The 255,967-nt window shown below is 41.2% G+C and overlaps 14 protein-coding genes and 1 long non-coding RNA gene across 38 annotated transcripts in view; 11 read left to right on the plus strand and 4 right to left on the minus strand.

The window, feature by feature from the left end:
• The window catches only part of LOC121683418 (CLK4-associating serine/arginine rich protein), an 11,570-nt gene extending 8,747 nt beyond the window's left edge, over nt 1-2,823 (plus strand). For 3 of the 7 annotated variants that reach the window (XM_042063043.1, XM_042063045.1, XM_042063044.1), the window contains 2 exons: nt 1-81; nt 192-988. The exon at nt 1-81 is cut by the window's left edge and continues 99 nt beyond it. In XM_042063043.1, the coding sequence (XP_041918977.1) occupies nt 1-81; nt 192-630 (520 nt within the window). In that variant the 3' untranslated portion in view covers nt 631-988. Of the gene's footprint in view, nt 82-191; nt 989-1,291; nt 1,353-1,638; nt 1,745-1,896; nt 1,986-2,091; nt 2,117-2,273 lie in introns of those variants that run through there. The other 4 variants (XM_042063046.1, XR_006022782.1, XR_006022783.1 and 1 more) reach the window with 4 other exon arrangements.
• Nucleotides 2,824-4,282: 1,459 nt separating this feature from the next.
• On the plus strand, nt 4,283-10,965 carry znf296 (zinc finger protein 296). The gene is made up of 3 exons (XM_042064403.1): nt 4,283-4,494; nt 5,811-6,122; nt 8,332-10,965. Exons 1-3 carry the CDS (start codon nt 4,443-4,445, stop codon nt 9,726-9,728), a joined length of 1,761 nt encoding a protein of 586 aa, XP_041920337.1. The 5' UTR covers nt 4,283-4,442; the 3' UTR covers nt 9,729-10,965.
• A 10,834-nt stretch (nt 10,966-21,799) lies between these two features.
• fosb (FBJ murine osteosarcoma viral oncogene homolog B) lies at nt 21,800-30,839 on the plus strand. 5 transcript variants are annotated; one of them, XM_042064260.1, is made up of 6 exons: nt 24,212-24,530; nt 24,710-24,867; nt 25,945-26,280; nt 26,475-26,582; nt 26,935-27,234; nt 27,381-30,839. In XM_042064260.1, exons 2-6 carry the CDS (start codon nt 24,745-24,747, stop codon nt 27,411-27,413), a joined length of 900 nt encoding a protein of 299 aa, XP_041920194.1. In that variant the 5' UTR covers nt 24,212-24,530; nt 24,710-24,744; the 3' UTR covers nt 27,414-30,839. The 5 variants fall into 5 exon arrangements, with proteins under 5 accessions (XP_041920192.1, XP_041920191.1, XP_041920194.1 ...); XM_042064259.1 differs by having other exon boundaries at nt 24,213-24,530; nt 28,129-30,839; XM_042064258.1 differs by lacking the exon at nt 24,212-24,530 and adding an exon at nt 21,800-21,883 and having other exon boundaries at nt 26,935-30,839.
• A 4,418-nt stretch (nt 30,840-35,257) lies between these two features.
• Nucleotides 35,258-41,355, plus strand: c15h19orf47 (chromosome 15 C19orf47 homolog). 2 transcript variants are annotated; one of them, XM_042064400.1, is made up of 8 exons: nt 35,258-35,333; nt 36,761-36,848; nt 36,930-37,044; nt 37,981-38,062; nt 38,220-38,333; nt 38,553-38,702; nt 38,902-38,984; nt 39,177-41,355. In XM_042064400.1, the coding sequence occupies exons 1-8, from the start codon at nt 35,315-35,317 to the stop codon at nt 39,711-39,713; spliced, it is 1,188 nt and encodes a 395-aa protein (XP_041920334.1). In that variant the 5' UTR covers nt 35,258-35,314; the 3' UTR covers nt 39,714-41,355. The 2 variants fall into 2 exon arrangements, with proteins under 2 accessions (XP_041920334.1, XP_041920335.1); XM_042064401.1 differs by having other exon boundaries at nt 38,553-38,627.
• A 2,679-nt stretch (nt 41,356-44,034) lies between these two features.
• On the plus strand, nt 44,035-54,861 carry ttc9b (tetratricopeptide repeat domain 9B). The gene is made up of 4 exons (XM_042063987.1): nt 44,035-44,248; nt 44,401-44,866; nt 50,559-50,741; nt 51,772-54,861. The coding sequence occupies exons 2-4, from the start codon at nt 44,494-44,496 to the stop codon at nt 51,864-51,866; spliced, it is 651 nt and encodes a 216-aa protein (XP_041919921.1). The 5' UTR covers nt 44,035-44,248; nt 44,401-44,493; the 3' UTR covers nt 51,867-54,861.
• On the minus strand, nt 54,862-76,617 carry map3k10 (mitogen-activated protein kinase kinase kinase 10). 2 transcript variants are annotated; one of them, XM_042063986.1, is made up of 12 exons: nt 75,806-76,617; nt 73,652-74,918; nt 66,647-66,827; nt 66,266-66,414; nt 65,576-65,751; nt 63,737-63,983; nt 63,368-63,493; nt 61,937-62,072; nt 60,185-60,297; nt 59,433-59,635; nt 58,582-59,104; nt 54,862-56,985 (listed from the first exon to the last, which is right to left on the minus strand). In XM_042063986.1, the coding sequence occupies exons 2-12, from the start codon at nt 74,535-74,537 to the stop codon at nt 56,546-56,548; spliced, it is 3,180 nt and encodes a 1,059-aa protein (XP_041919920.1). In that variant the 5' UTR covers nt 74,538-74,918; nt 75,806-76,617; the 3' UTR covers nt 54,862-56,545. The 2 variants fall into 2 exon arrangements, 1 of the variants encoding a protein (XP_041919920.1); XR_006023015.1 differs by adding an exon at nt 57,302-57,444 and having other exon boundaries at nt 56,846-56,985; nt 73,652-76,617.
• A 3,887-nt stretch (nt 76,618-80,504) lies between these two features.
• Nucleotides 80,505-107,772, plus strand: sipa1l3 (signal-induced proliferation-associated 1 like 3). Of its 4 annotated transcripts, none has more exons than XM_042063686.1 (22): nt 80,505-80,662; nt 89,118-90,629; nt 90,789-90,919; nt 92,401-92,589; nt 93,179-93,353; nt 93,598-93,701; nt 94,162-94,319; nt 94,551-95,139; nt 95,773-96,047; nt 96,187-96,444; nt 96,900-97,052; nt 98,468-98,580; nt 99,534-99,649; nt 100,866-101,299; nt 101,607-101,813; nt 101,987-102,161; nt 102,446-102,635; nt 102,775-102,924; nt 103,273-103,399; nt 103,935-103,940; nt 104,576-104,657; nt 104,825-107,772. In XM_042063686.1, the coding sequence occupies exons 2-22, from the start codon at nt 89,339-89,341 to the stop codon at nt 104,969-104,971; spliced, it is 5,070 nt and encodes a 1,689-aa protein (XP_041919620.1). In that variant the 5' UTR covers nt 80,505-80,662; nt 89,118-89,338; the 3' UTR covers nt 104,972-107,772. The 4 variants fall into 4 exon arrangements, with proteins under 4 accessions (XP_041919620.1, XP_041919622.1, XP_041919623.1 ...); XM_042063687.1 differs by lacking the exon at nt 80,505-80,662 and adding an exon at nt 81,170-81,257; XM_042063688.1 differs by lacking the exon at nt 103,935-103,940.
• Nucleotides 107,773-108,875: 1,103 nt separating this feature from the next.
• Nucleotides 108,876-117,110, plus strand: cep126 (centrosomal protein 126). 7 transcript variants are annotated; one of them, XR_006023158.1, is made up of 13 exons: nt 108,884-108,975; nt 109,616-109,827; nt 110,059-110,201; nt 110,304-110,409; nt 110,630-110,822; nt 111,286-113,164; nt 113,778-113,873; nt 114,592-114,710; nt 115,504-115,549; nt 115,765-115,881; nt 116,344-116,399; nt 116,482-116,637; nt 116,876-117,110. XR_006023158.1 is itself a non-coding variant. In XM_042064680.1 (12 exons), exons 2-12 carry the CDS (start codon nt 109,718-109,720, stop codon nt 116,557-116,559), a joined length of 2,943 nt encoding a protein of 980 aa, XP_041920614.1. In that variant the 5' UTR covers nt 108,876-108,975; nt 109,708-109,717; the 3' UTR covers nt 116,560-116,692. The 7 variants fall into 7 exon arrangements, 6 of the variants coding, with proteins under 6 accessions (XP_041920614.1, XP_041920612.1, XP_041920611.1 ...); XM_042064680.1 differs by lacking the exon at nt 116,876-117,110 and having other exon boundaries at nt 108,876-108,975; nt 109,708-109,827; nt 116,482-116,692; XM_042064678.1 differs by lacking the exon at nt 116,876-117,110 and having other exon boundaries at nt 108,876-108,917; nt 116,482-116,692.
• Nucleotides 117,111-120,619: 3,509 nt separating this feature from the next.
• yap1 (Yes1 associated transcriptional regulator) lies at nt 120,620-149,732 on the plus strand. Of its 2 annotated transcripts, XM_042064755.1 has the most exons (8): nt 120,621-121,304; nt 121,842-122,074; nt 129,514-129,650; nt 133,693-133,806; nt 142,880-143,055; nt 145,070-145,206; nt 146,476-146,588; nt 146,950-149,732. In XM_042064755.1, exons 1-8 carry the CDS (start codon nt 121,104-121,106, stop codon nt 147,186-147,188), a joined length of 1,350 nt encoding a protein of 449 aa, XP_041920689.1. In that variant the 5' UTR covers nt 120,621-121,103; the 3' UTR covers nt 147,189-149,732. The 2 variants fall into 2 exon arrangements, with proteins under 2 accessions (XP_041920690.1, XP_041920689.1); XM_042064756.1 differs by lacking the exon at nt 133,693-133,806 and having other exon boundaries at nt 120,620-121,304.
• Nucleotides 149,733-151,452: 1,720 nt separating this feature from the next.
• On the minus strand, nt 151,453-159,596 carry tbcb (tubulin folding cofactor B). The gene is made up of 6 exons (XM_042064758.1): nt 158,938-159,596; nt 157,716-157,859; nt 157,451-157,544; nt 157,085-157,276; nt 154,363-154,435; nt 151,453-152,974 (listed from the first exon to the last, which is right to left on the minus strand). Exons 1-6 carry the CDS (start codon nt 159,058-159,060, stop codon nt 152,863-152,865), a joined length of 738 nt encoding a protein of 245 aa, XP_041920692.1. The 5' UTR covers nt 159,061-159,596; the 3' UTR covers nt 151,453-152,862.
• Nucleotides 159,597-160,529: 933 nt separating this feature from the next.
• On the plus strand, nt 160,530-167,436 carry qpctla (glutaminyl-peptide cyclotransferase-like a). The gene is made up of 7 exons (XM_042064757.1): nt 160,530-161,437; nt 162,714-162,860; nt 163,283-163,576; nt 165,221-165,382; nt 165,478-165,577; nt 165,668-165,784; nt 166,034-167,436. The coding sequence occupies exons 1-7, from the start codon at nt 161,231-161,233 to the stop codon at nt 166,177-166,179; spliced, it is 1,173 nt and encodes a 390-aa protein (XP_041920691.1). The 5' UTR covers nt 160,530-161,230; the 3' UTR covers nt 166,180-167,436.
• A 345-nt stretch (nt 167,437-167,781) lies between these two features.
• Nucleotides 167,782-176,733, minus strand: six5 (SIX homeobox 5). Its single transcript, XM_042064754.1, has 3 exons — nt 175,945-176,733; nt 171,003-172,582; nt 167,782-170,885 (listed from the first exon to the last, which is right to left on the minus strand). Exons 1-3 carry the CDS (start codon nt 176,631-176,633, stop codon nt 170,185-170,187), a joined length of 2,970 nt encoding a protein of 989 aa, XP_041920688.1. The 5' UTR covers nt 176,634-176,733; the 3' UTR covers nt 167,782-170,184.
• Nucleotides 176,734-193,299: 16,566 nt separating this feature from the next.
• Nucleotides 193,300-204,866, plus strand: pgr (progesterone receptor). The gene is made up of 8 exons (XM_042063962.1): nt 193,300-194,487; nt 197,261-197,370; nt 197,918-198,034; nt 198,648-198,953; nt 199,887-200,031; nt 200,128-200,258; nt 200,894-201,051; nt 203,106-204,866. The coding sequence occupies exons 1-8, from the start codon at nt 193,628-193,630 to the stop codon at nt 203,259-203,261; spliced, it is 1,983 nt and encodes a 660-aa protein (XP_041919896.1). The 5' UTR covers nt 193,300-193,627; the 3' UTR covers nt 203,262-204,866.
• A 6,715-nt stretch (nt 204,867-211,581) lies between these two features.
• ccdc9 (coiled-coil domain containing 9) lies at nt 211,582-221,703 on the plus strand. 2 transcript variants are annotated; one of them, XM_042064279.1, is made up of 15 exons: nt 211,582-211,743; nt 212,490-212,571; nt 213,052-213,156; nt 214,697-214,846; nt 215,115-215,432; nt 215,660-215,743; nt 215,991-216,155; nt 217,218-217,399; nt 217,570-217,628; nt 217,865-217,982; nt 218,272-218,371; nt 219,158-219,386; nt 219,924-220,061; nt 220,199-220,288; nt 220,648-221,703. In XM_042064279.1, exons 2-15 carry the CDS (start codon nt 212,569-212,571, stop codon nt 220,650-220,652), a joined length of 1,746 nt encoding a protein of 581 aa, XP_041920213.1. In that variant the 5' UTR covers nt 211,582-211,743; nt 212,490-212,568; the 3' UTR covers nt 220,653-221,703. The 2 variants fall into 2 exon arrangements, with proteins under 2 accessions (XP_041920213.1, XP_041920212.1); XM_042064278.1 differs by having other exon boundaries at nt 211,583-211,743; nt 219,158-219,566.
• Nucleotides 221,704-223,035: 1,332 nt separating this feature from the next.
• Nucleotides 223,036-225,270, minus strand: LOC121684292. The gene is made up of 3 exons (XR_006023096.1): nt 224,122-225,270; nt 223,415-223,509; nt 223,036-223,244 (listed from the first exon to the last, which is right to left on the minus strand). It is a non-coding gene; the product is annotated as an uncharacterized LOC121684292 (long non-coding RNA).
• Nucleotides 225,271-255,967: the final 30,697 nt, after the last annotated feature.

The following is a 255,967-nucleotide window of genomic DNA, read 5'->3' on the forward strand; positions in this document are numbered from 1 at the left end:
CCCTGTCCGGAGCCTGTCCCCGTCCCCCAGTCCCCGCTCAGCCCCACCCTCCACCAGCTCCCTCTCTGACAAGCTGAGAAAGTGAGTGACCAAGGACACATCAGCCAAAAGCTGACTTTATCATTTCTCTACTGTCTAACTAAATGGTCTTAATTTCCCTTTTTTCTTCTCCCTCCGTCTCGCTCTTACAGGGCTGATACTCCAGGTGGTAAAGAGACGGGAGCTGCCAAAGTCAGTAAGAATTTGATCTCGCTGGGTTTCTTGCTAAAGTCAACGCCTCCCTCATCCCTGACAGGCAGATGTGGTTGTAAAACCAGGCCTTTGGAGCCTCGCTCGCTTTCTCTCCCTGTCCCTCTCTCAGAGGCTCTGCTGTGCAATGTCAAATTTTCTCCATTAAGAATTGCTTTAATCATCCCCCAGGCGACCATTATGCCTCTCCCTTCCAGAGCTCACATCCTGAGGACTTCATTTTCTAGAAGAGTCTATGAGCCTGTGTTTTTGTTTGTGCTAATGGTGCATAATCTTGTTTGTGCAATTTTTGTTGGTTTTCTTCTCCATTCTTATACAGTATTTTCTCTTCCTGTCCCATGTTTTCAGAGAAATGACTACTGTCTAACAACAAAACATTAAGCTTGATTAAGATTAGGATCTTATGGTGTACTGAAAAGCTATGTGCTGTTACCATGTTTTACGTCAACACGCTTGAGTGCATGAGACATTTTGTTGGAAGCATTCTGACTAAAATCAGCCAGACATTCTGAGCATCACCCAAACATATATCGGACTTTAGTTGCATAAATGGACAGTGCTTACAGCGCTATTTAAGTATTGACATTTACCAGCTGACCAAATGTCTTTAAACCTGACATTTAGCTATGTTCTAGCCACAGGAATATTATGTAATGGTAAGTCAAAATGCCCTGGGATGGATAGAATGTCTCTGAAATTTCTAGCAAAATATTAAAGCTGAAGTACCTGCTCAGATAAATTGAAGGAGAAACTTGCTGTTTTGACACCGTGTTGTCAGTAGTGCGTGTTTGAGTGATTGTTACACATTAGGCATGGTCATGTGGTCAAGTTTAAAGAGCTTTAGATCTGTGCTGTTCACACTTCTGCAAACGCACCTTTGCTTATACAAAATATGAGGCTTTCAATTACCTCACATGCCTTTGACAAACTTGGCCTTGTAGGCCTATCTCCAGAGTCAATTTAGTCTTATAGCACCAGTTCCATAAACATTCATCCCTCTTATCTCTAGTCGCTTATTTTGATGCCGGTGTATTTCTTTTAGCCCAAGATGACGCCACAAGAGAAACTGAAGCTTCGGATGCAGAAAGCCCTCAACAAGCAATGTAAGTAAAGCGCATTCAGTCCAACACATCAGATTAATTTGGATTGCGGGGGAACTTTTCTAACAGCTTAGAATTTGACATTGTTAGCATAGAAATGTTCCATGTGCGACAATTTCTTTCAGTAAAATTTGTATTGTGTAATGCACACATTCAGACAAACATATATAGTGTGTCCACCTGAATAGTACTCAGGCTTCACTTGGGCTTCAAAGCACTATAGAAATGTAACATGTAGTTGTTGATGAGGCATGGTTTTAATATCCTGTGTTGTCACTTCCTGTCCCAGCCAAGGCGGATAAAAAGGCTGCTCAGGTGAAGGTCCAGCAGCAGGAAAATAAGCGACAGGAACGCGAGGGGGAACTGCGAGCCATGGCCCGCAAGATCCGCATGAAGTAAGAGCTCTGTGTGTGTGTGTGTGTGTGTATTTATTTATGTGTGTGTGTGTGTGTGTGTGTGTGTGTGTTCTCATAGTGGGTTTGTGAATAGCAGCATGCTACACTGAGTGCCCCTGAAGACTCTGTGCTCATATGAATGCTCATTACAGGGAGCGTGAGCGCCGGGAGAAAGAGAGAGATGAATGGGAGAGGCAGTATGGAAGACAGAGCCACTCCCCGTCCCCTGTGCCCAAATATAGTAAGTGCTTTAAGTCCACCGCTTACTTCAGCCATAACACAACGATTTTGTACAATAAGAGAAAGAAAGTGCCGTGAGAAGTAAACAAATCTGTTCCCTCCCTCAGGCCGAGATTACAGTTCCTCCAGAAGGTCAGTGGCATTATGTTGTTTTTTCAAAAGTTGTGACAGTTTGACAACCCAGTTAAAGATGGGTGTAGTTCAGTGTGAAAATAGCAGTCATTATTGACACAAAATGTTATGTGTATGATATTTGGTCAGTCTAACTGTGATTTGTCTTGACCCACAGGAGGTCGCGGTCACGGAGTCCCTACTACCGTTACTGATACACAGAACAAATCTACAGCACTCATCCTGGAGGAACGCACAGGAAACACACAGGACTTTGGAAAACCACCAATATTTTGAATCAAACAAATTCAATGTCATATGTCTTATATTCTGTATTATACCTCCTTATGTTTAACTCAAATTCAGCAGCTTCCTGCTTTTGTTTGTGTATATGTTTTGAAGGAGTAAAACTGCACAGTTTGAGTCCATGCTGTAAAGAATTAGAGGACAATATAAAATGCCCCCCCCCCCCAATTCTCCCCTTTTGTCTTCCTTAACAGGTTTAGTCATTGTCAGAATGACCTTGTGGAAATTTTGGGGTTTATATTTTATCAGATGCCAATTATCATTGCAGCGAACCAACCTTTTCTTGGTTAAAGTACCCCGTACCACCCCCCCCCCCCCCCCCTATACAGTCATAACATAAATGCCTAATCACAAGGCCCATGTGAAGTGTGCATGTGTTTTATCTGCAGGGAAATGCTAATAAAATACTTCATAACTTCAAATGTGTCTGTCAAATTCAACTGAGACGTTATTGTTATATTCTGTTGGATCAGTCACCCCTTTATGATGACCAAATCATTATCACCCATAGGTGCCATCATACCCCATGCATGCAAGGTCCACATTTTCACCAAAGACTGTAGCACAAAAAAAACGATCCATTGTAATCTAATAAATTAAAGAATCTAAGAATAACATACAAACATCTACTTGTGACTTATAAAGCACTTGTAAATGGAAGAGGAGCTGGTTAGTTCTAAGAGAATGTATCATTTCTAATGCTGTTACCTATATAATTTCACCACTAGGTGGCGAACTAACATGAATGTGAGGATCCCATTGAGTTTTTAAAACTGAAGGAAAAGACTACAGATTTTAAAGCTAAACGACTGAAATAGGTTATTTCTTCATGGATTGTAGGGGTGTAAAAAAAACAGTAAAACAATTCTGCAATATAACAAGAGCTCTCACTACTTTTCTTTCTAGAATTAACAATTGGTCAAATAGATGCTTCTTTAAACCTATGCCACCAGAAGACTCAGTTAAGGACAATATGTTAATTCTCAGTACTAACTTTTATTTAAGACCAATTTGTTGGAGCTTTCCTGAGCACGGCAGCAGACTATTAATTGAAAGTCCTACTGTAAAGAGCAATTTTTGTATTAATTCCCTGGAACTGGTAATGTGGCAAGATTGATTTTATGGAATACAAGTGTTTTACTTTTTTTTCATATTCGAGGCTTCCCAATCCCAAGATTCCTATTGTGCAAGTGTCTGTGTGTGTTAATGCTCTCTGAAGCAGTTCAGTGCAGTCCAAAGTTGAAGGTTTGTAAAGAGGTTTTGGTTGAGATTAATTTAAAAGTGGCAAATTCTAATGATTTCTGCCAAGCGTTTGAACACAGAATATACCATTATCACACATTTACAGCACTTTTTTTTTGGGGGGGGGGGGGGTCACCCAATGCTCACCCAATGCTCACCCAATACTCACCCAATGCTGTGCCAAGGTGTGATAAGGGAGTCTTTAAATTAGTCACCCTAATTCCCATGCAATGTGATGAATGAATAACTTTAGGAAAAGGTGCTAAATTGGTTTAAAAATAATTGGAATTTAATGGTGACGACTGTGTGTGTGGGGGGGTCAGACAGATCAGAACATTCTGGGGGGCATTCACACTCATGCATATGTTTCTATTACAAATCAGTAAAGTGATACACCAAAATCAATACAATCTTGCAATCGAAAACTAGAAGGCATGGCAAAGGCCATTCTCAACAGTTTTCTTGGGTCGAGGAAGTCTGCATGAGCATCATGCTCTGAGAGAATCTGGATTTAGGGATGTGAGCGCGACAAAGCAAAAATATGTATGAAAAAAATGACACGTTTACCGAGGGCAAAGGGGAAAAAGCGCGAAGAGGCGGGGTTGAGAGAACTTTGACAGGCGGCGCTTCAAAAAACGCTGCCCCTTTCTTACGCACGAGCCAAGGTTGTCTCTACAATTTGAAGACAGCGCAGAAGCATACATGAGCTGCCAGTATTTGTCATAGCTTAACCTTTGTTTCCTTCAACTACCTGTCTGATATTCACAGATGAAAATTTGTCCTCGCAAAATTCAATAGAATGTCTAGACGTAAACTTGGCAGTCGACCTCAACACCTACGCGCAATTCAAGGTAAGCCTGGACATATCAGAGACTGCAGTTTTATCCTAATAAGTTGTATCCTATCAACGCAATTGATAACGCATCATCTAGCCTACAGTAAATACGTTACGAACGTTAGGGTAAAACCAGACTTCCTGTCCTGACCTAAGTTTGTTACCTGCACACGAGGCTATCGATTTTCCCCTTCCTGTTCTTATTAAACTACTACGGATTAATTTACCATTTATGGGTAACAACAACGTAGGTAGTGCACCTGCTTGCTCCTTTAATTTATCCTATTTATCTTAAACGTTTTGCTGAAGATCAAGGTCACCGCTCATGCCACCAGTCCTGAGGCAGTTGTTTACTTTCTTTTCTCCCACAAACCTGGTGAGGGAAACTGTCTGCTGTGCTACTTCCTTATTGCACGCATTCATGGTCCTTCTGTCTTGAGTCTTCTTCACTGTTTCCAGCATGTAGCCTATTTATAATCAAATTGGCAATGATTAAAACAAAAGAGAGCCTATTGACAGGTCTCTCAAAACATGGCATTGTAAACAAGTCAGATTAGCAGTAATGATGTCCCTTTAATTTATTTGTTCTCTTTAAAATACTACTGAATTATTTGTTAAAGTTACAGGTATGTTCTGAAATGTTTAAACACATGGTGTGGAACTATGAAGGCCAGTTGAGCACAGGCTGACCACAAGCTTTCGTTGCTGTATGTAACTGAGCCGCTTGCGGTTTCGCAAACACCCAGCACTCTTCAAACAGGAAAAGTGACATTTTTGAATAACCAGCCGTGAACTTCTGCTTTTCGCTGAACTGTCTCTACCTGCAGCGCGTCTTATGTTCTAGTTAGGGCAGGTGGGTCAGGCCAAGACTGCAAGCAATGGTATCCTGCCTACAGGGCATCTCTTAAATCTTTCCAGTTCAAACTGAAGGTTTTATAAGAAGAATGGTCTCTTTTTTTTGATCATCAGATTTACACATGCATATGTTGGGCTACTGATATGTGCTGCTTTACTTGTGGAGATGAGCTGTCAGAAGAATACTGCAAGTGTGATGCACTGCACTGCATTGCATTTCACTGGTCATAATGATGTCGCTAGGCAGAGCGTTGACAGAGGAAGTGGTCAGGTGATGTTTGATATGACAGAGCGAGGCGCTGAGACATCTTGATATGGGTCATGGTGACCCTGGGGAGCAAGACATTTCATGTTTTGAGTGGCGGGGAAAAACGTCTGTAAGAGCCTGACGGACAACAGAGCTGACGGGAAGATTGAGGTGTATTTGATATTCATCACGGCCCATTCTCTGTCTTCATCATTTCCTCTCTATTTTAGATGACCCTGAGCCAGCAGTGTCTCCTTCACTGAACACCTCCTCCCCTCCTAAGACTGTTGGCCCTGATGTCCTGACGTGTGGCCAGTGTGGCCAGGCTTTCCCCCTGGGCCACATCTTAGACTTCATCCAGCACAAGCAGGGTGGCTGCGGCCGCTACGGAGCTGGACACCAGAGCCACGCCCCCCCTTCGCCCACCACCAGCTGCATGCTGAGATGCAGCCCAGGAGCCCAGGTAGGGATGGGGTACGTGGAGCTCAGGAGGGTAATGGACCGGTCCTCCTGGCCCGAAGAGTCAGAACGACATAATGCTGGTGAGTGTGACTCGTAATGTCCTCTTTTCTCTCTCTCTCTCTCTCTCAAATGACCACCCTCTGTTTAACAAACGTCCTCCAGTCAGGCTCATTAGTGCAGGTTACCAAGGCGGCAGGTCCTTGGTGACTGAGAGACAGGTGCACTAATTGCGTGGAGAGGGCAGCCGGTGGCGCTCCATAAACTGGCCTCAGGGACAGCCTGCCAAAGTTGCACCTGAGCATCCTCCTGCTCGGCTCTGGTCTCAGGTGAAAGGGACATGTAAACAAGGGTAGCAGCAAGCTGGGCAACAGCATGTACACACACACTTTACATGTTTTTTCTTATGTTATTGTTGTAACACACAGTCAGCAGTGATCTATTGGTTGTGTTTGAAAATCTACATGAGACATGAGTCCAGACCACAGGCCTGTCATATCTCTCCTGATTTGTAACTGGTTCCTCTTTCCCCTGTCTGCATTGGCCTGGGGCCCCACAACCGAAGACTTGGGCATTGGCACCAGACTTGTGCATGTGTGCGTGCACATGAATGCAGATAGAGTTCTGTAGAGTTCCTGATGTGTGGCTATGTGTTTGTGTGCGGAAGGAGTGGCTGTTGTGAGTTTTGCCATGCATGTTTTGGCACTTCCTTTGTGGGGTGCTGAGTGGTCAGGCCAAACAGTCAGCTTCCTTCCGTCCAAACCCCTCGTGTCTCTTGAGGCAAGTTGTTTCTCTATTCTGACAACTCTCATTTGCATTGGGTTTGGTATGGTAGGACGAACATCATCCTTTATCCACTTTTTGTGATATGACCAATGATAGTGTGTATGAAATAACACTGAATACTCCAATGTATATTGCAGCTTTCTGGGTGCAACCGTGTACATCATGTACTGTGTATGTGTGTTAGGATGATCTGTTCTCTAATGATCTGAACAATTTTTAGTACCTCACTCTTATCTCAGTCTGGGTCTCTCTTTCTCTTTTTCTCTCTCTCTCTCTCTCTCTCTCTCTCTCTCTCTCTCTCCCCCTCCTCTCTCTCTTTCGCTTGTTTCCCCTCCCCTCCTTCTGGTGGGGAAAGGAGAAGATGCTTATTAGCGCATCCAGCCAATGTGGAGTTTTAATTAGCAGGTATTGCTTTTGCTCAGTGTGCAAGTGGTACTCTGGGCCAAATGTGAATCCTCACAAAAAAAGCGAGCCTGAGAAAGAAGGACTACTGGTATTGTGTTTCACTCCATCACCCCATGACAAAAGGTCCAAAGCCCCCCGCCCTTGGTGCTACAATAGACACACACGAAACAGAAGGATGGTGGGGAGGGACAACACTTTTTTTTTAAATTCCTATTACAGTCCTATTTCTGCATTTGTGTTTGATTGCTGTGAAGGTGAAGATGGCTGTTTGTGTTGTGAAAATATATAACTATATGATCATCTAAACTGCAAAACATCTCCCATCATATCCTAGTTCACAGTGTAATTGGTGGATGGCTTTTTGGAAGAAGAATGACTATCAACTGCTTTCCTGAATATTTAAAATTTCTTTAATTATCCATGTAGTTTAGTTATCAAACAAACTATGTATCAATTATCTCTGTGCTTTGCTAGGAGAGGGAGAATTTTGCTGTTGTGTAAATGGTTTGGTTAAATTTACCTGTTTAAAAATTTTGCTAAAGGATAGATCATACAAGCCTTTTTTTTTAACATGCTACAATACAGCTTCACACTTCAATCCTTCATAAGATGTTCAGGGCAATTGGACTGAATGAACACTGAAACCCAGATACACAGAAATACACTGAAACACACTCTCTCTCTCACACACACACACACACACACACACACACACACACACACACACACAAATTCGAATGCATGCGATTTTTCCTAGATAAACGTGACTCCTGCCACCCAAGTCTTTTAGTATTATTATTATCACAAATTGGATGGCAAAATGTGATCTAGCAGAGATTAAATCAAATTGGATGGAAAAATGTGATCTAGCAGAGATTATGTAAATGTCTTTATCTATTGATTTTAAATACCAAAATTATGTCACAGGTCAATTTGACTCAAGCAGTACCAAAGGGTCCAAAATGTTAATATAATATATGGGTTAACTCTGTATAATACAAGGTTATTTTCTTACCATTGCTTCTGTTCTCAGTCTTACAAGTCCAACTCAATTAGGTCTTTATTTATGTTTTTCATGGCTTCTCTATATTTTTGTTTTAGTGACAGAGGAGCCCTCCAGTATCATCTGCCAGGTGTGTCAAACCGTGTGTCTCAGTGCCTGGAGCTTGCTTCAGCATGCACAACACACACACTCCTTCAACCTCTACCAGGTAGATGAGGATGCCAACCCTGCTCACCTTGCCCATCCACCCCAACCCTACCACCCTGCCGCGTTCACCTCATCCGGAGAATCCACCAGCCTGAACTTCTCTGAGCGCCTGCGGGAGTTAGCTGAGGTCAACGGGACGGCGGAGGATGGGGGAACGGGCGGTATGCTCCCGACCTCCGCCTCCCCCCAGGTGGCACCCCCCTTCCCCCACAAATCCCGTGCGCTCCACACGCTGACCTGCGAGCGCTGCGGTCAGGGCTTCCGCTCGACGCGCAGCCTGCTGGCGCACCGCCGCTCCTGCGAAAGGCTGTACCCCTGCGGCCTGTGCCGTCGCACCTTCTCTCACAGCGCCCAGCTGGCACAACACATGAGGAGCCATCGCGGCGCCCTCGCACCCACCGAAGCCTCAGTGTGTCCACAGGAAGATGGCAGTGCCGGCGACGGTCAAATAGAGCAAGGAGCGCTGAAGGAGGAGACGCCTCACCCTTCGGCCGGCCCGGGCCTGATCGTCCTGTCGTCGCGCTCCACGGCGCCCAGCCGGACCCAGCTGCAGTACTTCCATCCCCAGCTGGAGGCGGACGAGGACGGGCAGGAGGAGGTCCAGCAGCCCTCCCCGCTGGGCAACTCCTCCGAGGGCTCCGTGGAGAGCGCGGGCAGCGGCGAGAGCGGCAGCGGCGAGAGCGGAATCGCTAGCGGCAACTGCACACCCAAGGGCCCTGAGAGAACCGAGTGGGAGAGCGAGAGGGATGCGGAAGTGACGACAACAACGACGACGACGGAGAACGACCGAGGGCGACCCACCGAGGCTGGAGGAGGAGGAGGAGGTGGAGGAGGAGGCTCGTTGCGAAAGAAGAAGGAGGAGGCATGCGACTTTTGCGGCAAGTGCTTTCGGAACAGCAGCAACCTGACGGTGCACCGGCGCAGCCACACGGGCGAGCGGCCGTACCGCTGCAGCCTGTGCAGCTACGCCTGCGCCCAGAGCAGCAAGCTCACGCGCCACATGAAAACCCATGGCGCCCGCGGCACCCAGCCCACCTTTCAGTGCCAGCTCTGCGGCGTGCCCTTCACCGTCTATGCCACCCTGGAGAAGCACCTGAGAAAGATCCACGGCCTCAGCCACGCCAGCGCCGGCGCCTACACGCTCAGCAGCGACTGCATCAAGAAGGAGGAGAAGACGGACTCAGAGCCGAGCCAGACCCAGGAACAGACAAGTCCACGCACCAGTGAGGAGTGCACAGAGGAGAACGTGGATGTTCCAGTCACACAGGACATGAGTGTGCTTGCCTGAAAGAATGTGTGCAAGAAGCTCTCTGTTCAATACACACATATGCTGCCATACACAATACGCAAAACTGCCATTTGGAACACGGGGATAAATGTAATGTCTTGGTCAAATTCAGTGACTGCATGAGCAATTGGGCAAATGAATAAAATAAAAATGGCCACTGTTGGTGCCTATTGTTGTAGTATCTGACTACAATGAACTACCACCCTGTGGTAAACTGCTTTTGCAAGGAACTGTACAGGACCCAGTGGAAGTTAAAGCACTCGGTAGAACTTAAAGACACTCAGTCACCACACTGGAATATAGAATGCACTGAACCAGATTCCATGTGAATATCATGTGAATGTTTGGTGAGGTTCCCTCTCCCTGCTAAGTTGATGATTCATAGTAGGGGAGAAAACTGTAAAAATAGCCTAGCACTTTCTTTGTAAGGGTTATTGCTGTTGTTTTGGGGGGATTCCTTATATTTGACTTGTTTACAGGTACAGAATTCGGGTTTGTGTTTCATTACAGATAAAATAACTGTCTGGACCTCAGGAACTTTGATCTAGTTCCCACATACTTTTGTCATTAGTAGAATGATGGGTGCTCCATTTGCAGTAGTTTTCTGTGCTTTTTATTGTAAACCTTTTTTGCGGTTAGGTATTATATATTCTAGAATAGTCAAAAGGAAAACTGCAGTAATCTCAGGGACTTTGATGTGTTTACTGTGTTTAATGTGTTACTTTTGTTTTGTGTAAACAAAATGGTGATTCAGTTTTGATCACCAATAGTCAGTTTATGTTGCCTGTATACTTGTGATGTTTAAGCCACTCCTTCCTGTGCCTCTTTTGCTAAAGAGCTCTTCTTAAGTGTATTTGATCGTAGTGAGTACCCGTTTTACAGATATGAAAATATCTGAACTGTTTCATAGAAAACAGGGTGTTGAGCCATTTATAAGCACTTGAATGCTTTTGGTATATGAACGGTAGAGGGTCTGATGCTCACTTTATTTAGTCAGGGACAACATATCTATATATTTTGTTGCTTAGAACTTCAGGGAACTGATACTGTACTTATTAAGCTCAGTAGTTAGTATGGATGTTTTGCATATATTTTCTCCTTTTTTCAGGACAATCCTTTTGTACAGTAGTAAAAAAAAAGTTGTTAGTTGTAAATGTTCTTCATTTGTAAGTTTATATCAGAATTATATCAGTTTCTTCTTCTTGTAATGACGACCATGCTTGAGAGAATTATTAAAGAATGCAAAAAAAAATCTGAGCTTTACTCGTGTCATTTTGACCAGTGCAGAGACCTGCCCCTGCTTGTCGGGACACTTCCAAGTTACAGCGGTTCCATTCAGCAGCTCAACATGTTTCACTGATGGTGTTTGCCAATTGAAGGGTTAGGCCAGTGGAAGAGACCATGTGGGTTTGATTGCACAACTTATTTTCCCATAAAGGACTTTCAGAGACATTTCTCTGTGTAAAAAGGTAGATTCAGGTGAGAGGGAGGTAAGGCAAGATTATGCAGGGGCATATCCCTCAGTTCTGAATCTGTAGCTGGAATAGTAGTATTGAGTTACCAGAAAATTACTTCATAAAAAACACCAAATCTAACTTGACACCGACATAACAAAAGCTACTTGCATACTCAGGTACTGTATGTTTATATGTTTATATGTATGCTTGATTTTATACACCTGTGGCAAGGGATCTGATGAAACCCATGAATACTTAAAAGGTCTGTGTGATTTTCTTGATTGCTTCTTTTAGCAGGTGCTACAAAAAAAACTCACATTCCTCATTATTGTTTGCATCTATAACGAGTGTCTCATCTTCTCCCCTCCCCTCCTAATGAGAGGAAAGCTCTGTGATCTCAATCTCATTAACAGGGTTTGTTTAATTAGCATTCAATCGGAATGCGGAAAGAAATGGGGACCATAGCCCACAGTGATCCTGCAGAATCAGTCCGGTGACATTCCACCACCCCAATGCTTCCATGTAAGTGATTTACACGTTAGCCCTTAGGGATAGCCTACAGCTGCGATGTACTCAGTGACACACCAGTTGGTATCTGTGTGAGGCCCAATCACAAGTTGTAATGTGAGAGTGCAGTCGACTGGCCATCCCCCCACCAGTTCTCACCAAACATTCTGACATGGGGGTGTTCCCAGAAGCTCCCGTCCCATTGTTGGGCCTTTACACCTTGGACACAAAGCAACAGCAGTTGCTCCACCCCCAGACAGACTGGCCTTTGACATGGTCATCAACCAATTAAGAAGTTCTTATTATCACTGGTATAGTTAATAAGTAGTTGAGTTGGTCTTGTTATCTAATGAAGCACTTCTTACATCCCTGCTTATTGTGATACAGCCCAAAGAGGATTTGACAGGAAAGAGAGCTGATTATTAGGCATTCTGATGGTAATGGTGGTGGTGGGCCATCTTTTCTCCACATTTGCTTGTGGTTTACCAACCCAATATTTATGCAGCATGTGAGCCATGGGTGCATCAGTGATTGTTCTGAGCTCGTGTGAATTTTTTTTTGAGGAATGTTGCTGGTCAACCACATAGTCAGTTCCATGTATTGTGATTGGATGATCATAACAATTTGCCTACTGATGATACAATTTGTCTACTGATCATAACAATTTGCCTACTGATCATAACAATTGGAAATGTTTTTCAGAAAAACATAGTTGCGCAATGTCAATGGGAAAGTGCCAGAATTATAATACTCAGGAACATTGACCAGCAACATTGCTCATAAAGTTGTCTTCTGTATCACCAGTTTAAGACTTTTCTCTGTGTCGTGCAGTCCCGTTGTCAACAACAGATAAGAGGAATATTGGCACAAAAATACATTAATGATGAAACTAAATTAATTATGAAAATTTATTAAATTAATGATGAAAATAAATTATGTCAGAGTGCCTAAATCTGTACTAATTAATTGTTGTTTTATGCTACCATACAATTCCCAACAACTTTTTCATTAGGTTTTCATTAATATTTTGTGACATAGGCTGAGAATCTGTGTGATCGTGAACCTGGATTTAGTGAGTGGGAAATGTACGTCAGAAAATTGATTGAATTGATTGAAGATACTTTTTAAATTCATTGTCCATTAAATCCAAGTACATTGGATGTTATTTGTATCAATTTGGCATATTCGCAAGCTGAACATTAATAACACAAATGTCCTGTTTAGCGAGAGGCCTATCTTAGAACGAAGGATTAGAAAGTACAGATCGTGCTGACCACATGCCTTGCTTAATACCATTGGTGGCCTTTCCAGAGATAAAGAAGCTGTCAGATGCCAAACAAGGATGAAAGAGCCGAAACATATCTGTGTGCTTGACCCACGTTCTAGAAGTTGTGAAGGAACATATTTTATTGTCAACAACAGAACCTTGTGATACTGGACTCAATATTATAAGACAATCGTAAAAGAACATGGAGATCAATAATGTCTGTGTACACATGGGCTTTTGCGCCCTCTGGTGGTGCATGTGCTAACACAGGGAAGGAATATACACTGAAAAATGCTGCTGATCATCAATCAGCTTTGACACTGCACTCAATTCCCAAGAATGTTATGGCATCCTCAGTATTTTTTGTTGATTTGACATTTTCATCTTTTAAAACACAGTCGAGTCTGTGTAATACACAGCACTTTGTGTTGTGGGAACACGGCAACAATTTGTTAAAATTGATTAACATTAACATTTTTTAAAAAATATGCAAATCTGTTCATTTCATATTTCACTCTTAGAAATATTTTTTTCCCACCCCTTATACAGACCTGCTCATGCCAATGGTCAACCAGTCTCGATGCCACACAGAAGTCACATCCTGCCTACCATACGCATATGCCCTGAGAGAGGCGGCCAGATGGGCACACGGAGCAGCAGGGGAGGGGGAGGAGGAGGCTGAGGTGACGGAGGAGGTGGAGGTGGTGAGATAGGGGGTGAGAGAGGGGGTGCCGGTGCCACGCAGGAAGGGGGGATTGGCGGCTGGAAACGAGGGCTAATTGTGGAGTGTGAGAACATGGCAGTTTGGTAACATGACAGCTGGCATGGTGAAATTAACAGGAGCGAAGATAGCTTGGGCAGAGACTTTCACAAGGCGATGCTCCTCAAAACGCCTCTGTTCAGACTATCAGACATCAAATGTATTGGAGACAGAGATGTAAGGTAACAAAAACCCAGCAGACAATCCAAGGTGTTGATCTTTCCTCAAGACGAAATATCCCTGTGGCATGCAGAAACCTTAGCAGAAATAGTAGTCATCAGGTGGGAAAGACAGGTAAAGTTGAGTATCATCCGCATAACAGTGAGGCAAATCTGGTTCACCTGAGCTAGTGCTCTGAATAACCACAGCATATAGACCAGAGAGGGTTAAAGCGGAGCTTTAATCAAGGATCTTTGATATAGACCCTTTCAAGAGAGTTCATTATCAGCATCATAGTTGGCCCCACAAGACTTCCTTTTTAACATTCCATATGTTATCTTAATGCAGAGGAAGTAGATTGGGACCCAAATAGAACGTTCAAGCATTGTTTTTGTTTTTATTGTTGAAAGGGTGTATAGGTGGATGTGGTAGAAGGCTAGAGCGCATACATTACTATCACCGTATTCCCCTGAACCATAACATGTCATTAATTTCATAGCTATTAAGAGTTATTGTAATACTAAATTGTACTTCACTGCACTGAAGACCTTCAAGTATATGATGTAAGTGGTACACACTTCAGTCTAAAACCTCAACATCTCTGATGTACACCCTGGAAAAGATTACAGTGATTTTAAATGGCACAAGCAAGGCTACAGCCCATAAACAATTCTTAAGTACGTCCTTCGACCATTCACCATGGATTAATCTGTTGATTTAGGGGTGGAAAATTAAACATTATTTCAAACTCTTTGCATATCAGTGTTCCTATGGTAAAATTCCCCTTACAATGGTCGTCCCTATGTCCCTATATACATATACACAAGGTCAAGGTGCATCTTTGTCTACTTCTTGATCTCTTATTTGTAAACATGTTATTTAACATGTCGAATAACAGTCCATCAATCCATCAATAATGCTTCATTTCCAGAAGCATGCTGTGCAGGCAGATGGTATCCTCTGCTCGACCTGCAGTAATGATCGTGTCTGTTGAGCTTGCCATTCACTTACGTAAGGTTACGCCTCCTCCTGGCCAAGTATAGTAAAGCACCATCAACTGGGTCAAATTCGAAGATGCCAGAGAGATGTCAGAGATGGGCCATGAAGGAAGATGATATACAAAGAAGTTTTGCTTTAATTTTACATATACCTGTAATCTTGGTAACCTCTACATACAAGTATTAATTCACACATAAATACTTTTTAATTTACCCAGTGATGTCTGTTTTCCCATATAAGTTATATTATAGATATTATATAGTTATAAAAATGGTTATTGTGATTTAAGCACTTAAAGACTATACATTTGCACCAAATTCAAGGTTTGTGGTTTAAACAAATGAGTCATTCCAGGCATATCTGGATTTTTTTGCATAAACAAAACAACATATTCAACCCAAAATGTGTGGTTTATTCCGTTTGGACAGAATTTAGATTATTTAGACTAAGGCTATAAACAGCAGACGGACTGATGGAAGTCATATGCTGTAACCTAAAACCTGTGCTTATACAAGCCCCCTCCTTTGTACATCGCAAGATTAAAGTGCAGCGTTCAATTGGCATTTTTGTGGATTACATTCCTGAATACAGCATAGAAATCCTCCATGTGTGCTCTCATAACAATATTGACGAGCTAAATATAAAAACAGATGATCAGCGTAATACTACTGACACCTTCATCTGCCCAGACACCCCCTTCTCATGCACAGGGGGGAAACGAGCCACACTGCAGAGGGTGTGAGAGTGACTTGGGGTGATGTGTCAGCAGCACTGCACGCAGCGTCTCTATTCTTAACACACTGACGCCACACACAGCGTCAGCACGCACACTCTCACTCCTCCTCCTCCGCTAGACTCGTCCTCTTCCTCCCTTCCTCCCTCCCTCCCTCCCTCCCTCACTCTCTCCATCTCATGTCCACCCCCTCCCTTCCTCGCTCTCTCTTTTTTAGTAACAATGTGTCTCAATCATTTCCCCCTCAGCCCCTTTTATACAGTACATGTACCTCCGGAAGATCCTAACTGGCAAACTGGCAGTTGTCCTTCTCCGACAATTATAAACTGGCAATTGTCCTTCTCCGACATCTCTGAAATAGGGCTGCAGCTAACGATTACAATTACTTTAATAATCAATGAATCTGTTGATTATTTTCTCGATTAATCGGGTCATTGTTTGATTGATAAAATGCCGATGGTCAAAATAATGTTGATGAATGTTTCCCAAAGCACAACAACGTTTCCTCAAATACCTTGTTTAGGTCACATGCCAAATATATAAAGTTTACTCCCATGTAAAGCAGAAAATAAATCAGAGGTAAAATCAGAGAATTTTGAGGTCATTTCCTTAAAATAATTACACAAACCGATTAACGATTACCAAAATATGTTGTGATTAATTCAATAGACAACTAATCGAGCAGCCCTACTTTGACGCAACTCTAGTATTCAGTATATGATGAAATATTATTATTTTTTGAAAATCAAGGATCAAGAAAGATGTGTGTTTTTGTGTATGCTTATACCAGTCCACATTACCACATCTGTCTAAGGACAGGAGCCAATGGTAGGACAAGCTTAATGACATATTAGTGGTCAGCATCATAAAACTGTTGCCTAATGACAAATACAGTACTACATGGCCTGGGTCTGACAATGGGTACACATTTTATTGTTTGCTTGGTTGTGTTTGTATATTTATACAACTTCTTTTTTAATGTGTATGTCATTATCCAATCTGTACTGTGGTTAGCTGTTTTTCAATGTATTCTATCAATAACCTTGACCTGATTCACATGAGCAAACAATGTGATCTCATTTAGAGAATAACTGGCATGACTTCTTTGACAAAAAGGTTTTTTTGAACAAAAAGTTAAAAGTCATTGATACTGTGACTGTGACTCAGCATCATAATTAAAATGCACCTGGATTTGCTGATGAAGGAAAGCATGCTCTGATAACTAAAGGGAAAAATATTTGAATGTCACTTCAAACTTATTTAATGTCTATATACATAACTTCTCTCATCACTCAAATAAATGTAAATTAATTTGTCTTAGTAACCATAAGATGTAGGATTTAATAATACCCCAGACAGATGTCATAGTCCTTGTGTCCACTGATTCTCCTCATACTAACTACGCACGTCTTGGTCCCAGTGTGGGCCACTTTTGACATGCAGTGATGCAGTCTGCTGTTGTAAGTCGGGGGTGGGGGCAAGATTAGCATCCGTGAATAGCATGTAGGTGTAGGTGTCTCAGGAATAGGGGGCTGTGGAAGTCATGGAGCCATAATAACCAAACAGATGCAGCCTTAGCCAATGGATTGTATGGAGGTCTTGGAGGATAATTCTGAGTTGATACAAGTCATCAGAACTGATGTGTATAATGGGGATGACCAGATATAAGTAAGTAAGTATAGTAAGTATACTTAGTATAAGTATATATACTATACTATACTTATACTAAGTATACTTACTATACTTAGTATACTTAATATATAGTATACTTAGTATAAGTATATATACTCTTTTGATCCCGTGAGGGAAATTTGGTCTCTGCATTTAACCCAATCCGTGAATTAGTGAAACACACACAGCACACAGTGAACACACAGTGAGGTGAAGCACACACTAATTCCGGCGCAGTGAGCTGCCTGCTACAACAGCGGCGCTCGGGGAGCAGTGAGGGGTTAGGTGCCATGCTCAAGGGCACTTCAGCCGTGGCCCACTGGTCGGGGCTCAAACCGGCACCCCTCCGGTTACAAGTCCAGAGTGCTAACCAGTGGGCCACGGCTGCCCCAAATATACTGAGACATTGCAACTTGGACTGTCTATCTTGCCTTTAGACTGATCTTGCCTGTTTTGTTGTCATGAATGCAGTCACGTTTTGTTTCAATTTGCTCCAGGGATTTAAAAAAAATAAATATTTAAATCTCAGTTGGACTCTAAATAAAGGACATTAAAAATGTGAAATCCTGGAGGCTTTTGGTACAGTGTTCTTTTATTCTTTATTCTACAATACATATCAAGCAGCATGTTTTGTCTGCTTATTTGTAGTATATAGATAACGTTATCTCGTGAAGCTCAATATGGCTAAGCCATGGAAAAGATTGTGTATGTTTGCGTAAGGACCTGCTCTGGTCTAGACTACATCACCTCTGACTGATATGTTCATGTGTTTCCGCTGCCTATCACAAGCAAAACCATCACATCATTTCTATTCAGAATTATGAAATAGGAGGGATCATAGGGTTATGTATGTATTTAGAAATAAAATAATTCACCACTCTTAACCCTATTCAGCAGATTCTGTTTGTTTATGTTTGCCTACTTTTACAATTATTGCTGCCTGCAGTTTATGTCAAAATAACTTTTTTCTCGAGACCAAAACGAACGTCAATTTCAAGAATTTCATGAGCTGCTGAAATTTTAAGACTGGGCAAAGACTGACTCAGTGAGTGAGTCTGATGTGTTGGACATACTGTCAAGAAATATGGTGAATCTTAATGAATACATCACCACATAGTCCTGTGCTGAAATGTCAAGAGATGACACCAAACAAAGACTCAACTATATGAATCCGACTAATCTGACAAAACTGAACTTTAGCACAATTTGAGTCATTTGCTAACATTTTCTAAAATGTCAGTTAGTTCCCTATCATTTATCAAACCGTTTTCAAGTTTGAAATTGACAGATGTGTACAGTCACATCATGTACAGAACTAAAAAAAAGACCACAAGGTGTCACTGTTGCCCACATATAAATATATTGGCTTGCATTTTTGGAAGCATGTGAGATGCAGTTAGGGGAAATCACTCACATCCTGACAGGCCATCTGTACATGTAAATGGCCAGAACGGTATCAATGTGTATGCGTGTTCTGCATTTCTGGTGTCTTCTAAAACGATGCTCTTCAGATTTACAATTTTGTTACGTGCAGAGTAAAACTGTTTGATAGCACAATGAGCAGATCAGATGGAAGTAATCACGGAACTGACAGATCTCTGATGTTTCCTAATCTGTATTTAACCACTGTTTACCACTGTTGATGCTATTCAAATGTACATGATGATGCTCTTAAAGATGGTTATGTGTTACTCAAACTATAAAAGGAACTCTTCATTGTAAGTTACATTCTCTGTTGTCATATGAAAATCCAGGTCTTCTACACTTAATCAAACTGTCATAAAGGCAAAGAGATTGTTCCATGTACCCAGACAATGTAGTCAAAAAATGAATGGAGTTTGATGGCCTAGTTGATTTTTTCAACTAGCCTACAACAATCATACTTCACTTTTGGTCTTTTAGCTTTGTTTTCACAAATATAGACCAAGTGCCAGACTTTCCGATCAGCAGTTACAGAATCCTTTAGTCTTATTTAGACTTACCATTTCTCAAGTCACAAGATGCAACTTTATCACAGAGGCTATTTGGTCCACATCTATGTGGTCAGACTTAACTGGTGATATTGCATGCATGCAAAAAAATGTCCCACTCAAATAAATAGAGTAGTCAATGACACAAAAATAATGGAATAGATACTGAAAAGGAACAGGAGATTAAACTATTTATTAACACATTTTCATTGCAGTTCGGTACAAGTTAATTCTGTGCTTGAAATAGGCCTATACATTCCCGTAATTAGCACAGTATTACTAAAACTAAAACAATCCAAAAATAAAAAATTGTATTGTTCTAAACCATTCTTATTTTAAGTAGACTCAATATACTATCTCTGATTCAAAATGATGACTACTGATTCCTGCCCCTGGTGACAGTGCGTTAAGGTAGAGTAACACTTCACAACACACAACTGAGCCAGCCTAAAAACTATTTGCTGGGATCTAACATAATTGTTTATCAGCATTACAACATGAAGTTCATGTCATCATAAAAATACCCGTCCATGTGGCATGAACATAACATTACCACATACTTGTGCTAGAATTCAATACACAGCGGTGTACAAAATGCTCTGGAAGACGGACATATTGGCTCCATAAGGTATAGGCTCTTGCATACATCTCTGCCCAGTCATAAGGCTGCGTGAGAAACTCTCACTGAAGCCTTACTACTCTATTTATATATATGGTGCAGACCACAGCTGTCACCGTATAACCTGTGTGGATGGCATATTTTGTGAAGCCAGTAGCACAAAGCTGCTTGGGGGACCTTGTAAGATTCATTCAGCTGTTTTACTTATAGTATAGTCTGGCTGACACTAGACCACTTCTCAAATCTGAATTGAGATTGAGAATGGTCTCCCTTTCATTTCCGATTTCCAAGGGGAGTAACCACAAATTAAATTAAACTTAAATTGGTATAATAAACTATTAATCAAATCTTTTCAGTAGAACAGCACATATCTTTCTTGTAAACAAAGGTTTTAAATATGATGACACGCTCTCTGTTCAAATGAACTCTCTCCATGTTAATCTCACCACCTAAAATTAATCTGATAAATGTGCTGTGTGGTACACTTTGTAAGCAGTGACTTGATCTGAGGGTGGCAACTAAACACAAGTCCACACAGTCATTTCTGTCATTCTTGCACAGCAAAGGGTGAAGGCCTCTGATAACTTGTTACAAACAGGCATTTCCAATCGGGATATCTGAATAGATAGACAAATTACTAAATTACTCTCCGGCTGGTCAGCACAAATTTGACTGCTCACTAACGTGTGTGTGTGTGTGTGTGTGTGTGTGTGTGTGTGGAAGGGGTGGAGGTTGAACAAGAAAAATATAGATTTTTTTTAGATACTATTACATGTGCCACAATTGAGGGTCATCAACATTAGCGGTATTAAAACATTAAAAACAATATGATAAAATAAAGTACCCACAAGTCACTGCTCATCAGCCACCTTGGTGTTGTAGGACTCCAAGGCAAGCATGTGGTGCAGTGTGGGGCAGGGGCAGATCTGTCTGGGCATGTCTTGGACCAAAACAAAAAACCTGTTTCCTGGCTGCTACAGATTTGGACACCTGAACAGTGTCAGAACAATTAAACTGCAAGTGAGTCAGACCGTAAAAGGCTTATCCCTATACCTTTGCCCAACTGTAGGGATCTGCCATTATCCTTTAATCTTTGTCCATTTTTATTGGTGGTAGGCCTGCAAATTGTGATAAGTGCATACCGCCACCTAATGCTCCTACCATTCCATTGAGTTAAATTCAAGAATTAAAAACATGTATCCCTAAAAGAAAAGAAAGGACCACAAGCTCCAAATGGCCCCTTCATATTGCAATACTGTAGCCTGGTGAAACTCTGGGCAACCTTCCTCCTGCACCTCTTCGCTCCACCACATGCAAAGGGACAAAGGGACTAAAACAGGACATGCTGAACTGTTCCTTCTGATGAACATCACACACATTCCCTAACCCATACACATCTGTCTAAAATCAAAAACCACATTCCCCCATATTACAGGCTGTTCAAATGGAAAGGGGGTTTTGCTGGATTTAGGGGACTTTGGGGATAGCCAAGTCCACTCCACATTATATTAAAAATACTGAATCTAAACACAACACACCCTGTGGAGTCTAATCTTCTCTACCTATTCAAGGGCCTTATTTTTTGCGTTCTATTTTGTTTTGTTGTTAATAAGGAGGCACGGGCCACTTGGTGAAAATATTGTCATATAGCAAGATATCTATGTGTTATTACAATAACCTATTTTATCCAGGAAAATATTCCAAAAACCGTTCCTTCTAAATGTCAAGTGTTCGTAATCTATCAGTGGAAGGTAGAGATTACTTGCATTCGTTGAGAACTGTTTAGGCTTTGCATGCTTTTTGTTTGGAGTGATAGAGCCTAAACGCAGCCCTAACTGATCACATTTGCATTTGCGTTGCAAACTACATAACATAAAGCATGTTGCTAGGCACTGTATCAACATTGCAATACCCCCAAACAAATGGTACATAACACCTGGCAAAATGCTTTCATGTAGTGACAGATTCTATGCTTGAATAACAAACGTGCATGTAGGGTAATTGAATAGCCGGGTAAGTGTTTACAGTACAACTATTTTCTAGGAACTATTCCTTAACCGGAAACGAGAAAATACATGTTTGACGTTGTTTGTTGGCTGGCCAAACATCACCACGCACAAGTTATTTAGCCAACACAATGATAGGTCGGTTACTATGTAGTACAATGAAACGTTAATAACACAGTGAATAGCTAACGTTACCTTGACAATAACTATTGGCAACGTAATGTATCACACACATGTCCAATAACCAGATACCCCTTGCCTTTCATAATCTCACATAACAAGATAAGATAACGTTAAAGTTAGCTGTCGAGACGAATTGTTGTATGTTAGCATAACGTTAGAGTATCATGCTAACGGTAACGTTAGCATTATCGACACTCTAGCTAACTGTTAACAAGCAATACTCGCAACCCGATGTTTCCTTACTGTTGTCTTAGTGTTCACACTTTAAAAACAGCTAGCTAACGTTAACACTTTACGCTATGCGATGACAGCGAATTGCTCTCCTATAAACAAACAAATAATTTACACTCTCAGTATTCTTGGCCTTCCGTCCAAAAATTCCGCATAAAATGCACAGAAATAAAACAGTGTCTCAGACCTACAGTCGCCTGCATTCAACTTTGATCTTCGATTCTGCTCTTATCAAACACGGGCCAGTAGACAGAACAGGCCTCGGTTCATGTGTCTCCTCCCCTTGCAGTTACCACGGAAACCAGTTGCTAGGCAACAAAACACAAAAAAAGACCAAAATCTGAACGTCCTTCGTCAGACGTGCTGGAACGGCGTTTCCAAGGCGACGGAAAGCCATACACATATTATGCAGAATGGAAGAACCACACTTGCATAGCATGGTTTTGTAACTTTAAGCTGACACGACCACATGTTTTCGCATTTGTTTTACTTTATGTACAAAGTTGAGTAGTTCACACATATATGAGACAATCAGCTAGCGAGATATTGTACAGGCGGGAGGGTATTCGTAGTGTTATTTATTCTAGTCCTGTCACTAGCAAGTAAGTTAGCGATAACGTTAACGTTAGTGTAGCCTACACACAAACACTGCTAGCAAGGTAATGTTAACTCAGCGATAATTAGCAGATTAGCAAAAGGTCGCTATGGAATTGTAGTTTTAAATTAGATATAAAAAAAATCTGGTAGCGATATTACTCATCTCCGAGTACTGGACAGAAAACACATCATTGCTGACGTCCTGTCGCTGAGTAATTCATACGTTCCTCGCGCCCAAACTTTGGTTCAGCATGTCCTCACTATGACATTTTATTATAAGGTTTTTGTAATGTCTCCAGATTTTGTTGTCGTATGTCTCTCGTAAGCCCCCGTGCGAACTCCCACTGTACAGATTGTCTTTAATTCCCACATAAATGTATGGCAATGAATGAATCATGAGCTGATGATGCTTCCAATGACAGCATTTTTGTAGCCTACTCGTCACGACAGTCCATATGTCCTAGGCTACCGAAGAAATCCCCTTGCTTTGTAAAATAGTATCTATATCTATCTATCTATCTATCTATCTATCTATCTAGGCTATCTATCTATCTATCTATCTATCTATCTATCCTCTTCGAAGAACATAGGCCTACCTATTAGGTGACATCCAAGGTTGACGGATGGAGCTATCCATTTAGGCTACTGTAGTTCCCAAAGCTATGCAAGTTCAGACAAGGGAAGTCCTCGTCGAGTGGCCTGGGAGAATTTTTGTTTGGACATTTACAGTGGGAGTTCCTGATTTTCAAGACTGCCCTCCTCTCGAAGAGTAGCCCAGCAAGCAGTTTCCCACATAATGTCAACATAGGGATATCCTAGGCTACATTCCCGTTGTTCAATAGAAATTGCATTTTGCAATTGGTTGTTTTTTTATTTGGGATTTTTATATAGTCTAGTTAACCTAGGGTATGAGAGATCAATCTCGGCCCCTTAACAAGAAATATTACTTTAGACATACTTTCACGACCAACGTTCTTTTTTATTAGGCTACTGATTTGTGGGGAAATATGTTTCAGGGGAGAATGTTATTGTTAGGCCGGTGATGCATTTAAATGCTACATTCTTTTCCAGGCTCGTGGGATAGACTATATTTTTAGATTTTAAGATAATAATAAGTCAGACTATTTCTTAATAGTGTCTAAGACAATAGTCATATATATCACTGCCGTGGTAGAAAAGTAGCTATTTCTGCCAGCGAGTACTCGATCGGAGAGGGATTCCCTCAACGTCATTACCTAGGATACAGAAAACAAAACAAAGCTAGACAATACCATATTTGGGTATGTACGTCACTTCGGAAATCCCGAGGGCGGGACTAGGGGATACTACTTTACAATAGGCTTACTCCAGCGCTCTCACACACTTTCATTCATAGTTGAACCGCTACAGAACATTGAAATCATATGCTTGCACAGACACAACTCGCGGAATATTATGGAGTTTTAAGAGAAGAGATTCTGAGAAGAAATACCGCGGACATTGAAACGGATGTCTTATTTTCATGCGAAGGGACGTTATCGCAGAGGGTCTGGAATTTTGAGCGAGATTGATTCAGCAAGGAAAGTGGATTGCCTTTTGGGTTGCAACTTTTCGGAAATAAAGCCAATATATCTTGACAAAGAATTTGAAGAACATTTGTCAGGGTAAGTAGCCTAAGTTATATGCAAGAGAGATAATGTGACTGTTGCGAAAACCAAAGACGTTACACTGCTGAAGCTAATGTGTAGGCTAAGCCTTTGGTGTTCGCGACTTAGTGCATGTTGAGTTTTCTTTCTTTATTTTATAAGGGGAGTTCTCATCACATTTACACCTATAATCATAGGCTAGGTGTCCCGGTCTCTCGGCTCCGCCGGGGAAATGTTCCAAGGGTTCCCCGGAGACCTTGATACCGGCTCCCGTGGAAGTTCCTCTCCTTCTCTTGAGTACCTGTCATCTGTGGACTCCTTCGGGAGTCCGCCGACCACTAGCGCTCCTCCTCAAGTGAGTTTTAATTTTAATTTTTTGTCTGATATGCATGTGGTATGTTTCCTGTTGCCATCGAGACTGGTCACTGTTTAGAAGCGAACGTTTGTTGCATAATTTTACATTTACATTAGCTTCTCTGTAGGTTTACCCTACTGTTTGCAAGAGTTGCACACTTCATAGTAAAGCAGTGCGTATTGGCAGCTTACATGGATAGCATTAATAAAGGCCTAGGGCTACAGTATACAGTTCATCAAGTTTATATTTTTGTTTCAAGAGTAGCAAGATGTTGTTTGTGAAATTGAGAGAAACATTTTCCAGGTATGTTAACTTATCTGTTAATCTTCATACAAGTCGCGCTTAGCAACTTCATAGGCTTTAAACACATAAGGTAGGATGACTAGACTGGAACTCCGACGTACTGTACGTACACACCACCCTCGCTGTCCTCGCTCGCGTTTCAGGCTGCGCTATGACGTAAATGCGTTCTATTTTGGAGTGTTACGTCGGGTTGCTAAGGGGAACACCGTGGGTGTGACGATGGGAGGAGTAGAAAGGCAGTAAAGAGGAACTACTCCAGAGCAGCGATTGGCTATTGTGTATTCCTCAAAGCTGTACGTCATTGATCCTGACACGTTTTACATGAATATTAATTTAAAAACTGACGCTGGCATCGCCTCAGTTCTAAATAAAGCTGGGACATGTTTAGAAAGCTGTGTGCGTATTGTGTAGTAGTAGGCCTTGCAACCCAGTGGATGTGCCTCTATTTTTAACTGTTGTGCAGCCTGCTTTAATATCCGTGATTTAGGCTATTATATATTTATAATACATAATTCAATTAAGTGGATACATCTAAAATATGAATAAAATGAGATTTCCATATGATATTCTGTGCCATGAATAAACTGAGCTGTTACCCATTTAGATTTAGCAGTAGGCTAATCAAAATGTATTTTAATCAGCTATAATAATTTAAACCATAACACCAGTGACTTAATAGGCTATTCATCCTCCACATATCCTTAATGTTTCAGTGTTACAAAAAATTGCAGTGCTGCTTTCAAGGTTCTTTGCTTATTTTCCTGTGTCTCTCAGGAGTGTGTATCAACTGCTAGTGGTGTTGGTGCTGGCAGTGGGACAGCTAGCAGTGGAGCAGGGGTGGAAATGCCAGGTTCGTTTGTGCCTACGGTGACCGCAATCACCACCAGTCAAGATCTGCAGTGGATGGTGCAACCCACACTCGTCTCTTCAGTTGCCCCTGGCCAGAGTGACGCAGGAGCGTCCACTATGACCCAGCCAGGGGCCCTGGACCCTTATGATCTACCGGGACCCAGCTTCTCTTCTGGGTCTGGATTCACTCCACCAAGTTCTGACACTCCGGGTCCAGTTCGTCCATCTCGGGCTCGCAGCCGACGCAGTCGGGAGGAGAGCGTATGTCTGACCTAAATGTTTAGGGATCACTGCAAGTAACATAGATGCTAATGTCTGTGACAAGTTAATGAAAGCAGAGGCCTACAGATCAAAGTTGTATTTGATTGTATTTTGTTTCAAATATGAGGGGGTTTATGCATGCATGTTGCTGAAGAAAGGGGGAAGAGGAGTGATGTCAAATGTCTTACTTTCAGTTGACACCAGAGGAGGAAGAGAAAAGAAGAGTGCGACGGGAACGAAATAAACTTGCTGCTGCCAAGTGCCGCAATCGACGGCGTGAGCTTACAGACCAGCTCCAGTCTGTAAGTGATATCGTTCTTTCTGCCAGATGACCTCACACAAGTCACCAGAGTGTTCATCAGTAGAATTATTCATAAATACGTCATAAATTACACAAACATACTTGATATTACATGATTGGTAATAGAGGAACATTGTAATTCATGAGTAGTTCAGACACTGTATAAAGATGCTAATGTGAAATATAGATTTACATTATACTGACACTTGTTTGAAGGAAATACAGCCTCCAAAAACTCCAAAAAAGTCAAAAAACTGTCCTTTTATCGCCTATATTTTAAATGTTTGCTTGAAGCATGACAATGCAATAATTCAGATATTATCTCTACACCACTGTTTTTGCCATTCCCTCAGGAGACAGACATATTGGAGGAGGAGAAAGCCGAGCTAGAGGCGGAAATATCCGAGCTTCAGAAGGAGAAGGAGCGCCTGGAGTTTGTCCTGGTGGCCCACCAGCCAAGCTGCAAGATCCCCTACCAGGACCAGCCATCAGTGCCTCTCCAGCAGACACCTGTCCACCCGCCACTGACCACCGCCGTCTCGGTGGTGGGCCTGACTGTGAAGGAGGACTCTTTCTACCTGCCCCCTGCCTACTCGTCACACCACCAGACGTCTACGGAGACGCAGCAGCTGCAGCCGGGGATGATGCAGGAGGTAGCCTTTTCTAGTTCTTTCTATGGGCAAGTTGAGCTGGCACAGGGCAGCCCATGTCCTGTTGCCACTGCTGCTGCTGGTGGTGGTGGTAACAACCCAGACGCCGGCTGCTACAACTCCTCATATACATCTTCATTTGTGTTCAGCTACCCAGAGGGAGCTTGCGGGGCCAGCGCTAACCAGTGGACCAGCAGTAGTGATCAGTCATCTGACTCCTTAAACTCTCCCTCACTTCTAGCTCTCTGAATGATGCCCAGTCTACTTACTCCATATCCCAGAATTCATATGCTCCAGCATACATTATTTTAGCCACAGTGGCTTATGGGAGGAAAAGTGCTGCACTTGGTGAAATTTTAATCCAATGGGTTGATTTTCAGAACCCAATTATTACACCCTATGCCATTGCTTGGCATGCCTAGGTTGACTTCTAGGTTGTCAGGGTAACGTTAGTCCTCTCTCTATTCAGATTTAATTCAGATGCATTTCTGTGATAAAATTCATGGCCTCTCTTCTCACAAGCTGTAGGTACATACACACACAGGCACACAGACACAGACACACACACACACACACACACACACACACACATCCATGTGCTCCTCTTGTTGCCATTTTGTGTTTTCTTCAGTTTACATTATTATCTCCAACGCTGCCTGTTAGCGGAATGTGTTTGATGAGAAGTGAGGAAAAGGGGACTTGTAATTGGGTTATATTGATTTAGGCATCACTTCAAACTTCTCTCTTTGCATCTCTTGATTTGTCAAAGGCTGGAACTTGGAATTATGGGAACATTTTTTCTGCCTTTTTTTCTTGTCTTTCCTTGCAGTTTCTATCTGCCGCATCTCCATCTGTTTCTCCTATCTCCTGTCTTTTTGTCTCTGCTTCTCTTTGAAGTCCTCCACATGTGAGAACCCAACGACTCCCGACAGCCCCTGGGATCTTGACTGAGCTCCAGCCTCCTCAGAACCACTCCTTCCCCAGCATGGACCTGCACACTGAGGATCCTTGGAGCTTTTCACTCCAAACTGACCAATTAGGAACATTAAACCAGAGAGGGGGGAATCCACATCCACAGCAACTGACATACAAAATAGTAGGACTCTGCTACACGATGACAGGTCAAACGGATGAGATGAGATGTTTTCTCTTCATCTCTGGGTCTGCTGGATAGTCACCTTATTTCAACCAGCCAAGCTGATCTGTTTTCACAGATGATGTGAGCATTCCCAAGAAAAATAAGGCTTCAGTAGACTTGGAGCCAAGAATGAAATATAGCAAAAATGAATATATTAATAAAACTATTTTTAAAAAGAAATGATCAATGTCCCTCAGTATCGGGAAAGGCTGAAAAGTTGTGCTGTCCACAGGTCTCGGTGATTTTGTGTATAGTTCTTCTGTGTTGTATATTACTGTTTTCTGTTGTTATTGTGTATTACAATGATAGTGTTAAACTTGACTGAAAAAAGAGGCATAACAGATGGTTAGGTGTTTCTTTATTGTTACTTCACAAGAGAACCCCTATTTGCTGATTGATTTCATGCAGGTGACATGCTGTGACATGTTGGAAGACAAAAAGTATTTAAGGGGTCTGGGAGAGAGCCCCTTTGCCTTTAGATAGGTGGCCTTTGTGATTCTGTGGTCTATTACAGGTTGCTGTTAACCTTGCGAGTAGATTTTTGGCTCTGCAGTGATTTTCTGTTGCAGGCTTGTAGGCTTACTGAAGTCTATACTTGTCAGTTTATTTCCTCAGAATAATACTCCAATGGTAAACCTAAAAAAAAAACATTTAATTAGAATTGTTAAAGAAACCTTTCTATGTGTGTGTGTTTTGACAAATCCTTGGTTTTAGAACATGAGGTAAAACTGACCTCCCATAGACAGCAACATTATATTCTCGTATTAAACTTCTAATGGCAAGATGTAATATACACACAAACAGTTAGGCTCTCATCACGAACATCATGAGACCCAATCAAGAACTGAATGCATGTAACCTTATAATATGCTCGAGTATTCCTCTGCTTTGCACTCAAATTAATGTTGTGGGTGGTGATATGTGTCTGTATATCCCTTTCATTTGATTTGAGAAGGTGGAATTGATTGGTTGTTGCCAGGTAGACAAACCAGCATAGTAAAAGGTAATTGGAGCAATTAAGCTATGGTTAGAAGACTTTCTGATTCTTGTTTATGCTGCAAGTGTGTTAAAATGTGTATTAATTAATTAATTCTGAAATTATAGTCTACTGCTAAGCCATGTTTGAATCCTGTCAATTTTCTCTAACTCTAAAACCATGCATTTGAGAAACTACACCAGAACCATATTATTTTTGTCATGACCACAGAATGACATGTTTTACCTTTGTGTTTAAGATTTAACATTGGAATATTTCTTTAAGGAAGTTACTGAGGGAAAGCACAAAAAAGTTAGACACAAGAAGGAGAGTGTCTTTAAATATGGATCCTTTATTTTCCTGTGAATTGTTATTATTATTAAGTTTATTTTGAACATTTAAATGTTTGAGTGTTGATATGAAATTTTGTAATACCTTTGTTCCATCCATTTACTTGTGCCATTGCTGCCGAATAGATGATTTTTATTTTTAGCCTTACAGTAGTTTCTTTGTCTACTGTTGTCATTTTTATTAAGATAATTTCATCTGGTTTGGTCTGGCAACTTAAGAGGTTATTTTGTCCACTAAGCCTTTTTATGTCAAAAATATAGGTTTATATGCATGTGTGTATATATTTATATTCACACAAATATGCTAACATATGGTATATATATATTGTAAAAAATGAATATTTGAATATATAAAATTGCTATTTTTGTCAATGAATGAAAAAAAAAATGGGGTAAACAGTTCAAGTTTGTCTGATTTCAATGAAGATATTTTTCTCACAGAAAAAAAGAACTATAACCTCCCCTTTCCTCAAAATGAGAAGCACCACTGCCTTATCCGTCTATGCACAATAACACATATAGCTAGCTATACATTCATGGTTGCATGACATTATTGTCAAAAGTTATAAATGTATATGTGATTTTATACTGCTATCTTTGTTCTCCTGTAAGTTTGGTTTACTGAAAATTGGTCCAGTCGGCTAATATATCTATAGCCTATAACAGAAGAATGGTTAATGACACCGTTAGAATGTGACTATTGTTATTGGAAGATGGGGGTTTTTACAGTGGAAAAATGGCATCCTATAAATGGGTCATTTTGGGTTGAATTTATGGATCAACAGCACACATGCTGACCAAGGTTGAACCCATGTTTTCAGATTGGGATTTTTTCTAGATGGTTTGCCTCAGATGTTGCCATGTATTTTGGGGCAAAATAAACATAAAAAGACCCTCAATATAACGTGAAGAAATACAAATCCAATTTATTTGGGAGTTTTTTTTGTCAGTTTTTGGAAAATATTTGAATGTTTTATGTTAAAGACATCAGTTATTTTTTTTCTTCTGTATTACTGTAAAGCATCCTGCCAGTAGGTGTTTGACACAAAAGGACTGAGGGGAAAAAAATGAACTGGGTTTGTTCATCATTATCATTACAATATCTTGGATGGAAAAATAAATACCCATGTCTGGGTTAACAGTACTGCTGATGACACCTTGATACTTCCCTCTCTTCCTATGTGAATAGCACTTAAGTGAACAGATGCCTATACTGTTAAAGGCCTTTTGATATTACAGTCAGAGGTTCAGTGCAGGCAGAAGATTCTTAAGTGGCGCAAAGAACAAAAAGCATTTAGCTTCAGGTGTGGTATCAGGCGCCAGATTGGTGAAGGTTTTAAACCCACTAATTGGTTCACCCAAACTCACATACAAAGATCAATGTGGACAAAAAAGTCCCCCATTTCTTATTTCAAGTCAACAGAAACACATGAGACCTAAGATATTGTGGGCACACAATGGCTACCTCGTGGTTCTTGGAAATCTGACAAGAATCGGAGCAGCCAGCTAATGTTATTTGGAGACATCCCCTTATTTTGAATTCAAAAGCCGATTTTCACTAATTTTCCTTTGATCTTTATTCGATCCCTCTCATTGTGGACCTACTCACATATGCCATCTGCTGCCTTTTTATAGTATTGCAGCAATGTATTTGCACATATCAGAGTGGTCTCCAAGCCCACAAACTAGCTCCCCACTTGTTTCTGAGTAACACAGTCACAGCAGGTAAACCTGAAAAAAATCCTATCAAATTCACACAGAAGGTGAAGGAGTTGAAACGAGTGTTAAAATGCATACAAAGCTTATTCAGCTGTTTTGGGTGGAGATGGGAATGCATGCTATACAATATAAAACATTAGGCTATCAAAGTAGCTTGTCAACGTAGCTCTTGGAGGAACAAAAGTTGGAGATTATTGATTTAGAACATCTTAGTTCATTGCAATTGGTAATGTTTATTTCCCTTATGAGGTACTATTTTGTTCCTCATCACATCTGGGACAGGATGATCTCTGCGCTTGTCCTAAGAAATGCATATTCTTCAGGCCACTTTGTATTGTCTACAGCCAAAACAATGCAGACAAGTCATACATCACAAGCCTTCAAACTATGTCCACAATCATGTTAAATTATGGTGCAACAAAACTCATAGACATTTTTTAGATTTTTTGCTAAAAGCTATTTTTCCTTTTTCCCTTCTCTTTTAGTTTCTTTTTGCAGGCTTCTTGTAGGCGTTTTAGTTTTTAGGCTTTTAGGCTTCTTGTATGTGTTTTTAGACTTTTTTTTTACTAAAATAGGCCTATGGAGCGTAGAAAAATAACCAGGGTTTACTGCAAGGTAAATTTCTGTATACTAAAGTCATCAGAAATTCTAAAAACTATATTAATATTCAACTCTTAGATCTGAATTTCGGCATATAGAGCCTTGAGCCCTGAATAATGCATTCTAGTTTATAAGGGTATTACTGTAAGTGGTCTCAAGTGATGGACCACTGATGCTATTGAAGCAGAAAGTACAGGGAGTTGCTGAAGTGATGCCATTCACCTGAAGGATGCAGTGGTGAGCAAAGCAGTACAATGGACCGACCCAAGCTGGGGTGAAACAGGGTCATGCCCGGGGTGAGAGCAGGTTGGGGCTGAGTCACGTTGTAACAGACTATTTGTGTGGTCTATTTAGTTATGCGCAGTAATACAAATACACATACAACATGATATGTTATGTGCCCTATATCTGATGTTATGGGTATTAGTCTGCCACAGTAGAGCTAACTCTAAGTGTTGGTGCTACATCTTTGCAAGAAGTTAAATAAAGAGTTGAAACGTAACAGAAGACTTGTGAGTTTCTCTTAACTTCACAGTATTCGGATGAAGGGCTCCAGCCTTCCTGCTCAGTGGCAGTGGCCTCTTGGCAGGCGAAGTGATCTCTGTGAAGTGATCTTCCTCAGTGGTTCCTTGTTGGTGGAATGAGTTGCCCAGTGCTCTCTGTTCCTGTGTGAGTTTTGGGTCTTTCAAGAAGGGTCTAAAGACATGTCTGTTCAGCATACACCTAATTAAGCGGTTCTTATGAGTTATGGTTTGTATATTATAGTATTTATTTCATTAGGCTATTGATCAATATCATTGATATTGCATTGACATTATTGTTTATTATTGCAACTCCTTAATGTAGTCTGACCCATTTTTTTAAATTCTGTTCATTGTTCATTTTAAGTATTATATTGTTTTTATTTGTAAATCGATTTGGACAAAAGTGTCAGCCAAATCCCATAACAATAACCATAGGCCAGGGTGCTCACAAGACTTGGTGATGAGCTCACAGGCCTGGAGGTTGAACTTGATCATTGGATCACTGTAGGCCAGGGATGTCAAACATAAGGCCATGGGGTCAAATCAGGTCCACCAGCAGGTTTCGTACGGCCCCTCAGATGTTTTGGGTAGTAAAGGAAAATTTGGGGGAAAAAAAAGATATTCATCCATTTGTTTTTTAACAATGTGCAATGGCAGTATTTTCATGAATTGATAAATTGATTAAACCTAGCACTATAAACCATCCTCAGGAAGAAAGAGGATGAATAAAACTGACATGGTAGTCGGGTATTTCAAGAGAGAAAGAGCAGTACAGTATATGACAGCAGTACATGATTTATACTTGTTTGCTCATAAGTGTGTATAAGAAGTCATCAAACAACACTCTGATACCCATGCAGAAAAATGATAAGGACCATGACAATGTAGGCCCCCATGATGTCTCACACCAACAAATCCGGCCCACTGACTAAGGGCCCGTCCACACGGAGACGCTTTTTAGGTTAAACGCAGAGGTTTTGCTTCGTCTTGGCCGAGCGTCCAAACGAATCCTGTAAACGCACTGCCTGAAACCGCACTTTTCTGAAACCTGGTCCCAGAGTGGAGAAATCTGAAAACGTAGCCCGTTTGAATTCGTTAAGACAGCGAAACCGCACATCCTGCTTGCGTATCGATGATGTCATCGCCACACCTCAGCTGCCCTGGACTTGCACTTATAGTATTGCCTAACAATACTAGTTTTCATACATGACATTACCTATGATTACACTCCGTAAAATAAATATCACAACTGGTGCTGCGCAGCGCCGATAGCTTATGACTTGGTGGACTGAACACTGTTTTTTCCCGGTGTTTTTTAATGCATTCTAGCTACTGTCAGGGATTCACGTCAGTGAATATGACTTTGACACCCCTGCTGTAGGCCTTACCTCAAACAGTGATCTTCAGAAAGCTCCAGAGCTTTTCTAAGCTATTCAACATCATTCCATCATTTTTTGCAGGGAATGTGTGTGTGACTGGTCTGTCTGTCTACACTTTTCAGTTATCTCCTTTAACCCTTGTAAGGTGTTCATGTTTTTGTTACTTAGCCAATGTTCCCGGGTCTGGTGGGCCCACCACATTATTAGACTTCTTCATGCATTGTTCTCTCTCTTCATATTGAATAACATAGGTGGCATAGTGGCACTAACTGGGCAGGAGGTGTATTGCACTATACCACATGAATGATTTTCGTTTTTTGTGAGAAATTGAAGAGTAAACAACGTAACAAAAATAAAAACAAGATTTTTGATCATTATTGATGCTTTTGCTTGAAAAGTAACAATTTTGTAACTTTGTGTGGGAATAGCAAGTGCAGAAAGACAACATTCCCGCACACAGACACGCACACATACAGACACACAAACATAGACACAGACACACACACACACACACACACACACACACACACACACACACACACACACACATACACACACACACACACACACACACACACACACACACACACACACACACACACAGAGTGAGACTCCCTCTCTCTCTCTCTCTCTCTCTCTCTCTCTCTCTCTCTCTCTCTCTCTCTCTCTCTCTCTCACACACACACACACACACACACACACACACACACACACACAGCAGGACCAGTTGGGAGGAGGACACGGTTAAGGTACACAACACCAACAGATCCTATGACAGACAATAATCTAGTTGTAACAATCTTACTACACAAGCAGGTTGGCCAGCTAACAGTGAATTAGGCCTACAATAGTCCAGCAGATAACCATGGCCTGTACAAGAAGTTGTGTGGAATCTTGTGTCAGATAAGGTCTGATCTTGCTATGTTGTAAAGGATAAACCGACATGATTTTGCAATTGAGGCTAGGCTACATGCTCAGAGAAGTTAAGTTGGTCATCAATTAGGCTATGACGCCCAAGTTATATGTCAATCTAGTTGGGGTCAGTGAAGATGAGTTAAGCTGGATATTAATCTGTTGGGGAATAGCTTTGGTGTGGAAACACCAAAAATTCAGTTTTTGAGAGATTGAAGGTGCCGATCTTTCATCCAGACTGAAGTATCATTAAATTAAATTAATTTATAAATTATAAAATATGCACCAAGACCATTGTATATTTAAAAACAACCAAGCTGTCGATATGGTAATTAGTTGAAAACAATATTTCAGTTGATTGACACTGATGGGATAAAGGACTTTTATCTTATTCAACCGGAAGTTTGATCGCTTCCGGAACTGCATTTTTAGCTCCACCGGAAGTGTCTGGGTGCATCAAAGAGCCACTGAGCATTGCAGTGAAGATGGCGTCAGAGAAATCAGGTTAGTGTGGAAAAAAAGGCCTGATTTTCAACACAGTCTCATGGTGAAGTGTTTTATTTGTGGGTTGATTGGTATAGCACAATATCTACACTGTTGAATTAATCTACAGCCATCCAGTTAATATCCAAAATCACAGTTGAAGTTTGAGTGAAACGTGCCATTATCCTGCTAGCGGACAAAGCTATGATACCTCGCTACTGAAAGTTGGTCGAAAAGACCGGCAGAAAAGTGACTTCAACGTTGAACTTTCATTTAGAGAGTATTTAGAATTTATTATTTTGCAGTAACTGCTAACGTTATTGACCTTGTTATCAAAGTTAAAAGTCCTGCCAAAAATCTGTTTATGTGGCTAATACATACAATTACAACTTGGCTAGTGTTAGCTCATTTGGCTGATGTTAACATCCTATTTTGATGACTGTAATGGCAGCTAGCTGGAATCATTTGTTTTGTGTTAATAAGTGGTATGTTAGCGTCAAATAGCAGACGACTAGTGATGCTTTGGGTGTCGTGGATTTAAGTAATAGTAGTAATAGGCCTGCATGTGTTAGTGTGACACATGTTAATGGTAGCCTATAAAGCGCATTGTTGATGCTCTTGTTAGACGTGCTTTCATAGATACGTGCTGGGTCAGATCAATTGGTCAGATACGATTTAGGATGTTGGCAGGTGTTACATTCCTTTGGTTTAAAAATAGTCTACTATACTGGTTCTCTAGTAGCTCATGAGTCATGAACTAGCATGGGAGTGGTGATCTGGCAACTGTTCGTAACATGTAAGGGAGGGGGGTCCTACCACCAGTGTACCTAGAGAACAAATCTTGCGTGTATGTAAAAAGTGTAATGTTAGTCGTGAAATTTGTATGTTCCATTGAAACTGCCACAACCCACGTGTCGGTCATGTATCTTCATAGTTCCTTTCGAATGTGTTTGTAAAAATGTATATCTTGCCTCATATATCACAACATTGGGGGTTGCTTGGTGATTGCTTCTGCTAGCATTTGTCTAGTCTGAAGATACATGACGTTTTGACGTCTTAAGTTTGTGCTGTAAATCCGAGCAGAGCTATTAGGAAGGGAAATGGTGTAGTACGAGAGGAGAGTAGTGTCACCTAACTTTATAAAGTTTATAGCTATCTGAATATTTCTGGGACAGCACAGCTAGCTAAGGGTGTTCTCTTCGGATGCTTGTTTAGCTGGTTAGTTTAATGTGAGGTCATTCATTTAGATATCACTAAATAAAGCTTCACTAAATATGGAGTGCCATTTGAGTATTCTAGGGTTTCAACTGCTGTTATGACATTTCAAGACAGTCAATGTAGTATTTGTGTTGCTGTCAGCTGGTCGTTTGCAGCTGTCGGCAAAATAAGGATGAACACAAATTCAGAATTACGCTATGTAAACAACTTTTTCCACGTTGTTCTTCCAGCCACTTCGGAGTGGATTCAGTTCTTCAAAGATGCTGGGATCCCACCCAGTCTGGCTGTTACCTATGCAGTGTCCTTTGTAGATAACAGGTGAGTGACATTTCCCTCGTCACTTCCATCATTCTCAAAGTTTTCTCTGTGTGTAAGTAAACTTATTTTCCTTTAATGTAGGATACAAAAGAACATGCTCATGGACCTCAGCAAGGATATCATGATGGACCTGGGAATCTCTGCTATTGGAGATATCATTGCCATTCTCAAGCATGCTAAGGTGGTCTACAGACAGGTAAGACAACTCACTTTAACATAATTTACATAATATCTGAATGGCCAAATGAAAATGGCATGGGATCCATTACTCACATTGTCACACAGGGACATGCAGAATGTTCATGTTTTTAAAGAGTTCAAACCATTTGTTGTTCCTCAGTGGTATTAAAATATCATGCTTAACTGTGATAGTTTTTCCACCAAAAAAAGCTCTGCCTCAGGAGCCCGAAAAGGCCGTTTTTATGATGGAACATTTTCTCATAAGCAAATCCAGAACACAAACCTCCTACTTTGTGTAGACCAAAAGAAATTGTAAGTTTACTAATTGTACAGGACAGACAGACCCTCATATCGTGCCATTCTTTTCTAATTAACGAAAACATCCCGAAGCCATTGTTCAGTTGGAGGAAACATCTGTTTTGTTTGATGATGATCCCACTGAAATAGCATGCCTGTGGAGAAAATGCATAATCGTGGTAAATTAAGAAGAGAAGCAAACAATAGTAGTGGTTAAGGAGCTGGGCTAGCGTGCAGTAGCCTGAAAGTTTTGGGTTCAGTTCCCGGCTTCCACCGCTGTGCCCTTGAGCAAGGCACGTAACCCCAAGTAGCTCTGTGGACAATGTAATCCCTTGTAATATAGTTGACATATATAAGTCACTTTGGACAACAGTGTCTCCTAAATGAATGAAAATGTGTAAAATTAAAAATGTACTGAAATTTCTATCAGCTGTACATCATACTAAACTCATTTTGATTGTGTACATGGTGTTTGCTTTTTATACTTGACATTCCTGTGCCACACAACATGATTTTGTTTGGACCCTTTTGCATCTACTTTCTCTAGAAGTGTGTTGTAGGCGTGAGGGACAGGAATTGACATTACTTTCAGTGAAAAATCAGAAATGGCAGTGAAGTGAGTAACTTTTGCCTTTCTGTTTCTCTTCTACTGAAGGATATGTGCAAGATGGCCACTGACGCCATTAACTCCGGACAGACCAGTGTCCAGGCTGAGCTGAGACGCACTGCGAACACACGTGAGTGTTTTTCCTCCTCCTCCTCCTCCCCCCTTCCACTGACTGAGAGAGACACCCTGTCCATGACTGATAGACCTCATTTAAAGAAAGAGGGCCCACTCATCAAACCCAGAGTATAAATAGAATCCCTTTGCACCCTTTTCTCCTCTCTGAACAGCTGCCACCCGCATGATAGCCAGTGCTCTAAGCAGGGATTCGCCACCAAGCACGCCTGCGCAGTGGCCTGACAACCGTCTCTCTGTGACCGTGTCCAACAAGGGGGCCAAAGGAGGTAAGGGTAAAGAGACACCTGCTTGGTGCTCTCCATTCATGACATTTGAAAAGGAAAACAAAACGTAAAAAAGGGACACAAAAAGAAAATTCTAGCCTGCTGTGCATGTTTTGGGAATCGGGATTAGTGATGACCATATATGCCTACAACATAAGAGATTTACGGTATTCTCATGTAGTCTGGTTTTTAACAGATAAACATTTTATGTGTTTTCCTCAGTTGCATCGAGTGAGCCAGCCGAGGAAGGGAATGGCCTGCCAGTGAAGCGACGGCGTGTTACTGCAGAAATGGAGGGCAAGTATATTGTAAACATGCCAAAGGGAACAACCCCACGCACACGACGCATCCTTGCCCAACAGGCCAAGAAAGGTACAATCCTTTTCTTGAGAGAATGAGCACAGACTTGTTCATAAAGTCACTGACATTTCTGATCTGTCAACACACAGATCTAGAAACCAGAACATTTAAATGTTCTTTCCACAAATTGATGTCTAAAAGTGTGTTTGGTTTGTCTTGGTGAAATGAATGTTTGGTTCATTGTTTGCTCTTGATACTCTGTACCCCACAGGGAAGGGCCTGAAACGCACCTCTGTGTTTGAGAGACTCGGGGCTGAGTCAAAGGCAGACACTACACCCTCAGCAGCTGCCAAGGTAAGCTAAGTCAACACATTGATGCTGAACATAAAAAAAAATATATATTCTTTGAATTTCCCCCCATATCCATTGCGGAAACTGAGAAATATGTGCAGAAAAATAGCAAAATCTTTCACGTCATCTTGTGTCGTTATCGTAATCCTGAAGTCTGTCTTACCTCTTTTTGTCTCTCCTCTCCCCCACATCTAGACCACAGGCGTGTTCAGTCGGCTAGGTGGTGGCCAGGAGGACGCTGGCTGGAGAGATGGACCCAAACCAGGTGCTGCTGAGGAGGAGGACGACGATAGTGACGGTGAAGGCTCTGTGCTCCAGTACGCAGGCGTGCTCAAACGGCCTCACCTCTCCACAAAGAAAGAACTGGCTGCTACCAAACCAGCTGCTACCAAACTAGCTGTTACCAAACCAACCAAGACGGCCCTGAGCAGGCTGGGCAACAAAGTGAAGGTGCCCCCCAACGAGTCCTCTCCTCCACTCCCTTCGTCTACTTCCTCTGTTCTTGAAGGGGGTCCCAAGCGGAGCATACTGCAAAGACTGGGAAAGCCCCCCAAAAGTGGCTCTGGTTCCCTCAGTGCCTCGACCAAGCCGCTCCACTCCGACACTTTGCCCTTGGCTAGCCCCAAGGTCAGCAGCAGCACAAGTGCTGCAGGCTCAGCAGACTGCCCCAATGCCCAGATGGATGCCATGGTGGTCAGTGTTTTTAAGAGACTAGGTGCCAAGAGGACCTAAGTTGACATATCAAAAAAAAAAAAATCTCAACTATTTCTCCACCACTCCTCACTTACCTCACGTTACACAGGCAAGACAATTTTGGGCAATGGGTTTTCTTACAGATGTTCATTTGCAACAAATGAGATTCATTCAGATTGAGTCAATACATTTACAACGGAGTTAGTTGAAGGTGTGAGATGCAAAGTAAAATCTGAAAATAGTTAAAAAAGGTTATATGATGGTGGTTTGTTTCGACAACCCTGTATAGGCAACATAGCGATGTAATTTACAGACCTGCATTTTAATGGTGTGGAGAATGCAGCCCATACTAGCACCTGATTCCCTATAGGAGTTTTTATTGCCCTGACTTATTCCTGAATTCTCTTATGCTCCCTTCTAAAGCATGTCGTGCTAGATCTCACCATACCTCTCCATTCTCTGACACAATTATTGGATAATGGGAAACCAACTCTCAACATTATGGTTGCAGTTTGCGTGGACCAGAGCTCAACACCTTGGTTATCTTCATGTGTGTAGAATGCTAACATTGCATGCTTATTTTCAATTTACATCCAATCAGAAAATGCATATCAGTGGCCAAGTGCCACTTGTTTATTGTTTGTTTGTTGACTGTTTGCTAATATCATGCAAATCATTGTTTCCCTTTCAACGCTTACCGTTTTTTGTTTTGTTTTTTTTGTTGCTCTTTTTGTGGCCAATTTTAAAAAACTAGGTAGCCCACATATTAACAGCATTTTTCAACTGCACCATTATAAGATACAAGATATTTTACACCAGAAAACTGGAAGATATGTTTCACTGATACCCCATTGTCAAATGTATCATCTGAGATATGGTACTGTTACTGGAACTTGGTTGTTGGACCAGCAGCACTGTTAGATAGTTTTCTGACATCCTGTGGCACAGTGTTCCATTCTATTTAGGCTATATAGACAGCCTTTATACCAGCAGCTCTGTTATGCCCCTTGGGTTTCCAACTCTGCATATTTCATATCTTTAGTAGCCCTCTTGGTTAGCTGAGCACATTTTATTTGGCAAGAAGAACATTTGAATTACCCTGCTTTCAGTGCTGACCCTGTGGCAGTATTGAAAACCTGGTGACATCGTTTTCCCACATTTGTTTTTTGCCCAACGACAAAGGAATTGGCATTTTTCGTATTATTTTGCCATGGCCTTGTCATTCATGGAGAAATTGGAGTTGTTTGTTCCGTCACTACCAATATGATGCTAACTGCCCTTAGCGTGTAAGCAATGTTAGCTGGAGGTCATTTTTCGTTAGCACAGTTGAGTCGTTTTTTATTATGGTGTGTTGAGAGTAATTTCCGTTAGCACATTTATGAGATTCTTTTTATGTTGCACCAATATTCTATGACACTCATTGTTCTCAATGTGTCTTATTGGAAGGGGAACCAGAGCTAGACCACTGGCTCATGTTTAAGCTTAAGAAAGTGCAGTTGAAGAATACCCTAAGGGTTTACACGTTTCAATTTTATTTTATTGTTTTTATTCGGTAGTCTTCTGTCATATTTTGAAATGTCTAAAAGAAGAGTTGTGTGGCAGTGGTTTTGGTATTTTATAAAAATCATGTATTGAAAACCTTGTGTAAATTGTAGATAAAATGTTCCCTGCCCTTTTTGTAGCGGTGTCTCATATTTTTATGTGAATGTTTTGGCGTTTCTATGGACATTGAATGCCATTTTTCACAAATTAGGTAATCTGCCCAAAATTGTCATCGGTCTCGATGATTTCAAGTAACTATTGAGTGATGTGACGGACATTTAATCAAGTGATCAGCACGACAATGTACTTTTATTTAAGTAGATGAACAGTGATGAGTAACTTTGTAGCAGGCAAAATCGCCTGTCAATTTTTTATTACGCATGTTCAGTGTTGTAGGATACCCTTTATAGGAACAGGAAAGTGACAATTACATTCTTTTGTCTAATTATAATAGTGTGAGAACTGTAAAACAAATGATACATCATTGCAGCAATATTTATTGTTAAAGATCATACGAACGGTTATAAATAATTTACTTTCACTGGTTATATAATTCATGTCTTACTCCTGCTACTAAGCTGGCAAAATACATGGAGGTTCCTATCAAGGGAAATCCACCGGGTTTAGTTTCTTAGTAACCAATAGTCTCAGAGTGCATGTCTGTTTGTTGTCAGGATACTTTTTGTAAGTCAACACAAACCCCTGGTTACTCAAACACACTAGTTTTGATGGTAGGAATATTCTGCTTTACTTTTGAAATGAATATTTAAAGGCATGCAAATACCACTGTCCTTGCCTTTCCCTCTGACTGGAGGTACTGCGTAGTGGGTGAGTTGCATGTTTAACAGTGATCGTGACATTCAGGTAAAACATTTTGAAAATCATTCTTTAAAACTTGCCCATGGTTTTAGGCCTTGCTAATGTAATAGTAACCAGCTGGTACATAGCTGTGCATTATGTGTGTTAGGGTGAAACCTCGCTCCTGATGCCTTAAGAGACGAGCTAGTAAGAGACACTAGCACCCATGGGTTTTTAACTCCCTTGCTAGTGTGTTACACTAACAACCCATCAGAGACATATTTGTGTTGTACACAGCAACCTTCAGTGATTCAGAAAGTATTTGGACCCCTTCTCTTGTTTTGGTGTGTTGCAGCCTTCTGCTAAAAGCATTTGAAATTCATGTTCTTCCTCATAGCCTGCTATCAATACCCTGTAATGACAAAGCAAAAACAGGATTTTAGGAGGGGGGGTTTGCAAAAGGGCAACTGAGATCACACTGACATTAATATTTAGACCCTCGACTCAGCACATAGTTGAAGCATCTTTTGCAGTGATTGCAGCTGCGACTTGGGCATATTGGGACAAGATTTTCTGCAATTCTCTGCATATCCTCTCAAATGGTCAGGTTGGTGTGAAGACATTTTCAGACATCTTCAGAGAACCCAGATGTGACTGGCTTCAAAGTCCAATTGGTCTCTGGCTGGGCCACTCAAGGACATCCACAGAGCCATCCCTGCTGAAAAAAAACAGCCTGACCAGCTTGAGATGGTTTGCTGGTTGACCAGCTTGTTTGACCACCATATGATGGTTGATCAGCTAGACCAGCAAAACACAGCTGGTTTACCCAGCTTACGATGGCAAATTAGCTTGTTTTGGTTGTCGTACCACCTCAGCCTGGTCGTTTTAGCTAGTGTTGCTGGTCTTATGTTGCAGGTTTAGCTGGCCACGCCAGCTTATGTTGGTCATTCTATAAAACCAGCATGACCGATTGCTCAACTTGGCTGGGTTGCAGCTCTTGGAAGTGTCCTGTTTGTGACAAACTTCATTGATCTTGGAATTATGAAGGGCTCTGAAACTGTCTTTGGCCAAGCAGTGTCTATCTACATTGTGATTTGTGTGCCTTTCCAAATAAATCACAGGTGGATTCAAGCAGACTGTAGAAACATAATACATAAGACTTATGTATTAATAAGATCAAGTGAAGTGGGAGGCACCTGAGCAAGTGTCAAAGCAAAGGGTCTGAATATTTACCTTTATTATCAATGTGATATCTGGCTATTACATTTTCCGTCTACATTATTTTGCACGAATATCAAAATCCTTCTTAAGTTTTGTAATGGGGTAGGTGGAATAGTGAGATGTGTCTGCTACATCACAGCAGCACATGCTAGCCTACTGAATAGCCTACTTGAATGCACGGTATAGCTAGCTAAATGGCCTTGCTAGTTTTATCTATCTAGGCCATAGGCTTTTTGCTCTTGGAGCAATTATGGTAGTGAAATGTACTTATCAGACAGCATTTTATCATAGGGTTTATGTAATTGGAGAATTAAATTCTTTAACTTCAAAAGGTTAATGTGAGAACAAAGGATCTAGGCCACAATTATACTATTTTAATAGCCAACAAACTACTGAACTTGGTCTATTGTTGAAACAAAATGAAGTTAAATGACTGCTTCTGTTATGGATATTATTTTCCTTTCAATAGTTCAATAGACTGTGGAAACTAAGGCCTTATTCATATGCACTTATGGCCGTTTTCTTCACCGTCGACCAAATTCCGCAGTTGTAAACATAGCCTACAAAGGCTACATAGGCTATTCATTTCACAACCAGAAGGCTACCGTTCAAAAACGGTGAAATACGATGATGGTTGGAGCCTAAAAAAATTGTCATAGGCTCCAAATGAATTATTTTCGATAAAAAAAAAATCGCCATGCTGCCTGCTAACTATAAATACATTTCGTGATAGTCATAGCCTACCCTTACGTATTATGAGATTAGACATTGCTGATTTCAAAGCTGATTTCAAAATAATCACGGCGTTAAACATAGACAGATCGTGATGCGACGAATCCTCTCTTCCCACAATGCCGTGCAGGCGAGTCTATTTGAGCTGTCTGTGGTCCTGAAACTGCGCGTGCCGGCGGCTCGAGAGCAAACTCAACACAATCGCGTGATCCATCCTCAGTCCTCCAGCATCCTTCTCAGAGAGCCATCACACCGAGGCTAAGAGGACAATAGAGGAGCAGGTAACGTTTTAATTGAGTTTTTAAACCTATATATGAATATTTTCTAGGCTCTTATGTCGTGCAATTGGTTGTGTGTTTAAAATGATTTGGTGTTTCGATGTCTCACTGTCGGTAATTTTCTCCATCACCACTGGGTCCCAACCTCTATGTAGGCTACAGCCCGCTTCTAGTGCTACCAGAGACAACAGTCGTGGGCCTACTAAACAGACCAGCATGGCATTTCGCGGAACCTTCTACTGAACGATATGGAGGCCAAACAACATTCGATTAAAAGCTTGAAGAGCTATCCTGAGGCGGGCGGCCGAAGTCTAGCGGCGGCTGCAGGTGGAGACGGAGGAGGAGGCTATCGTGTCGTTACAGCGGAGATGGAGATGGAGACCAAAATACAGAAAGCCATTGACTTCAAATTAGAGGGCCATCGATGTTACAAAGAGAAGAAATTTCGGGAAGCTATCGGAAAGTATCACAGGGCTTTGCTGCAGTTGAAAGGAGTTCATGTTGTCGATGGGACCACGGGTTCCGAGGTCAGTCTGCTGAACCAAGCCGCAGCCAAGCTAACAGAGGAACAGCGGAAAGCTGTGGAAAGCACGGAGATCGAATGCTATGATAGTCTGACAGGTGAGTTTTTCGGTGCCTTTTCTAAGCTCAATTTTGGCGTCACGGAGACAAAATCTCCCCAAGCGTCACTGATAAGCTACAGATGAACGAGGGCACTTTACTTTAGGCGGGGATGGTAAGGGATGTAGGCCTATCTGGTGATTGTATAGGCTCTATCAAAATATAGTCCTCATCCGACCTTAGGCCTGGGCTTCAAAAACATTAACAGTGACAGACATAAATCCGAATATTACCTCATTATCAGTGCCCTTAAAATGTCCATCTTAAATGTAGCCTATAACTGCACAACCATAGGCATATGCATTCCTTCCTTGGGGTATATGTTGAGATATTGACCCCCTCCCCTCTCACAAAAAAGCCCTATAGCGTGCATATGTCAACACATCACTAGGCTACCTAGCCATTAGGCCTAAGTTTAGCTATAGGATAGTGATGCTGTAAATATTGTGTATACATACATGCATATTCAAACCCAGTAAGCTTAATAGTTATCCTTCATGTACTATTATACAGCTGTCAATATGTACCTAATGCTCTGTTCAAAGAATGAATCTTGCGCTACTGTTACAATCTAGACACTACACAATGCTACATACTGTAAATGTTATATTTTGGACCCCAATCCCTCAGGTTTGAATTTAGGAGAGCATCCCAATCTTTCCTCAGTCAGGTTTCAGCTGTGTCTGTTGTTGATATGCTTCATTGGTGTTCTTCAAGGAGATATTGCTACATTACACTATTGCACATCCTACTGCAAAGACTCCCTTCCAATCTCATCATCTACACCTGATTTCTGCTCCCTATTGTGTGAAAAGATGCTTTTAACATGCAGTACAGAGTAATTTGGTCAGGTTGCACTTTGTAAATGTGCCATCACATATCCAAGCGACTAGTATACCGTCTTCGTGTTTGTTATCATAACAGCATTAAACCTGATAATGTAAGGTAAAGAGCAGAATTTGTGTGTGCCAGTGGATGTGTCAATTTGTTTTTTAATCTTAGGAAAAAAAGAGGAGAAAGACTACAGTACAGACAAAGAGAAGTCAGTATTCAGCGAGAGAGAACAGGTTGCGAATTAAAATGAATCCAGCCACTTATAATGATGATGAAACTGTCTCTCTCTGCTATACCAGAGAGCTGAATAGTCTATGATTTCATCTGTAGTAGGAATAAATTCCCTGAAGTGATCCATTTAAAGGGTCAATGAGGGTTATGCTTTTATGCTGGCTATAGTTGTGAGTATCAGATATTACCGGTAATCGCTACAAGCATCGAAGACTAATGAGTTTACGGATCACTGATCTGAAACCAATGCAACACCAGTGCATTAGGCTACTGTTTGTTCCCCCTCCTACACCCTACACACAGCTTGTAATGTGCGTGGTGGGAGTGGTGGTGTTCCCTCTGTTAAGCAAGGAAATCACATTTGAGTTGTGGGATTCGGTGGGTCAGAGTTAACCATAATTGTACTTTATCTATCTGTCAGAATCTCTTAAATGCGCTCAATTTGGCCGAGGGTTTCAGACAAAATGGCATTTACCCTACCCCCCTTATAACAGAAACTGCTCAGTTCCGAAAGTGTGAGTCAATGTTAGCTAAGATAAGTAGATAGACAAATGTTAGCTAAGCTTACAGTCTAAAAATGTAAAGGTGCCATGTCATGCATTGTTGTGGATGTAGCTTGTAATATAGGAAGATCCATTAGCTGTGTGACAAGAACTATTACATCCTTGTATTACTGTAATACTAAAAAATTCATGAATCACATCTGTCTGCATGTCTGAAAAGCTATTTATTTCAGCCTTTGTCTTTACATCTGACTTGCGTCTCCTTTTGGGTTGATGGAATTCTGCTCTGGTCTGGCACTTGATTTTGGTCGGGGTAGGGAGGGCACCATTCCTGTTCTTAATCACTAACGTGTGTTAAGGTTGTGGGTCAGATTTTGTTTTCTTACATGGTTATTGCCCAACTATCTCTCAGGTGCGTTTTCAGTAGGACTGCAATCTAGATAGAGGAGAAATTGTAGACCACATTTCATAGTGGATAACAAACAGGGTGGCATGCACTATAGTGTATTCGTAAGTCATGCTTTAATTGGATAATCGCATATGTATAATCTGACCATACCAGTGCCTAGGCTACTTGTTAAGGATGTGATGGCTTATCTCTCCCTCAGCAGGTTTTTCTTAACTGTCCCAATTGCCTTGCACTACTGTGATTTCATCATTCGTGACATGAGCTATGGGCTGATCTTATCATAGCATAATTTGGACAGACGCTCCTTTGCTACGCCCTTAGCCCAACTGAAATCCAACAGAATAGATTCAGACCACCATGAACCCAGTGGATGTGTGCTGGCGGCGCCAGGCTATATCAGATTGGTCCTCATGGTGGGGAAAATGCCAGTGCCAGGTCCACAGATGGCAAGGCTAAACTATGGGAGTTGCGCTTGGTAGTTTCCACGGTATGATGCTGCAGTATAGATCAGTGTTGTTTTCCCCATGATGAACACAAGTACAGTATTTGTGCCATTTTTAATGGCTGTGTCCTGTGTGAAAAATGGCGATTAGAGTTTTCCTGTTTGTCTAGGTAATACTAGGCCTACTTCTTTGCTGTTAAACCATACCAGTCTCGTAAACAACAAGTGATAGGCCTACAGTAAGCATACCACTTTTCTTTTTTCTATTCTGTTGTGGCCTATGTGACAACTCAAAGTTACATGTCACTAAATATTTCTAAACAGGAGAACACAGAGGGATTGTTACAGCAATGAGGTTTTATGTGTGATGACATGAACTGGACTGACAGTGAGGTTTCTAGCTGGATGTACAAAGCAACATGCATAGGGCCTCTGTTTTGTGATGCTGAGTCATATAGTCTGAAAGATGCAGAATAGTGTATATAAAATGTATGATTTGAGTCTTTTTTGCTTCAGTATATATGTATAAATGAAATTATTTTAAATTCTGTAAATAGCTAATGTGTAATGTATTCTACAAACTGAAGATTGTTTTGATGGTTCTGCTGCTGTAGTGTTGCTGCTGCTGCTGCTGTCGCTGCTACTGCTGAGTTGCTGAGGTCCAGATTAGACTGGCGTGGTGGTGCTTGCGTCAGTGCTGTCTGTCAGAGCTATCTGTGTGCTGGAGGCGCAGGTCCTCCAGGTGTCTCTGTCCATGAGGCAGTCTAGGTCATTCAGGGACAGTCACCCGCCTCACTCCACCGCGCTGCAGCCCCTTGCACTAAATGACTGTAGAACTGATGAGTCTTCTTTTGTGTGCAGATAACGTGTTGTTACGTGGTACATTTTTGTGCACAGTGTCCTTAAATCACATATACGTGTACACTACTGTGTCCTCTCTGCAGTATCTCGGTAATATCTATGAACAAATGCTATATACCCCCTTTTCACATGAATGCTGTGCCTTGGGATGGTTGCATTTTGAAATACCTCCCTTGCAGGGTCATGTTACAGTGAAACCACTTGCATTAAGTGCCCTCCTCTGGGCAGTAGTCTTCCTCCTCATCCCTATATTTGAAGGGATGGAAAATGAGAACACTTTTCTAGACAAAACACAACAACAACAACAACAACAACAACAACAGCAACAACAGCTCTGAGAAACTGATGCAGACCCCACCACCACTGTAAAATGTCTCCGGTCATGACATAAGTGTTTGGCGGCTATCATGAAGAAGATTAGTGGTATTACTCAGCTCGGTACACGCAACTCAGAAAACATGGTTGGGGAGATCTGTATGCAGAACAGAAAACTGTGCACAGACCAGAGGGCATTTCAAGAAGGTAGCAAACGAAATATGCACAACCTCATTTAAACTGCAGTTCATTAATTGTGGCTCAGTCATGTCAGGAGGACTAGTGAAGGATGAAATTATACATGCTAACTCTGCTACATGCTAACCCTCAAGGACTGGCCAATGGGGGAGGGGTGTGGGGTTCATTTCCACTTTTTAAAGCATGCCAGTGTATATCAGTATGTTTCCCAGGCTGTCCTGGTAACAAAATACACCCTTTTCACGACAACACGTTTGTGAAAGTAGAAAGAGTTTTTAGACTACATCAGAAGAGAAGGGAGGCCAAGCTAATGTGAAATTGGAAAGATGTCGGCCGGAGCACTCTGGTGAAATGCAGTGTCAGCCTTCTGTAGTATGTTGATGTCATTTAGTAAACAGAGAATGCCCACATCACAGAGATATGAGCATTAGTTCTGACTTACGAGAAGTCCACTTCCTAGGACTGAATGATGATATTAGGGCAGTTCCTTGTGCATCTTTGTCATTAACTTATTTTGAGAAGCATATTTAATAAAGGAACTACAGAGGTTCCTGGTTTCATAATAATTTGTTTACAGACCCAGGGGTGGATGCAATATCTACTCTGGTAAACACGCTTAAGCAAGAAATGTTTGCACAGGCTTGCTTATTATTGATTTCTTATTTGCTGCCCAAAAACACAATTACTTCAAAACATTGTAACCATAGAGAACCCAGAGATTACGGGTATACGAGAATTGCTACACCAGACAATGTAAGTAAGTTGTATGGTGTATGTACAATGTATGGTGGGTGCCATAATGAGGATATATGGTAGATATGTGAGGGTATGTATAGATTTGTCAGCACTGTTCATAAACGCTGACACCCACTGCTGTTTGGCTTATTTATGACAGCTTTTATTGTGTACTGTGCAGAAGTGTGAATAGGGTCCATTCGCAGTTGTGCGTGAAAACCTTGTTGTTTCCACCTTCCACAGTCTGCTATGTGCTTGAACAGTTCCCAAGCGTTGCCTGTTCTCCCGAATATTTTTTGTGCTTGCTGGTGTTGACTGTGGCATTGAATGAGAAGAAAGGTCCTATTTTATGTTAAATATTTTCACATATTGAATTGTGCTTGAAATGTACAGTTTTGAAGCTATTAGCAGTGATGACTTCCTTAATGGTGCTACTGGGCTCAAAGATCAGGGCATCCATTCAGAAAACGAGGCCTACTGTGGCCCACTGCTACACAAACTGACCCTGATTGGCAAAAGTGCCCCATAATTCATGAAATGCTTTATCTGTCTGTTTGCCTTCGACCTCAGATCATGTTTATTAGGGCAGGCTGATATGGCCCTAAAATAAAAGTCAATAGCTTAATGGCAAATGTGCATAATTATTCCTGGATTAGCAAGAAAACTGCTGTAAATGGATCCTATTCACACTTTTGCACCGTACACAATACTAATGTCAAAAAACCACTAAAGTTAAAGTCTTTGGGACAAAAACATCTGTGGAAAATATTAATACAATACCTTTTCAATGGAGATTTAAATCGTTGATCTGTTTGACCTAGTATTAATGTTTTTATGTTAAATTATGAATAGCACAATATCAACCCATCACAACCACCACCATCACCACCTGATCGAATAATTTTAGTTTTAGTTGGTAAGAGTTTGTTTTTGGTTAATTGCCCATTTATATATTCATCTATATGTTGAGGGGCACATCTCTCTATCATTCAGCCATTGTTAAATTACATCTAATGACCCCTGACCACCATGGTCAACCAAGCCGAGTTTAACCATTTAGTATTTGCCTGAGACAAGTGTTATTCTGGAAATATCTGGCCAACTATGACCATTAATTACAGGACTAGATAAATTATACCCCCCCCCCCCCTTCTCTTCTTCCAGCCTGTTTGCTGCAGTCAGAGTTGGTGAACTACGAGCGAGTGAAGGAGTACTGTCTTAAGGTTCTGGGACACCAGCAGGACCATTTTAAGGCTATGTATCGTGCCGGTATTGCCTTCTATCACCTGGGCGATTATGAATGTGCCCTACGTTACCTGCGTGATGCCAAGTGCCGTGAGCCCACAGGTATGTTCTACAGTGCTGGTGTGGTTTGGATGAGTGCACTTCTATGGTTCTGAAAATACTGTATACTGATGTGCAAAGTTGACTATCTAGCAGACACTTTTATTCAAAGTTATACAGACTCTCAGCAACAGGTTCGAGAAGCGAAACACGGATCAACCGATTGTCAGGCGGCGACATTACTGCTATGATGTATGCATGGTAAAATGCAGTAAAAATAGTAATAAATAGCATTTGCTATGTGAAAATGGAGGTGGTGAAATAATAAAAAGTCATTCATGTTTTTATTAGCTTCTGTCATGCATGTATACTAATGGTTCTAAATCCAAATGGTCTTAATCCTAATGCAGTGACCATGTGACCAGATAAAGTTGAAAAATGATTTATTGTTAATTTGTAATTATTGTAGTAATACCAGCACTTTACAGGTGATGTCCAATGGGTTTCTTCAGCAGTCATCTTGACCAACCATTATTAATGTGGAGCATTTTAATAATAATGGAGGGACTATGGAAATATTAGTAAAATAATGTTTATGTTTAAACAATATGGATGTAAACAGCCGGACAAGAAAGTAACAAATCAACCATTTAAATGATAAATAGTTTAGTGTATTGTTTGCTCTCTACAGGTTCTGTAAGTTCTCTACAGGTTTATCTTACCATCTCACTGAGCTGACAAAATTGTGTAGCCAACACACTGTAGCTTAAAACTAGTGTTTGAACACAGAAACAATGTGGCAGAGGGAACTTCTTTGAAATCGATGTCTAGATTTTTATCTTTTTTAGATCATGTAGCCGCTCACGGCAGTGTACTGAAACTTATCCAGCAATGACCACTTGTTTGCAAGATGAAAGGGACTCTCTTGTGACAGATTGTCACTGTGCAGCTCATGTTTTATTGGTGTGACATGATTCAGTACAAGAAAGGAATTCAATACAAGATTGTCTGTGCCCATTATATGTCTCTCTGAGTCTGTTGAGAAGATTCAGACCTGTAGTACCATCTCTCCTTTGCTCTGTCCCTCCCACAGATACAAACGTTCTTCGGTACATCCAGCTGACGGAGATGAAGATGAGCAAGAGTGGACAAAGAGAGAGAGAGAGTGGCAAAGACGTGCTGGGCTAACGCCTCTGCCCTCTCTCTCTCCCGTCCTTTTTCTCCTGACCAAGCGTCCTCCTCCTCCTCCTCCTCCTCCTCCTCCTCCTCCTCCTCCTCCTCTGCTTCCTCTGCCCGTCGGCCATCTGAGGTTTAGCACCGCTCGCAGCTGGACACTTTCAGGGCACTGTCCCCCCCTGTACCCCCCTGTCCCCCTTTAGAACAACCCAATTCCCTTATGGTAAGAAGCCTGTTTTGGTCCCTTTAAAGCCCATTGTTCCCAGTGCTTCGATTTCTTTCCCAGGTACAGACTGACAGAACAACCAACCAACCAACCAACCAACCAACAAACCACCACAGAGAAGGAATCAGAAGGGAAGTAGTATACAGACATGGTAACAAATGCTAGAATGGCACAGCAACTTAAAAAGACACTGATAATACAAGATTTCACATCATGTACCAAGGGTGTGTATGAAAAAAAATCATGCTTTTTTAAGCCAGAAGACATTGGCTGAGCTATAGGACTGTATGGAGGTTTCTTGCATTATGGCTTGGCTTTGGATATGAAGGTTATGTTCTGTAATGCATATCAAGGCTTTAGTTCCCAATAAGACAAGCTAAACGAGTCATTATACATAGAGTAATGTATAGTACTTGATTGTTCCAGTGTCCCCTCACCCTGCTTCTACATAATGGTAAGAATAAGCATCGCTATAGATAATTCTCTTTCCTTTTTATCGGTCTTGGTATTCATCTACCTGCCTTTGTTTTCCTCTCTCTCTCTCTCTCTCCCTTCCTCTCGCTCTGTCTTATTTCAGACATGAATTAGATCTCAGTTTCTCAACTCTTTGTATTCAAGGGCTAATTCAAATACTTGTCATTTTTCCCTCTGTTTTCTCTCTACTTTGTTGATTTGGGGGTTTAGCGTCATTGGAGTTACTGATAGTGGTCGAAACAAGTGTATGTTTTTTCTCTTTCTTTAAGGACAAAAATACAGCTCAAGTACAGTCTCTGTTCTACTGTTATCAGGTGTGTTTCGTGAACCAGTGTCTTGAATTAGTTGTCCATTTCTCCTAGTGTATATTGTTAGAATGTTAAGCCTGACTTCCCCTCTTGCTTTGAATGGTGGTCCAGTCACAGGCAAGTGTTACCAACCTTCTGATGCTGATGAAACAATGGGGGGTACAGTACATGGGGTACATGGTAAAGGTACTCCAAACTCACAGGATAACTGTGTATTTGAACTGATACGGTAATCAGATAACACATAAAATTGGATTCCTTTTACTTTACTACAGACAATGTAGTAAAACCTCTTTATAAATGATAACATGGTTATTGCGGTCAAACTCATAAAGCAGCCAAGAAGACCATTCATTTAAGGAATTGTATGCTTTGATTTTCTTGAAATAAGTTTAGGTGACAATGTCATCAATACCAGGCCAGGAAAAGGACAATTCAAGAGCATGTCTTGATTTTGAGTGTGCAATATGTGATGTATGTGTAAGTTGCGGACGTTTATGTTAGGTTTGTGATCGGGAATCTTACTTGACCTTTTGTCAATCATGTCCAGGTAAATTTTCATGATCCTTTTAGTGTCATTTCAATGCTGTCATTTTCTTCTGGATCCAGAAAAATCTTATTTAAATAGTCTTGGTTGATTCTAAATGGATGTCTCTCAGTTGATTTTCTCCTAGTGTTCCCTGCATGTCTACAAACGTTATGGGCATTTTGGAATGGTATGCAGTGGTCTTAATTTCTTGTCCTTTGTATCCAGTATTCTTTGGGCTTAAGGGATATGGTTACTATACAGCAGTGTGTATCAGTAAAAAGATACTGAGGAGGTTCTGAATTAACTCATTTTTTCTACTACCTTATACAAAGCAGACAGCTAGTTATGTCCGTGGGACTTAAGCCATTGGAAGAGAAAAGCTATAGAAGGATAAAGGATCTGAAAGATAAAGTGACCCCACCCACAGCTTCGGTGTTTTTTGATAGATGTCATTGATCAATATGAAATCTCTGCATTTCAAAATAGCTGCAGAAGCTAGTTATGGTTCTCTCTGGAATTCCTTAAAGAATCACATGAGCTATAATGTAATTTGAATTGGTTAGCTAGCTAGACTAATGTAGAAAATGGTGTGGATTTAGTTCTGTTTCTGTCTCTCTGTCAAAGAAGACAGAGAGAGTGCTGTTGTGGAGTGAAGTTATCTAAAAAAAAAGTGTATTTATTTCTCTGGTGCCTAATTATCTGGGCGATATCTTCTGGGCCAATGAATAGGACATACCATTGTGCTTGCAACTGCAGAGGCTTACTTCAGAGTGACAGCCACCCCATTAATCAAAGTGTGCAGCTCAGATCAAAACAAAAGCACAAACATAAGGACATGGATGAGGAAATAGTGTCTTTTTTTCTTTGATGTCATTTGAGATGTGTGTCTGTCAATGGTCGAAGTAGAATTTTGTGGTTTTGACAATTTTAAGGGGGGAGGGATTGAGAAAATAACGGTTGTAGAGAGCTTTACTTTCATTACTGTAATGATATTAAACTAAGAGAGTAAAATTCAAATTTGAGATTACAACCTCTGTGACCGTAATTCTGGAGATAAAGTTCATGTGTGTGTATGTTTGCTTGTATGTGTGTTGGGTCATTTTCTAATTTATTTTTGGATATCTGTAAATTGCTCCAAGGGTTTGGGTTGGTCTCTGACCTCTACTGGAGAAGGTCTGTAAATGTCCTGCATGAAAGAGATGGGAGGAGGCAAAGCGAAAAAAGGACATTAATTTTTTCCCCTCTTTCTTGCTTTAATTTTTTATGCGTTTTAAGGGACTCTGAACTGGAAATTACCCAGTGGTGGTAGGTTTGTCATCGTGGATCATGAGTCTGTCCTAAGAGAGTATTGTGGGATATTGGATATTATATGACATTAAAACTGGTTGTACTGAACTGCTAGTCCAGGAATGCACTACTGATTGGTATTCAAAAATGATAAATAAAGTTTAAACAAAACCCATGGTGTGATATGGTTGTCATGGAAATATTTATTGGTATATCATACTTAACCAGTAACTTTGAATAGGCTCTTTTCAGTACATTAGTGTATTCGAGAGTTGTCTATACCTGTAATCTATAAAGAAAATATGTCTTCATAATGGTAGTGAATAGGGCCCTATGTTTTAATAATAATTTCAAAGCCTTTAAAAGCCATATTGCATGAGAGTATTTGATGTTTCAGAATGTGTCTGCTGCAGCCTTACAGATTACTGCAGCCTTACAGATTCAGGGTTTTGATCTTGAACATCCATTGTCGTACATTTTTATTGTTGTCTCCTATAGACAGCTCATATTGGACTTCTGCTATTCTACCAGCGATGATAATGATTAATGGAAACCTCAGAGGTAACAGTTATTTTAATAAATACCATGGCCGTTCACACATAAAATACAAGAATGGGCCTAGTTCACTCCTTCACATAGCATCATAGTTTCCAAATACCCATAGTAAACAGACACACACGCACACACACACACACACACACACACACCACAAGCATACAGCGGACAAATACAAACAGCGCCGCATAAAAATGTTTCAGCCATTTCTAGCTCTGTGCATGATCTCCTAAAGAATAGGATGTATGTTGGTATTGCGTCTGTCAGCGTAAAAGTCCACTCCATCCTTCAGAGTCACTTCAGCGGTTGATTGTATTCATGGATGGCTTGTAGTTAGTCCAGACCCTTCCCATCCTCATGAGGACATAATAGCGGCATAATGATGAGTAATGAGGTTCTATTAAATAGGTGAATAGCTACGGATTGTTCAGACAAAGCAGGTAGATGTTGATGTTGATGTTGAAAAAACCCAAATTCCTCCTCTGTGTGATTTTCACTGTAGAACTGTTTGAGAGCAGAAGAAAGAGAGAGGGCTAGAGATAGATATAGCTGCATGAGAAGGATAGAATATTCTGACAGAGAGGATGCTGAAAACTAATGGATGTGCTATGCTACTCACTTGATATTCACACAAATAAGCATGCTTCCCAACATATAGATGCACATATTCACATCATGTATATTCATAAGAAAAATAAGAAGGCCTCTGCACAGTCCAGAAATAGTAGGAAATAGAACCTCAGTCCTATTTGGTATTGGTGCGAGAGAGCTTGTGCTTTGTAAATTAGGTTTGAGTAGGTCCTTTTTTCAAAATAAAAAAGGTAAAAATTAAATAATTTATGTTTATAGTTACATCTAAAGAATATCTATAGGTTGACAGCCATGTGAATATATTACACATCAATGTTGACAGTCATTTGGATATATTACAGATTGCAATGACAAATGCCCTATCAGTCAAAACATCCATTCTTATATTCACACACACACACACACACACACACACACACACACACACACACACACACACACACACACACACACACACACACACACACACACACACACACACACTTACAGGCATTAAATAAATGTAAAAATATGCACACACAGTAAAGACTCTCAAGGTCCTAATCACTGTTGCATAAGAGAGCATGAATCCACGTCTTCGGTCGAGTCCACCGGAGTCTATCTGAGTCAGAGTACAGAAATATATTCTAAGAAACAACAAGTAGGCCCCTTAGAGGATCCATATGGGGGACCGGGATTGAAGGTGTGTGTGTATGTGATTGAGGGGTTGGGAGTTAGGGGACTAAGAGAAATGATGTCCACAGAGAGTGGGAGGGGGGTGCTGGCTGCACAAGGGCAGGGTACTGTCCTGGTTCTGCCCCTCCATGTCCATGTCCAGGAGCGTCTGTTGCGCAGCGCACACACTGCTGTCTCCAGAGCCCAAGAGGCTGTCGCTGCTGCTGCCAGGCGACAGGCTCAGTGTCCGCGAGAAGGACGCCAGCTTCCAGGGGTCCTGGCGGGGCCGAGACGACGGCCGGGGACGGGGCACGAACTCCAGCGTGGTGGGCCTCTCCAGGGTGGGCGTGCCGGACAGGCTCTCGTGGTGGTGGTGGTGGTGGTGGACTGCCGCTGCCGGCGGAGGAGGAGGAGGAGGCGCTAGAGTCAGAGGCTTGCGACGAGGCACTGACGGGAATAGGCTGGAGGGGTCGGGTAAATGGGGCATCTTGAAAGTGCCACGGGGTCCTTGGAAAACAAAACAAACATAATTATGAACTAAAATTTAGTTATAGTCAAATGATTTATGAAGAAAAGACAATATTATGTAGCCTGGTTTCACCAGACTCACTACTTCATTTCACTTTATGAAGATCTGTCAGTCTGGGTACTCACAATTGAAAAATGTTTCCAACCCTAACAACATAGTGGGCATAGACTAGGTAAACTTTAAAATTTTGTCCAGCCTAACCAGTCACATTGATTAGTGATTCCTAATGTTGCTTTCTACTTCGCCTTACCTTTACAAACTAATAATAAACTGCTTCTGCAGTCATGTATTTACCTTTGCTGTATAAATTTACACATTCTTCCGACTGCATTTTTCTGATGTTTGCAGGCATTGCTACTACCATTTATCACAGCCATTTTCGACTTCGAAACTAACGTCATCCCTTCTCGTCGCTGATTGGCCTGCCATTCTGGTGGCTGAGGAAAATGTAAATGCATTGTGAGGAGCCAGACTAGTATCTCAGTGAGATGAAAATAAGTGGAGATACTAGGCGGGCAGGGCCAGGTTAGAAATTGTGGCCAGTTTGCTTTTCATTTGCAACTGAAAACTGATTAATTTTGTCCTTCAAATTAGATATACACATTTTTATGTACATACAGTAAATGTACAAATGTGTATATAAATGTATGTTAAATAATTAAATGTATACCAATATTCCTTATTTGTTCATTTTCAATCTTAAGTACAACTCCGGTCTAAGAACAATCTAGGGTATTTTTGGATGATTTTTGGAAGTGTTAACGAGTGATAACTTTCATCGGGGACCATAACAACGTAACGTAATGACTAGAAGAAGAATTTAGATAATGCACTGACTGCACAGTGCACATCAAATGTGTGATGATTTGAGCCTAGGTAATGGCTTAAAAGGGTGATTTATTGTGATGTAACGAAGCTGCCCCAAAAGGCTATGCTACTATATATGCTATTAAGTTGTACATGCATATTTCAGCATTACTCAAAACTGCATCTATTCGTGACGCTTTGGTCCCCACGAAACGAGTGTAAACTTTCGTTGAGGACCAAAACATAGACTCTAGGCCAGTGGTTTTCAAAGTGGGGGCCGCGAGGGGGTGCCGGGGGGGGCTCACCAAGTTGGATGGAAAAATAAAAGCAACAAATAAATACATTTGAATAATTTAAAATGTACCTATTACTATAAGGGTTGTTATACAATATCATTATAATAATGTGATGCATATACAGTATGAACATTATATTTCCCATGATAATGACTGGGAATAATAGTAAAGTGATAGCTAGAAGAAAGCCCCAAATACAATTTTTACACACTGTATGCTCCATCGCGAAGTGCTTGTGGCTAAAATAATTAATGTATTTTTACATTTACCATAGTATTGTCGATGGGTTTAATAACACATCAAGGGGGTCCTTGGCCAGAACCTAGTGGTATTTGGGGGGCCTTGTCGTGGAAAAGTTTGGGAACCCCTGCTCTAGGTTGTTCTTAGACCGGAGTTGGCCTTTAAGAACACAGTGGGACACGGTCAGTAGGGACACTGGAAGGTCAGTGGAAGGTCAGTGGAAGGCCTCACCTGTGTGTGATGCGGTGATCAGTGCTTGCGTGGGGGGAATGGACACACTGCCGTCAGATGGAGTGCGCCGATGAAGCACCACAGGCGGAACCCTCGGCCCGATGGCACTGTCCGATGGCGTGCGGCGGTGCTTGCGGTTCAGGGTCATGGCGGCCGACACGTGAGTGGGCGTGAGCGACTGATTGGGCTCGCGCTTGAAGCTCTCGGCCCGCAGGTCCAGCAGGGGGTTGAGTGTCGGCGTGGGCGAGACCACGGGCAGGGCCGGCGAGGGCAGCAGGTGGTCGTCGGGGTCAGAGGGCAGAAGGGATTTGGTGGAGTTGCAGTCGGACAGCGAGGAGAGGGAGAGGAGGGTGACGGAGGGCGAGGGGTCCAGGCAGGCCAGGGCCGAGTCGTGGTGATGGCTTTGAGAGAGGGACAGCGAGAGCGTGTGGCTGGGCGGGGACGTGCTACGGCGGAAGCGGCTGGTGCGCTGGAACAGACCCTCCTTCTTCTTCTCACGGGCCTCCTGCTCATCCTGACTCACCTACAGGAGACACAAATAAAACGTAAGTATGTAACTAATATGCCTATTTGCATTGTGGGGTTGTGGCAGTCTAGTGGAACTAGGGATCTGGGAATCCAAATGGAACACCAGCAGGCTGTGAGTTCTGCCAGCATGGTGCCCCTTAGCAGAGCACTCAACCCTGTGTTGCTCCAGAGGACTGTAGTTAGTTCACTGTTAATCACGCTGGATAAAAGGGTCTGTTAATGACATGTGATACAAATGTGTTGTAACATGATGGTTTCTATAAAGGGCATCTGATTTGCTATTGACACACACACACACACACACACACCAGCCCTCAACTCACCTGCAGACGTCCCAGCTGCAGGAGGTCCTGTCCCAGAGCCACGGAGGCCAGCACCGAGGCACAGCCCAGCAGCAGCAGGTTGCTGTTTTTGTGGTGTCTGCAGCGCTGGACAGAGCCCTGGGCCCCGGTGGCCGAGGCTGTGGAGCCGTTACTGCTGGCCTCCAGATGCAGCTGAGACGGAGAGGTGTCCTCGCAGTTTTCCTCTGTCAGCAAGAGATGGATTCATTAGCCATCTTAATTAGAAGGACGAAGTTACACCTTATCTAAACAAACGTAAAGCTACCAATTTAATAATAGTACAAGCACCCCAGTAAAGGAGGTAAAAATTATAATGTGTACTATATTCAGCTATAAAATAATGAAAACATTAACAATCCATTTTTGTTGTTGTTTTGAATCCATTCATGACAACACATGAGGGCTTAGAGGGAACAAGTCTAACCACCCACACTCATTTGAACCTCATCACCTTTTGGATCTCAGTTGGCACAAGGGCCGGCCCTAGGCATAGGCGGTATAGGCAAATGCTAAGGGTACTCCATCCACGGGGGGCACCCTAAATGACAGGGACGTTTTTTTACGTACTTTTTCTTTACTTGTTACAATACAATACAATACTACAATACAATAACCAAGGGGGAGGGCGGCACCAAAGTAAAATATTGCCTAGGGCTCCAGTGCAGTCAGGGCTGGCTCTGGTTGGCACTCAAAGCAAAGCGAGTGATCACAGCCACACAGCCACACAGACTCACCCATTTCATTTAAGCTGGAAAAACCAGCTGTCATGGGAATGTGCTTTGGGGATTTCCCAAGATTTGGGGCACTGGAGGACCATGTCTTGCATCCCTCGCCAAGGGACTTCAATCTAAGAGAAGAAAAGAAAAAGAAAATATCTTTTAATTATCTAGACATTGCTATGGCATGAATGGAGATAAATATTATCACAGTGTCAACATCACTGACAAGTATGTTTACTTAATAGCACTCTTAAAGCAAATATTGCAGACATCACAAGTGGATTCAAACAAGTAGAAGTTACATAACTGTCAGGATTACTTCATGGCTCCTGCCCATCCAGCATAAACAAAAAATGCTTTTTTAAAAAAAATATATATATTTGAGTTCAACAGCCGATTAAATTGCACTAATGTTAAATAACTAAAGAGGCAAGATATATTTGCAAATCTAATACAACGAGCAAGATCCTAAGTTCAAACCTCCGTGTATCACCTCAATGCTCCCACACACCACATAATAGCTTTAGTTAATGCACGAGACACTTTGCACATTGAGTGTCTTTGCTCTTTGCCAATCATTCAAATTAGGGCCCCCTGTCTTTTTATGCTCCTCCGAACCACAATGTTTGTTTCTCATTTACAGACATTTACATTTGCAAGGACTGGCTGTCAAACTGCTTTTGACACCAAACACGGAACAAACAGCTAGACGACTGTGAGACGGAATTAGCTGTCTTTTAATTATTCTACCTTGTGTGTTTTATGTTTTCTTTTTAATTATTCTTCATTTTTTAATTATTCTACCTTGTGTGTTTTATGTTTTCTTTTTTGCTGATTTAAACTATTCTTTGACAATTGCCCTTCTATCTTTTTATTTGCTATTACTGTTTGCTTTTGTTTATGTAAAGCACATTGAATGACCTCTGTGTATGATATGTACTATATAAATAGACTTGACTTGACTTGATTTGACTTGCTGAATTTGACAAACGTATGGGATCAGAATCTGTGAACTGTGCCTTTACAATGAGCCTCAGTTGAACTGCAGACTCTGTAACAGTAAGTGGCAGACAGGGAAGGGGACTGGTTTTATACACCTATAAATTATTAAAGGCTGTAGGAAGTAGTCCTCTGTATTCCATCAGGAGGAACTGATAGTAGCTATTAGCAACCACCCACAGCCCATTTGTTGGTCCATCACACTCTCACTCCTGAAAGAATAGGAGTCTGAATAGGAGACCACACTCTACAAGGTACAAGCTTTTATCAGCAGTGTTTTGTTCTGGCTTACTCATATGTCCAGTGAGCTAATGCAGAATTTAGCCAAACAGAAAACATGCTGAATGGATGGGAAATAGATGACAACCCCACGGATCCCAGCCCCTGCGTCTGTTTAGATAGATAGATAGATAGATAGATAGATAGATAGATAGATACTTTTATTCATCCCCGCAGAGGAAATTCAGATGTACAGCAGCAGCAGCAGTGTGTTGTCTACCAACAAGCATTCTCACTGCAATACACTCATAAAAACCCTGACAACAACAGTTAATAAAATAAAAAGAGACACAAAAAGAGCTACTATCATTAGTAGTAAATAATTAATGCACTTCAAACAGGTCCGTTGTGCAGTCTTATGGCGGCCGGAACAAATGACCTCCTGAACCTCTCAGTCCTGCAGCTCATGGAGAGGAGTCAGTCACTGCGGCTGCTTTGCTGGGCAACCACAGTGTCATGCAGCGAAGGGGTAAGTGTGGTATGCTCTACCTGTCCTCCCCTCCGACTCTCTCCTTCTGATGGGTCGAGCTGGGGCCCCAGGTCCGGCCCTTCTTCTTGCTGTTCACCACCTCCTCCTTGCACACAGTCGTGCGGCCCCAGGTCTTCCTGCCATCGCAGGGGGTCACTGGGAGGGAGCCAAACAAAAGCCACAGCACATTTAATACAGAACACAACACACTGTTGCAGTCGCAATCTCCCGCTAACAGAAGCGAACACTGATGCAGCACACGTTTTCATATTACATGATGGCTGGTTGTGCTGCCAGCAGAGGGGGCTAGTGACCCTGTGTTGCCAAGGTGATAAAATAACAAGAGCATGAATACAGATTAGTGGCATACATTTCAGATAGACTGACAGGCCTAAATTAATAAACTACCCTCAATTATACCTATTTGGCCTTGAGCTCAAACAATACTAGAGAAAATGTAGTCTGATTTGTTGAATCATGCTGACCTAATACGTAAGGAGAATTTTTATCTAGAAAATGCAACCCTCTTCGCTGAAAATCTGTGCTTTCTGTGCTGTTTTTTAATCGATTGTCATATTAAATTCACATGACATTCACAGACATCCCAACCTGCAAAAAGTAATTTCAGGGAGGTATCACAAAGCCCTCCCCAAAAAAAGAATAAATAAATAAATAAATAATAATAATAATAAAAACTTTAGCCTACTTACATACTGAAATACAGATTAATATGTTTGTTCAATAATGTCTAGTCAGCACACCAAATAAGGAAGGCCTATAGATAGAAATTGTGAAAATAAAATATGTAGATTTTGGTAGTTTGGTCTTTTCATGTAGCCTTGGCAACTAGCCATCTAGTATAGGCCTGAATAATATGCACATGAATTGACACTAGTTAAACTCACCTCAACGTGTTTTTTGCAATCATTTAACCCGCCATGGGCAATGCTAAAGTCACTGTTACAAACAGTGCAGCGTGCAAGACTAGGCCTATCATTCTTTTTTACTCTTATGATTATGAGACAAGGGTACACTTTGAAATGGGTCTTACATTTTCCTTTTTTGGGGGCACTGATTCTACCATGACGCTCCTGTTCTTAGATACACTGAACTGATTAAGTTTGGGGGAAAAAAAGAGATAAAAAGCTCGCCTACACTGAAAACTGATTAGTTGATTTAGCGAAACAGTCCAATCAGGATGCTCTCTGTCTTGGATGCGCTCAGGCACACACGCCACACCACTCTCTCTCCCCCCTGTCGTGTGCGTGCTACACTCAGATGCACACGCGATTTTAAGTCTCGTCCTGTGTGATCGCTCGCTCTAGATCGGGAGATTTTATCTAATTTGCGGGCGTCAGGGAGCCGCTATCAACATTCGGGAGACTCCCGGAACTTCCGGGAGACTTGGGATGTCTGCATTCACGTTGCCCAGTGTGAGGGGCAGCACTCACAGCGAATAGCCCTGAGGCGAGGGATGACTCCTGGGCTGGCTGGAGGAGTGGTGGTCTCAGCTTTCCCCTGCGCTTTTCTCTTGTCCACACTCGGCGAGGCCTGCACAGTGATCTTGTGCTCGAAACCTGTTGGAAGAGGGTTCAACATTCAGTAGAGTCCCATCGATGCATACATATAACCAAAATAAACCAATGTGTGCATCTCAACTGATCAGGAGGCCTAATTTGATGGAATTAATCTGACTTTAGTTTGACATCTCAACTCAGTACGTATCTGTTCTAACATCTAACATATTACATACTTCAGCACGGCCCTAGATATAGATGCATGGCCCTTGTGGGTTAAAATTAAATCCCATTTCGACCCACCAGAGGGCAAGCTGATGCTGTTGCTGTCTCGGCCCAGCTTGAGCAGGCGGCTCTTCTTGAAGTGGCCCTTGCGCTTCTTGACGTGTGGCTTCTCCTGGTACACCTGGTGGATGATGATGTTCAGCTCCCTCTCCACGATGTCGATCTCGCGCTCGGCCAGCTCCTGCTCTCTCTTCCGGAGCTGCTCCTCCTGTTCCCGCTGCTCCTCCGCTGCCCGGGCTAGCGCCTCCTCCCACGAGCGGAGCTCCTGCAGCGGCCAAACGCAAACAAGGAGTCACTAATGTAAAGACTGTGGTCAACATCATGGTCATACATACACGGTATTCTAAAACTGATAGTTCCGGTCCTTGATTGTGATTGTGATCGTGCCTAGCAACGCCCCTTAGCTGTTGTAGAATCAGTGTAACCTACGGCCTCTCGGGGCTTATTGCTTAAATAGCAATGTGGATGAAGGATGGATGAAACATCCTGACTACCATCATTTAAAAAGGGTGAATAAACAACAATAGCATTATATATAATTTCCCTATGGACCCTTTCAAGAGAGTTCCATTATCAGCATCATAGTTGACCCCCCCCCAAGACTTCCTTTTTAACATTCCATATGTTATCTTAATGCAGAGGAATTAGATTGGGCCCCAAATAGAACATTCAAGCATTGTTTTTGTTTTTATTGTTGAAAGGGTCCATTCATACTAGTTTAATGAATTCAAATGACCCATCTTCACTGCTGGATCCCTGATCCCTATTTGTAGCTTCTACACATGATATCACATCTCTATCAACATTCATTACTGTCTCTACTCCTCAATGCTTTGTTCACCTTTGTATGTTGCAACTGTCTGCCATCTTGGTTAAGTAGCTCCTACTATATGAAATATTGATGAACTTCATGAGTTGACAATGACTCGATGCCAAGACAACGATGAACGCATGCAGTTTCGGGTGGCACATGCCAGTAACTCCTAGTATGAGTGCAACTGGAGAAGACCCTCTGATTGAGACAGACCACAGGAGACTGTATACCAAAGATTCTAGAACAGAGCAGAGAAAAGAGCTCTGTTCTAGAATCTTTGCTGTGTACTGCACCACACCAGCTCCGCACACACAGGCTGAGCTTACAATGATGACTCTTGAAGTATTTCACACTTGTTTTTAGCAAGTCCTGAAATAACATCTTTATAAGCTTATCCTTTTGATCACTTTTCCTTAAAATAGATCTGTTGTGAGTCAAGATCAATGAAGAATTAAGAGGGATGGCTTACATAACTTGGGTGGTGTGGTATTTCAAGCATGCTCACAATCCATACCTGGACCATGCAAAACATGAAGGACATAACCTGCATCTATATTAGGATACATACTACCCATAAATAGTCAGATTTATTGACTAATGCATGTAATGCATTATATGCATGTTTCATATGGAACATATAGGCACTTAATAGATTATCTTTTTGTTTTTCTTGGTAACATCTCAGCTACCAAGCACACATTTTATATTTAGTTCGGTGTCTTATGCTGCTGCTAGTTTTACAGTCATGGAAGCACATAAAGGAAATTAGCTTCATGTGATGCTAAGATACCTGAATATATTATTTTGACCATATTTGCCTGTAAATGTGGAGTTAAAGTTTAGGTTAGGCTTATGATGTCTTGAAAGTATGGTGTATTTAAGGCTACTTTTAAAGGTCTCCAGACTTCATCATGGACCAGTTTCAGCACTCCAAGACACAATGGAGCTCATAATGGAGGCAAGACGAGTAAGTGAATGAGTGCAGTGAGTACTCTCAGATAAAAGTCCCAAAGTTCCGTTCAAGTATCTCCCATCTCCCTTACTTTTTCTTTTGCCCGCAGCTCATCAAACATCTGCTGGATCTCCAGCCGCCAGTCCTCCTGCAGAGAGTGGAAAGACTCCAGAGGCATCTGGAACATAGCTGACTGCTCGATGGCCAGCAGCCGCTTCAGGATGCTCCCAAAGGAAGGGCGGCTGTGAGGGTTATGGCTCCAACACTCTGGGCGCCAGACAGAGGAAAAATAGGGCAGAGGAGATGAAATGAGAATGTGTGAGAATGTAAGGGAAGACATGGCCAATGAACACACTGAGAAATTTCAACAGAAATGTGCTGTAGGCTAATCAGAATTTGAGACTGGTAGCACGGCATTTGGATTTGATTGTGTTTCAACCTAGCCTGAAAGCAGCCTGGATTCACTCCGCCCACAAAATTTGAGGATGCCAAATGCCTTAATCGCTGTTTTCTGTTCATCTTGTAAAGTTATTGCGCTGCCAATATCTTGTATAACAGATGCAATAGTGGAATCTGATTATCTTGCTTCTCTAGCAGTAGCGATTATGTTGTCAGCTAAATCAATTCAAGCGCGCTCAGGTGACATGACTGCTACACTGTTGCTCATTTGTCCACCATCCCATAAAGCTCACCGAAATGATTTGACTGGCCTGAACACATCTTATCCGAGCATAGAGACGTCTCAATGAAGCGACCACTGAAATAATCAATGAACTCTTACCTTCAAGCAGGTGTGCGAAGGCCTCTGGGCAGGTGGATGGGATTGGAAGCGTTAGCTTATTCATGGCGACACCGTAGGCCACGGCCAGAGCATCAATCTCCCGATACGGAACCTCTCCCGTCAATAACTCCCACAACAGAACCCCAAAACTGGACACAGGGAGAGTAAATGAGTCACACAATGTCAGAAATGGCCTTAAGGGATCATGCACCATAGGTGCTGCTTACTGCTTAACCAACACCAACACTTAATCCTTTCAGTGTCTTTACTGGAAGTACATGTCTAAAGCCAATGTCTTCCTCTGAAGCTCATCTTTCCTCTAAGAGGAGAAAAGCAGAGTACTACTGAAATCTCATCCCTCCTGATACACTGCAGACCTACCTCCAGACATCACTGCTTTTGGAGAAGAGAGACAGCTTGATGACCTCTGGTGCCATCCAAGCGTAGGTACCCGCTGCGCTCATTTTGGTGGTGCGGTGCCACTCCCGTGCCAACCCAAAGTCGGTGATCTTCAGGGTCCTCCCCCATACGTTATCCCTCTCCACTGGCTCCAGAATCAAAACTGATCATATAAGAGATAGAGTGACAAAAGAGTAGAGGACAAATAGGATGGTTAAAAAAAGAGAGAATTGCTAAATGCTAAGAATGGATACCAGCAATAATTCATGAATAGATATCAACAATACTTTCTGTCTTAGCCATCCTGTCACAGCCAACCTGTGAAGTTTAACATGCTAATTGGTTACAGTCTGGTGTTGATAAAGATCAGGGAGAACTTTAGGGGGAACTTGAGAAGGGGGAGAACTAGCTAGCATGAGTAAGAACAAAAACTGCCATGTTTTGATGCAATTGGTTTTGACTGAGAAAAAATATGACTAAGCTGTTTTAACAGTTTGCAAATAACAAGACCAGTAGACTGAAAACTGAAGAGAACAGGATGTTCCAGAGAAGTCCAACCTAAGGGAAAATTCATGCAAATGTCCATCTCTATATCTGCTACACTTGCTGGATCTGAAGCTAAATATCAAAATGAACTAAATTTCAGTAAGACACTAAAAATCTAACACTATGTTGTATACTACGTTTCTTCCTGTCACACAGAACATCTTCGATCATCCCCAGTAATTAAGGGTGATGATTTCTAAGATGGGAAACATCACTCCACCCAGTGGTAGAGGGGTGATCATTCCAGTGCCACATGTAGAGAGAAAGGATGCCGGGAAGTGATAGCCGGGGTGTGTCGTCATGGCAATATATTCAGAATACCCCTTAACTTATCCTTCCAATCCTATATCAGGCAATAGACCTCTGAAGTTTTTTTTGTTCCGGATTTCTTTTTTTCTTCAGTAATTTTGTGTCAACCATTCCCGGGACACTGAAAGACCAGGGTGCACGAAACTTGTTGGGCATGTAGCTCCACAAAGATGACACAGAACCATGGCAGGTATCTTTGGCTGACAGGTTCAAAACTGCACTGAATTTGACATGTCTGATCATTATGACACCCTCTGAATGCATGCCAAGTTTCGTGGAATTTCATTCATGGGGGACCAAACAATAAATGTATATATGTGTACAATTAGTGACTATACATGCACACACACACACACACACACACACACACACACACACACTCATGAACACACGCAAACACACACACACACACAGTAGACTTGTAGGCATACGTACGCACACACACACACAGGCACACTCTCACAGACTCACACGCATACACACACACACACACAGGTACACACACATAAACAAAAACACATACACGTGCGCATGCACAAACACACCAACACACACACAAACACACACACACATATAAAAACACACACATGCAGACAAGCAGGCACACACACACACACACACACACACACACACACACACACAAACACACACACACTCCATTACCACACACCCACTCACAAGCGAACACACACACAAGCACAGACACATAAAAGACACACACACACACACTCCCCATTGGATCTGGTAAAAAATATGTAATCAGCGTCCCATATCAATGTAAACAATGATTGAACTGAAGCAGACTTTGCAACATTGGAATCAACTGTAACATAGCAGACTACCCACCATAATTTCCGTACCAATGAATGTAGTAGGCTACGACAAATTTAACAGGTCGGCCTCTTTTTAAACTAAACTGCATTCCCTTTTTTGTCCTATAAATGCATGCCTATTGCCTACATACATGACTGTACATGACTGACAAACAGAATAACATCATGTAAGGTGTCCCGATATACAGAATTAATTAACTTGGTGGAGAAAACATTTTTCGCATCGGGGAGGTCTTTGCGTCCATCTACCCCATTATTTCTGCATACCTCGGCAGATTATACAGTTTTTCTCGATTGCTTTGACCTGCTTAAGGAAACTGGGATTCACTATATTGGTTTTCCCGTGCTAAACAAAAGGAAAACATCTTTTCACAGGTGGTATAGATTCCTTGCATAAGTCTGAATCTCTGATACACCTGTGTGAAAAAATGCTTCAATCAGCAATCATTCATTATGCATATGAGATGCAATGTCTGTTCTTTGTTGCTATTTGCAAGTATTGATCTAATGCACATTTAGACAAAGTACTGTATTGCCTATTTGGTGAAGAAAACAGTACAAAAGGTGTTTACTGTAGTTCTATTTCGATGAAAAATTACAAGTTGTAGTTCAATGAAATTTGTCTTGCCTAGGTGTTTACTGTAGGTGTTACATGTTAGTGACAGTTACATCTTGGGAGGAATGAATAAATTATCTTTTATTCAGTACATTTGGTCTTTTCTGTTTTTTCTGATACCAGAAAAATGAGAAAGACATGGAAGACATAGCAAAAATGCTCATTTTGAGAACTAGATTTTGCATTTTGTTGTAATAATTGATTGAAATCACACAGTGATTTGACGACAGGATGTGTTGTTTGAAGGCAAGATTTGCTTTTGCTGCATGTCTTAAGTGTTTTGAGAGAGTAACAGCCTTTTGCAAGTGACTTTTGGCCAGAGTGCTTTTGTTCAGACACAGGTGTTAATTGTTTTGAAAATGTGATGTCAGAGTTGACAAAAGCATCAAAACGATCGAGAAAAACTGTATAAATAAATAAATCCTCATGTCAAATCCATTAAGTGGCTTTAATACTGTCCTGTAGTGAGAATGAACATCAACTAATTGGTACTCAATGTCATGGGGTCAAAGGTCATCATATGGGGTCCATGTCCTCATGTGTTGTGAAATTTTAAAATGTTTTCAAATTTTAGTTTTGTAGCATTTGACACACCTGACACTTCAAGCACCTGTTTTACTTAGTTACTTTTTAATTTTTTCAACTTTCAATTAAATGTTCTAAGATATAATGCTTTTAAGTTGTCTACAGGGTGACATTGGCGGCACAAAAAAAAAATTGGGTTTACAACCCATGTTGACCATTTTGGCTCCCTCAGTTGACTTTTATTTTTTTCCAACTTCAGACATGTCCAGAGGGGATTGTAAAAGAGAAAAGTTGGATCTAACACATTGGTCACAATGTGCCATACTCCTATTTTTAAGTATTTGAAATACTCTAAATACAATCCCTCAAAGTATTTTGTTACAAACTACATTAGATTTGTTCCAATCCTGCAAAATACAAATGACAATATTTAAAATACATATAATAACAGTAAAATACTGTGCATGTCTGTGCATCTGTACGTCTGATGACATTTAGCTGATGATGATTAACAGCAGGTGTTTTTTTGTTTCATGTCACCTTATTTAGACAACCCTCCTAAGTCTCAGCTGGGAAATGTCTAAGAAGTGCATTTCAGTATTTAGACAGATACATAGCTCTGGTCTCTGTGTGTGTGTGTGTGTGTGTGTGTGTGTGTGTGTGTGTGAACATTCACTTTCCCTGGGTATTTCCGTGTGTTGGCTCAGCTATGGAAATGTTTGGTGTGTCAACAAGAGTGTGTATCCGGGTAGCTCCCAGCAAGGAGAGGCGGGCCCAGTCCTTTACCCTTATCGGCAGTATGCAAAGTCAGATGTGGAGAACACACAGCACAGCCTTTGTTTGATGTGCAAAAGAGCATGTCTCACCTGAAACAGCTGATTGCTGGATCACTCCTCCAGTGAGTTCTGCCTGATGGCCATCTTTGGCCACTATTGTGTACAGACTGACCTCCACGGAGGACAACTCCAGCAGACATCCGTGTCAGTAATCTGATAGCCGAATAGCAATTGGTTGGAGTGGCAGTATAAGATTTTGTCTAAAACTAGCAAGCTAGCTAGCTAGCAGACAACAACCATTAGCCTTTTAAACAGCTGGTAATGATAAAAGCTAGTTAGCCTTCAGACTGGTGAATTTCAGTGGCAGTTTTCAACATTTACACTGTGTTTTGGGCACACAACCACAACACGGTAGAGTGCTGATAGTGGGTTCGAGGGCCGATGTATGCTCCCTTTCATGTAGTCCTACCATGAAAATTAATTTTGATAAAAACTGTCTCCCAATAATATACCAATAAAAAAATGAAAAGAGATATTATGTTGTTAAAAATATGACATACATAATTGTATTATGCAGTCTGTTCTGAGACCAAACAGAATCCTATAGTGAATTTAAACTCCACTGTAAAAACCACAGTTCACTTTTCCTGTCATAATTAAATTTGTTTACTAGACAAGTGCATCACTGGCACCACCATGAAGCATGAGAGTAGAAGCATGTTGGTTTGACCAGGGCCAGAGGAGAAAAGAAAAGAAGCTTAGTGGAGTTGAATTCCATCCAAATGAATTTGGCCCATGCGCCATGGCTACCTTAACAAAAAGCAGCAGGTCCTCCCATCTACTACAACTCAGAGTGATGAGTTCCAAGTGGAACAAAAGTACCAATTATTTGATATTCTGCAGGCAGGCTGAGAAGCAGGTTAATATTCCTCATATGTCATGCCAACACATTGTTGATTCTGTGGGGTGTAATACTCCTCACTGAGGAGGCTGGATGTCACGTGTCTGTTTCACAGTGTGTTTTAAACATTGGCCACACTGGGCACACACTGTGTGTCAGTCAGGTAAACAACAAGGTTACATAAGCAAATTTTAGAGGCTAATCACAGACTTAAGAGTAATTTATACATCTGAGCTATCAGTCAGACTGCTCGTCCACAGAAAGAGAGCTCAGACCAGACGACCTAGGATCTGGTTAAGCCACTTTCCCAGTGGCCCAGAGGGCTCCACCCACTTGTTGGATCATATTGACCCTCACCTTTTATGCTCACCTGTCCTATTCGTTTTTCCTGTTCTCTTTGCTCTGTTTCATACAGAGTCTGCTTTTTCTGCCATATAGCTTATAGTTTGCGACTACATGCTAGTCTTGCATCACAAGACACACATTCACTGCATTTCGTAACGTCCATCTAGCAATGCTCCACTGGGATTCGTTTTCATCCATGATGCCTCTAAAGGCCATTGACCTGGAATAAAATCAGCCTTTAACCAATCGGAGGAGAGTCCCATTACTGTTCTAACTCTTGAATTTGAAAAAAAAAATAATAAAACAAAAATTACAAAATATACTGTTCTTTGGATGACATTGTCTAAACCTTTGGTAGCAAGCCACTGGTAGGCTTACAGTACAAGCCACTTCTAAATTCTGCTATCTGATGGTACATTTCATGACAAGCCATCTTTCTTGGAATTTCCTCTACCAGCATCTAATTCATCTGCTATGTATGAAGATGTCTGAGAGACCCCTAATTGTTTAGCATTCCAGGCCATGTTTCTAATTAACTGAATAACATTTCAAGCATCATCGTGGATAGGGACTTGACAACCAGTGTTCCCACTATATGCTTCTAAGATGGAACAGTGAGTCCCATGTCTGCATCATTTCCCTAGTGTGATATTACTTGCAAAGAGAAGAAGGTTGATTGCTTTACAGTTTGTGAGTATCTAGCCTCTATTTGAGATAATCTGGCTAAAAGCAATCAGGTCTTTGGAGAATAGCCGTGCTGGTGCACTCCTGTAGTCAATACAATGCTCCGAGTTTATTTACATTGGGTGTCAGAGCTTTGTCTGCAAGAAACTGGTATTTGGAGGCAACCACGCTTTGAACATTTCCACAGTGATTTAAAGAATGGGAAAATTTACACAAAGACACACACACACACACAGATAAAAGCACATACATAAAGTACAGTAGGTGTACATGCATGTACTATTGACAGTCCCTACACACAACACACGGTCAGGCATGAAAAACCATAATGTGTGCTTTGCCATGCAAAAACACATGCACACACACACACACACACACACACACACACACACACACACACGCACACACACACATATATAATTCCCCTTAAGTCATTTCAATTAAAATCTTAGAGGCTCTTATGCGCCTGTGGCCATTTCTGCACTCACTATCATAATTCTAACAAACAAGAGATAAATAAACAATCCAGAGTGGTATCTTTAGATAACATCCAAAAGGCCACATGACCACAGGTCTCTTCTTTGAAAACGTTAAACATTAAACTGGAGTTGTGTTTGCTCGTTTGTAGGGTGAAGTTAGCTGCAACATACTAATCTATGACCTCGAGACCTGAATTTCAACTCAAGGTCCTGAAATGGGCTTAGTCCAGGTTTGAGCTTTTGAGTAGGCTTTTTAATTAATCTAAGGCAGTGTCCCATGGAGTATACTAACTCAGTACAGGTCAAATGCCTCTTCCTTGTTTTAGAAAACAACCTGAATGCTGCAGCGATGTCAGAAGTGGCTGCAGTTGAAGAAGGATGCTGGAGAGTTTAGAGCTGGATTATAAGTAACCGTGTAACTTTTTCAGACAACTATCCTATGTTGCCTGTGTCCTTAAACTTCAGTCCCATAAAGAAGAGATTCTTTAATGGAGACAATTGTCACAGTGTAGAATTAACGAGTAAATGCACACAAAATCTATATTCAGCCCAAAACCATGATGCAGCACAATCAGGGGATGTGTTCCCTCTGATACACAATAGCAACTGCATCTTTAAACTGTAAGTGGCACAAAAGACCAAAATAGCTCTGTAGTCCAAAAGAGAGACAGTAGAGTATGGTAGGAGGAACAGAATGGCTTACTAAGGAAAATAAAATGCACACAAAACTGCAGATCTGTCTGAAAATGTTGATTGTTATTGCATCATAAATGCATATGCAAAACATTTCCATATTTCGGAAGGTTCTTTCATGCTGTTTGCTTGCCTTGATTAATCAGATCTGGGTGCATTCATTACAGGAATAAGAGTCTCTACTGTGTCACAGATCTACTGTTCACAGATAATATTGCTGACCTAAAAAAAAACAGCCACCATCTTTATGCCAGGTGTGAGAACATTTATGTGTACTTACTGTTGCTGGACTTGAGGTCTCGGTGGATGACAGGAACAATAGTGTGATTGTGAAGGTAGTCCATCCCCGTGGCGATCTGCACGGCCCAGTTCACCAGCACCCTGGGTGGCACCTTCTTGCCTGCCAGTGCTCGGTTCAGGCCTCCGCCGCGGGCGTACTCCATCACCAGGCAGAGATTGGGCTCCCGCAGGCAGACGCCACGCAGGGAGATGATGTTGGGATGCCTCAGCATCCAGAAGAGACGGGCCTCCTGCCTCACACTCTCCGCCGTCACGCTGATGTCCTCGTCCGGGTCCTGCCTGGCGGCTTTCACGGCCACCTCCTCCCCGCGCCACATACCTTTGTACACCTTTCCGAAGCCGCCGGCGCCAATCACTTCCTCCAAGCTCAACTCTGCAAAGTCAATTTCCAGTGGGCACTCCCCACACACCAGCATATGTTCGGGTGGCAGCTTAGGGTAGCTGGTACTCCGCCGCGTCACGTAGTTGCTGGGGAAGATGCCGACTTTGTCCTGAATCTTACCTGTCCACCAGCCCTCATCTCCGGACACCTTCGCGTCCTTGGAGAGCACCTCCAGCAAATCCCCACGGTGTAGTGTGAGCTCCTCGTCTGCCGTGGCCTCGTAGTCAAACACCGCTGTCCAGAACGGGGCTCTCTCTCCGGGAGGCGGGTGGACGTGCGAGTCCGGGGAGCTGCAGGATGACATCCGCGAGGAGTTCCAGCTGTTCCCGTTCTCTGTGTCACCAAAGCCAGGTGGCTCGGTCATGTTTGGGGGCCCTGATGAGTTTGAGGAGGAGGAGGTCGGTGGGTGGTAGCACCCCCCACAACTGGCGCAGGGCAGTGTGGCAGCGTCGCCACTGCTACTCAGTCTAGTATGGGGCTCCATGGCTACCGGTCGTCAGCGGTGGGGTCTCAACAGCTGGGGTGATTCCTCTGTCAACTCACACAAACCATCCATGCAGAGCCCACTGGATGCAAAACTCACAGAGGAGTCAAATGACAGAGGACTGTCAGATAATTTTCCACGCTGGATGGCTGCTTGATGTTTTTAATTGCACACAGTCTGTGTGTCCCCATTTATGATGTCGGCAGCATTAAAACCGCTCCCTCTCGGCCAACTGACATCCTGAATATACATCCAACAGTAAGACCATGTAGGGCATTTACTAACAATGGCCCTCCTGTCCATAGGACCACTAGCCTTGTAACTGATGCAAAATCTTCATGTACACAAGGCTTGATCTGGACCAGAGGGTGACATTTTCTCCTGAGTTGAAATGAGGGATATTATATTATTGGCTTTGTTCCGCATCCACAACATCAAAGTTCCTTTAATGATGTATGACAACTGCGCATAGTCTCCTGAGAAAAACTGTGTTACCCTGAATTTTAGATATGGCAGAAGAGAGTTGAAATATTACCATCATCTCTATTTTTTTGGACTGCTTTGGAGTACTTTTAAGATACTGTATAGCAGCACTGTCCTCTCTTCAAGAATGCTGTCAAGCACCTCTCTCTTCCACATAGGTTATAACATAAAAGTGGCGAGATTAATCATCATTAAATAAGCAGACTTATGCGACATGGATTGTCAGTGCTTACATCTAACATTATTATATTGTTGTCATGCACAGTATTCATCCCCATGTCTACAAAAAGAAATCAATTCTTGCCTACAAAATGGCAATCCTTCAACCAGTTTATAATGGTCAAACAACAGCCTAATAATGAATAGCCTACTGTTGCTTTCTCGTCTAAATCCTGTAGCCCATGTAAGCCTGTGTAATGTCCTTATAGTCTTTAAGAAAATCACTTGTCCATTCTAAGATCAAGTAGCCTAAGTAGAATTGCAAAAAATACCATGACATCTGTTCATTTGCCTCGTTTAAGAGACATATAGTCGGATAGCCATTACTTTACTAAATCATAACAACAATCACTTTCAAACACGCTTATAACGTCAAAACAAGACGGCATCGCATACTGTCCATAAGGTAGCGTAGCATCCTACGTCAGTAGTGTTATAATCATGTGAATCAGCGCGTAATAACAATTATGTTATGCAGTTCCACTATATATTCATAGCCTACATCTTTCGCATGTCATACGGCAAAGTCTGCAATATTCAAGTTCAGTTCACAGAGATGATCTTACATTAGCGATGCAAACAATGAGCTCCTACTGTCACGGCGTTCTGTGTTGTTTCAGCTGGACGATGATGTCGAATGCCAGAAAACCTATCAAACCTAGGCTACACAATTCAGTCAAGCACAACGATTAAAATGTTGTTTCTTCTAATATGATAGAATCTTTCGCTTCTCATAGCCTGTTTGCCACGAATTAACTGTAATGAAATCCGTGTGGATTCAGGCGGTAGCATCTCTTCCATTCCCGTCACCAAAATGAGCGAATAGCGATGCCAGCTAGACTAGGCTACTTCATGATGAGAAGCGTTCATGTAGCCTGGGATAGGCTAAGAATACACCAGCCAGCCTGTAATATTATTATTATTAATAATAATAATTATTATTATTATTATAGGCCTAATTATTATAACAACAGCCCTGTAACAACATTAAGACCACGATGCATGACCCTGCCATAAATAGCCTATTAGGTTAGGTTGAGATGGCGGTCCAGTCCTCAGATAATAAAAAAAAAAGAAAAGAAAGAGAAAATTCAGTCCTCGAGGCTTTTCATGCGCTGTTCAGAATGGTTGTTGTGGGTCAGCATAGCCCATATCACAACAACATCCGTGCATCGAGTCGTTTCAGTGGTAAATAAGGCGTCGATAAAAAAAATATATACAGCCCAATTCTTCGAGCAAAATATAATTAATTGACAATTAAAATCAATCTAGCCCTTGTTATCGATTTGAGTTTGCAGGTGGTCCAGTCCCGAGTCTCAGGATCTTCCATTCCATAAGCCGGCTGTCAGGTGCGATGTTAACGATTGACTTTTTAACCAAATGCACCGGCTGGACAAGGGGTGGAACATAAGCCTTCTGGGTAATGCCGATTAGTCCCCCCCACTTGATCGTACGTCACTCACTGAACTAAGAAATGCACCATGGGTTTTGTGATAAATAATGGCTGTTTAGGCCTACTTCCATAGCAAACATTTAATATGACATTTGATGTAATACACCGAGATACTAATCATTATGTTGTTGTTGTAACATAGGCTGAAATAGAGGCCTTGGACTGAAAGTAAAGCTTTCACCTGAACATGCAATGAATTACAGTGCACAGATATGTTGCGACACAGACAAATGTGAGGCCCTCATCAAATTGAATGTAATTTCTATTGCAATGAGTTGCCAACAGAAAATCTGTTATGACAGACACATTATTATTCAATTAACTTATCATTACATCTCTCCCAAGAGCGACCTGGGTCTGGTATAAATGGACCCAACCAGGAATAATCAGGCATAACTAGCTTGATTTGAATTGCTCAAAGAAAGGTTGAAGATGGGTCAGGTAACCCCGATCCATCTCTAGGGGCTGAAAAAGGTGTAATTGCTACACATTTTTTGCGCTTTGTTGACACCTGCTGGAAGAGTCAAGAAATTGACATGACTGCAACTTCATAATTTTTTATACACACAGGCATTATTGGAGAGATTACAGGCATGATCCTTTTAAAGCACAAATCCCATACATCTCCTGAAAATAATTAACTGGGTTTTCAACAACCTGTACTCTCATATCTTCTCAGTTCACATTATACAGACCTGTACTGTACCGATACACCGACCCATAAACGATGGGTTTTTCACAAAAGCAAATTAACTAGATAGATAGATAGATAGATAGATAGATAGATACTTTATTGATCCCCAAGGGAAAATTCAAGAACTAACAACAGTACACCTCCTCAACACACACACTTTTATCAAGTAGAATGGCAGAAGAACCACCAAGCACCATTAGATGTTAGTGAATGATCCACTGTTTCTTTCAAATGGCTAATTCACTTATGTGGAACTACCCAGACAACCATGAAGCATAGGGCAGTTCCAAAAAATGTAATCTGTCCAGAGATTAAAGAGTCTGTCATTTCTCATTAGTTCTACTAATAGTTCAAATGGATTTAGTATTGAAACATGCTGTAGCCTAATTGCCTTTTTAAAAAAAAAAATAGTTTGTATTTACACCAAAGGATTAATCCCTGGATTAACTCAACATCAAATATAGCCTATTACAATTACATCTGTGAAATTCTGCACATTCCAATTTGTCTTCAGTTAGCAATAATCATGCTGTAATGCACAAAATTAATAAACATTAAACCATAACACAAGAGTCAGGTGACTATAGACCCTCGCCCCTATAATTGGTCAATGAAGTGAAAACAAAACCCTTTTTAAATTACAGCACCCTCCACAATTACGGGCACTGATAAGATGGGGGGGCTTACAGTGTTCTGGGGCTCTATCTCCTCCAAAGGCCCTGGGAACCTTGGGGTGCATTGGCATCTGAGCACCATGAGGTATCTGGACATTTTAAATCAAAATGGCTGCCTCTGCCAAGACACTAAAAGTAAGTGATAGGATCATCCAGCCGGTCACTGATCCAGAACATATGCCAGATCAACTCATAAATGAACACAAAATAAAGCTTCTGCCATCATCTCAGTCCTCTGATCTAAACCAATGTGGAGAGTTAAATGCACAAGTGAGGATGAATGTGAAGTATCTGAAGATATTCTGTAAAGAGGTGTATTAGATTACATTATTGAACTTTATTGTCATTGTGCAGAGTACAAATACAGAGACAACAAAATGCAGTTTGCGTCTAACCAGAAGTGCAATGTCATATACACAGTATAGACAGGTGCAGTATACAGTATAAGACATATCAGTGTAGACAGTACAGTTAAGAAAGTGGTATTAGCAGTACAGTAAATGTATTAGCAGTAGCCTTATAAGAGCAGAATAGATATGCAGAACAGTGTATGAACAACATACAGACATGTGCAGCAGTAACATAAGTGTAGTAAAAATAATAAAAATATAGATATTTGCAGTGTATTACCAATAACATTATAAAAAAACCAGAATAAATATGGATATTCAGTATGAACCACAGTATGTAGATATGTGCAGTGTAGTAACAGTATGAATAGTAAAACATAAATAAGTGCAATTGAATATGTAAAAGTGTAATTACAGTATGTACATTTTATAAATATAAATATAATACTATGGTTGGGATAGGGTAGTGCAATTGTCCGGGGAGGGGGCTGTTGAGGGGTAGAACATCCGCCTCTTTGTTGCCCTTGTGTGTGTGTGTGTGTGTGTGTGTGTGTGTGTGTGTGTGTGTGTGTGTGTTGGGGGGCGGGTGGCTTCGATGGAGGGGAGTGAGGAACCGATGATGCTGTTTTCACCACCCTCTACAGTGCAGGAAGAAGAGACACTGGCGAGCCTTCAGGATCAGGGTAGAGGTGTTAAGGGTCCAAGAGAGGTCCTCAGAGATGTGGACACCCAGAAACTTGAAGCTGGTGACACGCTCCACCTTATTAGTCCCGTTGATGAGGATGTGTGTGTGTGTGTGTGTGCTTTTGACTTCCTGAAGTCCACAATGAGCTCTTTGGTCTTCTTGGTGTTGAGAGCCAGGTTGTTGTCGGTGCACCACAATTGTAGGCCGTCTTATTGTTGTTGCTGATGAGACCAATCACCGTAGTGTCGTCTGCAAACTTGATAATGCTGTTAGAGTCATGTACAGGGGTGCAGTAGGTGAAAAGGGAGTAAAGGAGAGGGCTCAGTACACAGCCCTGTGGTACCTCTGTGTTCAGGGTGAGGGTTGAGGAGGTGAGGTTATCTAAGCTAACAGACTGTGCTCTTGCTTTGTATTCTCCAACTTTATGAGATGTTATGGGAAAATATTTAAAGCTGTTATATATATTTAAAGTGTTAAATGCAGGAGTGCCAATAACTGGCATACCGGTATAATTTTTTTTGTTAAATAATATTTATGTGCTTTTTTTCTCTCAGAATAAATTTGCTTCTCTTCAAAGTATTTTTGAAAGATAAATCCCCCAAAAGAAGTTTTATAAATTTCTCTTTTTACACACACACACACAGCTAGCGGAAGGACAGATGACACAAGGCACGAGGGGATAGGTTAACAGGCAGGCTATGCATCAGGAGAAGCAACACTAAATACAGGCTTGAATAGGCTAAACCTATAATAATATTGCTAATATCAAGGCCATACACACATCCCTTTATTTCATTTAGCCTAGCTGATTTGATTTGCATTGAGCTCAATGAGCATAAAAATAAAACCATGCCAATCTCTAGGTATGGTGAAGGGTATGTGATGATGTGGGGTTATTTTAATTCCAAAGGCTATTTCTATTTCCATGCTGCTTAAGCCTTCTTTCATTATTGAGAAGTTCATCTCTACATCAACTGACCTGCATGTCCAAACCAGTTCTTATCCAGTGCACACTTTTCGGCATATGACCACATCAGACACCTGGGATTTCCCTTTTGAGTTCATCTCTGCCATATGGGTTATCACTGCAAGTTTTTTTGTCATAAACGTTAATTGCAGAGGCTGACAGATTTATAAAATTAAACATATGTTTAGCAGGTTGAATAGGCTTGGTCTGCTTGATAATGGTAGCAAGCCATCCTTTTGTGGTTGTTGCAATCTATTCGGTTTGAAATTTCTAAACTTTCTAAACTTTTCAGTGGTTTTAGTTCATCGATAGCAATTGCCCATCCTAAAAGTATGACCGTGTAGCCTACAGCACTTTGCACTAGGTTGTCAGTGTGTGTAGCCTGTCTGTGTATGCACATGAGCGCGCGCGCGTGCGTGCGAGGTGCCGACCAGACCAGTCGGATTTTGTTGCCAGCAGTCAAGCCACCCAAGCTGGAAAACCCTGGCGAGCTACTGTGGTTAACTGTGCCACTGGCGTTGGTGAAATATCGGAATTTAAGCCCGCCATCGCCGTTTCAATTTAAGTTTAACTTGCAACGGGGAATACATATCTTACAAGGTAAGCTTTCACCTCCATAGCTTCGCATTTACTACACATCTTGGATCACAGAAAGCGCCTCAAAGTGTCGAGTTAACAAGCGAGGTGGCTAGCAAATAACTAGCCAGCTAGCTAGCGGCAAGATAACTTGGCTAACCCAGCTATCCCATCGTTTGTTCAGGGATGTTAATGTAGCGTTGGTCGTGTCAAGAAAGCCTGTATTATTTCTTCACTGTTGCGCTTTTTGGAAACATCTTGTACGCGTAACGTTAATCTCTAGTTGTAGTAATTTTTTTCGGACATAGCCTTGGATTTTATGTGTATTTGGGTTTAATGAATTGAATTCTAGGAATGAAGAGAATCCTGTTGTAGTCCTTCCTGATCTGCTTCATCCATTTGCGCACGCGTTGTCTGTAAGAGTGTGTTGGACATTTGTAGTTTTTACTTCCGCAAAGTTGCCATGATGGGAAAGCCATTGTTTCCATCTCGAAACTACAAGTTCCATAAAATTCCTCATTTGTCTAACCAAACTCAAGCGGTAAAAACACAGCTAACTAGCTGTGCTGATCAATATTATTATTATTATACAGCCTTGATACGGAGAGTCGTTATTCAGGTAACATATTTTGAAATTGTGCAATGGTGCTCTCCATCTGTATTTGAACTTTATATTGGAGAAGTCTGTAAATTCCAAAGTTTCTATATCTATATCGTAGCTACCTAGTTAGCAACGGGAACTAGCCTGCATTATAGTAGCTTCAACGCTAGTGACCTGTTGGTTTCAGTCAACATTCAGTCGCACATTGTTTGCATATTAACGTGATTTAACATGAAACAAAACAAACTATAAGGTGCATGATGAACCCTAGCCAGTCGACTGTTTTTTTTTTATCTAACAGTAGACGAGAGTTGGAATGCAAGAAATGTTCGACATGGGGGCGAGAGGTGTGTGAGTGATTCAAATCCTGGGTTTCATCCACCGTGTCTGTAGGGAATAGACAGGAGATAACGTTAGTATCAGTCTTTTTGTTATATCTTAAGCGAAATCAAAAGCAAAACATGAAAACGAAACAAAACAAAACCAGGATATCGTTAACCTGATTCCCGAGTTGTTTGTCTAGTGAAAGAGAAACAACTCGCGAATGTTTGCTGGGCCGGTTCTGAGGTTTTGCATTTTGCGCTTACATCTGGAAGATATAACGTTTGCCCTTTTGCAATGTTTATATTTGTGGTTTCTGGCTTTGTACTATATTTTCTGTATTACAAAGTGCTACTGCGTATTGGCTTGGTGAATCCTGACATTGGGGATTTACTCTTTGTTAAAAGAAAAAGGACAATATTTTTGCTGTATTTACCATGGAAAGAAGTAGTTAGCCGGGATTCTACCCGATTAAAATTGTTATTGCTTTCATGAATTATTGGGATGTTGCTGTAGAAAAGGAAAGTATAATTTCTATTACTGTTGTTTTGTAGACTACATCCAGTTATGTACACTTTCTACAAATTCCTTATGAAGGACAATCCCGAATTTTGAAAAGATAGACAGTATTTTCCAGTATTGTGTATTGCTGCTATTATTGCTAAAGGCTGCAAACTCAGTATGTGAAGAGCTTTCTACAATTACACAATTTAGGCCTACAATGTACATTAAACAAAAGCAAACAAAAGCTATTCTGTCAGGCTACCTTTTCTTTTGTTATATTACATTAGTGTTGGGTGCATATTTCTGCCCTTGTGTTAGTTAAGTAAATTTAATTGTTTTGAGGGAAAATCCAGTTTTGTGGTCTCACCTAAATAGGCCATTCTCAGTGGCAGATACAGTCTTATTCCTGACATCCTTGGTCACACCTCTCTGGGTGTATTGAGCCTATTAGGACAACACACCCCCTCAGCATGATGGCCAGTACTGCTGTTGCTGACAAAGAAATTGAATGATATTGTTCTGACAGCTCTGGCACAGTGGAATGCAGGGCTCCTCAGCATTCCCTAAATCCAATTTTAACTGGTGTGTTACGGTACTTTTCAGAAGCTTGGTTAGTTAGCTTTGTTTGTATAGTACAATATTAGAATGTGAGAGGGATGGTTTACCGAAATAATACAGATTTATTTATGCACATTGTTTCATAACTGCAGGTATATTCTGCTTGAGTTAATATAAGCAAAATGCAAAGACATTCTGACAGATTTAAACACAGATACATACAACAGGCTCATCTGCATGTGTTACTGACACCGTGGCTTGCATATGCATGCTTGGAAGTGACTTTTACATAGGCTACTTTTTGAACTAAGGCTTTGCACTTCAGTGTTACCACAAGTCTTAAAATGTTTAATTTAGTTTCCAGTGTCGGTTGTGTTGATAGTGACATCCACTCATTGTGTTGGAGGAAATCTTGGGTTCAGTGGTAGGACATTTTTACATGGTATGGCACACATGTGATCAGTATCCTAGTCAAGGCAGTAATTCTAACACTAGGCTACCTTTTGGCTAGTTTCAGTTAGATTAGATTCTTACATTTTTTTAGTGGATAATATTCTGAATGTTTATTGGGTCATTCCACACTAAAGATTTTGCTGAAAAGTGTACATGTACATGACACCTCTCAGATTTTGCTGCAAAGCGGTAAATATATGCCTTATGTTACCAAACAAAGGAATCTGAAGTTTCAGGTCAATATCTCAAACGGTTTGCCTGTGGTGTCCATTTGAATTTCGGGTGCCACGGCCCTAATTGACACATTGGAATTTCACATTTCATCTTTTGCCATTTTGGAAGCCCATAACGTCAGTTCTAATAGTGGTAGAGGGCTGGGGGATCTCTTTCATGGGGGATAAGGGGTTAATCCGTGACAGTCTCAGTATTTAATTGTTTGCCATCACTGAGGATAATACTAAGTTACAAATATGTATCTTTATCTGGTATAAATCCCGTTAGGATCATCAAGTGCCCACATGGTCATTTGAGGGTCCAAATATGGGGTTCCAAAAGAGTCACCTCTGCCGGAGAGGGTTTTTGGACCCCCATAAAACCCCCACCAGTGGTACCATACCCTTCAAATTCATTTTGGCAAGAGCAAGGTTCCCACATATAACAAATAATCCTGTTTAGAATAAATATGATCATTAATTGTGGTGCTAGGGCCACCCAAAAAGTGAAAAATCACACATGCCTTCAACATTTTTTAGGACTTTTTTTAGGAGCACCTCTCACCCAAACAGTAAGGAATGTTGATTCTGCCTCCAGAATTGTGTAGTATAGGCTACAATGAACTACCACACCAGTTTCCAGCCCTCTACCACTATTAGAACTGACGTTATGGGCTTCCAAAAATGGCAAAAGATGAAATGAAATTCCAATGTGTCAATTAGGGCCGTGGCACCCGAAATTCAAATGGACACCACAGGCAAACCGTTTGAGATATTGACCTGAAACTTCAGATTCCTTTGTTTGGCAACATAAGGCATATATTTACCGCTTTGCAGCAAAATCTGAGAGGTGTCATGTACATGATACCCACGATATTGGCTGTTTTAACATGGAATGACCCTATTGTGACTACTGACTACTTGGCTGCAAGCTGCAAGTAAACCACTTGAGTTCAACAGCTTTTAATGACAACTAAGCATGTGGGAAATGGGCTCTTCCTATGAGCCCCTGAAAACTGCTGTCTTCCTGTACCGTCTTCTTACACTTCCTATGCATGACCGACTGAGCTGAAGTGACTGTCTTTGATGTTTGGGATGCTTTGAAATTGTGTAATGCAGGCTAATTGAGGTACAATTACGCATTTAGCCCGGCCAGACACTACTGAATGACTAAATCAGCCCCTGAATGTTGTATTTCAGCCAACAGTAGTGCTATATTAAGACAGAAAATCTGATCTATCTAAAGGGCATTTCAGTGGATCTCAAGTGGTATAACTGGTTACACCACCTGACAATGGCTTGCGGGGGATTTTATAGATAGGGAAGCAGAGCTGTAGAACCGCCACCCATTAACATTACCACATGCACACACACAAACACAGAGAGAGAGAGAGAGCACGCTATCTGTGTGCATGTCAATTCAAGTAAACATTGGGAGTGGAGGGAAACTGAGAAGGGATTTCCAAACGGTGCACTACACACTAGATCAGCTGTCATGCTCCTGTGGCAGTGAATGGATATTTTGAGGTTGACCCCTGTCTCTCCAGTCTACTATGGAAGTCTACACTGAAGAATAAATCAAGCTGCTATTTAAATATATACAGTATGTTATTAATAGAAAGATGTATGTATATTGGGTTTAAAGCAACAGAATGTAAGTATTTGTTTTTTGCCCTTGCTATCTAGTTTTAATGTACTGGGTACACCGTTATCATCATTTTCAGTGTGTAGGCTTCCATGAAAGTCCATAGGACTACCCTGTAAATGATACTGAAGGGGTACCCAGTGCGTTGACAAGTGATTAATAGGGTCCTAGGGTCGCTAACTAGAAGCAATTAATACTATCTAGGTATGCTAGGCAACAAGATAGCGCTGTTTGAATTTAATTAAACGAACAGCCTACTTTTAGTCACTTGGCAGACTCATGGAAGTAGCTTGCCAACAGCTCTGTGTCATGTTGTTTTTTTTGTAAAGTAAGTCAATTCAGTTGAATCTGCTAAAAATGGTGATGGGTGTTGATGGCCCATCCCTTTTGCATTCATTAATGATAGACCTTTCACTGGCATAAACAAACATGTGCATTCCTAAAGCATTTCCAGTGGCACAGAAAACATCATTGAGCAAATGTGGTCAAACAAACAAAAAAAAAAAACATGTTTTAAAGTAGACATTTTGTAGAACATTAAGCTAAAGTCCGATACATTTTCATTTAAAAGTATCTGCTTTGGTTTTAAAGGTATTAACGGGAAACCCAGATTGAAAGAGTATACTAGTCATGTTGTCTGTCTGTATGATTCTATTGATATTGTCCAGCATTGAATTTGATGTGTGACAAAGTGTCTGGCTTTATTGGTGTAGCCAAGGATGATGTTTGTGTCTGGACGGTAGTATTCTTTTAAGCCTGTCCCCCATAGTAGTCCCCTTGGCTAAGGAACAATGTACCAATCCTGATGCACTGACAGCTTGGTGCATGCTCAGTGCTCACTCTTGACACTGAAATTGGGTAACTAAGTGGTGTGGTTAGAAACACTGGACTATCCTAAAGACTTAATGGAAGGGAAAAGTATAACAGTTGCCAGTTGTCTTGAAGGGTTTCATCCCATCTTATCTTTTGAAGCTGTATCACACAATATATATTAAATTTGACCGCCGTGCAGCGAACGTTTAGTCAGAGTTTTTTTTTCTCAGTAATTTTGTGTCAGCGATTCCCGGGACACTGAAAGACCAGGGTGCACGAAACTTGTTGGGCATGTTGAACCATTGTTTTTCGTTTTGATCCGTCACCCCCCTGCCTGACTGGACCCCCCGAAAGGAGGGTAGGGTGGACACAGTTTTCTGTGAATATCTCAAGAACCGTAGGGCCTAGGATTTTTTTTGTATGTTGATCTCAAGGGGCCATGTCAACCCATTCCATAACCACTCATTTGATGTATAGCTAGTTAAAAATGAAAAAGCAAAAATTAGATGTTGTAATCAGAGGTATCTTTGGCTTACAGGTTCAAAACTGCACAGAATTTGAAGTGTAGGATCATTATGACACCCTCTGCATGCCAAGTTTCGTGAAATTCCGTTCATGGGGGACCATACAATAAGTTAATATATGTAAAAATTTAAGTATTATGTTGTCTTGTATTTGTATGTCGCTTTGAACAAAAGCGTCTGTCAAATCACAGAGACACACACACAGAGACACACACAGACACACACAGACACACACAGACACACACATGCACACACATGCATAAACACACGCATAAAGACACATGCACACACATAAACACACAGTAGACATGTAGGCATACATACACACAAAGGCACGCATGCACCCAGGCACACACACACACACCACACACCCACTCACAAGCCAACACACGCACACACACACACACACACAGGCACATAAAACACACATACATGCAGACAAGCAAACACACACACACACTCCCCCCATTCCCCCCACACACACTCACAAGCGAAAACACACACACAGAGAAACATACATATACACAAAAGCAAACGCTCACACTCATTTACATACACAAAAGTTGCAAGAGTAGGAGATGGAGACAAATTGACAATCATGATTTATTTTTGCGGAGACTATGTGCAGGACTGAGCGGCGGTCATATTTTGTGCCGCTTTGCGGTACATATGTAGTTATATATTTGTATACTCCTTTGCATTGTAACATGCTCTCTTGACACGGGTTTGTTGCTGGACTTTTGCGTATGAACCCAGGTATTTATTAACTCTTCAGGTCCATTGTCCTGTATGCCCTTTAGAGATGTTTCTGTGGTCACCCTCTGTGATTCTCCTGTTGGCAGTCCGATCCAAATGCTTTGATTATGTGTGAGTGTCTAATTTGCCTTCTGCAGACATAAGGGACCTCACTTGTGAGATTGAAACGTGGCCCCACTTGCTTTTCAATGACCTGGTGACTCGTATCGCCATTGTCGGTAAATGGCCTACTCCCGCCTCGGCCTGTTGTCTGGCCTCATGAATGGTGGCTGGCTGTTGAGTGTTGACTTGACATATTTGTGTTGGAATTATTATGTGCAAGTTCTATAGTCTACAGTTTTTCTCCTGGCAGGCCCTAGCCTGCGTCTTGTTTATTTCTTCTTAAGCGTTTGTTTTTACTTTGGAAGATTGGCTCTGGTTAGACTACAGCCCCTCTAGCTTGGGAGGGGTGTCCTCATGAGCTGGCAAACATTTAGTAAATAGAGCAGTGAGCATTCACAGGCTTTATCAAGCATACTTTAATACTTTAACTCATTGAATGCCAAGCTGTGCCAGCAATCTAGACCATTGTTGATGATTTTTGTACAGCCACAGCATATTCTGTGTTATAGCTATGAACACATACAATGGCTCGATTGAAAGGTGAGACTTTAAGCTCTCGTGGGTACAAACCGTGTATTTCTACACGCCTCTGTTCCTGAGAAATCCCAAGCTAAACAGTGGCTAGTTTTCATCAAAATCGCTGTTTTTTTCTAGAAATGGAGATATAACGTCTTTCATGAAATATGAAGTGTTGCCTGTTACTTACTTGTGTAAACTTTCCGGGAAGTGATCAGCGAGACCTGGCGAGACTGCCACCTAGTGATAGACCCACGAAAATGCCCTGGTTTTGACCTGACGTGCATGTGTCACTGATTCGACCCAAAGCGGCAACCGAGTTATGATAAAATGTCCAGATTGTGCGTTTTCATGAGTTTTCGATCGTCATATATTTCATTTCCATTCATTACAGAGTTCCCAAAATCACATATAAGGTGTGTTAGAGTGTCTAGTTTTGTAATTAAAAAAAAGGCTAAAAACGTAATATTACGTTTTTGGCTCTCAATGAGTTAAGTGGTTTAAGACTTCAAATGTGAGATTATTTTTTTTACTGTAGGTTTTCCAAATCCCTAAGAAGTTGTAGGCCTACTTTTATTTTGTCACGTGTTTGAGTTGTTGGTTTTCCTTATGTATTAATGTATGGATGGCGCTGGGTCTGCTCATTGTGACCTAACATGTCAGACCCCCCTGTCCTGTCATCAGTTTTGACACCATTTCCGTATCTGTCTCCCACCAATGCTCGCCAGGCCTTGAATGGTGTATCAGCACAGCTGTGCCTTTCTCCCTTGCCCCCAAAACCTTCAGTGCTGTCAAGGCCAAGCTATAAATTGCACCAGTTGATACCGTTCTACTTTTGGCTTCTCCATATTCCTTTTAACGGTGAAATTTGGTCATTGGAAGGATATTTTTCATTGCAGTGTATGTGCTAATCTGAATGTTGCAGTAATAATTTATTGCACAGAGTCGTCAGATGACCTCGGACTGGGAAGTGGTCAGCTGACTCATGTTCTTGTCATACCCACAATGCCTTGTAAGATGACCCAGTTTGTCAAGCAGAGTTAAGGTTACTTGTGAGCCAGCGCCCTTGTCAGATCCCTCCCTCTACTAATGCCCCCATCTATCAGCTTCCTTTATTGTGAGCAAGGCCTCGCTGCCTCCCACACAACACTTCATCATCATCTACCAGAAGCCTTTGTCTCGATTGTGGGAAGTGAATAGAGAACACTGGTTCACTAGTTAAAACTCAAGACTTACTTGTCATGAAGAAAGGGCCTTTTGTTGCTGTGTGGTTTATGTGATGTTTGTGTGTGAGCTTTAAGTTGCTTTCTCCTCTCTTGTGGGCTGCTGTGTTTTGTTGACCATTTCGTTAGCCCTTCGGGCGTAATAGGAAGGGCTATTGGTGGTTAGTGAGGTTCCCCTTTCACTGTAAAGCACTTGGGGTGTCCTGTTGAAGCGCTAAATGGCAGTTGTTGTTGTTGTGTTTGATTCACAGGTTGAGCTGACAGCTGAGCCAAACTGCTGTGACTGGAACAAACTCAGAGGTGGAGCAGCCTGGCCTCCCCATCCTGAACACCTCCATGTGGGCAGTGCGACCGGCGGTGGCGGCGTGGATCCTCAGCCCTGCTCCCCACTGCCCCCTCAGCCCGCCATGCCCTCGGCCCGCTCCCTCCTAGCCTGTGCTGCGGCTCCGAGCGCTCGCTGGGCCCCCTAAGCATGTACACAGACTCAGGGGTGTGTGACACCCCCCCAATGCAACAGCCCTTGCAGCTGCTCAACGGCCACACACCCCCAGTCGACCACGCTGCCGCCGCCACCTCTGGCCAGCCTGGCCGCGTGTCCGTGCCGAAGATGGGCGTGCGGGTGCGGATCTTGGAGTGGCCGCCCCGGCGCGAGCAGTCCCACGAGTCCCTGGACAACGGCCAGTGCTCCTACCCGCTTGCTGATGAGCGTCCCTCGCGCGCCGCCGCCCTGGTTCGCATGCCGTGGCGGCGGGGCCGGGACGCGGAGTTCGGCGAAACGGTGGCGGTGGGCTTCCGAGGGGGCATGGCGTCGGCGTCGGCTTTCGCGCCCCTGCGTCAGCGCTCCAGCAGCGAGGTGACCCTCAGCGAGCAGGACGAGGCAGAGGCTCAGAGCCGCGCCGGGCTAATCCGCGAGTACGGCAGCACCTCCTCCATCGACGTGCAGGGCATCCCCGAGCAGAGCTTCCTCCACATGCTCAGCCACTTCCAGCAGGAGTGCCCTGGCCAGCGCAGTGGCTCTGCAGCCCAGCCGGAGGACACTCCTGACTCTGGCACAACCACCGCCGCCAGGGAGGAGAGGGCAGAGAGCCGCGGGAGGAGGAAGAGCGGCGGCACAGAGTCCTCCCTCGGCACCTCGTCGCTCTTCCGCAAACTCCGCAGCTCAAGCCGCGGGGAGATCATAACGGGCCGCGAAGCCGACGACGGCCTACCCGCGGAGCACAGCGGCACCTCCTGGGTCTGCACGAGGAGCTTCGGCCACTACGACGCCCAGAGCATCCGGTTCGACCTGCTGGAGGCTGGCGCGCAGCGCGGCTTCCAGACCCAGCGGCGGAATACCGCCACAGGTGCGTCGGCCGCGTCTGTGTCCCTGTCGGCGTCCACTCGCACGCTGGACCTGGGCGGTTTCGAGGGTTCGCCCAGGTTCAGTGGCGCCGACGAAATGGCGGCTAGAGACTCGGCCTCCCCCGCTGGCCCTGCCGACCCTGGCAGTCCTCTGCTGCTCAGCTGCCCGCACTTCCTCAACGAGACGGGCGGGCACATAGAGCGCAACCTCAGCTTCCTCGGCTCGTTGGCAGAGCAGCGGGAGGCTGGCGAGGGTGGCGGTGCAGTGGGCAGGCACTGGCTACGCTGCAGTAATGCCAGTGTGTCAGTACTAGAAGTACCGCCAGACCAGCAAGCTTTACGCCTTGAAAGACTCCGACTTCCCTGCATCGAGCATGTGGACCTTGGAGCACGCTATTACCATGACCACTTCCTGGGGAAAGGTAAGTTCTCAAAGGCTCTTAACTATACCCCCACACAGGGCCTTTTATATGCTAGTCACACAAGAATTACTAACAGTATAGCATCCACTCAAAGTCTCCAAATGTGGGTCAGTTCCTGTGTTGGGTCACTGTAGCGGCTTTGCCTCTCTTCACTTCCAGAGCACTGCAACTACTTTGGGACGGACGACAAGCTGGGTCCGGTGGCTCTGAGTATCCGCAGGGAAAAGCTGGAGGACACCAGAGATCTGAAGGATCAGTACCAGTACCGCCTCATAGTCCGCACTTGTGAGGTGTGTGTGTGTTTTCAGTAGGATGTTGAACTTTTCATGCATGATGATTGATAATTACAAGCCATGCTGCCATATTCTTGGACGTCTTGCATTTCCCTTGCCCCAAGTACACACACACACTCACACACACACACACACACGCACACATACACACTGACACACCCTCGCAGTGTGCCAGTGGAAATTTCCACCTGCTGCGGCCAGACAGGGTCAAGCCAAGTCAAACAAAGCACAGAGCTGCCTGAAAGAGTGGCATCTGTAAGCCCTTTGTTAGCCGGTCTCAATACTCCTCAACAGCACATAGCTGTGAGTATCCTCCCTCCCACACTGTCCCTCTAGTTCCCACTCTCTCGCTCGCTCTCTCTCTCTCTCCCTCGCTCACACTTACACACTCACACACGCTCTCTCTCTCTCTCTCTCTCTCTCTCTCTCTCTCTCTCTCTCTCTCTCTCTCTCTCTCTCTCTCTCTCTCTCTCTCTCTCTCTCTCTCTCTTTCTTTCTTTTTCTTTCTTTCTTTCTTTCTTTCTTTCTCTCTCTCTCTCTCACACTCACACACACGCTCTCTCTCTGTCTCACACACACAAACACACACACACACAGAGCTAAAGAATCTGTGGAATGGAGCCTCAGTAAGATCTGACTCGCATAGTAAGAAGAAAATTGAATTCCAAGCCATGCACATTGCTTCAAGAAAAACATACTAAGATAGTAAATAGCATTTTAGTTGCAGTTATAGTTGCGGTATACACCCTGTAAAATATGTGTGAGAGAGACAGTGAGAATCCAAGTGAGACAAAGAGTGAATGGCCGTGGAGCTGTTTTTGCTGCTTTATTCTGTTGGTTTTGTTGGGATTTCATGGCTGCCTTGCCTCGTCATATTTGTTCTGCAGGAACAATGCAGCGCACACACAGACGGGCGCACACACACACACACGGACACACACACACACACACACACACACACACACACACACACACACACACACACACACACACACTCGGCCTCATTCACATTCACTCACTTGTCCCACTTGCCTCAGGACTTCTCCCTTTCTCACACGCCCAGGCTACACAATGCAGTCCAGTCACATGACCAGCTTCCCCCGACATCAGCAGCCTCCATTCACCTGTCATTACCCTGGCTCGCCACACTCTCCCTCTCAAATCCACCGCCATTAAAAAACACAGTTGCTCCTGGACAAGTAGAAACCCTCTCACTCATTGTCTCTTGACAATATACAGTGCCCTACATTTTATAGGCTAGGGTTAGCTGAGGGTTGACTCATAATTTTGCAGCCATCTTAGTGCTGCATTTGTTTATATGAAATGGCATATAAATATGTTTGTTTGTGCTCAGTTGTGCTTGCCATAGTGCAGGCCCAAGGGTTGATGGGTCACCTTTCCAGGGGTAATCTCCTGCAGTATTATTTTTAGTTGGCAGTGGCGCTAATCGAATGTGATGTGCGTGTCCTCCGGTGCAGCTGGTGACATTGCGCGGGGCCATACTGGAGGATGCCGTGCCCTCCACAGCCAAGCATGGCACCGTCCGCGGCCTTCCACTGAAGGAAGTGCTGGAGCACGTTGTGCCCGAGCTCAACCTTGCGTGCCTGCGACTGGCCCTCAACACGCCCAAAGTGACCGAACAGCTCCTCAAACTGGACGAGCAGGGGGTGAGTGAGAGTGTTAAGATATGTGTGTGTGTTTGTTCGTATTGGAGGGTTTGCTTTTAGTGACCATGGGTATGTCTGGGCTGGCTAGAGAAAATGGACTTTGAAGTATGAGTGTGTAGCATTAAGCTGATTAGCACTGGGGCTTAATGGTTTTTGGCAGTAATCATGTTTGTTGCATGGTGATAAAGCCCTGAAGTATTTGTTTTATGTGTGAGCGTACTCTGTACTCTAACTCTTTGATGCCTCTAACTCTTTGATGCCGTTTGCATGTGGGAATGGAATGAGGAGGCATAAAAATCCATCTGCATCAAATAATAATAATAATAATAATAATAATAATAATAAGCTTTATTTGTATAGCACCTTTCATACACGGAATGCAGCTCAAAGTGCTTTACATTTGAAGCAGTATATACACAAATATACACTTCCTGATTGATATTGTGTGTGTGTGTGTGTGTGTGTGTGGATGTGTGCGTGTGTACCTGTGCGTGTGTACCTGTGTGTGTGTGTGGATGTGTGCGTGTGTACCTGTGCGTGTGTACCTGTGTGTGTGTGTGTGTGTGTGCATCTGTGTGTGCCTGTGCAGTTGAGTCAGAAGCATAAGGTGGGCATCCTGCTGTGCCGGGCGGGGCAAAGCACAGAGGAGGAGATGTATAATAACGAGGAGGCCAGTCCTGCCTTCAGCACCTTCCTGCAGCTGCTGGGGGACCAGGTGCTGCTTAGGGGGTTCACCAAGTACGCCGCCCAGCTCGACACCAAGAGTGAGTAGCACGCACACCTGTTCAGAAATGCACATGGAGTTAAAATAAGAATAGAAGCCATACACACCTGTTATTAAACTGAGGAAATCACCTCTAAAATGCATCTACAAAGAAGAGGATTTTAGTAATGGCTCTCCATTCACAGCCATGTGAGAAAACATACAATAGGTCAACATGCCTAGACAAATATTAACCTCTGGTGTGTGTGTGTGTGTGTGTGTGTGTGTGTGTGTGTTGAATGCAGCCGACTCCACTGGTACTCACTCGGTGTACACTACCTACCAAGGCTATGAGATCATGTTCCACGTGTCTACTATGCTCCCGTACATGCCCAACAACCCCCAGCAGGTAAGACCTCGCCACAAGAATCACCACCCTGCCACGTAGCATTTGGAAGCTTTTCACTCCATTCATTGCCATTGTGAGGCATTCTTACTTAACTTGCTTACTTGGAAAAATTTGCGATGCATTTGTTCAGTTGTCAAATTTCAAAACAATGAGTGAAGAGCCATGACAATGAACAAGTATTTTTTGATAAACTGCGGCAAAATAGAACCTTCAAAAAGAATTTGCAATTTCTGTAGGCCTTCTCATAAACTCTAATCCCTATACCCTTACAGTGGGCCACTTAACTCTTTTTCTGTTTAACATTTAATACAGCAAATGCAAATCTGATGAAGCCCTTTGTTGTCCTACGTTTAGCTCATGGTCTTCCCCTGTCTCTCCATCCTTTTTATATCCATGTTATCTATTTAGACCGTAGAATTGTCCTGGTCCTCTGTTATTCATGCCTATTTATGCCACACAGCTCCTGAGGAAGAGGCACATAGGAAATGACATCGTGACCATCATCTTTCAAGAGCCCGGCGCACAGCCCTTCACTCCGCAGAACATCCGTTCGCACTTCCAGCATGTCTTCATCATCGTGCGCGTGCACAACCCTTGCTCTGATAGTACCAGCTACAGGTAATAGTCTCTTCACACCCGCTACTAGCTCTTACTTTCTGCTACCTGCTACTAAGGATGGCAAACCTTTGCCTAATAAGTGAATTCGATGTAATACAGCAAGCATTTGAATCTTGGTAGCAGTAATATTGGCATATTATGGCAAAAACCGACTAACACAAGATTGCGTACAGTTCGTTATGTACCATAGAGCAGAGCAGCAATTTGAAGTGCTTGTCTGTCTCCGTGCAGTGTGGCTGTAACCCGCATGAAAGATGTGCCTCCGTTCGGACCGCCCATCCCTCCCAGCAATGTGACCTTCCGTGACCCCGAGGCCTTCCGCAGCTTCCTGCTGGCCAAGGTGATCAATGCCGAGAACGCGGCGCACAAGTCGGAGAAGTTCCACACCATGGCGACGCGGACGCGGCAGGAATACCTGCGCGACCTGGCCCAGAACTGCGTCAGCAGCACGCCGCTGGACACCTCGGGTAAGCTCAACAACCTCATCTCGCTGGCGTCCAAGCGGCGTGAGCGGGTGCGGGCACGTGACGGCGCCGAGCAGGACTCCGTGGGGGCGGTCAGCTGGCGTGTGTTGGCGCAGGACTTTGCCGGTGGCGGCTCGGCGGACCTGCCGTGCGCACTGGGCATCTCCAAGGAGTTCGTGCTGCTGGCCGACCTCGGCACCAAAGAGGTGGTGTTCAACTGCTTCTGCGCCGACATCATCGGCTGGATGCCAGAGAGGCTAGCCCTGAAGATCTACTTTGGGCGCGGGGACCACGTCTCACTGCGAGTGCCTGAGGGCTGTGCACAGGACATCCGAGAGGTTGTTCAGAGACTTAAGGTGAGGCCTCCAGCTGTTTGTTTGCGCTGAAGTTGGCTTAGGTGTGTCTGGCTCGCCCTCCTGTCTGGGCATCTGGGAGGGGAAAGTTAAGCCACTAAGGGAACATGCACCTATCTTGCTGTCCTCGATAGAGAGGCTTGATGTTGGACTCTGGACATTGTTAATAAGTCAGTGCAACTCATTGTAGCAAAACAATAGCCAAAGAGCATGAAATCCCTTTCACATTATTCCCTTTCCCTCTCATTATCTTCTAGCCAAACTTTTACATTTTGCCTTTTCTTTGTAAATGATGATGATTATATTGGAAGACAATTCATTCTATTGAATTATATAAATTCAACATAAAATATGAGCCCAAAGTGACAACAGTTTTTTTCTTACAGACAACTGTTGTTTATAGTTAGAGCAAGAAGGATGAAATTCATACCACCATGTGGCTTTCTGCCATACTAAGCAGTAACAATGGCTCCTTTGGTTGTGTGAATTGCTTAGCTGTTCTTGTGTTTATACATCATAGGAATTAATTGGATTGTTGAAATAACACTTACTCCTCCTCTCCCTTTTTCCATCCCACTCGCTCTTTCCCTCCCTCTCTCTTTCTTTCTTTCTTTCTCTTTCTCTCTCTCTCTACAGGCTCTGACGGTGGGCTGTGAGACGACGGACATGACGCTGCGGCGGAACGGCCTGGGCCAGCTGGGCTTCCACGTACGTGTGGACGGTACTGTGTCCGAGGTGGAGGAGTACGGGTTCGCCTGGCAGGCGGGCCTTCGGCAGGGCAGCCGGCTGGTGGAGATCTGCAAGGTGGCGGCCGTCACGCTCACGCACGAGCAGATGATCGACCTCCTGCGCACGTCTGTCACCGTCAAAGTGCTCATCATCCCACCCAACGAAGAAGGCGAGGCGCGCAGGTCAGACAATCACAGCGGGCAGCGTAGAAAACGAGAATGTTTTGGGGTCAGGAGAGCTTTTGAACGTTGGAATTGGCAAGCACATTTATGAATATTGCAACAGTATTTATACTTGTGTGTGTGTGTGTCACATGTGCAGGGGGTGCACAGAGGAGTATGAGATGAAGGCGTTAGAGCAGAGGGGTGAAGTGGAGCCCCTGGCCGCTGGTTACCCCGCCACCCTTCGCCAGCCTGTCTGGCGCTGGGACCGGCCGCCTGGCACCAGTCCGCTCCCCGTGCTGGACTCCCGCTCGCACAGCTGGACCCCTGTCGTTGCGCCCATGCCCCTACCTGGACGCCTTCACAAGGCCATGATGCCCATTCCCTACCGAGAGCCTCAGCACCCCTCCAGCAAGAGGTAGGACAGACTCCTCAGGGGCAGGGCCCAGAGAAATGGATCAGACAACATTGCTGCATTTGCTCTACACATAATCGCTTCATGGACAATTGCTTCTGTGTTAACACCCCTGCTTTGTCTAGTGTTATTGTGTGCTGCCTCATAGTAGGATTGGCTGCATACGTAGTAGTAGTCTTCTTACGTGCATACATAGTAGTAGTCTTATGTTTGTTTTGCTAGTATTTGGCAGACGGTTTTGTCCAAAGCGACTTACCGTATATAAACATAGCATTATTTGTTTCAAATAAAGTTGAAAAGCCTACATTAAGCATAGTAATAAAAATATCCATAATGATAACAATAAAATAGCAACAATGGAAAAAGAAGCATTTAAAGAGGCACGTCTAATTTAAAGAAGCAAACGCCTGCCCTGGTCCTTTCAGTTAAGAAGTGTTGTTGCTGTGCTTTGGTCCCAGGCCTGTGAGCTACCCGGAGAACCATTACAGCATGTCTCCACCAGTAGGCAGTGACAGGAGCCTGCCCTTCCGAAACCCCTCCACCAGCTTCTCCAGCCCTGGCCCAGGGCCAGGACTCAGCAGGCCCTTTGTGCACTACAAATCCCCAGACAGGTCAGCGCCCTCTTTTCACAGCGCCAAACACAGACAGGTTTGGACAAGCAGAGCGACTGCTCGAGGGTGCATGTGCACTGCTAGAGGAGCAGCTAGAGTTCACTCTAGTTCCTGTTTCTTAATTCAGACCGTAGTCTGTTGAGAACTAGGTAAAAGTAACACTTCTAACTTTTAGTCTGATTTAACAAGAGATTTCTGAAGACTATAAAAAGTATAAAGTGTATAACATTTTAACTAAAATTGGATTTTCTTTCATTCGTCATCAGAAAAAGGAAAACAGGGAAACAGTGGAGTTACAGCAAGGGTGTTTCCATATTTATAAAGTACCTGGTTGCTTATCCCAGTGAGGTGTCATTGATAACATATTACTGTCTTATTAATAAAATATTAACTGACTTGGATACATTACTAGGTAGGGTAGCATCTGGACGTTTATCTGTCCAGTCCGCATATGCCAGGAAGGAGGGATCTGAAACTAGCTGAGCATCCTAACAACATCATATGTTGTTGTCTAATAAGTTACTAGCTTCAGTCTGTGGGGGGAAAATATAGATATACAAAATTGTGCAGTTGTTTGTTTGTAGAATCGGCTGTCTCAGTACAGTGTCTAGAGGTGCAGTGTTGTGTGATTGCAATAGCGTGTTGGATATAGCCATGTGTACGGTGACACTCGTGTAAGGAAGCCCTAGGCATGCTGTTGTGCACACAGTAGCGTGTAGTTTGCTTGTGTGCTGGTCTTGCTCAACCTGTTTTACATGGCAGTGAACAGTGAAACCCAAAAGCAAACAAAACAACTGCAGTTGTCACCAACTGCAAGTCAAAACTAAGTCTAGAAATTAAGATGTAGCTGGGGTTTTGGGGTCCTATTTGTCGTCACTATATTCTTCTTACTTAATGCTTTAGTTACACACTTCATATTACATACACTTGAATCATCTGAATGTTTGAGTGGTGTCTGCTTGGCAAATATCTGCCAACAGAGAAACTGATCATTGTGGGTGTGTGTTCAAGACATGGAGCAGGAGGGCTTCGGCACTCCTCAAGAGGGTGAACTCACTTTGTATCCGAAGGTGCTCTTTGGTTAAATAAATCAAATTCTATGCAAAACAGGTTCTTCCAAGGCACTCTTCTTGAATTTAAAAAAAAATCGAACTTGTATAATAATGTCAACATGTTTCGGCCAACATGGCCTTCATCAGGGTAGAACAGAGAACGATGTAGTGTCCCTTGGTATTGAATTATTAGGGATTTTGCAAAGAATGTGATGGCCGGAAGCCGCATGAAATAAAGAGGTTTAAGAAAATGCATTTGGTTTTAATAAGGTTATTTGACACAAAAGGGTGGTTGATCCAGCAGTCTTTTTTGTCTCAAATGTTCAAATCCAGTATTTTGTGTTTGTCTGTACATTGCTGCAGGTTTGGCACCCAGCGCAGTCTCATGTATGAACCACCTCTGAATCTAGACATTTCCAGTGGAGACTCCTCAGGCTTCACAAGTCAGGAAAGCACCATGGAGAGGGCCAAGAATGGTATGCATACACACACACACGCACACGCACATGCACACACACACACACAAACATGTGGCCTGAAACCAACACAGTTTTTCAGCATAAATGCATTTTAATATATGTTTGCATCCTAATGACTAGTTACCAACTATGTCAACAAATGTGTGCGAGTGGAGTAAACACAGAACTTCAAGCTGTGGTTATGAATATGCCCAATTAAGCTTTGCAGATAATTTCAGGACTGCAGCCTGAAATGTCTATTTTTATACATTTAGAAGTAAAGTAGCAGCATACTCCCATTCCAGAATAAGGAATCTGAAGCTGTTCCTGATGTTTTGTGAGGGTAAATCCAATAGGAGCTCTAGTCTTATGAGTGAACTTTGAGTCAACTTTCTGTATTCATCTACTAAAGCTACTGTCACGGTATGACTTATGAGAGTGCATGCCAAGTGCTACTTGAAGCCTGTGGATTCCAGTTCAAGTATGTTCAAGTGCAAAGACAACATCATTGATTGATTTCCCCCATAATCTTAGCACAATGGAAGAAGTTTTATATTGAGTGTTTGCTCATTGAAACCCAAAAAGTATTTCAGGTCTTTCCCTTTTGCCTTGATTGGTCTACTCAAAGGGCAACAACACCCACCAGATTTTGGATGGGGGGGGTATGATAGATTCATTCATCTTGTTTTACATACTGGGTGTAATTTCAATATGTAGCAACTGGATTTGAGCCTGATCTGTTACTAAGATGTGTATAAACAAAACAAACACACCCAGGTATGACGTTGGGGCTGTTGCTGCAGGCTGCATGTAGTGTGCAAGATGTATTGTGGGCAAATAAGAGCCCTAGAGAGAGATCTATAAGTCAAAAATGTTTTGGAATTTTTTTAGAACGGTATCGTTTTAAATCCAAGTCCTCTTGATGCGTTACTTTTGTGACCGTGTGCGTGTGTGTTCGTTCCCCCTCTCAGAACCAATGTGGCATCTGCCTGCCTACACTCGTGGTGTTTCCGTTGGCGTTGTGAACCAGAGGAAGCCTCGCCGCCAAGATACACCAGAGAATCAATCGCCCAACCGGCATTCAAAAGTGAGAGAACGGCACACAGCATAATTAACCTCAATAAACAGATCTTTGTTATGCAGTAACTAGACCAGAATTACACACAATTATCTCAAAGACCCACTCAAGCTCTTTTCACATGTCCATTAGGTGACATAAGACTCATCATGAGTGAAATAAACAGTGTACTTCTAGTGTAGCTGGACAGTGCACCAGCTACAATCCTGACTGTATTGCAGGGTGGACTTTTACAAATCATTTTGGAAAATAGCTTTAATCTATTTTGCATGTTTAGCTTTATCAGAGAAGCAAGCTAACATGTCAGAGTTAGCTATCTTACATTAGCATAATATTGCTAGCCATTTAATAACATTATCAAACCATATTCATATTGGTCTATCCCACCACTGTGTTTCTAACAATTGTAGAAAGTGATAGAGAGCAGATATATTACCATTTTGATGCATCACCTTTTAGGCAACCTTAGCTGAATTACTCCAGTATTACAGCTAGCATGGTGTAAATTGAAGTTAGACTCATATGATAGCCCTGTGCCTAAACCAGGAGGAGCTGAATGTTGGTAGGGGTCAATTAGTTCCCCACATAAGAGATGTGGCAGTGGGGGTAAATATACATACATGCCAATTCAAGGCTGCAAAGGAATTTGTTTCATGAAAAAATGTACGAAGATGTACCTTTGGGGAACTAATATGAGGTTTTTTTTTAGGGGTTAATCAATGGCTGGAGTGTCTCTTTAAGGCCTTAAATACACAGTGCAATTGGTCAACACATGTTCTTACATGTTGTGTCGGTCTGTAAATCCTTGAGGATTTAGCTTGACTCAACCAGTGCAGCTTGCCTTTTAGTGAATAGTATGGAATGGCTTTTACCCCAGTTTCTTAATATAAAAAGTCATAGCTCTTTAATCTGTGTTTACTGGATCTTTTAGTTATCATGTATCATGACTAAGCAAAGTTAAAGGAAGTGGCTTTCACCATAAAGCCTTCCTCTTGCCTTCACACAAATATTTATCTATGGACCCTTTCAAGAGAGTTCCATTATCAGCATCATAGTTGGCCCCACAAGACTTCCTTTTTAACATTCCATATGTTATCTTAATGCAGAGGAAGTAGATTGGGGCCCAAATAGAACGTTCAAGCATTGTTTTTGTTTACCTTGTTGAAAGGGTCTATAAAACTTTGTTCCATCTGTTCGTCCGCTCTTTCTGCTCTGCTCGCTCAAGGGGGAGGTGCAGTACTCCAGCCACTCCAGCAGCAACACCCTGTCCAGCAACGCGTCCAGCAGTCACAGTGACGAGCGATGGTTTGACGGTTCTGGAGGCAGCGCCGGGGGCATGGGGGGCCTCGGCGATCCGTCAGACCCAGACCCCGAGCAGCTCGGCGCCAAGGGCAGCTCCAGCGACAGCGGCATCGACGCCAGCATGCTGCACACGCCCAGCGCCCAGGGGGGCAGGGTCAGCCGCGGGCACACTGCCGCCTTCTCCAAGCCCCTGACCGGCTCGGCCACCTACAGTGGGCTGCAGGAGCTTTCGGGGGCCGTCAGTTTGGGGGAGATGAACAGGAGGGACTCGTCTCCCGGCATCCCGACCAAGAGCTACCGCACACGTACAGTCACAGCACCCGGGGGAGCCAGCAGCAATGACTGCTTCAAACCCAGGTGGGTGTGAGCGAATTAATGAGTCCATAATTATCGGAGTATGTGTCTTTTATGTGTTTGTACACTGATCACCAGAGAGGCAATTGGAGAGCACAAAAACCTAGGGTCAAGTCCTGGTAATGTTACAGAGAGTGAAACTTATTTCATTGAGCCGCTCCAAAATGTAATGTTTTTTTCTTGGCCTAATGTTGCACCTTTCCCATTTTTCAAAAATTAACTAAACCTCTTTCAATTGGTGGATTTGAGGTCATATAATTTGAGATCCTTTTTTATAATGGTTGTATTTGTGTGGATTTATGTTTGGCAGGGCCTACACCCCACAGAGGTATAAGACCCCCACAGCAGAGAAATCCCAGCCCTTCAGACCCTCCACTGCCACAGGCACTCTAGGCACAGCCCAGTCCTCACCCAAGGCCTTATACGGGAAACCCAGTAAGGCTGCATGGCAGCAGGAAGGCCCCAGCACAGTGGCCAGTACCACTGGAACCAGCGGTTCCGACAGCAGCAGCAGCAGGTTGGCCCAAAAGCTATATATTACACTGGTCATCAGCCTATCAGTGTTAAGCTCATATTGCTGATATATATGAGGGGATAGGTTTTTAATGTGCAACACAGTCCAAAACTATACCTAGTTTGAGAATTTGTGGTTTGGCATAAACACTCTGGGGATTTTTGTGTGTGTGTTAGCAAAAGCAGGCAGGTGGACATGAACAGTAAAAACGTGTTTGGGCAGCCACGTTTGAGGGCGTCCCTAAGGGACCTCCGCTCGCCTAGGCGATCCCATAAGAGCACTATAGAAGACGACCTGAAGAAACTCATCATCATGGACAACCCTGCAGACCCCACCCCTCCCAGAGAGAAGGTACTTCTCACTCTCCCAGAGTTTTAAGCTATGTGGAAATCTGTAGGTTCTGAGTTGTCTTGAACACAGCCACACGGCACTCTTCCAATGATGTGTACTGTATTTAATACAGCGGCCACATGTGGTATAATGTGGTATTACAAGAGAGCCGGGTCGCCACATAGCCCCTTTTAATGTAGCCATCATTCTCTGCAATGCACATAAAATTCTTCATCAAAAGAAAGACATGATTGATTGACACTGCTGTATGATATTTAATATGTTGGCTATGTTGATGCGTGCAGAGTCAGCGGCGTAACCTGCAGCGCACCTTCTCCGACGAGAGCCTGTCGAGCAGCCGCAGAGGCCCCAGCTACCCCACCACGCCACTGTTTGACTGCCACCCCGCCTCCAGCGACCTCCTCTTCAGCTGCACTCTCCCCAGCCGACGGCACAACCACTCGCAACACATGGCAGTTGTGGGCGGGAAGAAAGGTACCCGTGCATGAACTCATCTGCCACATCTGTTGCTATTATTCACAATAAAGGGTGTCGTTAAATATCGGAAAATAAAGATTATTTAGTCGAAGTCCTACCACATTTCTTGTCCAAACCAGTGTGTGTGTGTGTTTAGTGCCACTGTCAGCGTCTGAGGTGTCCCTCTCAGAGATGATGGATAAGGTGCCTCCACTGCGGCGGCTGGACCCAGGGCTGATGCCGTTGCCTGACACTGCCTGTGGCCTGGAGTGGTCAAGCCTTGTCAGTGCTGCTAAAGCATACGAAGGTAAGAGTGTGTGTGTGTGTGTGTGTGTCTGTTTGAGTGGACCTACATAGAGGATTTGGATGCGTATGTAGTCCATTCAAATTAAAGTTGCTGCAGTTAAAAAGCTGGTGGTTGGGAGTGGGCTGTAGGCCTACACCATATAATCTGTTATGCCTTAACCCTTGTGTGTGTGAGAGCGAGTGAAAGAGAGAGTGTATTTGTGTGTGTTTACTGTTTGGACACCGAGTACTCCATTTGATGCACACATCATGGAAGCTGCCTTGTCTCCTACGACATCTCTGGGTGGGAATACCTCTAATTGTTTCCTTACTTGTTTTTCATCTGTGTGTGTGTTTGATTGTGTTCTAGTCCAAAGGGCCGTGTCTCTGTTCTCTCTGTCGGAGCCAAACACTGGACTGCAAGACAGCCAACCAGCGGCCAGCCCTGTGCACTTCCACACGCCACAGACACCACGCACAACCCCCACCTTCAGCAGGTACACATCTTCCGTCATGTAGTTAGCTCTTTGTATTTTGATTTTGAAGTGACTAAAGATTTTAGAGAGTAGTGCTCTAGAATCTTTGTCTATGGAATGCATTTTGTCATGATTGCCATCATGATGGTGAACCCTTTGCTGAACTACTCCATACCCCTATTGCGTACCCAATAAATGCACTCCCAACCCCAGCACAATGCAAAGCTATCGCAATTGTCCTTTGCAATGCTATTGAACTGACACCCAGCTTTTCACAATACTTTACACTGTAATTACACTAATTATAATACACTGTAATTATTGTTGTGTAAAACCAGTTGTGTGGCAGTGGACATTGTGTACATACAGTCTTTTTTTAATAAAATCAGATTGGTATGCAATTGTGATATTGTATGTTTCTACTTGTGTATTAGTAGAGGAAGCATAGTAGGATTAATCTGAAGTACAGTATAGAGATGTTTGCACGACTGCACAAATTAAATGCAAGTTCTTTTACTTGAATGTTTTCGTGGAATCCCTGATGTGACCTGACAAGCCCCAGGTGAGAGTGCATGATGGATCATGTGTAGTTGTATGTGTAGTTGCGTGTGTGTGTGTGTACTGTAGGTGTAGATGTAAATACAGGCTTCCTTTTTACATACCCCAGACTTTAGATAATCACAGTAGTTTGTTTTGCATATTCCTCCCTTGCTAATTTCTGGGGTCCAGGGTATCTGTTGATATTTGAATGTTCTAGAGACCTTATATAATATATAATAATCTAAGCTGTCATAACCAGGACATCCTTACATTTATCTTGCCAGCAAAATCAAGAGTAATGCTGTGTGCTCTTTTTAAAAAAAAATGACCTAGAAATAGCAACAGATTGTGAATAAACAAAGGTTTTGACACCATGTCAAACGCCTATGCTCAGTGTTGTCCTAGTTGCTTGCTATTTTTTAATACCCCTTGTAGTACCAGGTCAGTAGAGGAATGCTGCGTGGGTACTTTGAAGATGACTTGAATCCTACAGAATTTCACATAGCTCCTTTTAAGAAATCTTTTAAAAACAAAAAAATGATATTTAGTAAGTGAATTGTATAGTATTACTAAGCAATGTTACAAACTGTGCTGTATGTGTGTGTGTGTGTGTGTGTGTGTGTGTGTGTGTGTGTGTGTCTTATATGTTTGCTACAGTGATGAGGTGCAAGGTGACCTGTCTGGACGGTTATACCAACTGGAGGTAATGCTGAAGCAACTGAACAATGACCTTGAGAAGGTGGGTCACATTATGAATACACCTCAATAGGACTTTAAGAAAAAAGCTCTGCTTTCCCGGTAGTATTTTCAAGGATGTCTGTATTGTGTGTGTATATAATGTAGTTGTGTGTATGTATTCAGTTTTCTCTCTGCTGTTTCTCAATTTCTGTCTTATGTCTACCCTAGGAGAAACAGGATAAGGTGGCACTGCTGGCAGAGATGGATAACTTGCGGCAGAACAACCAACGTCTTCAACAAGAGTCCCACACCACCTCAGAACAGCTTCGCAAGTTCAGTCAGATGTTCACAGACACTGACTCAGATAGGAAGTGAAAGAACTTCAGGGGGAGAGAGTATGTGTGTGGGCAGAAAAAACAAACAAACAAACAAACAAACAAAAACACAGGGACCGGTGAATACAGCAAAATGCTTATATTCCTCTCTCTCTGACATTGCATTCCATCTAAACAGATCCTATGGACATCTATAGCCACCCCTTCACTAAGCAGCTTTAGACCCACCTAGCACTGCTTGAGCTAAACCCCCAGCACGGTTGCTGAAGGTAAAGCCCTATTACTGGTTACTGGTTCCGGACCCCACTGTTCTGGCTGGCTACGTCCCGAATCACAGTGAACACATTCCTCTTGGAGCAGTGTCGCCCTGCTCCACCCAAACTGGAGTCAGTCTGCACTTGTTTCCCTTAATTCTTTTAGTTGCCTTTGGATGACTCTAGGAGTCTCTCTTTTTGTTGTCTTTACTTTGCTTACGTACTGTTTGAACTGTGTAACTCTCACTGAGAGAGGCCTAATACTGTACCTGAAACCATTCAGCCAAAAAAAAAAAGGAATAAGGAATGAAATAAAATGCAAAGTCAATATGATGAGTCATAGGAGAGACCGAGGTCTCTGTCTCGCACAAAGCTATGGTACTGTAGAATTCAAGTGTGCTGTGATGCTCTGAGTCTTCACAGACAGTACATGTATGCCACAACCATGCGAGTGTTCTGCAGTGGCGTGCACTTGGGGGAAGGGGGATGTCTGCAACGCCCAAAGCCCTTCTCTTATTGTCACAGAACCAGTGCCCCTTTTTTGTGGCCAAAAAACAAAACAAAAAACACTTCAAATGCTATGCAAAACCTATGGAATTCTATGTGGGCAGGCACTGCATGAATTTCACATGGGCATCATTTAGGAAAAAGGAGTACATACCTATTTAGCCCATCATCATGGATATTATTTAAGACATTTGCAAAAAAAAAAAAAGTTACCAGAGGTGCCCGTGCATACCTCTACACCTGTAAAATTATATGCAAAACACAATCATGGCAAGATGAGGAATAGGCAATGATTACTAGTGCAATTGTTAAATAACCTTTGAAATCTCAATACAACTTCTTACAGGTTGGATCAATGAAGTTACAAATGCTGATTTCTGAAATATTAATCAAAGATAATGTCAATGCTACTTTACATCAATCTTCACTTGTACTTATGTGACCTAGCTAGAGCTTGAACTAGTGTATTGTGGGCAGTTCTACAGAATGCAAAATTATTTCGGGGTTCAGAAAGGAGTAAGAGGGCCTGAACAATACTTTTATTAATTGTTAGCTATCATGGGCCATCTTGCCAAAGCTGTTTTTACTAGGCTGTTGTGCCAATGTTTGATGGGTTATATAGCTACTCCCCCCACACGGTGGCCTTTTGAGATGCGTTGGGCCCCTGCCCTTAAGTCTGTGCACGCCCCTGGCATAGTGCGTCGGTTTTTATAGATGCAGGTAACTGAGGCTTTCTGTGATACCATGTTGCACAAGTCCACTTTTTTCTGGAACCTTCCTACTGTTGAGTGAAGTAGGGTTTTTATGTACAATTTAATATCAGGGGGTTAGGATCTATTATGTAACACTAACCAAACACATCTCAACAGTCGTGCTTTTTTTTTACTCTTAAGTTGTTTTGCTACAATTAAAACTATGTCTTTTACGTTCTTGACGTAATTAAATCACTTACTGTTCAGCCTTTCAGTGGGGGGCATGTTGTAAGAATCTCATTTCCCAAGCGAACTGGACTTGGTAGTGACTGGAACCTGCACTATATATGAAACACTTAGTCCCCATCCATTCTCCAACAGCATGCAGCACGCTAGCTGAATGAACCACCCCTGGTGATTCGAGCGAATCGTTTCTGTCTGACCTCTGAATGTTGCTGGAAATGGATGGAGCTACTTAAGTTTGTGTTAAGTGACTTCACTTTGCATTACTAGTTTTTCATTGTGCCCCACTGAGAAGGGTAGATATTCAGACACGAACTCAACCATAGCCAGGCACTGCTTTCTCAGAGATGACGCAATCATGCACACTTTGTATCAGTTGTATAGAAATACTTTGGCAGCAACTGGACCACTCTTTTTATACTGTGATTTCGTCAAGGATCCTTGCAACAAAAATAATGCCTACACTCTGTTTTGGCAGGACTTGCCCTTGTGTGTGCTGTGCTGTGATTTAAGCCTGTGTGTGTATGTGGAATCATGGCTGTTTTCACACTGTTTTCTCCAAATCCCAACTTGACAGCTGCTGCTACCTATAGATAAATTTCATAGTGGAACTCAAAGAGAAAAAAACCCACAAAAATAACCCTTATTTACAATAGAGAACAACTGTAATGTACTCAGTTTTGTGTGTGTGTATGTGGATAGGGGCTTAATTGTCTGTGATCTTTTATGAGGTATTCTAGGTGATGAGACTGGTTGAAAACCAATAGCTATTCTTAGAAGTGGTTTAGTGCCTGTTGTCATACTCCCATGGAACAGTGGATGGCAGCATTATGCTTGGTTGGTGGATGATTATTTTGACTAAACCCATTCCTACAGGTACACAAACTGTTGTTGAGCCCGAGCATCATTCGTAATGTAAACCAACTCAAAGCTTTCGCCCTTTTTCCCCTAAGGACCCTGCCTGATATTTATAATTATTTATTGATTATTTGTACAAGGGCACGTTTGTGCAGTCATCTTGTTACCTGTGATGACAAGGTGTTTTTTTTTTTTTTTTTTTTTTTTTTTTTTTTACTTTTGTTGAGAGTCATTACAGACTCCAAACCTCCACTTTACTCTAGATGCTGTTTTGTTAACTTTTCTGATCATGTTAGACTGGGCTGTTAGGTACAGTGTTAAATATGCAGTCTATCAAATAACTTCTCCCGTTTCTCGCTGCAAAATTAGTTGGTGGCCGTCTTCACAGGCAGCATTTATTTGTTTTATGGCCCAAAAGGTGTTTTTATTTTTTTAAGATAAAACATGCTTTACTCATTTTTGCATTGGTGTTCTAAAATTCATAAGACAAACATAACAAATCAAGCTTTTGTTTTTGCTGTTTTCATAATTTATTACCCATCAGCCACCGAAGAAGAAAGTTTGAGGGTACTTAATTGTATTATGATTTTTTTAAAAGTGTTTTGATTTCTTTCTTTTTATATATATATATTTTTTTTTTTTGTAAAAAAGTTTGGGTTGTAATTCCAATTTATTTTGCTGTATGAAATTCCAGTGTGTTGTGCTGATGACTCCATTTCCCCTTGGGATGTTGAAACAATGAGTGTATATTTTAAAACTGTAAATTATGTTTTCACTGTTTTATGAGAAAATATATATATATATTAAAGACATTTTTAATGATTTGACATCTTGTTGTAAGTTTGTAAGTTTGTATCTAGATGTATCTGTGTGGCATGCTTTACACTCATCAAATCAGATTCACTAGATCTGAAACTTAAAGCTGTTTTCATGAAAGCAAATCACAACTTGACCCAGCCAGTTTATTAAATTTGTAAAATACATATTCTACTTTTTGATTTGCTAACTCCATTTGTCAGTATTGTTGTACAGTGGACTTAACATGTAACACTAAACACATCATTCATGTAGGCCAGCTTTATTTAAAAGTTTAAGAACTTTATTTAAAATCTTTGCATGAATGATGTCTAAATAGAAGTTCCGTCGCTGCATCTAATTTTTGTAGGGCCTACTGGATGATCAGGTAGCCTATTTGTACTGTTTTCATTTAAGTTTTCTGATTAGGAAATAATATAAAAACGCATAAGTCATATGTCTTTATTGTAAAGGTAGGCTACTTTCATTCATCCAATGTGACTTGATGCATTACGCAGTGCATGGCTTTAAGTGGCCTATTTAACTGACCTCCCCGGAAGGTAACTATGGTAACAGCGATTTGTTTTCTCCATGGCTGGACGTTCTATTCTTTGCAGACTGTCGTGGACATTCTTTGGTAGGCTATCTTGTTGGTGCTGTGTGTACCAAAATTAGGCTACATGTACGTACTGCAAGTAAGTTTTGCGATTAATCAGAATACTAACGTTACATTTAAATCTGTGGTTAAGGAAGAGCGTCCCCGGTTTACAACATGACGTGAAAGCTAAGTGTTGCCTCCTCTGTGCAGCTAACTTCATGATTAGCTCAATCGTAAATTTAAATGTTTTTCGGTTTGTTGTGCATGATTCATTAGATTACCTTTACTCTGGTGATCTTTAGGATATGAATATAACCGTGTCCAACGCTGTCAGACTGAGTATGCTTCAGCTGATACCCAACAATATTCAACTTGGCTTGCTGCTAGCTCATGTTCGCAGTAAACGCTTCTAACGAAAAAAAGGCCTTTGATATGCATTCCTCCTTCAAGAAACATTTATTTGATCAGTTTGTCGTCAGGCAACAAAGACTATAAACTGCAAGTTTCATTGAGTTCATACATTGACCTGTCATCGTCCTGTTTGAAAAGGCGTTGTTACAGTGGGTAATCATGGCCTCCGCCCCTTCGTGTGGTTGTCTACCTGTGGGTGAATTAAGATTATAGTGAACATGTCATAATTCTGTGACAAAACTGTCTCTGTAAAAGTTTTTAGGTTTAAACCAAAATCGCCATTTTTTGGTATTGCATTCGTTTTAATATCTATTCTATCATCATAGGCCAGATGTAATAGCCATGCATCAGGACCGCAATATACCTGTGTCTGCAAATGAACCACAATTTGTTGACCATCCTTGACTTGACACATCAGAAACGGTGGGATGGATTATGATGGGGCTCTGGAAAATGAACGGCAAATGTTGCTGCAAGAGCAGAGGGCCTGCAGAGCCCGTGTACATAAATTCTCTTCAGAGACCAGCCGACGCAGAAAGTAAGTTGACTTTTTGTTTTTTTGTTGCATTTTTTTCTCTCCAGTAAATGTGTTATCATTTAGACCACGCAAGATAGCTTCTGATAAAATGCAATATTCTAAACCCATAAACAACAAGCCATTACCTGGTTGAAAGGCCATACATCAGTTAATCTGAGTGTTAATATCAGTGTTCACATTGGTCTTTAGACCATGAGGGTTTGTACAGCTGTCTGTCCTTGTTTCCATCAGAGCTCTGGAGGACCGCAGGAGACAGTGGGATGTCCAGGAGCAGAGGATCAGGGAGAACATCCTGCAGCTGCGCAAGCAGAGGATGCAGGAAGCTACCGAGCGCTTCCAGAGGGCGCACATACGCCCTTCTCAGAGGAGGCCAGGTCAGTCCTATCAACCTGTGCTCACATTGTTAGTGTTTTCCCATACCTTGATCTTTATGATCGTTTCTGGACCAACAAACTGACAATCAATCACATTTTCAGCATTTGTGAGAAAGGCAATAAATATGGATGAAGCACTCAGTCTTATAAATGCCCGTGGAACTTATGCAAAACCTTCTGCCTTACGTAGCAACACCTCCACGGGCAGGTAAGGTATTGTGCCTTTAGCACAATTTTCCCACATATTTTTGCATAAAGGCACAGGTTTTGTTTTTTATTATGTTGCATCATGGTTGTCATTTACAGCAGTGTTTTCCCAACACATGCCTTTCCTGTTTGTGTTATTGTTACATTTAGAAAGTTAGTGTCAATATTACTTTTGCAAATTATATTATATATATATATTTTATTTATTTTTTTCTCCACAGAAATTTTACCCCTACCCCAAGGCCTCACACATTTTCCAATTCTGCTGGACATCAGAGAGAGCCGTTGGCCATAGAAACCAACACTAAGCAGGAAGAGAGACAGAGAAACCACAGAACCAGTCAGCAATTCTTTCTGAATGACTTACAGGAGGCCCAGGGTTTGCTCAATGATGGGGAAGCCACTCACCCTTGGGTATGCTCCTTGAGTTATCTTTAAGAAAAAAAGATTCTGTATGATCCTGAAAAAAGATCCTGTATTCATCCACACTGCTAATATACAGTTGTAGTTAACCAGATAATCATAGCAGACCAGCATTATGCAATAGCTAATCCATCTTAACCCCCGATATGTATAAACCCCTTAAAGATATAGGAATATAATCTAAAAGGTAAGAGCAGAGTGTGTGTGATGTGTGTAGAGTGTTATATTATGTTGTTTTTCTACTGTCTGTATGTTTAGGAAAATTCAGGAAAGCAAACTGTGATTCTTTCAGACGTTGACCTGCTTTTGATTTTTAAAAAACAGTAGTCTGTAGAAGCAGCCCATAGCATTCCAGCTAGTTGTGTGTTGTCTTAACATAGTTTTTGAAGTGTATTCACACAATGTTCAAACTACATATATTTTGAAGAGTTGACATGTTGTTTATTTGTTTTAGGAAGAACATGCCGATCAGCCTAGTCCAACTGAGAGCCTATCCAGTCAGGACAGTCTGGAGATAGAGGAGCTTAAACACAGGCAGCCCTCGAAGTATAGAGGATGTTTTCAATCTTCACCGGCAACCTCAGAGAAAGACAGCCCACAGTTACCAGAGTCATACCCCAACGGACTATGCCCATCATCGGTTATTGTCCCTCACCAAGGAAAAAAATGCCTTTCTGAGTTCTTTCTTCCACCTTCAACAAAAGTTGACTATTCTGAGGGGCACTCTCTTTTGAGAGATGAGTTTGCTGAAGAGATTGGGAGTCTCCATAGCCTCACATCAGCCATAGTGCACCACAACCTTAAAGACCCATCCCAGGACACCCATGAACAGGACATATTTGCCCGCCATAGTCTGGGTGCTCAGATGAGAACGGAGGATAATCCAGCCTCTGCCGCACATCATAATTGTAATAGAACTATTACAACTGCTGAGCTACACAAAGAAGCTGTGGTTAGCAATCATCATGGCAAAACGTCAGCCTGTCCAGGTTCTCGGTGCACAGAGCTTACATGTTGGGAACAGGAGTGCAGAACACTCTCAGAGCAGCTGAAAATTCCAGAGGAAGACCAGTCTGAGAATCAGTTCGCCACACAGGTCGAAGAGACATCTTCAAACATCTGTAAACAAAGAGATACCTTTCACTATAATGCTACTCCTGTCACAGATGCAATCTCTCACAGAGTGTCAGGACCAGACAGCCAAACAAATGAAATTGTAAACTCACATCAGTCAAATAAGCCACAGTCACAAGCAGATACCATGCACGAAGAAGAAACAAATGCAAGACTTTCCCGAACTGTGACTGTATATCCTCTGTCTGTGGCCGCTGACGTCAGATTTATGAAAAGCATCCTTAAAAAACGATCAAAATATGGGGCAGAAGAAACCAAGTATCTGTACAACTCCGGCCATTTGATCATCACAAAGCACATGGCTTTGTCTCTCAGAGACAGTTTGGAGTTGATGAGAGGAAAAACGAAGGAGCCAGAAAACGGCAAAATGGTAAAGAAGAAACTGCGTTGGTTTGATGAAGTTAATGCCGAAAACCATGATAAAACTGTTAATTACACTAGCGAGTCAACATCGACTAAAAGTAGACTACAAGTGGGCTACCAGCAGGGGTTGAACCAAACAGCTGGTATTCACGCTGAAGCAGTGAACACCATTTCCACGGACTCGCCTGGCCCTCAATGTCCGTTTGCCAGACAGGCATGGGCAGATGTTGCCGTACAGGACAGCAAACCACAGGAACACCCCCCTCAAGAGGGGCTGAAGACAGAGAGAGCTTATTTGTGTTTGGGTGTCCCCAAAGTTCCCAGGAGAGCACGGTCGGCGCGGGGCGGAACTGGACACGCTTCCTCCCGTGTCAGGAAGGACACTACCTTGAGACCCCAGTCAGCCACTGAGGCCAGCCATATGATCAAGCAACAAAGGAAGATGATGGTGCCTTGCCCCCCTCCTAGGCCCGAGGTGTCTGACCGAAGGCTGCCAGCCAGCTCGTCAAAGGCTGCGTACGCTGATGACCATAAGCATAGCAGGTCGGTCCTTCCCGTGGACAAGACTCTCTACAGGCCAAACCCAGATGGCCATGCTGGCCCTCCGCCTGATGAAGGTGCTACGTTTGCTCCATACCCTCCCCCGTATGGTTGCTCCTCATCTGAGACTTTGGCAAAGGGCAGAGTTTCCTTCAGCCAACACGGCCACCATGCCAATGTTAGGAGGTGTGGGGCAGCTTGTGGAGAAAATGGCACTTGTCTGAACCGCACACCTACAGATGATGAAATATCACAGCTTTGGAGTGGGGTGAGAAGTGCCTTGTCCACCAAAGATGGTAAGAAAGATGACATTATTTTCCAAGGTAACTTCAAGGCCACTTGTACCATGCTGCCCTTGAAATCAACTATATTAAAGCTGCAGTTGGCAAGTCTGACAGGTTGAGGGGACTTAGCCAAAATTTTGAATGTTTACAACTCTCATGCCCCTCCCCCACTACCACCGAGCACCCTCTCATTGAGTTTGTCCTCGTCAGTACGCACCAGACTGTTTGAACCAGAAGAACCGGGAGCTGTGGATTTTTGCAAAACAAATAACAGGCTCTAGGTGGAGGTAGAAGTGCGTTTTTTTTTCTTTTCTAAAACCGGCTGATTTATGTTGTTCTGTCGGAGCATAGAGTCGGTTTCAGTGAATATGGTCAAAACAATCTTGCCAACTGCAGCTTTAATGAATGAAATTATTTAATTTAATAAAAGTTCAATATTTGTTTTTTGTTGCTTTCTGAGGAGAAATTAACAGAGTTTAGTTTGGAACCGTACTGCATGTTTATATACATCTTTACATTTACATATATTTAATTTTCATTTACACAGATTGAGATTCAGTTTGTATTTACTAGTTTGTTTTACGGGTAATTGCTTATAATATTTTGGGGACAACTGTGTTTCAAGATTGTGCCAGCCTGGCCCAACTCAACGATGATTGTATGAGTGGAGATGTCCGATCACTTGCAGGAATGGGCGGCTGTCATCTTTCCCCCTTCAATGGTAAGGTCTATGTTCGAAGCAATGTACTGACTTTTCTCTGTTCTGTTTCACTCTTAAAACAATGGTAATGGAAAATTCATAAAAGCAATGAATGAAGACAATCCACAATTATAAACATTATCGGGGAAGCCATTAAAGTAGGATACTGAGCAAATTGGAGAACTGTTCTCAAGGGGGTGGCACGCCCTTTCCCTAAGTGCAGATGCAGCAGTTAAAGGGTGGGTAGTGCTGTGCTTTGACGTGTATCTATCTCTAATGCTGGACCAAGGGGTAATGAGGGATAGGATAGGAGGTGGCTGTCTTAATTCCAGTGGGTGTGTCGGTGAGAACACAGGTCCTGTCTAGTCAGATCAAGTCTATTGAGTCTTTGTTTAAGTCTGTATGTACTGTATGTGTATACCGGTATTTGTGGTCTCTGGGGAAAAACAAGGAAATTAAATCACATTAGGACTCAACACCACAACATTAATTTGGCCATAGAAAAAAATACCCCAGTAAATATTCCTTGAAGTATCACAATGACAAATAAATGCATACATAAGGTGGGGTTCTGCGCACAGAATATAGTACGGAACCTTTTAAAGTCTATGTACAGTACAGAACATAGGACAACACTGTGGAGTGGTGTGCTTCAGGCTGGGGATAGAGTAGACTGGGGAAATCATGTTGCAAACATTCAGTGTGCATTATCCAGTCTCCCTCATCCATTCTGAACCAGGCAGGCGTCCTGTGAGACGGGTCATGCCAGAGGGTAACGGGAGCAAAAAGCAGATGTTGGTACAACACACACTCCAGATCCCTGGCTCAGGGAATAAGAAGCTCTGCTTACCCAACCAGGTATTTATGAAATTCCTTCGAAATCTTTCTTCCTTTGTTCTTATAATTAGACACCTACAGGAAAGTTGAGCAGCTAAATGCTATTTCACTACATGTTTACAACAGTAACTCTATGTATGTGACAAATAAGAATAATTGAATCCTTGACATGCCTTTCATTGAAACAATAGCAACATGTCACCTTCCCACTGAAAAATGTAATTAATTAAGCTAACATCTTAGCTAAATATATCATGGATGTTGCCTAACATTCAACATATATAGCTACTTGGTAAAGACGACCTTTCCATGATGTTGGTGTAGTAAATGGTTAAATAGGTTATTAATAAATTATTACAGTGTGGAGCTATTCAATTTCCAGTATAGTTCGTTGTCAGGATAAAACTGCTGATCCCGAGGCCTACTGCAATAGATATCTATCCCCACTCTGTCATAATTACTTTGGCACAGTTGCCGTAGCGATCAGATTGTTCACTTTGGCATCACATTGCAGTTGTATGGTTTTTTATGTTTCAAACATGAACAAAAATGTCTGATATGATCACTTAAAGAGTCATCATGATGGCAGTTAAGTATTGAATCTTGAATCTTTGGTCTCCTTTCCCATCGTTCCTTAGTTGATGTAACATTAACTGCTCTTTCTAACTCTATGCACCTTCAGAATGTCTGTCAATATCAATTGCAATATCAGTGATGCAAATAAATGTAGTACAATTACAACGTAATAGGTACCTATCTGAATTTAGAAGTTACATTGTGCCTTGTTGTTTTGATGATGTATTGTGTTTCACAGGCAACTCTGATGACGATACCTTTGCCAAGTAAAGTTCAAGATCAAGGTATGCCAAAGGCATTTTTTCACAGTGGTGGTGTCATTTAAACACCACCTTAGTGAAAGTGTTAGTGTACTGATACCGTGGTTAAATGTCACCACTTGTTATTAAATAATCTGAGTTAACTTGTTCTGATGGTTCCTTTCCCATGTAAATTTTAACAGTCCTGGTTGTGGTCTATTGGTGGACACTGACAATCTGACCATGTCACATGTCTTCAGGGCCGAGCCAGAGGATGGGGCCACCTCAGTATGCTCCTATCCTGAGTCTCAGTGGCTTGTCCTTGGAGGAGCAGAGAGTCCAGCAGTCTCTGGACAGGCTCAACCAACGGCTTCAATGTAACTCTACTGTCCTTACACCGCATGAAGTCCTACCAGTTGCACAGATCTGACACAGATTAAAAAAGCATCATGTAATGGGATCATAACAACTGTTCTATCTACAATTGCAGAACAGATGCTAGCAACTACTTTGTATCCCATAGCAACCATCCATAAACACCACAGCAATTCATTAATACAACTTTATACACCATAGGCACTAACATCTCCATGCAAACCAACCCCATGGCAGCTTCTTAGGGATCATCATGTATACCATAGCAAACAGTCACCTTTATTTATAACCATAGCACTGATTACAATGGAACAACTACATCTCGGCAATCACTTTGTATAATATTGGGAGTAAATAGTGAGATGCAATCAATATGGTGTATATTAATGTGCTCTTGTTGTTTATATAACTGAAGTATAGCATTCCCAAAGGTCTGTTAAGTATTGTGGCTCTCTTGCTTACAGATGTGGTTGGAGGCAACCCGTCAGTTAAAAGACTTTTTCACACTGAAGCCACACATGTAAGTATGACTGCACATTTTAATTTCCCTAAAATTCTCTGGTTGATCTGTCCATGCTAAGACATTGTACTCTCCATTTTAGCAAACTGTATCTGTAAAGCAGGGAGAGAGAACAAACTCTGGCCAGAGAAGGCTCAGTACAGCATCCAATGCCCATTGATCCCCAACGAACAAATGCTACTGATACTGGGATTCGGCAGTCCTTACAATGGTTCAGGCCTCAAGCACTTTATGTACTGTATGTATGTCTGTGTGTGTTTTGCATGATAATTAAACAGATTATTTTACATATATTTATTAAATTATTTATTTTTAGAAATAACACTAAATTCATTTTGAAATTTGTTTCATGTATCGTAAAAAAGTTCAGTGGCAATTTTGTTGCAATTTTCAATGAGTACAATGAAGTTATATTTTTTATACTGTTATTTAATATATCATAATTAAAATTTCTTCTTTCTAAAACTTCTGAACAGCACAGCTACTGAGATGTGTGAATGTTTTTCTGTGTTCCTGCAAATGGCTTCAGTATGACTGTTGGGAGTGGAAATAAATCTGTCATTGATAGACTCACTCCACTGGATGATCAAGGTCAAGAAGTCAAAGTGATGATGACTTACTGCTACATTGTAAGATTGTAATCTCACCTTGTAAGAGTTTACTTCATCGTATACAACTGCCTTCCTACAGCCTCAGCTTCTCATCCTGTAAGGCAGGTTTGTATAGGTTGTCAAACCCCAAACCAGTTCTTGTTTGCTAAATCTTAAATTAAGGTTATAAGTAGAATGTTGAATCCTGATATAGAATTATTTCTTGTGCGTAACACTTTAAGCAATAAGCCCCGAGAGGCCGTAGGATCCATTTAGAATAAGGTGCTAAGGGGCACTGCTGCGAAGCAAGTAACTTTGTTTTTTTTTCAGTAACTTTTGCTTCAGCAATTTGTTTAGAGTTCTGAAAACCCAATTAAATTTTTGAGCATCTCATATTGTCTAACTGCTTAAATTAGAATGAGATTATTTGCAACATAGACAATTGAAGGTTTCTTGCAGAGGTTATTAGTGGGGTCTTTGCCTCTGGTCAGCTTGTCTTGACTTGTTAAAAGTGGTGGAGGAAACGTAAGTACCACTAAAGAATCTGGTATTGGTTTACCTGCTTTGAAGTGATGAAATCTTTATGATCTGACCTGCAAAACCGGTTTAAGGATTAGTGATCCCAAAATGTCATTTCTCATTTATATATTTTCCTTTAATTTTTGATGGATATGTCCATGTTTAGCTGTTGATTTAATTTATGTTTTTGTATGATATTTTGTAATCATTAAGTTTGTTATGGAAAGAGTATGTTGAATGTAGTGTAGTGCCTATAGATTTTATTTTGGAAAGTGATGAGAAAATGCAAGAAAGCCACTGATGTCTATTGAAATCATCAGATGGAAGTAAAGGTTTTTTGAGTAATTTGTTACGAACCATGCCTGATTTCAGCGCTGAATTTGAATCAGGTTTTCCCATTGCATGCTTAAAACTAGATCCCTTCAAGTGTGAGCCAGTAGACATATAGCCAAGCAGTATCATGGATATTTGGATAACTGCTATTGCAAGAATGAACCATCTGCAGCTTTTGTTTGTGTGAAGTCATGTGAGATAGAATCTAATTCCTTATGACACTTCCTTGTCATTTTTTTTTTTTTTTCAAATATCAAAACACATCTCAAGTATTCAATTATAATGTGCTACAAGGATGACATTAGTGGAACTTGGAAAGTTTTCAAGTGAAACCTTCTCGAGTGAAACCTCTAGGTGCCTCTATAGTTAAACAGGAAGTGAGATCATTATCTGGGCAAACTTTTTCAGCCAGTTTATTGACAGAAATGCTCTCACCACAAGGCGGCACTAAAGTTCATGTCATTGGTTTCTTTGTCTCAAATAAGATACATTGAGATTGTGTTTTTTTTTTTGCAACAGTAGGCTAAATTATTTATGGTGAAATATTAAAATATAACCATGACACACTTACCATGTCTGTTTTGAAACGTAATGCACCGTAGAGTTGGCAAGTCAAAGTTCAAATTACTTTTCTCTCACGTCATTTTAATTTGTGCAAATGTATTTGAGGCTATTGAGTTCTGAAGGATATAGTGGAATATGCTATATTCATTTGAGGGGTAGAAATTAGAGACAGTAGATTCACTTTCAATAGTCTTTTAATAGGGTCTAGAAGGTTTTCCCTTTTTACTGGATTTAGTCCTAATTTGCAGGCCAGTGGGTTAGTGTGCAGGGAACTGTCTGACAGTACCACTCACGGCTTTTGGCCTCCTTGGCACTGATATATCAGGTCTGGTCAAGTCAGGTACCTCTAACAAAACAAAGTTAAAGGTCCTTGATTCTGGAGAAAGATTAGCTATTTGAACTCAGCAGCCTAAATGAATCCCTCCTTTCCATGCTCCTGAAGCAAAGTCTTTTATTGACTGTAATTGATCAGAGCCACTTCTTTTATTGTCAACAAGGTGCAAGAACATGCTCTGGATGGACAGAGGAGCATTAAGACAATTTGGCTGAACTCAACAAAAAGTATAAAGCTGATGACACAAGGCAACTTTTTGAGCAATATTGCTGGAAAATGTTCTTAAGTAGGCTTTTGCATGTTCTTGATCTTGACCAACATTTAAAGTAGGCTACTTTAATCATCAGTAGGCACAGTTTTATGACCTTCAAATCAGAAAACATGGAACTGGTGGTTGACCAGCAACGTTGCTCAAAAAATTGCCCCATGCACCTTAATGGATTGTAATCAATGTTCTCCTTTAAGCAAAATAAAAAAAGTTGTTTCATTTGAGCATGCACACTAGAGCACAGACTAAGGATATAATGTTGAGCAAAATGAAAAAGGGTGCGAGGTTAAAATACTATAACTGAACATGGTGGGAATGAAAGAGCATAACCTACTTTATCCCTCTTTTCATTGAAGGCAGGGTAAACCATGCTAAGTGATTTCTAACACATGGGCTCTAATACTTTCTCTACCACCGCGAGAATATCTCCTCACGATCAGCTCTCCATTCTCTGAGAACACTGTAAAAAAAAACAGTCTTCTTACACAGCCCTGGCTCGGTGAACTGGAAACAAAGTGGGGGCAGCCTGTCCCCCAAACAATAACAAAACACTGTGTGGAGTTTCTTGGGTGGCACTGAAGGGAGGAGTGAGCTACCTTTGTGGTGTGTTTCGGTTGGTCTTTGGGTTCAAATGTAAGTTGCTTTGGACAAAAGCATCTGCAAAGAAACATAAACAAAAGTGATGTCATCCATCATTGTTTACCCTTTAAATACAACAAATCTTTTCATCATGTAGCCAATCACAAAAATCCTCAACAGACTAGACATGAGCTGTTTGGTAACATTTACACTGTAGCATCATTATGCATACAGTTTCATGTTCACCAAGTTTTATTTCAATTTAGTTCAATATAGAGCAAGATCTGACCTCTGAGATCTATTCTTTATGCCTCTACCATTCGAGAGGGCGATTAATAGTCTTTCAGTCACTCAAAGTATGGGAAAGCTGCAGAGTCTCTGTGTCCACATGGGGTTGTGTCTTGATCAAACGATATCTCAATGGAAGGGAGGCATTAGCATAACAATATTGGGAGCTGCATGGAACTACTTTAGTATGACACAGCCAAGAAAGAAAAACAATTTATTACTTCATTCATGATGAGGAAATCTGTTAAAGAGCAGTTCTGTTGGTTTTGTTTAATGACAGCCAAGAGATAAACATGGGATATTAGGCTAAGACATTGGACAAATTCTGGAATTACAATGTAAATATGAATATGGATATGCCAATGTTCTCAAAAGTAGTTTGGAATTAATCCACCAAAACACAATAAAAATAAAAAAATAAAATAATAGGGCCTATAAGCCTACACCATATTGTAACTTAATTGGCTGCAGGCATGCTGACACTTGATATAGAAAACAGGGAAAAAAAGTAATTTTTCATCTATAGAACGATGACTCAAACAACCACAATGTTTATACAAAAATAGGCATAGTTTGCGTAAAATATATGCATCACTTGAACGTTGTGTTCTTTCATGCATCCTGAGTCACACAGCTTCACACAGTTCTTGTAAAATGGGGACCTGGCTGCAAGCAGAACGAGACCACGCCTCATTCGCTGTGACTCAGATCACATGACTCAAAGTTTAATGTCCTGCCCAAAGTTTAGTACCAACTTGGGGCGTAAAAAAAATCCCGAACTGGGACTGCTGTGATTTCGCATTCGCGGCTACGGAGTCTTTAAGTTTTGGAAACGGATACTTAAGCATCGTTTTTGATAACTCAGTTAATATTGAGTTATTGTAATTTTTGCGTTTTAGTGAAGTTACAAGAGTATGTAGTTATGCGCGTAACTACATTTATGAGTTGGCTGCGTCCTTTCGTAATAGCCGAATAAAGTAGCCTGTACTTCGCAGGATTTATTTAACTAGGTTAACACGGACGGTAAAAGGGTAGACCTGTCGAATGAGCAGTTAAACTATTGAATTGCCTTTTTAAAAAGGTTTCTTTTGACAATCGGCTGCTGTGCTATCCAACATCGTGGATTGATATTTTTCGTTTAAGGACAAAGTATATTAATATATATATTTTTATACAGGTTAGCCTAGCAACATTTTCCGTTACAAAACTTTTTTACACTCTTTGGAACTATGGATCCGAGCCAGCACAATCCCCCTGTCGGCCACCAAATCGTCCATGTTCGGGGTGATTCCGAGACTGATTTGGAGGCTCTTTTCAACGCCGTAATGAACCCGAAAAATGCGATTGTACCCCCCTCTGTTCCCATGAGGATGAGGAAACTGCCGGACTCCTTCTTCAAGCCTCCAGAGCCCAAGTCTCACTCCAGACAAGTAAGACCACCCCGCTAGCCTAATAACCACAAGAATCCTTGGTTAAATAGGCTAATCAACCTGAAAACTTTGGTCGTAAAGATGTTGTTGTTGTTGTTTTTGTTTGTTATTAATATTATTATTATTATTATTATTATTATTGCTGTTCTTGTGGCTGTTGTTACTGGTTTGCAAGGAAACTCTTCTGAAATTGCATCACTATGGCTTATTGCTGATAGTGATAATAGGCTGGTTTAAATAGATTAGATAGTAAACAGACTACACTGCTGAATTCTGTAAACTAATATGTCCAGTAGGCCCATGCAAGCCTAATGCATGGAAAGGCATAAACATTTTTGCACAGAGGCCTAGCTGTTCAGTGCATGTCAACAACAATAAAGATGATCATCCCAAAGTTAAGATAGCATCTTTAAAGGCAAATAGGCTATCTGTCCACTGCTGTGTCTTGGATCTGTGGTTAAGCCTTTGGTCTCTTGGTTAACCCTTAACTTTAATGACTTCCTTCTCACTCTTCCCCTTCTTGGTGTGTGCGTGCAGGCGAGTACTGATGCCGGGACAGCGGGTACTCTAACCCCACAGCACGTCCGGGCACACTCCTCCCCAGCCTCCCTCCAGCTGGGCACAGTGACTCCTGGCACTATGGGCATGCCCCCAGCAGGGGCGTCCCCACAACATCTCCGCCAGTCCTCATATGAGATCCCAGACGACATGCCCCTGCCCCCTGGCTGGGAGATGGCAAAGACCGCTTCGGGACAGAGATACTTTCTGAAGTGAGTTGGTTTGTTTATTCTTTGGCTATTTCCATTTGTCCACTGATGGTAATTGCAGCAGCATTACAGAAGTGCACTGAACTATTTAGAGACATTAACCTTCATATTTCTGTGACTGGATCCTGGCATAACAACTAAATATGTGATTAATCTGATGCTGGAAAAACTAAAAGTTGTTATTTGGTCAGCGTAGAGCCAATGAACCAAATGTTGACCTTTTTATGGATTTTCACATTTATTATGCTTGCACATTTTAGTTGTACTTTCCTACAGTGGATGTAGTAACTAGAACATCAAGTGGTTTAGAGAAAGTCATAGATCATGACAATTGTTGTCAAAGTCATGAGCATTTGCGTCATTTAGCTACATGATACTTTAACCGATTGGAGTCTGTCACTCAACTCAAACTCCAACAGCAACAGGAAGTTATTGCATCTCCATTATGAATAGTCCTACCTTAACAGGATTGTCTGTGATAAAAAGTGGATAGACCTACACTTCCATTCAAAAGGGTAGTGTAGACTCAACACTAGCACAGAAAGTAAGTAGCACAGACTATTCCACATTGGACATGAGTAGACTATGGTGCTGCACATATTACACAGTCATGGAATGTTGTGGAGTCGTGGAAACCATGAGCATTGATTTGATCTATGCTGACTCTTGAAATTAAAATACTGTCAAGAGTCAAGACTAGCAAGAAATATGGCCTCATCATTTACCAGCAGCATGCCCCTCCTCCTGGAATGTAGCAGAGTCTTCTACAGAAACACAGATATTACATCTTATGAATATTCACACCGTAAATCTGAGGTCATTTAATTAAAGCAGTATGCTCTCAGTTTCCATATCAGTGGCATCTCTGAAGTGACAGCAGTCTTCTCTGCATCTTATCAAGTGAGGTTGAGCAAGCTAGCCGCTAAGTTAGCTTGCAAATGGTACACAATTGATTCACTGGATATCTAACTTCTTGACTGGGGTCTGGCATTCTTATGGTGATAATCAAACGTCAATAGTGTTATTGTTCCAGCATAAGTTCTAACAGCCATTACTTTTTCACTCCTTGTTACTTTGTAGTAAGCATACAGAAATGCTGAGATTATAATTGTATTGCTGGATGCACCTTTTCAGTCCAGTGTGTGTGTGTGCATCATCCCGGAGTGTAGTTTTATGTGTTTATTTCCTCATATGTAAAGCATCTAAAAACTGTCAGAAATAATCGAGCTTGTAATACAAACCACTCTACATTTCGTGACCTTTTTGAAAAGAGACATGAGCATGGGTAATCTTGTTCAGAGAATGGGCTTAAGTTGTCCCGAGTGTGGTTGGAATACACATGGCCAGGTTGCTGTCTGGTCTCAATAAACAGTGAAGGCCTCCCTCTGGCTGGCCTTGTCTGGCTTCCCCTCGGTGTGTGGTGCTGGGCTCTGTGTCTGTTGTGGGCTCCCTGGGATCGGGTTTCAGGGGGGAACAAAGGCCCACTGTAGGAGTGAGCGCACATAGTCCAGGCAGATCTGGTAACCTCATCTGCCAGTGGGATGAGCGTGAAAGAGTGGGTGAGTTAGTGAAAGAGAAAGAGTAACACTGCCCCGGACTGCAGTCGATCTCAAGTGAACTGGTGGAGAAGTCCCTTCTGGAGGCTGAGGTTGGGATGTATGGCCTGTAATTAGAGGGCTGGGAGGAGGAAGATTTATGAGATACACTGAAGATGCATCTTTTAAAATGTGAATTGGGTTTCTTTTTGTATCTCTCTCTCTCTCTGTCTCTACATGTGACGACAGTTCTGAACGTAGTGTTGGTGGTTGGGTTGAGTTCTGTCTTTATAGACTTTATACATGCACATCCCCCAGTTGAATGATCATCTGAAAACAGTTGCCCTGGACATGTTTTATGTAGAATAAATAAGGTTATTCGTCTGTTGATTGTTCCATGGCTGTTTTGACACAGCTTCATAGAAAAGTCAAACCTGTGAGCAGCTGATTTTAGACATTGGTGATTACACTTAAATATAGATAAAAGAGAGCTTTCAAAACCAGATGTTTTAAAAGCGAACATCTGGGGAACATCTGCCTGTTATGCCAACGTTTTGTGGAGAGATTGCGTGATTTGGAGACTAGTTGATGTCTACTTGTGAAAATGCTAATGCCATTCTATGGTGAAAAATAAAGTTTAATTTCCTGAAAAAGAAACAAAACAATGAATTAACAAAAACAAAGTATTGATTAGATTTTCTATAGCAACTATCAGTTTACAGATTGAGGGTATTCACCTTAATCTCAGTGCTTTAATGCTTCCTTAGACTATGTGTATGGAAGTAAGAAAAGAAAGAGTTTTATTTGTGTAGAGCAATCCACCAAGTACAAGCAGTATTTGGTTGATTGCACTTCACTGCAGAATGGTATTGCTGCAGGATTTGCTTTGTTAACACTGTTGTTTGAGCTTCTCCATGATGCTACAGAGAGATTTCACAGAGGGTTAGATGTAGGCCAAGATGTCCTCTTACGATATGAACAAGCTCATAATTCTGGATGCAGCAATGTTTCCTGTTTTTTCGTCATTTCATGGTGACTTGTTCAAAAGTTTGTTGTTTTTGGGGTCGCGGCAGGGTCAGAAGTGCATAAATCCTCGGTTGTTGAGTGTATTTTTCCATTCGGTGTGGTCATGGGGACATCCTCTGTCTGCTTTAGATTGGAGTGCTGCAGACGCTTAGTCTGGACTGAGAGTAACCCCAGCAGAAGGGCTTTAAAGAGCCTCCTATTTATAAACAGGGCCTTTGCTAAGGGAGCAGGAGCCAGCCATCTTGTGAGTTTGGTGATAGCTCATGTTACACCCAGGTGATCCACTAACACTGGAGGCCCAGTAAACACATTTGTGTACTAACAGAGACACACAAACACAAACACATGCATGCTGCTGTGTGGTGTTTCTTTTAACCAGATTGCAACCAAAGTCATTTGAGTTTCTAGAAATAAATAAACCACTTTGGAGAAATGTGTCTTCAACTTCTGTGTGAGTTGTAACTGAATTGCCTCAGAAAGACTGACTTATTCGCTGAATGTTACATGACTAAAAACGTATCAAACTATTCTCCACAGTGATCGTTACGCACTCCTGGCCATGGTCATATGGGTCATACTTGGTCATTTGGCTGTTTCAAGTTGATGTTTTTTTGCTGTGTGGCATGGAGATTTCACCCATGAGAGGAGAAGTGGCAAATAAAGGTGGTTAAAATGGTTAATCAGTGACCTCTAAAAAGACAACTGTTAACTAAGAAAAATGTTTATTTTGTAGTGGAATCTCATATGATTGCATGTACAGTATTATGTTAAAAGGTTTAAAGGGGACCCAGATAAACTTTTCCAATTAATGTCTGTATCCTTTAGGATATCCTTGATCGGTCTTTAAAAGCTTTTTCTGCCTTGAGATGTAACGCTGAATTCAAAATGCACAGTTGGCTGTTGCCTCAAGTAACATTTAAGATAGAAGAGTGATTTTGACTTGAAAGCAATTAATTTCCTACCTTCAGGTGCACCAATCTCCCTTTCACTTCATATTTATCAGGAGTATGTAGGCCTACATAAAACATGTTCGGAAAGGAAAGGCTTTGTCGTCCGAAAAATAATTGTATGTTCTTAGTGTTATCGGTTTGCTTTTGTCCTGGTGAAGGAAAATGGGAAGAACATGATTGTTAGTGAGGAAAGGCGAATATTTTTGTTTTCGTATCTCCAAGGAACTTCTCATGATGTACAAGCTTCAGGGCCATAATATTTTGTTTTATTTCTCAAGCAAAATAAGAACAGAGTTACTAGGTTTCTATAATTTTGTCAAGCTTTAGTGTTTAGTATTGAGAACAGAGTTACTAGGTTTCTATAATTTTGTCAAGCTTTAGTGTTTAGTATTGAGAACAGAGTTATAAAGCTTAATAGCTCAAGAACAAAAACATGTTGAATAGTTTTCAAACGCAGCAATCAGTGGATGAATGTTTTGATGGAATTTTCAGTTGACAGTTGAGGTTTATGGTTTGGTAAAGGCACTTATTGTGATAATATTATGACAGTTTGGATTAAAAGCTATCTGATCTGCTGGTTTTATAGACAGGCTAGAAGTATGTCTACTGCAATAGCTACCATTAAACTAAATTTTGTTTAAGTTTGGCTGCATTTGGCATGTTACTTAGTACCATAACTAGCTCATGGCAGAGCTGCCAGACTAGCTTGTTACCGAGCTGTCAGATAGACTAGGAGTTGAAACCATACACTCAGCACCCAATTTGATCAGTAGCACCATGTCAAGTCAAGGTAATTTTGCTGAAAAAAAGTGTGTTATGTTCCAGAAGGATATTCTATAGACACAAGTTTTCTTCTCCTTTCTGACTTTTCACAGAAGCACTGTTTTGATTGGTTTTAGAGTGTCCTCCTCCTCTGATGGATTTAATCATCTTGTTATAGCCAAACCAGTCTGGTAGTTTTTGGTTTGACAGTTGAGTTTGTGTCAAATGTGGATCTCTTCAGTTAGTGGATGGAATTCTGTAATTAGACACCATGAACACTTCAATTGAACTTCTCACAGAAACTCAAATTTCTCTCCCAGTTTTGCCATCATAGCATGCTGACACACAGCTGGGATTTATGGGGTACAGTAATCTATTCTGCTCTTGAAGTGTATTCTCATTTTCCAGGTAAGTGTTTCTCAGGGTAAACTACCAGAAGACGCAAACCTGTATGATGGGAGGAGTTACCTGGAGCTGGTCTCCACAGACTTCCCTGATTAAAATCTCAGTTGAATCTCTGATCTCTGTGGTTGCTTAACGGCTGAGCAAAAAGCACACAGACTTGTCAGAAGTCTACACCCCCACCCCCCTCCCCCACAAAAAAAAAAAGATTTCTAGCAAACAATAATATGCAACCAAATAGGAAAGTGTGGCTCTTTCTCCCTGCGCTTCCTTCAGTGCCCCTCTCTTCCCTTCTTTTCATTGAGTGTCATAGTTTCCAACAGCAGGAGGAGGGGGCGGGGCTCTTGGATAGTAACACGACCACTGCAATACAGTCAACCAATGGAGTTCTGAGCGACTGCTTCCGTAGTTGCTGTTGCCCCCCCCCCCCCTCCCCATGCCTTTTTCTTTCTTTTCTTCTCTCGTTTTTTTGTTCATTAACCCTTCCTCCCTCTCCTTCCCTCCTCCTCCTCCTGACCCTGTTGAAGGGGGCCTCTCTGGTGAGAGAGTCAGCCTGGGATGGAGCTGTTTTTCCTGGGCCAGTGTGTGTGTGTATATGTGTGTGTGTGTGTGTGTGTGTGTGTGAGAGAGTGATATGGTTGGGGGTGGGGCGGCTGCTTGGCTGTGGGAGGTGCAGAGGGTTTATGGAAAGGAGGAGAAGGGCTGGATTTAGTCCTTTGATCAGTAAAAGCACAAACAAGAGGGGGGTTTGAAAATGGGTGGCTTAAATGGGGGAGGGGAGGCAGATATGCTGACTCAGGTCTCAGGCTCCCATTCTCTCTCTTTTAGTTTCTTGTCTTCCTCAGTCTTACTCACCACTGGGAGAGCAATAGGCCCATCCTAGTTGGAAAGTGATTCACAAGTGTCACTTCTTGCAAATCATGAATAAACACTTCAACTGAATCTCTCAGGGAAACTCAAGTCTCTTTGCCATTTTTGCGTTGACCGCATGCTGACATACTGCTAGGGTTTATGTGCTATTATTATCTGTTCCCTCTCTTGGGAGTTTACTTTATAGTAATGTGAAAAGGTTTTATTTTTTCTGAAATCCAGGCCTGAAATGCAAAACAGTGGCCAGGGGCCAGACACGTCTGCAGCGAAGGCTCTGAGCTCTAAATAAAGCAGCAGTAGGGCTTGTGGGTTGTTGCTCAGTCTAGGCCTTTGTCAAGCAGGTGAAAGCTTTGTAAATGTGGCGCCAGATTGTTAAAGACCCTGACACTTCACAGCGTCCATAGTGCTTCCAGGAAAAGGGACCCCCTATGTTGAGCCCCCACCCTGACCCCCCTGAATAGGGGGGCTGGTCACAGGGGGAGGGGGGCTTTCCTGTATGCCCCCCCCACCCCACCCCATCCCAAGCCACACACAGCCACAAAGTAGTAATTAGACATGCCGTCAGAATGCTCACAAATGTGTCCAGGACTGTTCCCCCTGAGAAAAGACCTGGGACAGACACACACTAATAGAGTGTTTATTATAATAAAGTGCATTTAAAATGGCAGTTTAAGGAGAGTTTTTTCTTTATTCAGGACATATTTGTTTATCAATTTGGCAGCATGTAGAATTTAATTTCCAATGGCTATTGTAAGATAAAGATGATATTAGTATACTGATCATATAATATAATATATTCAGTGTAATAATACTAATATATTGAGTGTCTGCTATGTCGACCTTCCATCAAACAAGGTCACAGTCAAGATTCTTTTCTTCTGTGATCCGTCGTGGAATGATTTACCTACTTCTCTTCTTTCTAGCGATAGGTTTGGGATTTATAGACTTTTTTAAAGACTTATATGTTTACATTATATATATAACTAATTAATTCTTAAATATTATTGTTTTTATTCTGTTAAACTTAATTTAGTCTATTACTAATATTGGTATTTGTTTATTATTATTACTATTTAGGCTATTTAACTTTAAACGGTTAATTTTAATGTTAATGTAGCTTAATGTTTGTAAGTCACTTTTGACGGAAGCGTCTGCTAAGAACCATAAGCATAGACATATAGGTAAACATTAACATTTACATATACTATCATTATTTATTTTTACTTGTTTACAATTTACACAAACAAAGGCATTCAAAGAAACAATAGGCTAAACCACTTTACTTGCTTAAAAAACTGCAGTGATGACGTGGTGTCTCTTTTACTAAAATAACACAGAGGCAAAATGAGGAAGGTAAATGATCGAGGTGCAAAATAATGATCTATACTTCAAGCTAGAAGTTTCTCAAAAGATTCCTAGCTGCTCTAGTTTGTTTCTAGTAGTATATTTGGAAATGACTCTAAAGAAGAATTAAAACTGCATTGAAACCAAGGTCTGTAAAAAAAAAAAAGCCTGTATCAGCACCAAACACTGTTGCATTGATCTGTGTCAAGTCCCAAACAGCCAGACTCAATTAAATTGCGTATTCAAAACAGGAAAGATTTTATATTAAGTATAAGCAGATCCGGCATTTAGACTTACCTCCTGTGAGGTGTCAGCAGTAAACCCCCCATTTGCTGACCCTGTCTGGGCAAAATAAACAGCCCCATGTGTTTGAAATTAGCGCTGTGGCTCCCATAGTAAAGATATAATGATGTTTAATAAATTATGAATTTACAGGGTTTCACATTAATCCAATATCGTGTGCAATGAATGTGACTCTTTACTGAATGGCCTTTCCTGATCTTTTAGCATGCCATTTGTTTGACTTTCAACGCCTTTCTTTGTTTATTTGTAGCCATTTGGATCAGACCACCACCTGGCAAGATCCCCGTAAGGCCCTTTTGCAGATGAATCAGGCCCCTGCCAGCCCCATGCCTTTACCCCCACCACAACAGCAGCAGCAACCGCAGAACGTCATGCCACCAGCCACCGGTAAGGACACAGTCCTTTTCCTGGAATACTCACATCCTCTCTCTTTCTATGATCTCTCTGTTGGCTTGTTGCAGCCTCTGTAACTTTGAGTATATCAGTGCAATATACTCACCAATTACATGGCTGTGGTGTTGCAAAATTAATGGCCACTGCAGTATGTTCTTCTTAATATTAGGTGAATGTACAGTCAATTTGTACAATTACTTTGGGGCAGGGATAGATAACTTGGTGTGATAGCTGAACCAGTGTTACACTCTGTAAAACGATTCATTCTGTATTCATATCTGGATATGCTATATAATTGGGTGAATCCAGATGAATCTGTGAGCAGATTTGAATTTGCTCTGCAGATCCGTCTGGCCACCATCCCATTCAAGCCCATATCTGAATCACCAAAAACCCAGGAACCAATCACAATCGTTTATCCTGCTCGGGGCGGGTTTTATACGATGACAGACAGAGGCGGATGGTTAGATGCACTGTTGAATACACCCAATGGCTCCACTGATGGCGCCAGTATTAAATAACATAGATGTCTTCTTTGGAACTGAGTAAATAATTGCATTTAAACCCATTGTTTACAAGAAAGATGTGTTTGCTTTACTTCAGAAAGTTTAATGTACCAGTTTAAGTGTAATTTCACTGCTGGTTACGCTCCTTGGAGATTGGAAGTAAAGGAGTCCCCAGGGGAGGGGTCCCCAGACCAATAAACTGTGATTTGTCAGTAGAGTCTAATGCTGGATATTAGCACTGTGAACTGAGTGTTTGGTGTGTCAGTGATATCCTTACTGGTTGCAGTATTGGATTGTCATTTGATCTGTTTGGCTGGTGCATCTCCTTTGTCATTTGTTTGTGTTCGGTTGAGTCCGAAAATGAGGCATGCTAGACCATTTTTCCTTTAGCTGTATGGCCATCACCACATTATGGACATCACGATCAAAAACACCACACAAACTAAGATAGTGAACACATAAAACTCCTTACTCGATTGCATTCAAAACTTCTATGGAAAAAGGAATAATACTTTGATTTAAAAATTGTTATTTACCAACACGTGTAACCTAGAGATGCGACCAGTTTATGAGGAAATAACATGTTCTTGTCATGTAAGACTCACCTTTCGGTAATAGTTGTCTCTCCAATATCTGTCAGTGTCTTTTAATCACTGATTATAGAGCCATATTAACTTAAGATATTAAAAACTGATCCATTACAATGATCTGGATAAAGGAAAATAGTTGATTGCCTTCACACTGTCTTCAAGCAAGATAATGACATTGTTTGAAAGGAATGAAGGCCAAAAAGAGTGGAAATTTTGGAAATAGCGCTCCCTTGCTTAACATTGTGGCTGAATATGGCACAAACCATCATGTTACCAGGGAGGAATAATTCATCCGGTGTGTAGGCCAATGGCTTGCAACAAAGTTGGCAGAAGCCATGGCCTGGGTATATGTCACATTTTGTGTGAAGGTGAAGTGTGATGGCAAGCTATGCTAATGCACAAAAGGTAGAATTCCACTGTGCCTCTAATTGCGGTAAAGCTACTATGTTGAGCCGAATTAAAACTCCCTAGGAAACATTGACATCCCTTATGGGCCTTCAATTAGCAGCAGTTGCATTTAGACATTGACGCATAAAAGCTAATTACTTTATGTAAGATTACTATAATAATCTACTGATCTTTTTACGTTGCATTCCTGCACATATTTTAGCTGTATTCTGTGTCGTAATAAACCATAAGTAACTCATTTGGGCTATATGAATGGCCCTACCTATCAAGCATGGTGTGCATTTTAGATGCATGCTGTGCTATGATATTCATGGCCGTGTTGCTTATGCGTTTTTAAGCCCTCATTTTTTTTAATGTTAGGTAAGAAGACAAAGTCTCCTTTCCAGTCAGCTGCAGCTCATCCAACCACATCATGATGGCTGATGTCTCCTCATTACCTGGGCCCAACGCCAAACCCCTTGTGCTGATGCTGTTGCCAGTACATAGCTATATCTCTTTGTATATCCAAAACTTACCTTTTTGTACAGAGTAGAAACTGACATAATATGTGTCACCTGCAGTATATTATAAGTAGCATGGGCTATGAGTATGTTATGTTTATATTTGAATGCATACTTATTTTGATGCCTGTTGTATGTCCTTTGTAACATGGGCACTTAAGGGTTTGGTTGGCAAGATGGACTTGACAGGCGGCCAGTGATGAAGGGGGCTAGGTTGGAATTGTAGGGCCGGAGACAGGCAATGAGACCTAAATGTTTACACGTTCTTCCTGATGTCAAGCTGAAGACACCAATTTTCATGGAATAATACTTTCCTTGTGGATTACTTTTTTTTCCTTCTTGATATGCCTCGCCGGCAATTGGATTACACATGTTTTTTGGGAAATATCAACCGAAGATTTCTTTTAATGTTGATTTTGCCTGGATTTTACAAGTAGGAATTTGAAAGATTGGCGTCAGCCTGTGATATTTTCAAGGTCACATTTTGCTCGTGATATTACAGTGGTTATTGAAGAAATTGGATCATCTTGTCTCCCGAACTTTTCAATTCTCAGTTAGTCCTTCAATATGGACGGATTATGTACAGGTCCCATAACAGAGGCACTTAACAGTTTACTTTATATCACAAAGCCTTGAGATCTGTATTTTTAGGCTCCTTGTGCAATATGTAAAACAACAAAGTTTGCAAGATAAATGAATTGACTCAATGCAGTGTCTTGTTTATTTATTGAACTGTTTAGAGACTAGAATGTTTGCAGCTTTGGAAAACACGTTTGTGTTCATGTGGTGAAGCCACCCTGTGCTCTTGTGTATAATCCTGAACTGGTGGGATAGGGCAAGCACTGCATTACAGTCTAATAACTGCATCTGACAATAAAAGAAATAGGTGGAACAAGCTGTTTATTGCCCTTGGGGAACAAAAGACGTCCATGCCCAGTGATGTAGGGATGGTTTGCAGATAGGCTGGCGGATAGAGTAGGGTAGAGAACAGAACTTCAAATAACAAAGCGCTCACGCGAGTGTCCCGCCCCATAACTTTTTTTCCCCCAGTGGGTTGTGCAGCAAAAGCAACATGGCGGCCAGCTGGAGCAAAGGCTAGAGCTGTGACTCACAATTCACTCCCCCCATCAGTTATTTTGCATGGTTACAGAGAACTCTCAGGAATGGGATGATCTGTTATCAAGTTCAGGTTGCAAATTCCTTCAAATGGCAAATTTTGATACGGGTCCGCTGTGCTACATGTGATGCATCCACTGTAGTCTGAGACAGGTGGCATTTCCCTGGAATATATTGAAAGCTACTGGATTAGGGTAACTCCCATTGTGGATGGCAAGATCATTTTGGGGCAATGACGACAGCAAATCAAACTCCAGTTCCACGGCTCTTTACCAAGTGACGTTAATATATTTTGCGCATCCCCAGAATTTCAAAGCAAAGCCTGTGGTTGCATTCATGTACAGGTAGATCAGGCAGATTGCATGATCCAAGCAGGAAAATCGTTTTGAATCATCATCTCTGCTAATGAACTATAATAATGATGAAGAAGGACAACTAGTACAACAGCTATCACACCAAGTCTCTACCCTGTTTCAAAAAACAAAAATTGCAACATGTCTTGAATCTGTCACAAAACTGACACCAAATGTGAATGAAAACTGCATTATATATTTAATTGTCTTCTTCACATCTTATAGGAATACAGGGATGTATTAATAGCTGCCCAACAGTCAATTTAGTTAGTTGAATTGCTGCTTACTACATGTAACACTGTTACAGCCATGCCGAAACTTCTAAAAAAAATTGTTTTTAAATTATTATGAAGTTATATTATCACTGTTAATAATAATGCTTTGAGATTCATCAATGTGTGTGAACACAGCATACAATTAAATGTGCAAAATATTTAACTTATATTCACAACAATATATTAACAACAACTTCAATCACCTGAGATATCTTATTTGCATATAGTCAGTATGGCATCCATGGACAAAACAAAACCCCTTGCCTTAAATGTGCTGCTTTCCCTCAGGTCCTCTTCCTGAGGGCTGGGAACAGGCAATCACTCCAGAGGGGGAAATCTACTACATCAACCACAAGAATAAGACCACCTCGTGGCTGGACCCCAGGCTGGACTCGCGATATGGTATTTTACTTCTCAAACTGCGCAGTTTTCTGGCTCTCTGCTTTCTTTTCCAAAAGCCATTTTGGTGCAGGTCCTGGTGCTATTTTTATTTTATTAGTACTTCCATCTTCTCTTCTCTTCTTCTCTTCTCTCCCCTTCTCTTCTCTTCTCTTCTCCTCTCTTCTCTTCTCTTCTCTTCTCTTCTCTTCTCTTATCTCTTTGTTGGCCTAAGTTAATCCCTCTGTGTGGTAGTAAGCTGACTGAAATGAAGGTAACTGCTTATGTCACTCTGATTTACTCACGCTCGAGGTGCTCCCATCACATCAGAGAGCAGTTCCCAGGGGAAGCGCTCCTCTCCCAGTCGTTCCCAGTTCCCAGTTGTATAAAAACCGCTAATTTGTGCTCCATTGGGGTAATAAGAACCATACTGACAAAGAATGCATAGAAAACATGACAAGTATTTGTAAATGTGCTGATTTCTAAATCACTCATAGAATATCCAGTTTAGAGTCGAACAATATGCACGAATACAATGTATTAATAAACATTGACAGACTTAAGTACAATAGTTTATAGTGCATAAAATAACCAAATAACCAATATCACCATATTTTTCTCAAATATGTTGTTTAAAATATGTTTTTCTCTGACCTAGCCTCTCAAATACATTCACTGGATAATTCTGGAATTAGCATTACAAAAGTATTATGATGCATTGTGTTTTCTTGTGGCGGGAGAGTGCGGCTCCAACCAGCTACAAACTGAGAGCCTGGTCACAATAGTGAAGGTCTTTGAAGATTTATAAGTTAACGCACAGGTCTAGTGGGGCACCACATCGTTCACATAATGAATGTGAGAATGGGCAGGGTTAGGGTCGGGGTGCTCTCTGTGTGTGTGTGTGTGTGTGTGTGTGTGTGCTCTTGTGTGTATGTGTGTGTTGGGGAGGTGGGGGGGGGGGGATTCACTCATATCCTGCCCTAGACAGGTCTTTAGGGAAACACTCTTGTTATGTTGACAGGGCCTTTTCCTCCGCATTCAGAAACCTGTTCACACACACACACACACACACACACACACACACACACACACACACACACAAACACACACACACACATTCACACACTCAAATGCACACTCAGGTGAAGGTTCCTCTGTGTGTGTTGCTGATATGTGGCTCAACAGTATGTCTCTCCGAAAAGGTTGCATTAGCTGTCAGCCGAGAGCTGAAAAGTGACAGAGCCCCTTTAAGCAGGCAGGATGGCCCCACCGCACACCCCTCCCTCCCGTCTCCCCCTTCATGAGATTCAGAGCAGAGCTCAGCAGCCCCCCCCCCCCCCCCCCCCCCCCCCTCCTCCTGTAGTGGACTTCCAGACAGAGCTGAACCATTGCCAGGCCTCTTTATTCTGTGGTTCAGCTCTTAATCTGTTCCAGACCTTTTCTGTCAAAGAGCTTCAGTGTGCGCTGAGAAGAGGGGGCAAGGAGAGGCGTGGCGACAGCGAGCAAGAGAGAAAGATGAAGAGAAAGACAGAGAAAGTGAGCAGGAGAAGGGAAAGACAGGGAGGGGCATGAAAGGGAAATACCAATGGGATACGTGGCTTCCCCCCCCCCCCCCCCCTACTCTTTAAGATGGTAAGAGGTGGAGAGGGGAGAACAAGGAGTGGGTTGCGCTGGAGCCCCTTCATAGAGAGCATTTCCTTTTGTAGTGTGGAGGAAACAAACATTAAATATCCCAGCACACACACACACACACACACACACACACACACACAAACACACAGTTCAGTCAGTCTCTAGGCAAATTTCTGCAACATACTCTGAGATTCTGCTTTGTTTGAAGCCAAATGTTACTTAAATTGTGAAAGTCTGTTTGCTTGGTGATGCCATCATGCGATATTTCTGGTACAATTGCGATGGTGGTGTCTGGTGTACATCCGTCAACTGTGACTGTCACGCTTTAGTGAGATCTCTTAAAAAGAACTGAGGAAGGGCTTATTTCAGGACTTGCAATGTCTGAACTCCCTTAGTCTACTTCTGAGTTTTAAACACATTCAGTGCTGGATTTCTGCCACTGTGCCAATTTCTGACACTCATTTGATGTCTTCTAAGAGAATCTGTTAGCTTATATGTGTCACTGATTGATATGCCAGTGGTTGCAGAATATTTTTTAACAATTGTGAACTGAATTTAGTTACTTCCTTGCCTTTGATTCATCCCTTTTTAGACAGACAAGACATCAATATCTGCACTTACAATATGTGTTTTGATTAATTTATTTAATGATGAGGTAATTTGAATGAACTGAATTGGAAATAATATAAATGAGTCTGTTTAATCCTCACGTCCGTTAGCTGTGGCTATAGTTTTCTGCTCCACAGACAGAGACAATGCAATAAAACTCAAGATGACCTTTTGAACTGTGGTAACTTGAAATCATCCTCTTCTTCAACCACACACACACAAACACACCTTAACCCCCCCCCCCCTCTCTGGACCTTTAGATGTGTATTCCAAAGCAGATTACTATGTAACACTTTTGTCACACAACAAAGGAGCTAAATCTCTGGAAAGTGTTAGTCCTGCTGATTGTCTCATTAACAGACATTTACAGACACAGGGCTGTGGCTTCAAAATGGAAATGCCAGGGAAAAAACAGCAGGCCAATTCTTCAAAGTTGCCCATTTGACTCTGTGAGGTGAAGTTGGAAAAAGGTTGAGACATGGAGGAGACTGACCAAAGCTAAATTAATTAGCTCTCGGAGTGGTGTCAGGCATGACTAATAGAATAGCCTTATAATCCCCTCAGAAGCCTCAGATGTGATTAACACGACAACTTTTCACAATGCAAAAGATCCTAGAACATGTTTGCTAAGAAGGCCACTCAGTAAGAGACAAGTATTCCTGTGCCTCCTGTGCCATTCAGGCCCAATACCCTTTCACACTAGAGTTTTTAAGTGATGCTCAGTTGACCCAGTTAAGCCCGACGAGAAGTTAGGAAAAACAGTGCAAACAAGATATTCTGTTGTGGCACAACAAACCTGATGGTTGAGAGTATTACTAGATACTGAACAGTCTTTTCGCCTTAGGATATGATTGTGATGATTTCTTTCTTTACAAATATAAACAAATACAATAAGGCAAACTGGCACAGAATCAAGAAGAAAGTGAATCATTCATTCCCTATTTTGCATGAGGGAACATTTGTAAAATAAATAAAAGCCATTAATTCGAGAATGATGCACTATGGAGCTGCAACAACAAACAAAACACCCAGATTACACCAATATATATTTCAAACTTGTTCTCCAGTGCAATGGCAGCCTATAAATACCTCAGCCATGTATGAAGACAATTACTGGAGCTTGTGTGGAGGCCACAGTGTCCACAACAACTTGAGCATTGGATGACCATCGGAAGTCATTTGTGGCATTTGGCAAGGAGGCTAAGCAGTATCTGTTGAGTATATGCACGAAGCAGGCAGTGATTTATTTGTGTCAGGGTTGTTGAGGAGAAAGCATTGGTTTTTGCTCACATAAATAGTTTGCAGGACAATTATAGCATTATGCGTATTGTATATGATTCAGATTTAGAATTGTCACCATTTGAAGTGTCGCCATTTGACCTAATAGTCATGCCTCTTCTTGCATGATGTATTATATTTTTGGGGGCCTTTTGCCTTTATTTAGACAGGACTGTGAATATCAACAGGAAGCGAGTAGGAGAAGAGAGATGGGGTTGGATCGGGACCACAGGTCGGACTGCTCAAACCTGATTTACCAACCTGGGTCAAAATTATTTGTGGTAAAGGTTCAGATATTTAGCTCCTTAACCCTTAAAGGAGTACCGTCACACCGGTGTGACGGGAATGTTGAGAAATGAACGTTCTAAAGAATATCTGGGTTCATTGAATTCAACATAGAATTTTAGAACCTTCAATTGTTGCGGAACTTAGAACGTTCAAAAACCTACACCTTTAAGGGTTAATGGCACTGTGGCCTATGAGAAGACCCGGGCAGTTATCGGTCATGTGCTGTTTGTCTGTGCCTCTGCTATCGTAACACTTGAACACAGAAGTTGGCACCTTGTTGGTGGGTGCACAGTGATGTCAGCTTTGCGAAGCACTCAGCTTTTCCAGTGTACTTGTGAGCCAGCAGTGAGTCATTACTGCATTCACTCCCGGCTGACTCCATTTAAGCAGACGCTTTTGACATAAAGAAACAAAAAAAACGCATGGATAGTTTTCTGTGTCTGATATCAGTGTATATCAAAGCAACAGAGAGCCAGGAAAGCACTGACTGTTCCAATAATACCTAGATAGACCCTTCGTAATTGTTGGTACTTGTTATTGTTGCTGAATGTGGTCAGACTGTTTTCAGCATGGGATCTTGTTGCCAAGCTAGACTTTCAAGCATTCTGCTGATTTTTTCCGGACCAAAGTTGGGCTCAGTCTGCCATTATTTTCTGTCCTGATTTTATATTCTTACCAGGCTCAAGACAAGCAACTCTAGAGTGCACTATAGACAAAAGTATTGGGAAACCTGCCATTAAACCCACAGGAACTTTGATGATATCCCGTTCTTAATCCATAGGTATTAATATGGAGTTGGTCCCTCTTTTGCAGCTGGAACAGCTTCCACTCTTTTGGGAAGGATTTCCACTATATAGTGCAGTGTTTCCCACAGAATTGAATTCTATTGGTAGGTTTGCAGAATAAACTCGAATGCAACAGTTTTTAACAAATTAACTGCAGCGCGGTTATGATTCTAACCAGATTTAAGCACAATTTAGTACAACCTGGAAAATCATTGTGTGGTGGTGGTCAATGTTGATATTGTGGTGGGCCGCCACAAATAAGTCAATGTATGGGAAACACTGTTGTGCGTGTGTGGTGTGTGTGTGTGTGTGTGTGTGTGTGTGTGTGTTGGAACAGCCATGCACGTTAGGTGAAATATTTTAATCAGATTCAATCACTTATGTTGCATTTATTCATATCTGGTGCATTGAACATATTGGCAGCAACAGTTGATTGTTAGATATGTATAAAGATCGCCCCATTCCCCCGAAATCTGTGTTAGACTGGTGTTCTGGAAATGTAATATTCTGGTTAGGACTCTTTCGAATAGTCAGAAGTTAAATATTGGCTAAGGTGTTGGAGGAGCTCCCTCAGCAGCCTTGGGACCAGGGCAGTGCGTCGAGTCAGTCTGTCTCGCCTTTTCTTACAGATTTACGCTCGCAAACACCCCTGCATTGTGGGATTGCGGCCTCAGCGCACCCTCTGAGATTTGTGACGATAAAGTCTGTTGTTGCAAGCTCGTCGTGTCACAGCAGAGCGTGAACAAGATTATTGCAGGGCGGCTCAACCTGTGCTTTTCTGTGTGCGTTGGAGAGAGGAGGACCTCTCCCTCCCTACCTCGCCTGTAGTTTCCCTGCTCAGGGCCTCTCTTTTCAGCAAGCCTTCTCATGTCTAGAATGGCCGTGGGGTGAACCTGCCCTTGTGGCTTATCCAAATACGCAAGACTGACTCTGCCTGGATACTGTTTTGTTTTCTTTCTTTTTCTTTTTCCTCTCTCTCTTGCACTATCCCCCCCTCACCCTCTCCTCTCCAAAAAAGATTATTCAATCACGGAGAAAGTCTAGAAATGGCCTCTGGTGTTGCTGCAAGACTTCAGTTGTTGTTGTTGAACCGCAGTACTGTATTTGCCTCTAAGCGCTGCAGTTCCAAGAGCTACTTCGGCACTGAGCTGCAAGCCAGATACAGTGGTTTCATATCTATGGGAGATAAGGCCCAGAAAAGGCACACACTCCCACAGTGTAAAGCAATAGAGAAGGGGGGGGGGGGTGTTGTGTGTGTGAAAGCTTGGGGTAATTTTGGAGGTGAGGGTCTGTTTGTGCGAGTGGAAGGGGCATTATGTGGGAAAGGGGTGTGAGGAGGGGCCCTGTGTGTTGGGGGAGGGGTAGGTACGCACAGTGCTGGTAAATGGGTTGAGGCTTATCCCAGCGTTCCCAGGCTAGCCCTGAGTGTTGCTGTATTCACAGTATGATAGTGTTAGTCCACTGATTGATGATGAAAAGAACAGGGAGGGCCAGTACAATATCCCTCAGACAACACGGTTTTGTATTGTTATATAACTTTTTATGACTCTCATTGATTTCTGCAGTCCATTTAATTTTTATTTCACACAGAAACTTTAGAATTTCTAGTTAAAAGCATTTTTCATAATTTTCCATTTTCATCAAATCTTTACTCAAACAGTGATTAATATTGTAAAGCCTTTAAGAGATGCATTATTAGCTTGTGAAAGGAAAGAAATCCCAATAGTTGAAAGGATTCACTGTACTTTTAGCTTTGTAGGAAAAGTGTAGGAGAAATGAATAGATCACCTTCTGCATTTACTACCACACAATTACCCAGTAATGTAAAAGAGAATATAAGAAAATATAATTGTCTGTTAATTTTGTAAAATATTTAATATTGTTATGTAAAATAATATAACACTATGTTAATATTTTGTGATTATTATACATTATGTTAGTTTCTTTAATGTCTAAAGATTAAACTTTGATCACCTTATGAGAGGGTCAGACATGTCAACAATAATTCTTCTAATAAGTTCAAACTTTTAATCAATATGTTTCAAGCAAAATTAATAGATTAATCTTTCTGTTATTGCATTCCACCTCATATACAACATTCCCTAACCAGTTAGGGCAAAACACCATGGCCAAAACAAGCATGCCATTGGTTCATTGGTTAAGTGTGAATATCTTAAGCCACAATCAGAGCCCTTGGCTAAAATGTTTTCTTCCACCATGAGCCTTAAAATGACAATTTCCACTCATGAAAAAATAATTGGTGTGTGTGCGCTTAGCATTCCTGAAAACATTGAGAAACCCAGGCTGTATAACTCACAGGAGCCGCAGTAACACCACTGGGCTACAAAGGAAATGCAGTCTTTCCGGGGCTGTCTGTCATCGGCTGTTTTAATGAAGTTCTGCATCCTCTTTCAGGCAAGAGATGGTGGTCCTCAACCCAGGCCTTATGACATGAATTGAGTCATTGTAATAGTATATGTAATAGCCCCTGGGCAGGATTACTGACTGGGCACATGGCTTGGGGCCCCATACCACCACAGGCTTCTGATCAGCCATTGTTTACTCATTTCATTATTATGCAGAAAGCTTAAGTGCAGCCCTATTAAACAATGTGCAGTTTCCAACAAAAACTTTTTGGTGTCGTGTAGATACCACATAATTTTTGCCTGAGTTACCTACAGTATTTATATGCACGCCCCTTATTGGTGGTTTCATAATTTTGGACGTGACTCATTAGTTTATACTGGACAAACCACTTGGAGATGTGGAAAATCAAGACCTCAAAAATGGGAGTGCGAGTTTATTGTTCTGCATGACTGTATGACAAAAGCATGTGTTCCTGTCAGGAGTCAAGTTAGGTGACTTCGTCCCTCTTTGTCTTTCCAGTGCAGTTTTTGCCATAAAACTAATGAATATGCATTACAGCAACCGAGTAGTCACTTAAAGAAACCAAAGGGAAGTGTCTTGAACCTAGTGTTTATCTCCTGCTGAACCGGTTTGACTAGTAGAACTGTTAATACATGTCTCTGAATGAGGGGAGTTGGCTTAGGTGCCTTGGGCGTGTCTCCAGACTATCTTAAACATAACAATAGAGGGTGTTAGGACATGTAGGAAAGCCTTTGGCTAGCCATAAAGATGCTAATATCAGTCAGGACAGCACATGCAAGAAATAGACGCACAAAAGTTTCTTATAGGGGGGAGCTATGAACACTTTCCTCAAAGCGGTCATGTCATGATCCTCTTGTCAATCAGCCAATATTCATAAAGCCTATTTGACTTCTTAGAGCCTTCAGGCCCCTTTATTAGAGCATAAACGTGGCCCATATGTCTTTCAATGAAATCAGCAAGATGAAACTGAATTTGGATGTCAAGGAATTTACATCCATCAGCTAAGTGATGTCCCTGTGACTCATCAGTGATAATGAAGTTTAATTACGTGTTATTAAATATAACTTTGGAACATTGATTAGCTACAGTTCTGTAAATGTTGTGTTCCCTATAAAAGCTTTGTGATGGTACTAAAGGGGTTATCAAAGGTAATTTCTTTTGTATATTTCTGACCACAGTGTCAGTAAATGGACCTAAAATGCGATTATTAATGTCAGATTCAAACTGTGAACACTGTTTACGTTTGGAATCTAACAACGTGCACTGCTGTGGACATACTGAAGACCTCAGTTAATAATAGCACCCAAATATTATTGTTTCAACACAAAGTGTAAACATCATTACTTCAGCAGAGTAGGTATTTTGTGTTGTTTTTGGCCACTTCTCAACTCAAACACGGCTAGATGTCTAATCAAGATCAAGCGAGCAGTGGAGTTAATGGAGTAAGATGCATTGAGGTTCTTTAGTTTCTTACTTTGATTATTACTATGACCAGTAAAAGGTGTAGGCTAGATGGAAAGTGTAACAATTTGTCAGGTGAGCAAGCGCTGCTCATTTCAGCAATAGTGGTTTACAGTGTTCTATAAGAATGAACTAATCGACCCCACGAGCACATAGGCTAAAGCAAGCTTTTACCTTAAAGTTGTGCTTATAACTTACAGAAAATGAGGACTGCTGCTTGACCAAAAGATGCTTTGAAGCATGCTATTTTTAAGCAATTCTTTGGTATTGAAGTTCAGTGGATTCACATGTCTCCATGTGATGCAGTAGGAGGATTTGTCATAGTTAACCTACTGTTTAGATTAGGATGACAACTTCCTCTTCTAACCTAACATGATGAATGGACTTCATGAGCTTATGACTATGTACTTGTATTATACAGCTGTGTGTGTGTGCGTGTGTGTGTGTGTGTGTGTGTGTGTGTGTGTGTGTGTGTGTGTGTGTGTGTGTGTGTGTGTGTGTGGCAAATATAACATTTCACTTGGTTGAATTACCCCTGTTCATATGGACTCATCTAGTCCCACTCATCTGATACAGGGTTCAGTAATGAGACAGAGCAGCCTCTTCCTCACAGATCTTAATGGATATTGTTTCCTTCCTTCCTTCCTTCCTTCCAGCCATGAACCAGCAGCGCCTGTCCCAGAGCACCCCGGTCAAGCAGGGCGGTCAGCTGCCCTCCAGCCCCCAGAGCGGCACGCTGGGAGGCAACAGCCAGATGCGTCTACAGCAGCTCCAGATGGAGAAGGAGCGACTGCGGCTCAAGCACCAGGAGCTGCTGAGGCAGAGACCCCAGGTCAGCACGCCCCACTGGTCCCTGAGCTTTGGAACATATATGTGATTTGATCGCAATATACTGTATTATATATTTATTTATGTATTTATTTAAATAAATCATGTTCATATTGTTTGTGTTTGGGTTAGGGTAGGGTATTGGAAGGTAGCTTTTCTTTGAGGGGGTGATGTTTTAGGTGCAATAGCTCTGTGTGTTCGGTCTGAAATATTTATGTTTCAGTGACTTAAATATAGCTGTCGTAGTAATGCAAACAGCAACCCTGATTGTGCAAGTGCACTCAAAGACATGATTGTGTTTGGGCTATAATGCAAGCCAAGACCCCTGAGCTTTGCGAGGCTTTGTCAAAACTAGTTCTGAACATGTTGAAGTTAACAACCATAGGAAACCTACGCCCATTCATGCTTTTATTAGAGATGGGGAGAGAGGTGTGTATGTTTGCTTCCTGACACAGAAATGTTCCATTAAAAGAACTCCGTTTACTACGACTGCAGACATTTCTGTAATGGAGTGGGCGTGAGATATGACTAGACGGTGTGTTTGTGCAGTGGGGCTGGAGAGTGGGGAATATAAGGAAAGACAGAGGTGTTTGGGGACGTGAAGAGTGTTCTATAAGAAGTCCCTGCAGGAAGTGAAATAGATCAAAGGTACTACAGGGATCCGCTGGGATGGTGTGGTAGATACTAGAGGTGGGTGAAATAACATACTAGAAAGTTAAAAGTTGCCGCCAATTCAAAGCCACTTGCTCTTGTTCCTTGTTAGATTTTTTGAATGAATCCCTCGAGTTGGTTCCCTGTCTCATCACTCGTTATTTCTGTAAGACATTTACACTTGCATTTAGTCATTTAGCTGATGCTTTTATCCAAAGCGGCTTACAACAATCAAGGTAAAACAAAGGTGCGGTGCCACTAGGATATTGTTCATGCAGCCATACTACTTCCATGGAATAGGAACAGTTCAAGCAAAGTCAAGGGAGGGGGAAGAGGGATAGTCAGGAGGATAGGGAAGAAGATAGTGTTAAGTGCTAGATTAAGCATGTCAAGTTGTCCGTAGTGCTAGGAGTACATGAAGTATAATTTCCAAGAATATGCCGTGATGGTGCAGATAGTGGCAGTGGTGGTGATTTTATGGTGAGCTGTCCCTTTAAGTAATAATTTATATGAGCGTGACCTTACAAAGCATACTACCTCTGAGTCACAACTGCCTTTTTACTAAGACGTCCTGTACAGTGGTGAGATATGTTCCTGCTTGAAGTGTCATGAAGGATGTTTATAGAAAGTGTGTTTCACAATCATTCGTTGAAATGAGAACCAGATTTGTTACTCCTTGGCCAGGGATGGGCTTTGTGCTTGCATTCAGAAACGTCATGCCAGAAACCACGTTTAATTGTTTTGGTCTCTGGATTCTCGCCCCATTTTCTCTCTTTGAACGGGTTCCTTTTGTTTGGGGAAAAACAAGACTGGTAAGCCTTTTTTGGTACAACTGGATGTTTACAGTGATGACCTTTGACATAAGTGCTTGGCCAGGTTTTAAATCTTCTGTACCTGTTTTGCCTCTGTCCTTTCAGATATGTTTGGGAAGAAGGCCCAAGTGTATTGCAATCACTACATGCATTTAACACCAATATTTGGAACAGAGGGCTATTTCCGGTTACAATGTCTAGACCAGGCTTTAATTGATTCCATGTCGATTTTGAAGTGCCACAGACAAAAATCATGATTTCAAGGGGGGTTGCAACCAATACTGCCAGCTAACCCCACAGAAACAGTCCATTCTAAGAGTCATGAAACCTCTCCTCAATGGAGGCTCTTCCCAAGCGCCTGTGTGTATTTTCCTCACTTGTCTGACAGGCTATTGCTTCTCACATGTTGGTTGCCTGGAACTGGAAAGTGATTTCCTCTCCCTGACTGTGTCTGCACACACAGTGAACGTACAACATAATTAAACTTAAACATTTGTGTTTGTATAACGTTTGTCCTGGAACTGTTTTGTTTGAACATGGCATTTGCGCCCACAGGAACTGGCTCTGAGAAACCAGCTTCCCACCAGCATGGAGCAGGACGGACCAGGCACCCAGAACCCTATCTCCTCCCCGGGCATGGCTCAGGAAGCCAGGACCATGACCACCAACAGCTCTGACCCATTCCTCAACAGGTGAGGGGCCAGGGAGGTGTTAGGACGTTGTCTGCATAATAGCAGACTAGTCTATTTTATGTAAAGATAGCGAATATTCTATTTTATGTATTTGACTTTTTAAACATTTTTTTTAAACTATTGCCCTTTTATGCTTTTATTGCTCTATTATTCTTTGCTTTTGTTTATGTAAAGCACATTAAATTACCCCTGTGTATGAAATGTGCTACATAAATAAACTTGCCATGCCTAGAAGACATACATAATATAGTCGCCTTGAAGTTTGGCCTATGTATAATTGTACAATACTTTAAAAGCTTTATTGAATTTTAATATAAACTAGTACTGGCTTTGTAAATAACTTTGGAGCCAGAATCAGTCACTTAAAAAATGAATGAAAAGTGCTCAAATTTCAGTATAAAAATATGACGCATATAAACAGTATAACCAACTAGAAATCCAGCAATAAACTGAAAACTTTACAAACCCTCACATGGCAATGAATCATTTGGGGTCAGGAACACGTCATGCGTCCCTCTAGTGGACATTTTGTGAAGTGCATGTTTATTTAATCAACAGTGAAATTAGTCATTGGCCTCATGTGTTTTTTATTTTTTTAAAACCTGGGAACCAACAAGGAGGCAAAAAAGCATGGATCGGCAACACACTATGGCCTTCTGCCCTGTAGAGTGTGATTGCCACTCAGAACTCTTCCCCTGTGCTGAGGTATAAAGAAACCCCAGTGCGTTTCATCACAGTCCTTGTTTAACAAGGAGAAGGGCAAACGGTACGCAGAGCCAGCTGCGTTGGGTCTGGTCTGTGAACAGGACAGTGTGCCCTACAACCTCTCGCCCTGCCGGCCTACATGCACACAATGGCCTCATTCATGTTACCTCTCCTCCGTTCAGCCTGCCCTGCACATTTCACTCTGCTAGCACTAGTTAGCCAGTTAGTTAGCTAATATTTGTTATAGGCCCTTCTCATTTTATGGTTGCATTGGTCTGAGACATTGAGTCTCAGTCAGAGTCTCTTTAAAGTGACTGATTCTGCTTTCAGTAGAATTTTGTTTTAGAGATTTTGTGATTTTTAAAGATTGACCTTTCTCTGAATGTTGGCTCATTTTGTAGTATAGTCTTTAGTCCATAGTCTTTGGATAAGTTACCCGTATGAAATCTTTATCTCAGCACAATACTGTTAACTGAGCTTTGATCTTGGTTGAAAATGTAACCTTTGCTTTGTTTTGTGTGTGTGTGTGTGTGTGTGTGTGTGTGCGTGTGCGTGTGCGTGCAGTGGGACCTACCACTCCCGTGATGAAAGCACAGACAGCGGCCTGAGTATGAGTAGTTACAGTGTCCCCCGCACTCCAGATGACTTCCTCAACAGTGTGGATGAGATGGAGACAAGTAAGTTCCTCTGGAACACTTCCCCAGCACTGACACATGACTCAGACTCACATTTTAGCATGATTCAGTTAATGCGTTTCTAACTCTAACTTCTAACCTCAACTTGCCTGTAGTTTGTATTGACATAATTTGTTATTATGTTTTGATATTGTTGTCATGTGTTGTCATGTTTTTTACAGTCAACCTTTTAACTGCAGTGTTTTATGACAACATACTAATATGGCTCTCTGATTATAAGCTTTAACTGTATTAAAAACTGACATGAAGACAGTGGATTAACCGAGCCAGTTGATTGCATCAGGTGTGTGTTTATATCTTAGCTGTTTGTTACTGACTAAGCCTCCATGTTTTGCCTTGTCAGGTGATTCCCTGGGACCTGCCTCCATGGTGACACAGCCCAACCGTTTCCCTGACTACCTGGATGCTATGCCCGGGACAGATGTGGATCTGGGCACCCTGGAGGGAGAGAGCATGGCCGTGGAGGGCGAGGAGCTCATGCCCAGCCTGCAGGAAGCGCTCAGCTCCGACATCCTCAACGACATGGAGTCTGTGCTGGCCGCCACCAAGATCGACAAAGAAAGCTTCCTCACATGGTTATAGAATCAGCATGGGGTCACAACACCGCCGACACTCTCTCTATCTCTCAATGCTCAGAACTGCTGCCGAGTCAATTTTGTGAAGGATGCCGAAACCGCTTTCACAATAGAACAAAAAAAGAGAGAGACTTCACTCTATGGATATGTTTGTTATTTTGTCATTCATCACTCATGGCCAAACTTGAGATATTGAGTTTAATGTTATGGTCTATCTTGTTTTCTTCTTTTCTATATTATTTAGTTTTGTCTGTATCCTCAAGGCTGGCCCATGAACAGACAATGAAAGGAGAAATGTCCAAATGCGTGCTTCAGTCGCAGAGGGGTTGGGCATTACCTGTCTCCTCAGGCGATAGCAGAAACATATATCACGCAAAACACTACAAACACTTCTGAAAATACAACCTACAACTCTCTCTCTCAAGCACACACACACACACACACACACACACACACACACACACACACACACACACACACACACACACACACACACACACACACAGAGAGAGAGGTAAAAAAAATACATACAAACACATGAAGATGGGATAGCTATACTTCATATCCTGTACTATCCTGTACTGTCTGCCATCTCATTTGTTTTGCATTGTTATTTCTTGAGAAACCAAAAGATCTTTGTCAATGAGAGACAGAACCTCCGTAAGGCAGATGAGGTGGAGTAAGGTTGTGGTCATGTCCGGCCCAATCGTTTGAATTAGTAACACAAGACAATGGAGGATGCAGCCGGTTCCCCTGTTTGGCAGTGCCAGCAAGGAGTTTGATCCAAGTCTTTTTTGTATTTCTGTGGAGAATTCAGTTCCAGATTGCTGCATTACTGTGTAAAGCATTATATTGTTTTATTGGTCGTATTGAACATTTGCCATTCAACACTACTCTTCTACTACTAATCATTATTTTCAATAATCAAATATACTTCCTTAAAGTTTTATTAAAATGTATTTTGGGAATTAGGGATGTTATATTTTCAAATGAAGCTTAGCCTCTATATATCAGTCTTATTTAAACCTAATTTGCTAGGTTACCTTTTTAGTACTGCTTTTATCAGTTAATGGCATTGCGTATAGATCGATGAGCTTTTCTGCTTGAAACACTAAAACACTAAATATATATATATAGATTTTTTAATAAACAGGGTCATAACTCCTATACAGTTAAGCAATACTGAATAGATCAAACTGAGAAGTTTTTCTCATTCACCAACTCATATGGAGTTATTGTCCTAGTATGCCTTTTTAAACGCTTTTCTGCCATCAGCCTGTTGCTAATTGCTAATATACTCCTTACATGTCTAGAAAATATTAAAACGCTAGTAGAAAAATGAAAGACATCAGACAATTCAGACGGTATTGGTTGTGTCAAAACTGAGCTTGTCTGATATAAACTCCTGGCAAGAGTAGTTTTAAGAAGATGGTCCTGATATGTTTATGTTGGTTAGGGAGCATGTCATGATGGGTAGTGGTGTAGAGTAGCAGTTAGCTGGAACTTGACTGGCCATTGTGATAAAGGATCATAGTTGGTCTGGGTATATTCATTGTGAACCATTAGCTATGATTTCTGTAAAAAGAAAAAAAAGAAAAAGTCCAAGCTTCCAAAGACTGTGTTTTGTTTTGTGTAGTCATATCCTTACGAACAAAAGTGAACGAATAATTGTTAATATTCTTCACAGAATACAAAATGCATAAGCTAATGAAAATTATATGGCCTGGGTACAAAAGAAATGTATCTACAACCAGAACCTGCCTTTCTACAAAGGCTGTAGTGAATGAATGAAGTGTAGTGAACAAGTTATTGATTAATTCAGAGATTCACAATGTAGTTTACATTTGGAGCGTGAGAACACTACAGCATCAGATCACTGGCAACAGTATCACAATTGCTTCCTATATTCAGAGAATATGAGTATTATGAAATGTCTGTTTACATAGTGATTTTACCCGTTGCATTTATTAATTATTTGTCTCAATTATGTGGGTGCATATTTGTGATTATTTGAACAGTCATGCAACCCAGTTATACTGCAGAAAGATTTACTCAGATTTTTATATTAACTCACAAAGAGGTGCAGCAGCAGCAGCATTGTGTCTAGGGACAAAAATGTTTTGCTATAAAAATGACATTTGCTTCCTGTTTGCAGCTAGAGCAAAATACGTTGTTGATGGACATTCATCAGTGTTGGAAAGAACAATGTAATGGAAAGTGATTTTTATAAATCATTGGTACAGTGGTGATATTTTGTGCTTGCAGAAAGTTTAAGTAAGAAAAGGTATTTGTCACTGAAACATGATTTCACTTCTTAGTTAGTATGTAACTTCCAGAATATAGTAATTATGGACTATTTTAGTGTATTAATCACGCAAGGTAAACGATTTGTATTTAGATGATCCTAAATGCACATACAATTCATAGACATGATCTCTTCATTCTTTTTTAATAGGCTTTGTGCATGTATGGTAGGACCTTAAGTTCTGTTACACTCTTTATATAATACTTTTTAAATTGGCCTGGAATAAAGTATATACTTTGTGTTAAATTCTGTTTGCTCTTGTTCAATCAAATGAATGTCTTCCTTTATTGTGCTGAGAGCAGTGGGTGAATAGCTACATTACTGCATTATTCTGCTTTATACAAAGGCTCTGGTAATATTTGGCTCGATGGTGTTTTAAGCTGTCACCGTCGACTTCAAGGCAGGGCTGCGATCGTCAACTTCAAGGCACCTAACCTTAACCCTAACCCTTGCCTAACCCATGCAGCGCTGCCTGGAAGACGACGTTGGGGGCTTAACACACCTAATAGGTCTGCTGACATATCTAATGATTAAGCCCTGATTTACTTATGGCTTAAGTGTTGAAACATTTGAAATTGTGATATCTTTTCTTTCACAAATAATATGTTGATTTAATACATTGTGAAACCAGCATCCTGGGGTTATCAAAGTCTTTTGAAAAAAAAAAAAAAATCATAAGTGACCTCCATGCTAAAATATTTTAATGGCCTATAAAAAGCAGTTCTTGTCACTTTGCCTGGAATCGCCTGGTCAGATGAAGTGAAAATTGAGCTTTTTGCCAACAAACACTCAAGGTGGGATAGGAACACATAGAAGGCTAGTGAAAAGAACCCCATGCCTACTGATAACCATGGTGGAGGGCATATGGGCTGTTTTTATTTCAAAGGCCCTGAGAACCTCATTACGGTAAATCATGAGCTCCATGAAATACCTGGACAATCAAAAACGGTCAAGACTCCAAAAGTGGGTCATGATAGGATCACCAAGCAGGTCAATGATCCAAAATATACAGTATGTCCAGATCAACAAAAAAATGGCATTATTGACTCAGGCTTCTGCCACTCCCATCCCAGTCCCCTGATCTGAACTCTATAGAAAACCAGTGGGGTGGCTTAAAGAGGAGAATGCACAAGAACCTAGAAATCTGGATGATCTATATTCTGTGAGAGGAGTGGTCTCAAATTCCTTGCTTTGAATTTTCTATTAAGGGATGTCAAAGCGGAAGACTACAAGCTGTTTTATTGGTAAAGTATTACATACAGGGTGCCAATAAGTGTGGTACGTGTTTCTGTTAAAAATAGTTATTTCCCTAGCCTGGCGGGCCATCCTATATCATTGAAATGTACAGGCTGAGCAAATTAATTTGCCGCCGCTAGGGTGCGTCTAGATTTCTAGGCTATTATTTCCCCACTCCGAATGCATTTTTTCCCCTCATTGTTATCAGTGTGACACTAAGATAAATTGCTAAATGGTGTTTTTTTTTTTTTTTTTTATCCCTTTTTACTCATTTTTGCCAGTGGCACCCATAAATGTGGAGGATCCAGTAGTTGTCTCCATCTCAATTGATTCCACTCCATTGACCTGCACATGGATAGTTGCCTTTCTTGTACGCTGACATGCTTATCCTGATCCAAGTATAAACTCAGCTGCCTACTCGTAATTTTCTCTTCTCCTTCTTTCCACACCTCATTCTCTCCATCTCTCTACCTAGTCACAGACAGATACACCCCCATCACCCTTAGGAGATAAGGTTCTGTTCAAGATTTCTTTCTGTTAAAAGAGAGTTTTCTTTGCCCCTACTGTCTAAGTATTGGAGGTTCAGGCTTTAGTATACACACCTTGACCTGATCTTAAAGTTGCTTTTGTTTTGTTTCTGCATAGCCTTCAGAGCCATTGTTAAATGTATAAAGTAGAGAGCCATGGTAAAGTGTTATACAGTATATCCTAATTTACAATTTGGCACAACTGCATGTTCAATGTTTTAATTGCAATTAACAAGAAAATAAGATATTAACAGGGTTGAGGCAGATGATTATGTAGACAAATGAGCTCAAAACACCATTAACTTACATTGGCAAATCATGTACAAAAAAGACCCAGTGCAAGTTGATGTAAATATATTTTCAATAAAAAAAATCAATGTCATGTATCACCAAAATCAGAGCACGAGTCATTCAACAACACATTCAGTGAGAAGATAGTGCTAAATGGGATGCATAAAGAAGCTCATCAATCTGACTGCCGTAGAGCAGCGTCATGATTATGTTCATTGGATAGTTAGTGCACATTCATGAAAAGTTAATGAATAATGGGGCCGAGCCAACTCTACAGTAAGCCAAGGTCTTTATCATATATCAGAGACCTGTCTGTCTGGACTGCAGATGGGGCAGAACAAGAAGCTAACTGGTTTCGGGAGGGGATGGTATTTGGGAACAAAATTTAGTGGTGCAATTCTTAGAAATCATGTGATGAGCCTCACAAAGGCTAGCCATCATGCTCACGTTGATATTGACAAATTGTATCCCTGAACAAAATTTTGAGCAAATCTGATTACAATTCTTGCATGTTTCAGAAGATTGAATCAGTGTGCGGAAAGTGTAATCCTTGTAACACAATTAGAAGGTAAAAACAGATCAACTAGTTCTGTTCCACTCTAACAGCAGGGCTGTAGTTCTGTGGAACACTTACTGTTTACAGTCTAAACAAGCACACAAAAACATAGCTAATGTTACGTCTTTGTTCCACATAAAGTTCATGCTTGAAGTCTTATGTTACTTTGAGGTTGCCTTAGAGCTTACTCCGTATACATATATACAGTATACACAACATATAGGAAGGGACCTAGAGGAACATGCAAAGAAGCACAATTTTGCTGTAGTGGATGAGCATTTTCAGGGTGCCCAAAATGTTTCTACCCATTCTGTCCGCTCTTCCAGGAAATCAAACATGGATTAATAGAACTGCAAAATCATTTCTGCTGATACCCTCTCAGCAATTTACGCTCAGAACAGATTATGAAAAATAACACAAGGGCTTTATTAGGTGTAATTATTATTAATTGTGAACACAGACTTACACTGACTTATTTTAGATAATCAGAAAAGGCCACACCTCTACCTTACTTACTTTAGGTTTCTAAAGAAATGTGCACTTGTCACAGGGTCAGACCTCATCTTATTCCAAAAGCATTGAGATTTATTTCTGTTATAACAAGGGTAGCTCTTGACCAGCAAAACAAAGGAAAACAAAATCACTTACAATGACAGTTACATATAAAGCGCTCTCAGCCGCAATACAAAACTCCTGTCAACAAAGTCCATCCCTCCAAGCAAACAACTCCTCTGCCAGATGGTTTGGATATGTGATCATTCTTGACCTACATCTCATCCAAATAGTCTTCTTCTGGGAAATCTCCAACAGTCACTGATGTGGGCTTCACAAAGGCACCATACTTCGGCTCACATTCAAAATACCGTTTCCCATTCACACTGGAACACATAGACAGAAACAGAAAAACACATAACAGGAATTAAGTCCAGAGTACACAAACAAAGGGCTCCTCAGAGGCTCATGCAAGCTTTCACTGCTGCTGGTGCAAAATCATATCGCTAAGTGACACAAATGCACCCGATAGAACCTTACTTTACAGTGCTTACAAGGCATACTACTTATTCTTCTATTAACACCTTGGGGTATTCTAACATCTTAAGTAAGTAACTGTGGATAAACTTATTCAGTACTTAGGGGTGTGAAGATTATGTAGGAAGCTAGCAAACAGTTCATCACATCACAGGAAGCTGATGGGAAAGTTTGTCCAATGGTTAATCTGCCTTATTTCAGAGGCCTTACGACTACTACATTATCACAACTAAATGATTGCTGATAACTTCATTTATTCAGTTATTTGTATTATGACTGGTTAACACAAGTTTACGCAACAAGGCATTAAAGAAAGAATTAGAGGTGCTTCTTCCTCAAGCACTGTTTGCACCAGGGGTGGGCAATTATTTTCCCCAGAGGGCCATACTGACTGTGATAAAGTAAGCCGCGGGCCACCCATTGGAAGCATTGTGGTGCATGTTGAATTACATGAGTAGCCTATCGATACACGACAGATTAGCCTACTTTACCGAATGTGATATTTGCAAGCCCATTCGTATGCTTGTTTTTTTTTTTAACAGCTTTTTTGCCAATCAAATGTCTACTTTCTTAAATACTCAACTCATACTCAAAAGCAGTGTCAACTTTAACTTTACTCTGCATCTTGTCAACTGCCTCACATACTGTATGTAGCCCGTTTTTCTTATGCACGAAGATAACTTTATGGCATAACTTTGTAATGCATGCTTCGTCTCCAAATGTCGTAATTTTCTATTCTTTGAAGTTGATGTTAAACATTCCACTTTTGAACTGACACTGAGATGTCTCATGTGTTACACGCACGGAATTCAGAGTCCGCTATTCAATTCTTTGCCATATTTATTAAGATTTAATGGATTGTTTTTGCAAGCGTCATCATTGAGCTTGTCGTTTGAAGTTTGTGAAGAATATGTTTAGGTCTTGATCAATTTAAAAAAAAGTGTAGACGACGCCCTCGGTTGGTTTGAAGTTAATAGCAGTAGGCTACATTTAGGTTTGCAGTAAAGAACAGTGTGGCCACAGCTTTTCTTTTTTTCCCCTCGACCATGTTGTGGGCTGGACAAAAGCAGTACGTGGGCTGGGACTGGCCAGCGGGCCGTATATTGCCTAGGTCTGGTTTACACACTTGCCATAAATACTGAGACAACAGCTACACATTTCACTGTGCAACACGCTCACCGAGATGTGAAATTTCAGTCACCTGTTGCAGCAATGAGTTATTTCACATTATGCATACCTGCCATCATGCTTTCCAAGTGGCTCATCATACTTGACTCCAACCCAGGAGCCTGGTTTGAAGTCTGCCGTTCCTGAAAACAATAACAAATGAGGGAAAAATCTGTTACATTTGATCTCTAATCTTAGCCTGGCTAGCGCCACCACTTCTCAATGAGACGTGGTCTGGGAACCAAACGTTCATTTTCTCGTATTTGAAAAAAATGCCCAAATCCGTTTATTGGGTGCCACGGATGTCTATCAAATGCGTCTGTGCATAGCTCATCATCGTCTTGCTTTCCCACCTGTTCTGTGATTGGTTCCCTATCTCAGGCGAAAATTTGCTCCATGGTCTCCAGGCTGCCTTAGCAGCTTGAATCAAATCGCGCGCAAGGCAGCATGGGAACACCCAGGCCACTCTAATCTAGGGTCTATATTTGGATAATAATGAGTGTTAATCAGAGTAATTTAGACTGGAATTTACGACAAAACAGTATAAAGGATAGCCTTTGGGGGCCATTTCGCTTTGTCAGTAAATGGCTCTTTAAAGGGTTGTATCAGAGATGGCGGGGTAACGTCACAGAGAGCTAGCTCGCTACAAATCCTAATGGTTAGACACTCCCGTGACATCACATTGTCGCATGACAGGTCGGGAATGGCAATCTGTAAAACTTAATTAATGATCACCAAAGAGATTGTTGTTGACTTCCGGAGAGGTCACACCCAACACCTGCCACTGACCATCGACGGTGCTGTGGTGGAGAGAGCGAGCAGCACCAAATTCCTGGGGGTGCACATCAGTGAAGACCTCTCCTGGACCACCAACACTGCATCACTGGCGAAGAGAGCTCAGCGCCGCCTGTACTTCCTGCGGAAACTCAGGCGAGCAAGTGCTCCACCAGCCATCATGACCACATTCTACCGAGGCACCATTGAGAGCATCCTCTCCAGCTGTATCGCTGTGTGGGGCGGAAGCTGCGCTGAATACAACAGGAAAGCCCTGCAGCGCATAGTGAACACAGCTGGAAGGATTATTGGTGTTTCACTCCCCTCCCTGAAGGACATTTACACCACCCACCTCACCCGCAAGGCGACCAAAATTGTGAGTGATGCAAGTCACCCCGCTCACAATCTGTTTGATCTACTGCCCTCTGGGAAGAGGTACAGAAGCCTGCGCTCCCGCACCACCACTCACCAACAGCTTCATACACCAAGCTGTAAGGATGCTGAACTCTCTCCCTCCTCTCCCCCCTCCACCCTCAGCTACATAACATTCTGGACATTGGACCCACAATGGCCGCCTGCACTACTCCACTTGCACACTTGCACACTTTACAACTTGTTGTTGTTGTCCTGAAAACACAACACTTCTGCTGCTCTTACATAACTTGCACCACTATGCCACTTTCTTTCTTACTTAGGTCAAACAGAACTACCCAAGCCTTTTATTGGCCTGACTTTGCACTAATATTTTATTGACTGTCTATGCACAATTTCAACCAAATTTTGCTGCTCTTATTTTTTCATTATTATATGTGCCCTCTTATTTACTATTTACTTACTTTTTTGTTTACTTGAATATTATGTTTGTCTGTGGACTTAAATTAAGTAAAATATGTCTTGTCTTCACCGTGGGATAGTGAGAAACGTAATTTCGATCTCTTTGTATGTCTGGAACATGTGAAGAAATTGACAATAAAGCTGACTTTGACTTTGACAAATGTTTAAATAATGACAGTAGGTCTAGTGTGTGATAACAATGTGTAGCGGGCAGTGGAATAACTATTGGTTTCCATTTGTGGTGACTGCTGACTGAGATAAGGGATGAGATTAAATAGATCCTGGAATTTAGCCTGGTCTGGAGCAGGCTAGCTCCACAGAATAAATCGCCATGGTAACTTATACCATAACATATCCTGCTGCCCCCTATGCCGCGTTTGTGCAACTGGATCACGGATAAATTGAGCCAGGATAACCAAGATATCCTGGCTTAATCCCTTATCCTAGTTTTGTGCAATAGGCCCCAGATCTCGGAGCCTAGGCTGCCTACAGAGACGTGTTTTTTTTGACGGCCTTCTGATGGGGCGGGCAGCTAGCGGATCACGAGGAAAGATCAGCTGAATGTGATCATTTATGTTTGGGCCTGCAATCGCTGATACAACCTTTAAGCCACTAAGTAGACTAAAGATTATTACCATTTTTAATTTTTTCAAAGCGAGTATGTGTATTTACTTTTGTGTACTTGCCGATATCAAGTCCCAATACCGATGAGTAAAAGAGCGACTAGTAGTTTGTGAGATATTTGGCTAGTTAGGTTTTTATTTGAGTGAGAATGAGATCAAGTTCTTGGCCAGCTTTGTGAGTAGGTGGGCTAGACATTGTAGGTCAAAGGAGTGTATAAGGAATATAATGGACATGAAGTCTATTGTGCTTGGGGTGTTCATGTCATCAAGGACAAGCAAGGGACAGACATGCTCATGGATGTCAAGCTTGTCCACAAAGCCACCCAGTTGACCTGGTGGACAGTTAATGACAACCACAAAGATTTTGACCAAAGCAGTCACCATGATTGCATGGTAATCAAAGTCATACTTGGAGTAAGTTCATGTACATGGAGGAACAACAGGAAAGCATTGAGGTATGACAGATTTTGATAAGTATAGGTCTTCTGATAAGTAAAGTGCTTCTGCTCTTCAAACTTCAAACAATCCTAATCCCAATGGGGAAACGTCTGGCTTGCTTACCTACATACATCACAGTGCCGACCTTAGTAGGCTGCCCGACAACTTTGACTTGGCATCTACTACCGGTGGTGATGTTGGCACATGCAGCTTTCTCCTTCTCCTCTGCTGCCGCCTTCAGTTCTTCCTGTTTCGCTTGACCCTCTTCATTAAACCGGCCAAGCTTCTTCTTCTTTAAGAAGGAGCGTGCCGAGTCTGAGGGGAGAAAATTAATAATCTAATTAGACCATCTGAAGGAGCTTGATATCGCGGTCATGCTATGGCTGCTTAAGTACTGTGAATGTGCTTTAGAAGCAGCAGTAGAAGCCCTTAGTATGTTGTACAGTTGCTAATAAAAATAAATCTGTTAGTTTAGAGGGGGATCCATACCATTTCTCTTCTCATAGGCGTCTTCTGGCAGCTCGAACTTCTCAACCTTTGACAGATCGCTGAACTCGTTCTGACCTCCACTGCGGTCAATCACCTACATATTTTCAAAGACTTATTTCACAATCTCAAAAAAACAAACAAAAAAACATTTCATATCGGTCCTGTAATGTCATACAGAGTTTTACATTTTTTACGTTAATTCTATATGTTCGATCTAGGAGATATGGAACGAACTGGGTGGAGAGAACTGAGTATTCAGTCTTACATGTATCCTGCAATCATCATCCACAGGGTACGAGCCTAAGAGAGCATCACTGTCCTCGAGTTTCAGCAGGAACTTGTCTTGGGTGCTGAACAGCTGCAGTTCCATACATGATGATGGAATGCCTACCACCATCTCCAACTTACACTGATACATAGACAGACAAATTAAATACTGTATTCAAAGTCACAAATTTACAAAAGAATTGTGCACAACTGGCAATCAAAATGGAATACACTAAAATGAATAGACACGGCATCTATACAAACCACATGTAGTTTACAAATTATTTGTGGCCAGTACAGTAATGAAGAACAAGATCATTTAATTGACCTTATTCCTTCCTATGCATCCTGGTTGTAAGGAAAAATCCATCAAGACCAGTGAGTTGATACAGTTGTGCAATATGACACAGCAGTAATGCAGCATACTGAAAGAGCATCCTCACATTTTTTTATTTCAATGAGGGTTTCAATGAGGAAACAAGGATTTAAAGAAAAAGAAAATTGTTTCAATTTCAGCCAGACATTTGTGGCAAATTAGACTGTTCACTTCTTCAAGGCACACACATCTACCAGAGTACCAACATCCTCCCCTCTGCAAGTAGGCATGACATTTTCAACTTGCCATATGCCACTGTTGATACTTGTACCCCCAAATCTTAAGTAATACAAATTAAGGTCATTACTAAGCCTCAGTAAAAGAAAAGAAGGCTGGATAATGATGAGGGAGTGGTCAATGGCCATTGTGCAGCAATTTGTCTGCAGAGGTTACATCCCTGGCTCGTCAGGCTATACACCCCCCTCAGGGTTGGCAATAGCCACAGAATTGATCATATAAGCCCTTTGTATGGGTGCAACGCGACAAACGATGTCGTAGCAACATCTAAATGAGTCTACTGAAAAATAAAGTTTCCTAATAACGTCTTTGAAAGCACTGGATTTACAGCTGTGTCCAGGGGAAACATGTAACACTACGTTGTCGTTGTCATTCCATGTCAAAGCGAACGACAGAAATTGGTCAAGGCAGATGAAATAGCACATCTACCTATGCCAACCTCTAGGTTACCAAAAACGTATCAAATGGAAATTGCATGGTTTTACCAGCACGTGGCCATAAAACAAAACGTAAACAATGCCATCAGCATAAAATCAGTTTCAATCATGATCCAACAGCCTCTGCTTACCTTCCTTAATAACAATTCATCATAGTCTGAGGATATTACCTTAAATTCTGCAATGGTGATTCCCCGATTGAATCGTCGATTTGATTCAAACTCAGAAAGAGTGCTAGTCAAACGAACTGCCACTGTTGGATTGCTTATGACTGATATACCGTTGTCTTCCATCTTAATGTCGGATGCTAACCAACTAGGTAAGAAATTGCTAGCCAAATGTAACTGGAGAGAATAACGTTACGTGATTAACTAGACAACTATTTACCTTCCTGTTCACTAACGTAACACTTGAAACGTGTGGCTAATAAGAAGAAATTAGGTAGGCCTATGGCATAAGAACCCCTGATAACTCGGCTTGCTGTCCTGGCTAGGTAAAGTAACGTTACCTATGGAATGCTAATGCTACGTTTCTGCGTAACTTTGTCAGCATTTGCTAGTACTGTACACCGTAAAGCTACAACCCATATAGTTAGCCACCAAGATTTAACATGGAACATCCAAAGTGCCGCAGCCCGTACTGAGCTTGCATGTAAGTTAGCTATTAACCGTGCGCACTTCCAAAACCACCTAACGTAAGCTAACAACACACCGTACGCAGCAAAAAATATGGGTGTCTCCCATTTAGCTATCCGTAAACACGACTTCTGGAATATTCTACCCACCCACAATCAACCACGAACCAATCATATTGATGAATTATCAAACGGTTGAAATGAGAACCAATCAACAACGTATTTCTTAAACGGTAATATCTGTAATATGTTAATTTCTGCGAATCAGGGGAGGGCTCCGACCCGGAAATGTTAGAAGATGAGTAGCGTAGCAGAACCACGTGGAAGTATAGCTGGAACCTGGAGATACAATTTGACAATCTCGGATTTTTACTTTGAACTTGGATAAAAGTGTACAACAAATGTTATAAATATAGGCTTCTTATGTAGTGCGTATGCCAGAAGAGATTTGCCGTAGATTTAATGTAACCCACCCCCCAACACACACAGTCTATGACACACACACACTTTTCGCTTCTTTTTTTGGAAGGAAAACTGTAATTTTGTCGTATTATCTTTTATTATACTACTTTATATCACTTGGTGGAATGCATTTGGTTCAGTGCATTCAAATCAACCTGGTATGTAGGGTTTACACAAAAAGAAAGTGTATGCCTAACAAGTCTGTTGGTTGCTACACATATTTGGAAATTATGCTTATTTTTATTTTATTTTTTCAATTGGTATAGTTGACTAACTGACCAACTAACTGAAATGCATTTAATGCAGTGTATTATGCATCTTGTGTGTATCAATTGCGCTTTTTGTAGACAGCTAAGCATTCCAATTGTTTGGGTGATTTTCCAATAAAAGCCCATCATAACTAACTTCATATTTCAATATACCGGTATAGGGGGAGGAGAATACACAGTTGCATAGCTTTAAGCTTCAGTCAGCCAAAACAATGCAATAATGGACATGGCTAAAATAATTGTAGTAAGCCTAGGGGATCAAGTGTATGTCCACACCTTATCAGATGCACAAAAAAACCATGTATGCACTCTTCCTTGAAAACCGAGAGCACAGAACTTTTTTTTTTATTTCAAAAAATAGTTTTAGCCCACGTTTCCCAAGGTTTAGTTCTTCGCATTGACCAGAGAGGCAGCAATGTACTAAAAAGGTCTCTGAACAGCTGAAAAAAAGAGAAGAAGAAGACAACTACATTTTCAACGCTGTCATTGCTGTGGTCAGAGACATTGAATCTGACTGCTGTTGTTGTAGAGCCTGGGTTCGTTAAGACATTGGTCATTTTTTGTTGTTGTGAATAATGTACGTCTTGTGCGTATAGTTAAACATAACAGATGTAGCTTAGACGCTTTGGTTCACATCTATCGTTTGAGAAGTGCTGCTTGCTAGCTGAGATTAGCGTGAAGCTGGAAGGTTTAATGCATGGGCAGTTAGCATTTAATATGACTAAATTAATGGCGATTATGTCATACAGTGAGTAACAGCAACCCTATAATCATGGACCATCAGTGTGTAGGGGGTTTACACAATAATTTACCAGTGTTGAAACAAGCAGACTGAGTAAACGTAACGTGCACATTTTCTTTTCCAGTGAATTCTGAGTAGCCTGTCAATGACAAGGTTTTGGCTTCAAAATGGTCATGACTGTCAAGCAACCTCTGACAAGGGCTGTTCCGTTTCCCAAAATCACCTTGCCGTTCGTTCTGATGTTCTACTGACGTGTTCAAAGCACACGTAGCTAGTCGAGTGGCTGCAGCAGCCAATGCAAATTTCCTTTGTGCTGTGTTTTGGTAGGGGAGGTTGTTCAGTGTGTTGTGTACAAAATGCCGAGAAATAGTTCTAGATACAAGGCACTACATACAGGTAACGGCGGTACGACCTCCGTTTGTGAACAAGTCCGCATGCCTCGTATGCGGGTTTTGGTCATCTGTCTCTGCGGTGCGTTTGTGCTTGCTATGATCTTGGGAATATACCTGTCAAATGAGGCAACCAACTCCAGAATTCTGTCAGCAGATCTCATTAAAGACAAGGTGAGATTTTCTTTTACTTGATAATATATGTTTTGTTTTGCAGTATCCTACCTTGAAACTCACTCATAACTACAAGATAAAGTTGTAAACATGCATAGGCTATGAAGCACAAAGTGCAGATAGGGCCTGAATGGAATGGTTACAGCTGCAGCTTCATTGAATGACTTAACTGCTTTAAGTTCTCTCATATGACTATTTGAGAGTGGTATCCGTCACAACATTTAAGGTACCTGTTCTACTGGTTATAATGGATTTCACCAGTTCAGTAAATAATGGTACCAGGGAACAAAATCAGCTTTCTGTAAAGCGCCATGAGACATGTGTAGTGTTTTGGTGCTCTATAAGTGAAATTAAATTGAAATTGAAAAGTTTTGCAAAATCATTCCAACAAAACCATGCCCCCCCCCTCCCCCCCTTCTGGAGACTGGACCTAGTCGATATCTAGAAAGCGTGTTAAACCATTTTCCCAAGTCTACTGCAATCCCCACACACTGATTGTGTATCATATATCTGTCCAAATATTTGTACTTCTTTGGACCATCACCATCACTTTTACACATCTGATATCACAGAGGAAAATGCCTCCTAGACTGTAAGGACACATCTTTTTAGGGGGGAAAGTAAGTCAGTGGATCATGCAGTCAACATAGTAGATCTGCTCTATATCTGTCAGCTTGTTTACAGACTTGGTAATTGTGCAGTGATACTGGCAGTCACAGAAAACAATCCCCACAATGTGTCTGTGGATCACCTAGCATGATGCAGTCTCCGATGAGGTTGCCCCCACTTTTAAACTTTTAACAGCCTGAAACTTTTAACAGCCTGAAGAGAGGTTGAACAGCTGTCTGTGTGATCTGGTCAAACAGCCTGGAGGCAAACACCCCCAAACCCTGAATAGATGATTAGTGTACTTCAGAAGGAATCTACCAGCACAATCACCTCCTTGTTGCTTCCTTTATCATCCTGGATGCTGTACATGAGCGACAAATGTTTTTCTGAAGTCTGTGGCCTTCCAGCCATTCTCATGTCTGTGTGCTGGAGTTGGATGAGCTACTTCTAAACAGAGTGCATTCTAAAGCTTTGATGTTTTTTTAATGGCCTTTTAAAATATACTTGAAAGATATTTAAAAACTATACTTTAAAAAATATACTGTGTTGTATAAACTGTTACTGACATTATGTTTTCTTGGGTATAAACATAAAAATAACATAAGTTGACAGAGATAATAATGTGCATCGTAAATTTGGTTTCCTAACCACATATTTTCTTTTCCAGCTCAATCATAAGCCTAGCAAGTTATCCCTGGCCCAGGTACGCAAACTAGCTGCCCAGGTAGACATATCACGTCTGTGGGAGAAACATCTGAGGCCATTCTTGATAGAGAGGCTTCCAGGAACGCCAGGCAGCCAAGCTGTGAGACAGGTGAGACTATACTGTGAGACAGGTGAGACTATACTGTGAGACAGGTGAGACTCATACTCATTCAGAGTTACAGTGACTGAAGGTGACCATCCTCAATACACAAAGCCATTTACACTCTTCTCTCTTCTGAGTAGCTTCTGTTTTCAATAAAATATAAAAAATCTTATAATAATTGTGTTATTTTTAAGCAAAAAGTGAATCGAGTCAGGATCATTATACTTTATGTGTCAAGTCCAATGAGTATTTTTTTGAGCTTTAAATGCCGTTATTAGATTGTGCCACATCTTTTACACACAGGGTTTGTTGGCACTGTTATTTCTGGATCTTAATAACACCTCAGCTAGTGAGAATTATGGCTTTGAGAAGGTGAAACTGCATCTCCTACCTTTCCTGCTCTTGTTTCCTTGGTGATGTGCCTTAAGCACATCAAGTCTCAGCTCTCGTCCCTACTGACGGGCTGGACAGTCGAGGAGGACCTCTTCAAATCAGCCACTCCACGAGGCCTGGTCACCTTCACCAATGTCTTGGCTGTACTGGACCCCTCAGCCCCCCGACGCCTCCTTCTGGCCTGTCACTATGACTCCAAGTTCTACCCACCGGACCCCAAGCACCCCAAACGTGTGTTTCTGGGGGCGAGCGACTCAGCAGTTCCCTGCTCCATGATCCTTGAACTTGTTACAGTTCTAGATGTGCAGTTGAACGCCCTTAAACAACAGGTACGGTTGTGTTAAGTTTATGTATTTAGGTAAAATGGTTTGAATTTATTGACTGGTGTTTGTTGTGAAGGGTATTTGGTGTCTTGTGGAAATTCATTGCATCTTACACCGACTGGTAGGAAAATCTCCAGTGCAGCACTTTGAATTAATGATGCAGAAGTCTCGCTAACGTGTTGGAAATGCCTAAAATTCAGTGTCTCCTTCTTTCCTTCCATACTTGGATTTACTTCAATGTTCAATCAAGCAAATGAAACTACAAATGACTGAGAAATACAGCCCCCCCCCCAGACCAAAAGAAATAAGCACCACCCAGCACTGCAGACACACTCTCACCGTTTGTGTGTTTCACATCCTGAGAATAGTTCGCAAAATTCAGCACATCTGTGACAAATGACACACTTGGTTGTTGCATTGTCTTCAATATTTGTTTTCAGTGCTGGCACTGGACTGAACATGTGGAGAATATATTAAGAACATTGAGTGTTCAACCAGTTTTCAAGCCACAACATAATTACTAACATCTGGGACAGCCTTGTTAAACTAAAGTAGCTAGAACTTGGACAGACTGAAACCTGGATTTGTGCATATTGTACTGGATGCTTGTAGTCATGGTAGTGTTCTGAAAATCTGCATAGGATAGTTCTGTAGTATCTTCTTTCTGTGACTATAGCAATTAGCTTGGAAGTCCAACAATAAGAAAACATAGAAGTGGGACACCAGGCCATTTCTTGTCGAAGTAGAAAACAAAGGTTCTCCTTTAGCCAATGGATCCAGTAATGCGTAACAATGTTATGCCTCAATCACAAAAGTTTATTAAGGAGGAAATAGCACCAGATAACATATGATGTCTCTGAATTCCCCACAAGGGCAACAAGCAGTTGCATTTGTTTCATTATCGCAAAGGAGAACTCTGGTGATTTTTCACATAGATCTCTGTTTGTCAAGGTCACAAGTACTGTTGGTACGAAATAAAACAAACAGTGTATCAACAATACTCTGTGACCTTGACAAACAGAGATCTATGTGAAAAATTGGCAAAAAATTCCTTTAAAGGTGCTCTAAGCGATGCTGGGTAACGTCACTTCTGTTGACTTTCAAACAAAACAGAGAGCTAGCTTGCTACTTCCTCCACCTCCCTCTCGTGCTGCTCCCGTGCAATTGAAACTCTCCTAAACGCGCATCTCGTCTGTGATTTGCTGGAACAGTTTGTTATGATTTTATAGGCTAGGTTTGCCAAGGTTTTGGAGCCTGGGCTGTTCATAGAGATTGCGTTTTTTTACAGTGTATTCAGGACACAGACAGCTAGCAGATGGTTAGGTGATGTTTGCAGTAATGATTTTATAGGCTAGGTTTGCCAAGGTTTTGGAGCCTGGGCTGTTCATAGAGATTGCATTTTTTTACAGTGTATTCAGGACACAGACAGCTAGCGGATGGTTAGGTGATGTTTGCAGTAAGTGACATAAAATGTTTTAGCCTAAAAAACGTGTGGCGTTGCTTAGAGCACCTTTAACTAAATCTTTTGACCATCCAGTTCATTTGTGGAGAGGAAGATCAGCTGTATTTCAAATATTTCAAAATGTAAAAACAGATTAAACAAATCCGATGTGCTCAAGTCTAACCAACCCCCTAATTCTCTCTGTGTAGCGGGCTGCTGTGACCCTTCAGCTGGTCTTTTTTGATGGAGAAGAGGCATTTGAGGAGTGGACAGACACTGATTCTATCTACGGCTCTCGCCACCTGGCTGAGCGCATGGCCCACACGCCGTATCCCGCCCCCACCTCTCGCACCAACCTACTGCAAGCAGTGGTACGGATCTGTTATTTGTTCACACTCAATACTTCATAGCTGCCTGTTGTGTCCTATATATATTTACAAGGACTTCGTATTTTTTTTAACTACAGGATTTGTTTGTTTTACTGGACCTGTTGGGTGGGCCTGATCCACTGATTGTCAATCACTTTGACAACACAGCTCATTGGTTTGACCGTCTCATAGCTGCAGGTAATCACCCACTCCTATATTTTTTAGCAAGGCTGTATAAATGGAATGCCCCATAACACCACATGCTCTCACTGTCTTTTCCCCTCTCAGAGAAGAGATTGCACAGGCAGGGCCTGTTGTTTTCCCACCCGTCTGAACAGAGCTACTTCAGGAAGGATGTGTATCTGGGCCCTGTGCAGGACGACCATATCCCCTTCTTACATAGGGGTCAGTATGAGAATCTTCATACCTCTCAATGTCTTTATTTCACTGTCAAATGAGGGTAAATAAAAAAAAAAAACTATAATATGAAGTAAAAGCCAAGATGGTACTGGTTGGGGGACTAGTGCTGTTTTATCTGAATCACAAATGCTTCTGTTTAATCCGAATCAAAAGTCTTATTCTCTGGCAAACATTTACAATGGCTTCTGAAGTACGAGTCCTCTCTGATGAAGGCATTCTCTGTGAATCCATCAGGTGTTCCAGTGCTTCATGTTATACCCACGCCATTCCCACCATTTTGGCACAAAATGGAGGATGATGAGGAGAGGATGCACCGGCCCACTGTGGAAAACCTCACTAAAATCATGGCCATCTTCCTGGCAGAGTACTTGGGCCTTTAAACACACACACACACACACACACACAGAGCCTGACTCAGGAACACTGCAATACTGAAAGTACGTACCTCTCTATGTGTCTGCCAAGAAGTTGTGATTGGAGTCTGACTTTCATTTGGATGGACACATGTTCAGGGCGAATTAAGTTCAAACTTTGTGCACCAATTCTCAATCTGATTTATGGAGGCAGAACTATTTGATTTATGGAGGCCGAATAGTGGTTTCTGTTGTCAAGTTGTGGGAAGGTTGTGAACAGACAGTTTCCTTGTTTTTGGTTGATTTCACTTCATTGCACTAGCAGCTGTCCTCCTGATGTCTCCTCACAACGTGCCAGTCATGTCTCATCATGTCCTTGAGACTAGGATTGTGCTAACCTTTTTATGGTACTACAGCTCACAAAAGCACATACTGGAAAGTTACCAGCTAAATGGGAGGAAATACGCTGATTATTGTTTTCTTAAGATTGTTGTGTATACACTGAATCAGCATTCCCCACTCCCTTCTTTCCACAACTGAGCTACATGTGTGTTTAAGGTTAAAAAAATGAGAAATATTTAGAATAATTAGATGTCAACAATTTGCCCTTCTTAGAAGTACAGCGGGTCTTTTTCATGTTATTCTATGTGGTGGTGTAATCCCGTTTTTTTTTTTTTTTTTATACCTGTTTCACATTATTTAGACCAAGTGTGAACTGAACTTAAAAGAAACTGTGAAGATATCTCACACTAACCTCTGCTATACATTCTACCTTCTTGATATATGTAAGCAGTTTATAATTAATGGAGACATTTTCTCAAATTGACTCGATAAGTAGACTAAAATTGAATAGTAATAGAATGAAAAGTAGTTATGATGAATTAACACAGTGACAGTGCAATTACAGCTATACATTATGCAAGAAGTCCATTAAGTAAGACATGTATACACTTGTGCCAACTTAGTCAAACACTGCTAAAGACTGTTGTTTTAATTGGAGCCTTTGTAAGTGTACATAGTGATCCACCACCTTTGCTTACAATTGTTGGCACATACATTTGGCATGAGTCTATGTACTTTACTTTGTCATTAACTAGCTGTTTTTAAAATAAATATGTTGGCAGCTGAAAGTTAAATGTACACAATAAGACTCTATACCCTGACATCTCAAAAAGTTATGATTGATCAGTGAAACATATGTTTTTGGAAATTTTGAAAGAATTAGATTCAGCATATTAGGTACTTACTGACACTTTCTCTCTAGGATTAAAAATGTAATATTAAGATGGTCTGATTTGATACTACATATTGCTTTGAACTCAATATTACATATTACACACGCCACTGCTCAGATATTCATATTTTAAGATTAATTAGGCAGTCTCCCTGCACTGTCATGACATATGCTGTTACCATTTTTTACATGAACACAGAAGTCCACGAATATGCTGTTCAGTACAACCATATCTTCGTGCCAGTTTCTGCGTTTGGAGACTATTGGGATTTGACTGGAATTTAGGCAGCACGTCAGATTACACAAAGGTGTTGTGATTTACTGGAAGGCTCTAGAAATAGGTAAACCATTTCAACATGATGCTGAGCTTTTGTAAAAGATCACCCCCATTAAGCGATGGTTATAAATGTTTATTACAATGACATAACTGTATATAAAAAATAAAATGCCTTTTAAATGTACAAAACAGCTATGTTTCAGAAGAAAAAACAGGAAAAATCCCTTTACTAAAACCGTTCAAATAAGTGTCTTTGGTTGATGGAAGTATATGTTTATGTGCATGTGTGTAAGATGTGACAATAGCAACAACCATGAAATGGACAGAAAAAAAGAACTGAAGGGATGAATAAAACAAGACAAACATTGTAGACATGATTCAAGAACAGATGTACACTTTTTACATTCTGTAACAGCATTTCATTGTACACGCAAACACACACTTTCCCTTAATCTCCATACAGTATAATGAATGAAGGAGTATGATTAGACAAACATGCTTGAAGGAGTCATTTCCAATATAAAAGGCAATGAAACAACAACTTTGGCGAGGAAATGGTTCACATCCTATCACAAGCATACACTTACAGCATACCTAATGACTGACAGGTGTCCTATAATTTTTGAACTATGAAAACTCAGACTGTAGTTTGACTGGAACCACATGGTTATGGATAAATACAATGGTTCCTATGTAGACTTCCATTCAGTACATTCTTTTCCTGCACAGAGAACACAAGTGAAATATGACTACTACATATGCTAAACAAAACAAATATTTCAGGAAAAATAAACAAAATTATAACAATAAACAGCTGAGACAGGGGATAAAGAGGAGTGTCTCGGTTGAGCCACCTGGTCTTTGACACAGAAGAGAAAAATAGAGAAGGCCACAGACGGTAGCACATTTGTGTAAACATGACATAAATAAAATGTGCAAAACACCCAACGGAGGAGTCCTCCTTGGAGCTGGTGAGAACAGGCTACTACTCTAGTCCTGTACAACATACAATGTTCACCTCTCAACTGAGAAAATGATTTGGCAAGACAGTTTGAGTCAATATTTTGTGTTGATATAACAAAAGAACAATAAAAAAAACATTTAAGGAGCACATTAAGAAGCATGGGAGTAACTAATAAATGTAAATACGACTAGAATTGTATATGTGAGGAATTCAAATACCATCCTTTTGAGACAGTATAGTCCCATGACTTAACAGCAAAGCACTGTATTGCGTTTCAAGAGACCACAAATGGAGAAGACTTAACATTGAATGTGTATCACATGTGTTTTGTAGTGTATATGAAATAGTTTAACAGTTCCATTTTTTTCTAAATGTTTTAAACAATGTAGAAAATGATGTCTTTCTCCTTGTGTAGTAGTGAATGAAATGCTGTAAACTGATTTGAAGAGACTGCAGCATGCAGTAGCCTATGAACTGCAAGGCAATCAATGTTAAGGTCTCAGGTGCTTTGTTCTCCATCATTGAGGTCTATACTAGGACCAAATGTTGAATACCAGACAAACTCACATCACTACTACCACACTGAATTTCTAATTTCTAATATATTGTCCATACTTTGGCAATCTCAAAGTCATCTCTCAGATATAGCCCTCTATAAAATGCCACATAGCACCACCATAACTGAAATCCAGGTCCCTGGGACAACCCAGATATTGCATAGAAAAAACATTTAAAGTGTTTAAAAATGTTCTAAAAATACATCTACCAACCAACCAGGAAGTTGTGACTGATTATTGACAATACCGTAATCATCCATAAATTTCCTGAATATCTGCATTGACTCTTAGTGCTTACTCTTTGCTTGGGTGGCTTATCAGCCAATTCAGCGTCAGTTGATCTGTTAGACTGAGATTTTATATCATCTTGAGTTACTGAATCCACTCAAATGTATCACATTAATCAGTTTCACAAAAGCAATTAACCATTTGTCTGTCTCAGCTCACTTTGCTTTCATCACAACTGCTTTGTTTTACTTGGTAACAGACCACTGCATGACTGGATGGCATTTTAGTGTAGTCAGAATGGATGAAACTAAACAAAAATGTTACCCTTTAACTTTTTTTACCCTCATTTACGACAGTATCTGATCATAATCTTGACAGCCTCACCGGCACTGTATTTAACTGCTAAGGAATTTGTTGATTGTCTACTGGATGTATTCAGCATCTATAATACATCCACTTTTTCCTGACAGTACAGTAATAAAAAAAAAAGCTTACATGGTCACAGTAATTGATATGAACTGGGACGTGAGCAAAGTAAGCCTTAATAAAAAATTATTAAAAAAAAAAAGTTTTAAAATGAATATCAGCTTTATGTTCTCCAAAATCTCGTTCATTCTCTCTCCCTCTCTCTCTCACTCTTAACACATACACACTTGAGGGAGTAAGAGAGAAAAGCAGGTTCCACACTATACCGAGAACCCCTCTACGAATGTAGATTGTAATGCATATTCCTCCAATATGCATCACAAAAAGTCTGTTAGGAGTGCTGGATCTATAAACCCAAATCATCATCTACAGGAACAGACTGGAGTTGTGTGAGGATTTTAGAATCCCCGTCCATTTCTTCTGTATCATCCAACTGGGATTCTTTGTCTATGTCTCCACCAGGCGGAGGAGTCCCAAGTAGCAGACCATCACTAGCCGGCAGTCCCATCAGAGAGGGATCCTCTGCTAGGTCTCCCTTCCCCCGCACATCAAACAGACTGAGGGTGGCAGAGGAGGCAAGCGAAGCGGGGCTCCACGTGGTCTGTGGAAGCTGTGAGCCTGAACCGCATATGGGGCTGAGTGTCAGCATGCTCTCTGGGCTCAAGGCGTGCTGGGACGGCAGCACTGTGGAGGACGTCCGAGTGCTTGAACAGTCTGGCGTGTCGGGGGAAGCTACGGGGGTCGGGTTGGCTGGCGTTCCAGGCTCAGGGCTACAGTACAGTGCAGAATTGGTGTAGCTCAACGAGGAACACTGCAGGGAAGACGAAGCTGGCACTGCTGCAGAAGTGGCGGGCGGATTCTCTGCAGTAACGATGACCGGGGTCTGGTCAGAAGTCACCATGCTTTGGACAGGGTTCTCTGACATTGACTTAACAGGCACACTGGTGAACTGGATGCCAGCTGGAATGGTAAGAATGAGTTTGCCTTGCTGGAGGCTAAGAATGGGACTACCCCCCATGCCTCCTGTCAGAACAAAGTTACCAGTACCTAGAGAGAGAACAATTAGAAAAGAACAGCTGTTCATTTACTCAAATTAATTGAATCAATATCAACCTTAGAATATCACTAACTTTAACCAGCCTTACAGACCTGTGTTTATCTTACCTGGTGAGCTGGAGGGGATTTGAATGATCCCCGAATTGAGGATCTGAACCCCAGGAGAGGCACTGGCTGTGGGACCAACACTCTGGAGGGATCCAAGCTGGTTAACTCGCAGGGGTGCCTGAGCGACCCCAACACCTGCACTGGGGTTGGAACTGATGATCTGGAAGGCACCTCCAGCTGATGGTATAGAAAGGGTAGGGCTAGCTTGTACCATTTGGGGAAATGAAAGGGATCCATTGGAGGCTGCAGAGATGGAGGACACAGGAACGAGTTGAGGCAGAGATACGGGGACTAACTGGGCAAGGCCTAGTTCTTTCGACTGAGAGACAGGGACGACTTGTGTCGGGGAGGAAATAGGAATGACCTGTTGCGCAGGCCGCTGAGAACGAGAGAGAGAGTTTGAGGAAGACTGATCACTAAGCTGGAGGGTCAAGCCCTGGGACACCTGACTACTGGCCACCTGGGAAACAGACAAAATGTTGTCATCGCTGAGGGTGGTGGACGTACTACACTGTGGGACTTGGGCAAGGCGCGGAGCTATGTGGAGCATCTGACCTTGTAAAGGAGGGACAGAAACCTGTGGCAGCTGACTGGTGAGGGAAGACACAGGGACGAGCTGGGGACAGGAAGACACTTGGGCTCCCGAGTGGTGCTGCATCAGCTGAGAGACAGGGATGCCCTGGATAGAAGGCACCACCTGGGGGAGAGAGAACACCTGTGGCGTGGAGGAGGAGGAAGACGAGACCACCTGGCAGATGGAATTAGAGGGACTAAGCTGCGAGCCAGCGGTGGCAAACACCACAAACTCATGCTGCTGGGAGGTCAAAGGCACCATTGGGTTAGAGATGACCACTCCTGTCGGGGTGACAGCCAGAGAGGGGTTTAAGGTCTCTGAGGTTCGGCCACTCTGATTCACAGATAGAGGAGACAGAGGGGTGGTGGGGGAAATGGAGGATGAAGTGGTGGACGAGGGTACAGAAGTCAGTGATATAGTTTGCACCCCATCATCTGTCTTTAGTACCAGGCCCTCTGGGACACTGATGGAGTTGATGAAATCCAGCGTAGGCAGAGAAGAGGCTGTGCCACTGGATCCTTTCCCATCCTCTGTCAGTGGGAGGGTGATGGTTCCATTTGGGCTGGTGTGGGTGTTTAGTACCACAGTCGGGAGAGTAGCTTGTGTTTCCATTTCGCTAACAGACGGGACCTCCAAGCTGAGGTCATTGATTCCCACACCTTTGGGGATTACCTGTGCTCCATTCAGTAGCAAAGGCGGGTTGGCAGTGACTGGACTGAGAGTCACCGCATGCCCGTCGTTTAAGGTCAACCCGTTGATAATGACACTTGACCCCGTGCCTGAGAGCAGTGAGCTGCCATTGAGAAGCAGAGGATGAGGGGAGGTGAGGAACCCCCCTGTACTGTTGAGAATGAGCTGGCCACCAGTGCTGCAGGTAGTACCAGAGATGGATATGAGAGGGCCAGTGGAACACGTGATCGAGTCCTCATTGATATGTTTGTCTGTGATGTCCTCCAAATCTCCCTTACTGGCTTCATCTTCAGTACTGTGGTTGCCATCAGATTCACTGTGGGTTAACAGAGGAATGGTGAGTGGTTAGTGGAAACTGACCAGAAACATATAGAGGAAATACTGTCCAAAGCAAAGGGTCTGAATCTCTATGTAAAATTAATAGAAATATTAATAATATTCTAATGACTGACAATGTTTTTTTCATGCATCTGAATAATTATGTCATAGGTCAGTGGATGTCCTTATATGTTGTGTGTATGTATGTAGGATTACAATGGTATGACCATCGTCACTCTGCACACATGTGATATTGCCCAGTAGGCCTATGTCTTTTAAACAGAATATAATTTGCATTGAAGGCATCACCAAATAATGGCATATTTCGTAGTGTCTGTATGTTGTGTTCCTCATTCCTGCCTCGATTTACAAAACTGTTGTATCATCTGTGTTATTTTAGTTTAATTTATATTGAATTTTACTTGCAATGTCATAGTGCTGGGCGGTATGACCAAAAATGTATATCACGGTATTTTTCAAAATTCTTACGGTTTCACGGTATATGTTGGTACTTTTCCCCCCCATGCATAATCAGATGTTCACAGCATTTTCTACAGGTTGAGAGAGGAATTGCTGCAGTAGGCTACATTGACTAAGGATGGTCTATTTTACTGTCATGATGTAGAATAACTCCACACTAGTGGTAATGCAGTTTTGCATGGCCCCAGAAAATGATGCTGTTTACAAATGATTCATGATTCTAATCAGAATGCAAAGACAATTGCAGTCAAAATACAGAACTTTTACTGTGCAAATTTCACAAACATCTTGTATAAAACCAATACAAAAAGTAGTGCAACTTGCAATAATTATACTTTTTTGGAAATTCTACAATTTAAAATAAAACCTCTCTGCTAATATGCTTACTCTGTCAAATAGGCCTATCAGAAACATGCCTTATTGTTATTGTGTGGTTTACATGACGTTAGTGGTAGGCTAATGTTAACTTCATGTGGATGTCTTGTTAGCCTGCCATGAGCTTCGGTTCGGTTCGCTAGGCAAAACATTAACAAAAAAGTTCGTTTTGGTGCACTGATAACAGTCAGGATAATTTCTAACTAGCCAGCTAGTATTGCTCAGTGCATGTCTATAACATGCTTTACTTGCTACCTGGATAATTTCAGCGAATATTCTTAAGGTGAGATGAATGATAAGAACAATAAACTTCACTGTGTTCGGTGGGTTGCTAACTAACGACATCACCTAGGCCAGTGTTTCTCAAAGTGTGGTCCGGGGACCACTGGTGGTCCGCAAGCTATCCCAAGTAGTCCGCAAGCTATCCCAAGTAGTCCGCGAGCAGACGTGGTAAAATATAATATAGATGAGTTGTTTGCCATATTGAACCGACATGTATGTAAATCCAAACAGTTCTGCAACGCTGCCTATGTAAGTTATGCCAGTTTAAATCATATGAATCCTCTGACACAAGCAAGGTGCACAGAAAATAAGCAACGTGGCTCAGTGCTCAGTGAGTAAGCCTATTGTGTAAGTAACTATTTAAGCAGGTCTACTCTTTTTTTTAGCTAGGTGGTCCGTGGTTTTTTTTTTATTGATTAAGTGGTCCTTGGTCTGAAAAAGTTTGAGAAACACTGACCTAGGCTACTAGCCAGCTAGTTACAGCTGTTGAACAATCTCAATAGAATTTTCGTGACGGTAAATCCAAAGATCCTTGATTACTAGCTCCGCTTTAACCCTCTCTGGTAAATCCCTTTCATTGCAGTATCCCTTAACGTTTTTCCCATAGACTGTATACAGTCTATGGTTTTTCCTTAACTAAAGAAACAATTTAAGGTATTCTGTGCAACACCCTTAAATAAACCCCTTAGCTAAGGAGAAATTAAGCCTTAAGGGTCATACTTCAGGGGAAAAACTTAAGGTGGTTTGTGTTTACCCTTACTATGCCTGGCAGTGGCACCATGCGTGCGTGTGAAAAAAGTCCCGTCGGAAACACTGTCGCGCGGCGCAGCGTCCCAAACGTTGTGTAGCCTAGCCTAATCAAATGCACCCGTATGGCGGTATATTAAAAATTCATATCATAACGAAAATATACACCGGTATACGGTGTGAACCGGTATACCGCCCAGCACTACAATGTCATTTTCCCTTTCACCTTTCTTTTCACATATCTTAGCATAAATGATCTAGTCTTCAAAATATTATTTTAGTGGAGAACACTTTTGCATGTTAATATGGTTTATAATGTACCTGGCCATAATAACTGGATATAATGAAACGAGATTGAGAGGCTTTAGCCTAAATCCTCATATTCATTGCAGGATTATACTCTCACGAATCCACAAACTGCACTTATTTCAGAAATCACTATTGAAAATGTTTGCAAAATTATGCCGCATTCATGAATTCGAATCGAATAGAATGTATTCCTTCATGGGTCTCTTCCATAGGGTCTCTTCTAAATAATCCAATCTGTTACAACTAACAACAGAGACTAAAATGAAAACACATGCGAGTATTTGCCTAGTGGCCAAATGTGAAAAGTTGTTTGTGTTTGTTTAGTAGGCCCTGGACATAAAAAGGCCATTCGCTTCAGGTCAACATTCGTCTGTCAAAATGGCACACGTTCAGGATAATAATAGACTACCAATCGCGAGAATAGTGATGTCTCACAGGAGACATTTTCGGTGCAGGATTTCAGGAAACTTGAGCCACGCAGGAACCTAAGATCACATTTCACAACAAAGCAACATGCTTTCGATCGTTACGTTACACTCCGAGACCTTCATGGCGTTGTGGTTGTCAAGTGCTATCAAAACCAAATCTGTCATTTGGCTAACTTAGCAATGCAAGTACTTGCAAAGTGGAAGACACAATGTAACGTTAACCTAATATAAAAATGTAACTTCGCAAGTTGAGTTAATCCTAGAGTAGACAATCCAATTCAGTGAAATGCACTTAAACACAAAACTTTGTTGCATAATGTAACTTTGAACCCAACATGAGTTAACGTTACCTTCGAAAATAAAGTTGGCTAACCTAGCTGCTGTTGCAGTCAATGTCTTTGTCACACGAGTAACAGCTTTCAGTTCAACTGATTTATAGGTTAATTTCGAACGTTTTCAAGGTGCACCGATTTACAATGTGATATAGTCGTACAATGAGCGAAAGCTAACGTTTAAAATGTCTGTAAGGTAACACCAGTGTGCTAACGTTAACGTAAGCACACTTGAACGCCATTTGCCTTCCATTTATTTCTTGGGAGGACTTTGAATTGTAAAAGGAAAAATGCAGCTCAAAAGAACGATATGCTAACAACACATGCAGACTGAAATCAGGAAGCCAGGCCCAAAGGTTAACGCTGGACATGACTAAACATTATCGTTACCTAACCATCTCACCAACCTTTTGCTGTTGGTACCAGAGGGTGTTCGGTCTCTCTGTCGTCGGTTCTTGAACCAGTTACTAACTTGGGTCAGGGAAAGTCCGGTGGCTTTAGCTAAATTCTTCTTTTCGTCTGGGGTGGGATACCTGTTGATCTTGTAACACTCTTTGAGAGCATTGCGCGACTTTTCTTTGAAGCAATATACAGTCTCCTCTCCGTCCCAAATAGTTTTTGGCAAGGGAAACTTTTTCCTAAGACGATACTTGTCCACTGCACCCAGGCTCCGACCTCGGGACCTCTCTGCCTCCTTGTACCGTGCCTGTAAGTAAAGGTCCTGCAGGAACCCATGGTTGCTGGGGTGGAAATCGTGGCTCTCTAGTATTGCGTACAATTGTTTGAATTCTTCCCGGTGGAAAGCGACTAGTGCTTGGGCCTTCAGTAAAGTTTCATTGCCACGTAGCAGGTCAGCCGAAGGAGGGATGGTGGAGAGGAATCTCCACAGGCGATCCACATTACCCGCCTGCAGAAGTGCCTCGCACACACATGCCACTTGGTCACTTGAAAAGCTAAGCTCCGACTTGCGAAAACTTTGAAGCAGTTCCTCTGAAACCTCGTCAGGGTCTCTCTCTTCCTTTATTTTAGATTTTTCTGAGTCTTCTGTCGGCTGCTCAGTGCAAATATCGTTTTGTTCTGAAGACAAGGAAGCCATTTTTAGTTTAACTTTTTTTCTTCTGGTTCCTCCTCCCTCCCCTTCACTCCGTCTACCATTCTCCCCGTCGACGAGACCGCAGCACCCACCAGACTGAAGCGTCACGCCCCTATCGTTACCTTCTCCAGGCAGCCCCCTAGATTCACAACGTATTGCTGTTCACAACTGATAGCCTAAAATGTATTTGATGTTGATCAGATAATTAAAGGCCGTCAGTCAAATGAAGAGAGAAGGTAGGATAATAGTTTAATATTTGTATGGAAAGAAAATAAATAACATAGCCTATCTTACAGCCATTCACATATGGACAAAAATAAAACACGTAGGCGTAGTGGATTGGGAGATTGATTAGAAGAGTTTTCCTGTGACTGCCACAAATTTCGTTTGGTCACGCAGACACAGACGCACACACACGTGGATGAAGTGGAGGCTAAACGCAAGTAAACGCAGTTGATCCACCTCTGAAATTTCAGAAATAGAGTTTATCCACCTTTTAGAGTTTATCCACCTTTCGAAAGAGTTTATTCACCAATTTCTAACATTCAAAAATCAAAATGTAGGCCTACACTCTAGGAACCATTAATACCACTGATATCCAACATCATCAAACATGTACTGAATGCCTTTTTTAAAAATCCAATACCGCATGGCACAGTCCACCTCACCGTGACCAGTGACACAGAAATCATGGTTTACCCACCTCTTAATTTACCACTACATGCACACGCACACGCACGCACGCACACACACACACATACACACACGCACACACACGCATGCAAACGTACACACAGGCACGCATACACAAAAGTTGCAAGAGGATGTGGTTGGAGATTAGAGCCCGACCGATTTATGATATTATCGGCTGATATTAGGCATTTTCCAAACTATATCGGCGGCAAATATTTTAAATTCAGTAAAGGAAAACCGAATATTGATCCTTCATTTAGGATGCATTTCCAGTATTGGCGTTATGTAGTTTGTCCACCAGATGGCGTCTTGCTGCAAGACACACAAGCAACAGAGTAGTTTATGTATTCATGGTCCATGGACGGATTATGAACTTTCGGGCCCCTGTGCCCAGATGTATTAAGGGCCCCCCAGTAATTGTCGCAATTTGTGTTGTGTTATTGAGACAATAATTCAATGCAATGAGCTTCAGGGCCCCCTGGGCCTGGTAGGCACGTGCAGTAATCCATCCCTGTTCATGGTAGGATGATTTTCAGGTGAAATGTAATTCCCATTTCTTCTTGAAGCCGAAATAAACCTGAGAATGTTTATCAGACATGCTTGGTTTTTACTGCAGGAACGTTAATCTTACACCAGCTTAATGTTATGTCCAGGTAAAATAACATTAACGTTAGAGTTGGTTGAGCAATGGAGGCTAGTTTGATTGGTGTATTGTCAAACCTGAATGCGGTTAGATAGATAGATAGATAGATACTTTATTGATCCCCAGGGGAAATTCAAGGTCTCAGCAGCATACAGACAACACAAACACATTCTTTAACAGCAGAAAGAGTAATTAAAGTATATAATATAAAAACACAACTAAGCAATAAGGACAGTAGAAGATAAAGAATATGCTAAATATACTAAAATACAAATTATACTAACTAAACTTAAATACAATATATAAAAATATACTAAAATACAAATTACAAAAATACAAATTATACTAACTAACACTTAATCTAAATCAATTCTAAAAACAGTATCCACATAGTGGTGATTAATCAATCAGAGGCGCTTGCAATGACTGAGACAGTCTGTGCAAATTGATGAACAGCAGTGTAATTGTCTCTTTTGACTGTCATCCCATTCTTTTCCGACCATACTGACAGGAGCAGTTAGCCACAACGCTAATGTTCGCGACAGCAGGGCAGGCTACTGTCTATGATACATCCTAAACACCGGGCTGCTTGCCAGTTTTTTTTCTGCTGTTGACTCGTTCACAGTCCTTGGTGGCCCTGTCAGTGCTTTGTAAAATGCATTTATTGACACCGCCGACAACTTGAGCTGCAAAAGAAGCTCTTGCCACCCTGTCAATGATGCTTGTCAAAAAGTACAGGGAAGCTTTTGATGCTTTGGCCGCTCTGACAGCATTCTATGTTGCTGGTTGTTTGCCGCTGAACCGCGTCATAGCTCATTACCATGAAGTTGACCAACTTTCTGCTTGACACTCTGGTCGCTCAACACTCCCAAAACGCGACGCCAGCGGATTTGCTGCTTTTTGCAGCTGAGAAAAACCGGCTTCCATTGAAAATGAATGACTTCCTGTAACTTTGAAGTTCAAGTCGCCGGCGGTGTGCACATACAGTAAGACCACAAAAAGTCTACACAAAATATATGTGAGCATCTGAGCTAACGTTCATTCCCAAACAAACACCTACTAAACTACTCCTTAGTTTCAGTCTTCAATTTTGCATTTCAACAAAGGTGTTTCAAGTTAGCCTGGAAACCAGACTAGTTTCAAGTAAGAAAGAGCATAGCCTAGTTTAGGCTACAAAGGCTTAAAGTACAGTAAAGTAACTGACTAAAATGTAGGGCCTAAATACTAAAATGCTTTGCTTGCATTAAAGGGAGTCATTAAACTGCTCACAATATAGATTGTGACAATGTGACAAACATCACATAACACATAACTCAAATATCGAAATCGGTATCGGCTTTCAAAATCCCATATCGGTCAGGCTCTAGGACAGGGGTTCCCAAACTTTTCCACGACAAGGCCCCCCAAATACCACTAGGTTCTGGCCAAGGACCCCTTGATGTGTTATTAAACCCATCGAAAATACTACGGCAAATGTAAAATTACATTAAGCTAATTCTAATAATTATTTTAGCCACAAGCACTTCGCGATTGAGCATACAGTGTGTAAAAATTGCATTTGGAGCTTTCTGCTATATGAGAGCTATCACTCTACTATTATTCCCAGTCATTATCATGGAAAATATAATGTTCAGATATGCGACAAATTATTCTAATGGCATTGTATAACAACCCTCATAGTAATAGGTTCATTTAACATTTTTAAAATGTATTTATTTGTTGCTTTTATTTTTCCTTCCAAATTGCTGAGGCCCCCCTGGCACCCCCTCGCGGCCCCCCAGGGGGCCCCGGCCCCCACTTTGAAAACCACTGGGCTAGGAGATGGAGACAAATTGACATGCACACACACACACAGACACACACATACACAGGCACGCACATACACAGGCACGCACACACTCACATGCACACACACACACACACACACACACACACACACACACACACACACACACACACACACACACACACAAGCATACACAAAAGTTGCAAGAGTAGAGAATAGAGTAGGAGATGGCGACAAATTGACATATTAACAAATATACAATTGATGTACAGGACTGAGCGGCGGTCATATTTTGTACCGGTATGCGGTACATTTAGTTATTTCTATCTAAGAAGGAAAACTTTTCTAATCAATCTCCCAATATTTGAACAGTAATTCATTATTTATCAAATTTGTTTGCTGGGCTGAAGGACTGAGACTGTCGTCAATAGTGCAGGCATAGGGCACTTCCTGTCTTATGCACCCTTTACACCTCCGACTTCAATTACAACTCATGCCTATTGTTGGGTGTGTAGGCTATCAAGGATGAACAGGAGGGGGAGTACAGGAGCCTACAGGTGTCTGGGACTGCACCAATAAACTGGACTGGTCTGCAAACACTGATGTGGTTTACAGGAAGGGGCAGAGCCAGCTCTATTTCCTGAGGAGGCTGGGGTCATTTAACACCTGGAGTAAACTCCTGCTGATGTTTTACCAGTCTGTCATTGCAGCATTCTTATCTGGTGTGTTGGGGAGGCAGCAGCAAGGACTGAGTGACTGGACAGACAGGCTGGTATAAAGAAAGCATCAGTGGCAGAGAAAAGAACCCTGCAAGCACCACCTTTCATTGATATAGTGAATACTCTCACTCAGGCTCTTCAGAATGGCTGTTATGCCTTTGTGTACACAGCTAGAGTAACAGGTGTAGGTGTAAGGTTGATTTTTCAATACATGTTCTATATACAGCTTATACTTGCAGAATGCTGGTGAAGTTATAAGATACATCTATCTCAAAATGCTTATGTCTCAAAAGACAATATGCTAATCGACATGCCACTGTTATGAACAACATAGTTAAAATGCTTAGTCATGTTGCATGTAGTTTACTCTAGATTTTTTTGTCATGAAAATGTACAAGGCAGCAGGTTGGCGTAGCTTATATCAATTTCAACAGTTAAAAGTTACATACTGCATGTGGGTGATTGTAGGAGATCAGTCAGGATTTGTACTTCTAAAGTACTGTTTGAACGTAAAAATCATACTGAGTACAGCAGTTCTTTCCAAAAAAGTATAGAAATGGCAAATACTTGACAGATTACGTATGAAAAATGGCTCAACACTTTTTTTACATAATGACCCAATCAATTAACTTTATCAAGTGTTAAAAACAGTTATAATTGACCAGGACCTTTCACTAAATAATCACATAAAACAGATCACCAAAACTTCATTTTACCATTTATGGAACATTTCAAAGATAAGGAAGTCCTTATCCTTACCAGATGCCGAGAAATTAATCCATGTTTTTGTCACCTCAAGGATAGACTATTGCAATGCTTTATATGCTGGCTGCAATAATACCTGTCTAAAGAGCTTACAGTTTTAAAATGCAGCTGCTCGCACACTCACTAGGACTAAAAAATATGAACATATTTCCCCTATCCTAGCATCTCTACACTGGCTGCTTGTTAAAAGTCGCATTGACTTCAAAATATTACTTCTAACAAAGCCATAAATGACCAGGCACCTGAATATATTAAAGATCTCCTAGTCCCATATAACCCACCTAGACCACTACAATCACAGAATACTGGACTTCTTGTAATCCCAAAAATCTCAAAAACTACAGTATGGAGGCAGAGCTTTATGCTACCGTGCACTCCTCCTCTGGAATAATCTCCTTCCCTCAATTCGATTAGCAGACACCCTCCCTATTCTTAAGTCTAGATTCAAAACATACCTCTTTAGTGCCTCCCACAGTTAGATATGGTGCAGTGTGGAACTTCACCTACCTCAGGGTTTTTAAGAATGTGCATAGTGATGTGCATAGTGCTGTCATGGACTTTTTATGTGTCATGCCATACAACCCCCCCCCCCCCCCCCCCTCTCCTCTTCCCTCTCTTGCCTATTCTCACTATGGTATAACACTACATAGTACCATTGATATACTTATTGATATTAACCATTTTGATTTATAGTCATACTAACCCACTCTACATCTCTCTTTCTTCCCCCTTATACCTCACTTGTGAGGTATACCATCACCAGTCATCAGCCATCCGTGTGTTTGGCCCTTATCTCACTCATCTCACCTGAAGTCCCATGCCTACGACTGCCACCTATTACTGTCCCCCCTGCCCGGATTCCTGGCCCGTACAGCCTAGCGTCCCACCACTTGCCCTATGACAACTCATAATCCCCCTGGACAATTCCATTTCCTACATTGGACTATTTGAACTTTCTGACACTAAATAGGATTCATGCATTATCATACCGGATATGTAACCATACCACCTCTTGTAACATACACCTCAGGTGGCTTTAAACACCATGTTCTATTCTCTACATCTGACTAACTTATGCATTTATCATGTATACAGACCTTACTGTTCTGTAACTGACCCTAGGCAGATAGGTCAGGCCCTTGAGTCGTGGATCTGCTCGAGGTTTCTTCCTATATGTATCTCCAATTCTAGGGAGTTTTTCCTCGCCCCTCTTACCCATGGGCCTTCTTTTCTTTTCTCTGATTGTCTAACATTCTGTAAAGCGCCATGAGACATGTGTAATGTTTTGGCGCTCTATAAGTGAAATTTAATTGAAATTGAAATTGAAATTGACTTTAGCCTAACTATTTTTGAAGGAAGGACTATTCAACAGAGATCCTCTACAATGCATTTGACTGACATGACATCAGCAATTGAAAATGTAAAAAACATGCAATTGTACACAAGCATTTGTATGATGTGCAAAAGTCTGCTGTTTGTTTGAAGTCATGAGATTAATGATGACATTGCTCTCAAAGATGTGCAGGTGACTACAGTAAATGATGTGGAAGTTGACCTTGCAGTTTTGGCAAGGTCACTGGCGGCTGGTGTCTTTTATGTGTGAGGTGACCCACCACTGAAAAAAACATTAAAAGAGCTAAGCCATAGAGAAGAAGCGAGAGAGAGAAAGAGAGAGAGAGAAAGAGAGAGATAAAATTGCATGAAACACAGTTATGGAAACTATTTTGCAAAAGAAGACCTCATAATGAACACATTAGCCAAGTGATCCCATGATGAATCATGTTTAGTTGCAATGCACAAAAGATAAACAAATTTGACTCACTATGTGCACTATAGATGACCAAAGTGGAAATCAAGCACAGAATTCTAAAGCAAAAGCCGAAATGAGTAACGCCTAAGTGCATTGGTAACATTGGGAAAAGCACTTTGGAGCTGTTCTTGCTGTCAGTTCATATGACAGTTCTAGGTGACAGGTTAAATAGTTTGAGTAGACTACTGTAAATCATGACAAACAGATGTATTTATAGTCTGTTAGTGTTGTGTCAGTTAAACGCGTTATTAACAGCGTTAACGTAAACCTATTTTAACGGCGTCAATTGTTTTTAATGCGAGATTAACGTTCTTTTTGGTTAAACAAACTTTGTAGTTTTTTCACATGCTGTTGCAACAACTAGTAACGTTAGAACAACTACAACACCACACTGGGTTTAGCTAGACCGGAAACTAAACAATAGCACTGACCAGAGCCATATAAATTATTTATATGGCTCTGGCACTGACTAATGGAATGGAATGTTGTATGTGCTGCACGTACATGCTCCCTTTTAGGGAAAAGATGACTGATATAATGGAAACCTATGCTGCATCGAAGTGGGCAGCGAAAAGGGCTTATACTTACTAAATCTTTAAAAACAAACGTAAATAAAAGGCACAAAATAAGGTTGGTGTAAGAGTTATCTGTGTGTTTATGGGATTAATCTGACCATGTTCCTATGGTTTGCTCTTTAGTTTACAGGAGTGTCACGAATGTATCAATAGGCACAGTCAAACTGCCCGTGGCTGACTATAACTAAGTTCAGCAAGCTTAACTTTACATGTCATAACATCAACTAAACATAAGTCACACATTCATTCTATCACTTGTAATATGAACGTAGCCTATTTCCTACAACTACAGTAGGTGAGATAATTGGCTATGTTATACTGAAGTTCCACAGCTAGCTAGCAAGCTAACCGTTTTGCATGGGATATTATGGTAAGTGTACATGCTAAATTTGTTCTCAACATGGGGTATTGCAAACGAATTAGGTTGGTAATGTACGTAGTTTCGACATGAGTAAGTTACATAAACATAATTCTTCATAACTGCTGTGTTAGTAAAATGATTGTATGTCCTGTGAATTAAAAATAGATGTAACGTCAACGTGTGATTACTAGCTGTCTTTCCCATTGGAATCAATGATATAATGTTAACTTGTTTTCCTCTAAAATGTATCTTTATGATGATGCGCTGTTAGTAGGCTACGTAAAGGCATGCTGCACACACTTGTTTGGGCTTATGTACGACGGAGTATTAGGGCCACACATGAAGGAAAAAAATATTTTTGCCATGACAAGATTAAACTCAACATGTCGACTTTAAAGTCACCATGTCAACATTAAACTCGACATTTTGAGAATAAAGTTGAAATGTAATATCGACTTTAATCTTGACGTATCGACTTTAATGTCGCCATGTCGACATTAAACTCAACATTTCGAGAATGAAGTTGAAATATCATGTCGACTTTAATCTCGACGTGTCGACATTAAACTCAACATTTTGAGAATAAAGTTAGTTTGGAGAGAGAACAACCGCTCGGGACGATTGAAAGGGAGGACGAATGAAACAATGCAACAAGTGCAACAATGATTCAGAGTGTTCCAGTGCAACAATGATTAGACATAGGCCTATATCATGTGGACAAAACATAGAACATATTAACTTACGTTGCTCAGCCAAATACTTTGCTGTTAGGTCCTTATCACGGAGTTACAGGCGATAAATGGTCAAAAGTAGCCTAAACGTCATAGCGTTTTTTTATTTATTGTAGGCCTATTATTAAAGTGTTGTTTTTCATCTAAAGGTTCAACTTCATGCTTATGCACTAGAGGCATACTAGGCGCTCTCCCCAATCCTAGACTTTCACGTTGCTTGTTTGTAATGGATGCAAAACAGCCTATTGCTGAATGTCTATGGAGGGACGAATTAAGCTGTCCTCCCGACCACCCCATGTAGGCTAGCCTACATGTAACCTGGCAATAGCCAGATGAATTTCGCTCCGCCTAGCTCCACTCATCCATCTGGAACCGATCCATTGAAGTGTTGTTTCAGAAGGCTGGGCCTAATCAAAAAATGCTTGCATATGATTGAATAAGCCACTTGTCCGTCATCTATTGACGTGCTACTTCAACCACTCACATCGAAGCCAACCCGTGACGCTAATAACAGACTCACAGTCGCTTCTACGCTATGTCACATCTATGAAACTCCCGCCCTGCGTCCTGATTGGCTAAACCATAAAGTTGGTTGGAGAAATCACTCTCAATGGAAGAGGTCCCAGATGGATGTGAGTGAAGCTAGGCGGAGCTAAGCGGAACGACATTCATCTGGCTAGGGTCAGGTTAGCCTACATGCACACATATGCACACAAAGTGCATAAATAAAGTGCATGCACACATATTCTCTCACGGGATCAAAATAGTATATGCTTAGGCTATACCTGTGTTTCTAGCCTCCTATACGTATTGCAGGTGAGACATGGAAAAGCAGTTTTAGAAAAATGAGTTTTGCCATGTTATCCTGGAGAGTGACGGCCTGTGGGTCATGAAGGGCAGTTATTTGGATGTGCAGTGGCCTTAACCACGTAAAACAGAGTGAAATAACATTTTGTATAGAAACATTCATTGGATCATTGGATATTTTTCTAGCAATTTAGCCTAAACGGCATAGTGCATGGTATTTCCATAACCGCGAGACAGCACTTCACGATGACGGCAATGAGTAGTTAACAGACAAGACGCAATCTATCTGAATATCTGCAATCTATCTGAAATAACACCTATTTGAAGCCCATTTTTCTTTTATGTAACATATTGTGTGTTAGTGTAGGCTACATAGCTTAAACTGTGTAGGTATATGTTTAAACAGTAGGGCCTATTGCGAGTTCAATGTCAGCATGTCGACTTTAAAGTCGACACGTCGAGATTAAAGTAGATATGATATTTCAACTTTATTCTCGAAATGTCGAGTTTAATGTCGACGTGGCGACTTTAAAGTCAACATGTCGAGTTTAATCTCGCCATGGCAAAAATATTTTTTTTCTTCATGTGTGGCCCTAATACTCCGTCGTAGATTAGACATTGGCCTATATCATGTGGACAAAACATAGAACATATTAACCTACGTTGCTCAGCCAAATACTTTGCTGTTAGGTCCTTATCACGGAGTTACAGGCGATAAATGCGATGGTCAAAAGTAGCCTAAACGTCATAGCGGTTTATTTATTTGTAGGCCTATTAAAAGGGAAAAGCAGTTTTAGAAAAATGAGTTTTGCCATGTTATCCTATGGAGAGTGACGCCCGTGGGCCATGAAGAGCAGTTATTTGGATGTGCAGTAGCCTTAACCACGTAAAACAGAGTGAAATAACATTTTGTATAGAAACATTATATCATTGGATACATATATTTTTCTAGCTATTTAGCCTAAACGGCATAGGCTAGTATTTCCATAACCGCGAGACAGCACTTCACGATGACGGCAATGATAGTTAACAGACGCAATCTATCTGAATATCTGCAATCTATCTGAAATAACACCTATTTGAAGCCCATTTTTCATGTAACATTGTGTATTAGTGTAGGCTACATAGCTTAAACTGTGTAGGCTATGTTTAAACAGTAGGGCCTATTGCGAGTTTAATGTCAGCATGTCGACTTTCATGCATGCCTCCTGTCATGACTACATTCTACAGAGGGACCATCGAGAGCATCGTCTCCAGCAGCATCACAGTGTGGGGCGGAAGCTGCACAGATCAGAACAGGAAGACCCTCCAGCGCACTGTTAACACAGCTAAGAGGATCATTGGAGCACCACTCCCCTCCCTGCAGGACATTTACACCACCCGCCTCACCCGCAAAGCACTAATGATTGTCAAGGATACAACCCACCCTGTACACGAACTGTTCAGCCTCCTGCCCTCTGGAAAGCGGTACAGGAGCCTCCGCTCCCGCACCACCAGACTGGCAAGTAGCTTCATCCACCAAGCAATCAGGATGCTGAACACTCTACCCACTCTCCCATCACTGACAGCCCCCCCCACCCACCAGCCAACCAGGAACCTAGGAAACTAGGATCCTGTCTACCAAACCCCCCCCCCCCCAGTTACTTCATGTAACTGTTAAGACTATAGAAATATACAACACAACTACCTCTATTTTTTTTTAATATATGTCCTATATTTCTATTTTGATACATACATGTTCTATATTTCAGTCTTGCACTTTAATTTAATGTTTATTGTCTATGGCTATGTCCATAGTATGTCTATGTCTGTATTTAAAGCATGTCTATGTCTGCATGGGAAAGTAAGAAACGAAATTTCAATTCTTTGTATGACCAGTGCATGTAAAGAAATTGACAATAAAAGCCGACTTGACTTGACTTGACTTTAAAGTCGACACGTCGAGATTAAAGTAGATATGATATTTCAACTTTATTCTCGAAATGTCGGGTTTAATGTCGACTTTAAAGTCAACATGTCGAGTTTAATCTCGCCATGGCAAAAATATTTTTTCTCTTCATGTGTGGCCCTAATACTCCGTCGTACTTACGAGCTGGCACAAGAGTAGTAGCCTAGGCTGACGCATTAAATGTGTGCCGCCAAAGATTCTTTCACCGTCACTTGTTCTGTTATCAACATTCCTCTTTGGCAGCTACCAGAGCCATATAAAGGTAGCTACTATTTGCGATGCACTGCTTTCGACATTCATTTACATTAGATTCCATTCTTTTCAATACAACTCCGCACACCAGGGCCCAGTTTCCTGAAAGCATCTTAAGCCTAAGAGCGTCGTAAAGTCCCTCTTACGAACGTCTTAACATTTGCCGACTGTTTCCCGAAACCATCGTAACTTAGCGTCGTGAAAATAGATCTACGAGTGCTCCAGAGTAGGCCTACTCGTTACCGGCTAAGAGCGCCTTAGTACTTCTCACTGAGGTCACCAACAGGACATACAGAGGAATTACAACTTAGAATACATAATCCATTTTACGTTCCCATTCTTTATTGTGTTTACCTGTGATTAATCAGATTTTAGCGTGCAAAATAGCCTACATTTAATGGTCATAATAATGTGATGAAAAGCGGACAAAAATGCAATCAAGTTATGAAACGAGACGTTGCCAGAATAGTTTGACATTATCTTTGCTAAGTGAATATTTTATTAGGCCTATGAGGTAAAAAGCAGAGAAAGCAACATGTGGTGTAGTCTGTAGCCTACTGCATCAAAATCTAAGCCTACACATTTCCTCTCTTTCTTACTCGACTTCTTTCTTATCTTCAAACGTGTTCTTAAGTGACACCGCGAAAAAATATTGCATGGTGCAACAATCTAATCTTAAAAGAATTACACTTATTTATGTCTCTGTGTGGTATATTGGGATGCTTACATGCAGATGTCAAAGTGTTTCTATTTTCGTATTAATGTGAATTAATGTGTAGATTCGAAGTTTAAATGGTAGACATATAGCTGTGACGTGCAGTCACCTGACATCACCGTCAAATCAGAGGATATTTCAGAACTATTAACGTGGACAGCTCCATAGACATAATATACATAGACGCCGCATTGGCTGCTGGAAACGAGAAATGCGGCCGCCATCTTGGACCGGTCATACTCCTCGTTGCGTTGCAGCAGAAGACACAAGATGACAGCACTGTGCAGCATGTTCCTTCTCAGATCGGCGGACCATACTCGGGGGATTTACTTTTCACAAGTAAGATTTAACATAACCGTACTATTGGTTGTATTTTGTGAATAGAATATTACCAGAGAGCTGAGAAGGAGCAATCTTTGATATTACTGTATGACAATCGTAGCCATCTAGATAGGCTATGTTTACTCGGTGTTCACCCGGCTATGAACTGAGATAAGTCATATTCCATAACACTGACTTAGATTACAACTAACTGACACAAGAAGGCTATTGTAGAAATAAATCATACTAGATTTGGCCGGCGAATTTTACACAAGTGGCACAGACTAGCCTATTGGGCAATCGCTAGCTGCTACTTGTAGCATAAGTGTGTTGGTGGTAGCCTCACTATTTCCTGAATAAAGTAACTTTTCAATAGCTCAACTTCTTTATTTATCAAGTAGCTTAGCCAGACAAGCTACACTTTTCTTGTCATGTGAAATTAGCACAATTTAAAGTAGCTTCCTATGTAGTGAACTAGCCTACTGCTGTGTTTGTGTTAGGCTACTAATACATTTGACTGGGTGGTAGTTTTGTGTAGTGTTTTATTCATGGCAGAGTAACTGATAGTTTAGCTCACTAAAATTTCGAAGTAGCTTGCCCAACACTGTATTATTCACATGTCATTTACCCTGACAAGAATAAGATGCCTCTCAAATTCCTTTTCATTCATTTATTTATTATTTTGTATCTCTCCAGAACAACTGCCTTGTTCAAGAAGACTGTGAATGAACTGAACGGTTTCCTCACACCCCTGGAACTGAGGAAGGTGCAGCTCTTCATTGCAGTACTGCAGGGCATCTGCTACACTGTGACTGAATGTTTGATTTATGAGCTCCACCTTCATCACCTGCATTCGCCACTCTGTGTCCCATTTTCCCATCGTCTGGTTGACTCAGTCCTCTTTTATGGAGTACCCAGTTTACTATGCCATCTTATTTGCCCACCTGCTGTCTGAAGCACTTTTGTTCTCAGCCAAAGTGTACCCAAGCAATTTTAGCAAGGTGGGAACATACAAAATGACATGTACCAGTTGTCGAAATCATAGAACCAACTGCATGACGGTAACTCTGTCTCACTGAGCCTGTGAAGACACTCCCTGATTCTTTACTGATTGCAATGAACGGGTTGATCTTAGCAGTTTCTAAAATGTTTCTTAATTCCTTTTTATTTAATCTCTTCATTGGGGCTGGAACCTTTCTGTGAACTGTAAATAACAGATGCTGTTGATGAACCCATTGACACTGTTCAAGTGACAAGTCACCTTTTTGTCTTGAATTGATGAACTGTTACACTTACTATGCCAAACCAATGTCTGTTTTTTAAGGATCAGAAACAAACTTACAAACTTGCACTTTACAATATTTATGGAACTTGTCTAACAAATGCTGTTGATATTGAACCCAGTTACTCCATTTCCTTTATGCCACACCAATGTCTGTTCATCACTTTATTTTTGATGGCACTGAACTGAAAATGTTAATGGATTTTTTTCTGTAATTTTAACTCATTAAAACTTGTATCAAACCAGTTTTTGTCTATGCTGTCAAACGTGGACTAGTTATGTTCCCAGTTTTTATATTGGATGTCATCACTTTATAATATATCATATATCAGAATATTCTATTACTGTTAAGCCCACTATGAATATTAAAATATTCACAACCATGTTTCCTGTATCATACAGCTTTTCTACTGGGAGGTTTACAACTTATTCTGAGTCAATTTACCCAAGTTTGTCACTAAACCACATAGGCCTACTTGGAATACCCCTCAGATGTCTGAATGGCACTGATCTCACTTGTTTATAGAACCTTTCTGTGAATAATGCTGTTGATGGAACTTTTCTGTCAACTGTGAACTATATTTAACTCATTAAACTTGTATCAAACTAGTTTTGTCTATGCTGTTAAACATGGATTATGTTCCCAGTTTTGATATCGGACGTCAGGTCACTTTATATCATATCAGAATATTCTATTACTGTTAAACCCACTATGAATATTAAAATACGCTAAATCATGTGTCCTGTATCATAGCTACATGTATGACCTTTGCAGCAAAAAAAAACGCGTGAGAATCTGTTCGGTATTCAGTGAGATATGATTAATTAAGTGCGCTGACAGCTCATCTCACCGGCCAAACAGATTACACTGAGTGGAGTGGATGACCGGTCCAAGATGGCGGCTCCAAATCTCGTCAGCGCTAGTAAGGAGTAGCGGTCGATGCGGCGTCTATGTATATTATGTCTATGGACAGCTCCCCTTAAGAGCATCTTAAGAGCAGTGCACGCGCGTTCACGCTACGAGCATGTTCGGGAAACAGTCGGAAAAACCAAACGAACGATCGTAAGATGAATCGTAGAAAACCCTCTTAAGAGCGTGTCTGCGTCGTTATCGGGGAAGTGGGCCCATACTCTCTGCGAAGTCAGAGCAAGTTACTTTGCGAAGTCAGAGAATCTGGTTTCCAGGCTACCTCATAATGTGTGTAGGCCTACATTTTGTGCACGCACTTCTGCGGTAGCATTTATTTCCGTTTATATCAGCTAAATTTCTAAAGAATATTGTGTTGCTTCAGGTCTGCTGCACATCTTTTGAAATTTGATTTGAAATAATCAAATAGACCTACATCTTAAAGTTCAGTTAATAAAGTAACTTGCTTTGCTTTCATTTGAATCCCAATCAAGATACACAATAATTGCTTTATTGTTAATAAGCGTCTCTGTAGTCGTGGTGATGAGAGAGATGAGATCAGATAAAACTTCGAGTCGAGTTGTGTTGTATCTGGTCATGTGGTGTGGTGTGGTCCTGGAAAGTTCAGAAATGCAAAATAATAGAATTTTAACCATATGATAAAATATGTGATTAATCGTGATTAACTATAGGAATTCAGCGATTAATCGCGATTAATTAATCGTTTGACAGCACTAATTTTATAGTCGGCTTCCTCTTCCTCTGTATCTGTTGTTTCTTCCTTTTTTTATTAAAATATTGTTCAACTTTAATTAAACTATTATTTATATTTAGTGTATAGTCGTTTATGTGTGCCAGGTGGATGTTCTAGAATATATTTAGAATACAGATGATTGTGCCCACAAGATGGCAATGTTTTCTCATTTTTGTTACCATGTGCGTTTCGTATTCTGACAAAAATCAAATTAAGGATCCTATCACATTCTGAATCTATTACTATAAAATAACTATAAAAGAAACATCTCTGAGGGTCTGAGACATATGCTGAGATGATATGACCGTATCATGCTTCTTCCATAAATTGTCCAGTTAAATGTACAAAACACCTCATGCATCATGATAAATGCAATTATTATGAGTATTGTGTTCATTACATTTGGTCATTACATTTACATTTCACCTCACATTTACATTTCCTGTGAGTTTATGAGAGGGGAGCCTTGACTCATCCAATTGCATGGTATAATATGCCTGTGAGTGTGACATTAGCTTTGCCATAGCACCCATTCCTCATCACAGTCTGGGGGGGTGATGTTTCACAGAGTGTTCTGACCTCTCAGGCACATTAACAACTTACTTACAGTACCCACCTCTTTCCTGCCCACTGTGGGGCCACCCTTCTGTTTCTGTTGTGTGTGCTTTACACATGTGTGTGTGTGTGTGTGTGTGTGAAAGAGAGAGAGAGAGAGAGAGAGAGAGAGAAAGAGTGTGTTTGATGAAGGGAGAATTTGCATCACTGACCTAAAAACTTATCAAAGGTAGAAAAACAGCAATATTTTTATCCAATACGTAGCTCATAATTACAGAACCAACCTTTTGCCTCAGTTTTGTGATCTTATTTTAGATTACATACTAAACAATATAATTTTTATTTCACACATAGGGAATGATCAAGGTGCAGTAGGCCTAAATTATGAATTAGGCTTACACATTTTACAACACATCGCATTTCATGGAAGTCTAGTTGTCAAGGTGACTAAAATGGTCCCTAAAAGGATCGCTCTTGGTCATCTCGACCTCCTCAGCTCAGACCGAGAAGCCAATCTCCTATAGAGATACAGCAAGTCATAATAGGCTATACAAAGAATGCCTCAAAAAATGATTTTGGGTAGGGTTGCTTCGAGTAGCCTAGGCCTAAACTTTTTTTTCTCAACCTCATTTTGTTTAGCTATATGAAGCTACACGAGGTATTTTCATATGGTGGAATTACATTTCACAAACCTTAAAATGCATATAATGCATAGCCTATAATGGTTAGGTGGTCAAGTCAAAAATCTCTGAAATAGACTAAGCTGGTCTCCAATAAATTGTCAACCAATATTCTACAGTATAGGCTATTCATTAATAAGACACACTCCCAGGCCTACCAACAGGGTAGGCTTATTGTAAACAGTGATAGTGGATGAGCCTTTAGATATGATACATTATAGGCTTAGGCTATAATAATCAATATTATTTCTAAACAATCTCATATGGGTGTAGTCCTAGTGCAAACACTAGTGACAGAAAATGCTAATTATAATTTCAAAAAAGAGGCTGGTCTGAAGGGGGTGTTGTTCAGTGGCATGCCTCTTCATAGTAGCCTAAAAGTGAGTCTAGAATGTTTAGCACGTTTATTCTCCTTAGTCGACCTTTATTGTGTTCTGAAATTAATTTCATAGCCCATTTAATTGAAGTAAATCGGTATTAGCCTACTCATGGAGTCGCAACTGACTAATAGGCACATTTAAGGTAGGCTAGATACGTTTCTGTGCAGTCCTTGGCCGCAGTGAGTAATCTGTAAACGAGGGGTTGGATGGAATAGACGGCGCCAATCACAAGAGGAAGCGGGTTTTTGCTACAGTGCGCTCTGGAGATTTTCAACTATATTTTCAAAACGGAAAACGGAATCTTGTCGACAGAATGGAAAGTATTAATTCCACTGTAGATTCATGTACTGGCAAAAGAGTAAATGACTTCATAGAAAAATATCCGGACGCTGGAGGCGACAATTCAACTGGCTATAAGGAGACGACGGTTTGCTTCTCCACCGGTCTGAGTAGTTTCGGAAATGTGACAACTTTATGCACAGAGCCTGAATCAATCAGCGAGAGCGTCGTCCTCAAATGCGTAACAGACAAAGTGTTTAACAAAAAGTACAGCGATCGTACGGAAGAATATATTAAATCCGAGCACGACCCGTGGAATCTTAGCAAATCATTTCAGATGAAGCAGTCTGTGTCTCCTGAAAGTTCGCAAAGCTCATCTGCGTCAACTGCATTACAGGGAGATATGTGCAAGTTTATAAAAGATGAGAAAGAACCGTCTCTCATAATGGATCCTCACGGTTCCGATCTTGATCTGACATCAAACGTGTCTGCCACGAACAGTTGTTACAACAATGGCAAGAAACAGCAATTCGACTTTATGGTCGACGTGCCATCGTTCCCAAGCCACAGCAATGGCCAACTCAGCAGTTCTCCGAACATATTTGTCGATTTGAACCAGAGTAACGCACGACAACCATTTCCTGAGAGCGTCTCTGGGAAAGGTATGGTTAATTATGATGTGATAAACCAACAGGCATCTCAGCAGCATCTGTTCATTTGCAAGAACGAAATGTCCAGATGGCCGCTTCAGTCCTCAACTGCGGACAGTCAAGTTTGGGGTCAGCCCATGGGAATGACCGAAGAGCAGCACCATCAAGCGGCATATTCCTCAACTGATGGGATCAACACAGGTTTTCTTCAGAGGCCCTCGAACAACTACACCACATATTCTGGGTAAGGACATTTCTCGAAGGGTATCTCGTTGAGCGGAGCTCATTCAGTTATACCTATTGCCCAGGCATTTCTTGATACCCTGATGGTGTTATAAACCAAACTCTGTTTTAAATTCTGCTCAAACATAATGTCCCCAGATTGAATGGGCAGGAGTTAATTGATGGGTGTTACGCCTATGGTTTCTGATACCAATGGACTGTCTTAAATTTAGCAGTGCAATTGTCAGTATGAGTTGATTGTATATTCATACCTAATATAATGGAAGCATATGTGTAGCTTAATTCAAATGAGAATGCAATCTCCAATATGCAAAAAGACATTACATTAAGTATAGTATAAGTATATATACTTTTTTGATCCCGTGAGGGAAATTTGGTCTCTGCATTTAACCCAATCAGTGAATTAGTGAAACACAAACAGCACACAGTGTGGTGAAGCACACACTAATCCCGGCGCAGTGAGCTGCCTGATACAACGGCGGCGCTCGGGGAGCAGTGAGGTTAAGTGCCTTGCTCAAGGGCCACTTCAGCCGCGACCCACTGGTCGGGGCTCGAACCGGCGACCCTCCGGTTACAAGTCCAGAGTGCTAACCAGTGGGCCACGGCTGCCCAACCGAATGACAATTAATGACAGAAGCGTTAAATGTCATAAACGTTTATGACTTGTTTATAATGTTTATGCAATGGCCAATTATGCAATGGCCAATTCATTATGTAATTTAATATTGCAATTTGCAATAATTTCCAACAAATTGTATTTTAATCTGCAAAGTGACAATGCAATCCTAAAATCAATTTGAATAATTTGGGTTAAAAAATAGAATAAACATGGATTGAATTGCATTCCATTTTGCCATGGTACTTCAGTCTCAAAATTCAAATGGCAATTAATTTTGCATTTCAATATTCAGTTTCATCATTTAACTGTCAATTCGTTTTGCAATTTAATATTCAAGGTGCAATGTAGGATTGCATTTTGAAAACATATTTGGCAAAACTGACAATGCCAGCCTGAAAACAATTTGGATTATTTTGGGCAAAACGTTTTGCCATTGTTTTGAGGCATTTTATTCAAATGGAAAAGAAATAGCGCCCCCCGTGACGCTCTTTGTGTTGCAAAATTCAAATGGCAATTCGACCCCCCCCCCCCCCCCCCCCCCCAATAAAAAAAAAAAAATTGTGCCCCCTTGAAAATCGCAAATGCCCCCTTGGTCACTGTACTCTCCACTTCAGCCGTTCTTACTGGTCGGGGTTCGAACCGGAAACCCTCCGGTTAGCCTACAAGTCCGAAGCGCTAACCAGTAGGTCACGGCTGCGTTTGAAAGGATCATATTGTCATAGTAGTTTGTAAAATCTGTCTTACGAGTTTTGGAGCATTCCTTAACAGAAACTTCTAAACTAGGCTACTTTAATTCACGAGCATGACATATAGGGAAATTCCAGTAGCGTAACCTACATTTATCAATCTTACCAAAGATTTTCATTTTGTAATTGTAGTGAATCAGCTGAAAAAGCTACATAACATTAACATTTGATTACAAACACACAGTTTAAGTGGCATGTTATGAAACTTGGCAGAATAATTTCCCTTAACAATACCCTCAGTCTCCATAGAGTTGAAACAGTCATAAAATGTAGGCTGATTATAAAAGGCAGTGATAATTCCTAGTTGGGATTAAAATTTTCTTTACTGTTTACTGTAAATAAATATTAGTTAGCACTTTACTTGAAGGTATCTACATAAGAGTGACACATGAACCCTAACTCTAACGCTAACCCTAACTTGTCATGACAAAAATCGAATGACAATTAATGACAGAAGCGTTAAATGTCATAAACGTTTATGACTTATTTATAATGTTTATGACACGTTCATGACAGTGTCATGTCACTCTTATGTAGATACCTTCAAGTAAAGTGCAACCAAATATTTATTCTTATTATTTATTCTTTGGCAGTGTTATGATATCTAATAATATCACCATGATATCAATAATATATGATATTGTATACTACCTTCTTGACTTGTTATGTTATATGTATACTGGTCATGTCAACTTTTGGTTTATTCCATATTCCAGTGATTCACAGTCTTAGAACGTATCACACAAATACACACACGCACACACACACACACACACACACACACACATTATGTCACTCTCTATCTCTCTCTATCTCTTTCTATTATGATTTATAATAGAACACATAAATTAACTGCCCTATCAGTCAATTACACACGCACATGCATGTCAGTGACATCAGAGCTCTTTTGATATCTCGTGTGGAAATGTATGAGCTTTTACATTTGTTTTGATTTCTCTTGTATTTTTGATGCTTGATACTATAATCGTACTTAGTATAAGTAAGTATATATACTTTTTTGATCCCTTGAGGGAAATTTGGTCTCTGCATTTAACCCAATCGGTGTTAGTGAAACACAAACAGCACACAGTGAACACACAGTGAGGTGAAGCACACACTAATCCCGGCGCAGTGAGCTGCCTGCTACAACGGCGGCGCTCGGGGAGCAGTGAGGGGTTAGGTGCCTTGCTCAAGGGCACTTCAGCCGCGGCCCACTGGTCGGGGCTCGAACCGGCAACCCTCCGGTTACAAGTTCAGAGTGCTAACCAGTGGGCCACGGCTGCCCTGAAGAAAGGACTGCGCTGCGAGCAGTGTGCGCTACTTTGTGTGGGGAAATTCATCTAGTTACTTATTTACTTCTGAAATAATTATTTTGACAATCATAAATTTGATTTTTGTTTGTTTCACAGCATGCCTCCTCAAAGAGTGTGTGTCATCTGCGGAGATGAGGCCTCTGGTTGTCACTATGGGGTTGTCACATGCGGAAGCTGCAAAGTATTTTTCAAAAGGGCAGTTGAAGGTAAAGTGAAATAACGTCACCTAAACACCATCAGCATACGATAACCTTGTTTTCAGACAGCCAAATGGTTTCATAGTGAAGACTATTTTTCCCTACTTATTTGAGATGTTTTGGCTAAGTTTAGCATGTACCATGCACATAAAAATGATATGAAATCATGTAAATTGGATCAGCAATCCGCAATGCAATGCCTTTTATCATTTTGGTTAAAGCACACAATGTTCTAATTTTCTTACATGCTGTTCTCGTTATCTTTCAGAGGAAGATATATAAGAGCCACTGTGTCTGACCATGACCATGTCACTATGTCCTTAGCCTCGTTTCAGTTCCCCGCCAGTCTTCACTCCTCTTTCTCTCTCTCCCCTACCACCCCTTGCCCCCATGCACACCTCCCCTTTGGTGTGGTAAAATACAGCACCCATCTCTTCCCACTGCCATTGCCTGTCCTCACCAATGCCTTTTCTCTTTCTTTTCTTCTTAGAGACAAAGGGATGGCTTATGTTTCAATGTATCCTAACAACCTTTCTCTCCTCTCTCTGATGTCCAGGCCATCATAACTATCTTTGTGCTGGGAGAAATGACTGCATCGTGGATAAGATTAGAAGAAAAAATTGCCCCGCATGTCGTCTCAGGAAGTGTTACCAAGCTGGCATGATGTTGGGAGGTACTTTTCCTCTGTATGATTCTTAATTCCTATCTTAGTAGGTCACGGTAGTAATGTCTGACTGCTGGCTGTGTAGTTGTTTTTACAAATATTTTTTTCAGAAGAACCTATTCACATAGAAGACTAATCAAACATTGGTGTTTAAACTGCTCAGCGAAGTCATTCATTTCTTTGTATTTTATATGGATACCCATTGATCCTATACTTTTAAAATACAAGAATACATCAATACAACATTAATGGCTGTATGATAAATTATTCTATAAAGTATTAAAGTGAACAGCCTTGCCTTTCAAACAAAACCTCTATAACTAATGATTCATCAACATACAGTACAACATACAAAATCACAAATGGCACTGATAAGAGGCTGTTTGTCAACAAATTACCTAAAAGCTAAACATCTATATATATATGTTTGTTTTAGTACATTTAAAGCAACACAGTATATACCATGTTTCATGTTTGACACTCCAAAATTAAACCAAAGATGTTAACCATATCCATATTAACCATAACAATAAACTAGAGTATGAGGTCGATTAGTATTAGGATTTAGTCCTCAATCCATATGGTATCAGTGTAATTATTGCTGATTTATGTCTTTTTACAGGACGAAAACTGAAGCGATTTGGGGCCATGAAGGCCATGGGGCTACCCTCGTCCCTGATGTTCCAGTCCCCCATGGCTCTCGCAGGGGATTGCCAGACCATGACCACGATGCCCTGCATGCCCAGCTTAAGAGAGCTCCAGCTCTCCCCGCAGATCATCAGTATACTAGACAGCATTGAGCCAGAGGTGGTCTACTCTGGCTTTGACAACTCCCAGCCTGATATGCCTAACCAGCTGCTTAACAGCCTGAATCGGCTTTGTGAGAGGCAACTTCTGCGGATTGTCAGATGGTCAAAGTCACTCCCAGGTAACAGCTACTGGACAACCACATATACTGCACACAGGGGGTCATTGTTGGAAAGATATACAGGAAATTGGGTAACACTTTACTTGACGGGTGAGTTCATAACACATTCATAGCAGCTGTCATAAACTGCACATAAAGCATTCATGACTGTTTCATGAGACATGACTTAACATTCATACCAAACCTTTCATGAATGTGGAAGACAGAACGACGACAACTTGTCAAAATAAAAGCCAACGTCGTATTTGTGTAACCTGGATACTATTAATTTAATCTCTCCAGCCTTTGTAAATATTTCATGAATATCTTATGAAGTCTACATTGAATGTCACTTTACTGTAAAAGTTGTGAAGCATTCATAATCACTGAGTTTAACACTTGGAGGTAAACTAGCCTACATTCAGCTGACCCGTATTTGTGTAACTTGGAACGGTTGGACATTCCCAATAGCAAAAGATGAGAAATCATCTGCAAAGGTTACATCATAAAACAAATACATTTTTATGAAACAAAAATGATTTGCTTGACCATGTTCTGTCTTTTTGGCACGGGAGTAGCCCATTGACTCAGATGTGACGTGATCAGGTAAGAGGTTTGGACAAAAAACAGCAATGCTGCTTTGCGACTTTGGACTTTTATTTTGACAAGCTCTCGTTGTTCTGTCTTCCACATTCATGAAAGGTTCGGTATGAATGTTGAGTCATGTCTCAACGGAAAATAAGGTTAATTAAATGGAAAGTCCTCATGCATAAATAACGTTTCCAATACAGGCAGGTGCACAGGTTAATCATGTCTGAATTCTGAACCCTCAAAACCATATGGCTCTTTTTTCATAGTCCTACCAAGTGCATTCCAAATCTACTATGAATAATATAATTTAAAACACTGTCTGAAAGAGAAATCCTCTGATCATCTGTTATATGTTTGTAAAAGGATTTCGTAGTCTGCATATTAGTGACCAGATGACGCTGATCCAGTACTCTTGGATGAACCTGATGGTTTTTTCTCTGGGCTGGAGGACTTTTCAAAATGTTACCAGTGAATACTTATACTTTGCCCCTGATCTCATTCTCAGCCAGTGAGTAATTTTATTATATCAAAACATGTTAGTATTTATGTTGGCGATTAATGAAAAAATTCATTGAAATATGCCTTTTTGATCTTTTGCTTATAGAGAGCGGATGAAAAAGTCACCAATCTATGAGCTGTGCCTGGCAATGCAGGTCATCCCACAAGAGTTTGCTAATCTTCAGGTGACCAGGGAAGAATTTCTCTGCATGAAAGCCCTGATGCTTCTCAACACTGGTAAAATGACCTTTTGTCTGGCTGAAATACCAACTCTTTCCTTCTGGTTTGGCCAATATGCTTTTTGTTTCAAGTTATGAATTGCATCAATTGTAGCCTGCTGTTGTTTGAACAATAACAGTAATCTCCTCAAGGATGAGAAATATGTTGTCCTTGAGGAGAAAAAGAATTACATGGTAATTACAACACACCCTGCATGGTTCCTCTACAGAATAGTTCTCATGCCAGAACTACAACACAGCATCAGAAACAGGCAGCTCTCCACATGCCTACAGCTATGAATGGCCGATTTGTCATAATTGTATTTGCCATAGGTGAATTAAAGGTGAAGTGCCCAATTCTGGGTAAAGATTGTTGACATTGTTGAGTTCAACAGCCAATCAAATCATACCCATATGCTCCTAAAGCAACGTAGAATTATCGGTTTCTCATTTACACAGCCAGGTGTACAACCACTTGAGTTTTTTTTATCACATGCATTAAACAGACAGCTGAAGGACAGCAAGTTCCTTAATTTGCCAGAAAGTGTATTGGATTAGATTCACATCATCGCTAACAATGTGCTACACAATAATGGGATGTTTCATTTAGTAATGTAACAGGTGGTTTTCTTTTTGTCAATTTTTGTTCTGCAGTGCCACTAGAGGGTCTAAAAAGCCAAAACCAGTTTGATGAAATGAGACAGAACTACATCCATGAGCTGACCAAAGCCATCCACATCAAGGAGAAAGGGTTGGTGGCCAGCTCTCAGCGCTTCTATCACCTAACCAAAGTCATGGATGCCATGCATGAGGTATGAAGTGCTTGTGTCAGTGGTTACAAAATATGTGACATTATTAGTAGTGAGCTCTGATCACATGTAATAAAATGTCCATAAGTACCAAACAGAAAAGTAATATATACTTTTGTTCTATCATCTCTACTTTTTGGTCTACATATAGGCCATAACATTATGTAAAAATAAGACATTAAGCTTGACGTATCAAATATTGATTCAGTTGTTTGTTATTTGGCAGACCAGGACTGGAGTTTAGTGACTACAGACGTTAGTGAGGGTCCGCCATAATCAATAATCAACATTAGAGATAAGGGCATTACCCTCATTTGACAAGGGTTTGAAAATCACAGAGTTGGTAGGAGATGGTTGTGTGCACCCATGCCTGCCCCTAATGGCCAAAGCAACCCAGTCTGTCCCCACCTAATGTGTTAATGGCCTCTTCAACTCTTAAGGATACTTTCAACAATGTCAAATGGGCTTGCTTTTCTCAGAAGTCAGAGGCCAACAATGGTTTCGTGACTGTTACTCATCCTTAGTATGACCCATTTAGAACCAGGTAAATTGAGCTGAAATGTGTGTTTTAGTTATTGTGACAATTTAAATCTTGTTATTGTCGAACTCACTGTGCTTTTGTTAAACTTGTATTGAAAGGCCAAGATATTAGGCCTACATATGTTTACTGATTGCACAATATGATAAATTTACCATTACAGGGGATGTGATATAACGCATGCATGTCTGTAAAGGGCAGTCATGACATTTTTTTATTAATCTTTTTATACGCAAGCTCTGGATTTGTGGATGGAACATGTGCCCACATCAATTTTGCAAAATAATTTAACAAGCATTTGAAAATACTTTTTATACATCTTTACGTCCACATTCTACTACTACATACTGTCTTTATTTGGTCCAATATCAGTGTCAGTCGAGGGGAATTAATTACATTATTTTATCATATCAGTGATGATGGCTAATAAAGATGCTTAGACAGCTCTGTGGTGGCTGCACATGGCCATGATAATACAATAGAACACGGACTAGGGTACCGTCATATCGAATTTACTGTAATAACTCCATAGAATTCTTGAATTGAGTTTCATGTCCACACCACATAGAGTTCATTCTTTTGTAACATGCTGACAACTCAACAATATAACAGTATGTGCACAAATAACTAGGTGCTCAACAAAAACAGCAATGATGTATGTACTGTCACTAGCTCACTATTTACTTAATAGTTAAAGTGTTTCAGCTGGCCTCTCCTGGTTAAGTAACTTCTCAAAGATTTTAGTGTAATTTTGAGGATTGAAGTTGTATGGAAAGGAAAATGGATTTGAAAGTGAATGATGAGCTGTCACTGGCAGGAAAGTCCTGGAGCGCTTTTCCTTCCTCTCATTTCCCTGGAACTCACAGGTGCAAGTAACATGTAACAAAATCTATCGGCTAACACCCATTTCATTGTCTGAATTTAAAATTGTTGCATTTTACTTTGATACTTTAGAATCAGCTAAATCACATGCCTAATTCATGGTTCTATTGTAGTTATAGTGTTTTTTTTTTTTTTATCAGAGCTTCAATAAGACAGTAAATAAGTGCAGTCTTAAAAATGGTTATTCTAATACTTAAGCTGCAATGACTGGAAGTAGTTGTCTCCTGATGTAATTTATTGGCTAAGCACTCTTACTGAAGGCCTAATCTCAGGGATACTGGCTTGGAGATCACCTTGACCAGCAAGGCCATACTGGGCCTTACAGGCTATGGGTCTATGCAGGGCAGAAACTAATACAGACATGCCAATAACACAGTGCAACCCTTAACTGGTTGGCTCACAGTCTAAAATGAATGCTTCTCAGGGAGTATAATTTTGTAACACCCAGCCAAAACCATTTCACATCACCTCCTAGATGGATCAGATAGTGTAATAAGTTAGTTTTTAGTTCATTTTAGTTGTTTCCATCTCTATTTCAAAGCTACTGTCTTGTGTATAAAACAGTTTTTGTTGAGTTCCTTGTAGGCTAGTGTTTGCCTGAAGATAATGTTGGCTTCCTCTGGCTCTACCCATTTAGATTGTGAAGAAGGTCAACCTGTACTGCCTGAGCACCTTTATCCAGGCAGACGCCATGAAGGTTGAGTTCCCAGAGATGATGTCAGAGGTGATTGCTTCACAGTTACCAAAGGTTTTGGCAGGTATGGTGAAGCCTCTTTTGTTTCACAACAAGTGATGCTTCCTGAAGACTGAGTGAGGATGACCTACAATATCTTACCTAAGAAGACATCCTTGGACTTACTAACAACCTTGAATGGCAGCACCGTACAGTGTGCCCTAGGTTTTTTTTTACTATGTATGATGCCTTGTGTTAGCAGTCAATTCCATGGCTGAAGTTACTATTGTTTGATCAGTAGTTTGTGACAGCAGTAATATTATTATGCCCAGATCTGCACTATTTTGATTTCATTTTTTGTTACAGTGAGAGAAGGTAGGGACCCTTTCAACAAGGTAAACAAAAACAATGCTTGAACGTTCTATTTGGGCCCCAATCTACTTCCTCTGCATTAAGATAACATATGGAATGTTGAAAAGGAAGTCTTGTGGGGCCAACTATGATGCTGATAATGGAACTCTCTTGAAAGGGTCCAGATAGAGATGAGAACCACTTCTGGCAGTTCATCAGAAAAATGTGAACCACTTTAGGGATTTGCCAATGTGGTGTCTTCGGGTGGGGAGGGCTAAATGGGGTGGCGTGAGGGATATGGAACAGGGTATAAGTGTCAATATTTTACATTACGTTTTTATCGTCATTGTTGTAATTATTACAGGATATTTGGCAACACTTTCCATTACACAGCTCAAGTTACAGTATATCTTATTGGATGGCAACCAGCAGGTGGTTACTTTGCAGTGCTGTAAGGTTAGAATTAGGACTAAGTTTAAGGATTGGGTGTTGGGGAAATGCAGAGTACCAATGTGCTACAGTTATACTTGTATTTCCTATATTTCATTGTGTAGTTACAAAATAACAAGTAGTAACAGTGGCTATGTAACAGAAAGTGTTATTGAAGTATTGTTTTAAAAATTCAACTACTAGAACATTCATTTTTATTTATATACATCTGTCTGATTTAGATGAATTGTTTAGTGCAGACAATTACCTTTGTCCCAAGGTGTTAACTAAAACCAAAAGCAAAAATATCCAGTAGTTAAAAATGTAAAAATGGTAAGGAATGTGCAAAGTACTGCGGAGTAAACTGGAGATTGTTGTGTTTTGGCAGTACATTCCATGACTAGGTATACATATTTCAGCAGAACACTGTAAAAAAGGCTTGTTTGCTTGGTCAGACATAGAGGTTTGCTGTATCAAAGAAATCAGTAATGTCAGTTTCCCTAATTTATTAGTTATCAAATATGTATACATGAGATAACAAATGCACTTATTGTATTGGTAACATTAACACATAAGTGTATTTTTTTAATTGTCCCTTTATCTTCACATTCCAGTAGATGAAAAAGAATAAATAACATATTGTTGTGATGCTTTGTAGATATACTGCAACTAGTTAGCATGTTTGAGCACAATAGAATAGGATGATAGATGTTACATTTTTGTGGTGCGATATTATTTCCTTAAAATGTCCAAAATGCAGGGGAGTATCAGTTCCCCATCAGTACTCAAGGTCATTTTACATTCTCTTGTATTTAAATGGAAAAAGAACACCCTGATCTTGGCAGGCAAATACTTTGCTATCAAATACTTTGGAGTTTTCTTTTGGACCAGTGCTTTCACAGCTTAATATCAACCTGAAAAATTAAATGTTTATTTCCCAATTAAGCAGGCTCTTAATTTTTTATGCTTTTGTACATAACAAAAAACAACTCATTTGGTACATATATTATAAACTAATACACAGAGAGAAGTTATGAATATTGTAGATCATAGCACTAAAATTGAAATAACATTTCAACACCAGCACACCAGTTTATTCCGAATGTACATTTGATAGGGTAAGTTTAATGTGAATTCAGTTGAAACTAGTAAATGGATTAGGTGGTTCGATAGTAAATGATGGCCAGTTGAATGTTTGTTTGTCACTGGATACTAACTATCTCTGATTCACAGGATTACAATATTTTTTACATCATAGTAAAAGTTAAAGGTCAAGGTAGGTTGTGATATGGTTACACTTTGCGTTGGGGCTCTGCTCGCCCTGACGGTAGGCTACTTATTTTTCGATACTGACTGGTGGACAATACATTATCCTTTACCTAATGTTACTGACAGGGTAAAACATCATATTCAACAAGTAGCTGAAAAGCTAAACTTGTAGACCTTTAGGCTTTCACATTTGGAACAGGTTGAGCTCAGGGATAACCCAGTTTACTACCCATTTTAGTACAATTTGTTCCTTAGTACAAAAAGGTATCACTTGCTTTATTGGTTGAAAGACATTTGGTCCTGATGTTTGGACTATTACAAATATAAATGTAAAAACATGTCATAACACTGTAGGCTATTAAATAAGTTTAATGTGTGTTATGTCCGCAGACCGCAACATTGCTTAAATTAGCTTAACATGATTTTTGAACATGAAAACTATGGATACGGTTAAAACTCACGGTAGCTTTCATGGACGTCACCATAAGAACATAAGTTCTTTGTTGTCATAAACAGTCAGGAACCCCCATGGCAAGACTGAGATGCCCTCAGAGGGTAGAGAGGAAACAGTAGGCTACACTAAGGTAACATAACACTGACTGTTGTTTTCTATATGGCCAGGTTATTTTGACCTGTGTTTGTTTTGTTCAATAATAAATCGGGCTAACATGGTAATAGCCCATAGTCATGACGGTATTGTTGACTTGACGGTAAACACTGACTAACCTGGTTCTGTGATTTGTAAACCATAACTGCGTATGAGACTACTAATGCCTATCTCTTGCAGATCAGCCTTACAGGCACACAGAAACCTAAGGGAGACCTTAGAAGACTGCATGAGAAAATGAGGGATTCGGGTCACAGTGTTCTTTTAAATTGCCCTCATAAAACTGAGAAGGAACTACACTACATTCAAAAGGCATGCACTGACTCCCTAGTTCAGTTGGTATTTCATTGTAATTCATTACATGTCAGACTTTTATTATACAGTGATCTTTATCATTTAGCCAAATCAGTAGTAGTTATCAAAATATCAACATTTCTTGAAAAGCAAGCACTGTATATCCGCACTGCAATAAAATCAGTCTGTATGAGATTATAATGGGACAGACGCCCGTGTTGAATGTTTATTAGGTTGAATAGCTCTCTCTGATGATGAGAACTGGTGCCTTCCATCACTGGGTTACAGTGACCTGAACATTTGCCCTGATTCAGTGCCAGCTCATCCTGCTTTGTGGAAAATTCAAAAGGCAATAAACCCTCTGAGCTGTCTGGATGGAGGACAGGAGCACAAGTCATGTCAAGATTTCTTGCACGAACACATGCTGTTTTACGTGACAGGGCTACAATAAAACATGCCATGATGCAGATTCTGAGATTTCTGAGAATATGCCATTGTGACTGCTGTGAGAAAGCCAACTGAACCATCAGATGAATATGTGCTTTCCCTGTCCCCCATGTCTCATATTACTGTTTGAGAAGACCAAATGGAGGACACTGAGCTCATATCTATTCCCCGCCTTGCAACAGTAAGTAGCTGTAGCTATGCTGCAGTGGTTTCAATGGTGTTCAATATTGGTGTGTAATACACATTGCATATGTCTGGAGATAGCTGTGCATGGATTTGGCTGAGATATGAGTGGGAATAATTGGAGGGGTAACTGAGAATTCTAAACCAATCCCATGCCTACCTACCATAGTGTAACTCAAAGTAGACATGGTGATACAAACTTGAAATTGGAGAGGTGCTTTGGTGAAGGTTGGCACTAATCTTTAAGCACAGCCTTCTTAGTGATGGCCATGCACTAACCACATTTTTATATCTTTTCTCTGGATGCGTAGCCTTGTAATGAAGTAAAAAAGTGTTGCTGGAGTTGCAATGTGTGCAATAACCATATTTAAACCCAGGTTACAGACACATACTGTAAACAACAGTATACTACTACTACTACTAATAATAATAATAATAACAATAATGATAACAATAGTAATAATTACCACTTCTCCCTGCAGACCTTACCTCTTAACATAAAACATACAGGATGCTCAATCAAGAGAGAGTTCAACTAGGAGTTGGTGAATATTCAACATTATATCATAACTACAAACAGCCTACTGTGTATGTTTGACCATATTCTGTCCTCCAAAGAACAACGTGGTGCATTTTCTGAGAAACAGGACTCCCTGTATGGTTGTGAGCAGCAACACATCTCTGACACGCACAGTCAGCAGGAGACAGACTTCCTTCTTGGAGGTAAGCCAAGCTCCCTCAGGACAATTTTTTAAAACAAACATTGTGTGCTCCACTCTCAGGGCAAGAGGGTCAGTGACTAAGGTGAAGGACGGAAAGAGCAGGAGACGGTAGGCAGGCGTTCCAGGGGCTTAGCCTGAAGAGACGAATGAGACAGCATGGCGAGGGTAGGGTGCTGAAGCGTGTGCCATGAAAACCCATTTTATCCTGTTATCCTTCATGACGGTAAGATAATGTATCTGTCCCTGGAGAGGGAGCAAAAGCCAAGCACCACTGGGTCACAGTAACCTCTCAGCATCTCTGGCTTCGTAATTAGAGGGGGGGCATAAATCTCCACTCAAGTTTGAGCTTGCAGACTACCCTGAAAATAGAAACCGTATGTCAAATAATCTGAAGCAGCGAGATGAAACCCAGCTCGGAAAAACGTTCCCTCTACACTTGATACATAAATTATTTAATTTATGAAAGAGGGGCTAAAGAGATTATATTTGTAATTTTAAGTGGTATCCAATTGTAAACACTGAAACCGGGAGGTTGAAAGTAACAGTTTACAACCGCAGGAGGATGAGTGAATTATGTAGATTATTTCATTGCATCTGTGTTTTGTAAAAAAAAATGATTACAATGACCAATCAACATGAAGGTGTATTTTAACGGTGCATTTTCTTTTCACAATTCAAGGTCTTTAAAAGGTCAGAATGATTATAAAACATACTGTAATACACTGTAAAATGTTGGACCCTTACAAGGCTATAGTGTCCATGATGGTGCACATAAAAAAATAGGCCAGCTGAATGTCTTGGACTATATGCATTATATGATAGATATTTCTTTTCAATCAAAGCCAAGGAAATGTCACCAGATAAAAGTTAGGCTACTTCCAGACAACAATTACTTTCAGTGTGAGGTCTCTGATGGCCTGCTTTCCATTTGCAATGTTTCAGTGTTTTCCAGCTTGCCAGACTTAACTCTGTGTTCCGTCAGACCTCCTGTCAGCCCAAACTATGCAGTCTGACAACGTGGTAAAAAATTAACTGCACTTCTTCATTATTATGCAATGCAGCACCACACTAAGTACAGAATGATTGTTACAGCTGAATTTGACAGTCATGATTATGGACTCTGTCACTTATTTATACAATTAGTTATCAGAAATGACCCATCAACTGAGTGAACTAGTTGTGGCCTGAGTAAGTGGCAAATTTGATTGTCTGTTAGCAGTATATGTTTTTTGTTTTGTTTTTTAGGTGTTGATAAGCCACTCTGTAACCCTTGTAACATTTATTAATAATTTGAACTGATCAGATGATTATTCATTAAAGGTTAATTTTTACTTTCTTCAATTCTTTCTTCTTCTGCAAACTTCTCAACTGTGGAGACAGGAAACTCCTTACTTGGCACTGCTGTTGTCTTATGGAAGCCATTTCCAGTTCTCTTGCAGTGGGATGTAATGTGGGGTCCAAGCAGCAAGGCTGCTGGAATAGACCTTTGTTTTTATTATTTTTAGGGGACCAAGGATAGGTACTGAGAGCCTCTTGTGTTTATTTTGATTCTCTGCATGCAATATACCGAGGGGTGTGAACCAGAGGGGTGTAAGTGACATTTTTTTTTTTTTTTTTAAATTTAGATATATTCATCAAATGAAAGCTCTTGATCAGCTTTTTACTGTCAAAGGGATGCCACCAAGTAGAGCGGACTATAAATAAGTGTCACACCTTTGTGTATGGTTTGCACTGATGAAGATCTGAGGACCAAAACGTTTGTACATCACCTCACTGGGTAGCACCTTGGCTTGATGGATTAAACACTTCATTTATTTATTTTTCAACGGCAAATAATGGTGTGCAAGTTTTTTAAGTTGACACTAACTTAACACTGAACACAATGAACCAATTAGTGTTGTTTTGGCCCTCCTGTAAAGTTGTGAAATGTTATTTACGCACCTCTGGTTCCAAGCCCTCGATATGCTCCTCAAGTCATGTGTCATCTGATTATTGATTGTTTTACTATTTGAAAGGAGGTGATGCACAATGTGGATTTTTCCAATGAGAGGTTTTCCAATGCTGAGCATGACTGCTGAAGACGAGTGTCAACCTTGTCAGATTTTTAAATACACAAATTCTGTGGTGACGATCAGTTGAATTTGATACAAACACGAATGTGCATATGTGGAGGTGTTTACAGAAGTTGTGATGTCAGTCAAAGAGAATTCAGACAGTGAGGCAGCCAACACCATGGCTACATTCTAAACCCCTTTCAGTCATAAAGGACACATCATGTGAGGTTTTGTACCAGCAACTCGGGGAGACATCTGGTGGAGAAAACAGCACACACACACACACACACACACACACACACACACACACTATGACTCATCGTTGTGAATGTGAATGCATGGCTAGCACTCAAGTGTCTTTTAAGAATCCATTCACAGCGTTATACTGTGACAAGTCAAAGAGTACAGTTTTGGAGCACACTGACCTGAGGTAATTCTTCAGACCACAGATGATGGTTTTATTGTCCCATATACCCAGGTGGTTGTCTTTGCCAGCAGATGTCATGGCGAAGAATAGGAAAAGAATATGCAATTATTTAAGAAAATATGGTTGAGACTTGTATATTTCACAGTATAGGGTTTTAGGTAAGTAGAGACATTTTTTAAAGCACATGAACTCTACCAAAATAATGTCAAACTAGACTACAATATATCACTTAAAAGGCCTCTGGGGTATTCAGAAACATAGGGTTTATATTTAATAATCAGAATAAGTTCATTTAGCCTATATTTTACTTATATGTGATTTGTTCTCGTAAACATCACATATAAGTAAACGTTTTTTTTATGTCATACCTTGACAGTTTCGACTGCTGACTCTGCAATAATTTTCAGAAGAGTCACATGGTGTTACTGTGACGTCTGCTGTGTGTGTGATCTAGTATCAGGTTGTGTCATTCCACCTGTGTGATGGAATGATGGTGCCCCCGGTTCCAGGTGCCAGGGGGTGTGTCTCCCTGCTGTCCAATTGTCCATCCGACGACAGGGTGTGGATCCCCCTTGCTGTCTGACAGTCCTCCAGATGGCAGGGAGCGTCTCTGTAAAACTGCGTCCCAGGTGTGGGAAAGTTGGTATGCTCCTTCATCCCGGTGTACAGTTCTGGGGGCACGCTTTCGGATCTCCACTGGCTCAGCAATCCAGCGATGGCACTTGTTGCTTTCGGTTCGAATGATCTTGGCCTCCTTCCAGTTCATGATGTGGTTCTCCCTTTTGCACGTTTCATCACTGTACTCTGTGCTGTTCTTGTTGTGTTGGTAAGGTTTTATGCAAGTCTTATAAATAGTTCTCATCACCCTTTGAATGTGCTCTGTGAACCCCCTGCATTATGGTGACCATGCCCTTCTTTCCCCCCTTTTCCCTTCTGTCTTCTGTCTTCTGTCTTCTTTCTTTGTTGTTATTTTTGACCCCTCTTTTACCTGGGTATTGACAGTGTGTGAGTGCATTTTTGTTTATATTTAAGTACGTAAAATATAAGCATATAAACAATTAGATGTCGGGGTACACTCCTCTGGGCTACAGTCCCAGAGGAGGGATCCCAATTCCAATCCCAATTGGAGTTCCCTTAACCACTTCATATATTTAGTTAGGCCTGAAGGTATTGGTTGATTGTTTATATATATATATATATTCAAGAACCTTTCAGTATTGAAACAACAAAATGGGAAAACACAACACCTAAAGGAAAGCCAATATATGATTAATCTAAAATATCACTGAGAGAGCTGAAAAGACAGATTGTAGACACACAGCGATCACATGGAAATCACTTTAAAGATTGACCAATAAAACATATTTAAGAATGTGATAGGTAATTGTTTTTCAAGGCTAAAAATAAACACTCTAGGACAATAAAAGAGGTCAAGCTTCATAGAAATGGCATTCTGTGTAACCACCCCCACCAAAACAAACACACACACATCTTTCTTATATTAGAGAGAATCTAAAGTCTAAGTTGTTTGACATGTTATCAAAATGCACTATAGTGTATAGCTTGAGTGACTTGTGTACAGCAACCCATACACAGTGGGTGGCAGTATTCCTCTAAAGGGATGAGGTGCCACTGAAACATGCCCCAAACGAGAAGAAGATGTTTACCCGGAAGTGAAACAAGCTATCGTCGCTTTACCTCTGGCTTTACTGATAGACCCGTGGAACGCTGCTGTACCATAAGTTCGGTAGAAAACAAATTGATAGTTTGTAACGCTGCGAACTGTTTGTAGCGCAGCGGATGATACTTCTAGATACAGGTAAACGAATGTTGCAAGATTCGAATATTCTAACCTGTTCAGTCTAAGACTTTACGTTTTGCCTTACTTGTAACGATAGTATTAACCCTAATAGCCAGCTTCATTCCCCATTAGGCTACTGTACTGAGATGCCATGAACAATACGCTTGAAATGTTACAGCTAACGTTTTTTAAGTATTTGGTTGTGTTTGTTGGTCAAGTGAATTTGAAGGACTTGTTTTTGTTGTTAACGTTGTCCTGCTTTCAAGGTAATCTGATTGTGTTGTAGGAGAGAGCCAATTTGAGAAGAGGATTAGCTACGCACGCTGGCTGTAGATTTAGCCTGATACATAAGCACATCTGTGGACTGTCAACGGTGCACAGAAGCTTACAAAATATTAAACTTTGTGTTTCCTTACCCCGCGATGTGTCCTTGTTGATGTAATGGAGCGAGCGTGTCAGATACGCGTTTGAGTTTTAGGTAGGCTACACTTCAGAAATTGAGGATTTGTAGCCTACTATGAGCAACATGCTAACAGAATACAGTCGATGAGATAGTTTCAGGGAATGAGCACATAGGTAGTGTTTCTTTACACTTCTGAGCTGCCTAAACAGGAACACGTTGTCAACGATGTTGTGCATTTTGTTAGGTTATTGACTGGTGGTGGGTTTGGCCTACATAAACCTGAAATTAGCTGCTGGTTTGGTAGTCATTGCAGAGCAACTGGGTAAAGTTTTAATGCTTTGTCTGTGTAATTCTGTGCTAGTGTCTACTATACGAACTATCCAAGAGATACCTGAGCAACACTGGAAGAAAAATCGGCACGCCAACAAGGGCTGTTAGCCATGGTGAGTTCTCCATAGGCTGCCTGAAGGTAGTAACACGTCACTGTCTAACTACGTAGGCTACCGTAGGTGTCTGATAGAGTACCATAGGTTCTCAGGTGATAGAGTTACAGTGATTGGGGAAGGCCTTTGATCAATTCAATTCCTTAGGTTACAACCCACAACATCATTTACCATTGCACATGTCCATTTCCCAACACTGCTACTTCCAACTCCTATTATCCAAGTGAACAGTTGCATTAGTGAAGATATTACATCGTATAATTATTCCCACATATGTTCAAGCCACATTTTGTTCACACAAACATTGTAGTGTATAGCCTAACTAGTTGTGCAATACTACTGAACAACAAGCTTTCTGCTAAATGTAAGTCGCATACATCTCAAATGTCCAATGACTTGCTGATGAGTTAATACATCGTTATGTTTTTGAATGGTAATTGATCTGTATTTGTGAAATTCACTGGCACTTGTTGTGTCTAGTCTGCTGCCGTTGAAATTAAGACAAAGGAGGAAAAGGATGCTGAGCTTGACAGACGGATCGAAGCACTTCGTAAAAAGAACCAGGCTCTAGTCAGGAGGTATCAGGTGAGTTTAATTAAAACTGCAGTCAGGAGTGTTGGTATAAGACAGTGTTTCTCAAACTTTTTTTCTGGGGACCCACTTTTTAAAAATGACAGACTATCGCGACCCAACTCGTGACTGTGGTAGTTAACAAACTAGATCAGTGGTTCTCAAACCTTTTTTCTTTCATTCCCCACTTTGATCAAGGGGGCATTCTCGAGCCCCACCTGTCCCTCATCGCTCTAAGAAAGTGGTAGGTCAAGCTTAAAATTGTCAAATTTATTGAAATAATGACAAGTTCTAAATATATCCTCTTCAACAGAGTTAAAATCAGCTGGTGCTGCAGATATAATAATAAATAAATGCATAACACACATTTCTGTTATACAGCAACATATTAGGAAGCATAGGCCATTTTACAGCATTGTACAATATATTCAATGAAATACCAACATGCAGCATTACATGGATCCATAATCCAGTCATACTGAGCACTGCTGGTTGGGAAATATTTTTGAAATAAACTTTGCAGGGATGTGATGTAGGCCTACTGTTTAATACATGGGATCACAAGAGTGCCTCCCAATCAGACGTTTCAGCGATTTCGCTCAGAAATCTCAAAGGCATAATACTGTCGCGATTGAGGCGCCTGTCCCATACTCAAGTTTTTTTGGTGAATGCAGTAATCTTATTTGCTAGGTGAGGTAGGTGCATGTCTTTGCCTTGTAACTGGACATTTAACTCAAATGTATCGCTAAGATAGGCCAGCTTCGTCAAGAAATGTTCATTAGTGAACGTGCTTGCAGATTCAAACATGCGCTCTTCCTCCAAGAAGAGGCGACTCGGAGCTCAAACACGCGCGTCAGCAGTTTACCTCGGGAAAGCCACCTTGCCTCGCTGTGAAATAGTAGCCTACAGCCTTTTGGTCAGCAAAGTGCGGAGAATAGACGCGGTTTTAAGGGCCGGGTTTTGATTAAATTCACCACTCTCACAACAACGTTCAAAATCTCATGTAGGTCGCGACTAACTAAGCTGCCTTGACACAAGCGCTTCCTTGTGAATAACACAGTGCGTCCATTGCGCATCGGGTGCTACCTGGGCCCAGGCTACAGATAAAAAAATAAAATAAAAAAAAAACTCCTGTTTTTCACGTCAGTTCGCGCCCCACCTGGCATGTCTCCGCGACCCACAGTTTGAGAAACGCTGGTCTAAGACCTAGTGAGCTAACTATTTATAAGACTTGTATAAAACCTTACTAACAGAACAGCACAGAGTACAGTGATGAAACTGGTGTGATGTGTAATTTAACATTGTGGTGCTGTAAAGTATTCTTACATTTTTACTGGGTTGTTAGTTATGCACTAGATTATTTGTTTATCTAATCTTAATCGACCCATCCTAGCTCCTCAGATGATCATTACCTGTAGTTTGTAGTGTGAACCTATAGCTTTCAGTTGGTTTATGTTGTAAAAATAAAAATAGGACTGCTGATGAATTTGGTTTTCATCAGCAGTCCTATTGGAATTATATCGGTGTTGCCTTTTTTTTTGTTATTTCTAAATAGGAAATAGAGGAGGACAAGAAAAAGGCAGAGGATGAGGGCATTGCCGTGACACTTCCTCGAAGGACCCGTGGTGGCCATGAGCACGATGACTGGCCAAAGCCTGAGAAGGAAAGCTTCACTGTGACCGTAGACCTCTCCAAACCTGGAGCGGTAAGACCCTTCCTACAGCATAAGCATTAATGGCCAAACACAGTAGGCTGCTTGGCTATGTTTTTGTGCAGTTATAACATGGATGTACAGTGGCACCAGAAAACATGTCTGTGGATGGTGATGGTCAAGCCCATAATTAACATCTATTAACTTCTTCTAACTATAATGCAACTATGCATATTACTTTTACTCCCAAAGGTCAGGTTGTGACATGGATGTTGTTTCTAGTTGTTTGTATGTTTACTAATACTTTCCTGTGCCCCCGCAGGTAAACCGCGTGGTAAATGACCGGAGAGCAGCAGCTCCGCACGTCTCAGAGAAGGGCGATGCTCCCCGGTCAGGTGGTGAAGGCCCGTCTCACAGGCCTGGGATGGTGTGGGCAAGGGGTGGGCAGAGAGGTGGAGGTCCTCGGCCAGAGAGGAGGGACCCCCGGCCAGAGAGACACGACCCCCACTCTGACAGACCACCGAGAGACGATGAGGGGGGAGAAAGGCCGGCCCGAGGGGGTCGCGGTCCACGTGGTGGGAGGAGAGGGCGAGGTGGCCCAGGCCCAGGCCCAGGCCCAGACACAGACAGAAAATCTAAGGTTAATCTTTTCTCATTTGCAGCCCTTATATCTAGGAAAACACAAGATGGAATAGCAGAAAACATATTAATATTTAAATCATTTAAATAATTGTTTTGCAAGATCATTCAGAATATAGGGTAAAAGGGTAAAGGATTTCAAAAGACATAAGTCCCAACTTGATAAATGTTCACCTCTTAGTTCTCCAGTTATTTTGTGATTACTGATGGGTTTTTGCTCTCTGTCAGGAGTGGGAGGAGAAAAGGAGACAGAACATTGCTATGATGAATGAGGAGATGGAGAAAATCGCTGAATATGAAAGAGGTCAAAAGGTATGTATGTGATTTATAGACCCTTTCAAGAGAGTTCCATTATCAGCATCATAGTTGGCCCCACAAGACTTCCTTTTTAACATTCCATATGTTATCTTAATGCAGAGGAAGTAGATTGGGGCCCAAATAGAACGTTCAAGCATTGTTTTTGTTTACCTTGTTGAAAGGGTCTATATGGAAAAAAAGGAACAGGGTTTTAAAACCATAGTTTTGATGTGTTTTCTAAGCGTGACGTTTCTTTTTTCAGGCCGATGGTGAAAAACCCATCAGAAACTTTCTAGATGACCCACGTCGCTCTGGCCCAGTCCCAGACATGGATCGCAAAGAGGGCAGCCGCCGGCACGTCCGCAACTGGGGTGGGCTGGACTTTGAGAGTGTGAAGACAGGAGCTGAGATGGAGAAGGAGTGGATGGTAAATGAAGCTCTCTTATCACCCAGAAAGAAGAAATACTCTTTTCTGATTGGCTGAAGGGTGGCTATTAATTCAGAATATCAGGACACCTATGACGTAGATCTGGTTAAAAACTTTAATCACTGTACCATATCAATGCTCATGAAATGGTAAACGACGGTTAAGTCTGGAAGCAGGCTACGCAATGGAATCAACTGTAAACAAGCTAACTGCCCACCGTTGTCACTGTCAGGAGTCAGGACCAAAGAAAGTACAACAAACTGAACAAGTTGGCTTATTTTAAAACTGAACCGCTTGTTTCCTTTGCATGCTATAAAGGCATGACTATTGCCTATAGTGGCAACTTTGATAAGCGGGATAACGGCCTTCGAGGTGTCCCATTACATGTAATTAACAGACTTGGCAGAGGCGTAATTAATGGACTTGGCAGTCTTTGCCTCCGCCTCATCCATTAATTCCGTACAACGGCATACCTCGGCGTCTGTTATCCCTTATATGTGCCTCTTATTCATTCTGTTGTTCTCGACAGGCTTTTTTGTTAAGGATGATGCAGAATGGATGAATGTAGTATTTCATCTTGTTCTCTGATGTTAACATAGAATGTATGCAACTTTGATCTGTGAAATACATGCTCAAATGCTATTTCAGAAGCCCATTTAAAGCCCTATAATTAAACCAGGGAATAAAATGGTCCGTTTTAGCAAATATTTAGCGCCCCCTTGTGGTCACTTGGCACCCAAGTGAATAATTAAGTGCTTTAATCTATTGAGCTCTATGCTGATTGCCTTGCAGGTTTCAGCAACTTCTTTTGACCATGCGCTAAACTCTTTATTCAACAAAGCCAAGGAAAAACATTTTCCTTTCTATGTCATCTTTAAGGGACACTGGTGCTACCAAGTTAGAATTTTTTTTTTTCTAAAATCTTCAAATTTTTTTAGGCCTACAGATGCATAGTGTTCATGAGGTTTCTGACTGAGGTTGCTTGTAATTGTAGCCCACTGTTGATATTTTGGAAGTAAACTGTAGACTGAAAGCCGACTTTCTTTGCTTTTCCATTATCAGAGTCACCGGTCAGGAGGCAAAGGCTCAGTAGACATGACTCTGTCCATGACGGGCCGAGAGCGTGCCGAGTACCTGCGCTGGAAAAAGGAACGGGAGCAGATTGACGAGGAGCGGCTGGCTCGTCATCGTAATGCCACGGGTCAGTGGAGACGAGAATGGGACGCTGAGAAGACAGACACTATGTGAGTGCAGAGTTGAACATTGCACATTACTTTTTCTAATTTCTTATGAAGAAAATTATATTGACACTATTTATAAGGATATATTTGGGTTGCACTCTGCATAAAAAAATGCGCTATATAAATAGAACTTAGTTACTTGTCTCATTGTGTTATTGTCCTCATTCTTAAAGGTTTAAGGAGACCCCTGAAGGAGCTGGTGACCTCACGCCAAGACAAGGTGGCAGAAGAGGCAAGTTATTAGTGGCACACGTAACACAAACGGAAACTGATATTGAACATTTCTGCATAGTTGCGGGTTTCTGCTGGGTTTTTTGGGACATTCCATATATTAAAAACTCTTTTTTTTCTAATTTCTCCACAAATAACATTCGTTACAAATGTACAGTGATGAAATATTCTTTGCTATCTTTTGTGTGAAGACATTATTTTATTGTATATCGTCTTATGTTGTCTCTGTCCTTTCAGATGAGAACAAAAGAGCCCCCAGGGCACCGAAGTTTGGGGATTTCTTGGGAAGCGGCTCTCGAGATGGGGACCGCAAGGGTAGAGTCCCCAAGAAGGGACGAGGCCAGGACAACTATAGGTTGGTGCACCTCATCATCTAATGACCCTAAGATCTAATTACCCTAGCCTATGATGGTGTGTATGCGTGTGTCAAGCTGTGTGTCTTACGTAATTTCAAAACCAGTAGTTTGATTTACTTGAAAATGTCAGGGTACAGGTTCACCATATCTGCTACTACAGGATCATCCAGGTCCAGAACCTGGAATTTGCTTTCACTTTCATTGCAAGATCACGCCTGACTGCTTTTGTTGAACTTTTGGAAAAATAAACTAAATCAGTACATGAAATTTTCCTTGATATTTCCTCAGCATGCACGATAATCGCTGGAAATCAGAAAAAGAGGAGGAGAAAGGGCAGGAAGAGGAACATGAAACAGGAAAAGAAAAACCTTCCAATGAGACGACTGAGGTGACTCCTAATTTCAACATTTTGGGTGTATTTTACGTTTTGGGTTTGGGTTTTTGATAGGGCTGTCAAAATAACTAAATGATTAATTTCGATTAATTAATTTGAGAAAAAACTGATAAAAAAAAAATAGTGCAGATTAATCGGTTCCGTATGACCTTTGACCCCGAGCCTTTCTAGTTAGTAACCATTAGCCTGTAAAATGAAGGAAAGAGAAGAAAATGTGCTGCCTAGATCATTGATTGGAACATTTACTTTTAAAAAACTGCCTGATGGTGTTGATGAAAATAAAGTGTTGATTAAAATAAAGTCCTCTGCAATGTCTGCAGCAAGGAATATGCATATCACCGGAGTTCGTCAACTCTAAAGTCGCACATCAATGCAAAGAAATAGTGTTGACATTGAGGGGAGTGTTTAATTTATTTTCATTATGTCCCCTAGGTTATATCTGTGGCCTGAAATGCCTTGTATGTGAAAAAAAACTTCTTCCCGAAGCACTTTTGAATTTATTTCCTCAGCATATTAGGTCATATCATATATTATTATGGCCATTATTTGAACAGTGAAAATAATAATAAAAGAGTTTTTGAACTTTAATGTCACTAATGCTGATAATTCAATGATTAAATATTTAAAATACTTTCACAGCAAAAATTGTATATGATATATGTGATTAATTAATCACAGAGTATGTAATTAATTAAATTAAATTTTTTAATCGATTGACAACCCTAGTTTTTGACTTGTTGACTGATTGGGAGTGTGGCTATCATGGGTTTCTATCACCAGGTGAAGGATGAGGTGGAAAAACCAGCTCCCGCAGGGACTTCAGAGGCCGGCACAGCAGAGGAGGACGAGGACGAGTGGGAGGACGCCAGTGACGGAGACGATGAAGACGAATTGGAGGACGCCCCCGACACGCCGCCACGGGCGCCCGCCACATCGAGCCCGAAAGAGAGGCGCGCGCCGGTGGTCCACATCCCTCCCCCGCAGGATGCCCAGGCGTCTCCAGAGGGGGGTAAGCCACTCAGCCCCTTCTCTCCTCTGGAGGGCCATCAGCCCGTCACTGACTGGGGGGAGGAGATGGAGATGCAGTACCCCCGCACCAGCATGGAGGAAAGCCCACTCAGGCCTAGCAGCAGCTCAGAGACTAACACCAGTCAGGAGAACAAGGGACAGGACTCAACAGCACACACAGGTACATGCTGATCTGGGTACTAGTCAAAAACCGGTTCTTCAGATGCAAGCCCAAATATTAAGTCCACTCTTTAGAGGGACATGCTGAGGTGAGTTTGTGACATCCTAGTTACTTATTCCAATCCCAGAAACACACTAACAGTATTTATGGGAGGTGTATGAGAGAAAAACAGCTGCAAGCAGTAGTCATAAGCAGAACAATGTCACAAGAACATTGCCTGCTGCATAAGTGGTCAGCTACACAGGTTGGAAAAGTTGATTGTGCCCTTTTGCCATTTTTAAGGGACACAACTAGCTTTTACTCATTGTATATGATAACCTTAATTTTATTTCAATTTGAATACTTTTTCTTTAATAGACGACTTTGCAGTCGCTGCAGAGGTGGTGGATAAGACCACTGAAGCACCTGCCGAAGAGGCCATCCAGCAGTCCGATTCCTCCTTGCCACCCAAGGAAGAACAGACTGATGACGCACAGGCACCCAACGCATCAAAGGGTTAGAAGGCTTGTTCCTTTCCCCTAACTACATTGTTGGTTTACTGCAAATGCAATTGATATCTGTGCTTTATTCCAAATATTTGTTTTTTTCTGTTTGTATATTAAAAAAAAAAAAAAAAAAAAACACAACAACAGACGCTGAGGATGCTGAGGATGTTGTGTCCCCCACCACAGAGCCACCACCGAATGAAGCAGAAGAAAATCCCCCCGATCAGCCTGCCTCAGGTACATTCAGTATACAGTACAGTACAGCGTACTGTACAGTCATATACAGTCAGTTGATTTGTAAATTATTTAAAACTTCTAGAAGGAAATAGGCTAAACAGCTTAACAGTTATTTGATTTCTTTCCTTCATTACCAAAGGGAAACAAAACAGGTGACTAATGATTGACTATGTCTTGTTGGGAACATTTTAGAATTGCTTTCAAGGTGGTTTTTATTTGTGCTTCTTGTGAGTTCTGTGAGGATGTGGTGGGATAGTGAGACTGTGCCAGCTGTGATCGTCCTGATTTGAAAAAGTTTGGATTTTAAGAATCAAAATTTTTTTACCTTGCTTTTTCTCTGCTATATTGTTTGTTGACAGGTTGAGAAGATTTGCTGCAATCAGGTATACCATGGCAAAGGGACGTGGAGAACAAAATGGGTGGGTTCAGATGGAAGTCAATCATATGTGACAACAGCCGTGGACTAATGAGAAAAGAGGTGAAATCAGTCATTGTCATAGACTACTGCTGACTATCACCACCACAAGCGTGTTTGGCAATTCTCATTATAAATGAAATGGCAGGGCTGGATTTTGCAATCAATATAATTTCAAATCATGTGTTACTAAATGTACATACTGCAGTCTCTGCTCAAAGATTATGGCTTTAGCAATGGCTACTATTCCTAAGCCTTGTGTAACTTTTTAATGTGTTCTCTGCAACTCTGAATGGATTTGTGTACTATGTATTCGTGTTACATGAATAGCACTATTACATCCACTGAGTGTATTTGTAAATTGCATCATTGTTTATTGTAGGGTGACTGTAGGGACAATCTGTGCCCCTTTAAGGCATAGATTGATGCTTACCTATAGGTATCCTTTATACTGTGGCCACTTTTTGAATTGAAGCTTTTCTTTTTTCCCCTAAGAGTTATACACACAGAAATCTTCCATTTACAGGGCTAAGGACATTGTTTACCTCAGTTGGAATAGCTATTCAGTTTTAAAAAATTAAGTTTGAAAGATTTTGAAATGAGATTGTTTGGTATTTTTTCTATGTATGCGGTCTGCATTCCTTTCAGTGTGTGAGTGTGTGTATGTGTGAGAATTTTAGTTTTTAATAATTTGTTTTAGCAATTCAGACTTTATTTTTACTGTAAGCAAAACACCTATGAATGTGTTCAAACTGTGTGAGACTCATACATTTTAAAATAATAATAAAAAAACGTCCCTATAATGATTTTTATTTTTACGTTTTTTAAAATAGGAGCTTCAACTAGGCCTGACATTTTTGATTAGCTATGCTTGAAGGTTGCATGTTTGTATCATGCTACCAGATGTATTTCACAATCAGGGTGAGCGCTTGAGATTACCAAGATAAGTTATGTCTGACCTATGTCTGTGTACCTCAAAATACATGATCATGTTTGACAATTGTATGTGTATTATTGAGTAGAATTAACAGAACTTGGACATTTCGGGAAAAGTGCAAAAACACCATATTTTGATATAAAAACACATTTTCAGAAACCTGGAAAACACAAGCAGGTGTTTTAATTAATAGTAGCAAAAGTTTTAATTACATTAATGTTATCACTTATTCAGGGGATGTGGGTTGATAAGGCATACATACATCACCACAAAGATCCAGGTGGTGGGATCAACTGAAATAGGTGAACTTCAAGATGACCCTTCACAAGCCTCCCTTTCTCTAAAGCAGTTTTCCACATGTCTAAGGAAGAATCAATAACTCAACCCGAACTTAAACGCCTAATTTCTCACGGCCAGCTCTGTTAACTTTAACCTTCCTGAAGATGTGAGCTGCAGGCTCCTGACACCAAGCTATGGTCAGGCTTTGTTTTCCGTCCGTCACAATTTTTGAGCGTCTCCAAAATACCCCACGGCAGGGGTTCTCAACCTTTCCTGCATTCTCCCTATTTATACTTGTACCAGGCAGGGTATAGCAATAGCCCATTAAAAAAGATCCCCAATATGGGCTAGATTTTTTCTGTGGCTGAAGTCCGTTTTCTAAGGCTGAAATGCAAAACAACAGTGTCTCTAATCTGGCCAAATTCGCCTATTTTGCTGTCATGACTGATATTCAGGTTCAGAGACCATTGAGACATCATGACTCATACTACTACCACATCGATGCTTTATTCAGCATGTGCTGATTAACATGTAAATGGGAATATTCCATTTCTGTTACAGATGGATATATCTTATTATGAATATTGCGATAACCAGAATATGGCCTTTAATCGGAATATGGTGTGCATGGAAATGTAGTCACTGTTATTTCATCATGCACTTGCATACAATCAAGAAGGAAGCATTTCTCTTTGACCAACATTGTGCAAAATAATAATATATCATTTTTTATAAATGTTTAGTTGCAATTTACATACAACCCAGAAAGGTTGGCAATGAAGCCATTTTTACAATGAGCACACAAGCCACTGCTGGTACCTCGCATGGTGGTGGTGCTGTCTGCTAGGTTTTCAACCAACTTTCTAAACATTATATTACATTATATGACAGGCCCAAGACCTAGAAAGTCTTAGATCTATTTTTTCTCTTATTTATCTCTTGTCCACCATACTGACTATTACTAATAATTATTTTTTTTTTTTTTCTTTATTATTGCCTACATTTGGCAAGCAGTAATTATTGCTGCTGAATCAAAGGAAATCCTGAGAAGGAACTCCTCATTTCAGTACTATTTCATGCTTTCATAGTAGCACACACAAACAGGCTTGAAGACAGTTTAATCTGTATGTAAACGTATTTATTTGATGTTGAGTCTTAATGAGATATCAATGTAATACAGTAGTAATGAAAATAATGTAATAATGTAGGTCAGTTGAGGGGCTGTAGATGTTGCTTGACAGTAGATGTTTCTTGGCTGTCCACAATGATAAGGCCTGTCCTGCTCCCCATGCTCTACCTAACAATGTTCACAAATCCCAGCCACCCTGGAGCATTAACAAGATATTGATTAAAAAAGACAGAAATTATAATTCTGATTATGATTATATTAGTTATTATCAATTGCTTTTATATTTGTATTGTATTCTTGGTACAATGCCAATTGAATGCTATGGTTGGTCACCCAATGATTTGACAAAGATTATCTTAGGCTTACTATAATTAGAGGTGTTCCCATGATCATTTGCTAGGTTAAGCAATTAGGTGGTCAAGGCCCCATTCAGCTGGGACGGTAACTGGAGCCAGAGCCAGCTGTGACAACAACAACAACACTTGAGTCAAACATGCAGCAACATTCAACATATTTTCTCAATATCAGCATCAGTTTACGCAATTTAAGGACATTTAATAACAATGTCAGATGACCAAAGGGCTGGTTTCCTATACATGGGTTGAGCCTAGTTCTATACACTACAATACTTTATTCTTGCACTGTTGCACTGTTGGACTTACTCATTTGCACCATCACCATGACACTCACTCACACAGAGCACCTTACCTTACTATGCAAAGAGAATCACAGGCTCAGTCCCTGCCTCAATCATTGCAAGCGCCTCATGATTAATCACCCACTATGTGGATACTGTTTTTAGACTTGATTTAGTGTTATTTAGTATAATTTGTATTTTAGTATATTATTTATCTTCTACTGTCCTTATTGCTTAGTTGTGTTTTTTATATTATATACTTTTCATGACTTTTCTGCTGTTAGTGAATGTGTGTGTGATGTCTGTATGCTACTGAGACCTTGAATTTCCCCTTGTGGATCAATAAAGTATCTATCTATCTATCTAAGATAACTTCAATGAAGAACTCCATTGAATATATAGTTGCATTTGGTATAACTAAAAACATTTTACTTACAGTATTAAGGGCATGTTGCTGCAAAGTACAGGACCATGCTGCTCTATCATTTCCCGCCACATCTGGCCATAGGCCACAACCCAGCCTGTTAGAAAAAAAAATAAACAAGTTAACTGTGGCTATGACTAAGCAGTTTATGGTCTGTCTATGCTATTCTCATAAAAGGTAAACTGTGAGTATAAGTTAGCAGTGTGAGGTCTGTGCTATTTGTATTCTTGCTTGCTGGTTCACCAGGCTGCACATCCTCTCCGGCCTCAGTCTCCTCCATGTTTGCCCTCTCACTGACTGGTCCCTCCTTGTTTGCAGATGAACTCTGCTCCAGCATCAGGTGGTCAAGAGTCCATTCAGCTGGGACATGGTAGCTGGAGCCAGAACTTGCTGTGACAACAACAATAACAACATTCGAGTCAAACAGGCAGCAACATTTGAAATGTATTAATCTTTCTCAATATCAATGTCGGTGTTAACTGTGGGCATGAATAAGCAATTTATGGTCAATGTTATGCCCAGTATAGTTTGAGGTCTATGTTATTTGCATTCTCATTGGCTGGTTCAGCAGGCTGAAGATCCTCTCCGGCCTGAGTGTCATCCATGTTTAGGTCATCCATGTTGTTTTGTCCCCAGCCTCTCTGGAGCACCCAGTGTGGCTTGCGCCTCACTCGAAAAGTCTGTAGAGAAGATTTTAGTCTTTCTTTGAGTTCATCTTCCTGCACCCTTCTCTCAGCAGTGTCCATGTTAGCAGTTCTAACGTTAGCTGAGTGTTTTCTCTTGGTCAACCTGGTGTTCAGCCCAAATGACTGTTTCTTCAGGTTTCTGCGGTCCTCTGTCGTCCTCTGTCGTGCTCTCCTTGGTGTGAGCCGGTTTCTGATGGTGTTGAAGATGGCTCTCGTTGCTTTCATGAAGCAGCCACGTTCTCCTCTCACCTCTCCTCTCACCTCCATCTTCAAATAGGCTTCTATTTGGTCTATAGATGTTTGAAATAGACTTCTCTTTAGTCCTTTTGTAGTAATAGACGAAGGAAACACTGGATTAACAACATCAAGCAATTATGAAAACAGATGATGAATAAGTACAGAATCTCCAGCAGAAAGCTCCCTCACAGTGTTATCGCTGGTGTAGCCAGGTCAAACTGATATGGGGTTCTACATCAGTGTTCTACTTTGCGCTACTTAGATTGTTCAGAAGATTCAAAATGGTGATGTCGGCAGAGTTCTAGAATGCTAGTTGTAATGATTTAAATCCACACATTCAACACAAGATTTCAAGATTTCTTTAAGTCAGTTTATTTTTATAGCTAGACAGGGTTGACCTAAAGTGCTTTATAAGTAATTAAATAATAATAATAATAACAACAGTAATAAAAACAATACAAAATGGCTACATGAAGAGATAAAACAATAATAATCATAATGATTTGTTATTATTACTAATTTGCTTAATGCAGGGTTAACAACTTTTTAAAAATGGTTTAGGCCTAGGCCTACTGTCAATTTTAACTATTGTAATGTGCATATTCTGTAAGTTGCTTTTTTAAAACAAGCATCTGCTAAATTCCATAACCATAACCATAACATACTCTAAAACATCTATTCCATTATAAATTAGATATTGTACTCCACTAAAAAAAAATCAGTTCAATTTGAAAACACTTCCTGGCCCACTAGGTGGCTCTGCGCAGCCATCTAATGGCAAAGCCAGTCCACTCCTTTCCCTTGAAGTAAACAGCTTATTCAAACTGATCCTGGGCTTCTTCCCATCCCACATATACTCTCTGACTATACCATTGTACTGCCTGATCAATGAATCAGGAATAGACAGAGGAATCATCATGGAAATATAATTAATCTTTGAGGAGACCATCATTTTAACTGTATTTATTTTACCCCATAGAGATAGATTTATCATTTTCCACTTGTCAAAGTTGGTCTTGATATTAAAATCAGAATCAAGTAATCAAACGTAAAAATACACATGCAGCAAACATGTTCATGTATAGTACAGTAATTGCAATCATGGTACTGTAGATCCAGGCCATGCCTAATAAAACCTGTAACAGCACAAACCTGTTACTCAGTTTAACAGCACAAACCTGTTACTAAATTTAATTTTATAATAGATATTACAATTAAAAATTGTGCCATTTTATGCTGTTCACAAGGTCTTTCCTATTAGCCTACACGTGTTGTAGTAGGCTAGGCTATTTTACAGTGAATCTACACTTTTTCTGAAACAGTTACAGTAGGCTACATTAAATACCATATTCCACAATTTATATACAAAGCATGGACATTGCCAGGTATATACAATATTCCTTAATCTCTTCACAAAGCAAGAACATTGAGAGGTTACTTATTTGAAGAATATATACTAAAATTGAAGGACCACCATATTTGTATTAGATATCAACTGATCCTCATTCTGTTATTGTATTCACTGTCTTAAGTCTTGGTTTTCCCAAAGCAGATCTGTGAAATATTTTGTGGTTGTATATCTGTTTTATCCTCTGCTTTATCTCTTTAGTTTTTGTTCCATATATGATCGGATTGAGACAGGAAGGAAATACAACAAATGACATTGCCAAGAACTTCCTCAGATTTACAGGGCTTTGAGGAATTCTGTATACAAGAACAATTAAACCTGAAGAGAATTCATAGACTACAAACACAAGGAAGTGTGTAGCACATGTATACAAAGCCTTTGATCTAGCATCTGAGTCCTTATTTCTGAAACATGCAATTAGAATAAATGTATAGGAAAACACAATAGAAGACAGAGCAATTCCATGATAAAAACCTGTGATAAATAAACCGTAAATATTGTTTATGGTAATGTCTGTTGCACAAGTCATCCTTAGTATTGTAATATTGTCACAATAAAAATTAGTGATGTGTGTTGAACAAATTGGGAAACGCAAGGTAAGCCCAAATACAAAACCCACCAGAAGGAAATTAATTAACCAACATAATATTAAGATATATTTGACTACAGTTTTAGACATAATTGCATGATATCTAAGAGGGTGGCATATAGCTATATACCTATCAAAAGCCATTGCTGACAAAATGAGGTAGGAGGCACCAGCATACAAATGCAGGAGTAAACCCTGAAAGAAGCATGCAAGGAAACTTGTGTATCTGTGTTCTAACAGCAGATTATAGACAACTGGTGGAACCATTGCACTGAGCCCTACAACTTCATTGAAAGATAAACTGAACAGCAAAATGTACATGGGCTGATGCAGATGTACATGGACAGCTATAATTCCTAGAAGAAGCAAATTAGCACACATTGCAAATAGATATATTAAAATTCCAATGACAGCAGTCACATAGGCCACTTCGGGTGCTAAATCCAAGCTACCCATCGTAAACAATGACACAAAAACATTTACAGTTCTGTTGTCCGTCATATTTCATAGTTTTCTCACTCAGGCATTTAACAGAGGTTTAACAGTTCTGTTACTCAGGTAAGTATAGTTTGTACATTCATATAAAAGTTGAAAAACAGCAGAACATTATAACAGATGTTCTGTGACTCCAATAAAAGTCATCAGTCAGGTCTTGTTCTTTTAATATGTGATGTAGTCAGTGGTTTATCAAAGTCACTCGTCAACTCTCCAAAGACAAACACAGGAGAGCAAAATGGAATACGTCATCTAATTTCATCATCGAGCACACACCACTGAACTGTGTTTCTATGGGAGCTCACTAATCTAATGTACATAACTGTAGCCTGAGCCCATGGCTGAAACTTAAAGACAACTTTAGCATTCCAATAATGTTAATCTAGCAGTTCTAAATTCATATAAAAATTAGTGGTTCTGTGGCGCTTGAACCCGAGTGTGGGTTTCTGACAGGGCACAGTGGCTGCACATTGAAAGCAAGGACTGTTTAAACACTGAGGAAACAAGAGGAAATTAATCAAGGATTTTAAGTTATTAGAGAATTTTACTTGACAGTATCAACATAAGAGTGACATGACACTATCATGACACATGAACCCTAACCCTAATCCTAACCCTAACTTGTTATGACAAAAACCGAATGACACTTCAAAACAGAAGCGTTATGTCATAAACATTTATGACTTGTTTATGACACATTCATGACAGTGTCATGTCACTCTTATATCGATACTGTCATGGAAAGTGTAACCAGTTAAGGTGTATAATCTTATGTCAGTCCAATTAAACAGAGAAAATCATTGTGGAAATATGCACACATCAAATACAGTATTCCTGTGTTTTGAGTTGACTAAGTTGATGGAGTTTGAAAGTTCTATGTAAGCAGTATGTTAAGATAAGATGAAACACTTTTATGAAAAATAAATACATAAATAGTGGGCTATAAATACCATTAAGATTAAGATGTAGACAATAATATCGTCTACTGTAGGACAATACCCTCTCCTAATACCCCATGGTCCAAACAATACATGGACTGGCCTACACACAGAGCCTTGACCTTCACCCCATGAACACCTTTAGATGACTGCTGCCATATTGCTGCTGATCACCAAAGTTGTTGCAAAGATATTTGATATTAAGATATTTTAAAACCACTAACCTCACTTGATTCCTATATATATTACATAGTGGTTTTAATGTCTTAATATCAAATATCTTTGCAACAACTTTACCATGAGTAGCTTGGACTTAACACCCGAAGCGACCAATGTGACAGTTGCCATAGGAATTTTAATGGATCTATTTGCAATGTCTGCTAATTTGCTTCTTTTAGGAATCATAGCTGTCCATGAACATTTTACTGTTCAATATACATATATATATTGTGTAGTGCTGCCTTCTGCATCACTACACGTATACTTGTAAGATTGGCTGTTGGTGAGAATGTCTCACCGTAATCTATCCCTGCTCTCTGACTGTATCTTTTCGCTACAAACCTAGCTTTGTACTGGTCGTATCCACCCTTGATCGAGTACACCCACCTTCCTCCCACTGTCTTCCTGCCCTCTGGTAACTTAGTCAGGGTAAAGGTATGGTTGTCCTCTAGGGACTTCATTTCCTCATCCATTGCTTTTTTCCACTTTCCTGACTCAGTTGATGTTATGGCCTCTTTAAAGATCAGAGGTACAGTACACCGCAAACTGCTCGGTAGCAATGATCTACACTAGTGAGTGTATTGTCATCATCAGTATCTTGTATAATCTCTCAGATAACCCAGAGGTTTATGCTCTCTGGTGGGATATCTCCCACTGTCTAAGGCATGTGACATCACCCTAGGGTGCTCCTCGCCATCATCCTCAGGTGCTGACTGCATCACTTCTGACTAGCTGCATCACTTTTTGCTTTCAGGAAGTAAACAAACACTGCCCCTGTCTACACATCTGTGAAAGACTGCATGTACTTGAAACCATCTATGGACTCATTGTTTACTGGGCCAGCTAGATCTGTGTTCACCAGCTCAAGTGGTATCCTTTCAATTGTGTGCTAATTTGCTCGGTTTGCAAGTAGTACATCCTCTTACATACATAAATGTCAAACCTCGTGCCGTCCGGCAACACTATGACATCTTTACCTCCTTCAAAGAACACTTTGGCACCGTGAGCAGTAGTAGACTGAGAGGAGTTCTTAGGGGTATGAGGGGATGTAGAGAACGTTCTTTAAAGTCATTGCACAACGGCGCCCCTTGCTGTTTAGGAGGCATACCTGTGCATCTCCCTGGCCTTGCGCCACCCCGACAGTACGCTTCCCGTCTGCCAGCTCCATGCTGTGTCTCTCCTGCCTGAAGGTGTTATCGAAGCTCTTGAACTTGCTCCTGTCATTGATGATGTGAGATGACACGCCTGCCTCCACGATCAATCCCTTTCTTTGGATCTACAGCCGTTGCCTTGAGAGGCTGACATCTTCTGTTTGTGCCCTAAAGGTGTAGTCTTCTCCTCCCGCGGCTCCCATCTGGTTCACGACCTGCTCTACGGCCACCGCTGTTGACGCCGCCATCTTGGACACATGCACACCGGGCGTTCCGTTCACGCTCCTTCTTTGTGCAATCCTTGTCTGTGTGCCCCCTGCTTTTGCAAAAACTACACCAAACGTTCTCTGTGCAGTCATCCCTTCTGTGGCCCTTTTCTCCGCAATGCCAACACACCATCTACACTGGCCCGGTCCTTTTCTTTGGCACCGCATGGGCCCTCTGCACCCTTTCTCTCGCCTCTTCTGCAACTGGGTCTGAGTCTTCTGAAGCCTCGAAATTTATCAACTTGTCTGCTGAACCATAGTCATGTCTAGTAAGACAGCTCTCTATTTAGGCAGCGAGGCAGCGGTCTTCCGTTACGAACAGAGCCAAAGAGTAGTAGGTTAAATTGCGTGTTCATGCTAACAAATTGCATGTTTGTTTGGTGGATGTTTTGCGGGTGATCCACTAATAAAAGTACAAACATAATGGACACAGCAATATTTAAGTGATGGTTTTACATGTTTTACTTGTCACTCGGTGTAGTTTACACAGAAGGCAGATTGACTGAGGGCAAAAAATGAAATTTGATTTAATGAAATTAGTCTTGGTGGAAGAGGCAAACAAACTATTTTGTTAGATTCAGAAGAGAAAAATGACAATTACAACTGAATAGTGAATGCTGTTAATGTTCAGTTACGTTTTGTTTGAAATTTGTTGAAAACAACAGTTTGAAATTCAAATATTATGTTTCATTTACAATTATCATAGACAAAAATTACAGAGAAATCAGAGAATAAACATGGACATACTCTGGCTTCTGAACTTTAGTAGCCTACTTTCCTTTGTGGAAAGACCATTTTGACAAAACAGTTTGACAACAATAAAAATTGTCATTTCTTTTACTCTTAACATGGTCCTCCTTCCAATTACTCAAATTGAAGTAGATTTTACAGTATGCATGATCTGAAACACTTACAATATATTCCATATTCAGAAAACATTTAAAAACTCATCTGTTTAGCCTACCTGATTAGATTATCTAATGAATTAATTCTGTGTACAGAGTCGTGACTTTTTAACTTTAAACTGTTCATTTAAATGATAATGTAATATTTATTGATATTGTTGTAAGTCACTATGGACCAAAGTATCTGCCAAGAAACAAACACATAAATATAAACACATAAACATACTCTCTATACATAACAAGAATGCCATGACAGATCTTACAGGGAAGCTACACCGGGTGTGTAACTGAAATGGTCTGTAAAGCATAGAAGACGTTTTTTAAACGTAGGCATCGCTATCACGTATGGTATAGCTACTTCCATTGATTATATTGGAACCTAATTGTTGCAGCAGGCATAACACAAATGGAACGCTTCAGTTACGTGCCCAGTGTGTTAGATAGTCACTTATTAGAGAAGAATACATGCTAAAATTTAAGGACCATTTGCTATCTTTGTATAAGATGTCAAATGAGGCTCACCCAGTTATTGTGTTCACTGTGTTCAGTCTTGGTTTCCCCAAATAATTTCTGTGAAATATTTTGTGGTTGTATATCTGTTTTATCTTCTGCTTTATCTCTTTTGTTTTTGCTCCATATATGATTGGGTTGAAACAAGAAGGAAATAATACAATTGCCATGAACTTCTTCAGATTTACAGGGCTTTGAGGAATTCTGTGTACAAGAACAACTACAACAGCAGAGCATTCATAGACCACAAACACAAGGAAGTGTGAACTACATGTATACAAAGCCTTTGATCTAGCATCTGAGTCCTTATTTCTGAAACATGCAATTAGAATAAATGTATAGGAAAACACAATTGAAAACAGACCAACTCCATGATAAAAACCTGTGATAAATAAACCGTAAATATTGTTTATGGTAATGTCCTTTGCACAAGTCATCCTTAGTATTGTAATATTGTCACAATAAAAATTAGTGATGTGTGTTGAACAAATTGGGAAACGCAAGGTAAGCCCAAATACAAAACCCACCAGAAGGAAATTAATTAACCAACATAATATTAAGATATATTTGACTACAGTTTTGGACATAATTGCATGATATCTAAGAGGGTGGCATATAGCTATGTATCTATCAAAAGCCATTGCTGACAAAATGAGGTAGGAGGCACAAACGTACAAATGCAGGAGTAAACCCTGAAAGAAGCATGCCAGGAAACTTGTGTATCTGTGTTCTAACAGCAGATTATAGACAACTGGTGGAACCATTGCACTGATCCCTACAACTTCATTGAAAGATAAACTGAACAGAAAAATGTACATGGGCTGATGCAGATGTACATGGACAGCTATAATTCCTAGAAGAAGCAAATTAGCACACATTGCAAATAGATAAATTAAAATTCCAATGACAGCAGTCACATAGGCCACTTCGGGTGCTAAGTCCAAGCTATCCATCGTAAACAATGACACAAAAACATTTACAGTTCTGTTGTCCGTCATATTTCATAGTTTTCTCACTCAGGCATTTAACAGAGGTTTAACAGTTTTGTTACTCAGGTAAGTATAGTTTGTACATTCATATAAAAGTTGAAAAACAGCAGAACATTATAACAGATGTTCTGTGACTGCAATAAAAGTCATCAGTCAGGTCTTTTAATATGTGATGTAGTCAGTGGTTTGTCAAAGTCACTCGTCAACTCTCCAAAGACAAACACAGGAGAGCAAAATGGAATACGTCATCTAATTTCATCATCGAGCACACACCACTGAACTGTGTTTCTATGGGAGCTCACTAATCTAATGTACATAACTGTAGCCTGAGCCCATGGCTGAAACTTAAAGACAACTTTAGCATTCCAATAATGTTAATCTAGCAGTTCTAAATTCATATAAAAAATAGTGGTTCTGTGACATTCATGACAGTGTCATGTCACTCTTATATCGATACTGTCATGGAAAGTGTAACCAGTTAAGGTGTATAATCTTATGTCAGTCCAATTAAACAGAGAAAATCATTGTGGAAATATGCACACATCAAATATAGTATTCCTGTGTTTTGAGTTGACTACGTTGATGGAGTTTGAAAGTTCTATGTAAGCAGTATGTTAAGATAAGATGAAACACTTTTATGAAAAATAAATACATAAATAGTGGGCTATAAATACCATTAAGATTAAGATGTAGACAATAATATCGTCTACTGTAGGACAATACCCTCTCCTAATACCCCATGGTCCAAACAATACATGGACTGGCCTACACACAGAGCCTTGACCTTCACCCCATGAACACCTTTAGATGACTGCTGCCATATTGCTGCTGATCACCAAAGTTGTTGCAAAGATATTTGATATTAAGATATTTTAAAACCACTAACCTCACTTGATTCCTATATATATTACATAGTGGTTTTAATGTCTTAATATCAAATATCTTTGCAACAACTTTACCATGAGTAGCTTGGACTTAACACCCGAAGCGACCAATGTGACAGTTGCCATAGGAATTTTAATGGATCTATTTGCAATGTCTGCTAATTTGCTTCTTTTACTAATCATAGCTGTCCATGAACATTTTACTGTTCAATATACATATATATATTGTGTAGTGCTGCCTTCTGCATCACTACACGTATACTTGTAAGATTGGCTGTTGGTGAGAATGTCTCACCGTAATCTATCCCTGCTCTCTGACTGTATCTTTTCGCTACAAACCTAGCTTTGTACTGGTCGTATCCACCCTTGATCGAGTACACCCACCTTCCTCCCACTGTCTTCCTGCCCTCTGGTAACTTAGTCAGGGTAAAGGTATGGTTGTCCTCTAGGGACTTCATTTCCTCATCCATTGCTTTTTTCCACTTTCCTGACTCAGTTGATGTTATGGCCTCTTTAAAGATCAGAGGTACAGTACACCGCAAACTGCTCGGTAGCAATGATCTACACTAGTGAGTGTATTGTCATCATCAGTATCTTGTATAATCTCTCAGATAACCCAGAGGTTTATGCTCTCTGGTGGGATATCTCCCACTGTCTAAGGCATGTGACATCACCCTAGGGTGCTCCTCGCCATCATCCTCAGGTGCTGACTGCATCACTTCTGACTAGCTGCATCACTTTTTGCTTTCAGGAAGTAAACAAACACTGCCCCTGTCTACACATCTGTGAAAGACTGCATGTACTTGAAACCATCTATGGACTCATTGTTTACTGGGCCAGCTAGATCTGTGTTCACCAGCTCAAGTGGTATCCTTTCAATTGTGTGCTAATTTGCTCGGTTTGCAAGTAGTACATCCTCTTACATACATAAATGTCAAACCTCGTGCCGTCCGGCAACACTATGACATCTTTACCTCCTTCAAAGAACACTTTGGCACCGTGAGCAGTAGTAGACTGAGAGGAGTTCTTAGGGGTATGAGGGGATGTAGAGAACGTTCTTTAAAGTCATTGCACAACGGCGCCCCTTGCTGTTTAGGAGGCATACCTGTGCATCTCCCTGGCCTTGCGCCACCCCGACAGTACGCTTCCCGTCTGCCAGCTCCATGCTGTGTCTCTCCTGCCTGAAGGTGTTATCGAAGCTCTTGAACTTGCTCCTGTCATTGATGATGTGAGATGACACGCCTGCCTCCACGATCAATCCCTTTCTTTGGATCTACAGCTGTTGCCTTGAGAGGCTGACATCTTCTGTTTGTGCCCTAAAGGTGTAGTCTTCTCCTCCCGCGGCTCCCATCTGGTTCACGACCTGCTCTATGGCCACCGCTGTTGACGCCGCCATCTTGGACACATGCACACCGGGCGTTCCGTTCACGCTCCTTCTTTGTGCAATCCTTGTCTGTGTGCCCCCTGCTTTTGCAAAAACTACACCAAACGTTCTCTGTGCAGTCATCCCTTCTGTGGCCCTTTTCTCCGCAATGCCAACACACCATCTACACTAGCCCGGTCCTTTTCTTTGGCACCGCATGGGCCCTCTGCACCCTTTCTCTCGCCTCTTCTGCAACTGGGTCTGAGTCTTCTGAAGCCTCGAAATTTATCAACTTGTCTGCTGAACCATAGTCATGTCTAGTAAGACAGCTCTCTATTTAGGCAGCGAGGCAGCGGTCTTCCGTTACGAACAGAGCCAAAGAGTAGTAGGTTAAATTGCGTGTTCATGCTAACAAATTGCATGTTTGTTTGGTGGATGTTTTGCGGGTGATCCACTAATAAAAGTACAAACATAATGGACACAGCAGTATTTAAGTGATGGTTTTACATGTTTTACTTGTCACTCGGTGTAGTTTACACAGAAGGCAGATTGACTGAGGGCAAAAAATGAAATTTGATTTAATGAAATTAGTCTTGGTGGAAGAGGCAAACAAACTATTTTGTTAGATTCAGAAGAGAAAAATGACAATTACAACTGAATAGTGAATGCTGTTAATGTTCAGTTACGTTTTGTTTGAAGTTTGTTGAAAACAACAGTTTGAAATTCAAATATTATGTTTCATTTACAATTATCATAGACAAAAATTACAGAGAAATCAGAGAATAAACATGGACATACACTGGCTTCTGAACTTTAGTAGCCTACTTTCCTTTGTGGAAAGACCATTTTGACAAAACAGTTTGACAACATTAAAAATTGTCATTTCTTTTACTCTTAACATGGTCCTCCTTCCAATTACTCAAATTGAAGTAGATTTTACAGTATGCATGATCTGAAACACTTACAATATATTCCATATTCAGAAAACATTTAAAAACTCATCTGTTTAGCCTACCTGATTAGATTATCTAATGAATTAATTCTGTGTACAGAGTCGTGACTTTTTAACTTTAAACTGTTCATTTAAATGATAATGTAATATTTATTGATATTGTTGTAAGTCACTATGGACCAAAGTATCTGCCAAGAAACAAACACATAAATATAAACACATAAACATACTCTCTATACATAACAAGAATGCCATGACAGATCTTACAGGGAAGCTACACCGGGTGTGTAACTGAAATGGTCTGTAAAGCATAGAAGACGTTTTTTAAACGTAGGCATCGCTATCACGTATGGTATAGCTACTTCCATTGATTATATTGGAACCTAATTGTTGCAGCAGGCATAACACAAATGGAACGCTTCAGTTACGTGCCCAGTGTGTTAGATAGTCACTTATTAGAGAAGAATACATGCTAAAATTTAAGGACCATTTGCTATCTTTGTATAAGATGTCAAATGAGGCTCACCCAGTTATTGTGTTCACTGTGTTCAGTCTTGGTTTCCCCAAATAATTTCTGTGAAATATTTTGTGGTTGTATATCTGTTTTATCTTCTGCTTTATCTCTTTTGTTTTTGCTCCATATATGATTGGGTTGAAACAAGAAGGAAATAATACAATTGCCATGAACTTCTTCAGATTTACAGGGCTTTGAGGAATTCTGTGTACAAGAACAACTACAACAGCAGAGCATTCATAGACCACAAACACAAGGAAGTGTGAACTACATGTATACAAAGCCTTTGATCTAGCATCTGAGTCCTTATTTCTGAAACATGCAATTAGAATAAATGTATAGGAAAACACAATTGAAAACAGACCAACTCCATGATAAAAACCTGTGATAAATAAACCGTAAATATTGTTTATGGTAATGTCCTTTGCACAAGTCATCCTTAGTATTGTAATATTGTCACAATAAAAATTAGTGATGTGTGTTGAACAAATTGGGAAACGCAAGGTAAGCCCAAATACAAAACCCACCAGAAGGAAATTAATTAACCAACATAATATTAAGATATATTTGACTACAGTTTTGGACATAATTGCATGATATCTAAGAGGGTGGCATATAGCTATGTATCTATCAAAAGCCATTGCTGACAAAATGAGGTAGGAGGCACAAACGTACAAATGCAGGAGTAAACCCTGAAAGAAGCATGCCAGGAAACTTGTGTATCTGTGTTCTAACAGCAGATTATAGACAACTGGTGGAACCATTGCACTGATCCCTACAACTTCATTGAAAGATAAACTGAACAGAAAAATGTACATGGGCTGATGCAGATGTACATGGACAGCTATAATTCCTAGAAGAAGCAAATTAGCACACATTGCAAATAGATAAATTAAAATTCCAATGACAGCAGTCACATAGGCCACTTCGGGTGCTAAGTCCAAGCTATCCATCGTAAACAATGACACAAAAACATTTACAGTTCTGTTGTCCGTCATATGTCATAGTTTTCTCACTCAGGCATTTAACAGAGGTTTAACAGTTTTGTTACTCAGGTAAGTATAGTTTGTACATTCATATAAAAGTTGAAAAACAGCAGAACATTATAACAGATGTTCTGTGACTGCAATAAAAGTCATCAGTCAGGTCTTTTAATATGTGATGTAGTCAGTGGTTTGTCAAAGTCACTCGTCAACTCTCCAAAGACAAACACAGGAGAGCAAAATGGAATACGTCATCTAATTTCATCATCGAGCACACACCACTGAACTGTGTTTCTATGGGAGCTCACTAATCTAATGTACATAACTGTAGCCTGAGCCCATGGCTGAAACTTAAAGACAACTTTAGCATTCCAATAATGTTAATCTAGCAGTTCTAAATTCATATAAAAAATAGTGGTTCTGTGACATTCATGACAGTGTCATGTCACTCTTATATCGATACTGTCATGGAAAGTGTAACCAGTTAAGGTGTATAATCTTATGTCAGTCCAATTAAACAGAGAAAATCATTGTGGAAATATGCACACATCAAATATAGTATTCCTGTGTTTTGAGTTGACTACGTTGATGGAGTTTGAAAGTTCTATGTAAGCAGTATGTTAAGATAAGATGAAACACTTTTATGAAAAATAAATACATAAATAGTGGGCTATAAATACCATTAAGATTAAGATGTAGACAATAATATCGTCTACTGTAGGACAATACCCTCTCCTAATACCCCATGGTCCAAACAATACATGGACTGGCCTACACACAGAGCCTTGACCTTCACCCCATGAACACCTTTAGATGACTGCTGCCATATTGCTGCTGATCACCAAAGTTGTTGCAAAGATATTTGATATTAAGATATTTTAAAACCACTAACCTCACTTGATTCCTATATATATTACATAGTGGTTTTAATGTCTTAATATCAAATATCTTTGCAACAACTTTACCATGAGTAGCTTGGACTTAACACCCGAAGCGACCAATGTGACAGTTGCCATAGGAATTTTAATGGATCTATTTGCAATGTCTGCTAATTTGCTTCTTTTACTAATCATAGCTGTCCATGAACATTTTACTGTTCAATATACATATATATATTGTGTAGTGCTGCCTTCTGCATCACTACACGTATACTTGTAAGATTGGCTGTTGGTGAGAATGTCTCACCGTAATCTATCCCTGCTCTCTGACTGTATCTTTTCGCTACAAACCTAGCTTTGTACTGGTCGTATCCACCCTTGATCGAGTACACCCACCTTCCTCCCACTGTCTTCCTGCCCTCTGGTAACTTAGTCAGGGTAAAGGTATGGTTGTCCTCTAGGGACTTCATTTCCTCATCCATTGCTTTTTTCCACTTTCCTGACTCAGTTGATGTTATGGCCTCTTTAAAGATCAGAGGTACAGTACACCGCAAACTGCTCGGTAGCAATGATCTACACTAGTGAGTGTATTGTCATCATCAGTATCTTGTATAATCTCTCAGATAACCCAGAGGTTTATGCTCTCTGGTGGGATATCTCCCACTGTCTAAGGCATGTGACATCACCCTAGGGTGCTCCTCGCCATCATCCTCAGGTGCTGACTGCATCACTTCTGACTAGCTGCATCACTTTTTGCTTTCAGGAAGTAAACAAACACTGCCCCTGTCTACACATCTGTGAAAGACTGCATGTACTTGAAACCATCTATGGACTCATTGTTTACTGGGCCAGCTAGATCTGTGTTCACCAGCTCAAGTGGTATCCTTTCAATTGTGTGCTAATTTGCTCGGTTTGCAAGTAGTACATCCTCTTACATACATAAATGTCAAACCTCGTGCCGTCCGGCAACACTATGACATCTTTACCTCCTTCAAAGAACACTTTGGCACCGTGAGCAGTAGTAGACTGAGAGGAGTTCTTAGGGGTATGAGGGGATGTAGAGAACGTTCTTTAAAGTCATTGCACAACGGCGCCCCTTGCTGTTTAGGAGGCATACCTGTGCATCTCCCTGGCCTTGCGCCACCCCGACAGTACGCTTCCCGTCTGCCAGCTCCATGCTGTGTCTCTCCTGCCTGAAGGTGTTATCGAAGCTCTTGAACTTGCTCCTGTCATTGATGATGTGAGATGACACGCCTGCCTCCACGATCAATCCCTTTCTTTGGATCTACAGCCGTTGCCTTGAGAGGCTGACATCTTCTGTTTGTGCCCTAAAGGTGTAGTCTTCTCCTCCCGCGGCTCCCATCTGGTTCACGACCTGCTCTACGGCCACCGCTGTTGACGCCGCCATCTTGGACACATGCACACCGGGCGTTCCGTTCACGCTCCTTCTTTGTGCAATCCTTGTCTGTGTGCCCCCTGCTTTTGCAAAAACTACACCAAACGTTCTCTGTGCAGTCATCCCTTCTGTGGCCCTTTTCTCCGCAATGCCAACACACCATCTACACTGGCCCGGTCCTTTTCTTTGGCACCGCATGGGCCCTCTGCACCCTTTCTCTCGCCTCTTCTGCAACTGGGTCTGAGTCTTCTGAAGCCTCGAAATTTATCAACTTGTCTGCTGAACCATAGTCATGTCTAGTAAGACAGCTCTCTATTTAGGCAGCGAGGCAGCGGTCTTCCGTTACGAACAGAGCCAAAGAGTAGTAGGTTAAATTGCGTGTTCATGCTAACAAATTGCATGTTTGTTTGGTGGATGTTTTGCGGGTGATCCACTAATAAAAGTACAAACATAATGGACACAGCAATATTTAAGTGATGGTTTTACATGTTTTACTTGTCACTCGGTGTAGTTTACACAGAAGGCAGATTGACTGAGGGCAAAAAATGAAATTTGATTTAATGAAATTAGTCTTGGTGGAAGAGGCAAACAAACTATTTTGTTAGATTCAGAAGAGAAAAATGACAATTACAACTGAATAGTGAATGCTGTTAATGTTCAGTTACGTTTTGTTTGAAATTTGTTGAAAACAACAGTTTGAAATTCAAATATTATGTTTCATTTACAATTATCATAGACAAAAATTACAGAGAAATCAGAGAATAAACATGGACATACTCTGGCTTCTGAACTTTAGTAGCCTACTTTCCTTTGTGGAAAGACCATTTTGACAAAACAGTTTGACAACAATAAAAATTGTCATTTTTTTTACTCTTAACATGGTCCTCCTTCCTATTACTCAAATTGAAGTAGATTTTACAGTATGCATGATCTGAAACACTTACAATATATTCCATATTCAGGAAACATTTAAAAACTCATCTGTTTAGCCTACCTGATTAGATTATCTAATGAATTAATTCTGTGTACAGAGTCGTGACTTTTTAACTTTAAACTGTTCATTTAAATGATAATGTAATATTTATTGATATTGTTGTAAGTCACTATGGACCAAAGTATCTGCCAAGAAACAAACACATAAATATAAACACATAAACATACACTCTATACATAACAAGAATGCCATGACAGATCTTACAGGGAAGCTACACCGGGTGTGTAACTGAAATGGTCTGTAAAGCATAGAAGACTTGATTTACTAAAATTGATCCATTGATTATATTGGAACCTAATTGTTGCAGCAGGCATAACACAAATGGAACGCTTCAGTTACGTGCCCAGTGTGTTAGATAGTCACTTATTAGAGAAGAATACATGCTAAAATTTAAGGACCATTTGCTATCTTTGTATAAGATGTCAAATGAGGCTCACCCAGTTATTGTGTTCACTGTGTTCAGTCTTAGTTTCCCCAAATCATTTCTGTGAAATATTTTGTGGTTGTATATCTGTTTTATCTTCTGCTTTATCTCTTTTGTTTTTGCTCCATATATGATTGGGTTAAAACAAGAAGGAAATAATACAATTGACATTGCCATGAACTTCTTCAGATTTACAGGGCTTTGAGGAATTCTGTATACAAGAACAACTACAACAGCAGAGCATTCATAGACCACAAACACAAGGAAGTGTGTAGCACATGTATACAAAGCCTTTGATCTAGCATCTGAGTCCTTATTTCTGAAACATGCCATTAGAATAAATGTATAGGAAAACACAATTGAAAACAGACCAACTCCATGATAAAAACCTGTGATAAATAAACCGTAAATATTGTTTATGGTAATGTCCTTTGCACAAGTCATCCTTAGTATTGTAATATTGTCACAATAAAAATTAGTGATGTGTGTTGAACAAATTGGGAAACGCAAGGTAAGCCCAAATACAAAACCCACCAGAAGTAAATTAATTAACCAACATAATATTAAGATATATTTGACTACAGTTTTGGACATAATTGCATGATATCTAAGAGGGTGGCATATAGCTATGTATCTATCAAAAGCCATTGCTGACAAAATGAGGTAGGAGGCACCAACGTACAAATGCAGGAGTAAACCCTGAAAGAAGCATGCCAGGAAACTTGTGTATCTGTGTTCCAACAGCAGATTATAGACAACTGGTGGAACCATTGCACTGAGCCCTACAACTTCATTGAAAGATAAACTGAACAGCAAAATGTACATGGGCTGATGCAGATGTACATGGACAGCTATAATTCCTAGAAGAATCAAATTAGCACACATTGCAAATAGATAAATTAAAATTCCAATGACAGCAGTCACATAGGCCACTTCGGGTGCTAAGTCCAAGCTATCCATCGTAAACAATGACACAAAAACATTTACAGTTCTGTTGTCCGTCATATTTCATAGTTTTCTCACTCAGGCATTTAACAGAGGTTTAACAGTGACGTTACTCTGGTAAGTATAGTTTGTACATAGAAGTTGAAAAACAGCAGAACATTTAGTTAACAGATATTCCGTGATTCCAATAAAAGTCATCAGTCAGGTCTTGTTCTTTTAATATGTGATGTAGTCAGTGGTTTATCAAAGTCACTCGTCAACTCTCCAAAGACAAACACAGGAGAGCAAAATGGAATACGTCATCTAATTTCATCATCGAGCACACACCACTGAACTGTGTTTCTATGGGAGCCCACTAATCTAATGTACATAACTGTAGCCTGAACCCATGGCTGAAACGTAAAGACATCTTTAGCATTCCAATAATGTTAATCTAGCAGTTTTAAATTCATATAAAAAATAGTGGTTCTGTGGGCACATGAGCCCGAGTGTGGTGCAGGCACTGTGGTCAGTTGCGCAGTTGTGGTCATTTTTTCCGAGACCTAATGCCGTTTTGTCTGAAGATGACAGGTTTTTCTGAGACTGACTGACTTTTAGGTTACTCTGATGCTGATTTGCCTGTGACCTGATGCCTTTTCATCCAAGACCTGGTGCCTTTTCGTTTCAGTCTGACACCTGAGACTGAGATCTCAGGATGTCCTAAAATGAACACCGTAGAGGTGATTTATTGACGGTATCAATACACTTCTGGCAGTGCATCCCTCAATCACAGCACCCCAGCCACGAACAGGGGGCTGACCAGCAATATCGTCCACTGTCAGCCACCTGTGTTTTGTCTCGAGAAGGGTTGACACGGTGGCTGGCAGGCTTGGAATACGTGCATGTGCAGCAGGCCGAGTGGCACTGTTGCTGAGGCTGCAGCTAGCAGACCAGTTTCAGGCATTGAAGCATGGAGACCGTGTGGCCCTTATGAAAATGTCTCAAGCACTGTGATATGTCTGTCTGTCTCTTCAGAGAGTTTGGCTAGCATGCATTCCAGATCAAGTCCTACGAATGTCAGCTTTTGACTGGGTTTGAGCCCACATCCAGTATAGTCAGGAGCGAGCCTGAGCAGAGCCATGTGATGTGGATCTGGACAGCTGATGTCGACGTCCTCTCTTGACCATGACCACGGCCCAGATTATTGTATCCTATATTCCTACTTGTATCTCTTTGAGGCCAAATTGCAAATCATAAAAACTAACTTTTCCTGACATCTTCTACTGTGGTGTGGATCATGAAAAACTCCCTGTCACGTTTAAGGAACTGGCTCTTATTTTCACCTCACAGCGAATTATCGATCCAGCCTTCTCCAATCCCTGACTGATTTGAAATAATAGTTAACAAGGCCTCATTTTGCTGCACCTGAGTGCTCAATGGTGTTTTAAGCCCCCACCGTCGACTTCAAGGCAGCACTGCAACTGTCGACTTCAAGGCTCCTAACCCTAACCTTAACCCTCTCCATCAAAAGCTGTGGGACCGCCGGAGACACCCAACCCTCCTATCCCTTCCACACCCCACACTGCACCACACACCATCTCCAACCTCCTCTTACAACCCACACCACCCACTACACACCTCTTCCACCCCACTTACCACCGTGCCCTCAGAAACAAACTGGAAGAATGGTCAATTTCAATACACAAACCACTAGTTTTCATAGGAGATTCCAATCTCTACAGGATTCCCCCCTTCACCCATCCCGATATACAAATTGACAGTTACCCTGGAACCACCACCTACCACTTTGCCAAACTCTTACAGAAAACCACCCCCCTTCCCCAAGTGAAGTCGGTGGTCTTGTCAGTGGGCCTCAACAACAAGGACCACGACCCCAAAAACACCAACATCAGACAGTTCCTCATCCTCTACAAATATGCTTCTACAGTTTTCCCCAATAAAAATATAGTCATCAAACCGGCGGACAAGGGTTCCAAAATTGTTATCATGGACACCCATCACTACCTCACTGAAGCACACAGACAGCTCAACAACACCCAGTTTTATACACCCATAGCACAGTCCACCCAACCCGCAGCACAGTCTGAAATCCGCCTGTTAGTCACCTCACTTTATCAACAACACTTCATTAACCATAAACAAAGTATATTTTTACAAGTCAAGTCAAGTCAAGTCAAGTTTATTTATATAGCACATTTCATACACAGAGGTCATTCAATGTGCTTTACATAAACAAAACCAAACGATAATAACAAATAAAAGCATAGAAGGGCAATATAGTCAAAGAATAGTTAAAAGGTAAAGATCATAATAAAAAGAAAACATAAAACACAAGGTAAAATCATTTAAAAATAAAGAATAATTAGTAAGCAAAAACAAAGGCAAAAGTAGTAAAAAAAGTAATAAAAGACAAAGTAGAATAATTATCGAGGCAGATTCAGAATTTGTAACTCGGCACAGTTAGCAGAAAGCGTCTGAGAACAGTACAAGGACCGGACCACCCCCGACCACGACAATTTTATCTCCTCCCCAAAATTCACAAACCCCCACACACTTGGACAGTTCCCTCTCAGGTTCCTCCTGGTCGTCCCATTGTGTCAGATTGCAACAGCACCACATACAACATTTCCATCTATATTGACTCCTATCTTAACCCCCTTTCCAACAGACACCCTTCCTACCTCAAGGATACATACCACTTCCTCACTAGGCTTCGACCCATGGCAGTCCCACACCACACTCACCTCTTCACTTTAGACGTAGATAGCCTTTACACCAATATCAACACCCCCGCCGGATTACCAGCAGTTCAAAACACCTTTCAAAAATACCCAGACCCCCACAGACCGGACACCATCCTCCTGCAACTTTTAGAAATCTGTCTCACTCACAATGATTTTAACTTTGACAATAAACTTTACTTACAAGTACACGGGACTGCCATGGGTCAACGCTTTGCACCTTCCTACGCCAACATCTACATGAGTGAGTGGGAGCAGGCCGCCCTAGCCAAGTGCCCCCTTCAACCCACTTTTTACTTTACTTGGCCACACCCCCTACAGGATTTCAACACTTTTTTAGACACCTTAAACTCACATCACCCATCCATCTCACTTAAGGCCACAACTGACCCTCACCAGATTAATTTTCTAGACACCACCATCTTTTTCACCCCCATTTCACCTACACATAAATCTTTTAGTTCCAAAGTTTATTTTAAACCCACAGACACTCACTCACTTTTGCACAAGCACAGTAATCACCCCAAACACACGTTTAGATCCATAGTTAAATCCCAAATCATCCGGTTTCATCGCATCTGCTCCTTCCCCACAGACCTTCACCATGCCATACAACAACTCTTTCAAGCCCTCCGTAAGAGGCATTATTCTAAACGTTTCCTCCGCCACATCAAACACTTTACTCTGGCCGGCCTTGCTCCCACTCACTCATACACTCCAAACACTTGCCCATCACCCACTCCCACACCAGACCTTCCTCCTAACCCCAACCCGGACCCCAAACCCTTTCTCCTCTGATGCAGGATTAGTTATCCGAAACGTCAGGAGTTTTCCAAGGAGCAACACGGTATTTCTGCTTTTATTCCTTACTAGTTAATCCAATTGGTTTTAAATTATTTGAAATAAAGATTGGCTTTTAAATTTTAACAAACACTGTAAGAGGACTACCCTATCCACCTGCCTGACCACATGGATTAGCATGCTAGCACATATCTGGACTGTTTGCTACACACCTGGCTGTCAAGACTGTGCTCTCTTTCATGAACTTGGACTGCAACCTCACTCTTTTGGAGGTAACCTGAGCAATCTACCATCTGGAACACTACTCTGTGGATCTTTAACATCAAACTCAACACAAGCATGAGGTATGCAAACCTAGGTCTGCGCTACAGGTAAGGGCTTTTATCTTTTCAGTTGTTTGTTTTTAGTGTTGGTTAATTTCTGTAAGGTTGGCTTTTACCGTTTTGCTCCTTTCTAGCCAGCTGCCCCCATTCCTTATCCTCCCTCCAACATATTTGCCATATTTGTTTCTTTTCTTCTCCCTACACTACACCACTACATACATTCACTTCCATACATTCACTTCCACTCACTCACTACATTACACATACAACATGACCTCATTCAACAGACCCTACACACGTCCTCTCACACAACCTCCAGATCCCCTCACCCGACAACAATCCAAACACTACTTCAAACTGATTCAAGTCACTCACCACCAACACATAATTTCACATGCACTCCAGACAGGCCTCTTCCCCACAGGTATGACCAGACAAGTAGCCAAACTTACACAATTCATTAAACCAGCACTACCCACTCAACATACACGTACACTACTCAACCAGAACACATCAGACTGGATGCAACACAACATGGACATTCTTCTGGAACACTATAACACACAACTTACACTACTGACTTCCACCCCTTCCCCTTTCAATACACTGGCATTTCAGATTGCCAGTGGCTGGGCCAGAAAGAGGTACCATACCCGCCTGTCACCCACTACCTTACAGACAGTTCAACGGCTTCACAACCCTCAGTCTTCCCCCCACACAACACCAACACACACCTCCCCCCCTCCCCATACTACTACCCCCACTCCTAGGACCCCCCCACACCCACTCACTCTTCTGACCCCTCTTTTCTCACTGAATTCCCTCCTCTTCCTGCACCCACTAGGGCCCCTACTCCCCCTCCTAAACAGGACTTGGGAGTTATGCCACATCCCACACTTACACTTACCACCCCATCCATCCCTTCACTCTCCACTTCCATTGACTTACAGCAGGTCACTTTTACCATCAACACACCTGACCTGACAGATACACTCTCAGATACTGATGACAATCAACACCCACCCAACACCACACACACCACTCAGAACGCACAACACCACACCAAAAATCCCCCCACTACTCCCACACCCATAGACACTTCTCCCATTGACACCCCAAACCCTCTTACTAACCCTAACCCTACACCCACTAACACCCACCCTACTGACACTCTCCCGGTCTCCCCTACCCTTACACCACCCAAAAACAGACCCACCATACAGGTTACAGCCCTTGTCACTCACATTCATAACAGTCAGCCCACAATCACCCAACGCCCTAACACGGCCACCACTAACACCACCCAGGCTAACCACCTCATAACACATTTGGTCCCACAGGATATAACACCATGTCTCTCTCCACCAGGTTCCACCCAAGTGGGAGGGGTAGACCCAGGACAGTCCAAACCATCAAGCTTGATGATGAGCAAGGGAAACAAAAAAGCTAACCAGCTTACAAAACCCAATGCTGAGCCCTCCACCTCCACAGGTGTAGAACTGTCTGGGGCTCCTACTCCCTCCCCCCTATCTCTACACAAACCCTCACCTACACCACACTCTACACAACCCCTGTCCCCTAGGCCCCCTCCTCTTCTTCGGACTCCTACAGTCCCACTTCTCTCTCTCCCCCTCTTCTCTCCTACCTATCACAAATGGTCCAACAATAGACTTCAGGAGTGGCACATCAGACCTAACAAACCCATACTATTCATAGGTGATTCCAATCTGGCCCGTATTCCCCCTCATCCATATCCCAACATACAGATAGACAGCTACCCAGGTGCCACAGCCAACCATATGAACCGGTTACTTGAGAAAACTTCCCCACAAGAAGCCGTTGAGCTGTTAGTCCTGTCGGTGGGTACCAACAACAGAGAGCACAATGCTAAGGCCACCACCAACAAACAACTTCACAAAATGTTTAAGTTGGCCACCAAAGTTTTCCCCAACACCAACATTTATGTCCCTGTCATCAATTTTTCCCCCTATATTCACCCACACTACAAGTACAATCTCACCGAGATTAACCGCTATATCACCACCCACCTCCCCCACCTCCAACCACTTCCAGCAGATCAATTTTCCACCACACTTGATCACATCCACTGGACCCCAGAAGTAGCTTCCAAAATCCTCCACTTCTGGTGTTCACAACTAAATTTAACGTTTCACAGACCCTAAATCAGGACACACCCTCACACACCCTGAATCACACTTCACCTCACACTGACTCCCTCATCCTCAACTTGTCTAAGTCCCTTATTCTCTCCCCTGTACAAACTGCACTTCTAGAAAAAGGTCTTTCTTTTATTCCCACACCTACCAGCCAGGACCGGGAGGGACTGCGAAGGGACATCCATGGTTATCATAAACTCTTGAAATTACATGATCATTTTAAACACAAACCCCACCGTGAGCCCGTCCCCTTCACTCTCCCCTCCACCTGGGAACCTGACTCTTCCCAGGTGGATGGGAGACTACGTACCCTCATTAGGCAAGATCTCCATTCCCTGTCCACCTATCTCTCCCGCCCTTTTGACTCCAGCCACCCCAACATCTCCCCAGCAGAAAAAAGAGCAATTTTCCAACTTTGCCACAACCCAAACATCATCATTAAACCAGCCGACAAGGGTTCCAAAATAGTTATTCTAGACACTCACCAATACCTCCTAGAAGCCAACAGGCAACTTTCCAACCCACTCCATTACAAACCCATCACTCAATCCCTTCAAGAAAAAGTTCGCAATCTGGTCCTTTCATTATACACCAATCATTCCATAACCAAAAAACAATTTGATTTCCTGATCGGACCAGACCAACCCAGACCCCGCGCCTTTTATCTTCTCCCCAAAATCCACAAGCCACCTGACTCATGGACAATTCCCTTCGCAGTCCCTCCTGGTAGACCTATAGTTTCAGATTGTAGTTCCACCACTTATAACATTTCTTTTTTCATAGATCATTTTCTTAATCCCCTCTCCACTAAACACCCCACATACATACAAGACACATATGATTTCATACATAAAATCCGGCCCATGGCAGTTCCCAACCATACTTACCTGTTCACCATCGATGTTGACAGTCTCTATACAAACATAGACACCATCTCAGGCCTTCAAGCAGTACAGCACAAGTTTACTCAATTTCCAGATCCCACACGCCCAGACAATACCTTACTTCAACTTTTAGAAATCTGCTTAACCCATAATGACTTTGAATTCGATGACAAACTGTTTTTACAAATCCATGGAACTGCCATGGGCCAGAGATTCGCCCCCGCATATGCCAACATCTTTATGAGCGAGTGGGAGCAAGAAGCCTTAGCCAAATGTCCCCTGAAACCCCTCTTTTTCTATCGCTTCCTGGATGATATCATCGGCGCCTGGACTCACACACTAGACCAATTCACTGACTTTATGAACATACTCAACACACACCACACTACAATTAAACTGAAATCCACAATTGACCCTCACTCAGTCAATTTCCTGGACACCACACTTTTTCTTACACCATCCACTCCAACACATAGTTCCCTCAGTACTAAAATTTTCTTCAAACCCACTGATACGCACGCACTTTTGCATAAATCCAGTTACCACCCCAAACACACTTTCCGAGGCATCATTAAATCACAAATCATTCGTTTCCACCGTATCTGCACTTATCCCACAGACCTCCAGGAAGCGATAGAAATTCTCTTTAGAGCCCTCCGCCCCCGTGGATATTCAAAAAGATTTCTAAGGAAAATTAAAACAGACACCCTGACCCTTCTTGCTCCCACTCGCTCTGACACTAATTCTCCTCCCACCATAATGCCCCCCCCCAACCCCACTCCTGACCCCAACCCCACTGCCACACCTTTCATTCCACTAGTCACTACCTTTTCACAACCCACCACACACTTGCACCACACTCTCAAACAACACTTCACCCACTTTCAGTCCTCCCACACTCACTTCCAACATCACAGACTCATCTCAGCTTTCCGTAAAAACAAAAACCTTCAAGACCTCCTCATTAGATCACGGTTCTCCAGGAAGCCCCCACTCAAGCCATCACCACAGGACTCCTTCTTCAAACCACAACACTTCATCACTAACCTTCACTCACACCTTTCTGCCCCTAACACACCCCTCTCACTAGACACCACAAATGCTGTCTACATCATCACATGCAATAAATGTCACTTACAGTATATAGGAGAAACAGGTCACTCAATCAAAACCAGACTCAAACAGCATCTATACACCATTTCTAGGAACTCACGCACCACCCATATAGTCACACATTTCCAGCAACACAGCACTGCACACCTTGGCATTTGTGGTCTCGAGAGCAACCCCGGCTGGACCCGAGCACAGAGGCAACGAGCAGAACGGAGCTGGATAAATAAACTTCACACTTTCTTCCCCCTTGGTCTCAATTAATCCACTCCTGTTTCCTTCTGTTTCTCAATAAAGCTACATCTTTCCTTCCCCTTTTCTCCCAGGTCCTGTCTTATTTATTTATATAAAAAAACTCTTATTACAATGTTATTAATCCCTTATTACTTTGTTATAACCCCCCCCCCCCCCTCTTCTTAGTCTATTAAGTTCTCCACCCCAGTTCACCCCATTTTTCCATTTCCCCTAGACTAACCCAGGACTTTTACTTTTTATTATTCATTTTCACCTTACACAATTTAGATGTGTTTACTTTTTATTTCTGCAGTGTCGTGTTTATTTTCAAAGGTTGTTTCTCATGAATTTTACACTTTTGATTTTGAGCACTTATAGCACTTTTTGATTTCTAGCACTTATAGCACTTTTCCTGGTTTTAGTCTATCCCTTACTCCCAGCCCCATTTCTTGCACTTACTTTTTTCTTTTTCTTTTAGCCCCAGTCCCTAGCTTTAACCCCACCCAGCTGCTTGGCCCAAACCCCAACCCCTATCCCTAAACCTAACCTCCAGCCACTTGGCTAAACTCCAACCCCCACCCCTTAACCTAACCCCCATCCCTAAACATAACCTCCAGCCACTTGGCTAAAACTCCAACCCCCACCCCTTAACCTAACCCCCATCCCTAAACCTAACCTCCAACCCCCACCCCTTAACCTAACCTCCAACCCCCACTCCTTAACCTAACCCCCACCCCTTAACCTAACCTCCAGCCACTTGGCTACATTCCAACCCCAGCCCCTTAGCCTAACCCCAACCCCTATCCTAAGGCCAACACTAATAACTAGCCAACCCTTACCCCCACCCTCAGGCTAACCTCAACCCCCAAGGTCGACTCCAGCCCCCCACCCCTTATCCTAACCAGCCCCTTGGCCTAAACCCAACCCCTTATCCTAACCCTTCATTAAGTATTTATTTATTTATTTTTCTTCTTTCTTTCCCTTTTCTAATATACCTATTTCTTAATTAAATATTTTTCATATACATATTATTTTATTTATAGACAGTTGACCTTTTCATACCCTTATTGCCCTCCTTGTTGGTGTGGTTGGATCCAATCGGCCAGTGCACTCACAGTCACCCACTCCACCAAATATCATGTTCCCCTAACCTGACCCCAACCCAGATCCTAATCCCAACCCTTTTCCTAACCCCAACCCCCTTCCTAACCCTAACCCCACCCCTTTTCCTAACCCTAACCCTAACCCCACCCCTTTTCCTAACCCTAAACCCAACCCTTTTCCTAACCCTAACCCCAACCCTCTTCCTAATCCCAACCCTGACCCACCCCATCTCCTGCCCCTTATTGGCACCTATGCACACGGCATACAACACCTACACCACACACTGAAACAACATTATACTGAATTCCAAACAACACACCCCACCTTCCAACACCACACACTCATCTCCGCATATAGACGCAATAAAAACCTCAAAGACCTCCTCATACGCACCACCTTCACCCGTCACTTACAACCCCCACCCCCTAAAGAAAACCTACATTTCACCCCTCACTTATTTATCACCAATATCCATAGTCACTGTTCTGCACCCATTAACCCTTTAAATTTAGACACTCCCAATTTAGTTTATGCTATCGCCTGCACTTACTGTCACATGCTGTACATTGGGGAAACTGGACATACACTACGCACACGCCTCAAACAACATCTGCACAACATACACAAAAATACACTCAACACTTACCTCGTCACACACTTTCAGACGCACGACATCACACATTTGAGGGTCTGTGGCCTTGAAGGGAACCCAGGCTGGACCGTTTTACAGAGGAAAAGAGCAGAGAGATTGTGGATTTTAAAACTTCAAACATTACACCCAAAAGGTTTTAATGAAAAATTCAATTAAAGTTTTAAACCACTCTGTGTCTTTTTTATAACTCATCTCTTTTATCTCTTCTTTTTAACTTTTATTTTATTTTATTTGACTTTTAGATGGGATTAGTGGGGCGGGGACAACTGGCCAGTGCATAATGGTCAAAACAACCACTCACCAAAACTAATTTTAATTCTAATTTCCTAACCCTAATCCTAGTGCCTTCCAAGCGGCGCTGCCTGGAAGACGGCATTGGGGGCTTAAAACATCAAACACCCACCCTGACCACCAGAGGGAAGCACAGACTACTGGTGTGGAAACTGTCTGGCCTTCACCTAGGAATGGGGCCCATTCAGGATTCTTCTCTCTCTAAAGATCGTATTAATGAAACGTTATAAATTGTTTACCAAGGTCATATTACTGTAGAGCTATCAGATTATCTGAGATATGGACACTGTGCATTGTTTTATGAGTTATAGAGGGACATGCATAAGAAATATGCCTTTGGCCAACATCTTTTTAAGAAGCAAACACAACTAAGGATAAGTATATATACTCTTTTGATCCCGTGAGGGAAATTTGGTGTCTGCATTTATCCCATTTAGCACAGCCAACCCCGCATCGCTGTTTAAACATTTGTAGAGACTGGTCCAATCCGGTGAAAATATATGGCCGCAACCAAAGGAGCCATTGTTGCAGAACATCTAGTTAAGATCTTTTCGGCAGCCTACTGTCCGAATAACACTTTCAGAATGACATGAATTTTTTTTTATTGCATTTCGCATTTTACATTATCCATTCATTAAGTCAACATTGTCTTTGTAATCCCTGGAATATGTCAAAATACGACATCATTTTTATTTAGCAAGTTATTATAGAACCTCAAAAAGTCACATACCACTTGTTTTTTCATTTTCCATTTAACTTAATAAGAATACTGAATGAACGCAAAAGTACACGGACCATGGAAGAGGCAAACAAACAATTTTGTTAGATTCAAAAGAGAATTGAAAGAGAACTGAAGAATGAACGCTTTTAACGTTCAGTTACATTTCATTAAAATATTTTGAAATTCAAATGTGTTTTTTTAAAAGTTACATTTCATTCACAATTATCATAGACAACAATTACAGAGAAATCAGAGAATAAACATGGACATACACTGGCTTCTCTGAGATGACATTTAGTATTTCCCTCTATGGAAAGACCATTTTGACAAAACAGTTTGACAACAATGAAAATTGTGTCATATTTTCTTTTCACATGGTCCTCCTGACTATTACTACCCTGGAAATCAAGAGTTCTCGCGAGAGCACAATGTAATTGTCTCTGCGAGACACTCTGGCAATGAGCAATGATACACGTTACTTTTACCCCTTGCATCTCGGGGAACCAATCAAATCGGTATCATAGGGTGATATACAGCTAAACTGATGACGACAGCGCTGCAAAGTTGAAGGTCAGTAAACATTGATCGTAGTGTTATCCAATTGCGTCGAAGTCCGGAATCATTCAGAGTAAACATTGGTCTAGTGTTATCCAATTGCGTGCAGTGAGATTTTCAAATACATGCTTGGTGACGCTCCTAGAGTTGGGCCATTACATTGTTCGTGGCCAGACCCTTAATCTTTCTAGATTACTAGGGTCTGGATTTTCCAGGCTAGCCTATTACACAAATTGAAGTAGATTTGACATACATTATCTGAAACACTTACAGAATATTCTGTATTCAGAAAACCTAATCTAATTATTAGATTATCTAATTAATTAATTCTGTTTACAGGGTCATGACTTTTTAACTTTAATGTGTTAATTTGAATGACAATGCAATATTGTATTGATATTGTTGTAGTCACTATGGACAAAACTATCTGCCAAGAAACAAACACATAAACATAAATATATGAACATACTTTATACATAAAACATACTTTATATATGCTAAAATGTAAGGACCATTTGCTATCTTTGTATGAGATGTCAAATGAGGCTCACCCAGTTATTGTGTTCATTGTGTTCAGTCTTGGTTTCCCCAAAGCATTTCTGTGAAATATTTTGTGGTTGTATAACTGTTTTATCTTCTGCTTTATCTCTTTTGTTTTTGCTCCATATATGATTGGGTTGAGACAAGAAGGAAATAATACAAATGACATTGCCATGAACTTCTTCAGATTTACAGGGCTTTGAGGAATTCTGTATACAAGAACAACTACAACAGCAGAGCATTCATAGACCACAAACACAAGGAAGTGTGTAGCACATGTATACAAAGCCTTTGATCTAGCATCTGAGTTCTTATTTTTGAAACATGCAATTAGAATAAATGTATAGGAAAACACAATTGAAAACAGACCAACTCCATGATAAAAACCTGTGATAAATAAACCGTAAATATTGTTTATGGTAATGTCTGTTGCACAAGTCATCCTTAGTATTGTAATATTGTCACAATAAAAATTAGTGATGTGTGTTGAACAAATTGGGAAACGCAAGGTAAGCCCAAATACAAAACCCACCAGAAGGAAATTAATTAACCAACATAATATTAAGATATATTTGACTACAGTTTTGGACATAATTGCATGATATCTAAGAGGGTGGCATATAGCTATGTATCTATCAAAAGCCATTGCTGACAAAATGAGGTAGGAGGCACCAGCATACAAATGCAGGAGTAAACCCTGAAAGAAGCATGCAAGGAAACTTGTGTATCTGTGTTCTAACAGCAGATTATAGACAACTGGTGGAACCATTGCACTGAGCCCTACAACTTCATTGAAAGATAAACTGAACAGCAAAATGTACATGGGCTGATGCAGATGTACATGGACAGCTATAATTCCTAGAAGAATCAAATTAGCACACATTGCAAATAGATAAATTAAAATTCCAATGACAGCAGTCACATAGGCCACTTCGGGTGCTAAGTCCAAGCTATCCATCGTAAACAATGACACAAAAACATTTACAGTTCTGTTGTCCGTCATATTTCATAGTTTTCTCACTCAGGCATTTAACAGAGGTTTAACAGTGACGTTACTCTGGTAAGTATAGTTTGTACATAGAAGTTGAAAAACAGCAGAACATTTAGTTAACAGATATTCCGTGATTCCAATAAAAGTCATCAGTCAGGTCTTGTTCTTTTAATATGTGATGTAGTCAGTGGTTTATCAAAGTCACTCGTCAACTCTCCAAAGACAAACACAGGAGAGCAAAATGGAATACGTCATCTAATTTCATCATCGAGCACACACCACTGAACTGTGTTTCTATGGGAGCCCACTAATCTAATGTACATAACTGTAGCCTGAGCCCATGGCTGAAACTTAAAGACATCTTTAGCATTCCAATAATGTTAATCTAGCAGTTTTAAATTCATATAAAAAATTGTGGTTCTGTGGGCACATGAGCCCGAGTGTGGTGCAGGCACTGTGGTCAGTTGCGCCACAGCATCCTCCAGTGATGGTTTCTGACAGGGCACAGTGACTGCACATTGAAAGCAAGGACTGTTTAAACACTGAAGAGGAAATGAATAAAGGATGTTAAGTTATTAGAGAATTTAAAAATGGATAAAGTTAATCTATATAGTCTTATGTCAGTCCAATTAAAAAGAGAATATCATTTTGGAAAATATGCACACATCAAACACTGTATTTCTGTGTTTTGAGTTGACTAAGTTGATGGAGTTTGAAAGATGTTGTATTTTGTACCTAAGCAGTATGTTAAAATGAAACACTCTTTATGAAAAAAAAAATAATAAAAATGGTCCAAGACCATTTTTTCCGAGACCTAATGCCGTTTTGTCTGAAGATGACAGGTTTTTCTGAGACTGACTGACTTTTAGGTTACTCTGATGCTGATTTGCCTGTGACCTGATGCCTTTTCATACAAGACCTGGTGCCTTTTCGTTTCAGTCTGACACCTGAGACTGAGATCTCAGGATGTCCTAAAATGAACACCGTAGAGGTGATTTATTGACGGTA

This window comes from Alosa sapidissima, chromosome 15 (genome assembly GCF_018492685.1).
Source record: "Alosa sapidissima isolate fAloSap1 chromosome 15, fAloSap1.pri, whole genome shotgun sequence".
In the NCBI taxonomy this organism is placed as follows: domain Eukaryota; kingdom Metazoa; phylum Chordata; class Actinopteri; order Clupeiformes; family Clupeidae; genus Alosa; species Alosa sapidissima.

Bases quoted from the DNA above. Each gene is read 5' to 3' on its own strand.
- pgr (XM_042063962.1), top strand. From the start codon at position 193,628: ATGGAAAGTATTAATTCCACTGTAGATTCATGTACTGGCAAAAGAGTA. The intron at 198,954-199,886 runs GTAACAGCTACT...TGTTTGTAAAAG, and splicing joins ATGGTCAAAGTCACTCCCAG to GATTTCGTAGTCTGCATATT. The intron at 200,259-200,893 runs GTAAAATGACCT...TTTGTTCTGCAG, and splicing joins CCTGATGCTTCTCAACACTG to TGCCACTAGAGGGTCTAAAA.
- ttc9b (XM_042063987.1), top strand. From the start codon at position 44,494: ATGGAGGCCAAACAACATTCGATTAAAAGCTTGAAGAGCTATCCTGAG. The intron at 44,867-50,558 runs GTGAGTTTTTCG...CTCTTCTTCCAG, and splicing joins ATGCTATGATAGTCTGACAG to CCTGTTTGCTGCAGTCAGAG. The intron at 50,742-51,771 runs GTATGTTCTACA...TCCCTCCCACAG, and splicing joins CAAGTGCCGTGAGCCCACAG to ATACAAACGTTCTTCGGTAC.
- qpctla (XM_042064757.1), top strand. From the start codon at position 161,231: ATGCCGAGAAATAGTTCTAGATACAAGGCACTACATACAGGTAACGGC. The intron at 162,861-163,282 runs GTGAGACTATAC...ATGTGCCTTAAG, and splicing joins GCAGCCAAGCTGTGAGACAG to CACATCAAGTCTCAGCTCTC. The intron at 163,577-165,220 runs GTACGGTTGTGT...CTCTCTGTGTAG, and splicing joins TGAACGCCCTTAAACAACAG to CGGGCTGCTGTGACCCTTCA.
- sipa1l3 (XM_042063686.1), top strand. From the start codon at position 89,339: ATGTACACAGACTCAGGGGTGTGTGACACCCCCCCAATGCAACAGCCC. The intron at 96,048-96,186 runs GTCAGACAATCA...TCACATGTGCAG, and splicing joins GAAGAAGGCGAGGCGCGCAG to GGGGTGCACAGAGGAGTATG. The intron at 96,445-96,899 runs GTAGGACAGACT...CTTTGGTCCCAG, and splicing joins CAGCACCCCTCCAGCAAGAG to GCCTGTGAGCTACCCGGAGA.
- yap1 (XM_042064755.1), top strand. From the start codon at position 121,104: ATGGATCCGAGCCAGCACAATCCCCCTGTCGGCCACCAAATCGTCCAT. The intron at 133,807-142,879 runs GTATTTTACTTC...CCTTCCTTCCAG, and splicing joins CAGGCTGGACTCGCGATATG to CCATGAACCAGCAGCGCCTG. The intron at 145,207-146,475 runs GTGAGGGGCCAG...GTGTGCGTGCAG, and splicing joins TCTGACCCATTCCTCAACAG to TGGGACCTACCACTCCCGTG.
- map3k10 (XM_042063986.1), bottom strand. From the start codon at position 74,537: ATGGAGCCCCATACTAGACTGAGTAGCAGTGGCGACGCTGCCACACTG. The intron at 66,828-73,651 runs GTAAGTACACAT...TTATATGATCAG, and splicing joins AGACCTCAAGTCCAGCAACA to TTTTGATTCTGGAGCCAGTG. The intron at 66,415-66,646 runs GTAGGTCTGCAG...CCCTGTGTCCAG, and splicing joins AAAAGCAGTGATGTCTGGAG to TTTTGGGGTTCTGTTGTGGG.
- fosb (XM_042064258.1), top strand. From the start codon at position 24,745: ATGTTCCAAGGGTTCCCCGGAGACCTTGATACCGGCTCCCGTGGAAGT. The intron at 24,868-25,944 runs GTGAGTTTTAAT...TGTGTCTCTCAG, and splicing joins CCACTAGCGCTCCTCCTCAA to GAGTGTGTATCAACTGCTAG. The intron at 26,583-26,934 runs GTAAGTGATATC...CCATTCCCTCAG, and splicing joins TTACAGACCAGCTCCAGTCT to GAGACAGACATATTGGAGGA.
- cep126 (XM_042064680.1), top strand. From the start codon at position 109,718: ATGGATTATGATGGGGCTCTGGAAAATGAACGGCAAATGTTGCTGCAA. The intron at 110,202-110,303 runs GTCAGTCCTATC...TCACATTTTCAG, and splicing joins CCCTTCTCAGAGGAGGCCAG to CATTTGTGAGAAAGGCAATA. The intron at 110,823-111,285 runs GTATGCTCCTTG...TATTTGTTTTAG, and splicing joins GGGAAGCCACTCACCCTTGG to GAAGAACATGCCGATCAGCC.
- tbcb (XM_042064758.1), bottom strand. From the start codon at position 159,060: ATGGAAGACAACGGTATATCAGTCATAAGCAATCCAACAGTGGCAGTT. The intron at 157,545-157,715 runs GTAAGACTGAAT...GAAAATATGTAG, and splicing joins ATGATGATTGCAGGATACAT to GTGATTGACCGCAGTGGAGG. The intron at 157,277-157,450 runs GTATGGATCCCC...TTCTCCCCTCAG, and splicing joins CGCCTATGAGAAGAGAAATG to ACTCGGCACGCTCCTTCTTA.
- ccdc9 (XM_042064278.1), top strand. The intron at 215,744-215,990 runs GTATGTATGTGA...TTCTTTTTTCAG, and splicing joins AATATGAAAGAGGTCAAAAG to GCCGATGGTGAAAAACCCAT. The intron at 217,629-217,864 runs GCAAGTTATTAG...CTGTCCTTTCAG, and splicing joins AAGACAAGGTGGCAGAAGAG to ATGAGAACAAAAGAGCCCCC.
- six5 (XM_042064754.1), bottom strand. From the start codon at position 176,633: ATGGCTTCCTTGTCTTCAGAACAAAACGATATTTGCACTGAGCAGCCG. The intron at 172,583-175,944 runs GTTGGTGAGATG...GTTAACCCACAG, and splicing joins TCTGGTACCAACAGCAAAAG to TGAATCTGATGGCAACCACA. The intron at 170,886-171,002 runs GTAAGATAAACA...TTCTCTCTCTAG, and splicing joins AATCCCCTCCAGCTCACCAG to GTACTGGTAACTTTGTTCTG.
- znf296 (XM_042064403.1), top strand. From the start codon at position 4,443: ATGTCTAGACGTAAACTTGGCAGTCGACCTCAACACCTACGCGCAATT. The intron at 4,495-5,810 runs GTAAGCCTGGAC...TCTCTATTTTAG, and splicing joins ACACCTACGCGCAATTCAAG to ATGACCCTGAGCCAGCAGTG. The intron at 6,123-8,331 runs GTGAGTGTGACT...TTTTTGTTTTAG, and splicing joins GTCAGAACGACATAATGCTG to TGACAGAGGAGCCCTCCAGT.
- c15h19orf47 (XM_042064400.1), top strand. The intron at 37,045-37,980 runs GTAAGACAACTC...CTTCTACTGAAG, and splicing joins CTAAGGTGGTCTACAGACAG to GATATGTGCAAGATGGCCAC. The intron at 38,063-38,219 runs GTGAGTGTTTTT...CTCTCTGAACAG, and splicing joins GAGACGCACTGCGAACACAC to CTGCCACCCGCATGATAGCC.